At 56.6% G+C, this 236,499-nt stretch overlaps 65 protein-coding genes across 65 annotated transcripts; 33 read left to right on the top strand and 32 right to left on the bottom strand.

Moving 5' to 3' along the window:
- Window positions 1-9,077: 9,077 nt before the first annotated feature.
- COL26b_000732 (uncharacterized protein) lies at window positions 9,078-9,374 on the top strand (the record flags this gene model as incomplete). Its single annotated transcript, XM_053173697.1, has 2 exons — window positions 9,078-9,258; window positions 9,355-9,374. The coding sequence occupies 2 exons, from the start codon at window positions 9,078-9,080 to the stop codon at window positions 9,372-9,374; spliced, it is 201 nt and encodes a 66-aa protein (XP_053042254.1).
- A 1,424-nt stretch (window positions 9,375-10,798) lies between these two features.
- ABD1 (mRNA cap guanine-N7 methyltransferase) lies at window positions 10,799-12,226 on the bottom strand (the record flags this gene model as incomplete). The annotated part of the gene is made up of 1 exon (XM_053173698.1): window positions 10,799-12,226. The coding sequence occupies one exon, from the start codon at window positions 12,224-12,226 to the stop codon at window positions 10,799-10,801; it is 1,428 nt and encodes a 475-aa protein (XP_053042255.1).
- A 666-nt stretch (window positions 12,227-12,892) lies between these two features.
- COL26b_000734 (uncharacterized protein) lies at window positions 12,893-14,470 on the top strand (the record flags this gene model as incomplete). The annotated part of the gene is made up of 3 exons (XM_053173699.1): window positions 12,893-13,351; window positions 13,405-14,216; window positions 14,272-14,470. The coding sequence occupies 3 exons, from the start codon at window positions 12,893-12,895 to the stop codon at window positions 14,468-14,470; spliced, it is 1,470 nt and encodes a 489-aa protein (XP_053042256.1).
- Window positions 14,471-15,156: 686 nt separating this feature from the next.
- COL26b_000735 (uncharacterized protein) lies at window positions 15,157-16,683 on the bottom strand (the record flags this gene model as incomplete). The annotated part of the gene is made up of 2 exons (XM_053173700.1): window positions 15,157-16,208; window positions 16,278-16,683. The coding sequence occupies 2 exons, from the start codon at window positions 16,681-16,683 to the stop codon at window positions 15,157-15,159; spliced, it is 1,458 nt and encodes a 485-aa protein (XP_053042257.1).
- Window positions 16,684-20,418: 3,735 nt separating this feature from the next.
- On the bottom strand, window positions 20,419-23,079 carry COL26b_000736 (uncharacterized protein; the record flags this gene model as incomplete). Its single annotated transcript, XM_053173701.1, has 3 exons — window positions 20,419-22,258; window positions 22,308-22,406; window positions 22,457-23,079. 3 exons carry the CDS (start codon window positions 23,077-23,079, stop codon window positions 20,419-20,421), a joined length of 2,562 nt encoding a protein of 853 aa, XP_053042258.1.
- An 869-nt stretch (window positions 23,080-23,948) lies between these two features.
- COL26b_000737 (uncharacterized protein) lies at window positions 23,949-24,339 on the bottom strand (the record flags this gene model as incomplete). The annotated part of the gene is given in 2 exon segments (XM_053173702.1): window positions 23,949-23,961; window positions 23,981-24,339. The coding sequence occupies 2 exon segments, from the start codon at window positions 24,337-24,339 to the stop codon at window positions 23,949-23,951; spliced, it is 372 nt and encodes a 123-aa protein (XP_053042259.1).
- A 2,566-nt stretch (window positions 24,340-26,905) lies between these two features.
- Window positions 26,906-27,449, top strand: COL26b_000738 (uncharacterized protein; the record flags this gene model as incomplete). Its single annotated transcript, XM_053173703.1, has 2 exons — window positions 26,906-27,101; window positions 27,172-27,449. The coding sequence occupies 2 exons, from the start codon at window positions 26,906-26,908 to the stop codon at window positions 27,447-27,449; spliced, it is 474 nt and encodes a 157-aa protein (XP_053042260.1).
- A 195-nt stretch (window positions 27,450-27,644) lies between these two features.
- Window positions 27,645-29,629, bottom strand: COL26b_000739 (uncharacterized protein; the record flags this gene model as incomplete). Its single annotated transcript, XM_053173704.1, has 2 exons — window positions 27,645-28,578; window positions 28,629-29,629. The coding sequence occupies 2 exons, from the start codon at window positions 29,627-29,629 to the stop codon at window positions 27,645-27,647; spliced, it is 1,935 nt and encodes a 644-aa protein (XP_053042261.1).
- A 2,447-nt stretch (window positions 29,630-32,076) lies between these two features.
- Window positions 32,077-35,154, top strand: COL26b_000740 (uncharacterized protein; the record flags this gene model as incomplete). The annotated part of the gene is made up of 1 exon (XM_053173705.1): window positions 32,077-35,154. The coding sequence occupies one exon, from the start codon at window positions 32,077-32,079 to the stop codon at window positions 35,152-35,154; it is 3,078 nt and encodes a 1,025-aa protein (XP_053042262.1).
- A 333-nt stretch (window positions 35,155-35,487) lies between these two features.
- Window positions 35,488-36,584, bottom strand: COL26b_000741 (uncharacterized protein; the record flags this gene model as incomplete). Its single annotated transcript, XM_053173706.1, has 3 exons — window positions 35,488-35,888; window positions 35,959-36,450; window positions 36,557-36,584. 3 exons carry the CDS (start codon window positions 36,582-36,584, stop codon window positions 35,488-35,490), a joined length of 921 nt encoding a protein of 306 aa, XP_053042263.1.
- Window positions 36,585-37,116: 532 nt separating this feature from the next.
- COL26b_000742 (uncharacterized protein) lies at window positions 37,117-38,574 on the bottom strand (the record flags this gene model as incomplete). The annotated part of the gene is made up of 6 exons (XM_053173707.1): window positions 37,117-37,374; window positions 37,428-37,666; window positions 37,720-37,851; window positions 37,902-37,983; window positions 38,034-38,383; window positions 38,451-38,574. The coding sequence occupies 6 exons, from the start codon at window positions 38,572-38,574 to the stop codon at window positions 37,117-37,119; spliced, it is 1,185 nt and encodes a 394-aa protein (XP_053042264.1).
- A 913-nt stretch (window positions 38,575-39,487) lies between these two features.
- COL26b_000743 (uncharacterized protein) lies at window positions 39,488-42,301 on the top strand (the record flags this gene model as incomplete). The annotated part of the gene is made up of 2 exons (XM_053173708.1): window positions 39,488-39,702; window positions 39,760-42,301. The coding sequence occupies 2 exons, from the start codon at window positions 39,488-39,490 to the stop codon at window positions 42,299-42,301; spliced, it is 2,757 nt and encodes a 918-aa protein (XP_053042265.1).
- Window positions 42,302-42,703: 402 nt separating this feature from the next.
- Window positions 42,704-43,562, bottom strand: COL26b_000744 (uncharacterized protein; the record flags this gene model as incomplete). Its single annotated transcript, XM_053173709.1, has 2 exons — window positions 42,704-43,307; window positions 43,447-43,562. The coding sequence occupies 2 exons, from the start codon at window positions 43,560-43,562 to the stop codon at window positions 42,704-42,706; spliced, it is 720 nt and encodes a 239-aa protein (XP_053042266.1).
- Window positions 43,563-44,972: 1,410 nt separating this feature from the next.
- Window positions 44,973-46,559, bottom strand: COL26b_000745 (uncharacterized protein; the record flags this gene model as incomplete). The annotated part of the gene is made up of 2 exons (XM_053173710.1): window positions 44,973-46,349; window positions 46,467-46,559. The coding sequence occupies 2 exons, from the start codon at window positions 46,557-46,559 to the stop codon at window positions 44,973-44,975; spliced, it is 1,470 nt and encodes a 489-aa protein (XP_053042267.1).
- Window positions 46,560-49,145: 2,586 nt separating this feature from the next.
- On the bottom strand, window positions 49,146-51,230 carry COL26b_000746 (uncharacterized protein; the record flags this gene model as incomplete). Its single annotated transcript, XM_053173711.1, has 4 exons — window positions 49,146-50,018; window positions 50,072-50,834; window positions 50,905-51,048; window positions 51,166-51,230. The coding sequence occupies 4 exons, from the start codon at window positions 51,228-51,230 to the stop codon at window positions 49,146-49,148; spliced, it is 1,845 nt and encodes a 614-aa protein (XP_053042268.1).
- Window positions 51,231-58,662: 7,432 nt separating this feature from the next.
- Window positions 58,663-60,908, bottom strand: COL26b_000747 (uncharacterized protein; the record flags this gene model as incomplete). Its single annotated transcript, XM_053173712.1, has 6 exons — window positions 58,663-58,724; window positions 58,797-58,872; window positions 58,945-59,085; window positions 59,196-59,921; window positions 59,971-60,138; window positions 60,192-60,908. The coding sequence occupies 6 exons, from the start codon at window positions 60,906-60,908 to the stop codon at window positions 58,663-58,665; spliced, it is 1,890 nt and encodes a 629-aa protein (XP_053042269.1).
- Window positions 60,909-63,236: 2,328 nt separating this feature from the next.
- GEM1 (ERMES complex Ca(2+)-binding regulatory GTPase gem1) lies at window positions 63,237-65,202 on the top strand (the record flags this gene model as incomplete). Its single annotated transcript, XM_053173713.1, has 2 exons — window positions 63,237-63,246; window positions 63,329-65,202. 2 exons carry the CDS (start codon window positions 63,237-63,239, stop codon window positions 65,200-65,202), a joined length of 1,884 nt encoding a protein of 627 aa, XP_053042270.1.
- A 1,774-nt stretch (window positions 65,203-66,976) lies between these two features.
- COL26b_000749 (uncharacterized protein) lies at window positions 66,977-67,817 on the bottom strand (the record flags this gene model as incomplete). Its single annotated transcript, XM_053173714.1, has 2 exons — window positions 66,977-67,645; window positions 67,725-67,817. The coding sequence occupies 2 exons, from the start codon at window positions 67,815-67,817 to the stop codon at window positions 66,977-66,979; spliced, it is 762 nt and encodes a 253-aa protein (XP_053042271.1).
- Window positions 67,818-72,683: 4,866 nt separating this feature from the next.
- Window positions 72,684-75,514, top strand: COL26b_000750 (uncharacterized protein; the record flags this gene model as incomplete). Its single annotated transcript, XM_053173715.1, has 2 exons — window positions 72,684-75,239; window positions 75,290-75,514. 2 exons carry the CDS (start codon window positions 72,684-72,686, stop codon window positions 75,512-75,514), a joined length of 2,781 nt encoding a protein of 926 aa, XP_053042272.1.
- A 1,440-nt stretch (window positions 75,515-76,954) lies between these two features.
- On the top strand, window positions 76,955-79,119 carry COL26b_000751 (uncharacterized protein; the record flags this gene model as incomplete). The annotated part of the gene is made up of 3 exons (XM_053173716.1): window positions 76,955-77,114; window positions 77,188-77,299; window positions 77,358-79,119. The coding sequence occupies 3 exons, from the start codon at window positions 76,955-76,957 to the stop codon at window positions 79,117-79,119; spliced, it is 2,034 nt and encodes a 677-aa protein (XP_053042273.1).
- Window positions 79,120-79,895: 776 nt separating this feature from the next.
- On the bottom strand, window positions 79,896-80,903 carry COL26b_000752 (uncharacterized protein; the record flags this gene model as incomplete). Its single annotated transcript, XM_053173717.1, has 2 exons — window positions 79,896-80,565; window positions 80,626-80,903. 2 exons carry the CDS (start codon window positions 80,901-80,903, stop codon window positions 79,896-79,898), a joined length of 948 nt encoding a protein of 315 aa, XP_053042274.1.
- Window positions 80,904-83,461: 2,558 nt separating this feature from the next.
- On the top strand, window positions 83,462-84,452 carry COL26b_000753 (uncharacterized protein; the record flags this gene model as incomplete). The annotated part of the gene is made up of 2 exons (XM_053173718.1): window positions 83,462-83,751; window positions 84,020-84,452. The coding sequence occupies 2 exons, from the start codon at window positions 83,462-83,464 to the stop codon at window positions 84,450-84,452; spliced, it is 723 nt and encodes a 240-aa protein (XP_053042275.1).
- A 370-nt stretch (window positions 84,453-84,822) lies between these two features.
- On the top strand, window positions 84,823-85,957 carry COL26b_000754 (uncharacterized protein; the record flags this gene model as incomplete). The annotated part of the gene is made up of 2 exons (XM_053173719.1): window positions 84,823-84,900; window positions 85,109-85,957. The coding sequence occupies 2 exons, from the start codon at window positions 84,823-84,825 to the stop codon at window positions 85,955-85,957; spliced, it is 927 nt and encodes a 308-aa protein (XP_053042276.1).
- Window positions 85,958-86,660: 703 nt separating this feature from the next.
- On the top strand, window positions 86,661-88,441 carry COL26b_000755 (uncharacterized protein; the record flags this gene model as incomplete). The annotated part of the gene is made up of 6 exons (XM_053173720.1): window positions 86,661-86,849; window positions 86,915-87,337; window positions 87,388-87,549; window positions 87,615-87,948; window positions 88,001-88,123; window positions 88,185-88,441. 6 exons carry the CDS (start codon window positions 86,661-86,663, stop codon window positions 88,439-88,441), a joined length of 1,488 nt encoding a protein of 495 aa, XP_053042277.1.
- A 793-nt stretch (window positions 88,442-89,234) lies between these two features.
- COL26b_000756 (uncharacterized protein) lies at window positions 89,235-90,588 on the top strand (the record flags this gene model as incomplete). The annotated part of the gene is made up of 2 exons (XM_053173721.1): window positions 89,235-89,756; window positions 89,815-90,588. The coding sequence occupies 2 exons, from the start codon at window positions 89,235-89,237 to the stop codon at window positions 90,586-90,588; spliced, it is 1,296 nt and encodes a 431-aa protein (XP_053042278.1).
- A 2,508-nt stretch (window positions 90,589-93,096) lies between these two features.
- COL26b_000757 (uncharacterized protein) lies at window positions 93,097-98,981 on the top strand (the record flags this gene model as incomplete). The annotated part of the gene is made up of 5 exons (XM_053173722.1): window positions 93,097-93,437; window positions 93,494-93,594; window positions 93,655-98,535; window positions 98,587-98,736; window positions 98,785-98,981. 5 exons carry the CDS (start codon window positions 93,097-93,099, stop codon window positions 98,979-98,981), a joined length of 5,670 nt encoding a protein of 1,889 aa, XP_053042279.1.
- A 975-nt stretch (window positions 98,982-99,956) lies between these two features.
- Window positions 99,957-104,365, bottom strand: COL26b_000758 (uncharacterized protein; the record flags this gene model as incomplete). The annotated part of the gene is made up of 4 exons (XM_053173723.1): window positions 99,957-100,872; window positions 100,923-102,058; window positions 102,109-104,198; window positions 104,281-104,365. 4 exons carry the CDS (start codon window positions 104,363-104,365, stop codon window positions 99,957-99,959), a joined length of 4,227 nt encoding a protein of 1,408 aa, XP_053042280.1.
- Window positions 104,366-107,262: 2,897 nt separating this feature from the next.
- Window positions 107,263-107,802, top strand: COL26b_000759 (uncharacterized protein; the record flags this gene model as incomplete). The annotated part of the gene is made up of 1 exon (XM_053173724.1): window positions 107,263-107,802. One exon carries the CDS (start codon window positions 107,263-107,265, stop codon window positions 107,800-107,802), a length of 540 nt encoding a protein of 179 aa, XP_053042281.1.
- A 1,366-nt stretch (window positions 107,803-109,168) lies between these two features.
- Window positions 109,169-111,223, bottom strand: COL26b_000760 (uncharacterized protein; the record flags this gene model as incomplete). Its single annotated transcript, XM_053173725.1, has 2 exons — window positions 109,169-110,558; window positions 110,610-111,223. The coding sequence occupies 2 exons, from the start codon at window positions 111,221-111,223 to the stop codon at window positions 109,169-109,171; spliced, it is 2,004 nt and encodes a 667-aa protein (XP_053042282.1).
- Window positions 111,224-115,545: 4,322 nt separating this feature from the next.
- COL26b_000761 (uncharacterized protein) lies at window positions 115,546-116,650 on the top strand (the record flags this gene model as incomplete). The annotated part of the gene is made up of 5 exons (XM_053173726.1): window positions 115,546-115,826; window positions 115,882-115,924; window positions 115,977-116,056; window positions 116,122-116,494; window positions 116,546-116,650. 5 exons carry the CDS (start codon window positions 115,546-115,548, stop codon window positions 116,648-116,650), a joined length of 882 nt encoding a protein of 293 aa, XP_053042283.1.
- A 1,378-nt stretch (window positions 116,651-118,028) lies between these two features.
- On the top strand, window positions 118,029-119,636 carry COL26b_000762 (uncharacterized protein; the record flags this gene model as incomplete). Its single annotated transcript, XM_053173727.1, has 2 exons — window positions 118,029-118,170; window positions 118,840-119,636. 2 exons carry the CDS (start codon window positions 118,029-118,031, stop codon window positions 119,634-119,636), a joined length of 939 nt encoding a protein of 312 aa, XP_053042284.1.
- Window positions 119,637-120,665: 1,029 nt separating this feature from the next.
- COL26b_000763 (uncharacterized protein) lies at window positions 120,666-121,931 on the top strand (the record flags this gene model as incomplete). Its single annotated transcript, XM_053173728.1, has 2 exons — window positions 120,666-121,688; window positions 121,737-121,931. 2 exons carry the CDS (start codon window positions 120,666-120,668, stop codon window positions 121,929-121,931), a joined length of 1,218 nt encoding a protein of 405 aa, XP_053042285.1.
- Window positions 121,932-122,195: 264 nt separating this feature from the next.
- Window positions 122,196-123,909, bottom strand: COL26b_000764 (uncharacterized protein; the record flags this gene model as incomplete). Its single annotated transcript, XM_053173729.1, has 3 exons — window positions 122,196-122,631; window positions 122,685-123,257; window positions 123,305-123,909. The coding sequence occupies 3 exons, from the start codon at window positions 123,907-123,909 to the stop codon at window positions 122,196-122,198; spliced, it is 1,614 nt and encodes a 537-aa protein (XP_053042286.1).
- A 2,735-nt stretch (window positions 123,910-126,644) lies between these two features.
- On the top strand, window positions 126,645-128,081 carry GNPDA1_1 (Glucosamine-6-phosphate isomerase 1; the record flags this gene model as incomplete). The annotated part of the gene is made up of 3 exons (XM_053173730.1): window positions 126,645-126,824; window positions 126,980-127,525; window positions 127,581-128,081. The coding sequence occupies 3 exons, from the start codon at window positions 126,645-126,647 to the stop codon at window positions 128,079-128,081; spliced, it is 1,227 nt and encodes a 408-aa protein (XP_053042287.1).
- Window positions 128,082-128,827: 746 nt separating this feature from the next.
- On the bottom strand, window positions 128,828-130,543 carry COL26b_000766 (uncharacterized protein; the record flags this gene model as incomplete). The annotated part of the gene is made up of 5 exons (XM_053173731.1): window positions 128,828-128,948; window positions 128,996-129,124; window positions 129,180-129,319; window positions 129,405-130,344; window positions 130,434-130,543. The coding sequence occupies 5 exons, from the start codon at window positions 130,541-130,543 to the stop codon at window positions 128,828-128,830; spliced, it is 1,440 nt and encodes a 479-aa protein (XP_053042288.1).
- A 757-nt stretch (window positions 130,544-131,300) lies between these two features.
- COL26b_000767 (uncharacterized protein) lies at window positions 131,301-132,160 on the bottom strand (the record flags this gene model as incomplete). The annotated part of the gene is made up of 2 exons (XM_053173732.1): window positions 131,301-131,823; window positions 132,147-132,160. The coding sequence occupies 2 exons, from the start codon at window positions 132,158-132,160 to the stop codon at window positions 131,301-131,303; spliced, it is 537 nt and encodes a 178-aa protein (XP_053042289.1).
- Window positions 132,161-132,309: 149 nt separating this feature from the next.
- COL26b_000768 (uncharacterized protein) lies at window positions 132,310-133,727 on the bottom strand (the record flags this gene model as incomplete). Its single annotated transcript, XM_053173733.1, has 3 exons — window positions 132,310-132,577; window positions 132,628-133,298; window positions 133,392-133,727. 3 exons carry the CDS (start codon window positions 133,725-133,727, stop codon window positions 132,310-132,312), a joined length of 1,275 nt encoding a protein of 424 aa, XP_053042290.1.
- A 1,179-nt stretch (window positions 133,728-134,906) lies between these two features.
- Window positions 134,907-138,097, top strand: COL26b_000769 (uncharacterized protein; the record flags this gene model as incomplete). The annotated part of the gene is made up of 6 exons (XM_053173734.1): window positions 134,907-134,941; window positions 135,155-135,273; window positions 135,347-136,621; window positions 136,667-137,892; window positions 137,941-138,027; window positions 138,080-138,097. 6 exons carry the CDS (start codon window positions 134,907-134,909, stop codon window positions 138,095-138,097), a joined length of 2,760 nt encoding a protein of 919 aa, XP_053042291.1.
- A 1,551-nt stretch (window positions 138,098-139,648) lies between these two features.
- Window positions 139,649-141,994, bottom strand: COL26b_000770 (uncharacterized protein; the record flags this gene model as incomplete). The annotated part of the gene is made up of 2 exons (XM_053173735.1): window positions 139,649-141,766; window positions 141,821-141,994. The coding sequence occupies 2 exons, from the start codon at window positions 141,992-141,994 to the stop codon at window positions 139,649-139,651; spliced, it is 2,292 nt and encodes a 763-aa protein (XP_053042292.1).
- A 1,263-nt stretch (window positions 141,995-143,257) lies between these two features.
- Window positions 143,258-145,917, top strand: COL26b_000771 (uncharacterized protein; the record flags this gene model as incomplete). Its single annotated transcript, XM_053173736.1, has 8 exons — window positions 143,258-143,603; window positions 143,653-143,914; window positions 143,945-144,005; window positions 144,052-144,291; window positions 144,339-144,419; window positions 144,469-144,810; window positions 144,861-145,490; window positions 145,540-145,917. 8 exons carry the CDS (start codon window positions 143,258-143,260, stop codon window positions 145,915-145,917), a joined length of 2,340 nt encoding a protein of 779 aa, XP_053042293.1.
- Window positions 145,918-149,606: 3,689 nt separating this feature from the next.
- Window positions 149,607-151,152, bottom strand: COL26b_000772 (uncharacterized protein; the record flags this gene model as incomplete). Its single annotated transcript, XM_053173737.1, has 6 exons — window positions 149,607-149,641; window positions 149,690-149,817; window positions 149,867-150,747; window positions 150,797-150,912; window positions 150,977-151,003; window positions 151,062-151,152. The coding sequence occupies 6 exons, from the start codon at window positions 151,150-151,152 to the stop codon at window positions 149,607-149,609; spliced, it is 1,278 nt and encodes a 425-aa protein (XP_053042294.1).
- Window positions 151,153-154,563: 3,411 nt separating this feature from the next.
- Window positions 154,564-156,742, top strand: COL26b_000773 (uncharacterized protein; the record flags this gene model as incomplete). The annotated part of the gene is made up of 7 exons (XM_053173738.1): window positions 154,564-154,581; window positions 154,978-155,424; window positions 155,788-155,793; window positions 155,853-156,008; window positions 156,074-156,322; window positions 156,375-156,492; window positions 156,546-156,742. The coding sequence occupies 7 exons, from the start codon at window positions 154,564-154,566 to the stop codon at window positions 156,740-156,742; spliced, it is 1,191 nt and encodes a 396-aa protein (XP_053042295.1).
- Window positions 156,743-159,477: 2,735 nt separating this feature from the next.
- On the top strand, window positions 159,478-159,881 carry COL26b_000774 (uncharacterized protein; the record flags this gene model as incomplete). The annotated part of the gene is made up of 2 exons (XM_053173739.1): window positions 159,478-159,669; window positions 159,753-159,881. 2 exons carry the CDS (start codon window positions 159,478-159,480, stop codon window positions 159,879-159,881), a joined length of 321 nt encoding a protein of 106 aa, XP_053042296.1.
- Window positions 159,882-160,152: 271 nt separating this feature from the next.
- On the bottom strand, window positions 160,153-162,905 carry COL26b_000775 (uncharacterized protein; the record flags this gene model as incomplete). The annotated part of the gene is made up of 3 exons (XM_053173740.1): window positions 160,153-161,637; window positions 161,682-162,728; window positions 162,828-162,905. The coding sequence occupies 3 exons, from the start codon at window positions 162,903-162,905 to the stop codon at window positions 160,153-160,155; spliced, it is 2,610 nt and encodes an 869-aa protein (XP_053042297.1).
- Window positions 162,906-163,537: 632 nt separating this feature from the next.
- On the top strand, window positions 163,538-164,213 carry COL26b_000776 (uncharacterized protein; the record flags this gene model as incomplete). The annotated part of the gene is made up of 2 exons (XM_053173741.1): window positions 163,538-163,565; window positions 163,630-164,213. 2 exons carry the CDS (start codon window positions 163,538-163,540, stop codon window positions 164,211-164,213), a joined length of 612 nt encoding a protein of 203 aa, XP_053042298.1.
- A 154-nt stretch (window positions 164,214-164,367) lies between these two features.
- On the bottom strand, window positions 164,368-165,775 carry COL26b_000777 (uncharacterized protein; the record flags this gene model as incomplete). The annotated part of the gene is made up of 3 exons (XM_053173742.1): window positions 164,368-164,750; window positions 164,802-165,522; window positions 165,578-165,775. The coding sequence occupies 3 exons, from the start codon at window positions 165,773-165,775 to the stop codon at window positions 164,368-164,370; spliced, it is 1,302 nt and encodes a 433-aa protein (XP_053042299.1).
- A 3,105-nt stretch (window positions 165,776-168,880) lies between these two features.
- COL26b_000778 (uncharacterized protein) lies at window positions 168,881-170,684 on the top strand (the record flags this gene model as incomplete). The annotated part of the gene is made up of 3 exons (XM_053173743.1): window positions 168,881-169,348; window positions 169,401-170,434; window positions 170,486-170,684. 3 exons carry the CDS (start codon window positions 168,881-168,883, stop codon window positions 170,682-170,684), a joined length of 1,701 nt encoding a protein of 566 aa, XP_053042300.1.
- Window positions 170,685-173,634: 2,950 nt separating this feature from the next.
- COL26b_000779 (uncharacterized protein) lies at window positions 173,635-175,831 on the bottom strand (the record flags this gene model as incomplete). The annotated part of the gene is made up of 6 exons (XM_053173744.1): window positions 173,635-174,666; window positions 174,718-174,873; window positions 174,925-175,129; window positions 175,185-175,296; window positions 175,409-175,531; window positions 175,789-175,831. 6 exons carry the CDS (start codon window positions 175,829-175,831, stop codon window positions 173,635-173,637), a joined length of 1,671 nt encoding a protein of 556 aa, XP_053042301.1.
- Window positions 175,832-183,656: 7,825 nt separating this feature from the next.
- On the top strand, window positions 183,657-184,049 carry COL26b_000780 (uncharacterized protein; the record flags this gene model as incomplete). Its single annotated transcript, XM_053173745.1, has 1 exon — window positions 183,657-184,049. One exon carries the CDS (start codon window positions 183,657-183,659, stop codon window positions 184,047-184,049), a length of 393 nt encoding a protein of 130 aa, XP_053042302.1.
- A 233-nt stretch (window positions 184,050-184,282) lies between these two features.
- Window positions 184,283-184,955, bottom strand: COL26b_000781 (uncharacterized protein; the record flags this gene model as incomplete). Its single annotated transcript, XM_053173746.1, has 2 exons — window positions 184,283-184,875; window positions 184,937-184,955. The coding sequence occupies 2 exons, from the start codon at window positions 184,953-184,955 to the stop codon at window positions 184,283-184,285; spliced, it is 612 nt and encodes a 203-aa protein (XP_053042303.1).
- A 1,882-nt stretch (window positions 184,956-186,837) lies between these two features.
- Window positions 186,838-187,557, top strand: FMP52 (Protein fmp52, mitochondrial; the record flags this gene model as incomplete). The annotated part of the gene is made up of 1 exon (XM_053173747.1): window positions 186,838-187,557. The coding sequence occupies one exon, from the start codon at window positions 186,838-186,840 to the stop codon at window positions 187,555-187,557; it is 720 nt and encodes a 239-aa protein (XP_053042304.1).
- A 1,012-nt stretch (window positions 187,558-188,569) lies between these two features.
- On the top strand, window positions 188,570-189,231 carry FMN1 (riboflavin kinase; the record flags this gene model as incomplete). The annotated part of the gene is made up of 2 exons (XM_053173748.1): window positions 188,570-188,686; window positions 188,743-189,231. 2 exons carry the CDS (start codon window positions 188,570-188,572, stop codon window positions 189,229-189,231), a joined length of 606 nt encoding a protein of 201 aa, XP_053042305.1.
- Window positions 189,232-189,625: 394 nt separating this feature from the next.
- COL26b_000784 (uncharacterized protein) lies at window positions 189,626-191,533 on the bottom strand (the record flags this gene model as incomplete). Its single annotated transcript, XM_053173749.1, has 2 exons — window positions 189,626-189,676; window positions 189,725-191,533. 2 exons carry the CDS (start codon window positions 191,531-191,533, stop codon window positions 189,626-189,628), a joined length of 1,860 nt encoding a protein of 619 aa, XP_053042306.1.
- A 97-nt stretch (window positions 191,534-191,630) lies between these two features.
- On the bottom strand, window positions 191,631-191,939 carry COL26b_000785 (uncharacterized protein; the record flags this gene model as incomplete). The annotated part of the gene is made up of 2 exons (XM_053173750.1): window positions 191,631-191,668; window positions 191,693-191,939. 2 exons carry the CDS (start codon window positions 191,937-191,939, stop codon window positions 191,631-191,633), a joined length of 285 nt encoding a protein of 94 aa, XP_053042307.1.
- Window positions 191,940-195,380: 3,441 nt separating this feature from the next.
- COL26b_000786 (uncharacterized protein) lies at window positions 195,381-196,921 on the bottom strand (the record flags this gene model as incomplete). The annotated part of the gene is made up of 4 exons (XM_053173751.1): window positions 195,381-195,913; window positions 195,976-196,176; window positions 196,227-196,528; window positions 196,584-196,921. 4 exons carry the CDS (start codon window positions 196,919-196,921, stop codon window positions 195,381-195,383), a joined length of 1,374 nt encoding a protein of 457 aa, XP_053042308.1.
- Window positions 196,922-198,778: 1,857 nt separating this feature from the next.
- Window positions 198,779-200,967, bottom strand: COL26b_000787 (uncharacterized protein; the record flags this gene model as incomplete). The annotated part of the gene is made up of 2 exons (XM_053173752.1): window positions 198,779-200,295; window positions 200,397-200,967. The coding sequence occupies 2 exons, from the start codon at window positions 200,965-200,967 to the stop codon at window positions 198,779-198,781; spliced, it is 2,088 nt and encodes a 695-aa protein (XP_053042309.1).
- A 402-nt stretch (window positions 200,968-201,369) lies between these two features.
- On the top strand, window positions 201,370-202,618 carry COL26b_000788 (uncharacterized protein; the record flags this gene model as incomplete). The annotated part of the gene is made up of 2 exons (XM_053173753.1): window positions 201,370-202,531; window positions 202,581-202,618. 2 exons carry the CDS (start codon window positions 201,370-201,372, stop codon window positions 202,616-202,618), a joined length of 1,200 nt encoding a protein of 399 aa, XP_053042310.1.
- A 456-nt stretch (window positions 202,619-203,074) lies between these two features.
- CAP1 (F-actin-capping protein subunit alpha) lies at window positions 203,075-204,140 on the top strand (the record flags this gene model as incomplete). Its single annotated transcript, XM_053173754.1, has 5 exons — window positions 203,075-203,128; window positions 203,260-203,367; window positions 203,420-203,562; window positions 203,611-203,748; window positions 203,795-204,140. 5 exons carry the CDS (start codon window positions 203,075-203,077, stop codon window positions 204,138-204,140), a joined length of 789 nt encoding a protein of 262 aa, XP_053042311.1.
- Window positions 204,141-206,009: 1,869 nt separating this feature from the next.
- COL26b_000790 (uncharacterized protein) lies at window positions 206,010-206,577 on the top strand (the record flags this gene model as incomplete). The annotated part of the gene is made up of 3 exons (XM_053173755.1): window positions 206,010-206,125; window positions 206,212-206,338; window positions 206,413-206,577. The coding sequence occupies 3 exons, from the start codon at window positions 206,010-206,012 to the stop codon at window positions 206,575-206,577; spliced, it is 408 nt and encodes a 135-aa protein (XP_053042312.1).
- Window positions 206,578-207,940: 1,363 nt separating this feature from the next.
- On the top strand, window positions 207,941-208,834 carry COL26b_000791 (uncharacterized protein; the record flags this gene model as incomplete). Its single annotated transcript, XM_053173756.1, has 1 exon — window positions 207,941-208,834. The coding sequence occupies one exon, from the start codon at window positions 207,941-207,943 to the stop codon at window positions 208,832-208,834; it is 894 nt and encodes a 297-aa protein (XP_053042313.1).
- Window positions 208,835-209,074: 240 nt separating this feature from the next.
- Window positions 209,075-209,769, bottom strand: COL26b_000792 (uncharacterized protein; the record flags this gene model as incomplete). The annotated part of the gene is made up of 2 exons (XM_053173757.1): window positions 209,075-209,553; window positions 209,601-209,769. 2 exons carry the CDS (start codon window positions 209,767-209,769, stop codon window positions 209,075-209,077), a joined length of 648 nt encoding a protein of 215 aa, XP_053042314.1.
- Window positions 209,770-211,763: 1,994 nt separating this feature from the next.
- On the bottom strand, window positions 211,764-213,105 carry COL26b_000793 (uncharacterized protein; the record flags this gene model as incomplete). Its single annotated transcript, XM_053173758.1, has 2 exons — window positions 211,764-212,665; window positions 212,712-213,105. 2 exons carry the CDS (start codon window positions 213,103-213,105, stop codon window positions 211,764-211,766), a joined length of 1,296 nt encoding a protein of 431 aa, XP_053042315.1.
- A 12,910-nt stretch (window positions 213,106-226,015) lies between these two features.
- On the top strand, window positions 226,016-227,171 carry COL26b_000794 (uncharacterized protein; the record flags this gene model as incomplete). The annotated part of the gene is made up of 2 exons (XM_053173759.1): window positions 226,016-226,335; window positions 226,382-227,171. 2 exons carry the CDS (start codon window positions 226,016-226,018, stop codon window positions 227,169-227,171), a joined length of 1,110 nt encoding a protein of 369 aa, XP_053042316.1.
- A 466-nt stretch (window positions 227,172-227,637) lies between these two features.
- COL26b_000795 (uncharacterized protein) lies at window positions 227,638-229,338 on the bottom strand (the record flags this gene model as incomplete). Its single annotated transcript, XM_053173760.1, has 4 exons — window positions 227,638-227,805; window positions 227,872-228,989; window positions 229,012-229,277; window positions 229,328-229,338. The coding sequence occupies 4 exons, from the start codon at window positions 229,336-229,338 to the stop codon at window positions 227,638-227,640; spliced, it is 1,563 nt and encodes a 520-aa protein (XP_053042317.1).
- Window positions 229,339-235,336: 5,998 nt separating this feature from the next.
- On the top strand, window positions 235,337-236,250 carry COL26b_000796 (uncharacterized protein; the record flags this gene model as incomplete). The annotated part of the gene is made up of 2 exons (XM_053173761.1): window positions 235,337-235,656; window positions 235,710-236,250. 2 exons carry the CDS (start codon window positions 235,337-235,339, stop codon window positions 236,248-236,250), a joined length of 861 nt encoding a protein of 286 aa, XP_053042318.1.
- Between the last annotated feature and the right edge of the window lie 249 nt (window positions 236,251-236,499).

The raw sequence follows: 236,499 nt of genomic DNA on the forward strand, positions 1-236,499 counted from the left end.
ATGAAGGCATCCGAGATGTGTGTTAGGCACCAGATAAGTACTGAGTGCAGCCTTACCAAGGAGGAGGCATAGATTGGCCTACAGTAGAACCGCCTTTACAAGCGATCTCGAACAAGAGCTAACAAGCCCGCATCCATCGCTGGATAGCCTTTAAACACTAACTGTATGAAGAGAGCTGGTGAAGGTACGAGATCCTCTTGGTTGTCTTTTTACCCGCTCCGCTTCGCGGCTCTGGATCTGATTCCCAGTTAACCAGCCGCAGCCTTGGGCTATCGACAGGCTGAGCCTCTCACCACGACGACACATGGAGATATGATTCACAACAGACAGGGATTGGCTCAAACATCCAAAACCCAGCCGCGTACGTGCACTTTTAGTGCAAGGCGTTCGATATAATAAGCGCGGGCAATGTTTTCTGCGTTACGTGTGAGTGGTTGTTTGGAATTTACAGAAAGTACTTACAAATTGGAATTTGTGTGACCCCTGTCCGGTGGGCAAACCTGCTCAAAGTGCCGACTGCGCATTTTCTCAGTTCCATAAGTCTCAGGGATCTATCAGGCAGATATATGCAGCAGCCCGTGGCAAGGCAACCTCCATCATTTTATGCTGATTGAACGGATAGTTGTCAGCGGTGGATCCACTGCCGCAGCGGTCGCCTCATTTTATGCTTGTTTTTTTCTCCGGCCTCTTTGCTACCTGGTGAGTATGATAGGCGGTCTGTAGAGGAGTCTAGTAATGTTTCCTAATCTTTGCTACGTCAGGTAACCACGATGATAATATAAGGCATGTTGCAAAGCCTACCACACGCGTCGGTTCTATCTTTTGCCCGTGTGCCACCAAATCCCAAACCGAGACCCGTCCGACAAGTAAACTTCCAATCCCAAGTCGCGACAATATTTTGTTTAGTTTTTAAGAAACCACATCGCATAGCCATACACCAAAATTCGTCGTTCACGCCGCTTAAGACACCGGGAGACGAAGGAAACGCTTACATTTCACCTGGCAAACCACCAAACGTCGATTATATCTAAAACAATAGATTGCCGATAGCAGCAACGCCCCGAAAATCCATCTCAATAGGCTGATCAAATCAGAATACTATCACACAAACCTTCTACGGGTGCGCTCGCTGTCTTGAAAGGTCAATTTCAGCCAGCCTCTCTCTCTCAGCTTTGTGCCGATGGACAAAGAACTCAGCAAAGACTTCCATGATATCATAATCACGCCGAAATGTCCGCAAAAAGCGACATTCAATTTAAGATCATCATCGCAGTCTGCCCGTCCCGGGCCGAGCGGCTCTTCCATGTTGGCATCAACTGGTGACGATATCCCTTTACTCAACGAAGGTTCACGCCGTGCGGCACGCATTGCTTTCATTCCTGCCGGTGGAACGCCGTACAACTTCATGATAACAGACAAACATGGCAACTCATGTTCGCGACTCGCCCTTGAGGTTGGAGAGGACCGTTCTCTTATATCGGCCAGCCTTGTCCAGGATTTAGGAGCGGATTCTCTGCCAGTTCCGCCCTCTGTCGCAATGAAGTCGCAACCTACACTCACCGGCACTCCGCTTGAGAACTTTGCAGTTATTGAGGCTGATGGATCCAAAACAACGATCTCGCAGGGAAAGACACTGAGAATTGGTATACTCGAACACGGGCACCACCCCCCTGGGATAGACATCTACATCGGTGGAAAAGTCCAAAGACTATTCGGGAAAATAATGATGCTCCGGCGTGCTGGACCTCAAGAAGTCAACGGCCCCGGAAACTGCTCGACGGACCCCCTACATGCTGAGGCCGCTCACAAATCCACGAGAGAGGCCCTGGATACGTCGATTCTGACGTTGTCGTCTGCCAGTGTTAGACAGGATGGGCTGGATGAGGCCATAGTAAGCCGAGCATTTCATGGTGTTCCTGAAGGTGGTTTATCGATACCATCCCCTGGAATGCAATGCCTGAAATGTTTCGGCTCGATGCCCCTGCCGAATTCACTCCGTTCCAACAGCGCCGGAGGGGGGACTTCGTCCTCACGTTGCGATTTGCGTAACTCATCCCCGCCAACCTCGATAGCCCCTGACAGCAGGTCATTCTGCCCTTGTGAGTCGTCGGCTTCTGTCATCAATTCGGAGGCGTCTGGCCAAGTCAAAGGCAGCCTCCGGATTCACACTCAGCGGTCAGTCCCTCACTCAATCACCCGCCACGTGTCACTGACGTTCTGCACCGCTTGAAAGGCCGAATACTTCAAGTTAGGGAGCGACATGAAGATTCGGTCTGTTCAGAGTTGGTAAATAATTGTAGATTTGTACATATAATATTCGCTAGTTCTCAGCAAGAGTTATCATCGCATAATGTTCACGTCCGACGGCATGTTTAAATCACCTTGAACATGCGCTTCAATGCAGAGGACACAGTGACGCCATACACAACCAGAACAAGCACCCGGAAAGATGGCAAACAAGTTTTCTCGAAGCCACATTCAACGTCAACGCTTTCAAGCTGTGTCACATCCCGATCAGCTGCTTGTCTCTTTAGCTGTGTTGCATCTTCAGCTTCGGACTTTCACTTTGGGATCTCAATCTGCGGAAAAGCCTAAACTGTGCCATTCTTTCTCGCAACTCTAGGCCGCCTCCAGCCGCAATCGGAAACACCTCGTTGAGAAGCAAAGGAAAATAAATCGCCTCCAAATAAGGGACAAGGATAGAATAACGTAAAAACGAAGGTTTTAATCCAATTGACGAGGTGCCCACATGACTGAACCGGTAGATTCATCCAAATGATACCAATTCTGGCTTTCGACGCTCCATTTCCAGAATTGGTGCGCAGGATCCATCTCGAAGTCTTTCTGACTTTGGCCGGCGTCGTCTTCCGAAAGTGTCGGCCCAGTCAGCTGTTTACCCTGCCGCTCACCCGAGCCAGCCGGGACAGACTGCTTTCTCGAGGATGGATAGGTTCGTTTTCCTCGTTTCTTCGTAGCTGCCACTACAGAGTCTTGCGGTATCATGCCGCTGTACATCGTGAAACCTGTTCCTGACGTCCCCTCGGAAGAATGTCCCAGACGCGGAGAGTAGGACGATTTCGTCCAGACATCACTCCGAGGAGCATCTTCGTCTGTATTAGACGCATGGTTTCGACGGCTCCCATATGACTGATGTGTGGAGTTATAGTCCATTCGCTCGTAGCCTACGGCTGGTGATCACTCTGGAGATGTTGTGTGTAGGCTTGAGCATCTGCAGTTTTCAATCAAATCAATGAGTGAAAGATCACCAGCCAAATGACGGTTGTGAACTCACAGAGCCAACGTCTGTCTGTATTGACGTTCGTCAAGACTCGTGATGTGGTCGAATTTTGAACAATACGAAAGGTCATGGGGGTTGAAGTGAAGTTCCTCAGGACGGCAGGGAGACGCAAATATGATATCGAATAACCTGATGTATAGGGTTCTACACGTGCAAATCAATTCCAAACCAACTCTTGGACAAGCTACTAACATCATGCTACATCAAAATGCGTGCAAATCTTCCAGAACCTGAACATCTTCCGTACAGATTCTTGCAAACACAACCTATAGGATGGAAGCCGTACGCTTACATATTGCATGGCCCCCGAATTTTTTCATCTGCAGCTCTGTGGCATGTTTCCATGACGGCAGCTGCTCTCTTCACCAGCAAAATCTGCATGCGGGCGTCTCACAAGCTGCAATACCTGTTGGTTAATTGGTGCCAGCGATGCGTCTTTTTTTCCTCTCCAAGAAATTACAATTGAGAGTTGCTCATCCTGCATGATGCATTGCAAATATTGCTCAAGGGGGGCCACTAGTAAGCCTTTTGGTTCGCCTTATCTGTTGAGGTCGTTATAGCGTGGCATGCGTGGATGCGTTGTCATGATGGGGAGATGCAGGCGAGCGGGGTGAACAGACCAAAGTGCCGTCACCATGATCCTGAATCTGAAATGTGATCACGATGCTTTGTCTTGGAGTTTAAGTGCGGGGTTAGGCCGAAATTCCAATTTGGACTGCCATGTGCAGCAGATACGTTAAGGGTGGCAATCCCCATCCCTCTACAACTATGGGAAGGCCCTGTGCAGCTTTCGGTCAAATCTCAGGATGTACTGGTGCTGTTCAGTCTGAAAATCTGTGTACAGAGTCCACCACGCAGCCTCACTCAGAGACCATGCTAGGGGTTGAAACAGCCCAAGTAAACTTGGGTTGCCTTCTTTGGTTCGCGAACCAAAGAAGGCAACCAGGCGGGAGGCTTGACGGCTCTCCCCTTAAAGGCCCTTCTCTGATCCGAGAATCTGTTTTGGTATTGTTAGCTGTGCTATTTCCGAGTCCAAGAGAAATCGACCTGTTCGCGCACGTTTCTCTGTCCAGTCTTTTGTGTGTCTATCACGTCTCTCTTCGACGACTGTCATCAGCGGCTATACGAACCAATCCCGTACTCTCATTGATCGGGCGAGCTTCAAGACGGTTTAATTCGTTGCTCTCTAGAACGCGACATTCGCAACTTCACTTCAAACACCTCTAAGCCTCCATAATCCGACGGAACCCGCGTGGAGTTGAGTGAGCTCTGCCCAAAAGTCGTACCTTCAACAACCAGAGCAGTGAGACACCCTCCTTGGGTTGCAGAAAGAACCGAGGAAAGCCGGTTTTGTCTTCGAATTGTGTCCCAATAACCTGCGGTCTATTGCATTCAATTATGTCGACTACCGCACAAGGAACCCAAGGGGAACAAAACGAATCATCGATATTGAGTGCAGCCGAAGGGCCCTCTTCCAATACTGAAGCTCGCTCCTACCACATCGAGATCGAATCAGACAGTGGCAACCCACGTGCTCTCGTTGCCACTAATACGAAATGGAGGTTCTCGGTTGCAACTTTCATGCTTGCCACCACATTGGGTCTCAAGAAATTCCCAATGACACCTACGCAAAAACAACACCCATTTGAGACGCCATTCGGTATCAAGTATCTTAGAGATTTTGTTCCGATGCGGATTCGGGCCCCGTTCATTGGTATCAATCAGAGCATGCTCGTTCATGTGGGCGTTCTAGGCTCAGAAGAAACAGCCCGAGGCGAGCATCTTTTTCTCGGTACCAACTTTTGGAAAAAGGTCGCTCAAAAGAAATCGGAGATGGAGTCGGCGAGCATGGTTGCTAGGGAACTCTTAGAGCCTGACAAACGTGCCTCGACCATCTCGCCTGGGATTCCTGAAGAAATTGTGGAGCGCAGAGATTCCTCACCAACTCCCATAGCTCCGCTCATCACCGGAATCGCTCCCTGTGGGTGCCCGACATCCCTCTGCACTTTGACCGATAATATGGGGCCGGGTGTCGGCACGGATCCGGACCTTGATCCGGAACGTCTGGGTCCACACGGCACCGGCAGGCGCTCTCGGCCATCTCGATCCACGACCCGGCTAGAAGCAACGTCTCTGTTTACGCATAATCATACATCAACTCCGCCATCCTCCGCGATGGAATTGGACGAAGACTCTGCTCTTTCGCCCAACGTAACTTCATTAAGCAACGACTTGCCGGGCGAAAGCGCCCAGAATTGCAACGACGCGGCGTAAAATCCACCTGAACAGATGTTTGTATTCAAGGTAGGTTGTTTTCGTTACTGCATGAATTAGGCGTCAAGGTGTGATCGGGCATGTGCAATCTGCACTCATATGATTTGGTTTAATGCTGAGTATAATGAAGAGATCGTCTGTAACTACATTGAACATGGGCCTTTGTCGTACTCGTTTTGAGTGAGACTACAGACTGGCATCAGTGGAATCAACTTGACTTTTACAAATACGGGAGAGCCAAGAGAGCGATCGCATCTCTAATGTGTTAAAAAAGATTACAAATTCAGAAGCAAGTGCCCATTTCCCAGGTGCGTAATCACGCCCTGTGTGCGATTTCATGCTACGACTGAGGCTGTAGTGTGCATTTAGGGAATAATCACCAGTGTAATTGCAAACTATAGTACTACCTTACAACAAGTTTGATGCTATACTGACGGAAGTCCAGAATGAAACGCCAATGCCCACAGTGTCCATCCATTAGTATACACCCCATACCCTTTTGATGTTACCGGAACCTACAGAACTAAAACAATATGCGAGACCTTCCGCCGGTGGTATCCGGGATACCACCAACTTACTATTATACCAAATATGTATTCAAAAGCTTTAATCCAACTCCGTCGGACACCAGATTACGGAACCTGTGTCCTCATCGCGATGAAACCACTGTTCTCTCTCTATATCCCACTTCCAGAATTCGTGGGCCGGATCTTCTTGGAAGTCTTTTAATGACTGGTTTTGCTCCCAGGTATAATCTCCGAGAGGGCTTTCTTCGAAATCTTCTTCGGTCATGTCGACAGCCAAGGGGGAGTCTGGGGAATTCGGCTCATCCTCAACAGGTGAGAATGCATGTCGCCTTGGTTCAGTTGATTGACTCGATTTGAAGTTCTCAGGGTTCGCAATGAGTCCGTTGCCTAGTGTCTGTGGTCGTTGGGTTTCGAAAGAGATCTCGCCCCAAGGGCACCAACCCGTAAAGTCATCGCCTGGAGAAATCAGACGAGAGTCATAATTGAATCCCCGGGGGTTGCCATAGATCTCAGACGGTTGATATGATGTGTCGGTATCTGCCTGGGCGGCAGATCCAGTTAAGCTAGCGCTGTTGGCTTGCCCTCGATACCTGTCGCTATCTTCGGATCCAGATGCTCTCGACTTTGTCGCAGATGAACTCGACCAAAGGATCACAGAGCACGGGGGCGAGGGAGGTAAAGTCTCAGTTGTTAATGCGTATGTGGATGCTGCGTACGGTTTCTGAGAGCGCGGTCCATGCCACCGCAACTTCTGAGACTCGGATGGAGGATTTGGTGCGCTGATACTGCGACTAATTGAAGTACATTCTCCCATGACAGCGAGATATGGGCCTCATGAGGGAATGGGGACGTGTAATGTTCTCAATTGACGAATAAGGATGTGTAAACGGAACCAATGGGCCGGCCATTGGAGAGATTGGTATCAACTGGTTTCTTATAAGTAAGTGAGAGAGTGTGAGGTGATTGAGTTCGGCCAAAAGGGCTTTTCTACATCTCCGGTGTTGGTCTCGGAGTCGTTCCGGAGCCGCCGTCTGACAGCTTTAGACGAGCAAGTGTAACCACTAGGTTTGAAAGTGAGGCTAGAAGTTCTTTGAGGTCATCATGAGCATCGCCTCGTGTATTTTCGGTAATGTGAGATAGCTGAGCCCCGTTACTTGATGACAATCAGTACGGCACGGAGTCTTCCTACTGATGACATGGCTGGCGTGGCTTTCAAAATCTGCAGACTTTTGGAATTGTTTTGGAAATTGCACACATGCATGCAATTACAAACTGACCAAGCAGCTTTGCTTACCCCCAACGAACTATCGATGCATCCAATGAGACGACATATGAACTAGGACTGGACGAACACTCCTGTCAGGCCGAAGAAGAAGAAGCCCAATTCGTTCTCGGCTTGTGTGATTTCGAGCGTTGGGCACGAATTGACGAGTCGTGGCAATGAGAAGGACGGGTTTGGGTGTGTGGGGGGGATGCATGGTCCGAAGACATTGCTGCAGCACAGAATCGGTGAGGCATTGAGAGGGGGGAGAAGGGCCCCATTTACCTGCAGGCCCGAATATCCCCTTCCATACGATCTCGAACACGTATTCTTATGGGCATTCAGACGAGGCTCTTCGCAATGATTTACAATCTTGAGAGGAACACTACCTCTTTCATTCCACGCGTTAGCTCAAATGAAATATCGTGATACGTTGACTCTCCGTCCGACACCTTGAGCAGAAGCGTATATACTCGTTACAGTCTCTCGTTCTAATTTCTTGCGAACGTCATCATTCTTTCTGTCTATCTAGAGGCCAGAAAAAGGGAGCTCAGCAATCCTCTTAGCTGCAGGATGTCGAGCAGGCTGGACGAGGCGCCCAGGGGAAGCGGTCCCTCAAGAATGCCTCACTTGATGCGGACACACCCAGACAGAATATGTAGGAGCGATAAACAATTCCCGCTCTATTGTAGTTTTTGAAGTAGCATTTGAGCCTTCGCAGCTTGGTGGCAGTGCCAAAGCAGCCGCAGCGACATGTCTGTCGAAGGCCCCATTGCCATATGAGTCGCCCATAATGCTCGCCTTTGGAGAATCTCAGTTTTATGTGCTCTGATGTTACATATACACATTGAATTTCCTCCTACCAGCTGCACAGGACTTACGCCTCGCCTGATTCCGATCGTTGCCCTTCTCTCTCGCAACCTCCCTCCCTCGACATAGTTGGGTAGTCGTAAGTTGGGGGTGAATCATTACTCCAGTCCTGGCCATCGGCCATCGACTCTACCGTCCACTTTACCATTACTTCGGTGTACTTTGAACCTGGAGGATACAGATCTTGCCCTTTTCGCCCCCACACAGATGTAAGTGACACATTGGAAGACTACTGAAGGCGTGTGAGTTAACACACCCACACGATCTCAGCCACGAAGAATTCATCATGAGGGGCAACCTTTCTACCGAAGGTGGCTACGAAAGAGCCCGAGGAATTCGACCGCTGCCACATATGACCTTAGTTCGTCAAGCCACTTCCTTCCCAGAGCCGCACGCTAACCACCAAGCCCAGAACTTACGTCGACAACCATCTCAGACAGGGCCTACCGACAATGGTCTTGGTACCCTAGCAACTGTCACGCCGAGAACACAACCGAAAGCCTCTCAATCGACAGTCATCACCTATACTCGACCGAAGAATACAGTTAAAAATGTACCCAACCGAGTGAAAAAACCGAGGGCATACAGTGCCGGTACCCAGGTGTCTCCTGGCAGGTCTAGACGGAGAGCAGCTCGGTCGAATGCCCCAAATACCGCCACCGAGACATCGCAAAATCAACCTGTGAATAAGTCTTTGTGGATCCGGCCACACAATGATATGAGAGATGCCAAGCCAGTAGTGACGCATTACGATTCGAGTTGCAAGAGCTCTCTGATATCCAAAAATGCAGCTCTGAGACTGGGACTGCGGACTTTACCGTGTGTACCTGCTCTTCGTCTGGCAGTAATGACAGACTTTGGCATGGTCGAACCTGAAGAGTTCGTTGCTCTTGATGTTGAGGCGCCGTGGTTGAAAGACGGCGACTTGGGGGAATGCTATGTGACGGTCGTGTCTGGGAGCGTTCTTGAGTCCGAGGGGATCGAGTTCTTGGCCGGCAAGCGAGTCCTCGACAAGCTCAGGATCAAGGGTTCTCTTTCCGAAGAAACCCAAGCTCAGATCGACTCCGGCTTTGGCCGAGGACCACATCGACCGAAGACCATGCCGTCTATGGCAAATGGATCAGGTAAGCTTCAAGCGTTGTAATAGAAGACCAATACTAACTCGTGGAGAAGACTGGGCAGGAGCAGGCTTTGAGAATAGTCAGGCCTGCGGCGCCTCCGACTACCTTCATCCTGGCATGGCAACGCGACCTCATTTTGTGCCCAGCTACGTCACTGCTAGTGAAGAAGCATCCTACCATTCAACGAATGAAGCCGCGTTGGACTCAACTACCTGCACATCCTTCCTAGAGACACAAGCCCCCATATTTGAAGACGACAACTCTAGTTTAAATCAAGTCTTTTGCGAGGACGATTGCAACAGCTTCAAGAGTTTCGGAGCAGAAGATCAGGTTGGCAACTACAACCTGACACGGGAAGCACGCGGTCCCCGATCCGAGTCTGTCTTCAGTCAAGACGTCAGTCAAAACGCTACTAGGATGGTAGGGCCCCAGTTCACGGCGGCTACACCAATCTTGAGCCAAAACGGACTTGGATACTGTAACTCTTACACGCCTACACTCTCACCCCAAATTTGGGACGTTCAGATGGCCTCTCCAGGATATTCTTTCCTGTCTCAAATTCCACAATCGCTGTATGGCTGCGCGGTTGCTACAAGCTCGGCAAACAACGACAGATCAATTTCCGAGGACTCCCCTGAGATACAGCAAGGCATGACAAGGTGGACTAGCATCCCATCGTATGAATCATTGTCTATGGTCTCGGCGTCTCCGCAGATATTTGATACGAGCTTGCCCGAAATACGTGTTGAGGCTGCAAACCCGAGCCCACCAGATGACACGACAGGTGATGATCCGAATTCATTCCTCTGATTCTGTCATGGTTGAGAAAGACTGGATTTAAAGTCAATTACGTTGAGACTCGACTCGTTGTCAGAGTCCCTACACTCGGCACGGTGTTGGTGCCGGCACTCACGTTACCCCTGAGATTCCTGAATCTGAGGTGCTCCTGTCGCTTTCTTTTTACTTCTGTAGTTTCTGCACAAAGTCCTTCATACTTCATAGGCTTGCATCTCGCCAGTGTTTGGCGATATTTCTCTTGTATACTTGAGCGCATTAGGGGAGAACAGAACCCTCATCTGTGGTCATCTAACCCCAGATGGTTCGACTCATCGCTAAGCATCGAAAGGTGTCTGAGATCTTTTCTGTTATCATGTTTATGCCTTATGAATGACGGTTACTGTTATATGAAGATTCATGCCAAATAAGAGAAAGTTTCCAATCAATGTGAATGATTGTGTGAAGCCATCCAGCTCAAATGCCCTCCTCAATCTGCGGATACTGCGAAAACGGTACACCTGCAGTGATGTTATTCACATCGTGATTTGAATGCGTCAACGGTAAATTAGAGTAAGCTATTGTGATGATTTGAGTCTCCCGGCCGTCCAAAAGGCTTGAGGAGGTCTAGAAATTCCAAAGTTGCCCATGCTATTAATTGCTCAGAGACATACTAGACCTTGTAGAAACAGAACGCAGTGTAGAAGCTCGCAGCTTCCATCTCCTCCGGCGATACCAGCAACCTTCCAGCCCCGCGCTCCCGTACACCCATGCGCTCGCTGAGAGGGCCAAGCACCTCATCGTCCTTCTCCGACTCCCAAATCTCCATGAAAGTCTTGTGGTACTGCAACTCCAAGTTGTAATCTTCGGCGAGGGCTCTGAGAACTTCCCAAGGCACCACATACTCGGGGACTTCTTCGACGGCTTCGTCGAGGAAGAAATTGTACTTCCAGCCAAAAGCAGGCCGGAAGACACCATCCTCAGGGGTCTTGCCAGGGAAGCGTACCCGGTAGATGGAGTTACCCCATTCCGCAGACTGCTCTGCTTCTCCGTCCTCCAGTTCGCCCTCTTCCGGATCCGCAGGCGGCTCCTCGGCAGCCTGCTTCTTCTTCTCTTCCGCCTTTTGATTGAACTCTCGCACGCGCTCGCCCAGAACGTCAGAGTTGGGGATGCAGCCGATCAAGCGACCTCCTTTCTTCAGCGAGCCGGCTACATTGCGAAGCATCATGCGGGCCTTCTGTTCCGTCTCGAAAGCGTAGTGCATGCAGAACATCATGCTGACAACATCGAAGCCGCGACGGCTGAGAGGGTTGGTGTCGAAACCGACCTGTCGAACGATCTCAATGTCCTCCACAGACTCGCCGTAGCAATCCTTGACCTGGAAGCGTGCCTCGAACAGCCTGGAGGACCGCCTGTACCCACCCCTTCCGCCTCTACCACCGCCTCCGCGACTTGCCATCTGGCGATATCGTTCTCTTGCCTGGTCGATACTGATGTCTGCGGGATCAAGACCGACGTAGAGCTCAACGGGCTGCGGCGCTTGCTGCCACTTGCCCAGATCACCTCCCTTTCCACAGCCAATGTCGAGAACGAGGAGCTGGTTTTCTGTTGTTACGCCCTGCTCCCGAGATCCAGGGGTGTGATCTTCGTCTGGAGAGAACTTTTGGATGATGCAGCTCTTGATCCAGTTGTTGAATGCGCGAAGCCCCTTGATCTTGCTATCGGTACGTCTCCAGTCTCTACCGCGCTCAGGGACACTGTTGTAGTGCTGCGTTACGACGTCGTTGATGTTGCGCTGGCGCTCGCTTTCGGCTTGGGCATGAGCTTGGGCTTCCAAAGCCTTCTCGCGGTCGAGGGCTCTTTGACGGATGGCTTCTCTCTCTGCTTCAGAGATGCGAGCGCGGGCACCGGGTCTCTTCTGCTTGCGCGGCTGTTCGGAAGGCGAGACCGCTCGTCTCTTGGCCGGTTGGAGTTCCTTCGCATTGTAGGGCTGAGGAAGTTGATCATTCTCGTCTTCACGTCTCTTGCCTTTCTTGGCCGGGGATTGGGATCGCTTGCGCTTTCGCGCGTCGTAGGCTTCGTCGTCGTCGTAGCCTGCCATTGTATCGATTGAAGAGTAGGAGTTTTCTCAGAATAAAATTTCTAGGTCACCTCGAAGCCAAGGCTTCTGGAATGAGAATTGAAGGGTGAAAGTCTTGTTGCTGGTATTGACAGTCGAGGAAGAAGCTGAAAGATCATGGGCGCGCGGAACTGAATGGTGCCAGGGTGAGGCGCGGGCCCCACTAAATAGTTGGCTCAGCTCACGGCAGGTGTGGCGCTTGGAAGCGGCAAGTGCAGTTCATCCGCTCTTTCCATTATTGATTGGAAGTAATCCAAGGGAGATTCCCATTGTATTAAAAGAAAATTCATGATGACTTCCCTCGTCTGAAAGCTAGACATAAGTAGAAGGAGCTGTCTGTAACATTTGCGCTCGCTTCTATTGTGTTGCGGGTTGATGCTAGGTACCTAGGTAGGCAGGTCCAATACGTGTCGCACTGCAGCCTTGCTGGATTTGCTAAGCTCACTCCCGCCAGCGGGCCAATCACGTCAGAGTCTGACCGGCCGCTTGCGGTTTGTAGGGAAGCTCCAGCTCTAAACACCTCCAAACAACGACATCACTCTTGCTCACCCAGTACCCAATTCCACGACCTCAACTTGCTCTCCCCGACCTCGAACGCCCGATTTTCCTTCTCTTTCAAAGTCCGCCGTAGTGAGATAAACCGCAAAGATGGGCTCAGATCCCCAGTACGCAAAGTACCCCCTCCTCCCCCTCGCCCAGCATGTCTTCACCCTCACAAACGCCTACGCCTCCCGGCCATCTCAACAAAACGCTGCGAAAGCTCTCAACGATGCCATCACCGAGCACAAGATGGCACCGCTCTACCGGTACCTTGCCCATCCTCTCGAGGGCATCCTAAACCAGCTCGGTGAGGGCGGCAGCCAGACACCTGGCAAGCCACTGAGTCGGAAGTCGAGTTTGGCCGGCATGATCGCCACCAAGAGCGTCCCCACCGCCGTCAACCTGCCCTGGGACGAGGGTCGCTACCAGGAGCTGAAGGCCGATAACGACCGGGAGTTGGAGGAGTTCCAGAAGGAGGAGGACGAGGCTGTCGAGAAGGCCGGTGAGACGGAAATCCAGGCCGCGCGGGGGAAGAGGGCGGAGTTCTGGGCCAGAGTTGGTGACAAGGTGTGTAACGTTTGTCGATGAATCAATGACACGCCTCTGATAATTCTAAACAGGACCGGGCGATTGCCGCATACGAGGACGTTTTCGAGAAGACGGGTATCCTGGGCACCAAGATCGACCTGGTGCTCGCAATAGTCCGAATGGGTCTCTTCTACGGCGACAAGCTGCTTGTCAAGAAGCACATCGAGCGCGCAAAGACCCTTGTCGAGTCCGGCGGTGACTGGGACCGTCGCAACCGCCTCAAGGCTTACGAGGGTATCTACTCTCTGACCGTGCGATCCTACAACAGCGCCGCTCCGCTGCTGCTCGACAGCTTGTCCACTTTCACCAGCTACGAACTCTGCACCTACTCCTCCCTCGTCGTCTACTCCGTTCTCGCCGGATCCGTTTCTCTGAAGCGTGTCGACTTCAAGAGCAAGGTTGTCGATGCTCCCGAGATCAAGGCTATCCTCGGCGATGGAGAGGACAAGCTTCTTGCTTTGTCAGGTGCGCTCAGTGCCGGCCCCGGTGCCGACGATACCATGCAGGACGCCCCGGCGCCTTCTGCCGCCACCAAGACGGCTGTCAACCTGACCACCCTCGGAACGAGCACCGAACAGCCCGAGGCCGAGATGGCCATCGACTTTTCCCCCCTGGCCCAGCTGGTCACCAGCCTGTACAACGGCCAGTACAAGTACTTCTTCCAGGCCCTCGCCCAGGTTGAGGAGAACTTCCTCACGCAGGACCGCTACCTGCACGAGCACAAGAACTGGTTCATCCGCGAGATGCGCCTGCGCGCCTACCAGCAGCTCCTCCAGAGCTACCGCGTGGTTGGCTTGGAGACGATGGCTACCGACTTTGGTGTCACCGTCGACTTCCTTGACCGGTATGTTTTGTCGCACGCGGATCTTTGTTCGCCACAATGCTAACATCTCTCACAGTGACCTCGCCAAGTTCATCGCTGCCGGCCGCATCCCCTGCACAATCGACCGCGTCAGCGGCAAGGGCGTCATCGAGACCAACCGACCAGACGACAAGAACAAGCAGTACCAGGATGTTGTGCGCCAGGGCGATCAGCTCATCACCAAGCTTCAGAAGTACGGCCAGGCTGTGCGCCTACGGGGAAGCGAGCGTGCATAATTGCGCAGGGGACGTGGATGCTGAGAGGATATTGCCGATGAGAGCCGCAGGTCCTTTTTTTACCCAAATTTTACCATCAAGGTCGGTAAGGCGTAGAGGTAGAAATCGCGGCGGCGAATAGAACAAGGGGTGAGCAAATGTGTGCTACTACAATAACTCTGTATGATACCTACGGATAGACGGGCCAATATGAGCAATCTTGGCTTCGACACTTTCCTCATGCTTTGTGACATGTTTGCGTTCTCGAGGCCAGGTATGGAGCGGGACATATTCTATTCTCGCAAGCTATGCTGAAAGGCGTCATGAATCATTAAATCACCCCATAAATGTCCCCTAACATGCGAAACGATGCGCCAAAAAGGCAAGAAGGCCTCCCTGTCTTTCTCCAAATCATAGCGTGCAAATCATTCTCTTTTTTTTCTTTGGTATATGAACCCTCATCTTTCCACCCATCATCCAATGGACGGTCTGTCTACGACGTACTTCTAATAAGCACGCGCTCAATGTTCCCAAAAGAAATCATTGACCCAAGCCGCGCTCGCTGATATGCTTTTTTCTGCAACATCGTCTCATCCAATAAAGCGGCTGGCCCTTCCTCGCACCTCTCCCCTTATTTACCCCTTCGCCCGTAACTGGTCATGAAAAAAACACAGGGCGTTTCGTAAGATGCTCACGCACAAACGCGCTTAGTTGTACTGCGCAACAAACTCCTTGTGGAACTTGATGATGCGGCCGACCCAGTCGGTGCCGGGGGCGAGGAAGGTGGTGCGGAAGTGCAGGGTGCCCTCCTTCTGGCCGAAGCCGCTGCCGGGGACGACGCAGACGCCGGTGGCCTCGAGCATGCGCATGCAGTAGAACTCGTCGGCGGTGCGGCCCTCCTTCGCGGCGGCCTCGGCGGCCTTGGCGGGCAGCTTGATGGTGGGGAAGAGGTACATGGAGCCCTGGGGCTCGCCGCACTCGACGCCCTCCATCTGGTCAAAGGCCTTGTGCAGCGCGGTGGCGCGCTCCTTGAGGCCGTTGAAGATGCCGTCGTACTCCTTGCGGTACAGCTCGTAGCTGGGCTCGCCCTCCTTGGGGGGGTTGACCATGAGCTCGACGATGCACTGGCCGATGACGGGGGCGCAGAGGGTGATGGAGACGAACTTGTAGATGTTGGCCTCGACCTCGGGGTCGAAGTTGACGAGCTCGAAGTAGCCGCCGCGGTGGCCGCACTCGCCGACCATGCCCTTGGAGATGGAGTGGAGGGATGCGAGCTCGACGCCGTCGTACTTGCCGGGGGTCTCCTTCTGCAGCCTGCGCAGGACGGACTTGAAGGAGTGGAACTTGCCGACGAAGACGTTGGTCTGGTAGACCTCGTCGGCCATGACGACGAGGTTCTTCTCGGCGGCGAAGTCGTAGACGGCGCGGATGTCCTCCTCGGAGAGAGACGCGCCGGTGGGGTTGCCCGGGTTGATGATGACGATCGCGCGGACATCGGTGCCCTCGCTGGTGGCCTTCTCATAGGCGGCCTTGATGGTGGCCACGTCGGTACCCCAGCCGGACGCCTCGTCGAGGTAGTAAGGCACGCAGGTGGCGTTCAGGACGGAGAGGGTGGCAGTGTAGAGAGGGTACTGGGGAATGGGGACGAGGACACCGGTTGTCGGGCCGGAGCAGATGATGTGCAGGAGGGTGTTGACGCCGGAGGAGGCACCGCCGGAGAGGTAGAGGTGGGCGGGATCGGCGGGGAACCCGTCGCGGCCTGCAGGAGAAATCTTTGTCAGTTATCATGTCTACGGCACAGCAAGCACTGCACTGTCACAAAACTCACGCTCAATAAACTGAGCAATGCTCTCCTTGATCGCGGGGACACCGGCGCTGGCGCTGTAGGCGCCGACGGAGCCGACCTTGCTAAGGAGCCGTTTGGCGCGGGTGATGACGTCGGACTTGTATCCGAGCTGGTTCAGCAGGACATCCTCGTGCTCGAGCAGCAGAGGGTTCTCGAGGAGGGAGACGACCTGGCGGAAGAAGGTGATGGGCTTCTGGTCGAGCTGCTGGGGGTTGCCGATGTTGGCCGAGATGACGGCGTCAAAGGGCAGGTCCTTGTCGCCCTTGGCCAGCTTCGCGCGGTACTCCTCCGACTTCACGGCGAGCTCGCCACGGACGGCGTACTTTGCGGCGACAACATGCTGGTTGATGTTGTCGGCGTTCAACCGACGAGTGGGCGTGGAAGACATGGTTCGATGGTGGGGTGACGAACGAATGTTTCTGCTGCTCGAGAAAAGTTGCGCTCGGGATGGCGGGGTATTGGAGAGGAAGATCTTAGGGGACCGCGGGGTATCTATGTTAGAGTCATATAAAAGTTAGATAAAGGGCTTCTACCACGGTAACTGTGGAGATTTGATAGCGAGAGGAAAACACCTTTTGGCTACTACCCGGCAATAAGCGGAGCAGAGGTAAAGAGACGACGTGCGGATGTGAAGAACAAACAGACCAAATTTTGAAGGAGATCTTTAATAAGGTAGGTATGCAGCCACACTAATAGCTTTTTATTGTCCTCCTCCTGTTCTTCAGCGAGGGGGGGAGGCAAGCAATGACCCCCGACACCGAGCTTGGACGCGGGGGAGCTACCTACTACACCGGATGGACACCCGATGGACGGTTCTCTTCTGTGTTATTGATGGATTAAACGGGCAGAAGGAAGAGACAAGGCAAAATGGCCCAGAATCAGCGCACTTCCCTCCCGTCATCGTCCGATGCAAGACATTGCTCTTATTCAATGTCTTCAGGGTGAGCCGTAGGCAAGCTAGTCGGGCTTCCAATTGGGAACTGTCACACTGGGCCACGAGACACAGCCCTGCATCATGGAAAGGACCGGACGGCGGCGGGTTGAGTTGGACCTCTGACGGCCCCCTTGGTGGTCGTGACTCTTCCATTGCGTGTGTGGGAGTGTTTGCCCCTCCTTGGCCATTCCCGGCTGTGCCAGCACTTGCTGGCTAGTCGCGCGTTCCCGACGGCAGACGAAGACGTGGATCAGATCCGGCAGTGGTTTGGTACGGGTTGCTTCAAAGGCCTGTGTCGGCCTGTGTCCGAAACCGGTGATCGGTGTGACCAGGGGCCAGCCGGGCCTTCAGTCTTGACTGGAAGTCCTAGCGGCTTCCGTGAGGGCATTTCAAGACGGCAAGCAATCAGTGGCCGAGGGGGAGGAAGATGTGGGGTTCCACGTGGGGTCCATGGACTTGGATCGGGACTGATCGTTGATCAAGAATGCATTGTTTGCGCAGTGAAGGAAGGGTTTGCAGATGGCGTCCAAAAAGACAGAAAAAACGGGGTGCAACTTCAGCTCGGTGGAAGCCGCGCTGGAGAGACCCGAGCTGAAGCTCCCGTCCAGTCTCTCTCTTGGTAAGGTTTCCGCCGCCTGGCTTCTCCCGAAGCTGACCTAGGTACCTAGCGAGCTGCAAGCTCTTTGCACTGGCCAACCATGCAGCACCGGTAGCACCAACGGTGAACGGGCAGCCCAGGGTTGAGACTCGGAGGAAACAAATATAAAAAGATGAAGCAGATCGACAAACAGGAATGGACAGAGAGAAAGAAAAAATGTGGAGAGCTTCAACTTCAGCTTCAATCACATTGCAACGTACCGTGTGGTCTGTGACTGCTCATCAGTCTGACTTGGCTCGCCGCCGCAACGACCTGCTTCCCTGGCGCTCCCAGCGACCTTGCTGTGCCGCCAGCCACCCTGCGCGCCGCCACAGTCGAGCTCATCGCGACAATCGGTTTCGGTAGCGGCTTGTGAACTCTATACCGCTGGAATGCCGACACTGAAAATCGCGTTTGGTGTATAGCCGTTTGCAATCGGTCAAAGAACCCTTGAAGTCGAAATAAGGCGACTGGCAAAAGTCTAATGAATAAAGAATATTCGCGGGGAAACTGTGTTCGTTCGCTGCGGCTGAGACGGCCAAATATCTAATTCCCCCGCGCGTGGTCTACAAAGAAGAAAGCATGGAAAAGAAAAAGAGTCAAAAACGGAGATTGTGTATCCCAACGCAAGCAGGCAAGATAGGATGGACGTCCGTTGCCCTTTATTTGCCCGTAGTCGCTCACCCATTTCCCACCACACCTACTCTTACCTGCCCTTACTCCTCCCCTCCGCCCTCTCCTCCCCGGTACCTTACCTTCGTTGAGAGACACCACCAGCAGGGCCAGACATCTGCGAGATAAACCTACCTTCCTGGCACATTGGTTTTGCCAGGCTGGGTCGCCGACCTGCCCGCCGGCCCAGTCGGGGGTCCTCGCGATAAACCGCCCTTAGCTGCGGGCTTGACTCCGAATGGAAAGCTGGGGGTGTGTGGCCGCATGCAGGGAAGGTCGCGCAAACACTGCTAAAACGGCCTGAACACACACTTCTCTCTCACCGCACCAAGGCCACGCGAGCTATCGTACAGAATAAGCCCAAATGTGGACGTGGTAATTGGTTGTCAGATAGATGTAGGTTCAGCGGATGGATGCGTATCCTGCAGGAATATACGCGAAAAAATACCCCTCAAGGGCATCATCAACCCGGCTTGGACCAAACGTTGAACGTCAAGCTCACACATTGGAAGTCTTTACGGATGCCTCTATGAGGATGCCGCCGTCCGAACACACCGGTGCGGCGGGCGACGGCCCCTTCGATGCTAGGACCCTGCAAGCTCTGCCAAAAGTTCCAGGTCCCGGGTGAGCTATTGATGGAAAGGCTCCATCGACGTCTGCAGAGACCCTGAAGGTCCACCGCCCACCTGCCTCCGTTACTCGGATTCCAGACTCAAACGTGCTTCGGCGACTGGTGAATTCGGCCGTGATGTTTGGCGCCGTGTCCCGCCGTGTCTTTGCACCCCGTCAAGTCGTCATTCTGATGCCGCGTCTCGCCCCTCTTCGCTTGGCTCCTCTGCAAAGGGTCACTTGATTCGCATCGTGTCACAAAGTCAACCATCCACAGGAAGGCACCGATACTTATCGACAGAGATATAATTAGTTGAGACATGATGTAGACTTCACCCGCAATCGGGCCGGATGGCCCCAGTTGGCCCCAGCTGGGGCGAAAGCGACTCTCTTGTTAGCAGACCGAGGCCTCACCGAGGCTCAACCCCACTAAATCTCGGTGAACGGCCCTATTTGCACCGAAAGCTCTCACCACCGCAAAATTCCCGTCTCCACGGTCAATCCACGTCCATCTTGGTCGTCAGCAAGCTTCAAGCGCCCATCCCCCGCTACAACCCCCAAGATGGCGAAGAAGAGTGTGTCTTCCCGTGCAAGCCTTCAGAATTAAAGGTCAGAATCGCTAACATCTCGACAGCGAAGTCCCGCATCGCGATCGTCCGGCTCGTGTCCATGGCCGCGACCGGGTTCTTCTACACCTTCAGGCGACCCAGAACGGCTTCGCCCATGAGCATGCTGAAATACGATCCGATCGGTACGACTTACCCACGAGCTGTTATGCGCGCTTTCTCGCCTGGCGCCAGAGCAAGATACAACACTTTGAATGGAATGCCGAGCTAACACTTCCACAGTCCGTCGGAAGGTGCTGTTCTTGGAAGCAAAGAAAAAGGGCAAATGAGCTATCCGCTTGCCTGAGTCGATTCTACCTGTACCAACACTGATAACATCACAAATGGCGTTCACGGCGGTATGCAATTGGTTTTTGAGGATGTCATGACACGGCCACGCAATGCGCCATCGGATTGCACCCTTTACAGAGCATCGAGGAGGTTAGGAAGTGGCACGGGACACCGAAACACAAAGACTTATGATGGCATGGGCTTCGACTGCCACGATCTAAGTGCATATTCTACCAAAAGCCACCAAAAAAGTCTTCCACAAATCCCACCAAACTGACTTCGCTTTCTCGATCTGTGCTTGACCTCCAAAAACAATAGCGCCGCTGCAAGTTTCATATCAATGTGGTTCAAAATTCACCGCCGTCGCAGCGGTTTCTAAGTCTTGACAGGAAGTTTGGAATAAGTTCGGGTAATGTTGCGACGTCCAGTTGAAGACGGGCCGTTTTGGGACGACTGAGGAGTCTTGTCCGCAAGTGGTGGTCTTGACTGCGGTTGATGGTCATTCTTCGCCGATGTGCCCTTTTGGAAATGGCGCGACATGGAATAATTGTCCTGCGACTCGTTCGACAGGGCTTCAGTGCTGGCCCTGGTGCTTCGCTCCAAAGCTAAGCTTCCAGTAGGCTGTCCGGCGTTCTCCAAGCGATCAGTGAAAACGTCATCGCGATCCCTGGGGTCACTGACGTGCTTGATTTTCTTGATTTGTCGGTCCTGTGGCGGCTCGGTTCGAACTCGCTTGTTGCCTTTATGCTCTATCCGGAAATCAAGAAGCTGCGGTCTCGGCAGCTTGCGGCTACTAAAGGAACTGAACTGGGCGTATGAGATGGTATCTCGACTTCCGACTGGCCGGTTATACTCAGTGTGGCCAGAGTGAGTAGAGAGAGCACGTTCCCGGGCCGACTCAGCAGTATCTGTAGATGCTGCCGTTGGCGTATAGCTCGAGCCTGGTCGAAGAATGCTTCTAGGTTGAGACCCCTGGCTTGTTGAGTTGTGTCGCTGCGCTCTTTCTTGGGAAACCGAAGGCGCCGCTAATTCGGTGTCTGCTGCCTCAACGGGACTCTTCATCAATATCCTCTTTCGTTGGAGGTCCTCCTCCAAGGTTTTTCCACTCTTTTGCTGGCTGTCTTCCTCCAAAATACCATCCGACGAGCTTGAGCTGATTTCGAGAATGTCCTTCCAGTTAATTGGATCTGTGCATGGCACCTCGGGAAGCTCGGGTTCCTCGTTATTATTGCCGGCGTCTGCATTGCCTGAGGCCCCAGAGTGCTGCTGCTCACTCGAAGCATGACTGTGTTGCTTATCATCGCGCAGACTGTTGCTAGGTTCAGGGGCACCAAACTTTCCTCTGGAGAGATCCTTCCCGCCGGCTTGCATGTCTTCCATCAGTCTGTGGCACTCTCTGACCACCTTTAGCTGATCTTCCAATTGTTGGGGTGTAAGGTCGCCCGGGTTCGCAGTAGTTGATGTTGTTTGGGTCTCGCGGATCTTCATGGTAAGGTTGGTGATCCTCTGTTCGGCAACTTTGAGGTCCTTTTCAGCCTTTTCAAACTTTTCCTTTTCACGCTTGGAGGTCTCTGCGCTTTCCGCCTGGAGACGAGCCTGTTCGGCGAACAGCTCGTCATGCTTTTGCTTCAGCTCCTGGTGAGCTTGTTGTTCCTTTTTCACCGTCTCCTCCAACTTGCGTTGCTTTTCGTCCGATGCTGCATTGAATTCGCGCTCTACAGAAGCCGTCTTCTCCGCTGAGCTCTTGAGAAGGTCTTCGGTCTTTTTCAAATCGTCCTTGGCCTTTTCCAGCTGCTTCTCAAGGTCCGTCTTCTCAGACTCGTAGGTCGCGCGCTGGGATTGGAGTTCTGCTCTCAGTTGATTGACTCGAGTCTCGCTGGTGTTCAGACTCTGCTGGGCTGCCTGAAGTTCTGTTTCCGAGGCAGCTCCTTGCGCGACTGAGTCCAGAGCCTCTTCAAATCTCTGCAGCCTCTGGCCCATCTCGGAGACAGCCTTCGTCAGCTCGGTAACCTGTTTGTCCTTGGTATCGAGATTCTGTGCAAGCCTCGCGTTCTCGGCGCTCTTCTCGGTGATTTGCTGCTGCTGTTGTTCCTGTTGTCTCTTTTGTTCGGCCTCGGCAAGGCTCGACTGACTCTTCAAGCATTCCTCCAAGCTTTGCATTTTGCCCTGCATGATATCTTGCCCCTTCGTCATATGAACTATCTTTTCACCAATCCTGAAAAATCGTTAGTCAAGCGTCTCAAGGGACTAAATGTAACACTTACTTGGATGTCAGCTGTTCTTGGAAGGCATCTAGGACCTTTCTGGTCCCATCGTTGTCCTCTCGTGACGCGCGCTGCGCAAATCCCGCTATTTCATCAAGCCTGCAATCGTCAGTTACGGGGGAAAATGTCTTGCAATACCACGCGCTCACTTTTTCACGGTCTGAGGTGGCACCACGTCGGCCTTGTCGGACTTCTCAGCCAAGTTCTCAATACCGGTGAAGATCTTGGCCATAATTGCTTCAATTTTCTGAAAGCGGTCGTTGCTCTGCTTGATCTCGGTCAGCTGGTTGTCCAAGCCTTTGGCCTTCGCTTCTGCCCCGGACAAATGTTCTTTGAGCGTTGTAAAGTCGACCTGCAAGTCCTTCAAGGCCCTCTTCTCGTTCTCGTACGCGTCTCGCTTCGCTTCTAGCTGCGCCTTCAGCCCGTCGATGGTCACTTTCTGTTCCTCCTTCAGAGCCATCAGCTCGAGCTCTGTTTGTTTGCTGGCCTCTTCACGATGTTTTCGATTTCGGCCCGCCTCCTTTTCGATTTCGGCCTCAGCTCTGATTACATGCTCCTGTAATTCGGAATGTTTGATCCTAGAACTTTCAAGCTCAGCCCGCATTTTGCTGGTCTCAGCCCGAAGGTGATCTCGCTGCTCTAGCACACGATTCAGTCTGTTCTCCTGGTGTCTCATCTGAGCGGCCCGCTGCTGAGAGTCTGCGGCGAGTTCGTTGTAGCTTCTCTCATACTGCAATGATTTGTCGACAAGGCTTCTGTGAGCTTGTTGCATGCTGTATACTTGCTGCTCCAGATCTTGTTTCTGCTGCCAGAGTTCATCGATTGTTTTGCGAGACTCCACCTCTGTTGCTTCCAATCCATATATCATCTCACAGATTGATGAAAGGTTCATGTCTTTCGATCGCTGTCCACTCCGCGGGCGGAGGAGGTCACCATTCACTTCTCGATGGCTGCTCCGTGACCTGTCCTGAGTACGATTCCTCCTTACTTTGGAGACATTTGACTGCCGTGATGGTACTCGGGGGGCAGAGACGCAAAGATCTTCTTCTCTCAGGGGTCGGGATTGCTGTTCCGAATTGTGAATGTCCCCGCGTCTTAGCTCTCTATCACGTCGAGATGCATGCTCGCGTCTCTGAACATGTCCACTGCATGGCATGCGAGTGCTTCTGGGTGTTTCGTTGCGCCTTTCTGCATGGGCACGGTTTGGCGTGGGCCGAGGGCCTTCCAGATCTCCTACGGGGGTACTCATGCGCTGCCTCTGGGATTCGGCCGATTCGAAGTGCTGTTTGCTCGCTTGAGGCAGACCGTTTTGACGCTCAGGAGGTGTTACATTAGCCCCTTGATCAGTGGGCGAGCGGATGGTTGTGGTATTGACTGCTGCTGGAGGGCCCATCTGCGGAACAAGGACAGGCCGTCTGACTTCGCGGTCTTTCTCCGGCTTCCTGCGTGTGCTTGTGGCGGCCATTTCCACATGGGGTATTTCCTGGCCCTGTTGACGGCCTAGGCCACCAGGCAAGCTATTGTCCGCATTGTGAAAAGGACGGATTCCCAGACCTTGACTAGGTGGTGAATTTTGTTCAAGCACCGTGGGCCGCTGACGAGATCTTATCTTGACTTGGGCTGGTTGACCATCCAATGGAACTAAGTCCCCCTCCTTGGAAGAATTGACTGACATTTGGCTCTCGACACTTGTGTGGTCTTTACCCGCGTCCGTGGTCTTCCCAGAGTGGACCTCATGAACGGGGGAACCGTTTCTATTCTCGGCATTGACACCAGTGTTCATACCATCAGACTGTTCCGTGTCCTTGCGATGGCGGCTACCACCATGGCGCCGACCTGAAAGTTCTTGGTGTTGGTGCGAGATGGACTTCAGCTTCTGAGAACGTTCGTCTTGAAGACTGGCTAGGTCTTCCAGATCTTCGAAATCCTCAGCATGGATGGGCAGTCTTTGCTGTGGTCCCGAGAACTGATTGGGCTTGAACTTCGGCGGCCGTGCAAAGGGAAGTTCTTCGACATCATTGGTAGCCTCCATTTCTGATGCATCAAGTGTCATGCCTGAGTCATCGTGACGGTTCGTACCCGAGGGGCGGTGCTGCCCATGCTTGCCATGATGGCCGACGGTGTTCAGGTTTTGCTGCATGCCATCTTTCTTTCGCCGAGCTGAAGGAGGTCCGTCGGTGGATGGCGATACTCTGCTAGAACTGTCGCTCAGCAGAGAGTGGCTAGAGCTGGATCCTCTGGAAAGAGACTCTGTCATTGTCGAAGGAAAGGAGTCTTGGGGTGCCTCAGAGATGGGATCGGGGCTGGATTGACCACTCATGCCGCTGAGGTTGGCGGAAAGCCTCGAACCGCCGATAGAACCCGCTCAAGTCGATTATAGCTGTGGTCCAAGGAAACATGTGATATTTAGAGCAGGAACAAGGGGTTTGGGAAGCAAAACGAAACAAAAAGGATCGGAGACGTCGCCAAATGACAATGCTTCGGATGGATTGGGAGTAAGTGAGTGGGCGTCGCTCAAAGGCTTAAGGTGTAAAGGGACGGGACGGCGTGCTTGATCTGAGTGTGGGCAAGATGCTTTCCATCTACCGGAAGGCATGTCTCAATGAGTGAAGTGTTTGGTCACGACTGCCAGAAACTCTTTGGAAGGTACGATGGCAGATAGCCAAACGTGGAAAGAGAAGTCGCAGTGCACGATCAGAAGTTGACGTTCTTTCTCCCTGCATGTACTCGAGAGAAGGCATGGCAACCCGCTAGGAAGGAACTCATCGATCCGCGCCCACCACCTGCAGCTTCTCAGTGTCATCGCAACTTCCTGAACAGATTCTTGTGGCGATGCTCTTGCTTCATTATTTCCAAAATAATACCATGGTCGCTGCAAAAAGAAGGCGAGGTTATGATAGCATTCCCTCATTGAACAGAAGCGCACTCGCGCCTCCTTCAAGTTAGCTGTGAGATAGCCTTCCCCGACATATCCGAGCATTTTCCGGAGGGAGTATCTACCACGGCAGTCCACCAGTGTTCCTTCTTACAGTATTGAAAAGTTGACAATACTGAAAGCGGTCTTCGGTAAATGGCTGTAGAAGAAACTGTATCCATGAAAGGCTGTTACGAGGAATAAGTCGGCCCGTGACCATCAGCAGCGAATGTCCTCCGAACTGAATTAGACCAATGAGACATGGGTTTCCTCTCGTGAGGCATTGTGAGAAATCGCACGTCTGCTAGTCGGATGCTGCTTGAATATCGATGCTATGCTGCTTGAGGCTGCTTGCATCATTCCCAAGCTGTGGAATAACACATCGGTGCGTGGTGAATCCAGCATTATCGTTCCACAGCCATCAAGACTGACCTAAATCTGCAACACCGGGTAACTCAAAGTCCGAGGGCAGGACTGCAGGTAAGACAGACGAGAAGGCCTCTCGACCTCCGACCCGGCGATCCACCTCCGATATTCAGGGTTCCTTGAGTGGTCGACACGGCCCCAGCACCGAAACCCCAGCTTGAATGGTCGTCCGCTGAGGTGATCGGCCGAGGCCATGGTCCATTTTTAGAATCCCGACGTGGAAGCCAAGGAATGCCAAATACACCAAGAATTTGACGGGAAAAGAGACTGGCGGCAACTGATACTTTGAGGGCATCATCGCCAGACGCCGAATGAAGGCCGAATCTGACGGCCAAACGATGCGCCGTAGAGTGCATGCATTGCTGATTCCCTCCGCTCTGGTCATTCTGATATCCTCGCAGGCGTCGTCGTGATAGTGACAGAGCGTGCATAAGCCACCACAGACAACGCTGAGCGAGCAACCAACAGAGACTTCGCGATAGAAAACCACAATCACCAGCCAACGGCCCATCACACCGCATGCTCGTCAAGTCAACGAGATGCGCAACCCCTCCCCATCACACAGTTAAGCTTGTCGATATTGCAGCCACTGCCGTGACCGGCTGCATATGAGTGCCCATCGTCAACCGTGCAGGCGTGCTATGCAGGTGGTGAGAATAAGGAAGCCGGGGTTGATTCAGGTCCCCCCCTGGCCCCCTGAAATTCGTGCCGCCCGAATCCCAGGCCCCGCCCGCTGATTGGCCGCCGCACCCCGGCTCCGATGTGAAAGCGCCGTGTGCCGGCGCTTCGAGGCCGCTCAACACCAATGGGAGCATCGCGAGCCTATTTCGACCGTCTTGGGCCCAGACATCCCATTGGCAACAGCAGGGTGTCTCAACACGGTTCCTGCTTCCATACGTGCCCCACGTCACGCTCAACTGCCGTCGTGAAGCACATGCACTTCCACGGGGGGGGCATTCTCGTTCATCACATTCACTGCTTTGAGGGGAATACGCTGGTAGGCTGGTTGCAGGAGAGGGGGAAACCATTGGCGCTGGGCTCCATCAAAGGGTTTTCTCGGCGGTTGAACATGTAAATACTGAGTTGGGCCACATTCGTGGCGCCGGGTATCTCTTCGATTTTGTTCAGCTTTTCTCTCTACTCATACGATTCTGACGCCGTTTTTTTCCTTTTCCAGCCTGACTGTGCCTCTTCTTCCCGCCAACATTTTAAGTCTGTACACTGGTCCCTCTCTGAGAGCGGTACGCAGTTGAACACCATGGCGGCCACGACCTCCAATTACTTCCCTTTGGCGACCGAGACTTATTATCCTGATGCCGCCGGCGATGCGAGCGGCTCAAGCGGCGTTGATAACGATGCCGGCGCTGCTGGAGACAGCCCCGGCGCTGTCGGGCTTTCATCCCAAGCCATGATTGCCATCATCGTGGTTGTTTCCATCGTTGGTGCTCTCGGAAGTATGTGGACCCTTTCTTAAAAATACCAACGCCTGTATGAAATCATTTTGCTAACCAGCTTTTCGTACAGTCGGAATGGCTGTGTTGTTTTACATCGCCAAGAAGCGCGAGTGGAAGATTAGAGAGACCATGCGCAAGTCGGCCAGGAAAGTGGTTACCGCTCTCACGCCGCGGAGGACTGAGTTTCCCAAGTCAGTCAAGGAGTCGAACTCGCCACCACGCAGCCACCGCGGCCGCGCTAGACTTGACGATGTGCCCCCAACGCCGAGGCTCCGTCCAGAGGACCTCGAGAAGGGACTGGCGCAGGCCGAGAAGAAGCGGAAGCTGATGAGATGGGGTCGGAAGTAAACCCTACGCTAAAGGATAGGAATGATGTGTCGGGTCGAAGACCGCTAACTGGCTTGGTGCCGGTGTAATGGGTCGTTTGATGCGGGGTTTAGAAACTGGATAATTGACGAAATCTGGCAGCCGGGATCTGCTCGAGGGATAGAAAAGCCCTTTCTTGTGCCATTACTTAAACCCTGGGATACTCATAGCGGTTTCTTATAGCCTTCTGAATGTGTTCGTGCTTGCGCTTCTTCTCGCGTCAAACCTCTTCTTCTCCTTGGGTGCGCTCTCCTCTTGTTGCTGGGGCGGGCCACGGCCCTTCTTCTTCTTGTCCGGGACGAACGTGACTTGCTTCTCGCCGAAAGCCTCTCCACGGTTCATCTTGCCGATGCGTCCCGACTTCTGCACACGGGAACCCAACGCGGTGTCCCTTTCTCTTCCTCCATGCTTCTGGTTGGAGGAAGACACCTTCATCGTCATCTCTGCTGCCTGGGATTGAGCCTTCTTGCCCAATCCTACCTTGGGCGCCTCAGCAGGTCTGGCAGCAGAGCTGACACCCACTTCGTGAGTATCCGGAGCGGCGACGGTGGTGCTTGGGTTGAGAGCGCGGAACTCGTAACTGGTCTCGTCGACGGCGAACGCCTCGTCCTCGAAGAGCTTGGCGAAACGCTCGTCGCCCAGTACACCGGCCTTTGTGTCCACAACCTCTCTGTTCTCCTGCCTCTTGAGCAGCTTGTCGGCAAGCTTCTGGTTGACCTTGACCTTCTTGTTGCCTCTGATTCTGCTGGCACGCTCCTTCTCGACCTTCTCTTGGATGCGCTTCGTCCTCTCCTCCTCCCAGACATAGGGGTTGGCGATGAGCCTTGCCTGCTCGTAAAGCTTGGAGGCCACAAAGTATCCGTGCATGTATGGTCTGAGAAGATTGGTCTTGCCGATAAGGTGCTCCATGCTGAGTTGCTTGAGTTCGGGCAGCGTCAAGAACTTGTAGTTGTCATAAGTCTCGGTGCGGACCTCCTCGGCCATTTCCTCGACCATGTTGTCCAAGAAGGAGCACCATCTCGGAGCCGGACCCAGGCTGGGAACGAAGAAAGAGTGCTGTTGCTTGCCTTCGTTGGCAGTCAGAAGCATACCAGTGTCCTTGCACCAGGCACTATAGTATGGTTAGCAAAGTCATTCCACCGTCCGACGTCTTAGACTTACATGTCGTTGATGTCCACAATAGGCTCAACCGATGTCCAGGGCGTGCCGTCCGTCTCATCCCAAATCTTGATGATTCTCTTGTCGGCGGACAGAACCTTCTTCTCCTGAGACGCAGTTGTCATGTGAATCAACTTCTTGATCGGGAAGCCGTATCCTTGATCCTTGGTGAGAAGAGGTACTGGACGACGCAGATCAAACAGCTGAACCATGCCGTTGGCAGATCCAGTGGCAATAGAAAGGCCTGAGGCGTTGAAGTCAAGTGCAGTAATCGCTCCCTCTTGGCAACCAAGACGTGCAACTCTAGACTTCGACCTGGCGTCCCAGAATTCAACAGTGCCAAGCGATGTTCCAAATGCAGCCAGGCCGTGTGACTTCTCCGCCAAAGCAGCAGCGTTTACACTGCCAGCCTCGATGCCACCTTGCAAGCCAGCTCCTTCTTCGTCCCCACCAACATCAATCTGGAACGACTTCATGAATCTTCCAATCTCGAGATTCAACCGGAACACCTCTCCCAATCCGTCTGAATCAACTCCGACGGCCGGTACAAGGGCCTCCGCCGAATGCCTGTCGTACAGCAAATCTCTTCCATATCGAGGTATCCTGATCGTGTAGTGGCAGCCCATCGGGGTGTGGAACTCGAGTCGTCGGTCATCTTGGAGAAGCAGAGTCTTCGAGTAGTCGGAAGAGAGAATGGCCAGCTTCTCCGTGAGAGAGTTGGTATGACGCGCGAACGAGAGAGACAGTTGCGGCAGGTTGTGGACGTGGATTTGAGGCTTGTAGGTTCCGGCACTGACGGCCCAGTCACCATCCTCGCTGACCTGGATACATGTGCTCGCCTCCTCGAATTCGAAATCCTGCAGAAGCTCGACTCGGTTTGCGTATTCGGGGTCGTTCTTGAGTGATCTCTTTCTGCGCCTGGCCAACCAGTCGGGCAAAGGCCTTGCTGTCGAAGCACCAGAGATGGTGTAGACCGGAACGGTGCCGGGGTTTGTCAATTGCATCGTGACTGTGGGAGGCCGGAGACGGAAAACACTGATCGGTCGATCGGTTTCTGCGCGACGATGCGACGAAGGATGAAGGAAATCTGCGACCGAGGGGAGCCAGAAAAAAAAAGTTCTGATAAGATAAGAACGCGGTGGCCGGTGCGTCGGTGGGCGGGAGCCACACCTGGCCCACCAGCGCGGACTTCTCGGTGAGGCGGTGGAAAAGTAAGTCCTGTTTCCGACCGGCCCCCTGCCGAATCAGGCGACGCTGCATTAGCGTGTATCTCGACCGCTGGACAGGGACTTTTAGCGGGTGGGCAGCAGTGATTGGCTGAAACCGCGTCCGTCTTCCGATCCAACAGGACCCTGTTAGTGCACTATTACAGGCGTTCAGCCGAACGAACTGCTCCCTGAGGTTCCAGTCTGCTTGCTAGTGACCGTGCTGAACTGAATTCCGCCGCTATCCCGACCCGGCCAGACCTGATTGCTGAACACGCAATATCGTTGCGAAAGACCCGACAACCTCCCCCCCCCAACGACAGCCTCGACGATCGAGCATCGACGCTTCCCGGTGCTCCATCATCTCGATAACAACTGCCTGGAAACTTCTATCGCATACTTCCTGTCGGTACTGGACCAGTCTTGGACTCGGTTGATGCCGAGCAGCCGGTACTTTGGTCGCGCTTTCGACCCACGGAGATGGAGTCGATGACTTCGCGAAATCCAGCAGACAACCCTTCCGAAAGCTCCTTGAATCGCTTATTTCGCTCCAATCGATGCCAGAAAGACGTTGATATTTTATGACTGCATTTTCTTGGATTTCAACCGGCTCCTGCAGCCTCCGGGAGCTTTAGCGACTGAGGGAGTTGATGTTGCGACACGGATTGAATCCCGCATTTGCGAGACTTGACCGTCGACATGGACACAAGCGAATACGATACTAATACCTTATTAAATGTGCGTCGCATCACTTCCCACATAATTTAAAGTGGCTGACTTATCTCCTCCAGAATAACATCTCCTCGATCGTTTTCCGAGTTTACGAACCTTCTCAGGAGCACGCGCAAACCTTCCCCTCGGCTGCTGCCGATGTCGAGACCGAACTACGGAACCGCGGCCACATCGTTTACTATGATGCGACCAGGCGCGTGCTATGGTATTTCCATGTGCCGGGGAAAGGAGCGACGGCTACCGACGACAATAATGGGGCTTTGGGCAACACTATCGAAGTCGAAGGTGCGACGCTGTTGATGGTCGAGGATGGTTCATTCGAACCGGTCAGTCTGTTCAAAGGACGCGCACCGGGTCAGCAAGCTGCAAATACCCCCACAAGCTCTTCATCAAGTAACTCGGCCCTTGACCTGTCACTTCGGAATTCGCGGAATACAGGCTCTGGGCCGCCAAGCTCTTCCGATCCCGATTCAAAGCCCGCCTCAGCCGGAGGACCCGATGCGAAGGGTACAAGCTCTGTGCCTCTGAAGGACGCATACGAGCATTTTGTTACGGCTCTCTTGTCGACCGTTTCCGCAGCTTTCTGTAGCCGCATTTGCGCGATACCTGTCAACTACCGAACGGTCCTTTTTCCCGCGAAAGTCTCCCGCGAAAACCAGTCCGACCGAGCTCTCGATTCTGATTCAGCAGTCGTCGGAACCTTCCGCATTTATCTGACCACTACGGGTGCGTTGGTTATGAGCTTGTCATTGTCGTGTTGTGAAGGTCTACTGTCGGTGAACGAGCCATCAAGTCCGGGGCAGATTGTGTTGGGCTCTCAGATCTTGGCGGCCCCGTTCGGCGTTCTAGCGAATTATCAAGGATTCATGGGCGGTGGCTTATCATATCCAGAGCTTGGTCTTGGACAAACTCCAGATACTCAACTCTGGAGGGGCGCGGATGCTAAATCATCGCAATGGAGAGACACATGCATCAAGATCCTCCAGTCCCGTGGGCTGTCCCCAACGTTGCTTCAGTCTTGCCCCTGGATAGCACTTCAGATGATCCGCCGAAAATCAGGAGACGGCAAATCAACACCACTCCCGTCAACAATGGCTACGATATCATGGCCGGCTGCCCTCTGCTTCCGCAAAAAGTCAGTGATTCAGGCGCGAAATCATGGTCTAGGAGATACCGCATTGCTGGCCCACGAGGAGACTGCAGACTTTCTAAGCGAAGCTAGAACCTGGTTTCAGCTCGGAACTGACAGAGAAGAAAAAGTCACCAAGCGGAAAAAGGAGAGGGAGACTGCGGCAATAAAAGAGACTCCCGCGGCCGTCCCACCACAGCAACCCAATGGACATTCGCCTTTAGGTTTAAGGCGCGCGAGCAATGCAGCGGCCGTAGGTGCAATGTATCCGACCCCTCCTGACGGGGTTCAGAATCCTCTAGGAATCACGCCCTCCCTAGACGGCACCACCTCCAGCCCAGGGGCTCCGAATGCGACCGTAGCCATCGTCGATATCGATACCGCCATGGCAGATGTCACCATGCCTGAAACTGCGGTGCCGCATACCAGTCAACATAATGAATCGTACGGTGATGGCGGGTGGAACTCGAATGACAACAAGCCAAGAGCAGATTCATTCCTGGGGGGCGAGAGCGACAACCTCTTTGGAGACATGGGCCCGGATATGTTCGGCGATGCCGACATAACGGATGCTGATTTCAGCTTCTTTGATGAGCAACCCGGCGATGATCTAGATCTCTCGGGTCTCCCTGATATGGGCATGTCAGATGCACCTTCGATGCCTCCAGTGCTTCCGCCTCCGCTGCCTGAGCCTGCGAAAATGGCTGCTCCCCCGATTGAGTATACAAAGCCCGAGCCGAGTCCACCAATTTTCACCAAGCCCGAACTCAAGCATGCCAGGAGCACACTCATGGACGAGGGAAAGCAAAGACCTAGCACAGAAAAGGCTGCCGGTACCAAGAGAGAGTCGAGCCCTTTTGGCCCCGATACGGTTTACAAAAGGGTCCGGGCATCCTTGGGAGACATCGACTCTGCTCCAAGCAGAACACCTTCAAGGAAAGGCAGCGTCTTTGACAGCGTAGGCTTCGATCCAGTGCTTCCCTCTGTCAACAAAAAATACGAGCAAGGGGGCCGTTTTGACTGCAATCCTGTCACCCGCGGGTTGGCACAAGAGTCGATCACGCAGCCTGGTTCTCAAGGTCCGCCTACAACCGACTACCTACGGAGACACGGGAAACAGAGGAAGCAGCTGAAGCACTCAGAGCAGACGAGTGTGGTCATCCGTACGATTACCGGCGGTCTGGAAAACGCAACCTTGAACACGAGTCCTGCAAAAATGGATGACTTCGCATCCGATGCGGACGATGTGAGCTTGGTGTCTGACCAGGATGACGCAAGCTCAACGACAGATGAGCCAGCGTCTCCGTTCAAATCAAGCATTAGAAGACTGAATTTCGACGACGATGTGGTTTCTCACGTTACCTCGTTGAAGGACATTGAGTCTGTCGAAGACTCTGATCCCACCTTGGCCTTGGAACTCCCTAAACTAGCCAAGGTCGAGGCAACAGAGGTATCGATAACAAAGTACTTTGAGGATGCTGAGGTACTGCCGATTCATCTTTCACTAACAGATGAGGACATGGTGACAATCGCTCAGATTGTGACTGAGCAAGCGGTCACTGGTAACTTGAAAATCCGCGATTCGCAAGCCAACACTCTGAACACGGCCATTATATCAGAAACTCGTCGACAGCTGTCATCATTGAGTCGCACCGCTCTACAGACTCTGCGAGAAGTTGTCCCTGCTTGCCTCGGCGAGTTCAACACCTGCAACTTCAAAGGTGTCGTGGAGGTCCCTGACGTGCCGTTGCTGGGGCAGCCTAACAGACTGCACCCAAGGCCAGTTCCGCAGAGAGATTCGAATGCTGAGCCGCCCAAGCCCAACAACCTTTTCCAAATCCCTGCGCCACACATGGAACTCCGCCGCGCAGAAGCCAGACTGTCGGTGCTTCCGTCAAGCGTCCAGTTTTGGGAAAGCTTGGGTCTCGGCCCTGCCCAAGGGACGAAGAATGTCAGCGTTGTCTGCGTGTTTCCGAACTGGGACGGCATGACAGATGTTGCCGCAGCGTTCCTAGATCGGATGCGCAATGTCTATGAGCTGCTGAAACTGGGCTCGTTCGAGCGCCTGCCCACGAGCTCAAAGGTGACCGACGGGCTGATGCCATTCGAAGCGGACAAGATTGCTACTTCTCCGGGCACGGTCAGCCCTCACATTGGGTCAAGTCTGGATGATCGCATGGAGGCCTTGAATCAGGGGCTGTTGTCAGCAAACGTGACGGAAAAGAATTTTGTTGTGTACTTCGTGTACCCTCCGGATCACCCAGGGTCGATCGTGGAGGAATGCACGGCGTTCCAACGGCTTTTCGAGATGCACAAGAGGTCTTTGACTGACAGGAGACAAGCGCCTGTCAATGAACTTGTTTTGCAGCTGGTTCCTCTAGATTTTCTGACTTCTCCTGTGGGCATCGTTGAACCAACACCAAGCGACGCCATCAAGCTAGCGATAGAGACGTATGATCGATGCACATTGTTTGGCGGGCCGATGCCCTCGCCAGCTATCATGCTGGAGCAGTCACTACCACGAGGCATCGACTTCAAGATCTCCAATACCTCCTCGTCTTCGGTCATGCACGAAAACACCTGCATGCACATCGCTTATGCACAAAGCATTGACGAGAGGTGGATTACGGCAGCATGGACCGACAACAGGGGATGCCAGCAAATGACGGCGTCTTACAGTCTCGGGCGCAAAGGCAAGCCACTTTCAACGTCTCTTAACGATGTCTACCACGAGATATGGGATACGACACATGATTTGATCTCCAAGTGGAAGGTACACTGGCGGATCATTATCACAAAGTGCGGGCCCATGGACCAGCAAGAAATTGGTTTCTGGCAAGGTCTCGCGCAAACCGAGTCGATGGCCTCGATGAGCCTGACGTTGATCTCAGTCGACACAAACCCGTCTCTACAGTTGCTTCCTCCGGCAATAAAAGTACCAGCGACAGCATCGTCAGCATTCTACACCACCCCGGTGTCAACACCGCAGGCATCAATACTCTCTCCCGAGCAAAGTGGGACGCCCGCCACACCTATGAAGGAAAATAACCCCGTAAACGCCGCGACGCCGGGAGGCACCCCTGGTGACGGCAACGCGGAACCAGCCGAAGGTGACGCCATTCTTCTTGATGTTACGGATCAAACGTGGGGTGCCGTGCTTGCCCATCGACTCAGCAACTCATCAACTCTTGGAGAGCTCAGTCCTGCTATAATCAGTGGGTATCTAGTCAAACGCGGCGGAACAAAACTAGAAGATCCACCAGTGGTTTTGGAAGTCAACATTTTGCACGTGGATAGCAACCCGCGGCTGTGCGAGACTCTGATGCGGGAGATGCTCACTTATTTCAGGGGCCTTGGTACACTAGCTCGGGCCAGGGGCATTGTAGATAGGGGGACGGATATACGGCCTTGGCATATCGCGGCAGCGGAGAAAGGCGTCCGGGCATTATACCTCTTGATGTGATTGGGAACGGAGGTTTTGAGGTAGACTTCCTTTGGGTCCAAGAATGGCGTTAGACATGGCGTTGGACCTTTGATTGTACACGTAAAGAACAGAGTCAAAAGGCTCGGAATTCATCATCATCATCGCTACCATGTATTCATGTGCACCGCTCTTTAAATTGTTCTATTCCTGATCTATCTTTCACCCCGGCCAGTTGATGCCCCGGGGGAAGTCTATGCTCATAAAGTGTCCATATGATATAAGTCCACGCTCATTTTGGCCAACCCATATTAACACCATGTACTGAAATTCCATCATCAAACTACAAAACAAACCCAGCCAGCAAGGGCAACTTTAGTTCCAGAAGCCGGGGAACAGGAACTCGACGTTCTTCATGGCCTCGGGGTTGCGACCCTCGGGCTTGGTCATGAACTTGACGGCGCCCTGGGACGCGCCCTCCCAGTGCTTGGCCAGGACCATCTCGCTGTGCTCCTGCTTGGCCAGCTCGTCGAGGACGCCGCCGACGAGGCGCTTGGCGTTCTCGCCGTTGGCGGCCATGTACTTCATGACCATGGCGACGTCGACGTCCTCGAACGAGTGCCAGCAGTCGTAGTCGGTGGCCATGCAGATCATCTGGTAGGCCATCTCGGCCTCGCGCGCGAGCTTGGCCTCGGGGAGGGCGGACATGTTGATGACGCTGCCGCCCCAGGAGCGGTACATGTGAGACTCGGCGCGGGTTGAGAACTGGGGGCCCTCTATACGATGTGTGTCAGCAAGACTCAAACTTCGGCGGTTCGTACGGGGGGGAAAGGAAGCACTGCTTACCCATGCAAATGATGGTTCCCTTGTCGTGGAGCACGACGCCGTCGCCCTGCATGTGCGCGGCGCACTTCTTCACGACCTCAGCCAGGCGCTTGTCGAAGGGGTCCGCGAAGCCGACGTGGCCGACGACGCCGCCCTCGAAGAAGGTGAAAGGGCGGATGCCCTTGGTGCGGTCGATGACCTGGTCCGGGACGACGAAGTCCATGGGCTTGATCTCCTCCTGCAGGGAGCCGACGGCGGAGAAGGCGATGACGCAGCGGACGCCGATGGAGCGCAGGGCGGCGATGTTTGCGCGGGCGGGCACCTCGTGCGGCGCGAACTGGTGGTGCAGGCCGTGGCGGGCGAGGAAGGCGATGGGCACGCCGGCGTGCTCGAGGATCATGATCGGGGAGGCCGGCTGGCCCCACGGCGTCGTCGGGTTCAGGGCGGCGACGGGCGTGTAGCCCTCGAGCTTGCCGAGACCGGTGCCGCCGATTACGGCGATGTGGACGGGGCCTGGTGTGAGGCGATGTTAGCATCGTGTTCTCAGTCGCGCGCGCGCGCGCATTCGCGGGTGGGAGCTCGAGGGAGGGGAGAAAAGCATGTCGAGGAGCTTGCTTACGGTCGAAGGTGGTAGGAAGGTCGGCCATTGTGTCTATGATTTTGGTTTTCGCGGGGGAAGGGGTATCACGATTCTAAGATGACAGATTCAAAGACAAAACAGACGACAGCTTCGAGCTCAACCGGATATAGAATTGTGACGACCTGGGTGGATGGTAAGAATACCGAACCTTTTTTTTCAAGGACCCCGCCGAATTTTACCCCGCCATCCCACGCACTTCTTCAGTGCCCCGCCATTGCGACCTCCCGGGCGTCCCGCATTTTCATGGTCAGCAAAATGTCCCCGCCTGGATGGCCAATCTTCTCAGCACGTGTCGAAGATCATGCCTGGGGCGCATGCATTGCTAGAAACGAGATATCTTGAATCAAGAGGTCCGGGGTGTTAGCACTAAAACTGAGCTTCTGGACAGGTTGTGGACAGGAGTTGGGGGGGTTCTCATATGCTCTTTTCATCTGAGGTATCTAGCTCTCTAGACTTTTTGCTGGTCTTCATCCGAACTCCAACCCTAGTACATACAGACAAAATTCATTTCTATGCAAAGCAAACCGGGGCGTCGTCGTTTATTTGCTCTCCTCAGCTGGGCGCATAGGCAATTCTGTCTCCTTGGCCGCGCCATCCTCCTTCTTGGCTCCGCCGGGGTAGCGAGAGCCCTTGTCCTTGGGCTGCTTCTTCTTCTTCTTCTTGTCATCCTCAACCGGCGGGTAGGCCTTGACTGTGACTTCCTGCCACTCCTGGGAAGCCTGGAAGGAAGCTTGGATGGGTGCCAAGAGCGCGTTGAGAGCCTTTGTGACGGCCGGCTTCAGCAGCTGAGGCGTCAACTGCAGGGTGTTAGCGTACCGTCAAAATCCGCGTTGATACATCCTATACTTACCACATCGTTCTTGTAGTCCTCGTGCATAGCAGCAATGTCGGTGTAAACCAGGGGCTCGAGGCCGTCACGCTCACGCTCGACGGTGAACTCCTTCTTGCCCTTCAGGGCGGCTGCGGGGAGCAGCACGTACTCGACAAAAGACAAAACACCGTTGCCCTCGGCAACCTTGGGCACACACTCGGCCTTGCGGAGCTTCTTCTGGACGACTTCAGGGGCATCGAGAAGGTCGATCTTGCTGTCTAAGGGGCCGTGTCAGCATGTGCATACGCCGGCAATCACTCATCAGACTTACCAGGGTCGCTTGCGCTCATCTTGCCGCCGTTGAGACCCGGAACCATGGGGTTTAGCAAATGCGCGCGGACCTTGTAACCAATCTTGGGCAGCCATTCCGTTGCCGCCGCGAACAGCTTCCTCTGATCCATGCCTACAGAAGTCAGTCGAGGGTGGTGAGAGACAAGTCAAAGGGTCCAATACCTCCAAATTGCGCATCAACGCCCAGGTGCTGCTCGTCGCAGACCTGGAGGACAGGGTAGAGCAGACCGCTCATAGGGGCGTTCTACCGTCGTGTTAGCCCCACGCCCGGCACGATGGAACGGGTGATCTCACGTCCGACTGCTTCACAACCTCCGCACCAGCCTTCTTCGCATCTCTTTCGCTGATGAGCGAGCTCATCTTGTAGATATCCATAATGTACTCGGGGCTCTTCTGGTAGGAGCTGCCCAGAACGAAGTTGAGCTTCTCGGTGGAGACGCCAACGGCCTGAAGGATGTTCGTGATGGCGAACTTGTAGAACTTGGCGCGCTGCTCGACGAGCTCAATCGGGGCCTTGAGGTTGTCGAGGAAGCCGTGGATATCGGCGAGGAGGACCGTCATCTCGCAGCCGGCAGCGAGGAATTGCGCCAGCTTGATGGCCGGGACGAAGTAACCGCAGTGCGGTCTGCCGGTTGTCGCAGTACCTGCAGCGCATTCGGTCAGCCAATGCATGACAGCATAGCTGGAAGAACAGAGTTCAAGTATGCTTACCCCAGTAGATCTTGGGGTTGCGTCCCTCGGCCAGAATCTTCTCAATGATCTCGGGGTTCATGACCTCAGCCAGGTTCTCCTGGATGAGGGCGAACCTCTCCTGGGCCGTTGCGCCTTCCGCCATGTTGAAGTCGGTATGAAAGTCGTAAACGTCGTAAACGGTGATCGAAGGGAATTGCGGCGGAATTCGACGAGACGCAAGAAGCGAGATCGTGGCAGGATCGGTAGGTCGAGATCTGACGGTCGAGGACTTACGGATTTATCTTGTCGGGTGAGTCAAGCCGTGACTCGTCGCACAAGTGGCCCAAATTCCCGTTGAACGGAGGACACTGCAGCAAAATTACCCCGCCGAGGGGAGGTCGTCGGAGCCCACGACGGACACGGCCGATAGAGGGGTCTACAGGGGCAGAAGCCCCACGATTGGCCGATTTCAGGGGGCCCAGCGCTCCAAAATTTCACAGGGCTCTCAACCCAGAAGAGCAGTCGCATCCGCGCGTACAGGCTCGCATTCTTCGCACAAGACTCAGAAGGTTGGATATGCCACATGGATCAAGATGAAGTTCGTCTCTCATGAAGAAATTGGGATTTCTGATGCTTTGTTTCAATAACTCGGTTCAAGAATCCAGTTTAACTTGGGCAAATGTCTCCCCGTTGTTAGAACCTGCGGCTGGTTCAGCAGAGCCCTCAATCCGGCAGTTGGTCTGTGTGTATCTGCTTACCAATTTTGAGTGCAAAGATACTTGGGCGGAAATTTTCCTCGTTGGTGACCTGCCCCGTCTCTCATCCTCGAGCCGCCACCCCGTTCGACGTATCTTGATTTTACATGAGAACTGTGACTTGATGCAAAAGTTTCCTCCGCCGCCTTCATCTCACTTCCAGCGTAATTACTAATCGAAGGTTGTTGGAATTCACTCTGGCGGTGCCCTTGCCATGTTCACCAAGTCTCGCACGCTACCCCATCTTTTAGTCTGAAAAGTGATTGCCAAACTCACTTCCTTACTACCACGGAGCACACACCATCTCACGACACAGCAGCCATGACGGTAGACACAGCACCGTCGCTGCCGGCGGACCTGGAACTTGACGATGGCACGCCCGGCTCTGAGTCCATCGAGGAGCGCTGCTTCTCAGCCGCCCTCATCTGCCTCGAAGGCCACTACACCATACCGCCCATGGGCCCCCAGACCGCAGCCAGGGTCTCATCCATGATAGCAAAGACCCTTGAGAAGACACACACATTCAAGCATGTGAGGTAGCTTGCTTCAGTTCCACGTCCTGGGAACCCTGAGACATATCTGACAAGAACCAGGGAAACGTTGTCACGAAACGTCGAGATTTGGATATGGTTGACAAAGATTTTCGGCGCCGCCATCCCCAGCCTCACCACACGCTCAGTAGGCCCGCTGTCAAGTCTCAACGACCCCGAGAAGGGCGTCACCCCGCAGGAGAGCACGGCTCTCATCGTAAAGAACCACCACAGCCTCAAGGATGACCTCTCTATTCTCAACAAGCTCATGCACATCGCGAGGAACCTGCTGGTGACGTCGGAGCCCGAGGTCCCACAGGACATCTGCGCCGCCGTCCACTTCGACCAGATGGTGTACCAGACCATCATTCTCTGTGTTAACGTCACGAGCAAGGGCTACGACGGCGAGATTCTGGACGAGACATCACGCGCAAAGTTGAATGAGATTACGGACATGTACAAGAAGCTTCTGGTTACCTCTCTCCAACAAGCACACAACTGGACGGCCAAGAACGACCGGAACAAAATGTCATTTTGGTACGACGTTCTCTTTGACGAGGACGCCCAGCTGGACGACCCCCAGGACGGCCTCGGTGATGGCTCTGGATTCCGTGTTGACGTCGCAAAGACCGAAATCCAGCACTGGCTTGAGCGCAACTCCAGAATGTGCGACACGGCCCGCAAGCTCCTCACAGACTACTCCCAGAACAAGTCTCACAAGCCGCCCGGCGTCCTGGCTCCGATTGCCCCCCTGGCCTGGAACTGGTTTCCGGAAGGCCAGGTGAAGGTTCGCGCAGACAACTACAAGGAGGGCGAGCGCGTGACACCGACGTGGGACCCCGAAATCCAAGACAAGTTCGAGCAGGACCGCCTGTACTGCCGAGTCTCGAGGGAAATCGACACATGGTGGTTGCGCGCCCGAGACGCAAACTACGAGGGCTGGCAGGTCGCCATGCCTTCCGTCGACTTTGCGAAGCAGCGGACAGAGCACTGCAAGAGCAACCTCATCAACCGCTACACACCCATGCCCGTCATGCGCTCGGGCGAGGAGGCAGAGGTTGTCGAGGTCGAGGAGTCGGGAGACCTCCCGGAAGGCTCGCCAGAGGAATATGCCGAGGACTACCACCACGTGGAAAACCTGGACGACATGATGGACGACGACGACATCGACGACGACGAGTCCTACGGCGAAGGACCCTTGACCGGCCTCCTCACCGAGATCCCCAACATCCTCGACCCCAAGCAGATCGAGGCCCTCCACATGATTGTCAAATCCTGCATCCTCGACTCTGCCGGCACGGGCCTCACCCACGCCGGCGAGAACCTCCAAAAGACGCGCTGCCGCATGTTCCTCGCCCTCGACTGCGGCAAGTCTCTCCTCCGCGAGATGCTCGTCTTCATTGCCGTCTGGGAGAAGGACGAACAGTCCCTCATCTTCCAAATCACCTCCCAGCTCATCGAGGCCCTGCACCACTCCGCGCTCGTCCCCTACGCCTGGAACTCCCTCCGCATCCCCAAGGACATCATCTCCCCGGCGCAGACCGTCCTCCTCCGCCTCGTCAACCACATCTTCCGCTCCCGCATCAGCAACCCGCCCCAGGACAAGAAGGACCAGGACCGCGACGTCAAGCTCGTCATGTTCTTCTTCAGCTTCTTCCGCTCCCGCATCGTCCCCGAGTGTGTCGCCCTCATGCACCTCCAGGCCCAGATCCGCGAGGAGAACGTCGACCCGGCCGAGTTCCCCGTCGACACCTGGGACATGGAGCGCGCCAAGGACGGCCTCGCCCAGTACCTCGACTTCCTGACCACCGCCTCCGAGATCGCCGAGTCCCGCAAGAAGCTCATCGAGTGGGAGGCCGTCTACGACCTCATCACCCTCCTCAACGGCCTCGAGGCCGGTGTCCCCAAGAAGCCCCTCGTCGACGCCGTCCCTAGCCGCAACCGCCCTCCTCCCGCATCCACTCCCCCAGACCAGCAACAGCAAAACAGCGCCGGCTCCACCCCGATCGTCGAGCGCCCCTACTCCACAAACGAGAGCCTTCCCCCATCCCCGCCGCCGCCGTCCCTCTCCGACCCGGCGCACAAGTACCCCTGGTCCGGCATCAAGGGCCAGATCTTCACCATCCTCGCGACCCTCCTGCAGCCCCCGCCCGGCCAGTCCTCGCCGGGCAACCCGGAGGTGCAGAACCAGATGGTCAACCACAACGGCATCGTGCCCCTCCTCAACTGCTGCGCCTACGACGACCACAACCCCTTCGCCAAGGAGCGCGTCACCATCTGCCTCAAGTGGCTCCTCGACGGCTGCGAGGCCGCCAACAATTTCTTCCGCGAGCTCGTCAACCTCGCCCCCGCGCCCTCCCTGCGGCCCCCGCCCGGCGGCACCACCACCTCCACCATCCGCGTGGACGGCATCGCGGGCGAGGTCAAGGTGCAGGTCCGCTCCAACTCTGCGCCGGCGGCTGGGGACGGCGGCGGGTCCGAAGGCGGCGACGGCAAGAAGCACGTCCACGATCCCTACGGCTTGGTGGACAGCGCGGCGACGCTGAATCTCTCAAACAAGAGGCCGGAGACGAACGAGCCTTTCAACGACGACGACTTTATGTAAATAGGTTCCGGTTCTTCCAGGGCATATCGCGATGGGTGCATTGCTGGCGTTACCTAGGCTGGGGAAAATTGCAATTTTGATTCTGTTTATAAAGGGGTGTAGTAGGTGCCTTCTAAACGAGCGAACATCAACACGTGGCTAAAACAAACATATCCAACCCACATTTCCTTTTGGTTAAAAGAAAGAATAAAAGGAGTCAGGTGCCATTGTGTGTCCTGTGATCCAGCAAGCCTCCTGTTCCTTGTTTCCTCCGATGCCCATTGAAGCAAAGTGAACGCTGGTTGCAAAACACGGAAAGCTAACACGCAAACCCAAACAGACTGGGAAATGAACAATTTTACACATCAAGTCCCCCAGCCAGCAGGGCCAACTGACACGGACAATGCTAACCCCAACCAGGCTTCACCTGCGAAAGCCGCAGCGTGCGCCAGACTGGTACGGATACGGGTTGTACCGGTACTCAGGGGCGATCCTGGCGTTCTGCTGGACCGGCTGCTCTCCCGGTCGGAGGACGACAGAGTACGAGGACTGTGGATGGACGGGGTGAGGCGAGTGCATCTCCGCGCCGTGGCCCGTCTGCTGCGCGGTCTGCCTCAGGATGTCGTCAAAATCGAGATGCGACGGGCCGGGAGAGCCTCCCGCCGTCTGCTGGTGGCCCGGGCCCATGGGCGAAGCGGCGGGGATCTGTCCCCACGCCCTCTCGGGCTGGTGATGCTCCCAGGTAGGCATCTGCGAGCTGTGGTGGGCTTGTTGGTACATGGAGATTCCGGCAGAGACCTGGGGGCTGTAGTACGACGACTCGTGGTCGAGCTCCGGGCTCATGCTGGCGAGACTGTGTGACGGGCTGTTGGGGCCGCCGCCGTCGTCTGGCGAGCCGAGGCCGATGAGGGTCGGGCTTGCTTCTATCTGGATCCCGCTCTGCTGGGACAGGCGGCGGACGTTGCGTTTCTTGCAGTTGTATTTCCCCAGTTGCCACTTGTCGAACTGCTGGCGGTACGACCTAGTTCTGAGCAAAGGGTTAGTTGGTTCCTTTCTCTGGCCCCCAACTGACATCACCATCTTTTTGCACATGTATGAGGCCATCGGAGGAGTTGTGGCCAATTTGGTTGTGGGAACTAAGACTAACAGAAGGAAAGTTAACTTACGATGCCTTGAAGCTATGCTCCCTCTGCATGATATCCTTGACTTCCTCCAGAGTCCGGGATTCCGTGATGTAGAGCCTCGTGATGGTGTCACGGTATTCCTTCCAGGCTTTCGTCATGATTGCGCCGGCCGAGCAGGAACTCTACGAGTTGACGGTTGGTTCATTGAAAAGAAACCATGGATAGGGGCATAGACACCGAAAGAGGAATCGAGTGACACTAGCTACGGTGACATTTGATGGATTGTAAGATGTTTGGCTGGGAAACTCTCAGGGATTAGGAAACAGCTTGTTCAGCACTATGTATATAATATTCAAATCAGGCTGTAGCAGGTGTGCTTGTTGGCTTATCCATCACTGCCCATCACTGCGATCTTAGCCCGTTCAGAGGCTGTAAAGTTGGGGCTGACGACGGTAATTCCTCATCAACGTATCTGCCTTAAAGCCTCTCGCGTAATAACATATCTTTCGCTCATGCTGCAAAACAAAACAAATGCATGGGTAGGGATGGTTCTTCAATCGTCCAAAGAGCACAATTGCGCGGGAACCAGGACGGAACGGTGCGAGTAAATCTGCCTTTCTCATTCTCGGCAGCCTTGACTCTCGTTCAAGGGATCAGAAGGCTGCGCGGAAGGTGGTGTGGACGCAGCACACCATTCATGACCTACCCCCTCACCTAACCCCTCACCGAGAAATCTGCAAGGCATTGCAGGTCAACCAAGGTGTGGCAGTCGGTCGTTGGAGACTTTTCCTTGAGTGCTTCAATGTGCACCTGCGCGGGTGTTGAAATTCTGGTCCCCGACGTCATCACCGAATCGCGATTAGAACCGTGCTTCCTCCTGAGTTGACTCATAATAATGCCTCTTCTTCAAGCAGAATACGTCGCAGGTGCTCCTCCTGTTCTTCGTTAGCCAAATCGGGATTCCACTCCGGTAGGGTCGAGCAAAAAGACCGGGCGGCTTTGCACTTATACCCATGCCGTGAGGCTTCCCAACAGATTGTGGATGGCCACGTGAATTGCCTGCAGGTTTCAGCGCCGTGTCTCGGCGTCGCAAATCGCTAGGCAGACAGTCGATGATGTGAACGTCTGGACGTCAGGTATCTGTATCCGACTCGTCCATCGATCTTTTCACTCGCACTTAGATCCTGTATTCTGTACGGAGGAAGCAAGGGAAAAATGGGGGAAGGCTCAAATAATAATTCTGTTTCATTAAAAGCTATTCATTGCCATAAACAAGTGGTATCCTCCAAACGCATGCGCCAAGGTGGCAGCAAAGAAAGCATGCTGGCATAAGGCTGTGTGTAGCTTGAAGGGGGTGGCCAATCAGCCGAACACTACTGCACGACTGCGGCGAAGTATGCCTCGTCACGAGGCTCAATGTGTAAGGCAACCGGGGATGGAACCCTCTCAACATAACACCGCCTCGCTTTTAAAGTAGGGCGGAAGATGACGGGCGTCTGTCGAAATCTGGGGCTGACGGGGTGTGCATGGGGGAGCGACGAGAAGAAAGATGGTGGCCATCGAATCCCTTAAGCCTTCTTTTCCTCAACAGGAGGCGTCTTGGTCGCAGGGATGGCGGTGCCCGAGGAAGGACCGTCAACCGGACTCAAGATTTCTGGGCTGGCGGTAGGATCGGCCCCAGTGACCCCGGCCTCTTGGCCTGGGTGAGCGCCAGACTGAGTGTTGACTGTGGGAGATACTGCGGCGAACTTCTCATCAGAGGCCATTGCCGGCGAGGTGGGGACCGAGTCCGGAGCAGCAGGGCCAGTAGCTCCCGCAACATTCTTGATAATCTCAAACCACTTCTCGGCATCCGCAGGGGTGTGCGCCTTAAAGGCCAGTTCTGCACTGCCTGTGAGCTTGGCACTCATTGAGCCGCTCTTGTCCTTGCCCTTAACGTTGAACTTGTCCCCGTTGGGTTGACCAATCACAGCGTCCGGAAGGTAGATGGATAGATCCGGCTTGGGGTCCGCGCGGGTGTTGTCAGAGTCCTTGAACTCGTGCAAGAACTTGGCCGGGGTTACGACGTAGTAGCCAGTAGAGTAACCCCAAGACAACTTGTTACGCGACTTGCGCTCGAGAGAACCCTCGATCAGGGGCTTGACGCCAGAGTGGTCCATGTTGGGGAACGTGACAGACTCGACGGATCGCGGAGCATCGTTGGGGTTGACCAGACGCTCGCCGCTACGGGTGACGAAACCCTTCCACTCCAGATCGGGAGGAACTCGCTGGACCGCGCCAAGCATGTCAGAGTACAAGGCACGAGTCTTCTCGGCCTGGCCTCCAGTCAATTGCACAAAGGCCTCCATGCTCTGCTGAATAACCTCGATAACGTGAGCCTCGAAGGCCTCGAAGTTGTTCTGGACGGCAATCAGGTCGTTGCGGTTGTTGTTCTCCTCCAAAACTTGCTTGTGGAGTCTGTGCAAGACACCCCGGTGGACGACGTATGGGTCGTCTGAGCCGTGCATCTTGCCGCCAGCCGACTCAAAAGCAGCGGTTTGCTGGCCAAGGAGCTCGATATGCTTCTGGGTGGTGTTGCGAGCCTTCTCGACCTCCTTGGCACTCTTCTGGGCACCGTGAGCGAGCTCCTTGCCCTTGTGCTTGATTTCCTTGTGGAGACGCTCAAGAACCGGTAGAACAGATCCCTTGATGCTCTTTTCCGTCTCGAGGTTGGTGTTGATTATAGCCTGAGTGTTGGAGCGCATGTTCTCAAAGTAGCCCGCAATGCCGCCAAGACTCTGGTCAAAGTGGTGACCCTCCTTCAAGGGATGAGAGATGACCTTAAGCGCTCTCTCATACTCCTTCGACTGAGCCTTGTGGATCTTTTCAACGGCCTCCATGTAGTCCTCTAGGTATCCGACGGCGTGCTTCCAAGCCTGGAGTCGCTCGGCGAGAAGGCCAGCGGTCTGCGCGCAAAGTGTTAGCTCGTGCTAAAGAGGGATGACAACACCAAAATGTGAAATCGACAAGACGGCTGTAGATTTCGGCTGACTGCCAATGACAGGCCAAGCATTTCAACTTACGCTGGTAGGGTCGACTTCAGGGACCGCATCGTCGGTGGTCGAGGTGGTCTTCACGGTCGCCGACCTCGTCGGCAGCGCCTTGGTGTCCGCCATAGTTTCGATGTGCAATTGTGAACAGGAATGCGTGGGGTATTTGAACTGTCAGGTCGACAGATGGGTATCGCAGTGTAAACAGGGTCGCTCAAATGCTCCTGTCAAAAAGATTGGCAAGGGAAAAGTGCAGCAAGCAGGGCGGACGAGGTTATATCGCAAAAAGGGCGGCAGTAGTGCAGTGTAGCTGCCCAGACCGTCGCCCCTTGCCCCCCCCCCCCCCCCCCCCCCTTCACTTTCCCTTTCCCCGCCAGTGACAGCTGGTAATTAAACCGCCCAAGCTCCTGCACGAACACACTCGAATGACGTTCTCCACCGCCGCCGACAACTTTTTTGGCCCTAGCGCCAGTCCCTCAGCTTGCACGTCCCCCAAAAGTGGAGTTGTCTGGACCCCCTGTGACGATCACGACTCTCTCAGGGAACACAAATCCAAGCTTTCTCATTTTGCTGTGCTGGTGCTGGGTGCCGGTGCAGCTGAAAGTGACCCCCAACACGGACGGGCAACATCTGTCGCGCTTGCTTGGGCTGAGAAACTTCCAGCTGTCCAGGGCCTTTCTTTTGCGCTGGCATCATCAGGTGTTCCCCATTGCGACACGCTAGAGTGAAGCCAAGCGGTGATTCCGAGTAGTTATGACGTCAACACAAAGTGAACAGTCCCCTACTTCCCATCACACGAAATGCGCTAGTTGAGATTAGATGATCCTTCCCTATCAGTCCTGCCATCAGAGATGATAGCGCGGCCGCCTAGTGACACGTGTAACTAATAACAATGTTGTTCAATCCAAGCCGTGGTAATATCGCACTTGCTGGGGTACCCTTCGTTGGAGGAACAAGCTTTTCAATCTTCCAGAGGAGCGGCATTGAGATGACGGCCGACAGCATTCGGGAGCAGGGTTGCAGCCTGAACCTCCATCCGGAGGCATTGGACGGAAGTCGACGGGCGGCGACATGAACCGATTGGTCTTATGTCATGGTCCAGACCCTGATGACAGAATATCGTAGAGTTGGGAGGGACTGATTAAGAATCTTCGGATGATGGTGTTGGGTCGAAAAGCACAGCCCAAAGACTCTTCTGATGGGTAGCCAATCAGGGGATGGTGGTGATGGGACGCCATTCGGGAGCCCATGAGGCCTCCACACGAAGAAATGTCTTGTCTGGGGGACAAGGCCAAATCGATGTCTCTAAATCAGTGATTATTCTGTATCTCCTCGTGACAGTGTTGCCCAGATGAGGCGGGTAATGGAGGACGATGGTGGATATGGAGACAAAAAGCAAACCAAACAGACCAACCATTCTGACCATGTCTGCGCGGCTATGATTCCAATGCACCTCATTACTTCATTCATGGACGGCATATAATAGAGAAGACGACGATGACAACGGTAACGACCGACGACGTCGAAGATGGCGAGCACGCGTGAAAAGTAGTAGCTCTAGCACAAGAACAGTATTGGGTCCTATTTCCACTTTTATCAAACTCTTAAGCCTCGAGTATCTGTAAGAAATACAGTCCCATGCACACGGGGGAAACAGGCGTTATATCACTAAAAATCGCAGAATAGCTAAGGCTCGCATAACTTAAGGTAACACCTGTCGCAATCACCACCAAAGGGTGTCCATATAGTGAACCGATCAAACCACCCTGTCCCAAACCTAGATCCTGCACACGCCATATCAGTCACTCCTCCAAAACGTAGCAAACGTAACCAACAGTATCTGGCCTAACAAGCCTCGCTCAAATGACATCCTGCCCGGCTCATCGGCGCCATAACCAGAAAAACGAAAACACCATGCATCGCCCTTCTCTTGCCGCGCAAATCATGTAAGCGCTTGCTGAGCGGGCTCGAGAGTATTTAACCCACTAACACCAAGCGCGCGCGCGTGTGTGTGTGTTACCCCCGCGATCCAAACGGTCTGGAATCTCGCATGGTCGCTGCGGTCAAATCCGACATCGGCCGGTGGTCCCCGGCGAAGTGGACCCTCTCGCCGTGCCGCATCCTCGGTACTCTAGCGGGGCCCCTCCTATTCCGAGCTGGCGTGGCCCGAGGGTCTCGTCTCTCGGTGTTGCGACGACCCGGGTGCGCAAATGACTCATTCCTCCAATGGTGGAAGATCCACAGAACCGGTTTTGAATGATCTGTGTTCACATGTGAAGGAGGAGTCTCGCACGCTCACGCCACTTCAGAGACGTTTGATGCAGCACGCTGCCACATGCGTCACACAAGTTGGATACATTCACTTATAGACGTTTGAAAAATATGAGTCTCCTTTTGGTAATTCGCATTCGACGTGCCGCGATCTAAGCGGTGGGTATATCTTACAACCGTTTGAATGTCTTCCCTATACCGCCCCATTGGTCCCCATATGCCCATTATCGCAATCCGTGTACGTGTGTTAAGCAGCCGCAGAGTCCTGGTGCCTCAAGGCGCATATCTAAAACCTGTAAATATCAAAGTACCGCCTCACTGAAGTCCGGTCTCCTCCAACGCCAGTGCCATGCCGTAAAGTAGTGTCTGCCACCCTCTATAACGTATAATGAAATCAAAGAAGCAAGGTTGAAAATCTTGTATGTGTTGCGTTCTGAAGACTCAGTACACACGCTCACGCCCTTGGAGGAGGTGAAGCCTGCGGTCATCGCCACCCTGGACTGCGTGCAGCAGGGAAGTCATGCTCGCGGGACGATGCCACGAGCGGTGCGAGCCACCGGGGGGGGTAGTGGGCTCGCTGCCGGTGCCACCCTCATGCTCAGGAATCATGCTGAGCGGGTCCGCGACGGGTGCCTCACTCGCAGGGGGCGTGTTCGGGGCGCTCATGGCAGAGAAGTAGTCGGGGAGGGCATCGGTGGTGCCTCTGCGAGCAGGTGTCTTGATGGCGGTGGTGTAGCTAGGCACCTTGCTCAAAGTAGCCATGTCGGGGAAGTCGAGGTGCTCAGGGGAGTTGCGGCCTGATGGGCCTGATGAGTGAGAGTTGGAGTGCTCCTCGTTGCTGTTCTGACGAGTAAGTGCCGCAGAGTGCGATTGCGAACTCTGGCCAGTGGGGTTCGACGTCGGGAAAGCGACATCCTCGGTGATGGCGTTCAAAGAGTTGAAGGAGGTATTGCGTTGCGAGGGGTCGAGAGACACGTTGTGAAGACGTTGCGAGAGTGCTGCGGGGGCGACACCATGGCTATGGCTGTTGGACATGGCAAGACCTGCCAGGTTCTCGGAGGAACCAGCGCGAGACTGTGCGTAGAAGGGACTGCTGAAGCCAGACTGGAGAGCGGGTGTCTGGAAGCCGCTCATGTCGACGTCTTCGTACAACTGATCGAGAACGTGTTCTCCGTAACCAGGAGGAGCGATTCGGGTGACTGCGGCTTCGGCGGCGGCTGGTGTTGTGCCGGGGTTCTGGTCGACGAGGACTCCATGCTCATCGAGGGGCATATTGGGGGAGATGAAGATGGAAACGGGGAGAGTGGCTCGTAGCTGGCGTTTGTTAGCGTCTGTCTAAACCTTGGTTGTAGGTGACAGCAACATACCTCTGAAATGTGACCGTCGGGGTTCTTCAGGGCAACCACAAGCTTGAGCTTGTGTCGCACCTTAATTCCGTTGTGGTTGAGGTCCTGAACACACTGTCGCAGTCTCTTGGGGAGGTTCAACTTCTTCTCCACCATCCAGCCCTCCTGACCAGTATCTTCGATAGTGTCGTGCCAGTGCTCTTCCCTGTCAACCTCAAACTTCCAGTTGGAAACCTCTCTTTCTGTCCTGTGTTCCTTGAAAATGTTGCCAGTAGGTCCTTGCAGCGTGCACTCGCGGATCTCAAGCATCTTGACCGAGATTTCACCCATCTCCAGACCCTTCAACAACGGAGTGAAGCGCATCTGGAGAGGGACGGAGGCGCCGAAGACGACGGCCTTTTGGGGGATGACGATGGAGTAGTCGACCTTGTTCGGCCAGATGTTTTCGACGCTCATGGCATGGAGGAACTCTAGGGCGGCAGGTTCGAGGGTGCGGATAATGCGCAGAGCCTTGTAGGCGTGCAGATCGTAGGCAAGCTTGCCGCGAGCGACGGTAGCCTTGAGCTTGTAGGTGATGCTCGCTTCGGGGATTCCTTCGACGCTCTCGGCCGTGTTACCGGGCAGTGTGAATTCGAACGGCCACTCATAGTTGCCGGCCGGCAACATGGTGTTCTTGCCACCAGCTCCGCCGACGAACGGAGCCCAGCGGTGTTGGAGCAGGGTAGTGGTCTTGTCGACTTTTTGGCTCGAAACGCCAGAAGCGGCGCTCTTGGAGTAATCCCACCTATTGAGGGGGGGCAGGTCAGCTGGCCGATCTGCAAAAAAGTCGAACCGGAAATAAGGGGCACTCATACGATAATCGGAGGGTGCCGGTGAGTCGGAGGTGAACATCTTCGATCTTGAGCGGAGTGGGCAGACACAGTACTACGACGCCCTTGAGAATCTGGCCCGCAGACTCGTCTTCTCCTCCGCGAAACACAACGAAGTCATTGTCTAGTCTATGGAATGGCCAGCGTTAGTTAACGTTGCTCAGTTAGACAGTCGAGAGGGCTCTCGAAGCAGGGACGGGAAAAATGTCCTGGAATTGGAGAGACGTGGGGCAGAAAAGCGCGTACCTGATCTCAAAGAGGGAAGCGGCATGCTTGCCCGTGACGGTCGAGAATGGGTTGAATGACGGCATCTTCAGATGACATGAACCAAGCAGTATGCCTGGCAAGAGGGAAACGGCCTAAACATCGAGGAAGGGGAGGTCTGGAGGCGGGCTTGTATTTATTGACGGGGAGTCTTTCAGGGTACGAAGATACCATGGGTACATTCGTCAGATCAAAGGTGGGCTTGGTCGCAGGAAAAGCGCAAGCACAAGCACGATTAGCAACCGCAAGCTGGGATGGCAGCGAAAAAAATGCGCCGGAGCCTTCATCTCACAAACGGGCAGCCCACCATGGAGGGGTGGACAACCACAACCTGACGAGGTGGGCGGTGGGCTTGGGCGTGGGATGGCGAAAGGAGGGCGTGGACGTGGGTATCGATGGTGGGGCAGAGGCAGGTCGGGAAGAGATCCATTACCCTTGACGGGAGAGCGAGAGAAGGTCCACGTCCAGTGTTAGAGGGACCGTTCCTTGTTCAGGGACCCTAGAAGGCCGAACCTTGAACGGAGTTGGATAAGGAGGGAAGAATGGGACGAGGCCTGGGCCTGGCATCTGCGCTTGCCTGCGCCTGGTACGGCGAAAGTGAGGACGATGAGGGTCAGCGGCAGACACCGAACAAGGAGGACGGCCCAAAACGGAGCCGGGGGGCCATGGCGAGCAAAGAAACGACAGGAAGTGCAGGGCTGGGTCGACGCGGCGGCAGGTTCGTTGACGGATACGCATTACGGGATAAATCAGTACGTATCGTGCGATGCGTGGCAGACGGAGCGAGATAGGGAACGAAGAAAAGGTACGGGTGGTACGTGCGTCACTATTTTTTCTTTCTTTCTTCCCCCCCCTGGCAGTCAGAGATTGTGGCTTGCGGGAGAGAATCCCGAGTCGTTACCGACTGTTTTACAGCCCCCAACCACCAGCACAGTACACAGTCAGCAGCTAGCAATAGCCACAACGGATGGGATCCATTTCGAGCCTTGAAGGAGTCGAGAAGTGAGCGTGGTTGGCGTGCGTGTGCGTGAGAGAGGCGCGCCATCTGCCCTGCCCTGGACCGTCTATCATGGATGCTAGTGGGTTTGGCGGCGAATGTGCCCTGTATCCTGTGTATTCTGCACTCCGTATCGCTGAGGGACGAAAGGGAAGTGGGATGGATTTTCAGACCTCCTTTGCCTCAGTCCTCCGAAAGAGGGAGGGATAGGTAGAGGCGGGCAATGACGATGCCGCCAGCAGGGGTGTGTGGGATGAATCATGGTCAGTCTCTCGGTCAAACAACCTCCTTTTCCTAGGTGTTCGCAACGAGTGAGTTTGCATGCACACTGCTTGGCCTCTTGACTGGGTCTTGTGGTTGGCTGTGCGGCTACTGCTGGTGCCGAGTCTGAGTCTAAGTGTAAGCCTGAGTTTGTGTCTCTGCCGTGTCTGACTCTTGTCACAATCAATATCACTACCATCACCACCGCCATCACTAGAGGTCCGACGAGGCGCGGCATCTCTCCGTCCCTCCCTCCATCCGCGTCGGAGACGGTGCGAATGGTGCTGATGGTGCTTAGGGCTGGTGTGGGCTTAAGAAAGCCCGCAGCCACGGCGTGCTCTACCTGAGGGGTGGGCTGCCTTAGCTGTCCGGCTTGGCGGCTCCCTTTGACGATGCGCCATGTAATACAAAATACCTGCTTTCGTAATTGCGTCCGATAGGTCGGTCGTATCTACGATTATCGTGACAACGAATTATCGTCAGATTGGTAGATTTCTGCCTCATTTGGGTGATGGACGGCAACTCGTCAAATTCCCGTTGCTCATGTGGTCACGATGCATCAGCTAGCCTGTTGGCGAAACCAAGAAAATTACCTAAAATGCGACAACCCATGCGTAAGAGAGACAGACAGGGGAAAGAGAGTGACGATGAAGGAAAAAAGCAACTGGAATCGGAACACATGGTTCGAGCGCCTGCAACTGCTCTGCCCTGAGTCTGGCGTCTGGCCTGATTGGAGCTTTTCGGCAACTGCGCCCGGCTGCGATCCTGCGTGGGCGCCTCTTTTCACCGGCAACCTAATTAACGACTGGGCTGGACTGCAAAGCTGCAAAGCACACGGTGAGAAGTCCAAGTCGCCGATGCACCGCGCCAAGAAAGACATGGAATCTCCGAACAGGAGCGCCCGCTACGAACGAAGCCTAATTAACCCATTGTGCGCTCTCTTGCTCCCTCTAGCGAACTGCGATTGGTGGCCGCAGTTGCGAGATTCCGCGGTGACTTCATCATCGCTGCAACAGAACCTGGCTATTGCAAAGCAGAGCAAGAGTCAGTATCAACAGCCGAGCTTCAACCTAAAGGACACACACAAAAGAGACGGTCTTGCCGCCTCCCGCCGTTCATCTGACGGATCACGGATAAGGCGACGGATGGCCGAGGGCTGCCAATCACTGCCACCGCCCATCGCCACTGATTGGCCCCTGCATGAATCGTGCCATGGAAATGGAAGCCAGATGGAAGCTGTGGAGCTGCGCTGTGAGTGTGTGCTTCCAATGTCTTGGCACGGTGGCACCCATCTTTCCTTGCGCGCTTGCTTGGCTTGACCTCCCTCCCGTTCAGACTTCTGCCCTCCTCCACCAATTGCCTGGCGGCGCCAAGCTGATTGTCCGCCACAATGCTGTCGCCTCCCGCCTGCCCGCTGCAATATCAATGTTCCAGGTAATGACTGCCTGTCTGCTTGACACCAAGACGCCCGTTCTCGAAGCAAGAAGTTGGTTGGGTGGGTCTGCGTGGGATGTTTTTCTATTCTGCCTCGCCTGCCTGTCCTTGTTCTGTTCCCAATCCAGCAATCCGAGCTTCCTTCCGTACATTACGGATCCGATGTTCGCCCGGCGTCTATTCCTACATCCCGCAGGTAAGGGTACGAAGGTAGGCGCAGAGTCCCTTACAGAATCCAGGTACTGCCCTGCGGTGTGCGGTGGTAGTTGTCTCGCTGACCGTCAGACCGTCTCTCGCCGCCCGATCCCTGCCTCGCCCTTGTTGGTTCGGATATCTCATCGCGGGCAGGTAGCTAAGACAACGGCCTAATCTAGTCACAAAGCGCCAGCAGACCGCCTCGAAAACGCCATCGTCACCAAACGTGGCTTCGACACCCGCCTCGCCCGTCTTCATGAAACGGAAAGAGCCAAGGCTCGACGTCTGGAGGCTTGTTGTCTGTTCAGCTGCCAATCTGCCTTGCCTGGGTTCCGTTCTCGCCATGCCTATTGCCCATCACTCACTACAGCCAACGAAAGTGATGCTTGTTTGCGCTCTGTACGGGCATGATTGGCGGACCCCCACTACTCATATCGACGATGATGGACACGTCGAGGCCAAATGGTTCACATTGCCGCCTCCAAGGCGATGCAGCCGGCGGTCATGGGCAGAGTCAATCAGGAGACCGAGGAGGAGGGCGACGCGGGGTTGTCCCTAAGCCCGCATCTGAAGTGGCATTCAGACCATGATCAGCACTTGCTTCTCCATCGCCATGTGCGACATCAAGACCTGCAGTATAGCTAGGCAGATTGCTTCCCTTCACCGAACCATCCCCGCAACCTCAGCCTGCACCTGATGGCCAAAATCTCACGATATGTTCGGGCGGGAGTGCGGGCGGTATCCCGCGCAGTCCATCACACGGGGAACCCGGCAGCAGAAACACCGTCCCGCGCCTCTACGATTCTGCGCCTCATGACGGCCTTTTGGGGGTCTCGCAACTTGGCTGCCAGATGAACCAGAGAGTCTCACACATTGGGGGCATGACCCCTCCGTATTGGCATCTGCAGGCTGGCGGGAAGTCGATGCAGGCCAATTTATCCAGCACCTCTGGCAGGCCCGTTTTCACGGTTCAGTATGCCGCATGCAGCATTCTCAGCAGACAAAGGTCCTTCCAGACCTTCCAGCCCGTACGCCGAGCCGGTCTCCTGGTCTGGGCATCTCGTTCTGGAGCAGGGATCCAATCCACTGCGTCGAGTGCTCTGTCACCCCCTGGTCGGGACCCAGTCTGCTTGGGAGATCGTCACCAGGAGACACGGAAGGCAGTTTGGCAGCTGGCCCGAGCCCTGCGATGGGAATTTCTCCTGGATTGAGGGTTCGGTGAAATCCCCACCGATAAGCACCAGCCTGTGCTGCCTGCAAACCGGGATCCCGTCGTTTCTCGTTCCAGTTCTTAGCGAAGGGGCCTTTTGCTCCTGGATCGCGAGCCAAGGGCCCAAGGTGGCCTGTCTTGCCATCCCGTCAAGTCCCGGCCGTCAATTTGGACTCACGATGCCGCGCTAGCAGCGCCTTGCGTCCTCGACTGCCACTTCAGCGTGCATGACGAAGCATATGAAGCGGAAACAGGAATCAATTCATCACCATACGATATTGCGGCAAGTACCGTTCACACTGCGACTCGTCTCCAGTTTCGAGGGCTTTCAGAACCCTTCCAATAGGGGGAAACAAGACCGACAGAAGCGAAAATCGAACGGGCCGTTCACCGACTCGCTGTGGATTCTTCGCTGAAATTCAAGCGATGGCGCCTTCAACCCTGCTTTGGTTTTTTTTTTCTCCGAGTGTGTGAGACTTTTTTTCACGCGTCCACGCCCACGGTGGCTGGCAGCCAATAGGCAACGCACTAGGAGGAATGGCTCCAAGATAACGGCAAAATTACACTAAAACGCAAAACCACCGTGCAGCGGTCCGAATCCGCACCGAGTCCGGACGTACGCCGAGCGATATTCTTTCAAGATACGGACATGAGTCTCGGTCTATGGCGGTCATTCGCCGTGATCCTCCGGCCATCTTGGTTCTAGTCAGACCGTGCTTGGGATGGAATGCCTGGGCACACCCTCACCGAACTGCTAGTCGAGATTGTGTCACGGCGAACCTCAATCTCATACTCGACCGGCACCATGCTAACTCAATTGGCTGCAGCTACCCGTCGCTACAGTCAAGCTTTTTTGGTTCCCGTGAATCCTGTCTATGGTCTTGCCTGAAGTTGCGCAACGCTGTGCCGTGTTAGGCTGGCCACTCATACAACGCCCGCTCTTTTGCCTTGGCTTGCAATTCGGAGAGACTTTGAATGGTGTCAGCATATCTTTGCTGCATGATGCACTATCTCGAGGCTCAAGATATCCCAGTCCACGGATACAAACCGGCGCAGAGGGCGGGTAGCTAGCAGAAGCGAGCTCAAACCATTACCCACCACCAGCACGAATGGACGTTCACCTGCAAAGAGCGGTTGGCCCGCTCGGCCAAGTTTCATGGAAACGCGAGACGAGGCCCTTCACTTTTTGCAAGGAACCAAGGCCCAACACCCAAAGAACGTCCAGGGTCACGATGGCAGAATCGAGGTTCCAACAGCACGCGGTGTGGTTAGCGCAATTTTCAGGTTGCTCTGAGCAAACATGGCGTCCCAACGGCCCAGCTCGCCGACTGCCGCAGATGGCATCCGCAGCCACGGGTCTCCACTACACCACCACCCTGGGCGTGTGCAAAGATAGCATCATGCTTGCTCCTGATGTCAGATCAGTCGGGACCCACTGATATCAACATGACATCTCTTGCGCAGGTCGCAGTCTCTTTGGCCCTTACCTCAGCGTGCAGCGCATGTGTTTTCTCCGTCGTCTCGTCTGGGCTGCTCCGGCCTCGCCTCAGCGCACATCATGGCCTGAGCATCGTTCACTGCTCATGTTCGCCTGCGTGCGTAATCGACTGAGGTCCGTCGGAACCCAGCGAGCGGGTCGTCCGGAAATCTTGCACCGCACCGTTTTAATTTGACCGTCCGAAAAGTGCGGCAGGCCTATTGGAAGCTGGTGCAGAGCGTGCGTCTCCCTGTCGCCATACACGGCGATGAGCTCGCAAAGGTCCGAATACCCAAACAGGCCCATCGTTTCAACCATCTTGAGCCTCGATGGCCCATCTCGGGCACCAAGCTGACTCACGAAGCTTAGCCCCATCTGAAATCTCGCCAACTACCGCTTCCCATCCCCACCGCGCGCCGAAATCTCTCACCATCGGCCCTTTGCAGCGGTGAAAAACCAAGGGGGCGCGTCTCACTGATTACAAGCATCGAGACGTGAACCTTGATACCCGCCGGCCGCACTATGCAGGAGACCGCAATCCGACCTCTCATGAGCTCACCTTAAGCCACGGTGTGGGACCCAGTCTTCAGCCTTGCCTCCTGGCTCGGTTTTCCGACCTCTCATGTCTTTTAAACTCTGTTGTTGGACCTGCACACAAACCGCTCAAAGTGGATCGGCTTCCCGTTATCTACGCCTACGCCTACGCCTCCGATTACGCCTTGTCACCAAGAGAGGGGCTCACCACCAAAACCCAACCAGAGAGAAAAAAATTCAAAAATGTCCCTCGCATGCACGTGGATCTCCCGGTACGCCTGCATATGGATACACTTCAAGACGCCAGGGCAGCCTCTTGCGCGATGCTACTGCATAATACACGCATTGCGGCTGCACCACTGAAAAGTCTCCATCAACGACATCCAACAAGCCTATCAGTCTGCCCTTTCAGCCTCAAGCTTATGTCGCCGCCGTATCAGGGTTCAGTATCAACAGCATGTGAAAAAGGTATCCGCACAAGCTTTGCAAAGTTTCACAAGATTTGAGTGGTTTTCCAATGTACCCCCTTGGTTGTTACTGCGACACCCTTTTCCCTATTCCTCGTCGCATATCATAACGCGGTGGAGAATCGGGAATTACCTTTCCTTGCTTCAAGACCAACACGCACCCAATCGAATCCTCGAGGAAAGGGCATAGCCCATTCGATATTCGCATTCGACATGTTCCAGAATTCTGGACGTTGCCTATCTCTATCAGACCAGGGGGTAGGCGGCACCTTAAGAACGTTTAACCACGCGAACCGTTCGACTTTCCTTCCGACTTCTTTTCGTGCGTGGACCAGGACGTCTCGCCGGCCGGTCTTCCGCGTGCGATACCACCTGGCAACCGCATCTTAGTGCACCCGGGCCCTGTGGCGACACGAGTGCACGAAAGCAGCAGCGGCGGCGGCGGTTGGTGGGACCCCCACGCCCGCCTGGTGGCAGGCAGGCAGAGACTAATTAGCCAGAGCTCCCTCCCAGGGGTGACCCGAGAGACCAAGGGACCGCGGGTCCAGCCAGCCATGTCGAGCCCACCACGGAGCCGCATCTCGATTGTGCAGCAGATGCAGACTTTTGTCTCAAAGGGTCCTGCGGTGGGAAGCTCTGACATCTTGATCCTCATTCACATGCACAGCGAACGTCATGATCATCCCGTCCTCATGAGAGACGCGTACATCACGATTTCGAACCGCAAACACTACCGCCTGCCACTTGAATAGTTTCCTGCGTGCATAATTATTTTCGTGTCGGACCCTGAAGCGTGAAGCGTAATTGCTCGTTGGATTTTTCGAGCCACTGTTGGCGCAATTGCTATTCATACACCCGAGTTCTAGTATATCTGCGTCGAAACAAAATGTAAAACCAACGCCATCTAAGATGCTCCCTCCTTCGGCACCGGAGCATCTGTCGGCCTGTTCCACGTCCGGATGTGGCCTGTTTTTGCACCCATGTCAGCACGGCGGCTTTTTTATTTTCCTGATGCTGTCGGCGTGAGGTCAAACTTACCTGACTTGCAGCTGGTGATGATGGCTTCTTCTGTGAATTCAAGCCAGCATAGAGGGTGGGTATCAAGTGCTTTGGACTGCGAGCAGGTCAGCAAACAGAAAGCTTCAAAACAAGCAGCTGCAACGTTAACAGCAAAATGTAAACATACGGATACGGGGGGAAGCATGGCAATTCGCGCACGCGGCTCTACGGCATGCACAACGGTGTTCTCTTCGTCGTCGACGGCACCGCCCGATAGGGTTGAGTTGGACCGGATGCGGCTCGCTGATGTGTTCGCTGTTTCCTGCCTCTGCAAGGGATTGGCAAAGCGTGAGGACACGGAACCCCGGTGGTGAACGGAAGCCTATTCCCGTTCGTCAGCTTTCCCGCGTCTGCGTTTTTGGGTCAAGAATAACGTACCGCTTTGGGCCTGTGAAGCATGCCGACGTTGAAATCCCAGAGACACAATCTGCAATCTTCGCCGACACTGCCGAAACGGTAGTTCCTGTCGTCGCAGCGCCACGGGTCGAACGCTACGGACGTCACCCAAGACTGATGGCCTTGACAGCGCGCCACAATGGCTGATTCCTCGACAGACCAGATGGAGATTAGGTCGTCCTGGCCGCCCGTGAGCACGTACTTGCCGTCCGGAGACCAGCAGACGCTGATGAAGCCACCGTAGTAAGAATGATAGAGATCCAGCAGTCTGTTATCACATGTCAGCGGGCTCGTCCCCGGAGAACCCTGAGGGTAAGATTGGTGGACGTACTCCTCCTTCAAGTAGTCAATGATACGGAGAGAGCCATCCTCCGATACCACGGCCAGATGACGGTTGTCGGGGCTGAAGGCGAAGGCATTGATTCGCTGGTTAGATAGCTTCCATGATGCTACCGGGTTCGTCTTTTGATTCTTGGATTGAATCGACTTGTTGATTTGGATCTTGAGGTTGTGGTTGACGTTACTTGTTGCCTCGCTCTCCCCATTGGGCGTGCCGTTGGCCGCGAGCTCTTCCTCTGGCGAAAACTGGGCGTCCTCCTTGTCCTTGTCGTACACCACCAATGAACCGTCCATGTGCGCTGCCAGAAAGAGGCTCTCGGATCCAGGAATCCACCTGATTTCTGACACCGGCGTGCCATTGATGATACCCTGATAAAGTCAATTGCCTGACTGCAACCACCAGAGACCTGGGACTTACGTTCTTGTTCAAACGGGTATACCGTTGTGATACCGGCTCCCACCAGATGATTTCGCCAGTGGAGAATCCCATAATTACATCGATATGCGATATGCTCTTCGTGATCGTGTTGACGTCGTGGCAGAGGCAGTGAGCCTTGGTGAACAGAATCTTAGTCAAGTAGTCCGCCTGCCGCATGTCAGTGTAGGCTCCGCGCAGAAGCTAGTTGGCGCAAACCATACCTTTGACGCCGACGACAAATCTAGCCATTGGAAAGCACGGTTAATGTTGGCAAAAGCAAAGACTCCATCCGTCGGCCGCTCTTGAAGCTTCTTGGCAAGGCTCTCGTTTACAATTACTCTAGAAATGAACGACGAGTTGCTCTTAGTCATGTTGTTCTTGGGCTTCGGCACCTTCTTCTTCGCAGCGTCTTTCGTGTTGGCAGGCGCGAGCGCCGTGTTGCCGTCGCCAAATGCCGGCGCCGCGGCAATCATTGTCATGGAATTGGGCTGCGCATCGCTCAACGAGGTCCCGCCACCACCGTCGCTGCTGAGCCCAGCCTCAGTCGAGTACCGATCCTCGTTAGGATGTTCCTTAATATCGCCGGTGAGGGACAACGTCGTGGCCGACGAGCCCTTGTAGAAGAAGGGCGGCGCGGCACGCATGTCCAGGCTTATGAGGGAGAGCTTCGTGCCGGCGGTCGCAGGCTGTGGGTTCGTCGCAAGCGGGTTCGGGTTCACGACGGGAGCTTCGGAAGGATGGGGCGGGGGCGTCGCGAGGTGAAGGTCCTCCTTGAGAACATAAGTTCCCTCTCCGACCAGGAATTGGTACTCCGGGCCTTCGGGGTTGGAAAGGATGTTGTTCGTCTCGATCATGGGAGCGATGCCTGGGCCGAGAGTGCCATAGGCACCCGAATGCGATGGGTATCGCGGGGGAGGGGGCAGGACGCTGTTGTTCATGGTCGCACGAGGGCAGACAGTCAGCCGGGGTTCTTATGAGGTTGAAATGTGCTGTAAGAGTGCTTGGCAGTGTGCGTATAGTGCTGCGATGCTGTGCAATGGATGGCCGTCGAGGTTACACGAAGCGCGTATCCGATGGACGCAGAGTACGATGAGGTTACGTCGGGTACTTACAACATGATGGGCGATTAAGTTTCCTACGATCTATGGGAATGCAGTTACGAATTGGACGAGAAGGAAGGAAGCACGCGACAGTCGCAGCAGAATTGAGGTGATTACAGGTCGGGGTTCGGGAAGGTGGTTCGTCGTCGGCTCCGCCTCACGTCACTGGCGGCAGCTGCAGTGGAGGTTTTGGGAGGTTTTGCGTGCGGCACCGGGGCGGTGGAGGCTGATAACGAGGACGGACGCTTCGGGAAGGTCGCACAGAGGGTGCTGCGCAGTATGCGACAGGAAGTGAGGCTTCGCGGAAAGTTCGTTGATCGAATGGCAGCGAGGTCGGGGCTGAAGGATTGGCGAAGAGGAGGAGGAAGTGGTGGTCCGCTGCGCCAACGACCAGACGAACTCTAGAGGTTCTTGAACAGACCTGGCGACCTCATGCAAGGTAGGCGAGGGCGGGAGTCTTTAATACGGCGCAGGCGAGGTTGGGGGAGGGGGTTCAAGGCAAGGAACAAGAGCCTTCCTTGGGTTCGGTTCGGTTGGTTGGAGCAGGATTTGGAGTTGGAGCTAGAGCTGGAACTGGAGGTGTCGAAGTGGAAAAGGGCAGGGCAGGATGGAATAATCAACCCCAACCCAGCGACGTGCTGGTGGTGGTTCCCTTCTTTTCTGTTCTGGTTCGTGTCCCCGCCTTCCATGGCCCCGGGGGCGCTACCTACTGCAGGTAAGGTAGGCCCTGGGGATCACTGGTCAGCCATGTCGTTCTTGCGTGTGTGTCCTCCAGGATAAGCCATCCAAGTTGGCTGCACCTGCTTCATTGACCATGGGCCCCGTGAGGGCAGGTCAAGGTCAGCCTGGGGTCCGGAGAAGGATTGCTGCGACGTGAGTGGTGGGCGGCTGCTCCATTTTGGCGGGGGTGGCAGCACCTCTGGAGTGACGCTGCAGAGCCCAGGCGAGTCGTCCCTGACGCCCGGGTTTAATTGAAAAGTCCACGTTCCAATGGCCGGCCTGCTGTCAGTCCGAGTCGGTGACTGGCCGCGCAAAAGTGTGGGGTAGGCAGCAAAAAGCTGGAGAAGGAGCTGTGAGGCCATTGACAGTCGCTTCACATCCTGAGCGACACTGGACAGGCACAGGATGCATGAGGTGGGGAGGGGTTGGCCGTTTTATTGGCGCAGTCAGTAGAACGGACTATTGGGTCAGTCGTCATCAAAACACGCATCTTTGGAACTGGTCTGCTGCACCACCTCATATGTCTTGGGACGTGTTACCGAGATTTGCTACCAAGTTGTTGTTGAGTGAGCTTGGCCACTCAGGACTATGGTAATAGACATTACGAGGAACGGGGCATGCTGCACATATATGTTCAACTGAGACACATCGGACATGAGGTGGAGTTGAGCAGATGATTTGGATAGGTATCAGACATTGCTGAGGTTGTAAGCGGATCAACAATGCGTGGTGGTGGTGCACCAATGGTTATTTGAAGTTGAGTTCATAGTCCACAATGTATTGTGTGTGAGTGTGTACACAGGTAAGCTCCCCTAGCTCAACCACTGCAAAGTTGTCTCTATCGAGAACTCATTCACTTCTTCCGCCCGAGTAACAACTGCTCAGGACTCCTTTTCTTCCAAAATCTTCAGCAAAAGGCACCAATCATGATACCAACCAAGAAGCACGCATTCCACAGTCATGCACGATAAGACATTGCTGTCGGGTCGTGCTGCACTCAGCCCGCTGGATTGGACATCGGTCGCTTATCAAGGCACCGCACAGCGCTGATCCGCTGATCGGGTGCTCTCTCGGGCGGGTCTTGCATCCCCGAAGGCGCTGGTGCCGCTACCTTAACCGATCCCTTAAGGTACCAGCAGCACCTTTCCAGCTGTCCCCCACCAGAGTCATCCTTGCAATTAAGGTCGTCATTCGAACTCAACCCCCGTCAACCTGCAGATTCCCGTCCTACCCGCTTCAGAGCTTCCCAGATTACATTCCATTGCTTCAACCGAAGAAAGCCACCACCGCACTCCTCACGACCGATCGTACACACAAGCCTCGAGCTTCTAGCATCCATCGCCGTGTCCGCCCGAGTCTCTTCCAACAGCGTTCTGAGACCGCCCTGCCATGGCATCGCAATAAAGCTTTCTCTCTGCCTCTGATTAAGCTTCAACGATCACGAACATGGCTTCTGGTAGGTGGCCTGACGAACAGCTCTGGCCGACCTCGACAGTTTGTCTCCGAGCTTGAAACTGACTTGTCTTGCTTCCATCTAGTCCGAATCTGCGTTTGCGGTGACGAGGGCACCGGAAAGTCCAGCCTCATCGCCTCGCTGGTCAAGGACGTCTTCATCTCCAACAAGATCCAGGCCGTCCTCCCCTCCATCACCATCCCTCCCCAGCTCGGGACCCCCGAAAACGTTACCACCACCATCGTCGATACCTCCGCCCTGCCTCAGAACCGCACCACGTTGAGGAAAGAAATCCGCAAATGCAACGTCATCCTCCTCGTCTATGCCGATCACTACAGTTACGAACGTGTGGCTCTCTTCTGGATGCCCTACTTCCGATCCCTCGGCGTCAACGTCCCGGTCGTCCTCTGTGCGAATAAGTCCGACTTGACTGGCGATGGAAATACACCTCAGGTGGTCGAGGGCGAGATGCTACCCGTCATGGCCGAGTTTCGCGAGATCGACTCGTGCATCAGGTCGAGCGCGAGGGAGCACCGGAACGTCAACGAAGTTTTCTTCCTGTGTCAGAAGGCCGTCACCCACCCCATCGCCCCGCTATTCGACTACAAAGAGGGGAACCTCAAGCCCAACTGCGTTGATGCATTGAAGCGTATTTTCTACCTTTGTGACAAGGACCAGGATGGCTTCCTCAATGACCAGGAGATGCACGAGTTCCAGGCCAGGTGCTTCGATAAGCCGTTGACCGCCGAGGATCTCGATAACATCAAGCTTTCCATCACGAAGACACTGTCGCCTTGGTCGGCAGAGAAGGGCATAGACCAGAGAGGATTCTTGCAGCTGAACAAGATTTACGCCGAGAAGGGCCGCCACGAGACGATATGGATCATCTTGCGCAAGTTCCGCTATACCGACAGCTTGAGCCTAGAGGACAGCTTCTTGCGCCCCAAGTTTGATGTGCCAGAGTACTCTTCGGCAGAGCTGAGCCCTGCCGGCTACCGCTTCTTCGTCGACCTTTTCTTGCTGTTCGATAAGGACAACGACGGCGGTCTGAACGACAAGGAGCTGGAAGCCCTCTTCGCACCTACACCCGGACTTCCTGTTTCCTGGGTTGAGACGTCGTTCCCATCTTCAACTGTACGTAACGAGGCAGGGCACGTCACTCTGCAAGGGTGGCTCGCACAGTGGAGCATGACGACGTTCATGGAGCCCAAGACGACGCTTGAGTATCTTGCGTATCTGGGCTTTGAGCCTGCAAACCCACGCGAGACAACTACCGCTGCTCTCAAAGTCACCAAGTCACGCAAGCGCAGAAGGCGCCCGGGCAAGGTCGAGCGCAACGTGGTGCTTTGCTACGTCCTCGGTGCCTCTGGGGCTGGCAAGTCGTCGCTGTTGGATGCGTTTCTGAGCCGCCCTTTTGACAACCTGTATCGGCCCACGATTAAGCCACGACGGGCTGTTAACAGCGTCGAGCTTCCGGGCGGAAAGCAGTGCTACATGATTCTCGAAGAGCTTGGCGAGCTGGAGCCTGCCATCCTAGAAAACCAGGCCAAGCTTGACGCCTGCGACCTGATTTGCTACGCATACGACTCGTCGGACCCCGACTCATTCTCCCACATTGTCGAGCTGCGCAAACGCTACCCGCAGCTTGACGAACTCCCCAACATCTACACCGCCTTGAAGGCGGACAAGGACAAGACGATGCAGCGCAGCGAGATGCAGCCGGACATGTACACGTCGAACCTCATGATGAGCACTCCGCTTCACGTCACCGTCAAGTGGAACAACATCAGCGAGCTCTTCATCGCCTTGGCCGACGCGGCAACCAACCCGAGCACCGCTTTTCCGAGGAGCGAGGAGCCGCCTCCTGATAGGACCAGTCTGTATCTCGCGCTGGGCGCTACGGCGTGTGCTGGCATTGCCGCGTTCATGATTTGGCGGCGATCAACAACATCAGCTTAGAGGGCACGGTTGACCAGTGCCGTCCACACTTTCAAATTGCGTTTCAGGGAGTTGGCGCGTATTCTGGAGTCTTGGTCATTGCCCGTTGGAACACACAATTATGATACCCAACTCCGCCCTACATATAAACAACAGGATCTTAGTCTCTAATCAACCTAATTGTAACATTATCTCCGGCAAGTTTCTCTTGAGGATCCTATTCGTGTAAGATAGTTCTCTTGTGTCGGTAGTAGTATGTATTCCTTTTGTATTGGCAAACCAACCATTGCTCTTACATGCGACGACGTTGTTGACCTATTGGTTGCTTACTCTCGCAGTGACAATAGCCCAAACGCCACAAACTTTGTATGATTTCGGTCTGCCTCATCGTCGTTTCCTCCACAGTCTGTCTGCTCACACTAGACGTTCCGATACACAGAACTCGTGGCTGTCAAAAGAGATGACCAAAAACACATATCAAAAAAGAAAAGAAAAAGGGTAAAAAAAGGTTGCCCGGCGGTTGGACCGAGCCTGATTCGAACGACCGGGCCCGGCGGCATGTGCCTTTGCTGCCAACCCAGCAAGCAAGGCCTTTCGCCACTACGGCCAGGCCGAGTCGAACGCCCTAAAGGGTAGAGGAGCAGGGCTCCTGATTTTTGTTGAGGATTTGGGGCGCTGGAGGGGGTTATATAGTGCTGTCCCTCCCGTGCTCGAGGTCAGGGTGGACAGGGGATGCGCCTCGATGTCGGGCTGGGCGTGAAGGGGTTCACGGTGGTGGCTTGTTATTGAGGCGTGGAGGCGAGAGAGAGAGAGCACCGAGATGGCCAGACTCATGCTGAAGGATGGCGTGGTGTCTAGGGAGAAGAGGGCAGATTTGTCTTGTCACTTTTCTTTGATACTTCTTTGCCATGGGATAAGGGCAGTTGCTTGGAGCTAGGAAGAAACATTGAGAACCTGCCCCAAGTCATATTACGCCCTTTTGTGTAAGCATCTGCCTACCTCCTTCCGTTCAGGTAGTGGCTTCAGGTAAGACCGGAAAGTTGGGTGGCACACCAAATGGTCAGATCCTGGGGCTGTGTTTGTGCCCAGGAAAGACAAGATGAGGACGCACGCCAGAATGCTATCCATCTGCCTGCATGTAGTAGATCATCGTGGGTCTGGGACATGACACCGGGGGTCCGCCTGCCTGTATTGGGTCTGGGAGTTGCATACTGTTGAGATACCACGAGGGCCGCGTTTGACACAGCTGTCTCAATAGACTTCTTGCTCCGCATACAACAAGGCTTTGGTGAAGATGCGGATTCTTGCGGCCCTCATAGGAACTCTCGCTGATTACCGAAACAGACTGCATCGTCCATTCCCAGACAGAAACCAAACACGGGAGGCCCCGCCTGGAACGAAACTCCAAACAGAACATCATGAAATGGTATTGATGCTAGCTTCCAGCCGTGTACGGAAGGGCGTAAACATAAGAAAAACGAAAAGGAGAACCATAATAGATATCGTAAAGCCCGACACAGGGAATCCTACACATTCCAGCCGTATGTAACACTGCATGGCTTTGTTTCCCGACTGCATTCCCAACCTGGCCGGTGAATCCCATGACACAAACCCAAGACCCGCCTACCAGAAAAGAACCCGAAATGTCTCAGACTCACATCTTACACTTTTTGTACCCGAAACAACAACCACCCAACCCAACCAACCCTTGTCGTTCAGAAGAGGAAATGGAATCTCATAAATAAGCTGTCGGTCCGCCGTAACGTCGTTTGCATGTAATCACCTTTGCTCTTCGTCAGTTCATCAGTCGGCCCCCGTTGACGGGGATGACCGTGCCCGTAATCCACCTGGACTCATCGCTCGCCACGAAGGCGACAACGTCAGCAATGTCTTCGACGGCGCCCAGCCGCGCCTCCGCGGGCGTGAGCGTCGCCCGCTCCAGGTCCGCGCTGCGCTGGTCGTCGGGCAGCGAGTCGAACATCTCCGTCTTGACGGTCCCGGGGCTGATGCAGTTGACCGTAACGCCGTGTGCCTGCCCCATCTCGCGGGCGGCGACACGCGTGAAGGCCTCGACGGCCGCTTTGCTGCCGGCGTAGGCCATGCTGCCCGGGGTGTCGGCGCGGGCCGCCACGGAGGAGATGTTGATGATGCGCCCGCCCGGGGCGATGTGGGCCTTTGCGGCCTGCATCATGAAGAAGACGGCGCGGGTGTTGGTGTTGAAGATGCGGTCGTAGTCCTCGGGGCTGGTGTCGTCGAGGGTCGCGGTGAGCGTCGCCGCGGCATTATTGACGAGAATGTCAATCTTGGTGACGCCAAAGGCCATCATGGCGCGCTTGACGACCTTTTCCTGGTGCTTGGAGACGTCGGCCTGGATGGCCGTGGCGGAGGACCCGCAGGCCTCGATCTCGGATATGACCTCATGCGCCTTGGCTATTGAGGACGTATTGACAAAGGTGAATGCGACCTTTACTCGCGCAAATGATATAACTAACTTTAGCCGCTGTTCACACTGCGAGCGAGAAGAGTGGAATCGGTAGACGCACTCTGGCACCTTCCCGGGCAAGCTTCAGCGCGATGGCAGCTCCGATGCCTCGCGCGCCGCCAGTGACGAGGGCGACTTTCCCGGACAGGGACATGTTTGGGGGCGGAAGCTGGGGCAGCGGTTTCGTCCACAGGTTCGTCGATGAGGCACGCCTCGCGCTGTCGTGACTTTCCTTTTCGTCGTTATTGAGCTGCGACGATTGTATTGCCTGCTGGGGCGGTTGGGGTTGCGTTTGTTGGCTTAGCACCTTGCTCAGTTGGCTCTGTAATAATGGCGGGTCAGCGTTGAGCAGCTCTGAGGGCATTCGAAGGCGGAATGCCGGCGTGGTGCAGTAGAATACCGGCATAGTCTGACTTTGAAGCCAGTGCGTAACGGCTCGGAAAGCCATTTGACTGGGATCCGTAGTCATGGCATTCTTTTCAGTGCGTGCGACGTCCATGCAGATATGGGTTGTGCTGCGCAATTCTGGGTGTTTGAGAGGTGTGATGACGAAGTATGTATGGTGCTTTGCGTTGCGTTGCGGTGCGGTGCGGTGCTCTGCTGCTTGGAGCTGCCAGGAGCTGCCACACCACACCCAGACTGCTCCAGCCAACGTCAGCCTGGCCAAGGCCTCCCGTGCGCTCCAGAGATGGTGTGGCGGCGCGGGGAACTCTGAGGTGCTCTGAAGTGTCGATCGCGCTGGATGACCAATGCAAGGCCGAGGCCAGACCACCTTCTGTCCCCCCTTCAACTCTTAATCCGCCACATCCAGTGGCTGTCTGTATCGTTCAGCATATGCCGTCCAACGATACGCCGAATGGACCGATTGGCATGCAAGGAAGACCGCAGACCCTGGGCGTTGCATCTGTGAGGGTGAGCATTTGGGGTATCAAGCCACACACCACTTGGTCGAGCCGTCACTTGTCTTGCGTGTGAGCGATTCTTTGGTCTGGTGTTGTTATTTGGGAGCATCCGTCCTTTCGACGACAGTCAGATACTGACGCCAACCCAGCGCAGCCTGGCACATGGATTTGGGATTCTGCGAGAATTGGGGTGGTTGATCGCTGGATCGACGGCACTTGCGCGCGCTGGAACATGCACACACGACGAAGCATGATTGCAAACTTTTGAGTCATTGAGGGATTTCTGCGTGCAGGACGTGATGACGGAGGCGAAGAAGATAAGATGACGACAGGAGATGTTCTGAGGATATGAAATCCACTCGTCGTTGAACGACGCACAACACCCGGTCGTGGTCGTGATGGCAGTAGCCAGCGGCGGCCAACGGTCAACGGGCGGCGACCGGCGCCGGGTCTTTATCAGTGGCGGACAGCAGGCGGCAGATGGATGGGATGGCATGCCGCATGCAACGCTGCGATCGCAGATGGGCTGCTTCTGGTTGGCTGTTCCACAAGTTGGTCTTTTCAGAGCCGGCTAGGGCGCTTCGCCGTTGGATGCGATGGCGAACAGGGGCGGGCACCTCATACCGCAGTACATAGTATATGCGGATTAAAGACGGCAGGTTGTGCACTCAGAGACCACCTCAGTGGAAGAGGCCTCGGTGTTTAAAATGAGATTACCGATTCAGGTCGGCCTGGGCTGGCGCAGTGGATACAGGGCTGGTTAGGCCTTGAAATCAAAAGAGACCCCCGGGCCCAAGGTCGCAAAGGGGCTCAAGGGGCGAAAGTGGGAGTCTGGGAGATGACCCCGGGGGTACGGAGACGACGGCCGGCAGCGCCGGTGGTGAATAGGGGCCCGAGGCGGTGACTGGTGACATGGCCGTCGGGCCACCACCACGTCCACAGGCCAAGAGGTGGCCAGTCTTCAGCGCGCTGGCGTGAAGCCTCCAGCCCCTCGTCTCCAGTTCCGCCCCAGCGTGCAATGCTTCGAGAAGGACATGGAACACCGGGGTCGACCGTCAGACCCAGCATGCCTGTGGGTAACATTCCTCGAGCCTCAAGCCCCGGAGAAGTCGAGGAATTCAAGGAACCCTTCGATTCGGAAGACTGCGCTGGCGGCGAGTGACTCCTCCCACTCCGAACTCGACCAGTCACGCCAGTCAACCCGCGGGCAGCACCCGATGATGAGGAGAAGGCACGTCCTTAGCTGAGGAGAAAGGTGCTGTTCCCTGGCATAAAGCGACGAGTTATTCTGGGGGGTTGCCTCGGGCCAGGTTGGTGGTCTGGGTTGGACCCCGTATGTTTGGCACCAATGGGGGCCGCGTTAGTCTCGATTCTCGGTAGCAGCCCGCAGCGACACCCGATGCTGTTTCGATGTCATTTCGATGGGCGACCAAGAGCTAGGCCGAAAGGCGAGAAAGCGGTGCCATCAGAGATATCGGCTGAAGAGAGGCATCGATTCCATGCGTCGCCGCAGAGGCTAAGTCGGGACTTGATACACGGCAGAAGCTTCCGCAAATAGAGGACCAGTGACGTTGGTCCCGGTTGCACATCATGAGCTTCTTTTCTTTGGTCGGGTGTCCCTTGCGCGGGCCAGAAGTTGGTCGTGGTAGTGAGGGGCGCAAGAGATGCTTTGGGAAGAGAGCAGCTTCGGATTCAGCTCTGGTTAGAGAAGGACGCGTACAGAAAAAGTGTAGACTTCGTATCTCGTTTTCTTGTTCCACGGCCGAGCGCCGGATTGTGCAAGCAGAGTTCCTCTGGTCTCTTCTTTTGACGGCGTTGATGGAACGACTTGTGCGGTGCATCATCCATGCCAACACCACCACCACCGCCCACTCAAATATCCGAACCCTGGGGTCGCCATCTGGCTTTCAGAGTAGAGTCAGCCGGAGGCAGTTGATTTGCCTCGTCATCCGGTGTCAGTGTGGTCTTGGCTTGGGAGCGTAATGTGCGGTACGAAGTTCTTTTAAATGAGGCAGCGGTTGTCAGTCATGTTCCGTTGATGACTGTCGCGCGTCGTGTCTTGTCGTGTCGTGTTGCTGGCGGCCCCCGGTTCCTTCGTTCGCTTTTGCATGTTCTCCATGGGCATGGCATAACGGCAGCCAGTCAGTTCGCAAGCCGCAGCCAGGGGCTCTGTCCCCATGATGTGCGTAAGGGAACGGACGGTACGGATTTAGCTCAGGCCACAGACCCGAGGAGGGCAGTCCATCAATCAATGTGGTGTACCTGAGCCGGTACCTGACTGACTGCAATGTGCCAGCTGCATGAGTGAAAGGCAATTCGTCGTTCGTCTCCAGCGTGGGAGTGCTTGCTTGCTTCAAGCGTCTGCATCCCTTCCCGCCGTCGTTCCTTCCTCTTTCGTTCCTCGGTTCGCGCCATGGCCTCCATCGATTCATAAAAAAAAAGAAAAAAGAAAGCAGGCAGAAGAAGGACCAAGACTGATTGATCTGTTGGTCTTCTCTCCCTGTTCCATAGCGTGCTATCAATCTGTACTAAGGTATTCCTTAGTGCCGGCCCTGCTAGTCATTCCAAAAGACCAACTCAAAAACCAGGACGAGCACGCACTTGTAAAAAGTACCTTCACCAGATGGCAGAGGCAGCAGTGACGAGTGACGGACCAGTGGCAGGCAGACAGGGCACGTGACAGGGAGGCGCCCATTCGCGGCAGACCACTTTGACTGGCCGCTTTGCAAAGCAGCGAGCACCCAGTTTGATTGCGCTAATGCAGTCTGGGTGGCGCCCCACACGCAGGAGTACATGCCCGGCGCTGCCATTGGCTTGTACTCGGTACTTATCGCCCGCTGCCTCCACCTGGTTGGTCCCAGCAGACCGCCTACCCGCGGCAGCCCGCGACCGCTCATCGTCAGGGGTCGGTCTGGCCCTCTGGCGCGTGTGCCTATTTGCAGAAGGTATCCAGCTACCTGGCGGCCCAAGTACCTGATCTCCACGACGTGACCTCGACCTTGGTAGCGCCGCTTTCCCGGCCTGTCCATCGTTCTCGCTCGCTCTGTGTCTTCTGTCCGTTCTCCGAGTACATTCACCTGCAGTAGGGGGTGGAATTGACTTGCACCAGCGCCTGCACTGCCCGAACGGAAATCCCAATCCCATTCTCCCAAGACATTTCCTACCACCACCTGGACCCCAAAGTCAAGTCCCAAGGCCCCGAAAACCCAAAAAAGACTGGACGGCGGAACAACAAGCAGCGGTCGGCAAAGGGACTGGGCATCTACTACCATCTCGTCGTTCGTACCTACCTACCTACTTTGTATCCGTACCTAGACCTATGGAGGCCACCACCAAAAACTAGACAACCGCCAACCACCACTCATTACACCCTCCACCACCACCACCACCACCACTTACGGTTCCTGCTGCCACGGCCAGTGCTATTGCTACTACTACCTCCTACAACACAACCACAACAAGCACAGCAGCAGCAGCACGCCAACCGTCTACCCGCCGTGACGACGTGCCCCGTCCTGGCCTGTTCTGTCCTTGTCCTCGCCTATTCCGCGCTCCCAACAGTCTTTTACCGCTTGCTTTTTCTCTCGTTCGCAACGGTCGACTACTCCAGTCTTTCCATCCTTATCGCCAGTCACGTACACCCCGGGCACCTGCGCACCGCTCCAATAAACCCTCGCATGCGATCCCGACCACCGCGACCAACCTTGGAATAGATACATGTATCTGTATCCCAACCCGCAACAACAACTCGCCCCCTCGACCCTCGTTTCCTCCCCGAGTCTCGCCGCGCCTATGCTACCACCTACCCCAGACACATGAGAGCTTGCCGGCAAACTCTTTCAGAACGAGATACTTGCCAGACAAGTGGTGTTTTCAAGGGAATCGCTGGCTTTTCGGCCTCCCTGCGGGTCTTTCACTTTTCTAGATGATGGTGCGTCGCCCACTACCACGAACCCTCGCCCCGATACTCCCCAGCACTTTGGAGGCTCCGTGATTCTCGTCCAGACTTTTTGTCACTGCCTCTCCATCGTCACCACCTGACGGCAGTCTCGGCCGCTCCGGCTCGTGGCTCTGCGCTCCTCTTCCACATCACAGTCGTCGCTAACCCTTTGCCCCCTATGCAGACCTCATCTAGACCCCGCGCCGATGTTGGTGGCAGCTTTGCGAGTCGACGCGGTCATGCCAGCCAGCTGTCAATTTCAGACCCCAGTCACCATGTGACTGAGGCTATTGGGACCCTCTACGGAGACGACAACTACGATCAACGCATGAGCATGCTGGGTCAATACTCTGACCAGTACGAGCCCGAGCCAGAGCCCATCGAGGAAGATCCGCGCAGGCAAATGATACGCTCGGCTTCTGACAAGACGGGGTTGAACATGGCACCAAACGGCACTCCGACCCTGAAAAAGTCCCAGACATTGCCTACGCGCTCCCCTAGCCAGCGAAGCATGTCGTTCGAACAGAATGGTCCCAAGTCGCCCCCCCTCTCTCTGCGGGACGTCAAGAACGAGTCCTCTCAGTTTCCCCTTGGCAACATCGAGAACCCGAACGACATCGCGCAGGAATTGAGCAACTTGCAAGCCCTGAGACGTATGTCTATGGATGTGGGCAATAATGCTGACCCCGACATGCTGCCGTTCTCGGGCCTCTCCCTCATGCCCATGCCCCCTATTGCCCCAACTGGAGACGACGACGAGAACGATCCTTCGAGACTGCTGTGGGTGCCCGCAGCTGTGCATCCCGAGCTTGCGCCGTCAGAGTTCAAGAACTTTTTGGAAAACAGAGTCAATACTATTAAACGCCGGTCAGGGGAGTCCTTTATTTCCAGCGATGGCAGCATTGACCGGAGTGACTCCGGTGGTGGGTTGAGACGAAAGAAGAGCATGCTATCCAGACGCATTGATGCTTCAGACACCAGAGAAGGGGCCAGCTACATTGACGGCGCCGAGAGGCTTTCGCGAAAGAGCTCCCTCAGAGATTACTCGACTCCCGAACTGGACCTCAGCGAACTTGTAAAGGACCCTTCCAAGGTAGTACAAAAGCTCTCCAAGGAGACCCAGTCGGAAGGTGGCGCCGAAGACATGCCGATCCTGCCAGTTGCCCCGGGCATGGGACTCCGCCGTTCAACAAGGACGACGTACCGAAAGAACGGAAGCGTCCGATCCGGAGACCGATTGCCCTTCTCAAAACGTGTCGCCAATCGCCACGGGCACATGGATTCTTCTGACTCGGCGGACAGTGTCCCGCCTCTGCCGAGCGATGTGCCCGATGTGCCCAAGCTGCCCACTCACATTCGCCAACAGTCGGAGCCTGTGTCGGAGAACTTCTCCCGTCCAAACCGCTCTGTACGACGGCAGCACAAGCTCTCCCAGGACTCGCCCATAGCACAGGCCGGCTCCGATGGAACGTCATCTGAGATCGAGGAGCCCGTGTCTCCCACCAACACACGTTCCGAACAGCCTCAGCAGCACCCTACAAGGAAGTCGTCGGCTTCAGCAGACACGAGACAGCCAGTCCCCTCCATTGTCGAGTCGCCTGTCACTGAAGAAAACGCCCAGCGCCAGCAATTCCCTCAGCGGTCGTCCTCGTCGCAACATGCCAATGCTCCGGCTCTATCCCAACAGTCTATGGAGGAGCCTCCTGCTCGTTCAAACCTGCGTCCCGGCTCAGCTCACTCGGTGCAAAGCTCTCACTCGGCCCAGAGTGCGCACTCAGCCCCAAGCCCGACAACGCCCACGATGCCGCAATCGCCGCAGCAGCAACAGCCGCAGATGATGAAGCAAGCGAACGCTTCTAGCCAAAGCCTGAATGACATGTCCTCTCACCCGTCATCCCTCCCTGGCAGCGGTGCTAACCGTACTGACACGTTGACCTTCATTCCCACCTTACCTACAGAGGAGAAGAAGCCAGAAGAGAAGCGGACTGGAGGAAAGCTGCGCAAGGAGAGAGACGATGACTCTGCAAGTGTCTCCTCGTCAAAGTCGTCGGGCGGATGGTCCAAATGGCTCAAGGGCGGCAGTGATGATAAGGATAAGAAGAAGAAGGAGGAGGAGAAGAAGAAGAAGCACTCTGGGGAAAAGACACAGGACAATGCGCGACTGGACGTTTTGCAGAACTCGATCGATGGCGTCAAGGGCAGAGAGAGCATCATTGTGGATCGTGACAACGTCGACAACAAGCTCGCCGAGGAGCGCAAAAAGGAAAGCCGCAAGACAGAATCCAAGAAAGAGAAGGAAGGAGGCTTGTTCTCGGGTCTCTTCGGCGGTGGCAAGAAGAAGAGCGAAAAGGACAGCAGCAGCAAGAAGAACCAGCATCTGCGCGTGTCGGAAGAGGTGCCGTACAGGCCCTTGAAGCCCGATGTGGACTACCACTGGACCAGATTCCCGCTGCTTGAGGAGAGAGCGATTTATCGGATGGCTCACATTAAACTCGCAAACCCGCGTCGGTCGTTGATGAGTCAGGTCCTGCTCAGCAACTTCATGTACAACTACCTTGCCATTGTGCAAGCCATGCACCCCCAGATGCAAGTCCCGCAGTCGCCGCAGCAGAGGCGGCTCGAGGAGGAGCGCCGGCGCAAGGAGCAGGAGGAGCAATACTTGGCACAACAGCAGATGCAGCAGGCTCAGGAGGCTGAAGGTCAGGAGGGCCAGTACGACTTTGACTACCATCGCGTGAGTTGAACCAAAAGCTTGCTTGTGGGATTCACACTGACACAAAACAGGGTGACAGCCAATACGGCGACCATCCTCATGACGAGGTTGACTACGTCGACGACGCTCAGATCTACGAGTACGACCATGGCGTCGACATGCAACGCGGCGATGGCTATGACGGCCCTGATAGCTACGATCCCCAGCCTGGCAAGCAGTATTATCACGATCAGTACGGGCGGGATGCCGGTGACGACGGCAGACGCCGCGGTGATGGACGAGACGACATGTGGTAATCCTGGCGCCTGAGCAAGGCAAGTGAAGCTGCGAAGGGAGGACACGCTCCCGCCAGATGCAGGCCGGGTGTGCGATCTTGGTCTGTGGCTCTGTATAATCCAAATGTGTGTGCATATGGCGGAGTTTGCGGGGGTGCGAGTGCGTTATATATTCAAGAGAGGACTGCGTCGATTGCTTCGAGAAGTTTTTTGCGCAGCCTCCATTTTTCCGTCATGTTATATCCCATCACATCTACTATTCTGTCCGGCTTATCGTGGTGGGTGGAGGAGTTTGTTGAAGCACATGTACACAGATAGCATAGCGGCGGATCTTTTGGAGGCTACCTAGGTTCCATTGAGAGGCGCAGGGAAGAAGAATCAGTTCAAGGTTGCACAGCATACGGTGGATCTCTCGCTCTTCGGTCGTCGTTGTCGTTGGGATATCGCTGCTCCTACCCGAGACGTTCATGGATGATGTTGCTGTGAGGGATCTCGCCCGGATCCGTGAGATGTTTGTGACCACGCCTGTGAGGTGAAGAGGATGAAGAAATTCTGCCTATGCCATCATTGTCTGCCATGAGACAGGCTGTAGATGGAGTCATTGAACAGTGAGAGACTGCAGTCTCATCTTGTGCAAGAAGTGAGCTGAGTCCTAGGTAGGTAGCTCCTGACGTCGGGATGTGCATGTGTCTCTCCCTGAGAGGTCCAGCTTGGGGCGGGCTGGTGTAGGTTATTCGCGCGCAACCAGGAAGGCGGGCTCGCTGCCTGAGCCCCGCCGCTGTGCCTGGAGGTGGCCAGCGCTCTCCAGCGTAGGTGCGTCCCGCTGTCCGCTCCAGACGGGAAACAACCTGGAAGACGTCCAAGGCGGGCGGCGGGTGCTCTGCGGAAGGAGCAATTCTAGCCCCTGCCAGCTCTGTCCAGCCGCGCTAAACCCTTTGGGGCAAGGGCAGCCTCCTGTGGCAGGGCGCCAATTCGTCCGTTCGTTGCTTCCACCTACACCTGGCACTTTTCCCTACCTTGACCTCCAGAAAAATATCACCAGCCTTGTAAGGGGAGCTTGTTCTTTTCTCCGTCGCAAACATCACCGTCTGCTCCTTCCAACCTCATTTCCATCTCCGTTGATACCCAAAACCTCCCCTCCCTCGACCTCCCGACTCGAGCACCCGGTCCAGACGCTTACGAAACCCCCCGATCCCAACCGATCTGCCCCCTCCTCCAGCATCAGTCTCCAGTCCCGACTTCATCTCGCGATTACCTGGACAACCACCTAGCATGGCTGCTGTAAGTTCCCCTTCTCGTCCTAACTCATCGTCATCTGCCGGGGACGAAACAGCTCGTCAGACACCGCCCGCTGTCCTTGCGCTCCTCGTTTGCGTCATTGCTCTCACTGTCGCGCCGCCATGTCGTCGGAGCTGGGGGCGTCGATAGCTTCTCTCCGTCCCTCCGCAGACACGTGCTAATATGTCATCGCCCCTTCAGCCTCGTCCATACAACAACAACCCGGGCTACATGCCCAACGGAGCTTCTTCCATCAACCCCGGCGCCGCGCCGCTCCTTCCCAACCAGGGTCGCGTTCTCCAGACTGGCCCAATCCGTGTCCTGTGCATAGCTGACGTCCGAGGTTCGTTGCCATCCCACCAAACGGGGCCAAGCCGCTCCCTCTGTAGAGCTTCCATCCGACCTAATCTTCACAGGCAACCTCCGATCTCTGAACGACCTGGCGCAACAAGCACGAGCCGACCACATCATCCACACTGGCGACTTTGGCTTCTACGACGACACCTCCCTGGAGCGAATCGCTGAAAAGTAAGGACCCCTCCGCGAATCCACACCCGACCGCTGTCATTCTGACATTGGTACCAAGGACCCTTAAGCATGTTGCTCAGTACTCGCCTTTGATCCACGAGGATATCAAGAAGCAGATTCAACAGGGCGGTCCCGGTCCAGTCAAGAGCCGATTCGCGCCTCACGAGCTCCCCCTCTCCCAGCTGTCTCAGCTTCTGAGCGGCGAGGTTAAGCTCGATGTTCCCGTATACACCGTATGGGGTGCTTGCGAAGATGTGCGCGTTCTCGAGAAGTTCCGGTCCGGCGAGTACAAGGTTCACAACCTGCACATCATCGACGAGGCCCGATCGATGCTCCTGGAGATTGGCGGAGTGAAGCTCCGTCTGTTGGGTCTTGGCGGTGCTGTCGTCATGCACAAGCTCTTCGACAATGGTGAAGGTAGGACCACCATTGCCGGAGGCCAGGGCACCATGTGGACCACTCTCCTGCAGATGGGTGAGCTCGTCGACACTGCCCACCGTGTCTACGACCCCACCGAAACCCGCGTCTTCGTCACCCACGCCTCTCCCGCCCGTGAGGGTATCCTGAACCAGCTCTCCGTCACCCTCAAGGCTGACTTCTCCATCTCCGCCGGTCTTCACTTCCGCTATGGCAGCTCCTACAACGAATTCAGTGTCAACCCTACCCTCGACCACTACCGCGGCAAGCTTGCCGCCTCCAAGGCCTCCTTCAACGACGTCTGGGAGACTGTCAAGGGTGAGGTCGAGCCCGCCATCTCCCAGAACGAGGCTCAGCAGAACCTGCTCAAGAACGCCCTCCAGATCGTGGAGAAAATGCCTACCACGGCCGCTGGTGGCAACCCCTTCGGCGGACCCGTCGCAGGCCAAGCTCAGCTTGGTCAGGTCGACGAGAGCGCCTTCAAGAACATGTGGAACTTCAACCTGGCAGATGCCGCCTTCGGCTACCTGGTTCTTGAGATCCAAGACGGCCGTATCGGAACCGAGATGCGTGCGCAGGGCTTCAACTTCTCACATAGGGGTGCTAAGACGGCGGCGCCTGTCCCGGCTTCGGCCCCAGCTGGAGCTCCCGGAAACCTCCCAGCTCCCGCCCCGCCCTCGACCCAAAGCACAGCTCCCCCTCCTACCAGCAGACAACCCTCATCTCAAGCGCCTCCCAAGCCTGCTGTCGCCACACCTCTTCCCCCTGCTAAGCCTGCTACCCCTCAACCCGCGGCCGCTGCTGCACCGCCCGCAGTGCCCCCCAAGGATGAGCGTCCCGCGCCTGCGGCTGCCAACGGATCAGCCCACGGCCCTGACCCCGTCTCTTCGCCTGCACCCAAGACTCCCGCTCAAGACATCATCGGACTGTTCATTATGAATGTCAGCTCCGAAGAGCAGACGCGCGATCTCTTCGATGGTGAACACAAGGCGAAGATTCTCAAGATTGAGAAGTGGGGTAACTCGAACAAGGTGGTTCAGTTCAAGACTGTCGAGGACCGTGATGCCGCCCTTAACAGCCTGCCCGAGGACCTCAAGACCCGCGCCCAGGAAGACCGCTCTCGTCCCCTTGTCAAGGTGTTCCAGCATCGCGAGACCAAGTTCCAGCCCCGTGGCGGTGCCGGCAACTGGGGAAGCAGCAGAGGCGGCAGCAACTCTGCCAACACTGGCAGTGGCTACCGTAGTGCCGGTGGAGCCAGTGACTCTGAGAGCAACCGCCGTGGCCGTGGAGGTGGTCGAGGCGGCCGTGGAGGCGACCGGGGACGTGGCGGCCGTGGTCGAGGTGGACTCAAGGGTGATGGTGGAGCTTCACCTGCCCCCGGCCCCGCCACACCGGCGGAGTAGGACTCTTCTCTCAGAGTCATTGATAAGAGTGCTGCGGAGGGCGGCACTTGCTCCTCGGAATCGGGGAAGCGCCGCCGTCTGTCCAAGGCTAATGACGTCCTTGCAGCCTTAATGGTCAAGTTTGGCCCCTCGAAGACAGGGGAATGAAGGACACGATTATTCTTTTTCGGTTATGAAGGGAGAAAGGGGGGGCAAAGAAAATAAGTGCTACCAATTCTTGTACGCGTACCTTAATGAGATGAATAGGTGGGGAAGGTCTCTCGGTTTGGGATGTTGGTCCTCGGCTCAGCTTCCCATTTTCCATGTTAGGAGTTCTTCGTCGATGAGAAATAAAAGGCTTTACGGCTTCGGTGGAGTTGAGAGAAAAGCCAGATTTAGTGTTTACCCCTGTCGTCCGTTTTCATGATGATGATGGTGAGGTAGACTATGGTCCGGTGGGCTTCAGATAGAGGCAATTCATGCTGTCTAATGTATTCTGGTCCTTTGTTGCGACCAATGTCCTGTTGCCGTTGACCTGTGATGCGATATAGTCAGTCTGTGAGATCTGCACGCCATCACTGGTCACCGGATAGGTTCAAGGTACTGTTGTACAAGGCCAGCGGCCATCTCATTTACATTCATCTTGTGTGTAGGGAGTCTATCTGACAGCCGCACCGTCTAAGCAGCATCATTTCTTTCTTTTCTTATTAGTACAGATTCAGCATTGTACACGTCTGCCTCCCCGATTTCAGACCACGTTCGTTTCTTTATCCTCCTCACGTCATCATGCCTCCCGCTTACGCCTTGATGGGCTTCATGCCCTTGTGGATGGCTGCGACGCCACCGGTGAGGTTCTCGTAGCCGTCGCCGGCGACAACGAAGCCGGCGTCCTTGATCATGTCGCGGAACTCAGTCTGGCTGGGGAAGCGCTCGATGCTCTCGACGAGGTACTGGTAGCTGTCCCTGTCGCCGGCGACGAGGTGGCCGATGAGGGGGATGGCGCTGAAGGACCAGCGCTTGTAGACGGCGTTGAAGAGGGGGTAGTCGTCGGCCTTGGAGAACTCGAGGCAGGCGAAGACGCCGCCGGGCTTGAGGACGCGGTGGGCCTCGCGCAGGGCGGCGGGGATGTCTGTGAAGTTGCGGATGCCGAAGGCGACGGTGTAGAGGTCGACGGAGTTGTCGGGGACGGCACCGTCGGGGAGCTTCTCGGCGTTGGCCTCGAGCCACGAGAGGGCGGCCTGCTGGGAGGCCGGGAGGGACTTTGAGCGGTCGCGGCCGACGGCGAGCATGGAGGGGTTGATGTCGGAAATTGTGACGCGGACGTCGGGGTTGCGGTTGATGTTGTGCGCCGTGTGGAGCATGCGGAAGGCGATGTCGCCGGTGCCGCCTGCAATGTCGAGGATGTGTTGCGGGGTCGGGGGGTTGGTTGCTGAGAAGCCCGGCTGGAGGGAGTTGACGAAGTGGTCCCTTTGGGGGGCATGTGTGTTAGTCGTGGGAGAGAGGAAGAGGGAGGGGGAAGAGACGTACTTCCATACTCTATGCCAGCCAAAGGACATGAGGTCGTTCATGCGATCGTAGGAGTCGGCGACGCTGTGGAAGACGCCGGCGACGCGGTCGGCCTTTTCGGACTCGGGGACGGTCTCGAAACCAAAGTGTGTCGTCTTGTTCGTGCCATTGGCGGAGGAGTCGGTGTTGATGGATCGGGAGGCGTATGCGAAGGGTCGGGAGAGCGATTGGGGGGAGGAGAACTGGTTGGAGAGTGAGCGCACGCTCAATGGCGTGCGGAGGGCTCGTCTGGTCGCCATCGTGACTGAATGGCTGTGGTCGTGAGGGAGCGCTGGTGGTCCTGGGTATCCGGGAAGTCAGTCGATCAAGAGCTCTCTCGATAGAAAATTTGGTGGAGCATTCACAGTGGCTGGTGCGACGCTAGAATGGTGTTTCCTGGGCCTGGGACATGGGGTCAAGCCACATCTGCTGGGGTATGGGACGATCACCTCGATGCTTCATGTGAATTTCGGCAAAACAAAAATGGACTCACCTTAGACAGTGGCAGTCGCGGTGACTGTAGTAGTTTCTTCGTTTTCAGTGCCCTCGCGCTCCTTGTTGTGGGCTCGATGCTGGGCGAGCAACTTGGCGAATGTGTGGACTTGGTGACGGGCGTAGTAGGCGATGACGCAGAGGAGCAGCGTGATGAAAATAACCAGAATGGCAATTCTTCCCGCCGGGCTTACCATTTTTATGTGTTCCGAGGGTATTGAGTATTGATGTGGTGTTTAGTCGTAAAAGGTGCTTGGCTGTGTGAGGTTGACGATGAGCTCAAGTTTTGGTGGAGGAGGGGATGAGTGCAGTTGCTAGGTACGCGGAGTTGTGTTGGTCGCGCGTTGCGCTGAAGGGTCTGATGTTGTTGTTTTTTCTTTGCCATCCTTGGAAATGAATAACGTCCGAAAACGTCGTGTGTATTCCTCCTTGAGTTCTCACCTACACGCAACGGTCGTCGAGATGCCTCGCTGCTCTCACTTACACCCCGCCGTCAATCCGCGTACTTACTGATAACGGCAAGTGGGGTCTTTGATAAAGAGCTTCATTGCAGGGGCCAATGTCCCTCGCCGCTCTAGGCATCGAAACCTCGAAATGTCGAGACTGATCTCCTCAAGAACCTGAGACAACTTCTGCGTCCCTTTCGTAGCATAATGCCAGGATACTCAAGGTATTTTGAAGGCTTTATTCGGCAGAATATTGGTCTAGATGCTTCGTTTGCATTGCAGACGACTGTCGCAACTTACACAGCGGCAATAAAGCAGCGACGACACTCATTTAGCCCCTGTAACTCTCTGCACTGTCCTTTAAACGAGACCGCCTATTTTTCCTGTGCCTGCGCGGCTATATTTCCTATGTACTTCATCACTCTTATCCGAGACGATAGTAGTAGCGACGAAGAAAACGACGAAGATAACGACGAAGACGACGACGACGAAGACGACGATAACGACGACGACGATAATAGAAGCGATAACGACTATTAAAGCGACGACGAATATTGAAGTACGACGATAAAGTAGAATAGCCACAGGAAAAGTAGTCGATATAGCACAGGAAAAATAGGCGATCTCCTTTAAACGGGCTCTTCTCGGCCCCCTCCGGCGTCGGTGGGCAACATCTTCACTGGCCACACCTACCGAATGCCTTCGACGTCAGATGGATCCGAGCTGGGATGCACAATTCCCGCCCACTGTCTCTAAAGCCTGCAGTAGATGCCACGCGCGAAAAGTGAAGGTTTGAGAAACCCCTGCGCCTCGACTGAAGCTTGTGAACCAAGCGATTGACTGCTCAAAGTGTGACCTGAGAGTCCCCCAATGCTCGGCCTGCGAGAAACACAACGAGCAATGCAACATCACGGAGCGCGTTACTTATTCCTATGCTGCTGTGAAGAGTCTGCAAGATAAGATCAGGGATTTACAGGCTACAATCAATAGCCTCACCCAAGATGCGGAAACCCAGCCTGCCGAGGCCCCGGATGTCAGTCGTTTTGGCGACGTGCGCAAAGAGGCAGAGGAGATTGGCGTCTTGGCCATTGGGAGACCAAATAGCTACGCAGACAGGATATACAGTGAGTCGCTTCCGAGTTTTATTGACACTATTCGTATTGACTATAACCGCAGTGGGCAGTGCAACGGGTTCAACATTTGCCCGCATTTTCTTCAAACAAATCAATCTCGCACCACCCACGCCGAATACCCAGCTCTCATCCGCGTCTCTAGACCAGGACCTGTTCAGAAACAATGCCGCACTCCCGCCTCAGCCGATTGCGCGGTTCCTTTTTGCTGCGTACATCCGTCGAGTTCACCTCTGGTGGCCATTCATCTCGCTTCCCTTTCTGAGAAGCACCATCGGCCACTTATACGAGGACCCCGCGAGATGCAGTCTCTACCAAAGGTTCTTGGTCCTTATGGTTCTTGCCCTGGCATCTTCACACTCGGCTGGCAGCCCGGAATACCGCCGCATGCTGGACGTCAACAGCCCGGCTGACTATTTCCAAACCGGTCTGCGCTTCTTTCTTAACTTCCACGACCATTCGCGGGACCTCCAAGGTTTACATTCGATACTTCTGCTTAGTCTGTGGATGATGAATTCGAATGTGAGGAGTCATGGAGATGACCTCTGGCATCTCAGTCGATATGCCATGTCTGTTGCCATTGAGATGGGTCTTCATCGCCGGTCATCGTCTGCGGGCAGTTTCAGTGCCGAAGACACGGAAATCCGTAACCGTACGTGGTGGTGCATATACAGCCTGGAGAGGCAAGTCGCGGTCATCACCGGTCGAGTCTTGTCTGTTCGCGAACACGCAATCGACGCGCCAAAACCGATGCTCAGCAGCTTGGATAATCTTTCGAGCTCAGAAGCACAGGCGGCACCTGTTGCTCACCGACTCAACGTCCAACTCTTCAACCATCTAGTTCGACTACGCCGAATCGGCGGCCGTGTGCTGGAGTCAGTCTATATCGCCAGAGGACCCGATGGCCGGGCGTCCAAGACCACGTTTCAACAAATTTGTGATGAAATCGAGAAGATTCAACAAGAACTACAAAGCTGGAAGCGAGATATTGAAGGTCTGGACGTCAAGGGCACGCGGGAATACTCGGAGATGAAGGTCGAGTACGGCCTTCTTCTCTTGCTCATGTATCGGCCATCGCCCACCTTCATGATTCCATCACGGGAGATGGTCGAAATCTGCTCTCGAGCTGTATCTGGGACCGTACGCCAATGGTTGAAGCTAGAAACCCAGCATGGCATAGGTGCCGTTTGCCGATGTTTCCGTCATGTGCATGGAGTTCTGATGGTAGGACTGGCTGGGCTTTATTGTGATTGGTAAGTCTCCTCAATGTCACCGATATTGTGCCGTCATTGTTAACGATCTTTTCAGGCACACCAAGACTATGGCTCGAGATGCCGATGCACACGTGCTCCACGCCCATGGAAACGACGTGGCTGCATGCATCGATCTTATTGAACGCGGCATTGCTTGGATGAAAGAGGACTATCTCCTCAAGCACCGCGATCTTCTGCAAGCCGCGAGACTCAAAGTATACGGGCCCTTGGCCTGGGAACCGACGAGCCCTCAAACACGTTTTACGGACTTGAGGCCGCCGGCTGGTACTGCTGACACCCTCGGCATATTCGAACCGGACGACATGCAATCTCAGCTCTTTTTCCAAGGGGAGGGATTGGAAACCTATGTCAACCAGGTCACGGGGTATTTCGACAGCAGCCAGGTCAACTTGGACGACGGCCTGACGGCGTGGTATGGTTCGTTCCTGGACGAATTCCAACCAACCCAAACTGCCCAGCAGGAATGAGCTAGTGGAATTGCATAAGCGGCCCAAATGACTTTCGGGTGACAGATGAAATGACGGTTCATAATATCCACCGGGCTTATCGGGTTTATTGACGGCGACGCTCCCCAGAGTCAGGAGTCGCGGTGGAGGCCGAGCAGAGCGGGGCCAAACTCGGCCAAGTCCAGGCACTTTCTCGGTGTCGACCGAGCCCTTGTCGCCGTTATTTGCAGCTTTGAACTTGCGAATCCGGGCAACCTCTGAAGATAAATGTGAACCAAGTCTTGTTATCAGTTGCGAGCCTCTCTAACTCAACTCGGACCTAGACGCCAAGACAGATTTCACAGAGCTTATCGAACCACGTTGGCAGTCACCCCGGACCACCGAAGACACCATGTCTGAGTCTCAACCGAAGAGCCAAGCGGCCAATAGCCACACCTCTGTTCTCAATCCCAAAAACGCAGCCATTCTGGTAAGCCACTCTCGTTGACAGTAAAATTTGGGAATGCTAATGCTTTACAGGTCGGTATTCGCGATGGCGTTACCAATGACTTCCGCCTAGTTCCAAGAGACCAGGCGGTGGTATCAGTCTTTGACTCCAACTTTCTAATTGGCGATGGCATTTGGGTATTTGACCCTGAACTCTTCATAACATATCCAAACTGACGTTCCAAACTCAGGAAGGAATCCGCGCAGTCAGGGGTCGCATCCAATTCGCCAAGGAACACATCAACCGCCTGTTCCAATCCGCAAAAGCCATGTACATGGACCTGGGCCTGACAAAGGCCGACCTCCTATCTCTGCTGCACCGTACCATCGACGCAAACGACATGGGCGACGAGCCTCACGTCCACATCCGCCTCGTCGTCAGCCGCGGCCTCAAGTCCACTCCCTACCAGAACCCGCACGTCAACATCGGCCTGCCGCTCATCGTCATCATCCCCGAGATCAAGGCCGTCGACCCCGCGGCGAAGGAGCGTGGCCTGCGCCTCGGCACGACCTGGGTGCGTCGCGGCCCGCCCGACGTCAAGGACGAGCAGTGGAACCACATCTCCAAGGCCACGGACGTCCAGGCCTGTGTCAGTGCCAACGTGATGGGCGTCGACGAGGCGTTGATGCTGGACATGCAGGGCTTCGTCAAGACGTGCAACTCGGTCAACTTCTTCATTGTGCGAGGGGATGAGGTCTGGGCGCCGACGAAGGACAACCAGATGCAGGGCATCACCCGCCAAAAGACCATCGACGTCTGCCGCGCTGCGGGGATCACTGTCAGGGAGCTCGATTTTGCGCTCACCGAGGTTTATGGCGCTGATGAAGCGTTCTGCACGGGCACTTTCCCGTCACAGATCCATGTCACCGAGGTCGATGGACGGAAGATTGGGGATGGAAACAAGGGTCCTGTCACTGCGGCCATTCAGAAGTTGTACGCAGCGGAGGTGACGCGAGATGTCTCCAGGCCGAGGGAGGCTATCCTGGCCGACTTGGAGACACCTCGAGACCTCAGTGTCTTGAAGCGGTTGAAGTTGTGAATTTCTGTTAAGCGACGCTCAATGACCGATAATATGATACCAAGACTACATATATGGCATTTGAATACTGTTCCCGGCTTTTATCTAGCATTCATACCTGACGGACATCCCAGAGACTATGTGTGATATTGATTGAACTCAACGACTTACACAACTCCATCCAAAGGTTTTGTTACGGTTCATTTATTCTGTCTTCATCGTTGAAAGCATCAACCGAGCGGATGGCGGCCGACTTTGACTGAGATTCCTCAATAATCCGATCGGCATATTATTCCACATCATCCATGTCGCGGACAGTGGGCGCTGCTCCATGACTCGGATTCGGACTGGTCCGAGATATCTCTGTCAATCACCGAACGTCGTCTCGGTGGAGACCGATGCTGATTGCGTGATCCCGTAGTGCGATTTCGTCAATCAGTGTTGAACGCGTTCTCCATATCGAAAACGCCAACCTGGATTTCCATTACCCAAGATAATGGATGATGTGAGAAGGCGAGATGAAATATCTGCGCATACCCTTTTGAATATCTTGGCCTTCATGGCGATTCCTCTCGTTTCTTACTTTTGAGTCTTTTACCCGGCTTCATTCCTTATCTCGATTTGGTCAGTGGGTTCCGACGTTTTGTACGATAAGAGGTCTCTTCGACTTACACGGCATCTCTGCATTTCCCGCATCTAACACCGTTGGAGACGACTTTTCAAGATGGACCCGAAACCGGTGGCCGACAGCAAGTTGACGGAGCCTGCAGTGCTCAAGGATTCTCACGATGAAGTGCCCTTCGACCAATCCGAGTCGCTGAAGCCGGCAGTGAACAGGCGGTTGCTGATGAAGACGGATCTCGTGGTCCTGCCTTGTCTCGTCATCAGCATGACGTTGGCCTTCCTCGACAAGGTAAGACGATGCCAACCGCCAAACCGAACCTAGATGCCAGCAGCTGACACCCGGCATTGGCATAGAACGCGCTCGGTTTTGCCGCAATCTTTGGCCTCAGGACCGACGCCAACCTCAAGGGCCAGGAGTACTCGTGGCTGGGCAGCATCTTCTACTTTGGATACCTGGCCATGGAGCTGCCCAGCCTGTGGCTCATCACCAAGGTGCCCATCGGAAAGTACATCAGTGCTTGCCTCATTCTCTGGGGCGCCGCCATCTGCCTGATGGCGGCTTGCCACAACTTTGCCGGGCTGGCGACCATCCGCGTGCTTCTCGGAATCTTCGAGGCGGCCCTGCTGCCGTGCATGTTGGTGCTGAACTCGACTTGGTACCGCCGCGAGGAGCAGCCGCTCCGGACTGCGCTTTGGCACAACACCTTTGCTGGCGTCTTTGGCGGTATCTTGTCGTATGCTATCGGCAACATCAAGGGGTCGTTGTCTACATGGAAGGTGGGTGCTGTTCACGGACTGGAAATTGAATGCTGCTAATTTGATATAAGTACATCTTCATCATCTACGGAGCCGTCACCATCTTCACCGGCTTCATCATCTTCTTTGCCCTGCCGGATTCCCCTGCCAAAGCCTGGTTCTTCACTGAAGAGGAGAAGAAGGCAGTCATCATCCGTCTGGCGGAGAACCAGACGGGTGTCGACAACCACAAGGTAGGTGACAGGGGAATTTCCTTGTCTGAACGAGAGAGGAAGCATTGCTAACGAGAAGGCTCCAGAAATTCGACAGGAAACAAATCATCGAAGCCCTGAAGGACCCAAAGTGCTGGTGCGTCTGGGCCTGCGGCATCGGCTACGCCATCGCCAACGCGGGCATCACCAACTTCAACCCGCTCATCATCGCGGGGTACGGCTTCAGCCAGACCAAGACGGTGCTCATGGCGACGCCGCAAGCCGCCGTCGCCATGGTGGCCGGCGCCGTCCTGACCGCCATCTCGCACTTTGTGCAGAACCTGAGGTGCTTCTTCTGGATCATCTCTGCCCTCATCGGTCTCGCTGGCGCTGTGATGGTGCATACCCTTGATGTGACTTCTGCGCGCAACGCATCGCTAGGTATGGAAAGGGACTGCTATCGTATAGAAAAATGAGACTGATGAGAACCCAGCGGGCGTGTACATCATGGGGTTCTACAACGTTCCGTGGGTGTTTATGCTGAGTCTCAACTCGTCAAACACCGCGGGCGCGACAAAGAAGAGTTTCATGGGTGTCTCTGTCGCCGTATGCTATGGTAAGTCGCAATCAACTCGCTGGAGCGTTTAAGAATGAGACTGATAGATCTTGTGTCGTAGCTATCGGAAACATCATCGGACCGCAGCTCTTCCTCTCCAGCCAGGCCCCGAGATACCCCCTGGGCATCGGCGCGATGATGTTCGCGTTTGCCCTCATGGCCGCTTCGGGCGTGGCATACTACGTCTTGTGTGTTTTTGAGAACAAGCGCCGCGACGCACAGTATGGTATTCCGGAAGACAAGGTCCAGGCTGGCCTCGAGTCTGAGAGACAGGATAAGACGGACTGGGAGAATAAGGGATTCCGTTACACCTACTAGATACCCTTAATATATCGAGGCAAACGTTTGCTTTCTGGTCAACGCTATTAATCATCCATATTGTGGCTGAGAAGCAAATGTGAAGGATGCATCGCAATGTCAGTGCAAATACTCTCACGATCCATGCTCATCGGATATTCGGTCTGCGGCCTTCACCGAAGAACCGTTACGGTGTCGCATCCGTACCGACAGCGCAGCAAGACGCATAAACTCGCCGCAATTAAAAACGGTAAACAGCCTCATTTATGCGACGGGCTGTCAGTTTGATCCTCAAACAGTAGAAAAAGTTGAGCTCAAAAGCGCCCCCCAGACAGGTGTATCCAGCACGGGGGAAAACATAACTTTAATATCAGCGCCCAAATAACGATGCATCTCGCAATCACCTCCCCTGTCCAAGGTTCGTTCGGTTCCTTATCGGCTCCTGCCACACGCGGGGCGCGGGGGTGGTTGCGGCATGGGACGGGTGGACTGGGCCGGGGGATAACGCTGCGGATAAGGAGATAAACGAAGGGCAGCTCGGCTCGCTTTCCTTCGGCTCAGCCATGACGTCGCAGCGCCGGCCGACGATAGACGACTCCCGCCGTCGTGAACAAGCCGCTGCTGCTAGATGTCTCGGCTTCCCGCTCCCTCGATCCCTCTTTTGTTATCGTGGGATTGAGTGTCCAATTCTCTTGCTGCCAGTCTCTTGAGAGTGCCGTGTGTCTGTTCAATCGCAGAGATGAGGTCTTGCAAGATGCTTCGCCGTGCACCCCTGCGCGGGGTCCTTCCACGAGCCTCCCCGGCGACCGCGACGATGCCCTTCGCAGCAACCCCGAGCCGAGCTGCGAGCAGCCTCTCCCAGCGGCCCAATGCGAACCACGTCTCCTTCCCGGGCGCCGTCAAGAGCGCCTTCACGAGCACGCTCAAGTTTGAGACGCCCGGCGAGTACCCGGCCGTGCCAACCTACCGCGTCGTCGACCAGAACGGCGCCATCGTGGACGACTCGTTCACGCCGGACCTCGGCGAGGAGGAGGTCGTGAAGCTGTACAAGGACATGGTCTTCATCTCGGTCATGGACCTCATCATGTTCGACGCGCAGCGTCAGGGCCGGCTGAGCTTCTACATGGTCTCGGCGGGCGAGGAGGCGCTGAGCGTCGGCTCGGCCAGCGTGCTCACGCCCGAGGACGTTATCTTCTGCCAGTACCGCGAGCAGGGCGTCTTCAAGCAGCGCGGCTTCACGACGGCGGACTTTATGAACCAGCTGTTCGCCAACTCAAAGGACCCCGGAAGAGGGAGGAACATGCCGGTGCACTACGGTAGCAAGGAGCTAAATATTGTGGGTGCCTCTCCATTCCCCCTGACTGCCTCGCCGTGACTGACCATTCGATCAACAGCACACGATTTCGTCCCCGTTGGCGACGCAGCTGCCGCAGGCGTCGGGGGCGGCGTACGCATTGAAGATGCAAAGGATGCAGGACCAATCGATACCTCCGAGAGTAGTCGCGGCTTACTTTGGCGAGGGCGCCGCCAGTGAGGGCGACTTCCACGCCGCCCTCAACATCGCCGCCACGCGGTCGTGTCCCGTCATCTTCATCTGCAGGAACAACGGCTATGCCATCTCAACGCCGACACTGGAGCAGTACCGGGGAGACGGTATCGCCAGCAGAGGTCTGGGATACGGCATCGACACCATCCGGGTGGATGGCAACGACATTTGGGCCGTACGGGAGGCCACCAAGAAGGCGCGTGAGATGGCGCTAGAGAACGGGGGCAGGCCCGTCCTCATCGAGGCCATGACTTACCGCGTGAGCCATCACAGCACGTCGGACGACTCATTCGCCTACCGTGCCAGGGTCGAGGTGGAAGACTGGAAGCGGAGGGACAACCCGATCACGCGGTTGCGCAAGTGGATGGAGGCCAAGGGCATGTGGGATGAGAACAAGGAAAAGGAGTGCCGCGACTCCACGAGACGGGAGGTCTTGAAGGCATTCAAGGAGGCTGAGAACGAAAAGAAGCCGCCCATTCGGGGCATGTTTGAAGATGTTTACGAAGAGCTGACGCCGGACTTGAAGCAGCAGATGACGCAGCTGCGGGAACACCTCGACAAGTACCCTGACGAATATGATTTTAGTGAGTTTGAGGGCGGCAAGGACAGTCTGAAGGCGTAGACAGAGGTGTGCTACTCACGCGATATCTTGGTGTATGACAAGAATTACACAGACGGAGTTCTCGGCGCCGCAGACATGTAGGGCTTTCAATGAATAAGCGAATAGATGCCAAAAACATCCGTATCGGTGACCGAGCTTCAGTGAGCCTTTTTCTTGGTGGCCATGTTGCTTAGAAATGACCAAAATCGACAGCCCCATCCACATAAGGTCCCTTGATGGCGCAACAGGAGTCGCAGATTCCGTCTATCCACTCTGCTTGAATCAGCTCCGTCAGAATCTGGGGCCCTAAGCGCAGGATGTGGAGGTGCAAACGGAGACAGGGTTCCGTAATGACATGGCGCTATGCGGTGCGGTAGCGGAGCGATAGGCATGTTTGCACTGCTTTCCGGGCCTGCCAACCACTGCCAACCTCCTGTCACCGGGATCAAGCTGCCAATCTCAGCACTGTTGCTGCATCGTCAGGATATACGGTCGGACGCTGGGAGGGCGCTGGCAGCAGTGGCTTTGGGTTCCTGGGGGCAGCGTGGTGGCACGTCCCTGATTGACACCCTTGGACGGACCCAAACGGTGGGCGTGGCAATGGGAGACGGTATCATGACATAAGGGCGGCTGGCGTTGTTGGAGCCAAGGCGCTTTGCTGCAGGGATCCCCCTCCGACTGTTGAGTTGGTGGTCCCGAACGCCCAGTGGCTGCTACCTCTGAGCCGTTCTCGCAGGAGCAGCAAAGAATGGGTGGCACGAGGAGGAATATCAGAGCCGCTTGGTACGTGTTGGAGCCTGAGAAGGGCTTGTGTGTCTACCGGCCAGTGCCTTGTTAGCGGTGGTGCGCGTGATTGATAGAGAAAAAGGCGTCCATACCGTTAGGTATCCGGCGAGTGTGTGTGTGTGCCAAGGTGTGTGTGAGAGAGTGTCGGTGTCGGCCATCAGTCATTTCAGTGCGAGCTGTGTCCGCATGGTCCAGGTCCAGGTTCAGCCAGTTCCATCCGGGGCCAGTCACCTTTCCTCCATGCTTGCTTCCAGTCCTGCATAACTTCAAGCCATAACTGTAAACTCCCCATTTGCAGTATCGACTTTTTTTCGACGACGCCGACGACGCCGACGACAACGACGACCAAGACGATAGCGACGTCCCCTGATAGCGACCGCCGAATGCCCCTCGACTGTCGATGATTCCCCACGACCGAAAGATAGCTCGTTCGATCAGTTGATTTGGTCGGCCGACAGCTCTCCCTCTCTCCCCTCCCCTCACTCTACTCTCTCCAACGCCCTTGCTCCGCTGGCCGTCTCCGAACGACGGGGCGATCACGTTCGAACGCACACCCATCTCATAGCATCGATATACCGCCGTCCCAATCGCCAGCACTGCTCCAAGCTGCCCTGCCTCATGGCGTAATCCATGGCAGAACGAATCGCCGCTGCAAATCCGCGCTCCAGATCGGTAGTCGACCACGATCCCCCCGCGCGCCTCCCGCCAACGCCGACGATATCGTCCTCAGGATCGGGCTCTCCCGCCTTAGCCTCCACTTCGCCTTCCCAAAGGTAGGTCACTTCTTTTCCCCTGCTCCGGTTTGTTTGTTTCGATCCCCTTACACTGCTTTGTGCATCGCGAGAAGTCGAAGAGAGGAAGATATCGGAGAGTGAAGAAGGCAAGAGATCACAAAAGAGGAAAGAGGCATCGAGTAGCAGCCAGCAGAGGCAGAAGCAGAAGCAGCAGCCCTGCTCTGCTGTTCAAAAGCAGGAGGAGCGTTCAAAGTTGTGTCGCGGGGGCAGTCACCACCAGTCACCGGTCACCGGTCGCCGGTCATATCGGGGCTTCCCTCCTGTCTGCCTGTCTGCTTGTCTGCTTGTCTGCCTCTACACCACCTGCCCGCGCTGTTCACCTTCCCATCTGCTTTATTTTGATCCTCAAAACCAAATCAGCCGGTCTCTGCCTCAGGACTACCCTGGTGTACCTACCTGGGTTCCCGGCTGGCCTGCTTAGGAAGCTACCTGCCTCCAGCCTGGTACCCGACCTGTTGGATCTCCAACTTAAGCGGGCCTGGTCTGTCTACTTGTCTACCTACCTTGCCTTTCGGTACATTCAGGCACCACACTGCACCGCACCTTGTCTACCTACCCTCAAGGGCCAGGAAAAAAAAAAGGCCTTATTTCCCAACATTGAAACAACGCCTGCATCGCGCCGTCTACCATCCGCGACGCCGCTTTTCTGGTTCTCTGCCCGACACATCTCTCTTCGTCTCCTCCTTCGTTCCTCCCGCCTATCTTCTCTCCTCGGGTCATTTCTAGATCGATGCCACCGACCCCTCCTCGTCTCCCCTGGTCCATCAAATCCACCAGACCTTACACTGTACACCAGCATCCACCCTGCACCCACGCTTTTCCGACCCTGGCTGGAGACACAGATGGCTGGCGGCATTCTGGACTGCCAACTGACCCTTCTCTGATCTGACTTGATTCTCATTTTTTTCTTTCGTTACTGTCGGCCATGCCTCGCAAAAACCAGTCACTCATGTCTCCTAGAATAACTAGATCATCTGCTCGACAAGCGGCAAATATCGCAGCTTCATCGACACAATCCGCTACAGGCGCCGATCCCGCCGCGAACGCCCCTGCACCCGCGAGCTCCAGTCCTCAGAACCCTACCGCCTCTGCGTCACGGAAGCGAAAGGCTCCAGCTCAACCACCCAGCCCTACTCCGGGAACGCAGCAATCCTCGACCGCCTCGACCAGAAGATCGAAGCGTCAGAAAGTTGCTGAGCCTCCTCCACCACCTCAACTTTCTACACAAACACCTGCTCCTCCCCGTTCCAAGAGGAAAGACAAAGCAACCGCAGCCATGTCGAGCCCAGAGTAAGTCCCACGTGCTCAATTCATCTCGGAAACATCATCCTGACAGTGTCCAACAGCACCCCTTCGGGCCCAGCAAACACATCAGAGAACACCGTTCCGTCAGGGTCATCGAGCCGCAAATCGAGCAGAAGCAAGAGAACCGCCCCGAGTGCAACAGGTACATCAAGCTCAAACAACCGTTGGCTCGTGGACTGTAGTACTGACTCGAGCCATTCAGATCCGTCTGCCAACACATCAGGCTCTTCTCGTCGGACAAAACGAAACGCTACGAACAACGCTGATCAAGATACTGCGATGACGGGCACAGACGAGGCAGAGAAGGAAGGAATCCCCCCTCCACCACCACCACCTCCCGAACATAACGACGACGATGAAGATAGTGACGACAATGACGACGACGATGATGCTCGGAGGTACGACGACGACGATGATGACGAGGACGATGATCCGTTCGGTGGTTTTGGAGGACCCGGAGGTCCAGGAGGACTGTCCAGCACCTTGCGAGCACTCACAGGCATGATGTCGGGCTTATCCTCCCGACTGCGCGAGCTGTTGAGCAGCCTGCGTCAAAAGGATGACCCCTCGATGCAGCTGATCGCCCTACAAGAACTTTCCGAGATTCTCCTGGTTTCGAACGAGGACAACCTGTCCGGCCACTTTTCGCCAGATTCATTCGTCAAGGAGCTCGTCATACTGATGCAGCCTAATGAAATCACTGGGGAGGAAAACCCCGAGATTATGCTCCTGGCCTGCCGCTGCCTGGCCAACTTGATGGAGGCTCTGCCCGCAAGCGTCGCTAACGTTGTTTACGGAGGTGCGGTACCTGTCCTCTGTCAGAAGCTGCTGGAGATATCCTTCATTGATCTCGCCGAGCAAGCCCTGAGCACCTTGGAGAAGATTTCGGCCGAGTACCCCTCCAGCATTGTTCGCGAGGGCGGTCTGACGGCCTGCCTGTCGTATCTGGATTTCTTCGCGACAAGCACCCAGAGAACAGCTGTGACTACAGCCGCAAACTGCTGCCGAAACATACCCGAAGACTCGTTCCCCGTCATTAGGGACGTAATGCCGACTCTTCTCAACGTTCTCAGCAGCAGTGATCAGCGTGTGGTGGAGCAGGCGTCTATCTGTGTCTCTGGAATCGTCGAGAGCTTCAAATATCAGTCCACGAAGCTCGAGGAGCTGGTCAGCGTGGACCTTTTGAAGGCTGTTCTTCGGCTACTTGTACCAGGCACCACCAACCTCATTGGGCCTAACATCCACACTCAGTTCCTCCGAGTGCTCGCCTTTACAGCTCGTGCCAGCCCTCAGTTGTCAGCAGAGCTTTTCAAGCTCAACATTGTCGAGACCCTCTACCAAATTCTCACGGGCGTGTCTCCGCCCAGCGGGACCGAGGACGTTGCCTCAAAGCTCGACAGCGTTGTCATCATGCAGGCGTTGATCCACCGACCAAGAGAGCAAATCATCGAGACACTGAACGTCATCTGCGAACTCCTTCCCAGCCTTCCTCGCAACGCCGATCCCGCTTACGGTGACTTTGTTGAAATGAATACCACGGAGCCTATTACGCCATCCTCGACCGCTACTGGCAAAGCACGCAAGTCGCCCAACGACAAGCGCATTGAGTTGCTGGATGGCTGCAAAGCGGAGGTCCGCCGCTTCGCTCTCATCTTGTTCCCGACGTTGACAGACGCCTTCTCGAGCACGGTGAACTTGAACGTCCGTCAAAAGGTTCTCACTGCACAGCTGAAGATGCTTTCCAACCTCGACGAGGGCATTCTGGGAGAATCTCTGAAAACTGTTCCCTACGCCTCCTTCCTTGCGTCGATTCTGTCTCAGCAGGATCATCCAACCCTGGTCATGCTGGCGTTGCAAGCTACAGAGCTTCTCCTCAGCCGCCTGGACGATGTTTACCGATACCAGCTTTACCGCGAAGGCGTTATTTCTGAAATCACCAAGCTCGCTGCAGAGGAGCAAACGCCCCCTCCTGCAGAGGCAAGCGCGTCACAGGAGACCAACAACACGGACGGACAAGTATCAGCAGAATCTGGAGACCACTCATCAGATAATGATGAATCTGAAGACGACGAGGAGCACGAGGAGTCTGACGATGGTGAACATGAAGAGGACAATGAGAACGAAGCTCATCCAGACGACATCTCTGGGTCTCCGGTCAGCTCTCGGGGGTCTACCATGTCACTCGACGGACCACCTCAACACTTCTTGTCATCAGACGGACAGTCTATGCGAACCAGAATCCGCGATGTTGCTAAGAAGTTCCTGGAAAACCATGAGACCGAGAAGCATGGTAAGACCATGAAGAAGAGGGCCGCTAAGATCCTCTCCAACCTCTCTGATCTGGCCGAGGAGATTGAAGCATTCTACGTCCACAGGACAGCAAGCAACCTTGCACCTGAGAAGGGTACCGAGCTGTTCAAGAGACTAGCTTCGTCATTTGACGCGGATGTGCTGCAAAGCGTCACGAGCGCGGAACTGCTGGCATCTGGTCTTGTCCGAGTTCTTCTCGATGTTTTCAGCAACCCGGACGAGGAGCTGGCCCGAGCGGCACAGTCAGCCTTCTTGCAGGTTTTCATGGGATATTCGGTCAAGTCCAAGCCCAAGACAGCGACGGCCGACTCGCCTGCGACCCCTTTCAGTGTCATGGTCCACAAACTCCAGGATCTGCTCAGTAGGTCTGAGCACTTCGAAGTCATCACAGTCCATCAAAACACCTTTGACGGCAACCGAAGCAGTGCAGCGTCGATGCTGGCAAAGCAGATCCGGCTCAGACTTGTGGCAGACGACGAGTCAGAGATCCCCCGTTCTTACCGTAATATCATGGTGTCAATTCACGCCATTGCGACATTCAAGTCCCTGGATGACTATTTACGACCTAGGATCAGCTTGTCGGAAAGGCCGCGAGGCTCTAGAAGAGCCGACAACCTCTCTAGAGCCCTTGCTTCACTCGCAGGTTCGGCTGGGCTCCCGTTGAGTCACGCCGCAGCAAGACTTGCTGAGCGTGCATCGGCTGCGTCCACATCAAGCCCCGTCCCGCCGCCGCCCAGCGTTCCAACCCCTGGTGGCTCGCGATCCCTCCGCAAGACCAAGTCCAAGTCGACGCCGCAGTCAGATACCGCAGCCACGCCGGACACCTCGTCAAGCACTAGAGAGAAGGCCGTACTCCGCAGATCGACACGCCGTAGTGCCGTAGCTTCGTCAGACAGCCCGGCACCCTCCAGACCCCCTCCGGAAGAGGATGACGATTTGCAGAACGCTCTTGAATGCGCAGACGAGAAGCAATTGTCTGACGACGAAGAGATTGGCGGCAGCAGTGCCCTCGACGCCATTGTCGGAGATTTGGATGAGGATATGGGCGAGTCGCCCGGCCCTGAGCCAGGTGCTGTCAACATGGAGGTCGCAGCTGGCGGTAAGGTGACTGCACGCAAAGATGACGGCACACGAGTTCCAACGCCATCCCAAAGCTCTCTTCCGACCCGCACTGGCGGACTGCCAGCCCCAGCGACTCACGAGACGCCCACGCCCACGCCCTCAGCCTCTTCTCGGGCCTTGTCATACGCTGCAGCCATCCAATCTGTGCCTCAAGATTGGCACATCGAGTTCACCCTTGATGGTAAGGTGATCCCGAGCGAGACCACAATCTACCGCGCAGTTCACACATCGGCTCTGAATTCGGATGAGCACTTCAGCCGCAGTGTCTGGTCTGCCGTTCATCCCATCAAATTCAGACGCGCTCCTGGCCCGCCACCCGCAGAGACCTTGTCTTTCAGCCCCAACACCGAGGCCAACGCCGAAGAGAATGGAGATGGGAATGTGCCCGCGTCCCTGGCGAAGCACCCGTCTACTGCCTCTATCCTTCGTCTGCTCAACATTCTCCACGACTTGAACGCCAACATTGAAGACGTCATGGTTGAAAACAGCGAAAAGGATGCAGTTCGACTGAACATCGAGCCCCTGTCTCAATTCGTGAACACCAAACTCACTGCGAAGTTGAACAGGCAGCTGGAAGAGCCCCTCATCGTGGCAAGCAACTGCATCCCCAGCTGGGCAGAGGATCTGGCCAGACTGTACCCCTTCCTGTTTCCCTTCGAGACGAGACACCTGTTCTTGCAATCGACGTCGTTCGGGTATGCCCGGTCAATGACTCGCTGGCAGAACGCTTCCGCCAACGACGACGCCAGACGCGACCGTCGCGATCACGACCGGCCATTCCTGGGTCGGCTCCAGCGCCAGAAGGTGCGAATCTCGCGGTCAAAGATCCTGGAGTCTGCCCTGAAGGTGATGGAACTCTATGGTGCTTCACAGAGCATCCTTGAGGTCGAGTACTTTGAGGAAGTTGGCACCGGACTGGGTCCCACCCTTGAATTTTACTCCACCGTTTCCAAGGAGTTCGCCAAGAAGAAACTCAAGCTTTGGCGAGAGATGGACTCGAACGACTCAGAAGAGTACATCTCCGGGGCCAGTGGACTCTTCCCTCGACCGCTTAGCGATGAGGATTCGACTTCTCCCAACGGAGAGCGCATTCTTCAGCTATTCAAGACGCTCGGCAAGTTTGTTGCTCGGTCCATGATTGACTCTCGCATCATCGACCTGAACTTCAATCCTACCTTTTTCCGCATTGGGGATAGCTCTGCCGCCCCTGGAGTCAAGCCTTCCCTCGGTGCTGTCAAGGTTGTCGACCCTGGCCTGGCTAGGTCCTTGAAGACCATTAAGAAGTTCGCCTTGGCCAAGAAGGAGATTGACGAGGACCCCTCGCGCACTCCGGCGCAAAAGGTTGCCGACACCGAAGACATCACCATCGATGGCGTCAAGCTGGATGATCTCTGCTTGGATTTCACCCTTCCGGGATACCCCGAGATCGAGCTCATGCACAATGGCGCCCAAATCCGAGTCACCATCGATAACGTGGATTCGTACCTGGAGCGTGTCATTGACATGACCCTGGGCACCGGCGTTCGCCGTCAAGTCGATGCTTTCCGCACCGGCTTCTCTCAGGTGTTCCCTTACTCGGCGTTGAGCGCCTTCACCCCCGACGAGCTCGTCACGTTGTTTGGCAGAGTCGAAGAAGACTGGTCCCTTGAGAGTAAGATTACCTCCTCATTCTTATTTGAGCTAGCACTAACATCCTCTTTAGCACTTATGGATTCGATCAAGGCGGACCACGGATACAACATGGACAGCAAGAGCGTCAAGAACCTGCTCCAGACTATGAGCGAGCTGACGCCTGCGGAGCGCCGTGACTTCTTGCAATTTACAACCGGCAGCCCCAAGCTCCCCATTGGAGGTATGTTGCCCCGCATACTTGGCTCGAATAAGGCTAACTTCATTTCAGGCTTCAAGAGTTTGACGCCCATGTTCACGGTCGTCTGCAAGCCTAGCGAGGCTCCTTACACTTCTGACGACTACCTCCCTAGCGTTATGACGTGTGTGAACTACCTCAAGCTCCCCGACTACACCAGCATCAACGTCATGCGGAAGCAACTGTCTACGGCGATCAAGGAAGGCCAAGGAGCATTCCATCTTTCATAGACGGTGTATCCTTCTGCCACTCGATACGAAAAAGCGGAACATATGAAGAAAGAAGAAAAATGAAGAGAAAGGGTTGGCGATGTGGCCACCGCAGTGAGAGTGCCCCCAACACACACTATGCGCCAACTAGGGCAGCGGCTCTACAGATCAGAGAGACACACGGCGTCTCCTCTGTGTCTGATGACAGTATTCCTTTAACAATAAAGACTTTATGGATGGTAACGGCCTGGCAAGGTACGGGGAAGGCGGATTGAAGGGCGAGGGAATATGGATGAAATCCCGCCCAGCTTTGCATGACAGGGTTGTTTAGGCGTCAGAGCTTGATTTCAATTTGCCTCCACGCTCTGGCCTCGAGGCATTTCTTTCCTGCATTGTTTTGGCACTGTCTCTTGGGTCAACCACCAGTCCCAGATGAAGTGTCACGCAAAGTGCAAATAGGGTCCTTTTCCGTAGCTAGAATGTTGTTTGTTTTGTGGAATCATCGAGGATCATTTAGATTTGTGAAGGTTGTGTCGTATTGGACACGCCATATGCAGTGCAAAAGTCATGGGTGAACGAGCTCCCACGTTGACACCGATTCCATCACAAAGGCCTACACGGATTATGAAATGCATCAATAAAACAAGTTTCATTTCATGACAGGATCTTATCCCTATTTTGCGCAAGAAAAAGTTGCCCTAGCTACCGGAACCTAAATCCCGCCGCCCTCCTCGCCCTGTAGAAACACACACACAACACGAAAGACATCCCTCCCCCTTCCCTACGTTCTCCTCCATCCAGTAACCAACCCGGAAGCCAGGGATGTGCGAGCTACGCGGATGGGAGACAGTTTGTCGCCGCCATACTTGGAAAACACGCAAAATTGGTAGGGGTAATCCGTCAAAATACACTTAAAACAAACATCTCTGGTTGGGCGGCGGCTTGCTGCTGTGCTAACGTCTTTTGTGTGAAGGGATATTAAAACGGCTTCGTTGCCTAGCGGAAGCCGGCCTTGACCTCGACGCGCGGCCACTCGAAAATGACGTCTCCTCCGTAGACGTCCGAAGTGATGCGGCTGATGCGCAGCTCCACCTCGCCGTAGAAGCGCTCGCATTCGCGGAGCACCTTGTTCACCAGCTTCTGGCTGAGAGCAGGGTCGTCCGCGTCGCCAAAATGCTTGTCTACGCGCTTACGGAGCGTCTCGATGCCCTTGCGGACCTCTCGCCCGTCATATGTGGAAAGCACCTTGTTAAAGGTAGATTTGGAGTTGGAGGGCTGCGCAGCAATGCTTGAGCCGGCCTTGCCTGACGACAGCTGGCCCTCAATGTTCTCAATATACTCGAGGAGCTTGCCGAGCGGACGGCGCATAACCGCGTTCAGATACAGGCCCATGTGTTCGTTGAGCTCGTTAGAGGCGGCTTCGCGCCAGTCCTCGAGCACCTCCAGGCCATGCGTGTTGACTTCCTCGAGGAAGTGGTTCATGTTCTCGATGAGCAGGATATGGAAGTTGAGCGCCTCCTTGTCCTCAGGGTCGGCGCCCGCAGCTCCAACGCTGACTGCTGGGTTCTCGCGGGCAATGATCTTCAGCGAGTCGAACATTGACTTGAGAATGCGGTCGTATTCGCGATCGACCGTCTTGCGCACTGAGAGGTTCGGGTCGATGCCCGAGAGAATGTTCTCAACCGCGTTGGAGAAGTGGGGGAACACGCGGATGAAGGAGATGACGCCCTTGCGCTTGTTGATCTTGACCTTTGTATCTTCGATGGCCTTAATCTGCTCGTCCACGAACTTCTTGAACTGTCCCTCGAGCGCGCCGTGCAGCTTTTGCAACAGGGCGTTGAGGAAGTCCTGGTTGGACTGCTGAATGTCGACGAGGCTGCGTTCAAGGACAGCCAGCACACCAGCACCTTGTCTGCCAGGCTGTTAGCATACGTTCTTTTTGAGTCGAGTTGCGCAACTTACAAGGGATCGGCTTGGAGAACCCAGGTGACCAGGTTTCCGACTTCGCGCTCCAGGAAAGAGAATATTACTTCCATCGCCTTGGTGACTCTGCGAGCAAGATCACGGTCGGGTTCCATCAGGCGATGGCGCCGCAGGTCGCCTCCTCTGCGATCCCCGGGCCGGGTGGCGGTGACGAGGTCGGGGAAATCGGACTGCTCCATGGTGGTGGCGTGGAAAAAGTCGACGATGAAGTTCTGCTCCATCTCAACCAAAGGAAGAAGGTCGTCCATAACGGAGCCAAACACCTCATAAGGAAGGCTGCGGCTTTCTGCCGATTCCTTCAGGTTGGATCTGCTACTGCTGTCGATGGGCGAGCGCAAACTCTTGGCCAAAGTCTGACTGCGCTTGACTGTAAGCTTCCTGACGGTGGTCGCCCTGCCTTCCTGTTGCTTTTCGACTTCGTACGTAAACAGGAGCTGCTCAGTCTCATCGGCAGTCATCTTGCGCGCGTTGCGCTTCCATGCCTCTAGAACTTGACGGAATTCGTTCTTGTACACCGGGAAGCTCTTGTCCTGGTAGACCTGGATCATGCGGTCCCAGTTCTTCGGGTCGACGTCCTTGGCATATTTGATAAGAGGGCTGTACTTCCAAAGCGTATCTCGGCCTGCATCGTGGTGGCGCGAGTCCACCTTTCTTGACAGAGCTTCACTGAGCGCCCTGTTGGTCTCGTTGTAGGCGTCATCAAACTGTCGTGCCATGTACTCGACGAGTCGTCTGAGGAAGAGCGAGCTTTCTTGTCGGTACATCTCCTTCTTTTCTTGCACGATTCTCATCTTGCCGTAGTCAGTATTGTCGAGACCAACAGCTTGGTCGCTTTCGACAGAGGTGTCTTCGCTCTTTCTGGGCTCACCACCGCTAAGCAGTGAGGGATCGATCTTGAGCATGGCCTTATACAAAGTCACCAGCGACATCTCGATGTCTTCGAGACCGCCCAGATCTTCCAACGGTGCGGCTCTCAAAGCATTGAGATCGGCCGAGGTGATGGTGGTCGTTTCCAAGAGGGATTCAAGCTCCTTCTTCAACAGCTTCTGGTTGGAAGTCTGGACTTGCAGACCTTGCCCTTGAGCCTCGATATACGCAATGTCGTCCGAAAGAGTCTGTGATGTTAGCATTGCGAAGTGGCCTCAATAGAAGATTGACCGCTTACCGAAAGCTCGACACTGTAAAGCGTCAATAGATTCTCCATTTCCTCACACTCGGAAATCGCAGTGTCAATACCGCGCTTGATAGCTTCGACGCGGTCATCCTCTTCCTGGAAACGTGCGACCCAACCGCCCGCTTGGGCCTTGTTCAGTTCTCTCTCTAGATCCATCTTCATTTCATCAACATTACGAGTTCTCATCTTATCACCAGGCACCCAGCCAAAGTAGTCGAGCCATTTTGTAAACTCGGTGCTCCTATTGTCGAGGACCGACGGATCAACACCGAGAGATGCCAGGTATTTGGCATCATTGCCGATCACCAAGGACTTGCGGGCCTCTTCCTTTGATGCAGGTTCCTCGGGCTTTTTGACCTCCTTGACTGAAGGTTGCAAGCTAGTCGGGCGACTAGAATTGGGTACTGTAACCTTGACTTCCGGCACGCCCGACGTCCGCTTGGCGGGCTCTGCTGGAGCAGCGGGGGCGGCGTCCGGGGTGGCGTCCGGCGTTGCCTCCTTGGGTCCATCAGAAGAGACAGGTCGAGGCGGAGGCCGAAAGACGGTTGTAATTCCTTCCGCTGGCTCAGCGCTCTTGTTTGCTGCCAAGCGTAGTCTCTCGCCCGCGCCACCGGCTCTTGGCTTGAACGCAGCGGCGGCAGAAGCGGCTTTCCAAAGTACACCAGCAAGGTCGCCCTTTGATTTCTTCGCCTTGATCATCGGGCCAAGGCCGGGCCTCGTCTCTTCCTCAGGCTCAGGCGGAACAGGGGGTGTTGGCTGAGGCTCAGCTGGCGGAACCGGGGGCTCCTCGATCAACGGCTCCGGCTCGGGTAGCGGAGCGGGGGCTGCGGGAGGCGGTGTTGGTGCAATCGGGGAGACAGGTGCGGGAGGAACGGGAATTTCAGGCGGCGGCGATACCATCGGGGGAGGCTGTCTGGTCGGGGTCATTCCATTCCGCGTGGGAGTTCTGAGCGCCGGCGGCGCATCCGGCATTCCTGCGTCTCCGGGGGTCAGAGGAGTGACCGGCCTGTCTTTGTACGAACCGCCGTCGGAGCGTTGCGACAGGGAATTTTTCCTGGCTGTACTCCTGGGTGGAGGTGCCACCTGATCTCGTCGCATTCCTGGGCTCACTAAGGGCGCAGGCACCAGGTCCCGGTCGGAGAAGCCTTGTGGCCGCGCCGGATCCATGGGAGGTCTCTTGCGTTCGGGGGGAGGCTCGCGGCTCTGGTTGCCTCGGCTTTCTGGGCGCTGGGGCGGGGGTGTAGGAATCGGCTCGGGCGTATTGTCGTTGAATCTGGGAAAGGCACCGGGGACGGGCATGCCGTTCCTCGAGCGGGGCGGCACGCTTCCTGCATCGTCACTTCGTCCTCCTAGCGACTGAGCGAATGATTCTTGACTCTTGTTGCCGAAACGTCTCAGTGTCGGGGGCTCTGGCTGGCCTAGAGACGAGCTCATGCTGCCGACAGGTGAGTTGGTCCCGTTGAGGGGTGGACCATTGAGAGGTGGCGGCCGTCGCGGGCCTGGCGGTCCCGGCGAGGGAGTCCCGTAGTTTGAAGGCACATTTGTAGCACTGAGACTGCTCTGACTAGCAGCAGCATCTGGAGACATCGCCGGGGGTCTGAACGGAGGCTGGGCGCCGGGCGGGGGTCGTCGTTCGTTTCTCAAGATCTGTCCCATTTCGGCCTGGTCGAAGCCCGACAGCTCGGGGACCTTTCCCCCTGTGTACTTGCCATAGATCTTGACCAAGCTGGCGATGAAGAACTTCTTTTCCTTGTCTGACTGAGCATCCCAGAAATAGGGTTTGCCAATGGTGACGACGAAGCCCGTGTCCCCGGCATATTCACGAAGTGTTGGGTTGGCAGGGGGGCCGGTGAAGGATTCAATGGCGGACAGGTCGTCGAGGTTCCATGTCTTTCCAATGGAGAAGGAGCCATTGGCATTTTCTTTGGTTTTGTGAAGGCGCACACGGCCAGACTTTCTTACAGCGACGACAATGATTCGGGGCTTCTCAGACTGGGGTGTTCGTGCTTCGGGGGGCGGCGGTGATGTCGGATGGGAGGAGTACTCGACGATTCGGATGTGGGTGATGTATGTCTCGAGCACTGTCGGGCAGGCAAGCAGCGGGGTGAGCATCTGGACAAGGATTCGATTCGAGGGAGAGGGAATGGAATGGGCAGAACCTACGCGATCCGTCTACGTCCTTCTTGTTGAAGCAGCTGTCGATGATACGACGCTTCTCGTCCTCGAATCGCTGCGCCCTGTTGTCCATGGCTGCTCGCTGCTCCGTGTGGGCCGTCGGTCGCAGCGGGAGGGAGCACTCATGAGGGGGTTCGGCGGGCAGAGGGAGGCAGCATGCGCATGTTTATTTCGACGTTGGACGGCGATGCGGCGGTCGATGGGGCGCTTCGAAGGGAGGGTGATGGCGGTTTGGTTGGGGAGGGCGAGGCGAAGTCGAGGTCGAAATTGAAGTGGGATCTCAAGGTCGTGGTGATGCAAGGCAGAAGGCGAGTGCTGTGCCCGTACTGTGTGCTGTGCTGTGTGTTCTTGGGGGTAGCTTGCTGCCAGCCTACCCGTTAAGGTAACGTAGAGCCTACCTAGGTTGGGATCCGCTGCGAGTTTGGGGGGGAATGTCGCAAGTATCTTTTCTGCTGCAGTCTGGGGGCTCGAGGTAGCGTAGGACTAAGCAGTTCCCCTTCGTAGCGCCGCCACTTCATTACTCAAGGCTGGTGGTCGTTAATATGTGGCTGGTCTAGTCTTTGGCATGTTCATGGACGTTTTTAAATTGAATTTCTGCCATTCTCGAGATGTTTCTTCTGCTGCATACGACCAGTGCAACTCGTCAAGGTCGCGTACCGCCAAACACGTCGGTTCCGCATTGAACTCCACGATACTTTGGCGTACCTGCCCAATGCCTGTATATCTGCTACCTGACGGGAACTTGCAGCGGCCTCTGCTCCCCCTGGGCCACCCAGTCGGGTGCTCAGGGAGGAGGGGAGGATGGGATGCCACAGCGGAATGTGCCTAGGTTCCGCGTATGAGAGCGTCCGTACCGCCACCAATTGGCTTCTTAAGGTTCCCTCTCGCAATCGCATGGCTCGTTCGCCTGTAGTCTATCTTGAATCCCGTTCTTGGTGCGTCTTCCAGCACGCCTGTAGGAAGCGTCGTCTTATCGCCGCAAGTCTCGTGCGGATAATCCCACTTCACCGTGTCTCAGCCGAATCAAAAGCAACTTCGACGGCGACAAATCATCCTTATTTATGCTGGCTCTTGCAATCTATGCACTGGACCGTTATCAGACGCATCATCGGAGCAAGGTTGCCGTCAGAGAGCTCGGGCGCTCGTCGTCATGCCTCCTACTCGTCCTTGTTTCAAGCTGCCCTGTCCATGGATGAGAAAAGGCGCCCCCTCCACACTCCGGTCGCTTCAACTGCCGGAAGGCCACTGTCCCTAGGCTTCCCTCGCCCGCCCTGCTGCCGAGCCTCCGGACACTTCTGACGTTGAGCTTGACGCTTGTCGGGCCGCCTCTGCCTCCGACCATGAGACGTCATCTTCCGTGTGACAGGGATCCTGCCGCTGCCGGACGACCACGATGCTCGGACCAAATCTTCAGTTCGCGCTTTTTGTCTTGTCAGGCCGCATGACTTCGTCTTCCAATGGCCTGTGCCCTCACACATCGGACGGCTGATGGACCCTGATATGTGATGATTTGACAAAGAAACTGTCACCAAAACTTACCAACGCACAGTCATCTGTCTGTACATGGCATGCTGCAGCTCAACCTCGGCTTCATGTTTCTCACCTGTTTCTTCACTCATGAAGAACGGTAGCGGACGCCAGAAGGTGCCGATGAGTGTGGATTTCGAGGTGGCTACTTTCATCGACAGTGCCTTCATCCCCCGACGATGCCAGGAACAAGATCCGGTGTCACCTGTCTCAACTTCGAAAGGTGTCTATGGCTGCATGCTGTCAGCTGCACACTCCAGCTGAGCTTCGTTGAGATTCGTTGCTATCTTTTGGTTGGCGCAGGCTGTTCATAGCATACCCGCATTCTTTCGGTAAGTCGTAGCTGGCTGTTTGCTCGAAGTACAAGTTTGACACATACTCTTCTTCAATATTTCTGAGCTTACCTCCTACTTTTCTTTTACTGGAGCGATTATTCTTCCCGTGTACCCGCTGCCGTCGACGTTTCCGTCTCGGAATTTCGATGCTTTACTGTGGTCCTTAATCGAAGTAAAACTTCAACCCGACGAAGTACACAAGAGATCTAGCCACGAAGACAGGAGAAAATCAGGCGATGTCTTCCTTAATTGCCATAGTCACTATTGTCGATGATGCTCATCTCATACCTTGTCTAGCTGCATAATTGTTCCCCGTGATAGTTATTTTCTCGATATGATACTTCTCATTCTCATCTAAACTCACATGAGCGCCAAAGTAATGTGTCAGTTAACTGATAACGAAGAGAGAGACGACAGCAGAAAAGGAAAGAAACGACCAAAAGGGACAACTGAGATTGCGAAGCTTGTCCCGCGAACCATCTTACCAGATCCATGGCTCTGGCTGGGAGAGCAAACGGTGACGAGTGATCTCACTGGATGACCTGGCCAACTGCAAACAGAACGGCTGCTGCTATCCGCACAACACATAGCCCGCCGGACAAGTTTGCGACGTATCATGAGGAGACAATCAGCGGGCGTGCCGCGGCTCTTGTGATATATCACACATACAGCAAAACGGCTGGGTGACCGCGAAAAGGGGTTTCCTGCGTGCTCTCCGTTTGGTTTGCCCTCTCCACGAGTTTCTAACATCCCGTGGCAAACGAAGAGTAAAGATAAAGACGTCGGTTAGCCCAACGCAAGAACCAGACACGCTGTGGTATGAGCTACGAGGCACAATAGACGGCTCAACCCCAAGCGAATCGCAGCACACATCTTCAACTTCGTCACCATGCTAGACCCAGTCCTCGAGAACGACGGTGCCGGAAAGGAAGGAAGTCATGCCCAATATGCTCTGACCACAACACCTCGTCCACTGCGCTCAAGCTCAGCAAGTACCGGACAGTCCTCCTTATCCAGAAACCCGCACCACCTCCCACGAGATCTTCAATCTCCCCGAGCCGACCGTCTCACCGAGCTCCCATCTCCCAAACGCCTCACTCCGGAAACCATGCTCACCCACCTTTACACAATCCAAGACGAAGAACAGAAGCGCCTCAGCAAGCGCCGCGAAAGCAGCACCGCCGTCGACATCATCAGCACCCTTCATCTCCCTCCCCCGTCCCCAATCACCTCGGCACCATCATCACAATCTCCCACCGGCGGCGACCATCCCCCTCAACGCCATGGATATGACGGTAACGACGACGATGGCAAAGATGATGAGCATAACCTTACGACCCCTTACGCATCCTGCACCCCTCACCAGCTCTCCGTCGCAACATCTCGCCTCCACGACATAGCCCAGCAGTTCCAGGACGTGGTGGCCGGTCTCCAGGACGCCATCGCCCGCCGGCAGTCCACCACCACGACGCCTCCCCGCCCCGAGCTCCTGTCCCTCCAGGAGAGGCTGGCACGAGTCCACTCCGTCGCCATCACAGAACACGAGATCGTCGTCCGGGAGGTCAAGGCGCGGAGAGGAGGAGCAGCGGGAGGGGGAGGGGGAAGAAGGACCGAAGAAGCTTCCAAGAGATCAGGGGGCTATTATTAGGAAAGGCCCGCCCACCAAAGACTCTCTCTGTCTCTCTCTGTTGGCCCTACCACTTTCGGTCGAACATCCGCATTTGGAGAGCCACCGCGGCGGGTAGTCGTGAGATTACCAATAACCGGGGGGAGGACACAGAAAGCGAGAGTTTCCCATCTCGGCATGGTGACTGAGACAGTGGAAGGTCCCCGTTTGGTTTGCTCCACCGTCCCGGCTTTTGGGGAATGAAGAGTGTCCGTAGAAACAACCCGAGTTCGCCACCGGTAGTCGAGATGAGAGTCTCGTTTCCCGCGTGGCCGTTTCCCGAAGACCCGGGACCGTTTTCCAGGAGCTAAGAATACAACCTCTCCACCCGGAACCGGGGGAATTTTACCGGTAACGTTGTATTATTGGTTTCCAGGGAAAGTGCATCTTTCCAGGGCTTACATGAGAAGCGGGGGAGTTGGGATGAGAGAGGCGATGGGGGCGAAGAAGATCGTGAGAAGGACGAGGGGCGGACTACCGAGACGAGACATTGGGGCTTGAGATGAGTTATCCGTGAATATGACGCTATTTGAACGATAAGTACAAGACCCATTAATGCAGAGTAGCATCAGCCAGCTATTGAAGTCTATAACCAAGGTTGTCGGAACCCTGGCTATGTGTAAGGGACCAGATTCAACACATCTGTGGGGCATATTCATTTCCATAAACATGTGTGCTTCACAACTTACCAACGATTCACAATTTGATATTCAAATTTGCGGCATAACTCACTTTCATTGGCCCATTTCGGCGCATCTTTCTTAACGAGTTAAACGAAGTTGCTTTATGCTTCGGGCCTCTCTCAACTTGTGACGAACCCCCGGGCCGTGGCAATCCCACAGTGGAGAGTGAGGCCCCCACCCTTACCGTAGCGTGCCGGCACAATGGTAACACTAAGCAATTTGACAGGATCCGGAATGAGATACCGGAAATCATCTTCATCAGCCCGCAATCAAACCGGTGGGTAGGTCGGGCAGGCACCGCTGAGATCCAGCCCAAATAGATCGGTCCATGGGCTGCCTCTGGTGTGGCTGGTTGTCGGCAAGCACAAGAAGCAGCGGCGGCAGGTGGCTAGTGGCATCCAATGTGGTGATAGAATGATTCCTGTATTGCCCAACAGGCGATTTGTACTAGAACACCTAATAGCCAAAAAGTGACCCTGGGCTCCATCCGGGATGCCTCAGAGATGCTAATCCGTAAAGTAAGCTTATACAGCGGGCTGTCGCCCTGAATGCAAGCTGCGGCGCAGAAAGAAAAAGGAAATGCCGCAGCCTTTTTGTCCTCCGGTCCAACTTTTTGAGCGTTCTCAATCCATTTACATTGGGAAGATGCCGTATCCAGCATCTATTCAATCCATATACATCGGATCCCCCCGTACCTGGGACATTACCATTCCCATGTCGCCGCCGTGCATGGCCTGCATCGTGGCCTGCATATTGGGCATTGACCGACTCATGTTGATTGCGCCCCGATTCGCATTCGGATTTCCGTTCTGCTGCACGAACCGCGCGTCACTCGCACCTCTCTGCACCGGTCTCGTCCGAGGAACATCGAGAGTGGCTTGTCGTTGCACCGGCTGCATGGGTTTTGTGGTTGGCGTGTTCATGACTGCGAAACTGTCATCATCCTCCATCTCTGCGTCGGCATCGGCATCGGCATCAGCATCCTGATCGCTGTTCTCGTCGATCGAAGGCGGACCGCTGATCGATGCACCTTGGTCACTAAGACCGTTCGTGCTTGTTGTCGATTGCCGCTGTACAGCAATAGGCTGCTGCTGGACCTGTTGCTGCATCTGCTGTTGCACCTGTTGCTGAACCTGTTGTTGCTGCTGCTGCTGTTGCTGTTGCTGCTGCTGAGGAGGTTGCGGCTGCACCTGTTGCTGTGACTGCTGCTGGTTTTGCTGGAGTTGTTGCTGTTGCTGTTGGGGAGTCGGGGTCGGGGTGGGTGTGTTGCTGTTCGCCTGGTCCAAAGATCTCTGCGCATTCATACCGTTACTGGCGACACGAGATGATGCGATGACAGTCTTCCATCGTCCAATACTCTTTTCAACAACTTCGTTAATGTCCGAATGCCTGTCCTCCAGGCGCAAACCGACACTGCGGCCGATGCCGCTAACACCATTCTCCAACACGTGAGCCATGTGGTGACGGTCAAAGGGTATCATGGTAGGGGCGAAAAGCTTGAACTCCCGTGGTTGTTGTAGGCGATTTAGCTGGTCGATCTGAGACTTCAAGTGAGCGTTTTCCTGCTCCAACTTGTGTTGCGCATCTTTCATCTTGCTGATCTCCGTCTGCTTCCTGCCCACACTCCTCGCCATTTCCAAAAGCCATAGCTCGTTGCGCCTCTGGACGGGCAGAGAGTTCCAGACAGTGAATGCCGACTGCAAGTGTTCGGTGACCTGCTTCTCGAGGTTCTCGGCAGACTTTTCGGCCTTCTTAACAGCCTCACGAGCGTCCCGGTAGGGTCCATCTCGGGGAGGGTACGTCAGCTCCTCCACTGCTGCCGTGGTAGCAGTCGCGCACTTGATCTTCCAGTTGCTGAACTCTTCCTGGAAGAAAGCCCGCAGTGCATCATACTCTCTTTGGCCTGGCGACTGCACAGACCAGGAAGTAGATGTGGGATGCTGGGTTGAGGAAAAAAGGGTGGGCGGAGAGGCGAGACACTGCAGTGTTAATGCAGGAAAGTCCAGGGCAAGCGGATCAAAGTCAAAAGGCATGGAGTTGTTGTCGATGTGTTGCCTGTCACTTGTTAGCATACAAGCCTGTCTTCTCAGATCACCTGTAACGTACTTTGCAGCTCTCAGTGAGCTGTAGAGCTCTCTGAAAGCGAGCTCCGCCGCGCGCGCATTGTCCATGGCGTCGGCGAGCTTGTGCTTCTGATCGAAATTTGCCTTTTGCATGACCTGCTTGCTCACTTGTCTCTGTCTCTTTCCGGCATTCTGGCTGCCCTCCCCGTCCGTGGAGTTGGCGGTTTCGCCGTTGGGGGGAATGTTGTTGATCACGCCAGTGGCCTCCCATGAAGGGGTCCAGGGGTATTTGCTCAGCGTGGAGTCAACAGCATATTGACCGTCCTTTGGAAGGGCGGGAGACTTCTGCGGCTCGGAGTCTATGGTGGCATCGCGCTTGGCCGGCGCAGGTCTCGGTGTGCCAGCCGGGGTTGAGACGTTCCTACCGCCTGTGGAACCCCTGGGCTGTCTCCGTGTGATACCTCCTCTCACGCGCCTGATCGCTTCGACATCGTGGATTCCATCGGGGGGCTTGGGGTTCTTCTCCTTGATGTAGAGATCGAGATGTCGGCCGAGAGAGGAAGAGGTGAACGCCTGGCCACAATATTGACAGTTCTTGTCCTTGGGGGCGCCCAGTTTCTGTTGGTTCGAGTCGGCGTTGCTCGCGGTTTCGGCCATTGTCGCTCGACTTGCGTGTTCCTAAAAGAAGTGGTGGGTAAGGTGATGAGTGGATCGGAGTGAGGGTGAGCTCTGAGCGTGGCTACAGGCCGTTCGCGCGAAAGGGCTTTTGCAGCTGCTCCGGGGGAGCTATGCGGTCGATGGTCATACGGTAGGGTATGTATGTAGTTGTGGTTGTGTGTAGTTGTATGCGGAAAAGATTCCAAAAACAAGAGCAAGCAAGATTTAAAAAGTTGTATGGTGATAGTTACGGCAAGGAAAGGAAAAGGGCGTGGAAAGGACGGAGTGGATGCGACACAAGGAGAAGAACGAATGAGGGACAGAAAGATGATGTGCTGAAGAGCTAAACGAGTGTGGTAAGAGAAGGAGGTCGGTGGGAGATGTCGAGAAGCAGCAGATGCTTGCCAAAAGCCGGAGCGAACAGAACACAGCTAATCCTGGTGATGACCGGCAGGTAGTCGGGGGACACGGGGAGGAGGCGGTTCGGATCGGGGGGGCAGTCGGGGCGTGGCGAGGCGAGGCTCTTGCGAGAGAGAGGGATTCTTCCGTTCCGGGAAAGTCGTGTGACAAGAATTAAGGAAGACTCTCGCCTTTTGCAGTCTCTATTTCACCCGTGGACGCTCGCAGTCTCTCGAGACCTCTATCGAGTGGAAAGAGGTAGGGGGGGTGGAGGAGGGCAGTCGGGGAGGAGGTGGAAAGTAAAGTAAAGTACAGAGTAAGGGGAAGTGCAAAAATGTCACCCGGGATTTAATTATTGCAGTTTTTTTAATAAGGCAGGACGGCAGGGGTAGCACCACCGACCCGCGCCAGAAAAAAGTCGAGCTCCCCCCCATCCAGTTCCCCCAGATTGGCGCCAGTGGCAGCACAGACGGAGCCAAGGACGGCCCAGATCAAGCCCCCTTCAGGGCCGTACGGTGGTCCCACCACGCCCTGATGCCGCTGAGCATCCGTCAGTGTACCCGTATGCAGCAGGCACCTATCGATGAACATCTATCCATTGACATTGGCCCAGTGTTCGTGGGGCTTGATTCCAATCCAATGCAATTGCACCAGTAGGCATCTCATGCAATGGATGTACGCCACGGATATATGCAAGAGCAGGTGCAGGTGCAGCAGCCCGGCTCAGCGATGGAGACGACCTACCTCAGCACATCACATCTGCCACCACCTTCCGTGAAAAGGTACCTCCCGTCGCTACCTAGCACGGCAAGGAGCTACCTCCTACCTTACCTACCTGAGCACCTAAGGTAGGGTTCATCTCTCCAAGCAAATAGCAAGCACGGTACGTACCTCTTATTTCATCTCTCCCGCCCGTCATCTCGACCAACGGCGCCCCAAGGCCACCTCGACCAACAACTCTCTTTTCTCCTGTTTCTATTTCTATCCCCAAGGCGCGCACTCAGATCAACCGAGACGGATTCCTCTCCTGGATTGATCTCAGCATCATCATCGCGTCTCGGGCCCCAATGACGCCTCGCCTTTGGCCTACCGTGCCCACCAACTCTTCAGCAGCAAATGTCCAAGAACCAATCGACACGCACATGTCTCCAAAGCACGTTGACTGCCTGTCCGCGGCCACCCTCCCACCGAGAGTCCCTGAGGTATTTCACATACCAACCTGCACCCTTCATGGTTCAGACACACGGGCTTCCCGCGCAGCATCTCGCTCGCTTCCTCGCTCTTCCATTCCAGCCGCATGCCCTCTCACATGTGCACGTCGTTCGTTTAGTGCTGATCTGGCCCGCGGAAACGAGAGGGACAGCCCGGCACCGCCCTATGCATCACTTTTACTGGCCTAGCGGTCTTGGGGGTACACGGCGGAACTTTTGATTCCAGCACCCTGCCCGACGACTGTTGTCTCTTGCCTACTCCAGCAGGTGTCCAAGGACTCCCACGGGTTCCGTAGGAGATATCCCTACCAGAAAGACACATATCAACCCTGCCCTGCCCTGCCAAGCTGCCCTATTGACCCCGAATCGAGTTGGGCTGCTGAAGACTCTGACTCGGAGCGACCTGAAAAGGTCTACAAATCGGGACCGGCCGCATATTGCGCTGCAGATGGACGGATACTTGGTGCGCGACGGCACTGACAGCCGTCGCCGCTCGCAGAGGTGGATGATACCGTGCCTAGGTAGCTCAACAGCCGCACCCTGTCCAGTCCAACATCAAAGACGCGAATGGCACCCAACCGCAGCGCTCTTCTGAACATCTTCCAACTGGCCATCTTGGATGAAATAAATCCTGGCTAGACTGGCCGACCGGGGCGCGCGTTGGCATTTCCGGCTCGTTTCTTTAGGCTCCTGGGTCCCACCGGCTTGTGTCCGATCCATTTTTTCAGGGGCATTCCGGGAGATCATCCAGGGGAGCCGGTGAAGGACCAGCGGCGCCAACAGACCTGACAGCTTTCGTCTCAAGGACATTGCGCCCCTTTGGTTTCGCTCATTGAGATATCAGGGAGCACCAGTAGACGGGTTGCGGACAGCGCTGGTCGGTTTCGGCGAGAGACTTTGAGATTCCAAGTAGAAACCCCTCGTGTGTCCGACGACTTGTTTTTCCCTCCCCGACCTTTTGTTTCTCTGTGTTTTAGTCCGGGGATACCATCCGGCGCTCAGGGCCCCCGTTTTCCTGCATCGAATAATGGGGTTGGCATCTGCAGGACGCGACGCAGCAAAGCGAAAAATATCATTTCGCGACTACAGGGCCACTACTAGCGGCGCGCTTCGGTTTCCTGTGGCTTCCTGTGGCTTCCTGTCGCCCGCTTCATGGCTCCCGGTCCTGGCCCTGGCCTGGAGGCTGGTCGTTGCCGTCTAGTGCAACCTGCCGTAGCCGCAGCATCTTGGGTGCACCTTGTCTGGACCGTCCAAGAGGTCGTTTGCCAACCAACCTGCAGCACACCGATAATTTCCCGCAACAGCCTCTCCTTTCCTGTGGCAGCCAAGGACAAAAGCTGATACCCATAGGATGGCATGTGTGAACCTGACCCAAAGCAACAGTCGCAAGATGGGCCGTCCTCCGACTTTTAGGTGCCACAAGCTTCCCAGAGAGCATGCGTTGACGCGAGGGAGACGACAAAAACCGCAAAAGTTTGGTCTCCTGCAAAGAACCTTGCTGCGGGACAGGGTTGGCACTTGCCAGCCAGCTGCTAAATCGCGATCCATCTCCATGCGCTTTGCCTTTCCCTGAGTCGACCGCTGTTGGGAGTAAGTCTTGTAACTCTTGTTGGTTGTGGTTGTCTTCCAGCAAAGCGCTGCCCCTTTTGCGTTGCAGAGATTTGATGAAAACCTCATTACGCTTCTGCAACTGCTGCAGGCGCGCTCTGTCGTCTGTTGGTTGGAGCGGCACAGCTCAGTCTTGTCGGCGCTACGGAAACATCCTAACCGGATGATTAAGCTGTCTGCTTCTGTCAATGATTTTCGTTGCGTCCATTGATTTCCCTCAACCTCAAGGAGGACGTGTGCACCCCATGACCAGCGCATCTTCCTCGTAGTCGGCGGAATGTCCCTCACATGCAAGCGACTGCTACGATAACCTCTGATCAGAGTTCCAAACCGATTGGACAGCGGTACCAAAGGAGACATGATGTGCAATAATATCGCCGAGCTGACAAACATTGCGGCGAACAAACAATGCTCATGCTAGGTCTCGATGAAATCGTGGACCTCTGAAAGGCCAAGGTCGATGGAGCTGAGATATGATTCTCTAGGTGTGCGAATCGCACCTAGAGCTGCCTTATGGGTTGAGATTGATTCCAAGGCACCAAATTCACGATATCGGAGTGGCAGAGTAAAGCCCGGACGCACCTCTTCCATCACACCAGATCAACTTCCCATCCTGGTGAAGCTTCTCGGGACAGATCTTGGAGCTTGGTCCACCGGTTCGGAGGATCCACACAAGCTCTTTTCAAAAGGACCGGGTCCCGTGTGGAAGGAAAGCATCGGGATTGAAGTCAGGAAAGCATGCGCCGACCCGGCTTGTGGCTGGAGCGTATATCACATGACATGCAGCACGCCACATGTGGCAGTGGTACGACGCGGCACAAGCCTCACCTTCTCCCGAGCATGAGGCAAAGCTAGGACAGCTACTCAATCGCACCTTCCCATTGTTGCGCATGTCGATGCTTCCTGCCTGAGTGCGCAACTTCCGTTCACGTACTCTCTGAATATGCCAGAAATTTCTGCCTGATGAAAAACCGACGCAATGCCTCCTGGTAAGCTCCCATCCTCCCCACACCACCATTCGCGCATCATCACCAAGGCGCGTCTGCTTTGCGACAGCCACCCGCCCGACGCGACCATTGTCCCAATTACCCCCCATCGCTCAAGATGACGCGCAGAAAGTCCCGAGGCAGAAAGGATAAGGCACTGACCCGCGCCGCAGCCATCAGCGACGACGAGCAGTCCGACATTGGCGGCGACATCATCGTCCCCGTCAAGGAGACCCGCGGAAAGAGCCGATCGGTCGACATTGCGGATGACCTTAGTGACACTAAGAGCGACCTTGACATCCCCAAGGTTACCGGCGATCTGAATGGCAGTGCTGCCGCCGCCAACGGAGACGATGACGAAGACGAGGACGAGGACGATGATGACCTCGAGGCCGACGAGTGCGTGTCGCGCGACAGATAATACCGGGGAATGCTGGCGCTAATGATGCCATAGATATGTCGTTGAGAAGATTCTTGACCACCAGGTCGGCGACGATGTGCGTGCTCCTCCGTCCGCTTCATGGCGCCCCCAAGCTGACTTGTGTTTAGGGACTGGTCAACTTCAGAGTGAAGTGGGAGGGCTACGAGAAGAAGGCGGATCAGACCTGGGAGCCAGAGGACTCGCTGAAGTACGTTACGTGCCGAGCGCATGCTGCGGTCGATGCTTGTTGTTCTGGTACTAACATACTTACAGGGAGGGCGCAGCTGAGATTCTGGAAGAGTACCTTAGAGCGATTGGTGGCCGCGAGGCACTGTTCGAGCAGAAGACCAAAGCCAAGACTACCAAGAAGCGCGGCCGCCCTGCTGCTTCATCCACGCCACCAATGACCACCAAGAAGTCTAGACGCAACGGCCACCCGGCCGACTCGACCCCTCCCGCTTCCGCAGTCGCCGCCGCGAAGGCCAAGCCGTGGACTTTGCCCAGCGGCAGCTGGGAAGAGGATGTTGAGAGCATCGATGCATGCCAGGATGAGGTTTCGGGGGCGCTGGTCATCTACTTGAACTGGAAGAACGGCCAAAAGACGAAGCACCCCACCGAGGTGGTGTACAAGCGATGCCCGCAGAAGGTGAGTTCTCCTATTGTTTATTCAAGAGGGCAAACATTAATCGTGTCACAGATGCTCCGCTTCTATGAGAAACACATCCGAATCGTCAAGTCAGAACCCGAGGCGGACGCTGATAACCATTTCCCCGAGAAGACTGCGCCAGAGGCTGAGATGTGAATCAATAAAAGGACGACATGTTGGGTTGTTTTACGTGGGAACGGCGTTCGGGCTGATGGCATCCTTATCAGGAGGCTTTCATGGAATTCGGAATTGCCCTTTTCGATCAGTCTTGCGCATGGGTTCTTCAAAGGAATCCGCGTCAGACCCAACCTGTAAATAGGAACTGCGGTTTGCGGGAGACGGGTGCCCTGGGTCTTGAAGCGGGGCAGCGCGAGACGATGTGCGATAGGGGTGTAGTGCCAGGGAAAATTTGATGCTTCACCTTGACCCGGTTGGCCTTGTTGGCGTGATGTCTGAATGTGGTGTAGCCTCCATCGTCACGTCTACACGAGCTAGCTCAAGGTCTTTCCAGGCCAAACCAGGAACGAGGCGCACTAGTTCGTAGACAAGACAAGTCTTGACTTCCAGGACTCACCCAATGCGCCGCCGCCAATGGCCCCACGTCAGCCGCGAATCGGTCTCAAGTTCATGAAGGGGAAGAGAGGATACAGGGCTGGCTGTCCAAAGCGGATGTCGCCGTTAGACGCAGGAACCAGGACAGGAACCAGACCGCAAAGGTAGACCGCCACCAAAGGATTGCGGTGAGTGTACAAGTGCCCAGCCCGGGACGACGGGGGAAAATCTGCAGGATGCGGCACCCGCGAGGTTGGGTGCGTTGAAATCCCTGCCCGGGCGGCCCACTAAAAGCAGCTTTAGACCCCTGTTTCGCGGGCGGTTGGGGTCGTGGTGTGTGTGGTGCTGGCGTTGCGTGGTCGCGGGTTTTCCAGCCTCTCCCATTTTATTGACTTCTCTGGGAAACCTGGTGGCGGGGCAACGCTGCCTTTTAACGCTGCGCTGCCCGACTGCATTCCACACGGGTTTTCCTGGATTTGCTTTCTCTCTTCCTTTTGGTATGCTGCACGATCTTGCAAAACCCAGGACTTGAACATAAGTTTTTTTGCCCGGCCCATTGAGATAGACAACTGTCGTTGTTCTTCGGTCAACCCGCACCCCACGCCGTCCACCATCGGGGCCCATACTACGGAAGCCGCAAAAGTATCTTGTACACCGCGGGGAGCTAGCTAGACAGCTGCAGGCCATCAACCATTGGGTACGACCTCCTTCAGGAATTTTTTTCCCCTCGAGACAATTGACTAATTTTAAACTGCAGAGTTTTGGCCCAAAAACGACTTTTCTCAACGGCCAACGTTCTGAACTCAGAACGTCTCCCGAGACACACAGACACATCACGCATTCCACGGCCCACGGCGACTCCGCTTCATCGGACCCGTCTTTCCGTCTGTTCTCCACCACCCCGATCAAACTCTCCTCCTCCGCAGGTGTCTCCGTCAGCTTCGGGCTCGACGGAAGACCCTGAACCCCGGCCGCCGCAGCCATGGTCAAGCAAAACGACGTCATCGCGATCATCGTCATCGTGCTCTTCATCGTCCTCGCCGGTGTCGCGTTCGGCATCTACAGATTAGTCCACGTCGCCCGCCAGAGCATGAGCGTGACGTCTGGGTCGAGTAGCAGCAGCAGTGACGAGATTGTCGACGACTGATCTCGGCGGGGTTGTCGACTGCGTTGTGTTGCTGCTGCTACTTCACTGCAATATAGACGCATGCCCCAACGCAAGATTGGGCGAGTCCATTTGGGTCTCTTCCATGCTGGGCGCATGCGTCATGCCTGATGAGGCAGTGAAGAAAACAAGAAAAATGATTTGGGATGAAAGATAATGAGGGTGAAAGAAAGGATATGCGACATGAAGTTTTACCGGCATTGGGCGTTTGATTTTCAGCATTTTCCAAACATTTGTTTTTGTTATTTATTACATGGGACGGCAAGATATCTACGAGTGTATGATATGCGAAGAAGCTAGGATTGGGACCTGACGGGCTCGTTGCGGAGGATGAACGAATCTACGGAGACACGAGAGCCCCATGTACATAGAATGAATCACGCCCTCGAAGGCGGATGAAGAGTTATTAGAATACTCTGAAATATTTTAACAGTTAAACTGTTCAGGAACATATTGACACGTGCAGGTGAATCAGTGGCAGGCAGTAGCTGTTCAGTCCACAGGCATGTGTCACTCCATCAGCAATTCCTTGCGGTTTGCTGTATAAGATACCTTCTGGTGATGGTTGTCTCTCCAGTCGAGTTCACATTACTGCACCCAGAAAGCTCTAGAATGTCGCCAACCAAAGACTCAAGCCCGACCATGGTCGAGGCGGTCAACCACAACACCGCCAAGGCTCTCAACATTGTCCACGAACTTTGCAAAGAAGTCGACCACCTCGAGCGCACCTCACGCACCAGGGAGAAGCTGGAGCCTCTAAAGTACCACTCCGGCCTCCAGGCCGTGCTCCTGCTCCTGCATTACGAGCTCCACGAGAAGCTCCGCGCCCGCACCGACGCCCTCCACAGGCTGGCCAAGGCCCAGAAGGCGCTCGACGTGATGATCTGCGACATTGACGCAAACACCTTCGCAGCGCTCATGCTCGGAGACTTTCCCCGGGCGGACCTGCACGAGGAGGGGCAGCGCGAGGCCGCGCTCTGGGCGAAGCAGAGCCGCGACATTGACGCCCGGATGGTACGAATGGAGAGGGAAAATGAGGACCTCCGACGCAAGATCAGTCGCGTTGCGGCTGTCATTGGAGACCCTCGTGTCATTGACGAGGCGTTGGTGATTGACGGCGTCAAGTGCTGTCTTCTCGGTCGAGCGCCAGGGGCCACCAAGGAAGAGAACCAGAAGGGGTACGACGGGCCCAAGGCGATGTCTCTGGAAGAGGTGAAGAGAGCTTTGGACGAGGCGAATGGGCTGTTTCTGGAGCGCCAGGATGCCTACGAGAAGTCGCGGGACAGCGGCGAGAAAGAAGATGAGGTGACTGGAAATGCTGAACAGATCCCCGCCCATGAACTTGATGGCCGCGCTGTTGAGGCGGAGAGCGCGTGTTTCCATGACATTGAGGGCTGCCGTGAATGCGATAGGCCTGGACTCTGAGTTGATTTCCACGTCGTTAAGGAGTTAAAGCTGGTTAGTTAGTCAAAATACTGAGTATAAGTCAATCATCGCCCGCTTGATCGACCCTGTTTTGAAGCACATGTCAAGCTTCTCATCAGATTCAAACACAGTGACAAGCTCCTATGCATCAGTATGACTTCGATAAAAGCAGACTGACTTTTAAGAAAATGACAGGTCGAGACTAGAAAGTTGACAATTTATCAAAAGAAAAAACAATGGGCGGCCACCGGAGGTATGTAGAGCCACCTAAAGAACTCGAACCACCGAGCTTTGCCGAAACCAGGCACACAATCCATCACTAGGCTATCTTGCGACGGTGGTCGCACCCATTGTTGCGGAATCTGGAAGGTGAGTTGGCTATAAGGGAAACAACGCGCCAGCGAGAGTAGGTGCGGCAGACTCGTTTGCTTCTGGGGCAGGAGCGGCTGCCCTTGCTCAAATACTTTCACACGCAATCGAGCTCGATTACTGTGATATCTGAATTTGAGGTCATCTTCAGGTAAGAAATGTCGGAAATAAAGATGAAGCCAAAGATAGTATCAACATCGCGACCAATATCGCCCACTTACACTAGAGCTTCGCATCGTCGTCAGTCTCTACAGTCCAGATTTCAACACCGAGGCTTACATAGTTTGCAAATATGATTCTGATAACTCGACCGCTGATTTCATACTGTACTGAAATGAAATTGTGATGCCATTTACATCGCTAACAGACTGTCAGAACTGTATTCTTCACGTCGAGGTGTAGTTGAAGTGCGAGGAACGATACGTACCTAACATACCCCGGGCCATGCAAGGGCCATCCCCGCTGTTTAAAGTGCATCAATTCCGACCCCACCAACGCGCCACGGCACGTCGCGTCTCCTTCATCCGCCAAAAATTCCAGACAGCATCTAAATTGTCTCGACGTCAGTTTTGCAGGCACTCTTCCCCGGCCATCTGCGACACCATCTACACCTCACATACCCCGCTCAATCGCTACCGTCCGGACCCAGGTGTTATCACTATGCCGGTCCTCGAACGCCGCAGGCCGGCCCAGCGCCGCCCCGAACGACAGGTCGTGGACGACGACGACGTCGACCTCCCGCCCTACGAGCCCCTCGCGTGCCCCCTCACAGACCAAGCCAAGCGCGCCATCTCGGAGCTCTCCAACAGCCGCGACGTCCACCGCTACGCCTCCCACATCAAGCAGTCCATCTCGAACCTCAGCCAGAGCGTCGCCGAGGTCAACGACGCCACCCGCGACCGCCACGAGCAGCTCCGGCGCATCGCCGCGAAGCGCGCCGAGTCGGACAGCAGCCAGGAAAAGTCGCAGCGCGAGGAGCAAGTGGAGGCGCACGCCGCCGCTCTGGACGCCGAGGTCCCCAGCCTCACGAGGGACGTCGAGGCCGCCCTGCGCGACCTGCTCGACAGGCAGGCGCAGGTCGAGGACGACAAGAAGGCGCTGGCGGAGACGGCGGACTACTTCCAGACTCTCCCTGCCGCGCCGGCGAGGGCCCGGCGGAGACGGCAGCAGAATGGCGACGAGGACGGGGAGGGAGACACCCAGATGGAGGAGGATGAGGCGCCGCCGCCGGAGCAATCCGTCATCGACACCCTGCGTCAGCACCGGGCCGACAAGGCGCGGGAGTACCAGAACCTCAACGTCTACCAGCGCTACGCCCTCAACAACGACTACGCCGGCTTCAAGAAGCTGCTGCACGACGCCGTCCACGGCGACTCGGGCCCCACGCTGCCCAATGCCAAGCGGTGGTTCGACGAGGAGGGGAATCCCGTGATGCCTCGTATGGCCGGTGCTGCTCAAAATATTAAGGACGAAGGGGGCGCAGCGGACGACGACGACGAGGACGAGGACCTGGTTATTGCCGGCGAGATTCGAGATTACAGGTGTCCGTTATCGATGCAGGAGTTGAAGGAGCCCTTTAGCAACCGCGTCTGCAACCACACGTACGAGAAGCAGTGGATCACGGAGATGTTGAACAAGGCACCAAACAGGCGCGCACAGTGTGTCGTGGCCGGCTGCTCCAAGGTACGTCTGGCGCTGGCGAGGCTGAGAATACACCACTGACATGAACAGGAATTCGGTGTGGATGACTTTTACGACGACAATGTGATCCTGCGCAAGATGAAGCGCGCCCAGGAGTTGCAGCGGCTCGAAGAGGAGGAGGGCAGCAGCAGTCCAGACGAGGACGCCGACGAAGATGCCCCGCGCCAGGTCAAACGAGAAAGGAGAAAGCGCAAGGTCGAGGCAATTGACGATGACGACGAGTAAGCGCGGGGCGCAAAAGCTTTGACGGTGTGTTTTACAGTATTTCACGATCGAATCACTGATAGGGGCGTTTCGGAATGGGCACGGCACGATACCCATGGTCAATGACACGAGCTTTCGACGACGCATGGTCGATGTGCGACTGAAAAAAACATGATTCCCGCTTTATGATATTATGCGACTCCAGATCTACTAAGGCTGCCCTCGTCTCATGTGAAGGGTGCCCATGATTACGTCTTCACCATCCCCTTCCGCGGTCATGTCTTTTTAAGCCCCCGTTGCCGCACCGTCACACGTCGCCAAAGCGACACCCGCGCCCAGCAAGGAACTCTCCTTTGCCGGGACGAGATCGATACTCCTGTCCTCCCTGTTGACAAGTCCGTTCACGTACTCCTGCAGCATCGCCAGGTACCCCGGATAAAGCTCAATCACGCTGCCGTTGTACGCCACCGTGGTCTTCTCCAGACCACACTCCTTCTCTAACCGTTCTGAGCCGGCATACTCCACGTCTTCCTCATCCAGCGCCTCCAGGCGCAGTGCCCAGACCGCGTGCAAGCATGCAGCGATGATTGCCGCCGACCTCCTCGACACGAAAGACGCCAGGTCGCGGAGGGCCGCCACGTCAGATGACGTCGGCGTGTGTGATGACGGATGACGCGAAGTAAAGACTTCGATAGATGATGTGAATAGTGGCGACGTATCTCTGTGGCGCACGTTAGCAGACGTTACACGACACGAAACGGGGGCAAGCGTTACCCTTCAACGGCTGATATCGTCTCCGATTTCAAGGAATACGGCTCATCGAGCGACTTGGGCACCACGCCGCCAAAAACACCAGTCGTGTTAATGGCCTCAATCAATGCAAACCTCACCATCTCACCCAAGTACATTCCGCTCACCATCTGCTCTAGAGGCTGGAAGTCTGGCCTCGGATGTCCCTGCTTTAATGATCTATCCCAGCGCGTGACGCTCAAAATATCCTGCCCAAACATGCCGAGCTCGGTGTTGACGATTACATCACGGGCCTCGTCCCACCACTCCTGCGGCCGCTCGCCGAATTTTGGTTTTCCGATTACGGAGACGGGAAGATGTGCGGCAATGTTGACTCCGGTGCCGAGGATGAGGCCGAAGCGGGTGGCGGAGTGGATGTAGGCTTGCGAGAGGAGGGTGGCGCCGCCGTCGTTGACAATCGCCTTGAGGGCGGCGTTCATGCCCTTGGCTTTACACGCGGTCTCGATGACTTCGCCGAGATCCTGGCCCATGAGTCCGTCGGCGGCGAGGAACCCTTTACCCATCCCGTGAATACGGCCGCCTTTCAGCGACGTTTGTCTGCACCTGATCAGCTTGATATCATACGTCCGATGCGTCGTGCTTACTCAATGGGGAAACTCCAAGACACGGCCATGGGCATGGGCCGTGACGGGTCCTCTCCGTCTTTACAAATGGTTTCCAGTATCCTTTCCGCCATCCAGTCGAAGAACGCCATGCCCTCCAGGTTCCTGATGTCGGCATCGATCACGAAGGAACTGAGGCGGACGATCTCGCTCTCGCGACCCTTGGCATCGCGGCCCCGCAATTCTACCAGTGCAACACGCAGGGTCGATCCCCCCACATCCAGCGCCAGATACTGACCGACTTCGTGCCCGGCGGGAAGTTGGTGGTTGTACGACGGCAACATACATGCCATGCTGGTCCGCAACTTGTCCCGAAACTGCGCCTTCAGGGCGTTGGACAGCTCCAGGAGGCCATCGCCGGCGAGAGGGCCCAGCAGCAGGTCCTCGGCCTCCTTCAGGAACTCGTCGATCCTCCGCGGGTAGAGAGACGCGGCGGACTTTGAACACTCGACCGTTGACGGCGTCCTGGACTGCTTCCCGGAAACGGTCTGAGGGGTGATCCAGAATGCGAGGATGGCTTGTATCAGGGACTTGCCCCGCAGCAGCTGCTTGACGACGGCGGCCAGGAATGATTTCGGGAACGTCATGGCAGGAGAGATTCGGTGCATGACAAGGACCCAAGATTCGAACGAAGGAGATTTTGTGTCGGACGGTGCCGTATCATTTAGCTGACGAGACAATGGCAGGTAAATAAACGGAGCAAGGCACGAGCCATGTCCCCGGAGAGGTGACGGGAGCGAGAGTGAGACGGAGGAATGGAGGAAGAGGGAGGGTCGCAGAGATGTCGCAAACGAGGTTTAAACAGCACTCCACGGCGGCCACCAGACGGTGTCGAGAGCGGATCGACAGGAACAGGCCGGGGAACAAGGGTGACTGGAGCTCGCACCGAGCAGGATGAAACCTGCCGGGAGCTGGCCTTCGTCCGTCGAGCTGGCCGGTTGGATGTCGTATTGGAGCGCGTTGACGGTGGACTGGACAAGCACAAGAGAGCGGCGATGGCGAAAGCGACCAACGGCCAATGTGGTTACAGGAGGTGAGAGATGGCCGCTAGGGTACGGAGAGAAGGGCCTCGGGGGCACCAGACCATGCGGAGGTCCACGGTGAGAGTGAGACTCTGAGCGGGAACCACCAGCCAAGGAGGGCCTCTCGCGTTTCCTCTCCAACGTCGCACAGGCAATGGGGCGACTGACGGCAGTCCTAGGGCATGTTCGTATGGCCTAGTTCGGCCCAGACGCGATAATCCAGTCCACCTGCTTTGGGGGCCGTATGCCGTTCGTCGACGGGGTTGGATGCGGCGGAGGAAGGTGGATGCGAGAGCGTTGTATGGGATGGTGTTTAGGGGGGATGCATGGAAGACTGGGTCGCCGGGAGAAGCACAGTAGATTTCGGTGCAACAATCAACTGCTACGAGCCGGCAGTGAAAAGAACCAGAGGCTGCTCTATACCGCAGGACGTTGGGAGCAAGACGGAGGAGGGATGGAACAGCAACAATGAGAGAGGAAGACGAGTGTACGCTGTGCTGAAACGCGGCCACAAAGTGCGCTGCCCGGCCACTGATTGTTACTGCCGTAAGCTATGGACACACACGTAAAGTACGACGAGCCATTGGCATCTCAGCCCAGGCCAGACCAGACCAGCTTAACCCGTCCGCTGGGTTGGCAGGATGTCGCTGTCGCCGCGCGTGGTTGAGAGGTGCAATGCGGAAAGGATGCGTCGCCCCTCCAGCTGTAACGTTGCCTCTGATAGCGAATTCCATTGGAGGGGCACTGTATCCGTCAGGTGGTGGCTGACCAAATCAGACGAAAGCGGATTCATGGAGGGGCTTCCTTCAGCGACCACTCAGGTGTAAGACCTGCTGCTTAGCGCGTGCGGACGGGGACCCTCGGTGGAAATTGTTAAGACCCGCCGCCAGAGGAACATGCAACGACCAACACCACCAGCAAGAAACATTGAACAGGGGTCCTGCTGCGACAGATGACGGAGACTCTGCATCTTCAACAAAGCTGTCGATGCGATCAGCGGCGATGCAGCATTGCCATGTCCCCAGTCCAACATGAGGGGGAACTTCATCAATCTGCTTCTTGTCTCACAACACCGTCAATGCCGAATCATCCATCAACACGTTTCTTGGCGGCCCTCGAACTACATCTCACCCGCGTTGAACGTGTTGAGCTAGAAATCGTCGACAGAGAGCGGGACACAACCGCTAACACGAGCCGTCCACCATGACACCTTTTGTATTTCTCCGAGCCAGGCCCAAGTCCCACGCGGCGGGCGGCAAACGGCGAACGGCTTTTATGCCCGTCACGTTGGATCGCCATCAGTAGCCTCGGTTGCTAGTCCCCCACGTCTAACGTATCAGTTGCATGCAAAGCGCAAAATGGTCAGCCGCCGCCAGATCGTACATACATTGCCATCGTTGTAAAACCAGGGTCTGGCCTCACGGACGTGGACGTGCTGGCCCCCGCCGCGCGCCGACGACGGCCTCGCCACCCGTGCGTACCTTACTATGCAGTAGGTAGCGTCGCGAACTTTCTTGACATCGAACAGCCTCCACACACGTCTGGGATATCGACCCGACCACCTGGCTCGTCCAACACCCACCACCGCCACACTGACATGCCGACCCCTGCCCGCGGCCGTCGGGGTATGGCGAGTCTAAACTGATGGATGACGATGATGGCCGACTCTAGAATGGGGGAGTGCCACAAGTGTGTTGCTCACTGCCTGCCAAATCCAAGAGCTCCAGTTATCACAATGGATGGCCACTCTCAACCGTCCGCGGATTCCGGTTCAGAGCCTTGACATCCAACCACTGGAACCAGGTGAATCGGCCGATACCTGCGACTGGCAACGTTGATAATGGCCCCTCCCCGCGAGCCCGTCACAGTGGGACGGACGCCCGGGTGGTGGGACTTTCAAACACCACCGATAGCAAGTTGCAGTGACGTTCCATCCCTCCACCACAGCGCAAATCTTCAGCAGACTTTCTGGGGGCAGATTGCCCTTGCCGCAAAAAGTCTGTGATGTCAGCTGTGCTGCGACGGGGAACCCCTCAAGGGGGAGGACGGTTTGAGGGAAAGGGTATGGGGAAACCGCCCGAACCTTTGGCCACCGTCGAAGCTGAGTTTAGTCCCTCATAAGGAGGGTCTCTTCAGCTTGCCTCCCTCGCATCGCTCTGTTACCCGTCCTCTTTCTCGAGAATAGACATCGACCTCGCCTAGAACCTACCCTCTTCTATCATCCCCTGCGCTTATACTCACACCCATCCTCGTATCGTTGCAACCTACGCTATCCTCCTTCAGTAGATACCCCGTTTAAGATGAGGCTGATTATCCGCGACGACGCCGACGCTGCCAGCGCCTATGTGGCCAACTACATCGTCGATAGGATCAAGCACTTCAGTCCCACCCCCGCACACCCATTCGTACTTGGCTTGCCCACAGGAAGCAGCCCCTTGGGCGTATATAAGATTCTTGTTCAGAGGTACAAGGCCGGAGAGGTATGCTCCAAGTCTAGCTCTTGCTTGGTAGGCAAGCAAGGAGGCTGACGGTGTTGTTGATAGATCTCGTTTGAAAATGTCATCACCTTTAACATGGTATGTCTCTCCGTGACGTCCCCGATGCTCTCACCATCAACAACCTGACACCATTCAAGGACGAGTACGTCGGGATCCCAAGGGACCACCCCGAGAGCTACCACTCCTTCATGTGGAAGCACCTCTTCTCCCACGTAAACATCCACCCCAACAACGTCAACATCCTCAACGGCAACGCGCCCAACCTCGAGGCCGAGTGCGTCGCCTACGAGGCCAAGATCAAGGCCGCCGGCGGCATCGACCTCTTCCTCGCCGGCATCGGCGAGGACGGCCACATCGCCTTCAACGAGCCCGGCTCCAGCCTCGCGTCCCGCACCAGGGTCAAGACGCTCGCCTACGACACCATCCTCGCCAACTCCCGCTTCTTCGACAACGACGTCAGCAAGGTGCCCCGCCTCGCCCTGACCGTCGGCGTCCAGACCGTCCTCGAGGCCCGCGAGGTCGTCGCCATCATCATCGGCGCGCGCAAGGCCCTCGCCCTCCAGAAGTGCATCGAGAACGGCGTCAACCACATGTGGACCCTCTCCAGCCTGCAGCTGCACCCCCACCCGATGCTCGTCGTCGACGAGGACGCAACGCTGGAGTTGCAGGTCAAGACTGTCAAGGTAAGACAGACCTCGCACGCGTCTCAGGAACTGTCCGCTGACACAATAACCTCAGTACTTCAAGAGCATCGAAAAGGTCGCAAAGGCCGAGGGCTTCGAGCAGATCCTCCCGTCCAAGATCCGCACCGGCCCAGGCCCCATCCCCGTGACGGTCGTCGACGAGGTCTCGACCCCGACAATCCACCACCCTCAACCCACCACCTCCCGTCTTCTCAGGGCGTCTCCCGCCACGGAGTACCCCGTTCGCTCGGTGTCCCCGGACATCGAGCTCGTCTTCGAGAGCATGGAGTCCCGCACAAAGAGCCCCTCAGAGCAACAGCTCCGGGCCGTGACGCCCGACCTCGTCACCGACAGGATGGCCAACCGCATCCCGGAGCCGGCCCTGGCAAGACGGCTGACGCCGAACCCCGAGCAGCAGCAGTTGTCTATTTCAAGATCAAACACCCCCGACCTGGTACCCGACCGCATGGCCTCCCGCATCCCCGAGCCGGCGCTTGCGCGGCGGTTGACTCCTAACCCGGAGCAGCAGCTGCGGGTGAACGCCGTTGGCGCCTAAACGCCGATGAGACACCGATTGAGAGAGAAGAAGGAAGAATGCGTGCCCGGTTGCATGGCAGTAAGCGCTTCATTGATTGTAAGCCGAGCCGTAACTCGCTGCCGCCCAGTCACTCGCTAGACGCAAAGAGCATTGGTTGCTCGTGTGATTATTTGATGGGCCAAACAGAATGTAGCATAGTAGAAGAGGCCCAAATTAAAGGGAATCATGAGACATGGATCGCAAGAACGGATAAAACTCGGAGAGGGTGCATAGACATTGTTAAAGAGAGAAGAGCAGGGCTCGACGTGTACGATACCTTGAAAAGATGAGATGAATGAGAATAGATTGTGGGGTTGAGTTGGAGTTTGTGCTGCTACGTTTGGTTCTCCAACATCGTGTCATGTGATTGGTTGGAACGAGACCATCACACAATAGCAGCGGTTAGTTGAATCACCCAGCCCAACGCAGGCTGTTGGTGAGTATATTCTTTCTGATCATTGAATGGCACTAGATCCGGGTATAACCACGTGTTCCACCGCTGACTCGCCTTCCTATTTTCCGTGCTGTCCGTATGTCTTGCCCCTCCTTCCTGTACGACCCGGCCTCCCGATAGCCGAGCAGGTAACCCCGATTAGCTTATAATACATTCAAATCCGTGAGGTGGCTTCGTTAAATCATTTCAAATAGATCCCTATGAGGCGAATACATGCCGAGGGGTATGAATACCAAGATGGCTGGCAGATACATCCAGTCTAAAATCATCATTACGATTCGGCTGTGAACATGCGTTTGCTCTTGCTGCGTAATTGTTGCGCCTTGATCTCGGGCGGCACAATTGTGTGGTGAACGACGTGAGGTCGGTAGATGGCTTCCACAGGCGGCATCCTGTTGTTTCTTAGTTCCCGTGTGCGACGGATTTACGATAGACTCACCAGTCGTCCACGCTGAGTGGAAAGTATTCGTAGAGCAGATCGTCCTCTTCTTTGGGACTCTGACTTGTGTTGTGCACGGCAGCCGCAATGGACTTTGTAAACTGCGGGCTCGAAATATCCGAGTTCGACCTGTTTGGGCTCCTCTCGTCTTCCGACAACGACAAGTTAATGGGGCCCGAGATACCAGGGCGTGAGCTTGACATTGAAGGCCTTGCCGCTTGTCGCGCGGGCTCTGAAGACCACGCTGGGATCGGTGGCCGAGACATCCCCGGCGACGGCGACAGCGCCAGTTTCTTTGCGGGAGGCTGACTGTTGCTCGTTTCTCTGTACAGTTGAGGCGTGCTCCATTCTGGAGGTTGCTGTGAGCCGTTAGCATCTTGAATCCGTAAGTCGAAGCAGCTCTGCGTACCTGAAGGTTGTTGGGTGGTTGGTATTTTGGAACCGGGGTTGCCATGCCATTGTCCTTGTGAGGCGGAGCAGAGGCAGACGCATCGCTGTTGCTCCTCCTTTCAAGCTTCTTCTCGCCCGTCAGAGGGATGTCTTTGCGACTGTCAAAGTTTCTCGGGCTACGGCCTCGCACAATCACTGGGCCAGAGCTGATTTCAGCAATCTTGATGTACTCCCCCGACTGCTGCTTCCCCAGGAGGCTGATCTGCACCAGGTAATGCTGCTGAAGACCTTTCCTCCTGCCGTTGTTTGCCGTCGCATGCTTGAACTGCAGCCTCTTCCATGACAGCGGCAGCGACACTCTATTCGCGTCAACTTCCTGGCCGTTGGCTAGATCCAGAACAATGTTAGGTGGGCCACCAGACGACTTTGGCTCCTCGGCGCCGATGGGATGCGCGCTCTTCCAGGGTATCGATATGATTTCCGTCATCTTCCCCTCTATGGACTCGATCGCCGTGATGGAGGCGGCAAGCTCGAAAACGGGTATCTGCCGGCCCTGCTCGTCTACGGCATGCGTAATGTGACGCGGAAGCGTGACTTGTCCAGAGCACTGCCACAGGTTGCGACGGTAGCAGGTAAGCTCGAGCGGGCGGCCGTTGTTCTCGGCGCCAAAGACGTCCTCCGCGACGAAGAACATGCCGTACAGCTCGGCTGTCATTCCAGGTTCCATGTGTTGTCCATTCCCGTCAACGACCGTCGCCTTGAACGAGGGCGCCGAGAAGCCGAGTAGCTTGTTGTCGAGCTCCTGGGTAGGGGAGTCCTGGTTGAACTCGGGGGCAGGCTGCGCCTCGAAGGGTCGGTTCGAATATGCGAAGGGGTCTTCGAAGCCCGTGGCGGAGAAGTCTTCGAATCCGTAGGTGGGAGTGAAGGGTATGGGGGGAAAGGCGCCGTTGACCGTATCCCTGCGACAGCAAACTGTTAGTCGTCTGACTTCTTCCCATCCCAACTGCGACAGGCGCCTCCAGAAAGTTTCCCGCCCCGGAAAGCTTACAGCAGAGAATCGTCAAACATGGAGGAATCCAGGCCATCCACGACAGCGCTGTTGAGGCTCATGCCATCTCCGGGCGTCGCGCCGGACGACAATGAATGGAACGCGGCCATTGCATGGTAGGACTGCGCCAGCCGCCGGCAGACGAATTGCGCTCGTCGTCACGATGGACGATCAGAGGTGGCTGGGCGGCCCAGAGGGCGAGTAAACGACGAAGCCTGGCAGCGAGTTGTCGAAAAAATGAAGGACAGACACAAACGGGAAACAAAAAAGACCCTGTTGCAAAAAGCAAGCAAGCTGGCGAGTGGGCGTCGAGGTATGTAGCGAATGTCTTGTCCGAGCGACTCTGGATGGAAATGCAGAAGCGGAGGGATCTCTTGTGTCTGGAGCCAACCCACGGGCAGCCGAGTGGACGTGGAGGTTAGGTGGTGGGTGACCTGGACTGGAGAGACGCCGCACCAACCCCTATCAGGCCGCTGGTCTGCTGCCATTGGCTGGCCTGCAAGTCGACGGCTGCAGGCGTTATCGCACTGTGGAGGCAAGTGAGGGGCGCTTAATGGGGTTTGCTCTGGGGGGCCTTTCAACCGCGACTGGGAGCACCCCCAGTGAACCTGTATGGAATGAGGCACCTGGGCGGGGGAGATGAGCTCCACTGAGTACAATGAAGCTCCCTGTAATTGTCCCTGTCTGAGCTTGTCGGCTTCCAGGTTGGAGCAAACATCGCCTCACGCATCGAGATGTCTTCCCACGCATCTGGGCTTACAACATGAGCTCACCACAGGTACTAAATGTCCTCACTGGAACCGGATATAAACCAATGATGGCTTGCAATAACGATATAAACTCATATCTGGCAATGCCATAGTTCACTCAATCCTTGGCCTTCTGCTCTTCAAAGAGCTTCTGACACTTGGCTGAGATTCCGGGTTGTACCACGCTGTCGGCGTACTCCCAAACATCCTTTATTTGTGACCCGTCCTCGGTGAACTGCATAAACCATGCAAAATACAGCTTTGTAGACTCCCCGTCGATGAACTCGCTGTCGAGGATTGTTGTAGCGGCAGCTGTCTTCTTTCGCACATCGATGACAACATTGCTGATCTCCGTCCTCTTCGTGCTGTAGACCGGGAGGGTGGTGGCCAACCTGGCTTCGTACATCTCATTCCCAATAGCAAGATCAGTCGGCACGCCCATGGCCTGGAGGAATGAGGGGGGCATGAAGTGGCGTTTGCAATCCGGTGTCAAGGTTGTATTGATCCGTGACGCGTCGTTTTCCTTCGAGGCGTCCTCGTAACCGTTGAGAAACTCGCGTAGAGTCTTTTCGATGGCCTCGTAAAGGGCAGTAAGGGGCGCGTCGGAGGTAGCCATGACGGACAGGGACTGGTTTCCACGACTAAGACGGTCTGCAAGAACTTTGAAAAGTAGCCTTTGCTATCGAGTGGATTAAATGCGCAATGTTCTTTATATACCCAAGGTGCCGGCCAACAGGAAGGACTTTGGTCATGAACACGTAGCAGTCACTATGTACGCAGTGCAGCGAGTGGAATAGCAGTCTCCGTCTCACATAAGCCGGTCCTTACTTTGCGCTGCGAATGAGAGATACCTAGGTACTGTTCCGCAATAGTCAATTCGTAAAGTGATTAGGGACTTATGTGATCATAGGAACGACGTAATGGTCTGATGATGCCAAAGTCGCCAGGTTGAGAGGACACTTACATCATGGCCATCATCTTTGAATCTCGTTTATATCATAAACCTAATGCTGCCTGCTTATGCTCCTGCATATTTGGATAGCAGCTCTATGAATTTACAGTTTATAGGGCTTGACCCTTTCCTTTAATCTTGTCTTATCAACACCCACTATCGTAACTCGGACAGTCTATGCAATAGGCGACTGGGTCTCCTCCCGGCTCGATACCATCGTTCCCGCCTTCCAAACCTCGTCCACTACGAGCTGAGTGGCGCCATCTCTTACTTCTTCAGAAAAGATGACCAGATCCGCATCAGCTCCGTCTTCCAAAGAGCCCTTGATGCCTTTGAGGCCGAGCATCTCTGCGGGGGTCGCGGTCACAGCCTTCAAAGCCTTCGGAACGCCGGTGCCGGACCAGCGCAGGAAGTTGTTGACACACTCCATCAGAGTGACGGCACTGACGATCGTTAGTGGTGCACAGTTTCGTAGTCAAATGCAACAACTCACCTTCCAGCAATTTTGTCGGTGCCCTCCAGCAACAGCGTGGATCCGACCTTGACAATGTTGTTGACGTCTTGTCCATTCGTCCACTTATACGAGCCGTCCGCCAGACCCATCATGTGCATGGCGTCAGTAACCAGAATGAAGCCATCCGGATGAGCGTTGAATGCAATCTTAATGGTGGTCGGGTGCAGATGGATACCGTCGGAGATGATGCCAAAGTATGGCCTCGCCAGACTCTCTGCAATACCCAGGACACCAAAGACACCGGGGTTGCGGTGGTGAAGAGGTCGCATGGCGTTGAAAAGATGAGTAATCATCGTGGCTCCGGCTGCCACCGCGGCCGAAGCCTCTTCGTACGTCGCTTCCGAGTGGCCGATGGAGTAGATGATACCTCGTTCCCGCAGCTCAGGAATGATTTGTGTCATCCGCCCACGTTCTGGCGCGGCGGTGATCATCTTGATTGGAATGGAGCCACCGTTGGCGCTAGGCTCGATGTTCTCGGCGCCGTAGCATTCGACTAGATCATCGAATGTCTCTGCCTGCTGCAGGACATCGACGTTGTGGATGCCGTTCTTGGTAGGGTTCAGGAACGGGCCTTCGACGTGGGCTCCGAGAGACTCGGCACCGTCATTGGCCACTTGTGAGCCGCCAGAGGGCCCCAAGTACGGGAGAGCCTGTCATCGGTCAGTATTCTAGAAATCTACAACACAGAAAAAGGAACTTGCATTTTGGTAAAGCTCGGGTCGTTGGCTGGTGAGCGTTGGGACGTAGGAAGTGACGCCAGTGGCCACCAGTTTCCTGTTGAGCTCCCTGACCTTTTTGCCGTACTGAGACATGTCTTCGAGGAGCGTGGAAAAGTTGAAGCCAAAGGCACCGTTGAGCTGGCAGTCGATCATGCCGGGAGACACGATGCGACCGCCGAGGTTGACGGTCTCATCTGGCAGAAGGAGGTCATCGAAGAAGGCCGCCTGGCTGTGGATGATTTTGCCCGTGACGGAGCTGACCCAGATGTCCTCCTGCACCAGGGCGTCGCCTTTCACGAGGCGGCAGTTTGTGAATTTCGTAATGCCATTCTTGGGCGTCTTGGGAATGGCGATGGGCATGGTGTCAGACTGGATGGTGTGCGCTGATTTGTTGTTGAGCAGTGGGAGAGCTGGCTGCAGGCTTAATCTTCAATATCGACGCCATGAACAAGACCCGACATAAAAGGCAGCGCTGGGCAAGATCCGGCTATTATTCACGGGCACTGCAGGGCGCTTCTGCAACCGGAGCGGCGAAAGGCAACGGTGCCGGCATGGCCCGGCTTGCATGGAAGTCTCGTGGGTTCCAGGGCGTTGGCAACCTCGTCATGGCCCCTCACAGTCACAGAGAGTTGGCCACCACACATGGTGGTATGAGATAGGACGAGTGTATCGACGGGCAATCGCATCAACGTGCCGTCGGTGGGGGATGGAGCGTTGGAGACACTGGACTGGGCACGATAGTCGCCCGTTGCACCGCGAGGTGCCTCTGGAACCCCTCCGAGTCAGAGACTACTTGACCAACGGCCGGTTCACATGGGCAAAGGACTCGTTTCTGTTGCTTTGTTTCACTCGCAAGCACCCAAGCACCGGCGCACACCACTGCTTTGCCTCCCAAGATTCCAGAATCGGAGTAGGGCCCCACACTGACGGAGGGGGACTGAGGCGTGGGACCCAGGACGAGACGGGCAGAGGCAGACTGTCACCGTCGCAGACACAGACACACAGACTTTCGGAGCAGACGGGGAAAAGAAGGTTTGACGTGGTGAGGCTCCATGTAACGTTCCGTTGTCGAGGCCGAAGATCGAGACGCTAACACACAGAAATGGATCTCGAATCACTCAGTACGTACCCGCCCCACATCATCCGCCGCGACCACTGGCCCGTGCACGAATCGGCCAATCGATATCCCCGCCCTCCGGCAGCCAATCAGCATCGGGCCGTGTGTCTGGCAGCGCAAGCCCGGACCACCCCTCCCGCGCGGCGCACATGGCGTCCCACACGCAGGTGCACCACCACTCCTCCACGTCCGCGCTCTCTCGGACGACGCGCGATGGCTCCGGCTCCAGCTCCAGCTCCAGTTACAGCTCCAGACACCACCAGCACCCGCACTCGCGACCATCCATCAGCAGGGACTCAACGTCAACGTCGGAGAAGGGTCGCCGTTACCTCTCCCCATTGAAGGCACCTCGCAGTCTCGAGAGGTACTATGCACGTCAAAACGTGACGAGTCGCAGACCGCTCTCCACGGCCCAGCTCAACATGGAGCTCGACCCACTATGGCAGGATCTCGATTGGTACGTCTCGTCTTCCTCGACCCGCCTGCTCTTGTGTGCTTCTTCTCTCCAACCTGAAGGTTCCGCCTGAAACCTCCGTCCTCCGCCCTGCCATCCGGTCCCGTCTCCCCATGTCATCTACCCTGTCGCCTGGTCTCCGTTGGACCTTCTAGAAGCCTGTCACCTTGACCCTATCCCGATTCGCTCGCTGACATGTCCTCTCACACCGTTCAGGGCCATTGGCCAGATGCTCATCATGGGCTGGGATGGCACCGAGGTCACGCCCCAGATCCGCTCCTTGATTGAGGACCACCATCTCGGGACCATCATTCTGACGGCCAAGAACCTCAAGAGTTAGCACACCTTCATGTCCCCCAGCTTCTACTTACTGGAGGCTGTACGTAGATCCATGCTGATTCCTTTCAGCGGCCCAAGAGACAGCCAAGCTGGTCCAGGAGCTTCAGACCATTGCTCACAAAGCCGGCCACCCGAAGCCTCTACTAATCGCCTTGGACCAGGAGAACGGGGGCGTAAACAGCCTGTTTGATGAGGACTATGTGTGCCAGTTCCCGAGCGCCATGGGCGTGGCTGCCACGGGGCGCGTCGACCTAGCCTATGAAGTGTCAAAGGCTACTGCGACTGAAGTTGGAGCATGTGGCATCAACCTTATGCTCGGCCCTGTTCTAGACGTCTTGTCGAACGCCAGGTACCAGCCAATCGGTGTCCGCGCCACGGGAGACGACCCTCAAGAAGTCTCTCAGTATGGCATTGCTGCCATCAACGGTATCCGGGATGCCGGACTAGCTTCGTGCGGAAAACACTTTCCTTCGTACGGCAATCTGGACTTCCTGGGTTCGAGCCTGGAGGTTCCCATCATCACTCAGACCCTCGAAGAATTGAGCCTGAGTGCTCTGGTACCATTCCGCAATGCAATCGCGACCGGTAAGCTCGATGCCATGTTCGTCGGGGGATGTGGCATCTCAAACCCGTCCATGAACGTATCGCATGCTTGCCTATCAAACCAGGTTGTGGATGATCTCCTACGGGAAGAGCTGGGGTTCGATGGAGTCGCCATCTCTGAGTGCCTCGAAATGGAGTCCCTCGCACACGACCTCGGCGTCCAGAACGGAGTTGTCATGGCTGTCGAGGCTGGCTGTGACCTTGTGCTACTGTGCCGAGCCTATGATGTCCAGCTGGAAGCCATCAAGGGGTTGAAACTCGGAGTGGAAAACGGCATCTTTGCCAAAGACCGGATCTTCACTTCTCTACAGCGGGTGCTGCGGTTGAAGGACACCTGCACATCGTGGCAAACCGCTCTCAACCCCCCTGGCATCTCGCTTCTGTCCAAGCTGCACCCGAGTCACATGGCGCTCTCGAGGAAGGCGTACGACGACTCCATAACGGTCATCCGAGATAAGGAGAAGCTCTTGCCTCTGTCGCAGTCCATGCATCAAGAGGAAGAGCTGTTGCTCCTCACACCACTTGTAAAGCCATTGCCGGCGTCGAGCTTGACAAAGAGCATCCTCCAGGCAAAAGACGCTCAGATGCTTGCGCCCACGGCTCACGATAAGTGGTTACACAGGGAAAAGGGCGCCATTATGAGTGGAGAAGGCGTCTTTCGAGAGTTTGGGCGTTCTCTGGCGAGAGCTCGACATGGCAAGCTCCTCCATACCAGCTATACTGCGAACGGAGTCCGGCCAGGTAAGTCGACTTACCCGAGACTGCCTGCCTAGCTAACGAGAGTAGTTCACGAGAACCTCATCCATAGAGCCTCTTGTATCATCATCGTGACTGCCGATGCCAACAGAAATCTGTATCAAGCCGGCTTCACTAAGCACGTCGAGATGATGTGTTCCATGCTGCGCACGCGCGGCCAGAAGAAGTCGGTCATTGTCGTGGCCGTCAGCTCACCATACGACTTCGCCATGGACAAGTCTATCGGCACTTACATTTGCACGTTCGACTTTACAGAAAACGCCATGCATGCACTGGTCCGCGCTCTGTGCGGCGTGTTCGTGCCCAAGGGGACGCTTCCGGGGACACTGCGGAAGAGCAAGAAGGTCCTCAAATCCCGGCAGCACTGGATCGTTGAAGAATTCGACCGCGAGCGAGACACTCAGGGACTTGAAGAGCTCATCAAAGCAGTCGCTCGCGCAAACACCATCGACTTGGGCCACCTGGAGAACATGCCAGCTGGATGCTTCGAACTGTTCAACAAGGACGTCGAGGAGGCGCATTTCGTGGTCAGAAACAGCAGCACGCATGCCCTGTATGGCTTTGCAGCGACCTATTTCCTCGAAGGTATCGGCATTCTCGGTGCCATCTTCGTGGACCCGACGAAGCGGAACGTCTCGGTCGGACGCTCCCTTCATCGACGAGCTCTGCGGTACCTGACCGGCAAGCGGGGTGTCAAGAAGCTGCAGCTGGGCACGACGTTCCCCGGCATCTTCCTGGGCATACCGATTGACGAGGGCGGAGTGAAGAACTGGTTCGCCAACAACGGCTGGGATGTGCAATTCCCGAAGCGGCTGACCAATTTGATCATCAACGATCTGAGCAACTGGATCATCCCCGAGGGCCTACTCCAGAGTGTCCAGCGGGCCAACCTGAGCTTTGATCTCATCCACGGTCTTGACAATGCCGACTTGGTGCTGGACCTCGTCAACACCCACGCAAACCCCGAGGTCTTGGAGCTGTACAGGTGTGCGTTGCAGGAGACCAAGGCGTGCGGTATCGTGAGGGCCAAGGGTCCTGGAGATGCGATCCTGGGTACCATCATCATCTGCAGACCAGGCAGTCCGCTGTCGAACTTCATCCCGGCCCTTGTGCCGATTGGTGATGAGGAAATAGGAGGTATCCTGGCACCCGTCGTTAAGTCGGGGTTGCAGGACACTCTCGTGCTCCAGGGGCTGGCTCTGATGGGTGTGCGGCAGAACAAAGCACACAAGTCTGCCAAAACGGTGCTCAGCTGGGTGTGTAAACCCTCGAATGACTGGTTCACATATGCTAACGACATACAGGTGCAAGATGACTCTTACGAACACGTCATGGCAATGGGATTTGAGATCATGCAAGCATACGAGGAGGTCACGAATGCGCCAGATAATGTGGGTTTGCCCTATACGAGATTCCATGGGACTGGCTAACATATACACGCAGTGGACTGATTTGAACTAGCCTCTTGCGCGAAATGTCATGGGAGGCTCAGGATGATGCGGTATACCCTTTGGTGACGTTGCCTCATCGGATTTTGGACAAGTTGCTCATATCAGGATACCTACGTTATATATGAAGATCTAGCTGGGAGATATCTCCAACATAGAGGCGTTTACGGGGTCCAATAATGTTTCTCAGACCTTGGTTATCGGATTTGTTTCTTCTATAATCACTCCGTATCTGTCTCAGTATCCTGAGTAGTATCTATGTGCTTACCTTTTTGGCCGTTGCGATTCGGGTGACTTAGTCTCCTTTTCCTTGCTGCCTTGCTGTACATTGTACCTCGGATACTCCCCTCATTCCATACAGAAGCGAACGGACAAACACGACCCTTGAAGTCGTACTGCAGAGTTGCACTCCGATATCCGGGCATCAGACCCGTTCGAAGGCTTCCAGAGGCTCGATTGACATGGCTCGGGTGAAGCTGCAAGGAAGCGGTGCCCGCATGGTGATCCAGCGTACTGGACGACATGTGTCATCCACTGGTTCTGCCAGGTTCTCACATCCTCGGGTCAGGACCAGCTAGTTGCGTTGTCGGATGGTCCGATACCTCACAGGTGGAACTCGCTTTCGGAAGTTTTCAAAATGCCGATCTGGGTGCCCGAACGTGGTAGATCCGAGTTCAGATAATACCTCATCATGCCACACTTCCTTTTTGCCCCTTAATTTAAAGATAGAGCGAGTGATTCGAACCGAATAAGCTTCAGCCCCAAATCAACTTCTTCTTTGATTACTGAGAGATATTTTGATATGCTTTGAGGTTACTTGCCTGAGAAGACCAGCTGGGGACATTTCGTCCGAACACGCCTGAGCTTCCTACCCCACACCTAAAGCGTACCTGGGGAACCCTTGCCATCTCCCGCGACTTGGAGAAGGCCGCCCGAGACCGAATTTTGGGGTGTTCATCGTCATCTACGCAAGCCAACTTCCAGCCGCGCCAAACAGCAAAACTTATCCAGGGTGCCGTGGCACGAATTACACAAAAGCCAGGACTAGCAATGCAAGCACCGCAAATGCGTAGCGGCGGTCTTGGAGAGCTCTGAGTGGCCTTGGCTGGGATCTGGGGTCGGGGGGCCTGGATGCGGGGCGGGGAGGAGAACGGCAAAGGGCTAAAAGGTGGGGATCGATCGTCGTGGTTCGCGGGGAAACTCTGGCCGACTAGGGTTCTTTCTTAGCGACGAGAGGGGCTTGGGGAACAGATTCGGAGAAGCGAGGTTCGTTTACATCAGACCACGGCAACAACGAGCGTAGATGAGAGGGGACATTGACCGGAGATGAGGTGATGTCAAGCCACTTGGCGCGGGGACGGTTGATGGATGGACACAGCCGGTATCCGACAAACCCCGGTTGGCTCACCGCTGCAACGGGCCGGCAGACCTGTGACGGCGAGCTAGTACGGCATCTCATGACACATCTGAAAGGAATCCCGAAGTTGAACCTGTTCTATGCCATCTAACCCTAGATATCTCATGCAGATAGCATCGTAATTTCATAAATGATTACCATTCCGCTTTACAGCTCGGTAATGGTGATCTTCCCGTTGAGAAGCGTCATGTCCTTCAACTTGCCGTCCGCTCCCACTTCCAAAACACCAAGCTCCTTGCCCTCGCTGTCGACCACGGCCGCCTTGGCACCCTCCTTGACCTGATACAACCTGACCTCGACGTCCCGGCGGTAGTCGTACACAGCACCGACGGCGTTGGAGCTACCCAGCACGAGAACAGTGTTCTCGCGGACGTAGAGCGGGAGCGTGCCGAAGCCGTGTGTCTCCTTGAACCAACCGGGTCCGTCGCGGGACTCGCCGGAGAAGTAGGAGGTCCACTTGCCCTTGGGCAGGTAGAACTCCACCTCGCCCGACTCCTCAAAGATGGGCGCCGCCAGGATGCTGGGGCCGAGCATGAACTGTCTGTCGAGGTACCACGAGGTTGGGTCGTCGGGGAACTCGATGCACATGGCGCGCAGGGACAGGGGGATGCCCTGCTCGACGGCCGCCTGCGCCTGCGAGAAGATGTAGGGCATGAGGCGCGACTTGAGGGCGGTCCACTTGGCCAGCGTCTGCGAGCAGCCCTCTTCGCTCTGGTCGTCGTCGTCAATGACCCACGGCACGCGGTACGAGCTGCTGCCGTGCAACCGGCTGTGGCTGCAGAGCAGACCCATGGCCACCCATCGCTTGTAGATCCAGGGGGGCGGGTAGCCCTCGAAGCCGCCAATGTCGCAGCTCCAGAAGGAGAACCCGCTGAGGCCCAGGCCCAGACCGCCGCGGATGGACTCGGCCATCGCTTCCGGGGTCGACTCGCAGTCACCGCCCCATTGCAGGGGGAAACGCTGGGTGCCGGCGCACGCTGCCCTGGCGAAGAGGACGGCCTCGTTTTCACCGTAGCGCTGCTGCAGCGCCTCGTACACGACCTTGTTGTAGATGAAGGCGTAGTAATTGTGCATCTTGACGGGGTCGATGGTCTTGTCGTACCATTCGACGTCCAGCGTGGGGATGCGCTCTCCAAAGTCTGTCTTGATGGCGTCGACGCCTTGGTCAAAGAGTTTGTTAAGGTTCTCCTCGTACCACTTGCAGGCCTCGGGGTTCGTGAAGTCTACCAGGCCCATGCCGGCCTGCCACAGGTCCCATTGCCAGACGTCGCCGTTCTTGCGTTTCACGAGGTAGCCCTTTTCTGCTGCCTCCTTGAAAGCCGCGCCGTGCTGGGCGATGTAGGGGTTGATCCAGACGCAGACTTTCTTGCAGAGGCCGGATTCCTTGAGACGTGTAATCTGCCCCTTGGGATCGGGGAACCGCTCGGAATCAAACACAAAGTCTGTCCACGTAAAGGCCTTCATCCAGAAGCAGTCGTAGTGGAAGACGTCCACGGGCGAGCCGCGGGCCTTCATACCCTCGAGGAAGGTGTTGACCGTCTGCTCATCGTAGTTGGTGGTGAAGCTCGTTGTAAGCCACAGGCCAAAACTCCAGCTCGGGACCTTGCCGGCTTTGCCCGTCAGAGTCGTATACCGCTTGAGGATGTCCTTGGGCGTGGGTCCGTAAATGATATACCACTTGAGCCTCTGGCCCTCGACCACGGTCTGCAGGCGGTTGCAGCGCTCGCTTCCGATCTCAAGGTCCACCTTGCCGGGCGTATCGATGAAGACGCCGTAACCCTTGGAGCTAAGCCAGAACGAGACGTTCTTGTAAGCCTGCTCGCTGGAAGTGCCGCCATCGGCATTCCAAAGAGAAATAGACTGGCCAACCTTGTTGTAGGCGCCGAATCGCTCACCGAGGCCGTGGATTGTCTCACCGACGCCGAGAGTGGTCTGGGTAAACATGTAGTGCTTGAAGTTGCGCATGTCCCCGGTCTGCATTGGTGTGCTTGGCGCAGGGTTGTATGCCAGGCCTACGCTTCGGCTCCCAAGGGACGTCAGCCGCTTGGAGCCGTCGGTACTGTGGAACTGGATGTCAAAATCGGGGTGGATGGTGGCGGACAGCGAACCCGAGGATAAAGTCGTGCCCTTGTCGCCCTTTTGGATCTGTGCCTCAACTTCGGGTCTTCCATCAGGGAAAAGCTCGAAATGAGGGCCCTTGTTGAGGGCGCCGGCCCAGTGAGTTGCTTCGACTGAGATGACGCCGTCAAACTCGGCTTTGACATCCTGTCTGGGTATGAGTGACATGGCTTCCAGGAATGGGCCGTTGCTTCGACTTACAATAGTGACGGTGCTCGCATTCAACGTATGACCTCGGGACTTGATTTTCCTCGTCGGACACAGCAGACTGAGGCCCTTTCCGCCTTCAATCTCGGTGGTGTAGTAGACCTCCTCCGCATACTCCGTCGTGGTGCCCTCGGCGGGCAGCCACATTCCATCGCGGAGGCGGACCATGGCGAAGTGTTTTTCAAAAAGGAGGTATCTCGACGGGCAAACTGGCAGCTACCAAAAGGTTTAGAAGATCAAGAGGCAGCTCGGCCAGGCTGATGAGGACCGAGTGAATCTCGTCTCTTGTACGACGGCCTTGGGGCGAGGGCAGAAGAATCAGGCGGAGTAGGCTCGAGTTGCACGGCGGCGTCCCGCTGTCGGGACTATCGCCAGCGAATCCAGTGCTCTCAATCCCGCCGGTATCCGCAATGCAGCGAGCCTCGGCCGCGAGGCCACTGATTCAGTTTAGCCATTATGAGGGACCGATTGGCTGCGGCGTGCGGCCCGACAGCGCAGGATTGCGTGAGTGGGTTGGAGTTTGTTGGTGAGTGTGAGAGCGGGAGAGCAAAGAGGCATCAGCAGGCCACTCTGCCGCGACTGCGGAGATCTGGGCCATTGGATCTCTTCACTGTGGGGTCCCTGCCGTCCCGGCGCCGTTTAGCGTTCCTTCTTTCAGCGAGGTCTTCAGGCGGCCCAGCGTGCCCCAGCGAGCTTTTGCTCCCCCCGCAGTGGTCGGGTTTGGGCGGTTCTCGGGCTCCGGATGAGTAGGGGCCGCAAGCACCGGGATTGGTGGAAACCAGCCGGCAAGGGTCCACCCGCCAAGCACCGGCTATTCGCCCACCCCAAGCAAAAACCCCTAGTCGTGCGCCTGCAGATCTAGGGCCACCCGCAGCTTCTCCAACTTCAACCCCAACTCAGCTTCCCCTCATGCTACACGCCGTACATCGCCAGCTTCACGGGCAAAAATGGAAGAAAAAATGGCCTGCTTCGGCTCCTAGTCTGCTGTCCTTCAGCTCCTGGTCCTCGTGAGGTCACCGTCTTTTCGTCTCCAACACCGCCACTGTCCCCAAGAAGCCGTGTGCAGGAACGGTCAGGGGTCGTGTACTTCCACCCAATGGACAACAGAGAAGACCGCTGCTCCGAGCAAATTAGCATTACATCGCTCCAGATATTGCTTTTCGGGGTGGACTAGGGATTTGTGATCGATGCGGAGAAGGCACTCTCCCCATCGGCTGTTTGCCCCAAAGCAATTACGTCTATTTGCTCAGGTTCCTTGGCCGTGGCATCATGTCGCTCGCCTTTGCCGACTCGCCGGAGTGCAGACCAGCAATTGCGAGCGTATTAATACCCTCCAACGGCGCGCGTCATCCTGAGTCGCGTCCACTGATCTCTGGAGCCCTAGCCGAACGTCACCCTGAGTTCCATTGACCGGACACCGGAGCAGGAATCATGAAGCTCTCTCTGGCCCTCGCCTCGCTGGTTGCGCTCGCCAGCGCCCAGAACAGCACATCCAACAGCAGCACGCCCATCTACAAGGACCCCAAAGCTTCCATTGACGACAGAGTCTCGGATCTCCTCAAGCGCATGACCATTGAGGAGAAGACGTCCCAATTGCTGCAGGCAGATATTCGTGACTACCTCAACCTGACCGATGGCCGCCTCAACCAGACCGGCCTGGCTTGGGCTGCTGAGCACAGGGCCAACTCCATCTGGACCGGTCTCTACGCGACCCCAGAGACCATCTCCCAGGGAGCAAAGATTGGCCAAGACTATCTTGTCCACAACACGACTCTGGGTGAGTTTGTTGCGAGTCAATTGGGTCGATTGGTGCTAAGAATGCGCAGGTATTCCGGCCTTCATCCAGAGCGAGGGTATTCATGGCTTCCTGGCCCTCAATGCCACCATCTTCAACTCGCCAATTGCTATGGGCTGCTCGTGGAACCCTCTTTTGGTCGAGGAGATGGCCAAGGTCATTGCCGTTGAGTCCAAGGCTCTCGGAGTCAACCAGATCTTCGCCCCTGTCGTCGACTTGGCCCGCGAGCTGAGATTCGGCCGAGTCGAGGAGACCTACGGCGAGGATCCCTTCCTGTATGAGCGCAAGAATCCGTGAAGCTGACTCGAACTGACAAAAAGCAGCGTTGGCGAGTACGGGTATCACTACACCAAAGGGCTCCAACAAGAGGGCGTCTGTGCCATGGTAATTTTGCGAGCCAATGAAGTCGATTTGTGCTAATACTGCACAGGTAAAGCATTTTGCTGCTTTTGCCTCTCCTGAGCAGGGTGTCAACACGGCTCCGGTCCACGGCGGTCCCAGAGAGCTCCGCACTACCTACCTCCCATCCTTCAAGCGCGCCATCCTCGAGGCCGACGCCTGGAGTATTATGTCCTCCTACAACTCTTACGACGGAGTGCCTACCATTGCCGACCACCACCTCCTGACCGAGATCCTCCGCGAAGAGTGGGGCTACGAGTACTATGTCATTGTAAGTTGGCCGTAGTTTTCGGTATTGGCTTTGACTGACGAGTAAAGTCTGACGCTGGTGGCACTGCTCGTCTGGGCAACGCCTTTGCTGTCTGCGAAGAGACCGACGACGCGTGCATTACCATGAACGTATGTTTCCCTGCAAAGCTGCTTCGCTGCAAGTCTCTAACTATAACAGGCTCTCCCTGCCGGCAACGATGTTGAGATGGGCGGTGGCCGCTACAGCTTCCAGTACATCCCCGAGCTTGTCGCCAACGGTACTCTGCCCGAGAACGTTGTCGACACTGCCGTCTCCCGTGTTCTCCGTGCGAAGTTCAAAGCTGGCATCTTTGAGACCCCATACACTGGTGTGCCTGATGATGAGATCTTGAACTACCTTGGTATCGACGCCCATAAGAAGGTTGCCCGCGACCTCGACGCCGAAAGTATTGTTCTGCTTGAGAACCACAACAACACTCTGCCCCTGAAGAAGGACGCACATGTTGCTGTTATTGGACCTATGGCCCACGGATACGTCAACGTAAGACCAACAAGAAAAAGCTACATGAGCAAGAGCTGACCAACAAATAGTATGGAGACTATGTCATCCACACGGCCATGGAGTACGGCGTTACTCCCCTCGATGGCATCAAGGCCGCCAGCGAGGGCCAGGTCACCTATGCCAAGGGTGCCGAGCGCTGGTCCAACGACGAGTCTGGCTTCGAGGAGGCCGTCGCTGCCGCCAATGCCGCCGACGTTGCCGTCGTCGTTGTTGGAACTTGGTCTCGTGACCAGGACGAGTTGTGGGCTGGTCTGAACGCCACCACCGGCGAGCACATTGATGTTCACGACTTCAAGCTCGTCGGCGCCATGGGCCGTCTCGTCAAGGCCGTCATCGACACCGGAAAGCCTACCGTTGTCGTCTTCAGCTCCGGCAAGCCCATCACCGAGCCCTGGATCTCCGACGAGGCCGGTGCTCTGGTCCAGATGTTCTACCAGGGCCAGGAGGGCGGACATGCCCTGGCCGACATCCTCTACGGCAACGTCAACCCCTCTGGAAAGCTCTCGGTCGCTTTCCCGTACGACGTTGGCACCACTCCCGTCTACTACGACTACCTCAACTCTGCCCGCTCCTGGCCCAACCCGGGTAAGGAGTACCCCAACGGCACCTTGGTCTTTGGCAGCAACTACGTCCTGTCAACCCCCCTTCCCCTGTACGAGGTAAGAAGTAGTGGCCCGTTGTCTTGTGTGCCTTTCCTAACAACTGCAGTTCGGCTATGGTCTGTCATACAGCACCTTTGACTACTCCAACGTCACCGTCTCATCCTCGACCCCCTCAGCGACCGATACTGTCACAGTCTCCGTCGACGTGACCAACAATTCTACGCGCGACGGCCAGGAGGTCGTCCAGGTCTACATCAAGGACGTCGTCAGCACCGTCGTTGTCCCCAACAAGGAGCTGCGTGGATTCTCCAAGGTCCTGATCAAGGCCGGCGAGACCAAGACCGTCAACATCGACCTGCCCGTTGCCAACTGGGGACTGTGGAACATCAAGATGCAGTATGTCGTTGAGCCCGGCGACTTCAAGATCCTCGTCGGCTCCTCGAGCGACGACATCCGCGCGAACACTACCGTCACCGTCCAGTAGGTGTGGTGTCCGAACCTCTAACCTTGGGACAAAAAGGTTCCGTGGGGCGAACTCTGGCCAACTTGAAGCCTCCTTCTGTGTACATATTGTGTAATGTTTGAATGAATGGAAAAAAACAACGATGGAATGACACGCATTGAAGCAAAGTCTGCTAAACAAAACGCCCTGCCTATCTCTTCAGGTGATAGAAAACGACCCGTGTGAAGATGCCCGTGAGTAATCGCCCTCGGCTCGTCTTTCGGTGTCTGCCGGCACTTCTAGACTCCATCCAAAAATGCGTCGTTTCTCTTTCGTCAGCCCCATCTACACCACCACCACCACCGATTTCGCAGCATTCCGTTTCGGCCTGCCCTCCTGAATCGCCGTAGTGTTTCTAAAGTCAAAAAGCAGACAAGCTCAATGTGTTGCCGCCAACTAATGCCCAATGCCCCAAATCCCGCCAATTCATGCCCCCAAAATTGTTTCCACTGTCGTTTCTCAATCCCTTTCATCTCAACTCTTTGCCATATGACGAAATTCGCCACGACCTCCCCCCTTTTGTATTAACCCTTATTAATCATCCCGATTTGGAAATCATGTCGTGATTCATATCACTCCTTCTGACAGCAAAAGACCAAAAAGTGAGGCATACCGTAGGGCAAGTATGCCCGAATGAAACCCCCCCTCCTGACCGTTATCCCATACTCCCAATTAACGACATCGCAGGTTTTCTGGTTCGGGCTCGCAACCTCCCGGTTCGACTTTCTTGTTTTTTCGTTTGAGTGTCTGACCTGATGATCATCGACCGTCAGCAGAATGCAAGTAATTTACAAAACGTCGGATGAAAATCGTTCCATGAGACAAAGCAGCAGCAACAATAAGAAAGCAATGATATACAGTTGCATCAGTCCACGCAAGTCCTACGCAAGCCCTTTCGGAACACGCCGGAGCGAACAATAAGGAAAGGGAACGCATAGAGAATGCAACCCTTTGTATGTCCTTCGGTGTCAACCACTCAGCGATGTTGTTTGGTAACGAGAAATGCAAGCTTGCGGTACGTGTGTAGTTCTGTGTTCATCAGACGCCAAGGCTCGAATTTGTAAGGGCTGTCGGTTTCTGATACTCGACGACCCAGACCAAAACCAAAAACCCAAAGAAACCCCACCGAAGATCCCGAACAACAGACGCAACGCACGGTCGGGTCAGCGCTCATCCAGAGTCCACCATGAAATGCCAAGCTGGCAAGAGCGGAGAGACTCTGGCTATTCGGCCTCGTGAGCAGACAGGCAACAATCTCAACTCTCTCTGGAGGAGAGCAGAGGAACAGAGTTGATCATCAGTGCTTGACAACCTTGGCGCTAGATGTGTCGTCTGCCCCTCCCAGCCCAGGAATCGCTTCATCTTGTCCTCGACCGACTCAGTCACTTTATTGTTCTCGCAAGAAGCCTAAACCCAGAAAGAAAGAAAAAAGACTGTGCCTGCTTGGCTGGTCCGGTCCCCTCATTGACGCCTGCCAAGAAAAGCCAATCTCTCTTTTCCCCTCAACCCAACTTCTCTTTAGGCTTTGGGGTGATGTCTTAGGCTTTTTCTTTTGGGGATCTTCCCCAGATCCTCGGTGCTTCCCGTCAAAGAGGCTCAAGATTTCGAGTCGAAGAAAAGTAGCTTCACTTTCGAGGTGCTGCGTTGGCCGCGATACCCGTCTGTGCCTCCTGCAGATACGCACCTAAGCATGCGAGGTCTGCTGCGTACGCGCCGCAGCCTACATGTACTACATGGCACACCACACGAGAAAAGGGAAACAAAACCTCAGCAACAAAGACTTCTAGAACCACCACCACCACACGCACCACCACACACCATCATCGCCGTCGATCCCTCCCATCCAACGTCCATGCTTTTTGGTCGCTGTTGTTCTCCGGTGCCTGAACCCTCCCCCATGACATCCATCCCACTCTCTGCCCCGACCCCGGTCCCTGCCCCCTGTCTCTCTTTTCGTCTGGAGTCGCGGAGACGCATCCCCGGTCCCCAAAACGTCTGGGGTGTTATTAATAGCGCCGCCAGACTCTCACTCGCACCACCAGCCTACCATCGCACGCATCTCGCAGAGACACACAGAGACGTCACGGCAGCAAGCTGCAATGCAATGTAGCGTTGCCCCTTGCAGTAGTCGCGCGCGGGAAGAAGGGCAAACGAAGGAGGCAGAGACAGAGACACAGGCGGGCCCCCCTCTCCCGCTTCTTTCCCTCCGGCCCGTGTAATAACCTTATACAAGACATGGTTAAATTCCCGTGACAACCTTGAGTCCCCTACTAGCATGGTGCTGCAGTAGAAGCTACGGTTGCACTGCCCCCTTGGAGCAGAAACGCCATCCGCTGCGCTACGGTCAATGACGGGAATGCCTGCTGCTGCAAGCTGAAGAGTGTGTAAAACAAAAGAAGAAGAAAAGGAGGAGGGAGTGCGCAAAGCGAGCCCATCGCTTTATTCCCGGGTTGCATTTCCCCTTCGGACTGGCGGCCTGCTACTGCTACCACCACCATCACCACTACCACCCATTCCACTCACTCGTCGATGGCGGGCTACCCCCTGCGGCTCCCAGGCACGCCAACCCTTTCTCAACGTCGCTTCCTCCTTCTTGTGTTTCCTCTCATTTCTTGGGTTTCTTATATACCTTACCGCCCAGTGTCGACGACTGCTCGTTTCCGCGAACCTGGCTGCAACATCGCATACAATACACTCTTGGCATCTTGTCTTCGCTTCCCCTTTTCGTTTATTATATCCCCCGGGCTTCACTGCCACTCTACTCCAGACGCCGTTCAAGTCTGGGGAAGAAAGTCTAAACGGGTGTCGTCAGGAGGAAATCGGTTATTTAATCCCTCCTCCTCGCCGTTGAGGGGCCTTGATTGATAAGATGCTGTCGCCCTTCATCACATCGGCATCGGTGTTCTCGGGCTTTCGGGCTTGAGACATCAGGCTGCCTTCATAGACGCTTAGAAATCCACCCAATGTAAGGGTGGGTAAAGCGACGCGCGGAGAGAGTAGCTCCCGTGCAAAAAGTTGGAGATCATATATGGGTGGTATAAGAGTTGTGGTATTGATGCAATCTACTTTTTATGCCATGCCGCCCCCTTTTTTTTCGGGGAAAAGAATGCAACTATCGTACATGAGTATGCCTGGTTCCATGCTTCTAGCGTGCTGTTCGTGAAAAACATTGTGTGCGCTCAAGTCATTAGCTACACTGTTAACTGCTCATTGAACCATTATCCCAACTATTTCCGAAATAAACAGCGCCTGTGTTGCCGTACGCTCTTTCTCGTGTGGTTGTTAGCTAGGAACACGCCACATCACTACTATTATACAAGGATCTTTGCCCAACTGCAGACTCGTGCGTTGGGGGGATGGGTGACGGAGATAGCAAGAATAACGAATGTGGATAGATTTTGTGAGAAACCGCTGTCGGTAGAGCCCCAAGCAGTCCTTTCCCTTGTGATTTGCATGACAAAATCCGGCGCAGCATTGAAGATAACGAGCGTTCATTCTCTGCTATCAAGTCCTGTCGAGTCGTAGAGGTGGCGATTGCGCCGTTCGATCGCCCGTCGGGTATCGTGGGGAGTCATGGCTGGCGACTCGACTGAACTGGGGTTTAGTTCCCTCGCGAGAGGCGTGTCCGAGGGAATGAAGGATCGGGGATCCCCACGGTTGTCGGTAATGGCTTAGGCGAAGATACCGACGATTGACATGCCAGCGGCTGCTAGAGAGTTAGCGGGGTTTGTGTGATGGAATGAGATGAACTGACCTCCGGCGAGAACGTAGCAGAACGCGGTGATCTTGTCCTTCTTGGTGAGGATGCGGTTGGCCTCTTCAGAGAGGAAATCCTCAGCCAAGAGGTCCACCAGGGCAGCGTAAAGCAAAAGTCCGGAAGAACTGGTTTACATTAGCAAGCAGAGTGGCACAGGACAAAAGCTGCACTCACATGGCGTTGAAGACACCAACAATGATGAGACCAAAGGCACTGTCGGGGTCGTATGTGTTGCGGGTGGCGAGACCGATGGCCTGTCCGATGGGAGCGGTGGTACCGAAAGCAACGACCAGGACCCACGGACGGATGCTGCCCTTGGGGTAGGGAACAGCAGCAATACGAGAACCGAGACCAAGACCTTCGAACATTTGGTGGAAAAGAATGGCGACGAGAAGGATGATGAAGCCGTCAATGGTAATGGAAATGGTCATGCCGACAAACACCGAATGAAACAGAATACCACCCTCAAGCATGGTAATGTTGAGAGACATCTTGCGATACACAGCGGGGTCAACGGCCTGCCCCTCCTCGTCATAGAACGGATCTTCCTGCTTGACCTCCTGCACAGCGACCTGCGAAACCTGCTTCTCCTGGGTTGATCGGATCATGTTCATCATCTCCATGCGCTGGCGCACATATTGCTCGTAAAAGACAACGAACCAAGGAGGCATATCGGAATCGGCCAAGTTGGATGGCGGGGGCGCGCCGTAGGTGCTCTCCTGGTACGACGGGAACTTCTCGTCGTAGGCGCGCTGGGCAACCTTCTTCTCAAAGTCGATGCTGTCGGCCTCGGCATCGAAGCTGTTGCGTCCATAGCGCGGCGGTCTAGAAGGCATTCCCACGGCGTGATCATGCGCGTCATGAGAATGCGACATGACATCGCCTGTCGGGCCGCCGTGCGAGTGACCCCCAACCTTGGAGTTGATCCACATCTCGATGGTGAAGAGGATGAACATGGAACCCATCATGATGGCGCCGGGCAGGGGAGGGTAGTCATCGGTGAACAGGTCCGGCAGACACGGGTTCATGAGATTGCCAAAGGCGGTGGGAAGCAGCTGTGTTGCTATTAGTCTCCGATGACTGTCATAGTGGCGATGCACTTACATGGACAAATGCCGTTGCGATCAGCACGCCCGTACCGAAATGCTTGCATGCGAAAAAGACCTTGGGAGGGACCTTCAACCACTTGACCTTCTTGGCCATCACGGGGAATCCAGCTCCTGCATCCACTCAGTTAGTTTCCGGCCCCACGAGATCCTCGTCGCGTGTTTTTTGATTGCGTACCAAAGATTGAAAATCCCAAAACCAAGACTGCGCCAAGTTAGCCAAGTTGTTCGGTTAGGTGATGTTCGCCAGGTTTGCGACTTACAAAGACCGGCGACGTGCAGACCGACATCGTACTCGCTGGTTCCGCCCTTCTTGCCGCCGCATTGCGGCTTGGGCTCCTTCATACCGTCCATCTTGATTAAAAATGGTAGTTTTTTGTTTTAAAAGGGACTACTACTTGATTGGTAGCCCCAAAAGAAAAGCGAATTGAAGTTGAGAATGGAAGGGACAGCCAATTGTCCTGGGCTGCCTAATAACGACGACTCATTTGAGAAAGGAATGTTACTGAAAACAAGGGGACACGAGAAACCGTCCCGCGGCTTCAGTATGAGTAGAACAGACGAAAAAAAGTGCTGATCTAGTCCCCGCTGTCGTAATTGTCGGAGAGGGCAAGGAAGGAAAAAAAAAGACAGGACCAGAAGAGAAAGGAAAAAAGGGAAGGAAGAAACGGGCGCAATAAGAATCGAACGAGACCTGACGCTCTGTGGCGAGCAGAAAAAAAGGCTTGGGCAAAGTCTGGGCTCGACTTGCTTTAATATGCTTCATGTATGACAGCCCGCGCAATACTTCCCGCGTGGAAACGGGTAGGGCAAGAATAAACGTCGACATGGGACAACAGCCCTTGCGCCAGTACCGCCCGGCCGAATCAGAAATAGAAGACTGCGGCCAGGATGAGGCAGCTGAGGAAAGGGACCTTTGCCTGTGGGTTCGCGATGGGGTACGTGGCTGTAGCGTCCGCCTCGCGGGAAGCGGGAGGCGGGAGGACCTGAGTGGGCACAAGGTTGTCCGTGGGACGCGGCCGTGAGCATGGGGCGGAGGTGAGGGAGAGGGTCACGACGAGGACGAGGAGGATAGGCTAAGTCAACCACGGTTCAAAGGTGCAGTTTGCTGCGGTGCCCGAGACCCAGCTTGTCTCTGGGCATCGATGATCCCAGGCGTCAACCGGATCCGATGTTGGCGGATTGTTCGATCATGTTTCTCGTTATAGCATGATTTGCCGGCAGAACGAGACTGGGAGTCTGAGAGCCCGGCTCGACCTGACGGACTGGAAACGAATTGGTGGGCGGATAGACGCGGATTGGAGGGTAGGTTGTGTCTATCGGCCGCAATTCGTCTCGACTTCTTCTGCCACCGTTGCCGGCCAGCGCTTGGCGTTGGGCCATACTGCATAGCAGGTTGCTGTCTGGTTTGGTGTAGTCTTAGTTGGCGTGAATGATGAACATCCATCCAAAACGAGACGAAGGTCGATCTTCCATCGGGAAGTTGCCAGCCCAGGACAGAAGACGACGCAAGAGGCCACAGAAGGCAGGGGTGTGGGACGTGGGGTGCGCGTCAAATGGGGCTCGCCGGCATATGAAAAATTTGGGTTGTGTGAAACGGGAGGTTCCCGGGGTCTGCGTCCAGGGTCGCCAGTCGGAGAATTCTTAAGTCGATTTGACTCTGGAGAGGCGTCTGTCCCTGGCGTTGGCGGCGCGGGGGCGGCTGGAGGATGGAGGAGGCGGAGGAAGGGGATGGCTCGGCGGGACAGGCACAACCGTTGGAGCCAAGAGCCGAGCCAAGAGGCCGCTGACACGCTTGGCTGCCATTCTTCTTCGTCGAAGAAATTAAGCTTGGCGGGAGTCTCCTCTCTGCGAGATGGCTAGCTGCCTTAGCCCCCGAGATCGTGTGTGCATCCGCACTCGCATCTGCCGCTGTTGCTGCTGCTGTGGCTGTTGCTGCTGCTGCTTCCGCAAGTGTCTGTTCGTCGAGGTGGCCCAGCAGCACAAGACAGCAGCCGCCGCAGCACCCTTGACACTGACCTTCTGGCGTGCTTCTTTTTCGAGTTCACATCAGCCCTGCCGTGGGTCTCTGCTGGGTCTCTCTGCGTCTCCTGTGTCTCGTCTCACGTGCTGAGTTGCCTAATCGGCGGCTGGGTGAGGGGCAGGTTTTGGCGGTTTACCTAACAGGCGACGATCGGGGTCGGGGCTTAGTCGGAGGCTGATGCATCATAGCTGATGGCTGAAGCTCTCGAGGCAGGCGACTGACTCTGAATGGGCTCACAGATGGGATGGGATGACATGCTGAAGGGCAAACGTCGTCAATGGTCGCGCACAGCGGGTTTCTGGGCAAGGGCAGCTCAAACCTGGAGAGCCAAGGAAAAGAGGGAAAAGAGGAGCTTCTCTCGGCGTCTGAGATCAAGCGAGGCTGGGCGCAGCGACGACGAGACGACGTATCTGTCGATGTCTGGGACGCTGGAGACGTGAGTGTGTGTGTGTGTGTGTCCGTTTGTTCTTGCAGTTTTTGTGAGAAAAGGTGTGTGTATGGCGCAAGGTGTCTGTGGTGTGTATAGCAAAGGATGGAAAAGCAACTATTGCATCCGAGAGCGTGATGCAGAAGAGAAGGCGGAGACGAAAAGAAGTGGAGCCATTGCGTCGGTTGTCGTTCATTCTTGCTTTCCGAGGAAACAAACATGCAAGACGTCCCGAGCGCTCAGCTCCTTTAGGCAGAGTAGGCCCTTGACTTTTGCTCTCGTCAAACTCAACCCGAGTCTCGTGTGCAGCTCACAGACAGGCAGGCCAACAGGAGGCTCTGGATTACGCTACGGCTACTACGTAACTTTTGTCATCAGAACCCTGCCCGCACCACCTACGAAGTAAGGCACCTTGGGAGCCTGTAACAGCCCCAAACTCTTGGCAGAGGGACTATCGCTTCCTGTATCGGTGTACCCACGCGGCACCTGGGGCTGCCGTTCGGTGTGAAACAGCCCCGCCCGGCACCTCGCAGCCAATGGCGCCCAATCACGGCCCCCGCTGCCCGCTGTGCTCGGATCGCAGTCCTGATCGTCCTCGACTCTCTCTCTGTCATCCATGCGCCATCACAACAAGCACCTTCGTCGTCGTGACATGCTGTTGCAGGGACACGTCGGCCTTTTGTCTCCAGGCTAGCCCAAATGTGGTCCTTTACTTCACTCGACTCCGCCTGCCGCCTACGATCGCCCCTCGCTTACACTTTACTCGACCCGGCTCGACTGTCCAAGACCAGGAACACCGAAATAGATGCCCCCTGACCGACAAACCTCGTGCCCCATCACCGCCCTTCAACTGGCTGGATGCTCGACTTTTGCAAAGAAACAACCGGCAGACCGCGCTGAGAGACCACTCAAATCAAGAAATCTTGCCGTCATCCTGCCAGGGGCTGTTGTTTCCCCCTCTTTCTCGACACGTTCTAGCCCGCCCGCACATTGCATTGAAGAGCTTACTGTTAATCGTCCACGTAAGAAGGGGCCGTCCATCTCTTGCAGCGGGCGGCGGGTTACCTCCCCCGGCGGATGCGGAATGCGGAGGCGGCTCATCAGAAGCAAGCATGGCATTACATGAAAACCACATACCTTTCAAATAGCATAACATGGCATAGCACGGCGGCCGGATCTGTCTAATATATTACTCCCACTCGCAAATCGCGGCCTACCCGTTATTCCTCATCTTCCCTTCTACTGCATAGTACCAAGAACAGAACCCAGCTCAATAGCTTCCCGAAAATGCAAACTCCACGCGAGTCCCGGGACAATGTCCAACCATCGTCCAGTACGTGGGTTTCGCCTTACCTTTCTTTCCTGCCCACCCCCTTCACCCCCCTTTCCACTCACTCCCCTTGGCCTTGCCTTGCCTTGTCTGTTGCCTCGCACTGCTTGACTTGGCCTCGCCTTCGCCTCCCTTCTCTCCTACCCAATCCCTGGGCGCTGTGGTTGGTTCATCACATCCTCGCTGAGATGTGCGACGCCTGCTGCTGCTACTCGCATCGGATTGCCCTGCCCACTGACCACCGCTGGCCACTGCTTCATCCCACTACACCATCGACCACTCGGCCGCTGACCATTTGCTTCAGTCACTTCATCTCGAGGCAACTCTGTCGGTGATCTGAAAAGTGATCCGAAAGGTGAAGCCAACAGTGAACCAGGCCAACACCTTAAAGACAACCAGGACATCATCACACCCGTCCCAGCCTCTGGCACGGACGACAAAGCTGTCACAGAAGGGCTCTTCACTTCAACTACGAATGGCACAGCCGTTGACAAGCAGGACGCTCGCGTGTCATCCAACACTGACGGGGCCGACGCCTCTACAGTCGACACCTTCTACCGGCCCGACCCCTACGACTTTGGCCGACACCGCCGTGACAATGTCTCCAAGAAACAGATGAAGATTGAGCATCCCAAGGGTAACAAGAGGAAGCTCTCAAAGTTCTACACCCGCCAGAACGAGCTCATCGACCAGTTCCTGGGCGCCGAAGATGAAGAGAGGCAGCAGGTCGACGAGGATGCGCGGATGGGCCCCAAGATCAAGTTCGCCGTCAACGCATCCTTCACCGTCAACTTCTGCCTTTTTGTCATTCAGCTCTATGCCGCCGTCTCAACCGGGTCTCTATCGGTAAACAGGCACCCAAGACCCTGTGCTCACGGACTCTATGTTGACTCGTGAAATCCAGCTGTTTGCCACTGCAGCCGATGCTTTCGTTAGTAGACCCTTTTCCCCTCGATGAGGTGTTGGTGTAGAGGTTGACCAAGAGATGCCCAGATGGACCTCGTCTCATCCTTTGTAATGCTCATCACTTCGAGATTGGCAGCCAGGCCAAGCGTTTACAAGTACCCGGTGGTGAGTTACAACACGTGCGACACCTTGGCAATAGGATATCCGGGGTTGACAGAAGGGGTGAAAAACTAGGGACGAACCAGGATTGAGACGATTGGCATCATTCTCTTTTGCGCTCTCATGACCACGGTCGCCATACAGCTGCTGGTAAGTTGCCAAGTGACGGTTTGGCTTGGTCGGGTTTGGAGATGCTGATCTGGGGATAGGTCGAGTCAGGCCGTGCTCTTGGCGAGGGCAAACGGGCCTCTGAGGAGCTGCACATCATCCCCATCGTCATCGTTGGCGTTGCCATCTTCGCCAAGGGCTCCTTGATGTTGTATTGCTTCGCCTACCGAAAGTACCCCTCGGTGCATGTCTTCTTCGTACGTGGTCGTCCCATGAGTCCAGTCCGTTCAGATGACAGTTGGGCTAATAATAGCGTGTGTAGATCGACCATCGCAACGACATCGTCGTCAATAGCTTTGGTCTGATAATGTCCGTGGTGGGCGATCGCTTCGTGTGGTATCTCGACCCGATCGGTGCCATGTGCATTGCCCTGCTCATTCTGTTCTCCTGGGTCGCAAACGCCTTTGAGCAGGTCTGGCTCCTGGTCGGAAAGTCCGCGCCAAGAGACTTCCTCGCCAAGCTGACTTACATGTCAATGACCCACGACACTCGGATTCTCAAAGTCGACACCGTAAGTTGGCGGTTGCCAAGTAACGATGATGCCGTCTCTGACAATGAAGCAGTGCCGGGCGTACCATGCCGGTCAGAAATATTACGTGGAGATCGACATCGTCATGGACGAGGCGACCCCGTTGAAGATTTCTCACGACGTGGCGCAAGAGCTGCAGAGGAAGGTCGAGGGTGAGTCTGCCGCTGTCGTTGGACTGTGGCTACAGAGCTGACAAACAATACAGGACTCGGCGATGTCGAGAGAGCCTTCGTCCACGTTGACTACGAGGACCAGCACAACATCCAGACCGAGCATAAAGCATTGTACGAAAAGGTCGAGAAGAAGCCCAAGAGGACGCTGAAAGAGATCCTGCTGCGGACGAAGAAGGACACTAGCAAGGTAGTCGAGACGGAGATCTCGAGCGGGCGAAACTCGTCCTGAGAAGAGAGACTGGAGGGAAGGGAAAAGGCCCGGAGGAAGGAAACTACGAGTAATAAAAGCGAAGAGGCTGGGCGTTTGGGCCGCAATAATCTGGTTTAATCTGTTTTATCTCTCTCTCTCCACGATGTTGCTCTGGCAAGGTTGTGGACTCGACCCGTCTCGACCCCGGCCGCCTGCTGCACACCAACAGCGGGAACAGACGGGAACAAGCGGAACAGACAGTCCCGCCTGCGACAATCATGGAGCCACAATGGGCGATGAGGTCTGCTCTGCGCAGAGCGGCATCGGAAGGACGTGAAACAAACATGGGGGTACGGACGGCAGATGGTGCATCCAGTAGAAAAGGCATCCATAGAGGAAAACATCAAGAGAAACGTAATGATTTTGAGCTTTGCAGAAAAGGACCCACAAGGGTATCGTCGTTTGTGTGTACCAGACCCTTCTGAGGTGCGCATGCATGCATTGGCGACGATGGCGGGCTGGCATCGACAGATACGACACAGGGCGGTGTAAGCTGGCTTGCATCTGGTCTCCCAACGTCTGCGTCGTGAGAGATGCTACACTGCGCGAGCTAAAATCCCCAGCCAAGCTCAAGCGACAGACTTGGCGGTGGAAGGCAGTATGAGACGGCACAGCCAAGCAGTTTTGTCGTGTTGTAGTCCTTTTTCCCTTTCCCCGGCCGTCGAAAGGCTTGGCTACGCTCCTTTGCTCGTCGACCCCGGGCTTGGCTTGGCGGGGCGACGATGGGAAGACGCAAAAGCGAGGGGGGCAACATGAGAGCACGGATGATGGCTGAGGAGCAGGGCCCCCATGGTGTATGGTGGGACGAAAGGAACGTGCGGTTGATGGCTTCGACGTCGATCCAGGGGTTCTCCCACTTCCCACACCCGGCTGCGGTCACTCGCCGTGGGTCGGGCTGTCTCAGCTCTCGACTGTCGTCGAGTAAGCATAACGGGGCGCCGGAGTGCGCTGCAAGGTCCAACCGAGCGAGAGACGTTGAGAAGTGAGGCTGCCATCATGTTTTCGAGAAGCATTGCCGCGTATAACGATCAGAAAAAGAAAACAGATGAAATGGCATGGAAATGGCCTTTGCAGATGCAACGGTCTGGCTCTTACCAGTCTCGTCTCACCTGATATCTCATCTAGACGTCGACTGACATTGTTCGCCGTTGGTTCTTGTCCTGGATCAACTGGATGAGACGACTGCGGGGGCCGAGGAATCCGTCGGACTTTTTTTCTTTCCTTCTTGTCCAGGGGTTCACATCAGCCCGAGTATCAAGCTGTGATCATCGACGATGGGTCTCGGTCTGACGCGGCCGGCCATGCTGGCCGCATATCCTCACAGCCTCAGCTCGCATGATCTTTCGCTTATGTTTCGGCAGTGTTGCCTTTTACGTTATGATTGTCGAAAACACCATTGCTGTGCCGTTATAGCCGACGATGTCTATTTCAAGCAACTGAAAAGGAATTGTACAGCCAACTCAAGGGAGTTTTGCTATCCGGGCGCGTAGTGGGGGCATAGGCGACAATGGAGACAACGACGACGATAATGACGACGAGGACGACGGGGATGACGACGGGGACGACAAAAACGACAATGTGAGCGATAGTAGAGATATTATAGAAAGAAGTAGTAAAGTGTAGAGAATTAGATCAAATTAATGGTTCTATGCCCGGCTAACTAGAAGTATCCGCCCCGATATCAAAACTCACCCAAAGTCTGCGTGGCTGCCTGACGGGTCATACTTATACACGTTGCCGATGAGGCCGACATGACTATCTTTCGCAGTGTTTACGACAAGACCAAGCACCGAGACTCTTGAACGTTGCTGGCTACTCTTAATCTCTAAAACTAGGATAGAACATAGTTGGAAAACTGCTCTTGAGCTTCACGAATGAATCTGGGTTGTTTCCATTGAAGGTTGAGGACCAACGTGCGGGTGGCTGAATCGAATAGTGAGAGACCTGAAGCGGCCTTATTTCAAGTAAATGTGCTCCAATTCTTCTTCACTCGATTTGAATAGCCACTCACGGAAGCACTGGAGCGTTTGAGTAAGGATCTCATTCTCGATAGCTCGTGGTTGACTGAGGACAACTGCCCACCCTCCGTCACCGCCTAACACAAGTTACACACCACTCAACACATAATATCGATGCACTTCGGATCTCACTTGAGTGATCAAGCCTCACTGTTGCCTTGGGTCTCTTGGCGGGCTTTGATGAGCTACCCATGGCGAAGTCTCTAGTGCAAAAACGAACGCACCGCCGGTCCAGAAAATGAAACATTATTGAGAGAAAGAGAGACCGAATGTAGGAATAACCATGCCCTGGCATTACGTGGCGATTTCTGCACTTCTTTGACAGTCGATCGTAGCTTCCGTTGAATTAGCCTAAAACGGCAATACCGGCCGTATCGGAGCCGATATGACCCACAAACCCCGGAAGGAAGGTCCGTCTTTCTCGGGTCTGTGCACCCTCCCTCCGGCCAGAAAAAATCGGAGAAAGGACCAACTCTTATCCGGCGCAACGCCAAAAATTGGGAAACACCATCCCGCCACAGCTTCAATCGACGACGACGACGCCGACCGACGCGACCGGCACGAATCCCAGCGAACGAAAGACGGAGCGCAGTCAATTGAGCCGAGCTGCCTCTTCAACAGCCCCCGGAAAAAAACAAGAGAGAAATCCTCTCACCAGCCAACCACCACCCCCAGTCCGAGCCGCGCCCGCCCACCATGAGACCCTCCCCGATCCTCCAGGTGCTCAAGTTCAGGCACCTGCGCCTGACGACCAAGGACGTCAACAAGGGCTTCTACAAGGGAAACCGCACCGGCGCCATGGGTGAGCACACCAAGTACGGAGGATACAAGATCGACTACAAAAAAGTGCGGACGTACGTCGTCCCCGAGGGCCTTAAAAAATTCAAGGTTAGTTTCCCCAGGATTTCTACCATCACACACACACGGGGTGTCAAGCTCGGCAGTTGCTAACGTCTTCGAATGCCGCGCAGCTCACGCCTTTTGTTTCCGAGCTAGTGAAGCCCGCAGGACGAACGTACAAGAAGACCAACAACCCCGCCGGACCCCGTGACCCAGCACTGTTCCTCAGCACGTGGAAGGAGAAGAACGGCTTCGACTAATTTGCATGGACCGCCAAATGATGGCACGAGTCGAGCGACGGGGAGAAATGGGACCAATGCCGCCAGACGAAGCTGTGCCAGCGGACAGCGAAAGACGGCTGAGTTGCCCAAAAGATGTATATACCCTTGAAGCATTGTAACAATATGTAAAACGATTGCACGCCCAGCTTCGCTTATCCAAACGCTGGGAACATGCTGCACGTGAGGTATGCAAGATTCATCCAAAACTTATTTATACACATTAGGGTATTGCTGGTCTGGTCCGCGTGGATCACGCCGTCTGCTCGACTCCGCCGTTTGCAGTCTCTTTGCCTTTGCCCTTGCTGAGGGGAAGGTCCTCCGCCGCCGTTACGAACTTGTCCATGGGGGGCCGCTCGCTCTCGCCCGCCGGGGTTGGTTCAGGAGAGACCTCGGTGGCCTGGCTGTCCTGGACTTCTGAACTGACGTGATCTTGGTCCATGGGCGGCATGGGGCTGATGGGGCGGCTGTCGGCGCCGGACATCAGTGTCATCATGCTGGCCGTCTCTGCGTCCTTCTTGCCGAGGCTGAATGGCAGGGCGATGCCGTCGAGGAACGGTCGCTTGCCAGCCACCCCGGTTCCAGGCACAAATTCCGGACTGAGGTGGTCATTGACCTTCTCCTGCTCCTTTCTCTTCTCGATGAGAGCAGCGACGGGCGTCTCTTCCACGTCGGTAGCCTGAGAATCCAGGACCTGAGAGCTGGTGTTCTGTGACGTCTGATGCTCATCGACAACGACGCGCCGCTTACTACCGCTTCGCTGGATAGGTGCCGGGTCTTGCTGCTCCACGTCCTGGAACGACCTGGCCCCCTCGCCGCCTTCTTCCCTCGTCATGGACGTCTTCGCCCCCGAGTCCGCCTTCTTCTCTCTCTCCATCGTCATCTCGTCGTGCTTGGATCCCCAAAGCGACCACAGAGCCAGACCCAAGCTCTTGGTTCTCTTGCGGTCCAGCAGCTCATCCGTGGCTCGGCGTCGCCCAGCCAGAGCGGTTGGTGGCGGCTTCTCACCGTCGCCAAAGTCCACGAACCCGGCCGCCATATCCTTGATGATGTTCTTGTGCACCTTGGCCTTGGCGCCGGAGAACTTCTTATCAAACACAGCCTTCGTCTGGAGCCATCTCTTGACTGGCGTGGGCCTGACGACGCCAACCTCTTCCTGCTTGATGGTGCAGCCAGGCAGCTCTGACTCGGGAACGAGGTCGTGGACCACGCCATGCCGGGTGATTCTTTGCCGAATCATGTGCTTCTTGAATGGCGGCAGCGGCATACCCGCCTTGCCGACTTGCTGCGGGACGGACTCGGAGCTTTCTCCTTCTTGCGGCTTATCAGACTCGGACGCTGAGCTTGAAATCACGCTAATGTCATCGTCGTCCAGAATCTCAATCTCTGTCTTCTGGGCTCTCGCCAGAGCCCAGGCGCCAAACTGCGCCACGGCCCGATACATGTACTTAGCCGGGCGAGTGAAGCTGAGTGTTGGGGCAACGTGGCAAAGGTCGTCCCACACCTGGAGCTGTACGTCGGTGGGCTTGTATTGCTCAATTTGTCGCATAGCTGCCTCGTCGAGGTTGGGGGGCGTGTACTTGGAGGGGTTCGCGCACTTATGGGCGAGATAGATCTGCTCATCGCGGAGCACCTCACCTCCTCCTACCATGATCAACAACGGAGGAAGACCGCCGAGCGTGGGTTGCATAATGGGGCTGACCATTGGGTGAGACAGAAGAGCATTCGTCGTGTACATCTAGAACAGTCAGTAGTGTTCCTCATGAACCCGAAACCACCAACCTGAATTTGATCCTTGACCGTGGTCAACTTGCCGTCAATGGTTACAGAGAGCTGCAGGGCGGTCCTGCGGGGGTCTGCGTCCTCTGTTGGGTCCTCGTTGGTCTGCGAAGCACCGTTGACCGCAGTTCCCTCCGCAACGGGGTCCAAGGAAATCGGAGCGGCCTGCTTCTTTTCCAGCGTGTTGAGCTTTGTGGCGTTCTTCTCCTTGCCAGCCCTCGCCTTGATCGCCTGCTCCCTCATCATCGCCATGTCGTCCTCGTTCGGGGGCGGCCACGCTCTCGATGGCTTGTGGTGGAAGCCGGACGGCGGAATGTAGTCGAAGGGGTTGTCGCCAGAGACACTGGGAAACGAGTGGGAGAGGTCAACCCACGGGCTGATGAGGATCGCGCCGGCCGGGAGCGGGATTCCCTGGTCTCTCAAGATCACCATCATTGACAGAACCATGCCGCCGCCTGCCGAGTCGCCGGCCAGAACAATCGTGCTGGGGTCTTGGACCGTGAGCAGGTAGAGGTAAGCGGCGAGACAGTCCTGCAGCCCGCAGGGGAACGGGAATTGCGGCGCCAGGCGGTATTCCGGTGCAAACACTCTCGCCTTGAGCTTGCGAGCATGACGCTGCATCTGGTAGCGGTGCTCGTCGACACTACCAAAGAAATAGGCACCGCCATGAACGTACAGCATCGCGCGCGTCGTCTTGCCATCGTTCTTCTTCCGCTCGTGGTAGTCGGACCGCATTTCGATCCACTCGGCCTTGAGAGGGCTGTTGGGCTGCCTCCATCTCCACCACTTGCGGCCACCAACAGGGTGAACGCCTCCGGGTCCCAATTGAGCCTCAATCAGTTCCGCGGACCTCTCGATGTGGTCCTCCGGCACCTGGGCATCCTCTACTTTGACCCATTGCGGATGCGGCACCCATTGGGCCGTGAACGCTTGCAACTCTTCGACGGTGTGCTGCGACGCGAACTCCAGAAAGGATCGGACGAGGTGCAGGCCTTCGTCGTAGGACAGGTGGGCGGTGGGCTTCTGTTTCAACGGGTTGCGGTTGAGATACTAGCGGGACGGACGATCAGCTTACGGCGGCCCGTAGATTCCAGGTTGCATTGATGCGGAATCTGGGGAAGATGGATCGGGGGGTAGGAATGCTCTCACATGTGAAAAGAGGGTGGAGACGACGGTCGGCGTCACCGCCAACGACACCGACGTGGTGTTGAGCTTCAGGGGGTTCATGGTGACTACGTCTTGATGAGGCTCGCGACGAGGACAGCTGCTGTGCCGTCGGCAACGGCGGGCATGGAGCTTTTTGAAGCTTCCGGGGTGATTGGCAGGCCCGGGGGACAGACCATCACGTCGTGGAGGAGCACAGAAGAAAGCTGGCCCTGAAACCGCCCTCAAAGCTCACTGCCGGAATAGGGGACCGATGACATCACGCGGAGACCAAGTGGATGGTTAATGTCCGCGGTCCTGGTCAATTAGTCTAACAGTAGTTGGGCACGAACGGGCTGGGTTGGCGACTCAGGCAGTGAGACGAAAGTGACCGTGGGAGCTTAGCGAACATTCATCAATAATTTTCGAACGCTCACAGTGAAATTTGATCATGTTATCCTCAGCTTCTCGCCAGACAAGCATGCTGCTGGCAGCGGGACTCATCACGTATTCGGCAGCCCAATCTCGCAGCTCAGCACAGGACCCTGCCCAGACCTGAATGCGGACCCGGCGGCGCCCCACACACAGCCTTCGTCACAGTGTCGGGAGTCGCACGCACTATCTGCCCAAAAAATTGTGATTTTTGAGAATTGTCACCGAAATGGTCTGCCCCTCCAAGTACCCCGCGAACACCACAACCAGTCAACACGGCAACCATGGCATCTTCCAACCCTCCCACGGCCGGTCAGTCGAAACACGTCGATTCCCTCATGTTTTTTGATCATCAAATGCTGACACATTGTTACAGAGGCCTGCCAGTCCACCTTTGAGCAGGCTGTGGCGCTGTCTCTGCACATGTGGCCGGCCCTCTCCCTCGCCGTCCAGAACCACTGGGGCGGCCCGGACTCGGCCGACAAGAGAGACTGGTTCGCCGGCGCTGTGGCCGAGCTGTTCCCGACCTACACCAAGATCGCCAACGGACAGGCCGTCCCCGCAAGCAACGCCATCGAGGAACCCGACACCGAGTACATCGAGACCTTCCTCCTCCAGGTCATGGTTGACGAGTTCGAGGTCAACGTCGACGACGAGACGGGCTTCGACGTCGCCGAGCGCATCATCAAGATCCGTGCCGACTGCGCCAAGGGCAAGTTCGAGGCCGTCGACGAGCTGCGCAAGAACTGGGAGAGCCGCAAGGGCGCCAAGGTTGACGGGCTCTACAAGAAGATTGAGGGCGGCGACCAGGAGACCGACTGGGAGGACGACAGTGAGGATGACGAGGATGGAGACGTCGACATGGACGAGGCGCCACAGCTTGTCGCTGCCCCCAAGGAGAAGCCGCAGCCCGAGGTTGATGAGGACGGATTCACAATGGTCACGAAGAAGAAGCGATAAACAAGCGAAGGAAATCCGACTTGGTCTCATGGAGATGGTGCACTAAAGGCCGCGGCTGTGATGTACAAGAGTCCGCAAATTAAGAGCTGCCATACGAGCCAGAAAAGAGTTCAAACCCGGGAACGCCAGCCAGCAAAAGCAATTCTTACGTCTACTACTCCCAGTCGGCGTCACTGTCGCTGTCGTCGCTGTCATCGCTGCTTTCTTCGGCCTTGCGCGCCTCCTTGGGGCTGTTGGGGGCGCGGCTGGGGACGCCCGAGGCGGCGCCGACGACGTCGTAGCTGGCCTCGCTATCGGCCTGGGACTTTTCGTCATTGGACTTGCGGGCTTCGGTGGGTTTGAGGGTGGATTGGGAGGTGGGGGCAGGGGGCGGCTGGATGGTGGTGGAGGACTCGGTCGACGGCGGCCGGACGGGCTTCTTCTGCTCGGCCTTGGGTGCGGCAGCGGGAGCGGGAGCGGGAGCGGCGTCGGACTCGTCGGAATCGGACTCTTCGGAGTCGGACTCGTCCCAGCCAACTTCGTCTTCGGCGGACGCGGCTGTGACAGTCGTCAGCATCACGGCATTCATACCTAGTCAGTCGGGCTCACCCTTGAGGAGGTCTCGGCGGCGGGCCTCGGCGGCCTCCATGCCGTGTCTGAGGAAGTAGTATCTCTTCCAGAACTCGGCGTACGGGACCTGATCGGGCACCAGCTTCTCCATTGTTGTCCGCAGCTCAGGGTATTTCTTCAGATCGTCACTAATGTCCCCAGTCTTGGACTCCACATCAAAAGTCTTGCCCCAGGTCGAAAACTCCTCCGTTGCGGGATCCGTTGTGAAACTCTCGGTGCTCGTGTGAATGACGTGAAGCTGTGCATCCTGCCTCGATGTGTGAATGACTCTCTTTCCCTGGGCGTCCTTGCTCTCGAACAGGACGGCGCCGCTCTGGTTGGTCGCGTCGGAGGGCGGCGCGATGCTGACCGCCTCTTTCAAAAAGTTGCTGATGTTGGTGCCGAAGCGCAGGAGGGCCTCGTCGGCAGCGTCTTCCGCCTTTTGGAGCTCCTTGAGCCTCCTCGCCGCCTCGGCGCGGAACTTTGTCATGTAAGTTTCCGAGTTGCTCATGGCATCGTCGGCGGCGGCGGCGGCCTGGTCGCGTGTCATCGTCGGCGTGGTCTGGTTATCGGCTTCCTTGCCCTTATCCCCGGAAGGCTCGCCCTGCACCGTGTTGACGGTGAGCGACCGGGTACGGTTGACGATGGAGGTGAAGCCCTTGGCGGCATCTTCCCCCAGCTCTGCGACCTCTTTGGACGCCTCCTTGTAGACGGATTGCCCCTGCCGCTGGGTTTAGCCGTTGCCTCTGGTGTGCACGCCTCGGCCGTCTTCTTACCTGCTTGACAGCGTTCCCCAAGAAGCCGCCGATCCTCATGCCCCAAGCACTCGTCGAGAGAGCCTTGTAGGCCTCCTGGAGGTCCTCGTTCAGCGACGCCTGCGGCTGGTCATTTTTGGTGTCCGTGGAGTCGCCCTTCTTCTTATCGGCGTCCTTCGGGAGGGCGCTCTCCTGGATGTGATCGTAGGCCAGATCCATGGCAAGGCTGCAAAGTCCAAGCTGGAGTCGACGCGGGTGTTGAATCGGGTGTTCGATGGTCCGTTGCGAGGCTAGGTAGCTGGTGCGGGCAATGTCGGATCGTGGAGGTTCTGCTCGATGTCGGCGGACGAATGGTCACTGACGTGAGGCTGGTGCTGTTCCTTCCCCCTGATGGGCGGGGTCCATGGCCGGCTGCATGATGGTCAGTGCGGGGAGTCGTGGTACGTCCCGCACGTGCGCTTGCGTCTATTGCACGATAAGCAGCTGAGCATTCCACCACTGGTCGACTCGAAAGCAGCTTGGGAAGTGCTCAGTGAGATTGAAATGTTCGAAGCTACGTCACCGTTGGAATGAGATATGGACGCCCGCGCCGAGAGGGTGGTTCTGTCTGCACGAAGGGACCTGCAACAGAACTTTGCCGGACTTGGTTCACTTACACGACGATTTCTCTGACACCAGCGCCTTCACAACGGCGGCAGCTTACGGCTTACCCTGCGCGACACCTTACCCCAGACCCGAGGCGGCAGCGGGAGTGTGGTGCCTTTCCGAGTGGCAACGGAGTTATTGCAACAGTGCCGTGGCTCACGTGCGCTACGATGCAATTCAGAAGCCGCGACAGTAGTCGAAGACGGTAACAGCAGTCATTGGCTTCAGACCGTTGCATTCTACACCTTCAACTTGGCTGAGACAACTCAACTGATCCTGTCCTTTACAAAGGTGCACCCAGCAAAGGCTGTTCGTTCCTTCGCGCCGCCGCACGGGGCCAAACCCCTCGCCATGTTCCGAGGCTTATGGTGTAAGCTTTTCGGATGGGGCAGTTCGGGTCTAGACGCCTTCTCGGGCGTGGCGATTTATGCAACCAAGAGAGTAAGCAGGCCGATCATGTTGTGGTCCCTGACCAACAACAGTCACTAGGAATCGCGCTACAACGGCACGAGAGGCACGAAGGGCGCAGAGTACAAATGCAGTCATGCCGGGGCGGGTTCGTGCCGCGAACTGCGTCTGTTTCCTGTCCCTTTGATCCTGGCAATTGTGATGGCAGCAAACACCGAAAAGTGCCATTTGTCATCCGGATGCTCAAAGCTTCCAACGACTTTCCCTGACAACCAGAGCAGATCTTGCGACTCAAGGCCGTGGCAGGAACCCGATCAACCAGATCTGGCCCCTTTTTTAACCAACACCCGTTTCTCGTTTTTCTGGAGAACAGTTGATCAGGGCCAAGACGGTCCCACGGCCATAAACGATTAGAGTTTCGGCCAGTCACGCCAGTCTCCTACGCTTCTGGGAGTGGGAAGCGTGAGCCAGAGCATGGATTGCTTGTTGTCCCATGGCGTGGGAAGAATGGCGGTTTTGGCGGTGTCTGGGGCGCGACGTAGTACCATCTCGGAGAGGTATCGGCGTGGTTACACTGCACGAGAGATACCTCTGGTGGATAGCCAGATAGCACGGCTTTTGAATATTGGGTCAGCGGATTTACGCAGTAAGGCTGGCATGACCCTGACTCATAGCCAGCCGGCCGGACGCGCCGTTTGAAGAATTGGCAGGCTGGGCTAGTGCTGCACAGCCCGTACAGTGAACAGACGGACGAGTGACGGCACGGTGAGCACCACTGACCGCAGTCTCGTCCTTGGGTCTTGGCCGACGACCCGCCACTCGCATTGTTACGCAACGAAGAGCGTACCCACGTCATGCGACAGACTGGTGATGGCGGGCCGAAGCTGGTGTAGTGTGGCCGTCATATTGAGATGTCAGGCCGGTGCGGGGGAGTCCTTGGACGCGAGATTGCGAAGTCGCGATGGTCCGATATTCGTGTGGATGAGACGGAAACGATGGACGAGAGGGAAGACGCGAGACGCAGCGGTTGTAAAACGCGGGCAGTCTCTTGATGATATTCGTCCGGCGGAGTGCTGTCATGTAAGTGAGTGACATGGAGCCTCCACTCACCCACCACCGCTTGATGCTGCGGGCGGTGCTTAGAAGACGGCTATCCCCAAAACAGCAGCACGGAAAGCAGGAGGCAGCAAAGAGGATGCGTGGCCAAACCGATGAACATGCCGTTTTTAGAGAGATGAACATGCCGTTTTTAGAGGGATGAAGGGCGGGTTTTACAGGGGACGCGAGCTGGTGCCTTGGACTTGGCGGGTTGAGGTGACTTTTGTCCTCGAGTGGGCAGGTGGCAGTTCACACACACTGGTCAGTCAGTGGTGACACCTGGGCTTCACAGTGTTGGGGCCGGGAGACCGGATTCCCATCATGGGCAGACTGGGGCAAAGAGGGGCCAGGTCCAGGGAATTGGCGAAAACGACGGTGCAGTGTGCTGCTGTTCGGCGATAACGGGGCTTGCGCGCGCCCTCTGCCAATGGAAGCGTCAGAATACGCCTCGGGGCCCCGACGCCCATCCTCTTGAGTCTTCCCTCCCCCCCTCCTCCCCTTGCCAATCGAGGACTGGCGTAGGGCCCCGTTGGAGTCGAACATGACGGCTGACAAATTGAAAGGGCGCTGAATCTTCCCCCTCACCGAGTGCCGCCGTTCTATTCAGTTCCACTTCACTTTCTCACTGGACACGGCGACCAAACCAACACCACCAACCGCTCGTCCTCGCATCACGCACACCTTTCCCCAAGCACGTCTTTCCCCGAATCCCGTGGAATCTCTGCATCTGCATCCCATTCTTGTTGTTGAGAAATCTGGTGGCCTGGCGACCGCCGTGTGACTCAGGCAGCAACTTTAAGGCGGAACACGCACCAACTCTGCACTGGACCCCAGCTTTTTTGCGTCACTCCCCAGCACCACCGCAAGCACCACCACCAACAGCACCGCTGCTGCGACCAACAATCTCCATACGCCTTTGCCTCCTACACATCTCGACGGCGAGTTTGGCGTCTTGTATTGCCGAGTGCACCACGCAGGCGTCGCGACACTGTTGAACAACACCCAGTCTCCCCGCGATACCATCCGTTGATCCGGCGGCCTGGACCCGAATCCCATCTTGACCCCGGCACGAGCCGCAATCGGCCTCCCGAGTTTACCTTTCTTCGTAGCCCTCCTGCACCGAATTGACTTCTCTTTACCTTCACCACTTCGCCCCCTCACGTACTCTTCGCAATGGCCTCCGCAACGAACGGTGGTTTCCCAACCAACTTCATCCTGACCCCGCAGCAGCAGAGCCTGCTCTTCGCCGCCCTCAACTCGAACAAGCAGCAGCTGGCGAACCAGTCCCCGGGCACCAAGGACACCTCCATGTCGCCCTCCTCCTTCCAGACGTCACCCGCCCAGGCTCCCGCCAACGGCTTCCAGGAGAGCCCCTATCTCGACAACTATGACTACGACTTTGGCGACTCCAGTTTCGACTTTGACTCCCTCAATGACCAGGGCAAGATGATTGGAGATATCCCGGGCACCGCCAAGTCCATCAAGTCAGATTCTACCGACAACGACTCCTCTGACAAGAGAGCCCACCCCGACGACGAGGACGACGAGTCCTCGCCAGGAAACGGCGCCAAGAGACGTGAGAGCACCGAGAAGGTGCCCAAGAAGCCCGGACGCAAGCCCCTTACCTCCGAGCCGAGCTCAGTATGTTCTGCCACCTCCTAGACCGTAGACAATCTCTCTAACACTCGTAAAGAAACGTAAGGCCCAGAACCGTGCCGCCCAGCGCGCATTCCGTGAGCGCAAGGAGAAGCATCTGAAGGACCTCGAGACCAAGGTGGAGGAGTTGGAGAAGGCGTCAAAGGATGCGAACAGCGAGAATAGCATCCTCAAGTCTCAGATTGAAAAGATGACGGCCGAGCTCAACGAGTACAAGACCAAGCTCGCAGCCATGAGCACTCGCTCCGTCTCACACGGCAAGTCTCCAATGGGCTTTGGTGCGTCCGCAATCGGGAACCTCAGCGACGTCAACTTCCAATTCGAGTTCCCCAAGTTTGGCGTCCTTCCTGGTGCTGCCATGCCCAAGCCCGTCCAACGAACAGGAGCGTCGGCATCGCCTCACACCAACGGCAGCAGCAACCCCGTCAGCCCCCTAAACACCAAAGACAACAACAGCCCGCATATCATCCACGGACTGGACTTCAGCAGCACCAAGGACGACCTGGCCAACTTTACTTCGCTCTTCAGCAGCCCGTCCATGAACGGCACCAACGGCACCGCCACGTCGCGCGCCAGCGTCGACTCCGGCTCCTATGGCATGCACAACGGCACATCGACCAGCTCGCCATCAGCGTCATCCCAGTCGAATGCCGGTCCCAGTTCGTCCTGCGGCACTTCCCCTGAGCCGTTCACACAGTCCCCCATGGGCTTCAAGCCCGTTGATACGATGACCACCATCGGCGAAGAGCACACCGGCCAGCAGTCTTTGTTTGCGGGCATCGACACCAACAGCATCGACTGGCTTGCTCAGCAAAACGGCGGACAGTTTGATCCTCAGCTCTTTGGCGACTACCGCGAACCGCAAGAAAACATTCTCGGAGGCGGCACCTTTGACGACAGCTTCTTCAACGACGCCCTTGACGCCGACTTTATCACGCCGTACAACATGGCGCCCAGCCCCGCCGTGCCCAAGAAGAACCTCATTGACCAAATCGATGCCGCCAAGAATGCCGACGATGACGTGGTCAAGGACGCCGTCAAGGCCGAGAACTACAACTGCAATAAGATCTGGTATGTTGTCCCCCGACAAGCAAGTAGCACAGTGACTTACACCCACCCCAGGGAGAAGCTGCAAAACTGCCCAGACGTGGCGAGCGGCGAGTTCGACCTCGACGGACTCTGCTCCGAGCTCCAGAAGAAGGCCAAGTGCTCAGGTCAGGGCCCCGTCGTGTCCGAGACGGACTTCCAGGCTGTTGTCAACAAGTGGATGGGCAAGGACGTGGCGGCCTGCTTCGCGGCCCAGAACAAGACAAAGGCCTGAAGGACCAGACGTCTCCATGTACATTTGCACACGTGCCCACGGCAACAGGTCAGGCGGTCAGGTTTGGAAGCATATCAGGATTAGGTCGGTTTTTCTGGGGACGACAGGCGTTTTAACACGGACCAAAAACAAGGGCGGACGTAAGCTTCCGACCCGGGGCAAGGCGAATGGTTATTCATCAAACACCGGAATTCTAGATGCGGAGCAGGAGATCCGGCCGAGCGGCTCATAGGCCCTGGCCTGTTTCCGACTGGAAAACTCCCATTGAGCGACCGAGAATGATTTTGGGAAGGCTACGATGATGAGATTTGCGGCAACCACGACGGTTGTACGTCAGGGGTCGGCATATAGGGGTTGGTTTTTCTTTGCAGATGTAATATGCTACTAGTATAGGCTAGTTTGGTGTTCCAAGGATGAATGAGCGAATGAGAATCTCCACGTTGGACTTACTCGGGTGTCTCGTCAGGATTGGTTCTCGGAAGAACTGTTTGTATGTGCTTGAGACGAGTACTGCAGACGAGTGCTTGAAGTGAAGAAGATCAAGTCCCACGTCGTTCCAACGGAGCTTCCGGCCAGTACGGAGCTTTAAACGGAGCAGCTCCTCCGCGGCGGATGCCATCAATCTGCCATGCCAGGGGCCCGATAAGCACCCTCGGCCCGTCTCCTACAAACGATAGACCCGGCGCGCGCGAGCTAGCGGTCAGCCTCCTGAACTTCCTGCGCCCGCCGTAAATCTAAGGTCGATAGCTACCTATCAATAGCGTGGCGGGAACAAGCCGGCCCTCCTTTCCCCCACAGATACTGGCGTGATGTACATATTACGATTCGTAGTAGTCCAGAACTGCCCCAGCCCGAGGTCTGCGGCCGCCCCACACCCGCCCGCATCCGCATCCCGCATCCGAATTCTCCTTGGCAGCAGAACTCCATCATGCGCTCCCTGATGCTGCTGGAAACATGCGGGGAGGGGAGGGCAGCACGACATGACACGACACGACACGACACGAACCACGGACGGACGGCGTTCGGCGTTGCGACTGTCTCTCGCGTTCGGTCTCTGGCGGGCGGTCGGAGACGGGGAAGCGGATTTTGGGGATGGGGCTCTTCGGCCGAGGGCGAACAGGGTCGGATCCTGCGCCGTTGGACGTTGCACTCTGTCACTTCCCCCCCCCCCCCCCCCCCCCTCGCACCGGGTCCCTTTTTTCGTGCGTGATTCCCTCCCCTCAGGCTGGCTTCCCCCTTCCTGATCATGTACAGGACACGCCACATTAGGGTTGTACGGGCAGAAAGGCGGGGGGAGGCCGGTATTCTGTTGTGTGCACATGCCGCCAGGGGGGGGGACGGACCACGGAGCAGAGAGAGGTCCCCCCAACCACCACCACCAGCAGCGGCATGTCGACTGTGAGCACCTTTTTTTTTGACGTGGGGAATGCTGCCTGCCCAGCCGCCACCCCATGGCATGGCAGGCAACTAGGAGAATGGATAGAGCGGCACGTGGGAGAAGGGGGCAAAATCGTACGAAGAACGAAAGGAAAAGATGGCACACGGCAGAAAGGATGGGGAGAGGGGGTGATGCTGATTGCGCTCACGGTAAGGATCATGTTGCGATGAGCGGTGTGTTACGCGGCACAAGCTTCCCCCTCTCGTCTACCGCTCACCAAGAAGCAAAGGAGTAGTCCATGGTCTTTTCTGTTTTCTGCTCCGGTATCTATGACTGCGTTTGTGATATGCTGCCTATTCTTCCAACCCCCGGTCTAAACCCAAACCCGGAACAAGCCTCCTAGGTCCCCCTTCCCCTCACCAGGAGGCGAAAAAGAAGGCTTCTGCCCGTAAGAAGAAGAATCACGAGACTTATCAGACCCCTTGTCGAGTCACTGCTGGCTGTTCTGCCTGCCTGCTCAGTCGGCTCGTTTCCAGGGCTGCCCCCCAGCTGCTGCCGCCAAGGCGGTATCGACTCGGCAATTGAACAGAAGAAAGCAATCGCCCCTCTGCCCGCACACCCCAGGTCCGTATCCTCGGGTTGCGATGCGGTGCGGTGCGGCCAACGTTGCGTCCTTGTCGGATGGCAAGATGGAAAGTGGGTGGTGGTGGGAAGGGGGCGACAAGAGGGATCTGCAGGTGTGCAGCAGCAGCCCTCCCACCCCCGAGTTTCCCCCAAGACCACTTACCGGTTGCAGCGTCCCAGCCGACCAATGGCGACCCCCGGAACCGGGGACCGACTTGCTTGAATCGTCCAACGTCATCCAATCCCCGTCCGGGGCGAGGAAAGTATCGCAGCCAAACGGACCAGACGCACGTTGCTCGAGGCAAGGAGTTATTTTGCATTGGTTGGGGTGATGCGGTAACCTTGTGGCAGCAGTAGCCTCGAACGACTGTGACAGCACGTGGGGAGAGCTGGTAGAGTATTGGCCTGTGTTATTACAAAGGGTATATTCTTGCTTGATGAGTTGTCCTATGTCACTTTGCTAATCCACGCTCCATACCGTCTTTGATGCTTCATGAATTTGGTTGCCCCTTGGTGTACCTTATCCTCCTGGAACCTTGCGATGAAGTGAATCGAGACAACAGCCTTGGCTCCGGCCAAGGGCGGCAGCGCAGAGACCATTCTGGTCGTTTGCACACGGCACAGGCCGTCTCGCCTCCTGCCTGCTGGTGCCCGCCGACGAGGCCCGCCAAATGTGACATGCAGCCCGTGCCGTTGTAGTGCAGCCTCTCCTCTCGGGACGTCGCAGCGTCTTCACACTGCGACTTTTGTGTCGCATCCCTGGGCGAACGGGCACTAGGTTTGCCAACCATCGCCAGGACGCCACGGCCTGGCCGTGTCCTTCGTCCTCGACTCTGCGGGATCGTGGATACGGACCTGATGGTCCCCTTCGAGCTTTGCTGAGTTTCTCGGGTATCGATCCATCCTCGTTGCGTCTGTCCGTCTCTTCAACCTGTCCCCTATCGTCTTCTAGCCAATAACCTGCCTGGCGCCCTCCTTGCCCAAAACTCCCCTTTCCTTGGGCTTCGGGCTGTGTCCTCTTCCCTTCTTGCCCCTAAAGAAACTGAATACTCCGCTTGAGCTCTCCGACTTGCCATCGCCCGTGGCGTTGGCGTCTGTGGGAAGCGTGGCGTCCTGCCGGGCGAGTTCTGACCAACTACCGCCTCCGTCCAACGTGACTGACATGCCGCCGGTTGGGCTGGTGACGCGCTTTCCGATCGCCGGCGGTGCGGCTCTCTGGTTGTGGTACTCGTTGGGCTGGTAGTGCGGTATCGGGGGCGGCTTCACGGCTGGCCGGCGGGGCACGCCGCTGTGACTGCTGCCGGGTCGTCTCTCCAAGCTCGTGCTCTTTCGTAAGGGTGCCGGGGGCATGGTGTTCCTCCCTCCGTTGGTGGCCATCGCGGCGGGGGTGGCCTCGTCGGTGGTCAATGCCTGGGGCCCGCTGTTGGGGTGTAATTGATTCATGTCGCCGTTGGGGAATCCTCCTTCTTGCTCGGTGATTCTATGTACGTTAGCCACGTCAGGATATATGGGTTCATCGCAGCCATACTTCTTGTACGCGGCGAGTGTGTAGTCAAACGGCCGGAACTCGTTCTCAATCATGCGGTAGAGCTCGTCCTCCCTGATTTCCTTCTCCGAAGCGTCCTCCTTCAACCGTTCGCGGGGCTTTTGGCGTCTGGCTCTCGCCTCGAGGGGGGCCTCCTCCAACAGGAGCTCCTCCAGGTCGTATGTGGCGTCAAAGTTGGTCTTGTCAGCCGCCGGCACAAACACAGGCTCGATCTGCTTCCGCTCCAACGCTTCGAAATCAATCATCATGAAAAACTCATGCTTAGTGAAGCTCTCCCAGGTGGCACCCATCCGTGTGTCGCGGTTCGGGCTTAATGCGTCTCGGATGGCGTATAAACAGGGAAGGCTGACGGCGGGCTGTGTGACGGGGTATTTGGGATTCGCGAGCTGGATCTGCTGGCTGAGGGTGCTTTCTGAATTGCCGTCGAATGGCCTCTGCAGGACGTTTAATCACAATATCCGAAGTCTCGATAAGAGTAGACCCACCTTGTTGTAGATGCACTCGTAGAAGAGAACACCCAACGACCACCAGTCTGCACGGACATCGTAGCCCTTGCCAGCATAAACTTCGGGAGCGAGATATGCGAGGGTGCCGGATTTGCTAGACAAAACCTTGCCGGGCACGATATCCGAGGCAACATTCTTGTCCAGTCAGTATTTCGCTTCCGCCGGCAATTGTCAGTCAAAACTCACAAAGTCGGTCAAATGCACGTGGCCGTCTGCGTCGAGGAGGACGTTGTCGGGCTTGACGTCGCGGTGGATAATGTTTTGCTGGTGAATGTATCGGAGCGCACATCCTAGTTCGGCAATCCAGAAGCGAACTGCGTCTTCGGTGAAGGTCTTTCTCGAAATATGAAATCGGAGGTCGCCGCCGCTCATCAAGTCAACAACCAGATACCTGGAGAGTGGTCAGCGAGAGGCATCGTCGGGCAGCAATGGCGGGGCGGTCCCACATGTATTCGATGTCTTGGAAACTGTATCGCAGGTTGCAAATGAAGGGGTGGTTCACGTGCTCGAGCATCCGGCGCTCTCGTATGATGTTCCGCACGCTCTCTGATCGTACGACTGTTTGATAAAGGCAGTATCAGCATCTAGGTGATCCTATGGTGTCGTGCACGGCGTCCCATCGGGGCAGGAGGATGCCGTGCAACGAGGCGGTGTGTGTGCGTGTATGTACCTTCATCTTTCCGGATATACTTCAAAGCAAAGGACAGGTTCGTGTCTTTTCGCTCGACGATGCGGACCTTACCGAAGGCGCCTCGACCGACGACTCGTAGCAGGCGGAAATGGTTGAGGTTGACTGCAGAGTGGAAAGATGCCGGTTAGCTTGGCGATGATCGGGCTGGTGGTGGGGAGAGGCGGCGGCGGCACGCAGAGCGGTGCAGTGCAGCGCTGCGCAGCGTGGTGGTGAGGCGAGTGCTGCGGCAAATGGTGGTTGCCGCCGTGCATTCAGCGACGGGACAGGACAGGACAGGACAGGACAGGAGCGTCGGGACGGGTCGAACAGCAAGCAGAGCTGTGTGTAGATAGGGTAGGTAGGCTGGGAGCGAGACATACCTTCGCCATCCAAGTCGATGGGCTTGCCCTGGCTATTGCCCATTGCGACGTGCAGTCGTCTTCAATGGCTCTCACGTCTGCACTGGTTGGATCTAGGGAAGACAGTGTCGACTGTCGCGCACCATGATCCAGACGTGTGTCGTTTTTTTGGGATGAAGGTGCCGCAGAATTGAAATCGGGGGCAAAACGAGAGCGAAAGGCAATGAGCGGAGCGAGAAAGAGAGACAGAGCCCAAACCAGCGAGAGAGCAGCAGATGGAGGCAGATAGATAGGAGTGGAGTCCGTCACAGTCAGCTGGCACGGGGTGACAGGGGGATGGCACCGTAGGAGGGCCAGTTGCTTCGAGTGATGGTCTCAAAATCGGGGACTCGGTGGAGGATTGGAGGGGATGGGGGTTCAAGGTCAAGGAGCGAAGGGGAGACTGAGCTACGACCAGCAGACCTGAATTGATTGGGAGTAGGTATGTAGACAGACGGGAAAGACGAGGAGAGAGAGACTGTGTGAGAGCGAGCGGGAGAGAGAGGACGTGGAGCAGAGCAGAGGGGAGGGGGGGCCGTCGTTCAGTGGTCAGTCAGTAAGTACGGACCAAGCAAGTGCTGGCCAGTGAGAGCAGCGAAAGAGAGTGGCCAGTACCGTAAAAAAGGTACAATGCGAGTAGTGAACAGGGCCGCCGGACAGGGCAGGCAAGCAAACAGGGCGGGCGGCGGAGGAGAGGACGGGACAGGACAGAACAGACTCAGAAGAGAGCGGAGGCGGGAGAGGACGAGGGTAACGGAAAGAAGAAGGGATGTGCTACTTTTTGTCTTTTCCCTGTTTCGGGGACCAGGGCTGGCTGGAAATAACATAACACAAAAAGACGAGACAGAAGAAAAAGGAGAACATGTGTGTATTTAGGGTGATAGGTAATTGTTCGCCTCTTGCTGGTCTGTCTGATGGTCTGCCGTCCGTTTGTCTGTTCCCCCCCAGCCCAGGGGAGACAAGACAAGGCCAGGCCGGACCGGACCATCTACAAATCGAGCAAGCAAGCAAACAACGTCGTCGTTGTTGAATGGGGGTACAGGCACTAGGTACCCTTCCTTAGCCACAAGTCTCGCTCGTCTCCAGGGCACTGCTCGCAAGTCCAGAGTCCAGAGTCTGTGACTGCGTACATACATGCATACACGGCAATAGCAGCTACGTACACTACTTTACATCCCAGGTACGATACGGGCGAGACAAGCGGCTATCTTGCGGCGTACGGTTCCGTCCCTCTGTTAGCGCACCTGGGCTTAGGGTCGAGAAGCAACTGCTCAATGGGTTTGGTGTATTTGAGTTGGCGTCGGCGGCAGCGTCGCTGTGCCTGTCGGTGCTGTCCAGCGAGGAACTATCCGTACCGCAGCAGGTAGACTGTCGGTCTGCGTGGCCATGCGAGATATCTCAGCCGTGCACTGTCTGCCGGGTCACCTTTACGACGCCGAGGCTGGCCTGCTCTGGGCCTCTGGCAGGCACTCCAAGTACATGTCAATTTGGTTTGCAAATTATCGGGACGGACGCAGGATCGGTCGGTAATGTAGGTCAAGTAAGGTTAGGCCGGCCTAGCGCGGTGCTTGTTGCTGTCGCCGCCGCCGTGTGTGGTGCACGCAGTACTCTACCTAGTGCTGTACTCTGTACGGCGGGTTGTATCGCAGGCTGACGCATGTACCAAGCGGTATGGTGCCGTGGGCTCAGGTACTGTGTCCCGTCTCCCACGTTTTCTGGTGGTGGTCGTCGTCGTCGTGGGAGGTGGGCGGCGGATTGCTTGCGTGTGGCAGGGGCTCGCAATTGGAAGTGGGAGCCATTGTGGGAACCGACAGGCTTGTGCAACGAGGCAGGGATCGGTGGCTCGCCAATGGCGAGGGGGTTGCTGGATGATGGATGATGCTAGTAATTAACGAAGCAACTTCACCATCCCTGACCTGCAGACCGACCGACGATACCCTGTCGAGAGTCTCTTTGCTTTTTTTCCTTTCTTTTTTTCCTTCTCTTGTTCATATCCCTGCCTGTCTGCGTCTGCATGCGGAAAAAGGTTAGCTTGCTTGCACCTGGGGCCATTCGGAAATGCATGTCCAACTCCCATGGTCTTGATATGCAGAGGCAGCAGAAATCGGGTCTGGGCAGCAGAAGCAGCGGGAGCATCAGAAAGCATCAAACTCTCGTCGTCAACCGCCCGCTGTTCAAAGACCGAATAGCATACAGATGCCGGGACGATTGAGCATGGCCGCAGCACGCGGAGACAAAGATGCATCAGGTTTCAGGTGATCTGGTCGAGAAGTCTGCCAAAGAGGGCAAGGCGTCGTCTTGATGTCAGGCACCTTGCATCTATCTATGGCTCAGCTCAGGGCAGGCAAACAAGATGGTTTAGTCAGTATAGGTAGGTGCGCCTGGGGTTGACGGCGAGACCAGCCGTAAGCAATCCGCAGCAAGTTCAGGAATGGGTGTCAAGGGTCTCGGCGAGCCAGGTCCAAGGAATCGCTCCTTCGTACGGAAGCCGGCATGGCAGATGAATGGCTGCAGGACAATGCCGTGGTGGTGTCTGTAGCGTCGTTGCCGTCTCCTCGTGGCTCTGGCGCGCAGACCGTAGCAGCGTAGCTCGATGAACAGCTTTCCAGAAGCGAACAAGGGGGAAATACATCTCGTGGCATTCTAGATTTCCGCAGGAGCTTGTCAAAATGCCATCTGCCACCCATCAAGCCACACGAGGTTGTAGTATGTGGTCCAAACTCCCTCCTGCAAAGCGAACGTGTATCTCCACGGCACACGACCATTCTCAACTCCCCGGGATGTTGTTTCTGTCGTCGTCGATCGTCCGTCGTCGCCCCGCGTCTCCTCCCGTCGGCCTCGTTTCTGTTGCTCGGCCCACGTCGAGTCGTGTCGACGATGACTATTGCAGTCTTGGTATCTTGCGCATGATTCAAGGGTCTCAGAGCTGCAGGCCATCTCAGCCCGGGTCGTAAAATAAGGAACGTGGAGGGAGAAAAAACACCAACCGCCAAGTGAGATGTGGATGTTGGAGAGTCCGAGCAAAGGAAGCAGCCGGGCGACTACCGCACAGGTACCCGCAGCGCTGCAGAGTCCCTGATTTTGCGGCGCGGCGGCGTCCCCGGCGCAGGAACAGCACGCCCAAGGAAGAGGGTAAATCAGGGAGCGAGCTCACCAGCAGCATCCTCACGGCCGCTAGATGCGCGCGAGTAGCGGCTGCCGGACCGCTGTGACGGAAAAGTAGCCGTATGTACCTCCAATTTACCCTCATTTCTTGAAGGCTGAGGGACGTGCGCTGAAGTAAGATTGTCTGGCTGTTCCTGGCCACCTGGCTCTGGCTGGCTCTGGGCAGAAAAGGCAGTTGCAGGGCAGTTGCGGTTGCCGCCATCACAGTTCGAGTTGCAAACTATGGCAAAACCGCCTCAGTTCCGCTGCTTGACGTCCGGGAACTTTCCTCTAGAGATAAGGTACCTAACGCAAGGTACGTGACATTTTACGAACTGGCCAATGGCGTCAACCTCGACTCCGGCTCTACCAGCGTCTTTCCCCGTTGCGCAGTCTTCAGAGTCCCGACTCTGCGACTCTCAGACTTTGAACCTGGCCGGTGCTCGACTGCACCAAACTCTGTCTTCTCGTCTATGGCAACACCAGCACAGCAGCAGCAGCATACCGTCTAATCACTTTGGTCTCTCGACTGCCGAACGCCCGCGCTTTGGAAACAAACGGACTAGAAGCGAACTGTCCTAGAAGGACAAGTCCGTACCACTAGCTGCCCATCGGAAGAAGCTAAATTGTCTCGCCAATCCGGGGCCTTCCGGCGACTGAGAAATGCCTCGAAACATGCCATAACCTGTCCAATCGAGGAGCCAAAACATTCTGGCCACGAGGTCAACCGCTTCTGACCCCCTTCTGCGCCTGCGACGGATCTCTGCCTAGTGGCCGGACGAACCCACGGCGGACACTCGGCTTGACCAAAATCCATCCAGCCAGCAAGGATATCGATGCCACCGTCAGCAGCAAAGTCAATTGTCGTCATGGCCTCCATTGCACCTTGTAAGGCGTGACGACCACGTTAACGGACAAGTCTTTGTTGAGCAGCTCCAAGCCACCAGGAACAGGCCACGCTGGGAAACCAACATCACAGCGTCGGCTTCGTGCTATGCTGAGGCACACTGTGGAAACGCAAACACACGGCTGGGAATCATGAAGCGTGGAATCATGGAAGCCTAGCGTCGATCTAGCGGATTTCTGCATATCGACTACTGACTGACGGACACAGTCGAACGTCCACGCCAACTCGCCCTGCAAACGGGCGGCGCACATTGGTGTGGCCGCAATCGGGAATAGATTGAGCATCCGCAGGACGGCGCATTAAGCATCCTTGCCAACCACGTGCGGCGAACATGATGATGAACCTCACGTTGCTTCTGCAGTTTTGCCGCACACATTGTCATTCTGACTTACCGTGCCGTCGAAGAAGGGATCCGTCAGTCCTGTCTTGCGGTTGCGGATGTCGCACAAGGGCCTCCCGTCTGAATCACATGGTCATTTCAGCGAAAACGCTCCGTGCTGGCGGCCATGCTCCGACGTCTTTCCGCTCTGGGGGGACAGGTCCGCACGACTCCGACTCATGGGTCGAGCTAAACATGCAAGAAATGTCGTCGTCGGCGCATCTGGCGGTTTCGCCCCACGAACTGCCCAGGTTGCACTTCTCAGGCCCAGCCAAGTCGGTCGTACGCCCGCTGCAGGTTTGGGATGGCCCCGGGGGAACGGTGCCCACCTCGACGAAAAGCGACATTCGGTTCCCGAGGCTCTGCCATCTGCGACGCGCTACACCCGCGTCTCGAGGATTGATCAGACTGCTTCCAAAGTTCTGGCGCGCTGATGGATTGCGCCGCCGCCCCCGCCATCCAAGGCCGCGGTCATCCCGCCTGCCAGCTGAAGCGCAGGGCTGGACCAATCCAAGACACGGAGCCCGATGTGGAACGGCAGCATGTGCGGCCTTCTGGAAAGATTCTGCCCCTTAGATTCATGCCGCCGTCCCAGATTAGCGACTCGTCTCTTTCCCGTCCGCCCTCCACCGGCCACGCGGGACTGACAAGACCCTGCACGAACATCAACCAACTCGAGACAATGCTGCAGTGGGAACCGCTGTCGGGGCAAGAAACAAAAAAGGCAGTCTTCCGTTTGACGCCACGCTTCGTCACGCATGTCAAACCAGGCACAGGTTGAAACGTTTACGATAAGTAAAGAGAAGCCACATATCCCGCCGGCCACGCCTAAAATAGACGAATCGTTGATGAATTGGAATCCCCATGGATAACGTAATTTCCATGTGCAACATCCATCATCCATGATGCAGCAAACAAACGGCCAACAGCACCGACAAACCACGACTGCAGCATCCCACTGCCGAACCCCGGTCCCCCCTTCCTCCCACAGAGAGATCATCCCAATTCTGCAGGTTCGTTTCAGATGCTCCGGATGGAGAAGTTCAGGAGCACACCTGTTCGCACTCGACGCCGGTCATCTCCGTCAAACGCAACACATGATCCCTTACTGGCCCCTTATTAACATTTGACAGCTGGCGATACTTTTGTGCACACGGAGCACACACATCTGTAATGCTAACACTTGCATCACACGCGACACGCCTGACTTTTTTTCTCGTCTAATCACGAGAGCTGTGGGCTTCGCGTCCAGGCATCTTCTGGATTACGCTGCTGATCCTGCAGATCGCATTCAAACCCAAAACACGACTGCCGCGACAGTCGGTCCTTGTCGCCTCCTTTGGCAGGCCCCATTTCAGGGGTGCGCACGCATATTGGCTCCCCCGCGCGTTTCTTGGGTCGTATTTGACTGACGTCTCGACGCGTCCACCAGGAGCCTCATTTCAACCTCCCCCCGTTTGGTAATATATTTAAGCTTGCTCACCTTCCGCATCGGATTCGTGGCGTTCTTGCTGACTGTCGCAGAGTCGCTGGCACATGAAGCCGAATGAAGACCTACGGCGCCGTACAACGTCCACCGCGGGCTTCCACGTGGTGACGGAGCAGCGAGGCCTGCGGTGCCCTGGGCTGGTTGCGCAGGTGGAACCGTCGGCTGCTACGGAAGCAGTAGCGAGTGGCTTTGAGGAGTGCCACAGTGGGATCGGCCGTGACGGCCGGCCGGCCATAATCCCTTTCTCGTGCAGAGGCGTCGTGGTGTGATGTTGATCCCCCGGCTCGCATTCCAGCGGCGACGGCTTCTTCCATTGCTTTTTGGGCAACATTCCTCCGTTGGGTCAATGCATCGGTGTCGTGGTTCAGCCGACCGACGTCGTCCACATGCATCCTCGTTAATGACAGGGCACTGCGGACGTTCCTACAGGTCAACCGTGTGAGCGAGGCCACCAGCAGCAGGCTCGCGAAGCTACATCCTGCGGGAATCCCTTCATCGTTAACAACATTACCAAAGGGCGGTTTCAATCAGATGGCCGCACTGGCCAGCGGTGGTCACTCGCGGCCTGTGCCGCAGCGTTGCGTCGTGAGGACAGGTCCAGACCGCAACGCTCATTTCACGTCTCATGCCGGTTCGCCAGCAAGTGCTGCGCAAGGGTCGAGAATGACGACCTTTACCATCCTTTTGCAAACTCGGGACGCCCTCACCGGCGCTGTGCCGCCTCCCGTTCCTCGGGCCAGAACGCACGCGAGCATTTCGGGATCTGTACACACGACAGATGCCACCGCGAGGCCTGTCTTGCCCGTGCCTGGCCAAGGATGTCAAATATCGTTACCGGGAGGCGCAAACGACGGTGGCTTGACGTGCTGCACCATGGAACAAAGCTTCAAAGGAGACGGGCAGGTCGAAGATTCCCATCAAGGGCCTTCTCTAGGAAATGCCGCCTACTTGCGGGACTAAGAGCATGCAATATGATTGGCGCAGGCTGGCCCCGGATCTGGAGAGGTGGCCCTTCCGCGCCACCCGAGATGTCACGAACCGCGGATAGCTAGCCGAGTTGCTGCTTCGGCCGAGACAACTGGACCCATTGAGGTGACCGATGGGCAACGCGAGGAAACATCTAAATGTCAAGTGGCATTCCCGGGGGCTGAAGGAAGCCTTCGTAGGGGCTGTGCAGTTTCAAAACATCAAAGATGCCGAGATTTGAAGCTTCAGATCAGAGACAATCGCATCTTGGAGTGGCATGGCATGCATGCCGGCTCGTCGTCTTTGAGGGATGGTCTGTCTTGCCTTGTTGTATAGAAATGTGACAAGGCATGCTTCCAATGTATGGAAGTGTGTCCATCATTCTTCAGACGTGCTGTACGGCCGACGGGGGCAAGACTGTCATATAACCCGGTGGGCGAAGTTGCCCCATGCGGCGGCGAGGCTCGACGGCCGAATGCAGCGCGGAGGTGTCACCGCCGTCCAATTAGCCCTGGGGATCATTTCGGAGGTGTCTACGACTCGGAAAGCGTTTCCCGCAGCAGCATGATTCCGGAGAGCATTGTGCGAAGGGTGAGACTCATCGGGGGAGCTCTCGGGAGCTGGCCCAAGTAGAGCTCCGGGAGGTAAACTGCATCACGGGCCAGTGCACCGAAAGAATTGGCCGCAATGCAGCGCGCAACATGCGTCAGGTTTGAACCGGCTCAGAGTGATGTGAAAATAAGCATGGCGACGAGCTGGGGGTGCGCCGCAACTGCCCGTCTCGTCTGTTGGACGTATTGATGACGTCACCGAGCCGAAGAATGATGGCACGTCGATGCAGCAGCTCCCACACGGTCGAAGCTCGTCACTCCTACACACAACAAACAAATCAGAGTTCACATCGAAGTTCAATTGACCTCTCTTAACTTCAATTCCACGAGAAAATCCTCACACGGTCCGTCAGTATGGCATTCCAAGCTCTCCGATCCGTCAACCTCCGCGCAGCAGCGGGCTCCCTGAGAGCTCCCTCGACAACACGCGCCCTCACCGGCACGGCGACCGCACGCCTGCCGTACAAGGACACCCAAGACCGCAACTCCATCAACACGGGCACCACGGAGGCGACCAAGTCGGGGCGCGACCAGGACGCCGCCAAGGACTCTGAGGCGTTTGACCCGTCCAAGACGCGGCCCGAGACGGAGCGCAAGGAGGGCAGCGACGAGCTCCACGCCTCCGGTGCGAATCAGAAGCTGTCGAAGCCGCAAGGCGAGAACCCGAGTGGAAAGGGCGCGGGCAAGGAGGTTAGGAAAGGAGGAAAGAGCGGCGGTGGCAGCGCCCCGAAGGCGGGTACCGCTTGAAGGATGAATACTTGGTTGGCATCATCAGAGAAGCATTGGCGTGTGTAAACAACATCATCAACAGCATCAGGACAGAGACGGCGTTTGTCTCGACATAATCATGATTTGAGCATATCTGAAGGCCGTGTGATGCCTTGTCCGCCGCCGTGAACGTTCCAACAGACTCCGAGGATATCAATGCAACCCCAACTCCAAACACCTTCGTCACCGCCCATTCTATTGCTTCCTCGTTCTTATGCGTACAGCCCGTCGGGATCGTCATTCTCCTCGTCATCCTCCACGACGATCTGCTCCTTCTTCTTGGTCAGGTCCTTCCGGCACATGGGACAGCTGCCCTTGCTGCGCAGCCAGGGGCTCACGCACTCGAGGTCGAAGCGGTGGCTGCTGTGGCACGGCAGCTCCACGATGAGGGGGTACTGGTCGTCGAGGTATTTTTCGGCGCAGATGGGGCAGGCCTCGTCCTTGCCGAGGGACTTTTTGGGGACGCGGTCGAGCGAGTCGAGGTACTCCTGGCTGACGCCGGGGATCTCGGAGGGCGGACTGTTGATGTCGGACTCGAGGGCCTCGACGAGGGAGGAGAGGAAGCGGGCGTTGTCGTCGTTGGGGGCCGTCGAGAAGAGGGTCTGGAACTGTTGCTGGAGGAGGTGGTACAGGGCGGCGGCGTCGACGGGCGTGGGCGTCGCGTGAGGGTTCGTGTGGCGGTGCTCCTGGGGCGACGAGGGGGCGGCGTCGGTCGTGAGGTTGGCGAGGAAGGAGGTGAAGGAGGACATGTCGATGCGGCGGGTCCCGGACTGGGTGGAGGGCCCGGGCTTGATGTTGTGCTCGACTGCGTGTAAGTCAGTATCATACGTAAAGGGTAGAGTTTGGTGCTGCCGGGGAGCATCTACCTTCGTACTGGGTGGCCATTGTGGGCGACTGTGTCCGCTGGTCGTTGCTGTGAATTGGAGAAAAGACAAGACTGGTGAAGATCGAAAAGGTGCCGTGCGGTCGGATCAGAGCAGCTTTTGGAGCAAGGGTGAGGCTGCAACGGCGATGATGTGGCTAGGCAGTCAGGCAGTCGTGTGGTGTCGCAAGTTCGGTCGGCGAAGGAATCGCTTGGTGAGGGGAAGGTCAAGGATGGCGGGGTGAAAGAGCTTCTGTGCTTCTGCTTCTAGCGCATGCTACAGGGATCAGCACCCCGCGTCGACGGCAGAAAAGTGTGGCTGCACCGCCGCCCTCGCCTCACCTTCCAACCTCCAACCTCACCGCAGCTTGTGCTTGAGGTGTTGACCTCACCTTGGACCCGTCGGCCGCCGCTGCCGAAAGTCTGTTGCAGGACTGGAGGTGGCTTCATCATGTGAAGACGTTTCTCGCAGATCTCTGTGAGCAGCTCGCAGTCTTTGGCCAGGCAATTGACGATTTTCACGGGAGGGCCGAGTCGACATTCCGCTCAGGATTCCGCTATGGAGCTCCAGGCCGGCGGAGTATCCGCACGTCACCTCATCTTTATCGCCGATGAGTGCTCCAAAGAGACCGGGGAGATGGATCTCGTTGCTACTTTGCACCGAAACACCCCACGGCCTTGGCGATGGCATCAGGGTACCTTGTCTTTGGGACTTGCGACAGAGGGAGAGCTGTTTTTTTCTTCTCTTGCAGCAATAAAAGATGAGGTCAGGCGCCGCGTCCAGTCGGGACAAATCCCAGAAGCCATGGATCCCGCGGCGATAAGGTAGCAGGCACGCCGAGCTCTCCGTCTAAGCGGAGTTTGCATGATCAGCTACTGCTGCGGACTTGCCAGGTTTCCCCCGACTTTTTTTTTTCTTCATCCCATCAGCGTGTATGTGTTGGTTCTCGTTGCTTCTGGTTTTCCGTGGGCGGTGCCGGATTTCCCTGGCTGTCTCGTCTCTGTGGTCTCGAGCTCCAAAATCCAGGGCGGAGAGAAGTCAAAATGAAGCGAGCGGTGCTAGTCATGAGCCGTAGCAGCGTACGTGCTCATTCATGCAAAGGCGGCTGCGCTGCAGAGACGGAACTCGCGAACCTAAGGTGGATCAACATCGCAGGTCACAGAGCGAACAGCTCCAGCTGATGTGTAATCCATGGATGGTCAGGGAAGCAAAAGCATGGCATGCATCGCCGTTGGAGTGTGGGGCATCCAGAGGTGTGAGACCGTGATAGAAACCCGCTCCGACCTCCCTGTCTGAGCTTAAAAAACTAGACCGTACCGACTCTGCTGCCCGTCGTCCTTTCACCCCTCCATCCCTGCCGCTACTCCTCCTCCGTCCCAGCTGCTAGTTGGAAAGCACCCGAGAGCTACTCTGCTCTGAAGTTACAGCCTTTCGTCATCTTCGAGCCCAGCCCTGCCCTCACACCCCAAAACACTCGAGCGAGAGCAACAGCCTCTACCAATCATCCATACAACCTGCTCCTTTTCTCAATTCCGCCTATCCCCTCATCTGGCCTCGTCGCACCCCCTCACGGCCTTGTCTCATCAAGCACACACAGACGTCAGGCCGTAAAGCAGGAAAAGGAAGAAGACGCAAGTCCCATAAAGCCCGGCCTCGACAGCATCAACCTCTCCCACAGACGTCCTGCCCTCTCTTCCTCTCTTCTCATTTCTGTCCATTCACACACGGACAATAAGGAAGCGCCGACAGCTGCAGCATCACAGACCAAATCGTCCTACCAAGCTACCAAACCGCCGGGTCTTCAACGGTCGTCGTATCATTCCCGCATATCGCTCACCGCAACCTTGCCCACCGCTCATCAAAGCAGCACCTCTTAAACTTCACTTTTTACAGAAACGCACACCATGGCGCACTCGGCCGCAGTCATCGGCTCAACCGGCCTCGTCGGATCCCACATCCTGTCGAACCTCATCAACTCGGAGGCCTTTGCCGTCGTCAACACAATCTCCCGCCGCCCCCCCAAGGCCGGCGGCCTCACTCTCAAGCCCATCATCGAGGCCGACACCTCCGCGTGGCCCCCGAAGCTCGCCGCCCTGCAGCCGCTGCCGACCGTCGTCTTCTCCGCGCTGGGCACCACCCGGGCCGCCGCCGGCGGTATCGCCGAGCAGTGGAAGATTGACCACGACCTCAACGTCGAGCTCGTCAAGGCCGCCAAGGCAGCCGGCGTCAAGGCCTTCATCTTCGTCTCCTCCGCCGGCACCCGCGGCGCCATCTCCGGCCAGGCACCGTACTCCAAGATGAAGAACGGCGTCGAGGATGCCATCAAGGAGGCCGAGTTCGACCACGGCATCATCCTCAAGCCCGGCATGATCCTCGGCCAGCGCGAGCAGGGCCGCGCCGGCGAGGGCATCTTCCAGAGCGTCATCAAGGGGCTGGGCATGGTCAGCCGGGCCGCCCAGGACAGCCTGGGCCAGGACGCCGAGGTCATTGCGCGCGCCGCCGTGCACGCTTCCGTCCTCGTCGAGCAGGGCAAGGCGCCCAGCGGCCTGTGGGTGATTGAGGCCCACGACATCGTCCGCCTCGGCCGGACAGAGTGGAAGCACGGCGCCTGGCCCCGATCGTAGAGTTGGAGTCAAACGATGTCTCTGGGGTGGTGGAACGTTACGGGAGCGATGAGTCGCTGCCATCGGCCGGCCGTCCGTCGGGAGAATGTCCTACCTGTGTCTTGTCGTCCCGCGGCTCATTTCCGCCGTGACACAACGCCGGCGAGATTTCTCGGGATCAATGGCGTTTCCATCGTTTCCCGTGGCGTGCATTGGCACCTTGCAGCGTGTTTCGTTCGGTGCCACGACGTCCAGGAGGTGAAGTCGTTGGTGTAAGTGCGTGGGCTTGTCCGGCTCGCAGTTGGCCCCGCCAGCCCCGGGTTTTCTACACTTTGCCTGTTCTTGTCAATATTCCTCGTTTCCTTCCCTTGTTGATATCCCCGTGTAAACGCTCCTGTATGAAATACCACCACTGTCTTTAGAGGTCAAGCCCAGGCAACGTTTTGTCCATTGGTCGTTTGTTTGAAGGGTTGTTAGTGTTGCAGCAAAATTATACCACGAAAAATACCAGTCTGCTGTTCCCGGAACCGAGCCGGTTGGACCTCCCGTCCCTGTGAAGCGTCATGCGGTGAATCATTGGACGATAATATGCATGCAATATGCAAGAAAAACAGAGGGTCAGACGGCTTGCCGCTCATCTCACAAACCGTGGATCTTCCGGCGCTCGTGCCCCACATCCCACTGCAGACCCGATCCGCCAGTGGCCGATCTTTAAACTGATAAACGGAGCCTTATCGAACCTGCCCGAACAGTGACCCCTCCATCACATCACAGCTGCGCTGCCCCACCACATCTCATCGGCGGCGACTCACTCGCAATCTCTCTCTCACGACCACCCTCGAGGTTTTTGCTTACCGTCACACTGCTTTTCGGGTTCGATCATCTGAACTTGCGCGCGCGCATCTTCTCGTCTGGGTCTTAAACACAGCGTCTCGCCCCCCGCATTTCAAGATTCACAGAGAGACACACAGGTGTCATATACTCAGTCTCACTCGTGATTAATCAGCACACACACACACAACACACACTCACCATGGCGGAAGAAACATCACGTCCCCTCATCGTCGGCCCCGACTCTGGCCCCGAGGCCCCCTTCCCGCTCAAGATGGAGGGCAAGGTCATCTCGGGCTTCGGTCGCGGATCCAAGGAAGTGAGTCCCACCCCTCCTCCTCCATCCCGCAGCAGCGCAGATCTAACCGACAAAAGCTGGGCATCCCAACCGCCAACCTGCCCGTCGACTCCTCGCAGACGCCCTGGATCGACGACACAAAGTCGGGCGTCTACTTCGGCTGGGCCTCCCTCGCCCTGCCCGCCTCGCACCCGGACCGCGTCGCCGCCGGCCACGGCCCCGCCCAGCCCACGCTCGAGTTCCAGCTGTACCCCATGGTCATGTCCATCGGCTACAACCCCTTCTACAAGAACACCGTCCGCTCCGCCGAGGTCCACGTGCTCCACAAGTTCGCCGCCGACTTTTACGACTCCCACATGCGCCTGCTCATCCTCGGCTTCGTCCGCGAGGAGAAGGACTACAAGTCGCTCGACGCCCTCATCAAGGACATCAACCTCGACTGCGACGTCGCGCGCGGCTCGCTCGACAGACCCGCCTGGGCGCCCCCCGCCGAGCTGCGCCCCGGAGCCGACAAGGCCGGCACGCTGGACGCGAGCTGGCTGGTGGAGCCCCTGCCCAAGAACTAGACTATGTTTTTCATGATCACGATGTCACTCGGAAGAAACCACGATATTCAGCGTTTAGAAATTCTAGAATTGAAAATATAAAACCTGGGGAATCTGTTCTTGTCGAAAAGGGGGCTTTGCTTGGGGAGGTGTGACAGTCCCTCCTTGCCCCTGGGGGTGGCTGAAGTGAAGCTGCGCGGGAGAAAAGGAGGAAAAAAAGAAACAAAATCGGCAGAAGCCCATGAATATGAACCGTTTACCCATCAAGCCCCAGATGCGCCGTCCGGCTCTCCTCTCTGCGATGGTAGACAGAGGAGAGCCGTGTGTTCGATTGGTTATGAAACTCGCAACCCGTTTCCAAACGCCTCCCATGCCTTCATATATGCCCTGGTCGCCCCTTTTTACACACACCGTCTCACACAGCCAGTTGATGCGGTTCCTTGTTCTGGTAATAGCACGGCAGGAACTGGAAAGAGTCAGCAGCCGACACACAAAACACACTCGGGGTACTCACATTAACCACGATCAACATGGGGATATCAAACACGTCTCGCTTAATCATCCAGCAGTACCGGCAGTCCACCTTGCCATCCTTTTCAATCTTGGAGATGCCGTGCTCGCCGTCGATGCGGGTGACGCGGTTGCTGAGGATGCTCTTGCGCGGGTCCTGCTGCGGCGTCATGTCGGACGAGGCGGCGGCCTCCGTCTGCTCCTTTGTGCGGTACTTGAGCACGCGGCACGTGCGGTTGACGCTGCCGCGGCTGTCGCCGAAGGCGAGGTGGGAGAAGTCGTCGTAGAACTCGACGACGCTGTCGTCGTCGAGGATCTCGGCGATGAAGACGGGCTGCTTGCGCGGCGCGCCGCCCTCGCCGTTCTTGATCTGGTCGACGAGCGCGGCGGACGGCACCTTGGGCGTCGAGAAGCCGGCGCGGCCCGTGTTGCGGCCGCTGTTGGTCGCCGAGGACGGCGTGCCGCCCGTGTTGACGTTGAGGTTCGGGTCGTTGCCGAGCAGGACGTCCTTGGTCCAGCCCGTGAGGGCGATGAACTCCTTGTTGACGGCGGCGATCTCGCCCGTGCGGCGGAGGACGATGGTCGGCGCGGAGCAGTGGTGCATGAACTCCTCGTACTCGAACAGGGTGCGCTGGAAGCACTTCTCCATGAAGATGAGGTCCTGCCGGCTGAGCGTCTTGGTGCACGCGATGAAGGACGGGCGGATGCTGGCGAGCGCCTTGGCGATGCGCAGCGTCCTGTTGGCGGAGAAGCGTTTCGGGAGGTATTCGATGAGGGCGTGGAAGCCGGCCAGGTAGGGGTACGGCTCCTTGACGGTGTCGTAGATGGACGAGGGGTCGCGTTGCCGCTTGCCCAGCAGGGAGTGAGGGCCCGACTTCTGGGGCTGGCCGGGCTTATTGTTGTTGTTGTTGCCGGCCTTGGGGCGCGAGGGGGCGGATATGGTCTGGGAGTTTCCAACAGCGCCAAAGTTCCCACTTGGAGATCCTTCAAACGTAAAGTTAGTAGGTTGCGGGCTGGCGGTGTTGTCTGTGCTTGGGCTATGTAGGCTTGTTGGGCCGGCAGCGATGGCGTAGGCATGTGGGAGCCCATGTTGCAAGTTGCCTTGTTGGTACATGCCGTTGGAAGACTGGTCTACACCCATGAAATCGTTGATCATACCGCTATCGTAGACTTGGCCAAACTGATTGTTGCCATTGCCAAAGACGTTTGTGGATCCAAAGTTGACCGCTTCACCACTTGGTCCGGATAATGAGCCGTCCCGCGGAGGGGTCTCCGCCGCGCCGGACGACATGTGCCCGAGCATGCCAAACTCCATGGCGCCGTACTGGCTGCCAAAGTTGAGCCCTTCCAGGTCAAAGTTGAAGATGGCCGGGTTGCTCGGGTCGAATAACGTATTGAACGGGTCGTTGGTGACCTGCGGCGAGATCATGCCGCCAATGGACCGGCCGTTGTTGCCGCCCGGTTGCGGGAACGACGGCGATATCGGCGACGGTTGAGCCTGGAACGGGAGGCCTTCGGGGATGGCGACGGGCGTCTGCTGGCCCGAGTATACGGGGAACGAGGTGGTGGAGCTCTGGCCAAAGTACGTGCTGCCGGCAGTCGAGGCCGTGTCCGAGGTCCCGCTGTGATGCCGCTGGCCGTTGGGGCGGGCCGGGGCCGCGTTGGGGTTGTAGTTGGGCCCGAGGACCGGCCGGAGAGCCTCCGGCGGCGCATCGTGGAGATACTTTGCCTTTTTGCGAACACCGTCCTGGCAGGCGTCTGCGAGCCCGCGCTTGATGCATCGCTGACAAGGTCGTTCATCTCCTATAGCCATCACATCAGCACAAGGTTTGGTCGCAGAAGACGCCGTATACGAGACTAAAGATGACATGGACCTCCAATTACCACGGAGGAGGGACAATCACACGAATTCACTTGACTACCACAAGACTGTCGCGAGAGCCGGACCCTGAGGAATCGAGCAGGAGCTTACCGCAGGTCAGATGGGCTCGTTGGCAGGCGAAACACGCCCGGCGAGCCTTCTTCCTCCTCGGCCGTGAAGGGTCCTTGGGATCGTACTTCTTCTTTACCTCGCCGTTGTTGTCGTTGCCGCTATCGTGGGACTCGGCCATCTTCTCGTCGTCGTCGTCTTTTACGGGCGTCTCGTCGTCGTACTCGTGGTCATTATCTGACATGGCATCCGAGACCTCAGTCCCGGGCTCCTCGAGGCCGTCCGGCATGTTGTCTTGGTTTTATATGCAAGCCTCTCTCTCTCCTCAGGCAGAACAGAACAGCGACAGCGGCGAGCCAAGCTTGCCGCGGTGACGGGCACGGCGCTGCAAGGCCCTGGTCCAGGACTGTTCCCTGGATGCTATGTTTGCGAAACCACACGGCTCACTCCCAGACGTGCCGTAATGTGCTTGGTGTCGCAGTGGCAGGCGTCGTAGAATAGGGAAGGGAATATGAAAATCCTCCTGCGGTCAGAAGTGAAGTGGCACACGCCGGGATCCGTCTCGTGCAGCACACGCGCACACACACACACACACACACACACAAGGTCAAAGTGCAGCACCGCCGTGGCTTGCTGTCTTCCCAATTCACCTACACCTATATGCGCAGGGGCGAGCCTTCGAGTCCGCAAATGGGAGTCGAGCCGGGTACAGTCTCCCGCGGGCCGTGGGGTGGAAGATGACAGGGACCGAAATAGGCGCTGTGCGCTCCCGCGATGTAGACGGGAGGCTGTTCGTTCCCTCTTTTCACCAGATGCGCAGCGGCAGCAGCAGCAGCAGCAGCAGGCAGGCAGGCAAACAAGCTGCAGGACAGGCCAGGGAAGACGAGGCGAGGGAAGGGGGCAGGGCGTTGGTCCCTCTCGGTGAGCTCGTATTCTCAGCAGTCAGGAGTCTCCAATGGTGTGGTGGTGGAGAGAAAAGAGGCGTCTCTTGTGCGACGTGCTCGTCACGGCAGGACTAGGACTCGATAGTTGGCGCAGTCGTTTGGAGACCGGTGTTCGCGTCGCGGACCACATGAGGTCACGGGGACGGGGACGGGGACAGGGTCGAGGGGCGGCGGATGGGAGACTGGCGGCGCAGGACCGGGGTGATGTGACGGGAGTTTTGAGAGGTCGAGGCGTCGAAGGGTGTCTGCAGGTAGCCGTGGCCCTCGTGCTTGCAAGAGACAAGCATCGACACACGGGCACGCGGACGGTGAGAGTGTTGTTGTCTCTGTGGGACGGAGACCTCGTAGGGCTTGCGGTCACGGTCGCCGGCGGAATTGCAGCGGTTTCGGGGGGAACTGTCGTCGGGGTCGAGGTCGGGATCGGGGGCCGTGATGTTTATCCTCGGTCGGGTGGAAGAGGAGCACGCGAGAGTGGTCGTTTTGGAGCTGACCGAGAAGAGCAGACGGGAGAGAGAGAGAAGGGTCGGCAAAGAGGTACCGTCGCAGCAGTAGCAGACCCCCGGCAGCAGTGGCTAAACAGTTTTACACCGGCCCAGCGAGGTATGGAATCCCAGCCTCGCTGCCGTTGGTCAAAGATTTGCTGCTGAGCTGCGTGCGGGGTTCTCTTGGAGAAAATGCCAGCCCGGCGATTGGCCGATCCGCCCATCATGTGGATATCGCCAGCCGGTGCCCCACCCTGTATCGGCTACTTGGAGAAGACGGGGCAATGCGCAGCGAGCACGCCGCACACGCCGTTCCTGGTACTTTTCACCTACAGTTTTCGCCAGAGTCTTCACCCACGGCCCGCCCACCGAGGAGCGCGCGCGTCATCCAGGTCCTCGGCATGTCATTTGCAGCGTCCCTGACTGTAGAATCGTCTGTACTCGGTACCGTGTACGTACCTCACCTCCTCCGCGCTGCCTGCCGCCGACCTGTGCACCGCGATGCAGATGGCAGGCCACTTGGACCTGGCCGCAGTCCGAGCCTTGGAACAGGCTTCAGTGTTCCTCGCGACGTGGACCGGGTTGGCCAGACCACGTTCGTGTTTCTCGATCTAATCTAGCATTTCTTATGTCAACGTCCTCAAATCTCTTCATCTCCGACAGTCAACGCTTAATAACAGTTACGACTCGCCGTCCCTTGGCTCCTTGGATACCCTCGTTTCTGTGTCAATATGCCCCAATCTGGTAGCACAGCATTACGTTAACGACGTCGATGCAAGCCACTCTATTGGACATCTGGCATTGCTGCTATCCAACCGCTGCATGTGAGATCCAATACGATCCACGGCCAGGTCCACGTCCCCCAGGTCAAGTCAGAGGTCGGTCAGCCTGCCGGGGAACCAAGCCGAGGGCCGAACCTTCCAACCTCTACTCAGCCCCTCAGCGAAACATGCCATGCTGCCTTTACGATGTGTGACTCCAAACACGGTCTCATGTCGACCGCTATTGCATTAACATTGGCTTAGCCGACGTGCCGAGCGTCGGTCTGCCTTCTATCTGCAGTCCAGCAACCACTAAAGGATGGGGGGGGTATCTTATTGCATGTGCGCACAAATCCAACCGCTCCTCTCGCCCGCCCACCATTGGCGGCCACTCGAACAACCTGCTCCTGTCGCGTCACCCACGAGTCTTCAGTCCGGATGCCTCGAGTCTGCCTCCGTCAATGACAGCCCAGGACCTCAGGGCACCTGCAGACGGCTGCTGCCGTCACGAATGACGATCGCCACGATCAACAGCCGCATCTGCTGCGCGCACTAGCCGTCCAGTTGTGCCAAGTGTCGTCGCAGCAAGCCTGCCTGGACCAGGAACAGCTGCAAAGTGCTGCATCCGACAGCAGGAACCACGCACCACTACCGCTGCTCCTCCGCACCGGTGGGTAGGGAAGTCTGTGCGGTGTGGCCGGCCGTGTCTGATCCTGAGGCGGCGGCCGTCATTTCCCTTCATCGCGTCGGCCCGCTTGCCAACGTCCGTCCGTCCACGGAGAATTTCTGGCGCTAAGTGTTCTTTGCGAACCGGCTGCGCTTTCTAATCTGCTTGCCGTACTTGAAAAAGATGTACGGGAACGGCAGCATCGCTACCGTCAGGAACCCGAGCAATGACGTCGCCCATTGGTATCCGAGCTCCGTGTACATCTGCGTTCCAAACAACGGGAATGCGGCTGTCAGGCAATCGTCTAGGTCAGCACTGACCGAGACACACGGGGCACAACCCGGCTGAGTGGGAGAGAGCGTTGTTGGTGCCACGGGAGGGTAAACTCACCAGCAAACATGCATCGCACAAACGCATTCGCAGCAAGGGCTGACGCTGCGTAGAGAGGATAGGCGTCCACCTGCAAAGCCCAACATTAGCATACTCATCTCTCATGTCGTGCAACGCCCGGGGCCTGGAGAATGATTCCAGACCCCTGGCACCGCCGCCCAACCGGTGGGACAAGCAGAGACCACTTACAAGAAACGTAAAAATGCCAGTAAAGACGAGGAGCACCCTTCAGACGGTCAGCTGCAGCTCACATGCACACACACAGTTGGGAAAAGGAAAAAGCAAGACGACCCCACGGTCCGTGGAGGGGCCTGACAAAGCGTGACTACGCCAGCAAATGAACCTGCAGACGGCAGCCGGCCTGACGCAAGGACGGGCATGTCAGGTCACGGCATGAGCTTATATGCTGCGGAACCACGGGCCTTTTTCCATCTTGGGGCCATAGTTGCGATATGTCGTGTAAGGGGAAAAATGGAAAGACTCGACTCACCCCGCGCCAAAGATTGCGCTTCCGATGATTGGCACAATCCAGTGTATCCAGGGGAAGGTCGTCCACGCGAAGATGAACAGCCCAATGGTTACGAGGAATGCGCCGCAAATCACAGGAGGAAGGCGAAATTCGGGCTCGCTGGCCCCCTCAACGCCCGTCTCCTTTTCCAGGTCCGCCATGAGCCGGCTGCGGATGCGGTGCCACAAGGGGTCGGTCGCGGCCGCCAAGAGCATGCCCACCAGGAGGCCCAGGAAGGTGAGACCGACCTGCCAGAGGTTGAAGCCGTGGTTGGTCGTGAAGACGAGCGGGAAGGCGCCGAAGAAGAGGTACAGGATGCCGAGGAGGATGGCGCAGAAGACGCACAGGTTGAGCATCATGGGCTCGTAGATGAGCAGCTGGAAGGGCCGCAGCAGCGACAGGCCGATCGTCTTGGGGATGGACTTGGTCATCTTCTCGACGGGGGCCTTCCAGCGCTCGTCACCTGTCTCTTTTCGGATCTTGCGCGCCTTCGTCCGCAAGACGATCGGATCTGTACGGTGTCAGCACTCCCGCACCACCAGCTCAGGGGCGCACCCTCCACGAGGCACTCACGATATGTCTCGGGCACCAATACGACGATGGCCAACAGCAGAACAAACGTGATGATGATGAGCACGTAGTAGGTCCAGCGCCAGTGAAGGTACGTGTTGATGAAGCCACCAATCAGCGGTCCAATACACGGGCCAATGAAGGGGGCGAGCGAGTACATGAGCATCGGCGCCTGAAGCTCGTGACGCGCAAAGAGATCGCCAACTGTGACTAGTCAGCACACCCCGAGACGTGATGATGGCGACTGCACTCACCACTGCCCCCGGACACCGACAGGAACGCTGAGCCAGTAAGACCGTCGAGGAATCGGGCGATGATCATGGTTGTGATGTTCTTGCTGACGGCGGACGGGATGATCCAGATGAGATACATCACCCAGGAAACCAGGTAGATGGGCCGGCGCCCGTAGAACTCGGAGAGAGGGCTCAGAAGCATTGGGCCGAGCGAGATGCCCAGTACAAACACGGACAAACCAACTGTAGACACGAGTTTCGATATCCCGAACTCGGCGTTCATTTGCGCGTACGTCGATGTGTAAATGGAACTAGCAGCAGTGCTGTGCCTTGTCAACACCCGCCTTCTACCTTTCAAATTCTCAGTCCGCCACTTACACGCATGTACTGGCGAGAGACACAATCGAGACAATCACCCATTTCCTGAGTTTGCTCATGCTGCGCGGACACATGGGGTCGCTGTCGCCGCCGTCAAAAGATACTTCAAAGGGGTCCTTTTCGGGTTCCTGCGAAGGGCTGTCGTCGCTGCTGTCCAGGTCGTCGACGCCGTAGCCGTTGTTGCTCCTATTTCGGCTCAGGGAGCGTAGCGAGCGCGCACCGGCGCTGGCCCCCGTTCGGATGCGCTGAAAGGTCGCATCGTCCTCGGCGGCGATCGTTTCGTCGTCGTTGTCGGCGCTCGATGACCGGCCGCTCTCGGCCTTTTCGACATCCGCCATGGCTGTTTGACAGTCGTCCTGATCAAAGGTCGTTTACGATTCCAACAGAATGGCAATGACGAGCTTGATAGCAAACAAGCTGGGACTGCGGATGTCGGGTATTATGTACGGAAAGGGTCGACTTATTATGGGACCACTTCCGAGTTCCAGCATGTGGATCGTGACCGGGGACACTCTTTTTTTGCTGGATCTGCTACCACGATGAAATATGTCGCAGGCAGCCCGGCGTAGTTTTTATTTGGAAGTGGTAGAAACAGGATCCTCTCCCATTGCAACGATCCAGACCCCGTGAAAACAAGTCGACGAGAGGGGGCAAACAAGCGTGATCTTGGGCCATTAGTCAAAGACGGATGAACGTCCCTAGGGCGCAACCTCTTTGGCATTTTTTTTGCCATTATTCAGCCCAGCTAGGGCGCGCGCTGTTGGGACCCAGAACGCGGCTCGCCTTTACGCCTTTTGGAGGAGCTTGACCCGTGAACCCCCGGATTGGGAGGTGGATCTCGTCATTGTCATTGAGGCGAGGCGACCTCCACCCTGGGAAAGGTGGACGCATTGGTGGACGGATGACGCCGCCATGGGGCCCTGCGATCTGGGAAAGACGCGAGACGAGGAGACTTGCCATGTGCAGCATCCGAACCAACGGACGAAGGGGTCCATCCAGTTCGAGGGGAGGGGAGGGGGGCTCAGCCAGTAGGGATGCCGCATGTTCATTCTTCCACGCGAGCACACCGTCGAAGGCGAGCTCCCAACGCCGCATGTTTGTTAGTCAAGATGGAGCGGCGCCAGAATGTGATTGATAACAGCGATAGGCGGCGGATGACATCCATGCTCTGCTAGCGGTTAATAGGAAAGCAAGCGGGGCTTTTTCGTTTTTTTCTCTGTTTCCCACGGAAATAGCCCGCCTCAACCTGACATGACGTTGACAAGCGTCTTTCCAGAAGTCGCAGAACGGGGGACCCTCGGCATCAGAGAAGAGTGGGTGAGACACCAGCCAGGAGGCGCCCGTCAGAGCGGGCTTCTTCAACAGAGTCGCAGGGCTAAAAATGGGAGACGCCGAGCGATCGGTTTGGATTTGCGGCAATGCTGGAGAAACCTGACAGAAACACTGGCCCTGGACGCCCTGAGCTGCAACCCAACCTGAGCTGATCCGATGTGCCCTGCCTGGCCAACAGTTCTCGCGCCATTCGATAAGCTTCAACCGGCTTTTCCCATCTTCCATGTTCCCTACATTAGTTCGTGATCCAACCGGGCCCACGAAGCCGGTAAGTGGGGTTGCATTCCCACTGATTGCTGGATTGCTGCCCCCCCTCCGAAAAGGAAGAGACATTTCGCGTCGTCGGAGACGGCGAAGCGCGAGCGCCGTCAACCCGCCTTCCGATCCCGACCGTCTGTTTTTCGTCCAGTCTGTGCTTCTTGACACCTGCCCCGAGCTCTCTTCGGCGCCGGTTGCCGTAGCGTGGGATGGTTGAGATCCTTCGGGCCACGTGCGATGACGGTCTGTCTGTCAGCAACGTCCGTGGACTTTTGATTGCGGGCGGTTGACGTCCCTGGAGATGGACGCATTTCTAATCAAGAATGATCAGCTCTGATGTACTGCGTGGCTTGGTTTCCGATGTAAGAGCCACAGTCTACGAATTCATATCGCAATCGAGGGACACAAATTTGACGGCTGAACCTCAGGGTTCTGTCGTTAAAGCTATCTAATACTGGCATCATGTGCGTCTCCAGCGTTATTATCATACATGACTACGTCTCCCTCATACATGTTCATCGTCATCGCTCACTCTATATGCCTCGTTCAGTCAAATGCAGGTTGCTCGCCCCAAACGCCAATTGCATGCAAAAAAACACGACCCATCAGTAATATTCCGGCAAGCTGCTCCACGACGGCACCGTTCCGGAGCAGTCAAAGTCCCGGTCGTAGGCCTTGGCAGGCAGGATTCCGGCCGCGAGGCCCTTTTTGTAGCTCCACAGCGGCGAGCTCTCCGTGTCCCATGTCCAGTACCACCAGCCCCACCCCTTCTCGAACGAGTGCATCTGCGCCTCGGCGAACATTTGCAGAAACTGCTTGTAGTCGCTGCTGAACCCGCTGGGGTCGCCGTTGGCCTTGTCGCAGCTGCACTGGCTGTCCTCTGTCGGGCACCGCGGCGTCAGGATCGACGTCGAAGAGTTGCCCGTGTCGTACGTGCCCGTCCACCGGTTGCCCCAGTTGACGTTGGTCACGTACTTGGCGCAGTCCGTGTCGGCCTGCGACCACTCGGCGAAGAGCGTCGGCCCGTAGCCCGTCGACGTGTCCATCGACTGCTCCGCCTGCTGCGTCCAGCCGTCGCAGGCGTACTGGACCTTCTTCTGGTGCGTGTACACGATCTGGTCCGTGTTGAAAATCACGTACTGGTGCACGTCGAGCGCCAGGTCGCTGTAGCCCGTCATCTTGCCCTGCCAGTTGCCGAGGCCCATGAAGCCGTCGCCAAACACCACGATGGCCTTGATCCCGTTGCCCTTGACGAGCTTGTAGGCCTGCTCCGTCCACGCGACGACATCCGTCGCGCTCAACTCCGTCATCTTTGGCTCGTTGACAAGGCCATAGAAGGAAACGATGTTCTTGTACCGGTCCTGCGCAAAGAACTTCGACAGCCTGTCGTGCAAGTCCAAGCTGCGCTGGGCGTTGGTGGCGCCGTCGGTGCCGTTGAGCCAGCCGATGACTCCCTGACGACCAGAGTGGTTCCACCCGTTCTGACTGCCAGGCAGGCCGTGGACGTCGAGGTTGACGCGGAGGCCGTACTTGCGCGCCCATTCGATGCCGCGGAGGAGGTAGCGCCATGACGTGCGGAAGAGGTACGGATCGCCATCGTAGACCTCGATCGCCCAGTAGTTGAAGGGAATGCGTACGTGATCGAGTCCTGCATCCGCAATCTCCTTGAACGTGTCTTCCGTCACGAAGGACTTGTAGTGGTCCTCGAGTACCTCGGCCGTCTTTTTGGCGCCCAGGTGCGTGCAGAGGGTGTACTCGTCGATGATGCCGAGACGGGAGTCGTAGTTGAAGAGCGAGGGCGTGATGAAGGGTTCCAGGTTCAGCCAGCCACCGACGTTGACTCCGCGCGCCGGTCTCGATCCGTACGAGCCCCAGTCCTCGTTGAGCTTCGGGACCTTGCTGTTGGCCTGCGTCGAGTCGTCCCAGTCGGTGTACAGGCCCATGACTGGCAGATCGCCAACCATCTCGTCGGTAAAAGTGACGTTGAAATCGGTGGTATCGGCCCAGGACCACGGGTCGAGATAGGTACCGCGCCATTTCATCGGAATGCTGTTCTTGTCCTGGCCGTCGAGGTTTACCGAGCTCGAGTCGCTGTTGTTGGAGTTCTTCTTGCTGACCACCACTGCCACGACGATGATGATGATCAATAAGACCAAGCAGACTCCGAGGCATATCCCTGGCGGCGGTTAGCTGGCGGTCGCGGACCTCTGCCGGATCACTTACAAAGCTTCTTCCTCTTCTTGATCGGCCCGGGTGGGTCGTCCACGAGACGTTCCTTCTCGAGGCTGTTGCTGTCGGTGCTGCTCCATCCGCCGCCTCTCAGACCACGCGACCCCCGGCCCTCCTCGAGAATGGCGCCGCTGACCACCCGCTTCTTCTTGTGCCTGTCTTTCCGCGGTTTCTCATACGGCAAATCTCGGTACTCTTCCTTCTGCACTCGTCGCGGCCTCTCTCTCGGCGGATCCTTTTCCCTAGGAGCGTCTGCATTCTCTGCGGCGGCACGGCGTGCCCTTCGTTCCCTCCTTTCCCTCCGCAGCCTTTCCCTCTCCGCATCTCTTTCCGGGTCTCTTGGCCTCGCATCGGATCCCCGTCTCTTTGGTCTCCTCGTGTTCTCCTGGTTCAATTGTGCCAGCGCATCCGCCGAAAGCGTCTGCGAGCCCCTGCTCTCTCCAGAATCGGTCGCCGGCCGCCTCGATCTCTGATCCTGTGACCGCCGTTTCTTGTGTTGATGTTTCCTGCCCGATGAGTCCCGCGGTCGGTGCGACGACGGTCTCGAGGATTCACCGGGCGCCATTGTTGGAGATGGGATGCCGTCGGAAAAAGTGCTAGTCGTCGTTGCACTGGAATGCTACTGACCGGCGGCCATTCCAGATGGATATACGTGTTGACGCCAAGGATACCAAGATCGTAATCATGTCCACTGCCCTGTTTTGGCGCTGGGCTGGGGGCTCGGCTGTTGGCAGGGCAACAATCGCTCGGGCCTCTTATCAGGGCGTAAAGTGGCCGCCAGGGTCGGTCGCCCGCCAAGGGCCGCTGCGACCCCGCGAACGCCGCTGCAAGCCGAACTTACATCACCCGGGCGCGGGTTAGTAGGACAGCCTCCCTCGTCGAGCCGGCGGTCTCAGTTCCTTCGTCTTTAGACATTCATGGGAATTGGGTCTCGCAGTGATTCTGCCGGCTACAAACATCATACACAATGAGGTCCATTTCATTACGTCCACTCCGCCGAGCGCTGGCGCCGTCCGTGTCGACCCAGCTCCCCCTTGCCGTCTCTCGGCTTTACTCGACGCACCCGCCCAATGCGAAGCTCAACGTCCCCGTCGACTACGCGACGACCTCTCTCCTCGCGCACTCGTCTCAGGCGGCCCTCAGCACGGCCGAGCTCCCAGCCGAGGTGCGCAATGGCACGACGAAGAAGATGAACCTGTTCCAGGCCATCAATGACGCCCTGTCGATTGCGCTGGCCGAAGACGACTCCGTCATGGTGTTTGGAGAGGACGTTGCCTTTGGCGGCGTGTTCCGGTGCACAATGAAGCTCGCCGAGACGTACGGCGCGGACCGCATCTTCAATACGCCCCTGACGGAGCAGGGCATCATGGGCTTCGCCATCGGTGTGGCAGCGGAGGGCATGCGGCCAGTAGCAGAGATCCAGTTTGCCGACTACGTATACCCGGCATTCGACCAGCTCGTCAATGAAGCGGCTAAGTTCCGATACAGAGACGGTGCTTGCGGTCGCAGCGTGGGCGGTCTCACGGTCCGGATGCCTTGCGGCGGCGTCGGCCACGGCGCCCTCTACCACTCCCAGTCCCCTGAGAGCTTGTTCACGCACATCCCTGGACTGCGAGTGATCATGCCGAGGTCACCCCTCCAGGCCAAGGGTCTCTTGTTGTCAGCCATTCGTAGCAACGATCCGTGCATCTTCATGGAGCCCAAGATACTCTACCGGGCCGCTGTCGAGCAAGTGCCCGCAGGGGCGTACACTCTGCCGCTGTCCAAGGCGGAGGTTCTCAAGGATGGCAAGGACGTGACGATTGTGTCCTACGGCCAACCACTGTACACGTGCATGTCGGCTATCCAAAAGGCCGAAGAGGAGCTGGGCATCTCCGTGGAGCTCATCGACCTCAGGACGCTGTACCCGTGGGACAAGGAGTGCGTCTTTGAGAGCGTCCGCAAGACGGGCCACTGTATCGTGGTGCACGAGGCGATGGTCAATGCCGGCGTCGGCGCGGAGGTAGCTGCAGCCATCCAAGAGGACCCGGATACGTTCCTGCGACTGGAGGCGCCAGTTGCGAGGGTTGCGGGATGGAGCATTCATACGCCGTTGTTGTATGAGAAGTTCAACATTCCGGATGTTGCGAGTAAGTAGTCTTTGATGCGAGTCTTTGAACAGTTTGCTGACCTACCTAGGGGTTTATGACAATATTAAGCGGGTGTTGGACTACTGAGGCGGGAGGATGGACGTCAACTTTTAATACATACCCATGATGATCAATCTGAAGACGCGTATGGGCTTAGACCTAGACTTTGGAAGGCAAAAGGAGAAGCTCAAGGCCGATATACCGTTGCCATGTCGTGTTCGCTACTAGGAGACCAAAGTTGTAAAATCAATCGCCCATTGAATTGCAAGCAGTGATTGCAAAGAAAGAATCGTATCTGGTGTCCTGGCGAATTGATGGAAAGGTACAACTCGGTTGTGCTTCATCGCAGCTGAAGTGGAGGTTGCGCGCTAACAATTAACGCCCCTTTCCTGGCCAATCCGTCGCTGCCCCCGTCATCGTCCCCGTCGTCGGTGTCCCGCCAATTGCCCCGCATCAGGTACCTTATGTTTCAACGTCCACCGCCGCATCATCACCGCGCACGCGATATTGCAAGCATACACCACTCTGGCAAATCACCCCAGAATGTCCCAAGTCGAGACCGTGTCCTCCTTTGTGGAGGGAGCCCCCCCTGGCGAGGTACGTCGAGCTGTTTCCACCGTGCACACCCCGAGCTGACCTGATTGAAGCTCGCAGATGTCATCGCAGGTAACGACACGCCGCCACCGGTTCGCAGCCCGACCGACAGCTAACCCGACAAAGACATCAAGTCCCTCACCGTGTCCGACCCCGAACTCGTTTCGAGCCTCGAGCCGGCGTTCGAGAAGTACAATGAAGAGCAGTTCATCACAGTGAAGCTGCCCGGCGGCAGCCAGCAGGTCGGTCAAGCGGCGCTCGAGGGAGCGATCGGAAGCTAAGGGAATACATCAGGTCATTGTCAGCTCTCACAACTCGCTGGGCAACGGTCAATACTTTGACGTCGAGAGCTCCACGAGCTTCACCTTCGACCACAGCACACAGAAGGCCAGCAACGCGCAGAGCTACGTTCTGGAGGGCGCCAACGCCGACTTGATGTAGGTGACGCTGCGTGGATGGGAGGGATGGTGCTAAACGGAATGCAGCAAGTCGACGCTGAAGAGTCTCGGCCCCTACGTCAAGGAACACTTCCCCAACGCCGCGTACGGAGTCTACCCGACCGAGAACGACTCCAAGGTCGCCGTCATTATCGTTTCCAACAAGTACTCTCCCAACAACTTTTGGTATGCACCATCTCCACAACTCCTTGTGCCTTGCTGACGTGCCCAGGAACGGCCGCTGGCGCTCCCTCTACATCTACGACCCCTCCTCCGAGAGCCTCGAGGGCTCCGTCAAGGTCGACGTGCACTACTACGAAGACGGCAACGTCCGCCTGCTCACCAGCCGCCCCACACAGACGTCCGTCTCGGGCACCGGCGCCGGCATCGTCAAGGAGATTTCGAACTCGGAGAAGAAGTACCAGGAGGAGCTCAACAGGGGGTTCACGAATCTGAGCGAGGGAGCGTTCAAGGGCCTGAGACGGCAGCTGCCCGTGACCAGACAGAAGATTGAGTGGGACAAGATCACCTCGTACCGTCTCGGACAGGACATTGGCGGAGGCAGCGGAAGGCGATGAGCTGGGGACGGGGCCGTGTTGAGTAGACGTTAGATCGATATCCTCCGTGCATTTAGCAGGCGTCCAACTGGAGCGAGACTCCCTTCGTCTGTCACGGTAATGGTTCGGTGATGTATTCCCAGAGACCCGGGACCGCCTCGATACAAGAGTGGCTAAAACAGCCGTGTGCATATCTGATGGAATGCAGCAAAAGCGAGTGTGCCGGCGATTTTTACCCATTCAGGAAATAAACCGCGAGCCACGGCCGAAATGCCTTGGGAACCGATATCAGAAGCCAGCTTGATTACCCCGCGCGTTCCCCGCCTTTTGCATCTGTATGGAATTGACATCACGATCCCGGAGGACGCACGGAGTGCCTCGGCATCATCCCGAACTCCCAGATGTCAGCGAGCGGGATTGACATGCGGGCAGAAAAGCCGTACGGGTTGCAAGTCAGAGACAGCAGCGCCGGTCTTATGTAGTGCGGACTGAAGGGGACGGCCGCTCTGCAGGCAGCATGGGTGATTTATCTGAATCAGGTCTGCCGTCCCAGGTCTTGGAATATTCCGTGTGCTCCGTGGGATTTCGGACTGTCAACCGTCGGCCAAGAGTCCGTGAGCGCCATTTACGCGCCCACAGGGACCCCGCGGAACCGGTGAGATAAGGAACATTCCGACGGGCACAAGTCTTGAGGAACCCAACCCAGTGGCTAGAGGACGGGCGGGCTGTGGGTATGGCTGGATGATTGGCAATCCCCCCGCGGGACGCATTACACTGGACCGGCCAGCTGCGTTGCACTCGGTCGGGTTGCTTGTCGAGCCCAGTGATGTAGCAATGCAAGGATACGAACACGAAATACTGGGGAACGGACCGGACCCTGTGGCTGAAATTCCGGCAGACGACGAGCGGTTTCCGCTGTAGATATTCGCAGAGGGTTTGCGACGACGTGGAAGCGGAACTGAGAGGCGACGGCTACTCGTCGAATGAGCCACGCTGCAGCGGACACCGACAGGATTCCGGCAAGAGACCCGCGTTTCGAAACGAGCTAACTGGAGGCAGCAGCTTAGGCGGTCAGGACAGGCACGGCATGCCCTCACGTCGCAGTGCTTGCTCTCTTCTGAGCAACGTTCGCCCTGACTCGGAGACAGCCTGGTCGAGTCTCAATGGGCGGGGAAGAGACGTGGCACTGCCTAGGACCAAGGTAAGGAACGGGTGTCGCAGGGTAAGGCGAGGCAGGCTTGGTAGACCTAAGTTTGCGAATACAGCCGTGGGTGACATACGCCGTATTCACATTCATTTGCCAGCCCTTCCCGAGTGCGATGCCGACAGGAACGGCGGCATCACATTCGCTCCGCCGGGATGCCAGCCCCGCTCCCACTCTCTGGGCACTGGACCTCTCCAGTCAGTCTCCAGCTGGGCGGGCTCTCAACCTCCCGTTGCTGGCCCCTAAAAACGGTACCTCAAAGGCTCAATCCCTCTAAACCCTGGACGCCCAATCCACCAGGCCGGCGAATCACAGCAGGTGTGCACTAATTTCGGTGTCCCTCATTGGCCCGAAAGTCCCCCCTGAGCGGACCCCCGATATCCTTTTTCCCCCCAAGCTGCAATTGTGTCCACTGTCAAAGCAGAAGCTTCCATCAGCTAACCCCCCCCAATTTTACGCGATAATAGTGAAGCGGGCTCAACAACATCCGAGCTGGCCTGATTGTGCAACTGCCACCTCTAAATCTCGCCAAAAAGTCTCTTTGTCCTGCTTCTTCACCTGCTTCGCACATCCACCCACCAAGTTTCACCGAAACAAAAGAACAGTTCGCAACCCCGTTTGCTGCTCAACAAAAGCCACGCTTATCACCAACAGAACGAGAACCCTCTTTTGCGAAATCTGTCACAATGGGCGGCGTCGAACTCACCTACCAGGATGTTGCCGAGCACAACACCAAGAAGGACATTTACATTGTAGTCCACGACAAGATCTACGACTGCACCAAGTTTGTCGACGAGCACCCGTGAGTACTACTCGACCTCGGCTGCCCCTGAATGGCCGGCTCCCCCATTGTCGGTCTGTTCGTCCCAACTGACGTTTTGCCTCTAGCGGTGGTGAGGAGGTTCTGCTCGATGTCGGCGGTCAGGATGCCTCCGAGGCTTTCGAGGATGTCGGCCACAGCGACGAGGCCCGCGAGACCCTCGACCAGCTCTACATTGGCGACCTGAAGCGCCAGGTAAGCCGTACACTCTCCGCGCATGCGCGCACATGCTCGGGATATTCACAGCTAACGCTCTTCTTCCTCTTCAGCCCGGCGACCCTTCCCCCAAGAAGCAAACCGCTCCCGCCACCTCCGCCGGCCACACCGAGAGCCCCGGCTTCGGCATCGGCCTGTACGCCGTCCTCCTCATCGGCGGTGTCCTCGCCTACGTCGCCTACAACTACCAGCAGCAGCAACAGCAGCAGTCCGCATAAGTTCCTCAGCGGACTTTTGTTGTGTTTTTTGACTGCCAAGCGAGTACTTTAGGGGGGATGAAGATGGAAGCCGTCACCGCGCACGGTTCCAGAGGGGAAACGCGCGCGCGCCGCCCCGTAATGAGGCACGCAGGCGGATGTGACGGGATTGATGACGGGTGTCTCTCGTCTTTACGATCATCTGACAAGAGGTTTGACGTCGGTCGGCAGGAGCTTTTTTGACGTCGTGAGGTGGATCTGGCTGGTTGTGCTTCGACTGAGCCGAATCTGCCAGTTGAAGATATTGCTTTTAATAGAATATACGTTCGGTCACGATTCTTATGGACATTTGTTTACGGGGTGTTGGAGAGGGGCAAGAAGCGCTGGATATAGTTGACAACAAGGATGAGTGTGTCTTGCTGTCTGCGATTCTCTGGACATTTCGGACTCGGGATCCTTGTGACTGGCTGCTCAGCGCTGACCGCTTTGATGGTGTGCATGTCACCAACCATTGCGGCCAATGCCAGGACGCCTTATTCCAGACATACCTCTATAGCCCGGACTTGTCTGCCGTCAATTCAATTACAAAAATCACAAAAACCACATCTACCAAGGTCAACTCCCACTCTTGACGGCCACTTTCGGCTCCCACTCTTGTGTCAATCCGCCATAGGGGCATGGCCCGTGCATGCCATATCCACAGCCACTCTGTCGCCAGCTTCTGAGAGACAGCAGCCGGAACCCATCGGAAAATTGCATGAGACACCCACAAGGTACATGATGGGTCTTTCATTGATGGAAGCGAGAGTCCGTAGGCGTCCATCGGAAATTCATTCGATCGGAGATAAGGTGCCTGCCGTGGCTTAGCTCATCAGCCACGTCTGTGCGCCACAGCGTCGAACGTCCAAGAAGATTGAATCAGCAGCTTCCCATCTCGGGTCAGCAAAGAATCTTCCCTCCGTCACCCTGCTTGCGTCGTCATTGTCAACCGGCTGATCGCAGCAAACGTCTGGATATAATTGTGGATGTCGAAGCAGCGGGAACGACGGGAGAAAAAACGACCAAGGCACGACAGCGCGACCCGAGGAGAGCGACCGCGAGGACGAGGCAGCGAGCCGCCGACGACAGCGCGACGCCGCCCAGCTCACGCAGCTGACCATTGAAGCGAAGAGTTGTCGGGGAAACTGGGAATCTACGAGATACGAGCGACGGCGAAGAGACTGCCGAAAGACTTGATCTTGTTTCTGCTTCTCGATCGGCAGAGTCGCGTGGCTGCCTGGTCACTAAACGTGCAGCAACCACCCACGACTGTATGCTGAAAAGCATCTACAACCCGTCATCGGCTCCCTCCAATATATACTAGAGACCGTCCACACCCGCCAAGATGTCGTCCCTCCTCGAGAAGCAAAAGGCAGCCTTCAACAGCTCGCTCGCCTCGGCCGCCAGCAAGCTGACGGCCAAGAAGCCGTCGTTGGCGCCGCCTTCGCCCTCTCCCTCTGTCGGCAGCACCGCATCCAAGAACGATGCCTCGTCCGGCAAGCGCAAGCGCGACCCCAACGCTGTCGTCTACTCGCAGCCTCAGAACACTAGTTTTGGTCAGGAGGTCTTCACGCAGATGCAGTATGCCCTCGAGTGGCTCAAGGGCAAGGACGAGCCGAAGACGGCCACGGAGATATTTGACCACCTGGGCCAGACGCGTAGCACCGACAAGCACAAGCAGTCGCTGGTCGAGGCCATGCGTCGCCATCCGCGCATCCAGTGGGTCCCCGACTCGAAGCTCTCGGAGCAGACGTGGAGGACCGGCACGTACGTCCACCGGCCCATCATCCCTGGTGTCAAGGACAAGATTTCGCTCCTGCGCCACCTGCAGAGCAAGAAGGACGCCGAGGGGACCAATGTCAAGGACCTGAAAGACGGCTGGCCCGACTGCGACCAGGCGTTGATGGAGCTGGAGCGCGAGCACAAGATCCTCATCGTCAAGACGAAGAAGGAGCAGCACCCGCGCGCCATCTGGCTCGACGACGCGACGCTGCATCACCACGTCGACGACGAGTTCAAGCGCATGTGGAACGCCGTCGAGGTGCCGAGCACCGACGACATCGTCAAGAAGCTCGTCTCCGTCGGGCAGAAGCCCGCCAGCGCCGACCCGAGCCTCATCAAGAAGGTCGATCCCAAGAACAACAAGCAAAAGAAGCGCGCCGTCCGCCGTACCGGCAAGACGACCAACACGCACATGGAGCATCTGCTCAAGGACTACAGCCACCTTACGAAGCGGTAGACGGACACACTCGGCTGCATTTCTGGCGTTTTGATGGGCGGCGGCTCTTTGGGCGATTTCGGATAGGTTTCCTCGGTCTTATAGAATGGGTTTCAGACTGGCTTTGTCACGGCCGATCAGGGACAGGTCCTGTGGTGAGGGGCAGAAAAGGCGATGAATAAACTTATTACCAGACCCGATGCTCAACTGTGGTATCATCCGCGCCGCTATGCTGCTGACTCGACTAGGCAAACGTCTCACTCACTCCTCGGCAACTCTCTCAAACACTCTCAGAAAGACGTCCGGCTCCTGTTTCCCGCCGACTCTCCACCGGCCCTGGATGGTGAAGGTGGGCACGCCGTTGACGCCCGCTTTCCTCGCCCGGATGACCTCGCCGTCGACAATCTCGCCAGCCCGCTCGCTGTCGAGCACCCTCGCAGCCTCGTGCTCGTCCAGCCCCGCCTCCGCCGCCGCCGCTAGCAGGAACTCCCTGTCCGAAATGTCGGCACCCTCCTCAAAGTGGCCCCGGAACAGGGCGTCCAGCAGCCGGTCCTGCACGTCGAAGCCTTTCATCAACGCGAGGGCGATGAGCTTGTGGCACTGCCGAGAGTTGCCCGTGGTACCGCTAATGTCCAGCTTGATGCCCGCGCGGCTGCAGTCGGACGAGATGCGTTCGAAAGCCGTCTCAAAATCGCCCGCCGCGGAGAACGTCCTCGTGTAGACGGTGCGCTTATCGTATCCTGTCTGCGTCAGTGTGAGTCTGGGTGAGAATGGACGGCCAACCGACCAGAGTTCTTCATCGCCGGGCTGAGATAGAAGGGCTTCCATGCCACCTGGAACTCGGCGGACGGGTCCGTCTCGCGGTACAGCTCGATCGCGCGGTCGAGGTTCTTTTTGCCGACGTAGCACCACGGACAGAGCATGTCCGTGACGGCCTCGATACGAATGACTGTCATTTTGTTTTGTGCGTCGTGAGATTCTGCAGAGTATTGGGAGTGGTGGGCGAAAACTTGATATTCCTCTTAGCCCCGAAGCAGAAAAGCCTCGGTCCGCGATGGCGTCAAACCGCGTGGGATCAGCTACACGCTCTGCGGGGACTACTAACTTCAATGCGGGGATGGACGGGCAAAAAGCGAAAGAATGAATCAGGGCTGGCCATGCATCTTAAGTCTCGAGAGAGTGTCTTCTTTTTTTTTTCTCACTTCGGCCGCCCACGCCTCAGGTGAGGTCAAGACACCCAAGGCACGACATTGAATAGTAATCAGGCTTGCTTCCCGCCGGCTGAGCTGCCAGTGGGATAAATATCCCACAAACACCCAGACACTGTTTCTCTCTCTTACGCACCCCCCTCCCCCTCCCCTTCTCGGCTTACACCAAGACAAGCAAACACGGGCGAGGGTTCCACCAGAGATTGTATACTAATCGAGTCATCTCTGGGGGCTACCGAGAACGAGACGTTCGGATTAGCGATTCAGAACGACAAGCAAGAACTGGAAAACGGCTACACTCGGACTAGCAATCTACTTTTTGGGGGATGCCACGCGCAACGCCCGCCCTGCCCGTCTCACTAAAGCCAAAAAGGGAGCCATCCGTCTCCGGTTTCCTCTCGCATTATCCGAGCTCCTGACCTCAGAAGAACGATTCAAGATTTCGAGTTGAGTAATCACTTATTTCCCAAATGCAGCAAATGCAGCAACCAACACCTGCGAGACAGCCGACCAACCAGATGCCACCCGTGGAAGGCGGTCCTCTGCCCCTGCAGAAACGCTTTTTTTTTTCTGATTTTCTCATCAATCCGAGACCAGAGCAAACGACGTATGCCTCGGGTCTGAATCGCCCCGCCCGCCTCACTTCTGCTGCTGAGGCTGGAACGCCCCGATTAGAAAACAAGAACCGCGTTTGGTCATCAGCTTTCGTTGATGAGGAAATGGATTCGGCCGAAAAGCTGTCATCCAGCCGCTGTCAGCGCATGCAGAAGCGAGGCCACTTGTTAAAGTAGGCTCGCGTGGCCGTCCCCTTGGCATCGAACAAAGCCCGTCGGCCCAGCTGCCATTCCATCAAAAGTTTGCCAAGTGCAGCGGGTCGCCGTCCCCCGGACCATCCAACGCAACGCTACCTTAGACTCGCCCCGTCGTCGGCACACTGACCATCGTGAGATCGAACCTCAAGCTGGTCACGTCTGCTCCCCACTTGGATTGTCACTGAGATCGCAGGAGTTTTGCCAGCCAGGCAGTGTCCACCACACATGCGTGTAATCCGTGTCCCTTCTAATCGCCTATTTTGTTGTCGTTTATCATCGTCTATCGTCGTCGTCGTCGTCGTCGTCCATCGCCGTCGTCCATAGTTGTCGTCCATCATCGTCGGTTTCTGTCGTCGTCGTCTCCTGTCGTCTTCTTTTCTCGTCCTCGTTGTTGTCGGTTTCTCTGCTACTTTCGTCCCCGTCGAGGTATTAGGTGTACCATGATTGAAGCTGTTGAGAACACTGCCCCCCACCTGGATTGTCACTGAATTCACAGACTTGTGATGAGAAGAATAAGCTACTCGCGTTCATTGTCTAGTACAGGTTTGCATACAAAGATCCGCAACAAAACAAGAGTCCAGTCCTTTATCGGGGTGTCCCGCCCAGGAGCGCTCGTTTCCTGATCTTGGAAACTCCTCCCAACCGTTGCCTCCCGCCAATGCCTATGCAGGCCCAGAGTCATCATGAAGTTGTGCTTTCCGCCCGTCTATCAAGCTACAAAAGAAAAGGCGTGTTTTTTAAACGAACCAGATGGCTGACCGACCCTGTGGTATCTCCCTGACCCGTTCCCGGTGCAGCCCGCAGTATTAAAGTTGTATGTATTTACCCACCCACCACCTTGCCATGCACAAACTTTTCGTTACTCGAGGAAAAAGAAAAAAGACACAACTGTCCAAGGAAGACGCAGACAGATCACTCGCCCTGAGACTCCTAGTGGGCGCCCGCCCACAGTTCGCTCTGACGACCCTTGATATCGTAGGCGGCGGGGGGCTCCGTGCTCTGGGGGCGGCGGACCTGGCCAGCGTTGCCGTAGAACATCTGGCCGCCGAGGGAGGGGGCAGACGGGTACGCGTCGGGGTCGGGGTAGGTGTATCCGTTGCCGCCGTTGCTGCTGTGCGAGGGCGACGGGACGTGAGACGGGGACTGCCAGCCGACGCTGCTCATGTGAGGGCTGCCGCCTGCGCTGCCGGGACCCGAGTGCTGCTCGACACTGGGCTCCAGCGTGGGAGGAGGTCCGTAGCCCGTAGGGTGGGAGGTCGGGCGGATGCCGTTATTGTAGCCGGCCGATGTTGTCGACGCAGGGCTGCCGACGTGCATGTCGCGCTGGAGGTGCACGGGGAGGGAGCTGTTGCCCATGTACTGGAACTCGGCGTTGGCACGGTGCATGTTGTCCGCGCTGGGAGACATTGACAGGGTCCGCTGGCCGGGGGAGGGTGTCGTCAGAGGGGAGCCACGGTTGGACATGGCATCGCCGTCGGAGCGGGTGGGCTTCGCAGCAGCTCCGCGGGCGGCAAGCGCAGCGGCGGTGGCCGCAGCCGCCTCCTCAACGGTGCCGGTGTGGTGGTTTTGATGCCTGGTCAGGGTGGTGCGGCGGGTAAAGGTCTTTTGGCAGTCGGCGTACGGGCACTTGTATGGACGCTTGCCGGAGTGGATTCGGCGGTGACGGGCGAGGGAACTGCTGTCGCTGAAAGGCTTGCCGCACCGCTCACACATGTGAGGCTTTTCGCCCGTGTGGACACGCTGGTGGACGGTGAGGGCAGATCGCTGGATAAACTGCTTGCCGCAGTTGGGGAAGTCGCAGACGTGAGGGCGGATGCCGCTGTGAATGCGTTCTGTTCGAGTTAGTGCTGAACCTCGAAGCCTTAGATTAGTACATACCGTGACGGGCCAGGTCGCTGCGGCGGGCGAAGCCCTTGCCGCAGGTGCTGCACGGGTAGGCCTTTGCAGGCTGCTGAGGTGCCTGCTGCTCGGGCGCCTTATAGCCCATGTGCTGGGACATCTCTTGCGGGATGCCAGGCAGGATCGGTGCCATGTGAGAGACAGGAACTTGCATGGACATCGGGGCGCCGACCATGGCGCTGGGAGAGGGGTATGAGCCGGCGCTGGGCGACGGGTATGATCGTGGAACACCTTCCATGGTGTGACGAGAGTGCTGGGAGTATTCAGATCCGTGAGGGGAGCCGGCGCGGTCCATTGGGGGTTCGGCCATGTTTCTCGCGGTGAGTTGAGGGAGATGAGGCATCTGGCGATCCGGGGTGTTTCCGGTGTGCATGGGGGCGTGTTGTTGCATAGCTCTTTGATTCATCAAGTTGCCAATGTCCATTACTTCGCCCGAAACAGGCGACCTCATATTACGATGGAAATCGCCAGTCGGTGTCAGTATCCCTGCTGCGTGGATGGCCAGCTTGCAGGATGGTTTTCAGACGATTCACCGCGTCAGATGAAGGTGACTTTAGGTTCAAAAGGACTGCGTGTTCTTGAAAAAAGTTAGTATACAGAGCGACACCGAGAGACAAGAGGCTAAAAGGACGAAGGCGCCTAGGGAGCAGCGCCATCTTGAGGGGGGAAGCACATCGCCACGAGTAGGGAGCGTTTTGAGTGCGACTCCACACACAGGGTTGGGCAAGGCAAAATGATCGCGGGGGTAGCCCGGCATGCTCGCTGGCATGACTAGAAGTGCCAGGAGCACCTGGTGGCGGATCCGGGCTGAATCAGACTGACGGGTTGTGGTCGCAGGCTTACCTTGTACGGGTGCTGCGAAAAATCCGGGAGAGACCGATCAAAGATCACAGACCAGTATGTTGCTCGTCCTTGCCGCCCAAAGTATCCGCCCGGGTCAAGCTTCGCTCGAGTCGAGATCGGTGTTGCTTGGTGTTCAGTGGGTAGCCGAAGCGGTGACGATTATATATAGTGACTCGGGTTGTGTCGGTAAGAATATCGACGTGGCGCAAGGAGTGGTGATGATCATAGAACGGAGGCACAGCCCACCACAGATTAATCGTCGGAGATGGCACGCGTGCAGAGAGCACTCGTAGAGTCGATCGAGGGATGGTTATGTCCTTCTCGGATGTGTGCGAGTCGAGTCGCGGTGAAGGCGGAAAAGCAGAGGGAGTGAATAGGTGTGAAGGCGGCCGTATCAGATCGACCAACTAGACGCGCCTCCTGTCAGTAGATGCAGATGGAAGGCCTGATATACAGGCTAGAAGAGTGTCAAAGCCAGGATTGATGGCCGGGAGAGAGAGTGTGGAAGGAAAAGCTGGTGCCTCCGACGCCGAGGGCTGTCCAGTGTCGAGGAGTGTTTGTCAAAGTTCGCGTACAGACGGTCTCGGATGAGATGAGGTAACAGGGGCCAAGAAACCTTATGATCGGGGGTGCAGATGGTCCGGCAGGGTTAGGGGAAAAGTGGACGTGTGAGAGCGCGAGGTGAGAGGGAAAAAAAAAAAAATTAGCTGCGGCGACGTGACCAAGGCGCTGGACAGCCCCAGAAGTGGCCCCAGGCAAGGCGGCAGCCACAGGCCAACACGGTTGGAGGTACGTACCGCCACGCGCAGCAAGGAGGAAGGAGCAGGCAGTGGCAGTGGCAGCGGCAGCCAGCGGCAACAACCCAAATGGCGTGGGAACAAGCCAGGAACGCTGCCGGGTGAACAGGCCAACGACGTGAACGCTGCAAACAGGAACGGGAAACGGGCAAACGACGACCTCGATGGACCTCGATGCGGCAGCGGCAGAAATGAAGGGGGGCAGGAAAGTAAACAGAAAAAAGCGGTGCAGCTTACCTGATGACCACGACCTGGGTATCTCAATGCGGGTTTGCAGTTCCTTTTCGGTGTCGGAATGCGTCGTCAATGGCAAGGAAAGGAAAGAAAAGGTAGGAAAAAGAAAGCACGGTTGACTGAGTTTTGTCGCTACTGCAGAGGGAGCGTTGAGATATGTAAGGTGTGGGAAAAAAGGGCCCCCTTCCTGCTTGGTGTATGCGCGTGTGTGGGATGCGGTGCGTTGCGGCGGTGCGAGCAAAAGCCTGAGCCTGAGCAGAGAGCAAGGGAAAGGAAGGAAGAAGCTGTGACGCAGCAGGCGGAGCGCAGGGACTGACGGACGGGGTTCGGCAGGTATTATAAAAATGTCAACCACGGAGACGATCCTTTTAGTGAGACCGGGGGGGCAGAAAGGAAGGAGGGAAGGGGGGGTAACGGATCGATGAGAAGAGCCAGGTAGGGGCCGGACAGGTTGTTGTGGACATGGGCAAGACGATGGACGGTGGTGGACGGACGGGATGGGGACAAAAGAAATGGGTTTACTTTATGAATCGAATGAGAGGTGAGAGCAGAATATGAATAAGGATAAGTAAGGGTAGGTAGGCAAAAGTGAGGTACGGATGACGGACGGCGTGTCGAGGTACATTCGTACATACTTTGCAGAGCGAGGTACTTGTTTGATGGCCCGGCGTGTCCTGTCTGACTTGACACTCGCTGGCAGAGGAGAGGAAAAAAAAGATTCATTACACACGCACTCATCTCGTTCATACATGGCCTCTTCCACCACACACACCCACGAGTGTGCTGCGTACCTTTCCATCCTCATTCAATCTTTTGCACACAGTACCAGGCGAGCACACACACGCATACACACACACACACACACAAGTAACAGCGAGAAAGGCAGCTCCTGAGATGCGAGGTGCTCGACTCGCACGCGCACCCTCCCCCCAAGTCAGGTCAAGTGAGATGTCCCAAGTGCGGAAGCTTGGTGAATTGAAACGAACGGTTTAGCTGGGACGCTGGCCAGAGTGGACACCGGGGCCATTCACGCTGAAGCAGGAACGAACGGGGGTGACGGGGGGTTGGCAGGGCCAGGAGGTCACCCTAGGTCACCCTAGGTGGCCCTGAGGTGAGTGGGTACGAGGGTACTTCGGTACGTGGGGACCTCACCCTGCTTAGGTCACATCTTTCCACGTCCTTTCCTCAGCAAGGGTGCGTGCCCCCTGCCCTGCTCGCCCACCCCTGCCTTCCTCGCCTTCCACGTCCTTTCCTCTTCCTGCCTTCCCTGCCCTTCTGTCGCCCAAACCGTACACTGAGTTTCCACCTGCCGCGAGTTCCCACCACACGTACCTGCCTGCCACTGCCAGTGCCTGCGCCTGCGCCTGTCGTACCCAGTGCGCACAGTGCTGGCCGCCCTCGACTGTGACTTGCCCGGGCAGCGGGTGACCTCAGCTCACTCGTGCACACGGAGTGCTCCCTGAGAGGCCTGAGGTAACCTGACGGGAGGTGCTGGATCTGCCCTGTTGGACCAAGGAGACCTCCATGTCGGTGACGATCGTCCTTGTGCTGTTGTTCCATTGCCGGTTGGGCCACCGCTAGTCGTGGGAGGCCATTCAGGGGTTGGGACCGCCCTGCGAGCTGCACCTGGAGCTGACGCTTGCGGGCGGACTGCCCATTCTCTCTACAGTCGTCTTCTGCAATTGCCATTGGCAGCGCCGTCGACGGAAAGGAAGCAAATGCCCCAGTCAGCGACGACGGGAATCACAGGAACAGACATTATGCACCAAACGGCCTGAGCACGGCACGACAGCGGCCAGCAATGGCTACGGCGGACCTTGGGCACGAATAGCGGCACCAACGACATGGACGCCTCCCTATGCCAATGCCAATGTCAAAGCCCGGTCGACTGTCCAACTAACTGGTCTACGCAGTACCATGACTACGGACACCCAGCAGACCCAGCAGCAACGCGACAGCAACGACCACCTCCCATCCGTTGACCACCCTCCATCACGGCGCTTCATGTCCATGTCAAATGAGCCGTTGAGAAAACAGACAAACAATACAGACCGATCTGCACGCCCTGCATCATCAATCAGAATAGGGGACCACCTGTCATCACCGCTACGTGCGTACCTGACGATTACCTACAGCTGCCGCCGACACCGCCGCCTGCCGCCGCCGCAGTTACCGCCCGTCGTGCTCATCATCATCTTCATCGTCCCTCTGCTCCCCGTTGCTCTTCAGGGGCCCTCGCCAGGAACCTAGACACCTCCCAGCGCTGTCTGTCCGCTCCCCTGGCTGGGCTGGCTCGCCTAGCAGAGCAACCCCCCCGGCGACTATTTGGCTTTTCTCTCGTTTTGCCTCGTCATCATCAAACAATCGGGTTATTTCTGCCATCATCTCCACCAAAAGAGTGGACCTCTCGTCTCCCAGTCAAATGCTAGAACGAGACACACCAAATTACCTTTCGCATCCCCACAGACAAAACCTACGATAGGGCGGAGCAGGGGTGGTTGCTCGCATCTGTTTCCCATGCCGCCAGGGACTGCCCGCTGCCCGAACTGCTCAGAATTTGAACTGACTTGACAATGGGAGTCTGGCCTTCGTGGAGGCTCGTGAGGGTGCACTGCGCAACCAAGAAAACATAATGAGCGGGAAACCCCAGCACTCAGAGCACACGACGGCCACTGATGAATCTCTCGCCAACACCCGTTGATCAATGACCAGCCTCTGGCCGTGAAGGTGGCCATCCATCCAGCGCCCGCCGTGCCATGCCATCCCTGGGCCTGGCGATGGCCAAAATGTGGCCGCCGGCACTCGGGTACCTACCCAACCACCACCACCGCCAGTGCTCGTCAGATAAGGTAGACTTGGCGGTGCTCTGACCCTGTGCCAGACGAATGTTCCAAAGCTTCCATGTAGCCACTCCCCTCCTCGATTGGGCAAGCACCGTTGTCGCCGGCCGGGCATCATTGAGCGTGCGCTGTCATGGAGGGCAGACAGAGTGTGGCCAGAGCCACTCCATCTCGCATTATCCCGAGTCCCAGATCACCCAACGCGCAGTATCCGGATCTCTTCGCAGCATCTCACGCACATCTCTCGCCTCCGCGTCGTACGGCCGTGCCTGACGTCTACCTGCAATGGCCTGGCACCTTACATGAACGGCAACCAGCCCCCGACAATGGGCAGGCGCAGTTCATTACCGCTCATTTCCCACGCGGCACCCTCACAAAGACCATCTTGGAGACTAGCCGCCGCAGAAGCTGTCGCCACCCTAGTGTTTGCGCCAGCTGCTTGGCAGCCGAACCTCGAAGGGAAAGGGAAGAAATGCATCATTATGCCCATGACCGTAATGTTACGGCACGAGGTGCAGAGTGCCATCTAATGAACGCTCGGACGCCGTGAAATTGGCTGCGGCCTTCAGAGCACGTATCAAAGTCACGAAACAAAGTTGCGCTGGAGCTGTTTGAATGGTCCCTTGCTCCCCCTTCCCAGCCCATGCCTATTCCGTGCTGTCACTGACGTCTGAAGCCGAGCCTCTCTTTGCTATAGCATGGCCAATCTCGATCCAAGGGCCTTGCGAGAGTGCAACGATGCAAGGTGCAGGGGCACCCGGCTGCTCCGCCGTATGAAAGGGGCAATATCATGGAATCACTCCATTCCTTCTGGAAGAGAGGTCTGTTTGCCAGAGGAAACCTTCTGGCGCGCCGTGACGGTGAACAGGCCTGGCAATCACACACGCCAGCCTTGGGGATAAGCCATTTGACCTGAACAAATCGTCATCCTCTGTGTTGGCCGTTTGGCACACTAGGATCTATTAATGGCCCTTGGGACAAGACAGACGCAGCCGTTGAACCGTTGTCCCAACGGCCCTTTGCAACTGGACTGCGCTTCGGACAGTAGGAGGGCACTGTGTGTCCGTGGCGTGGTACATGCAGCAGGAGCACAGAAGCCTCCGTCGACGGCTTCGAGTATTCTGCACGTTAGCGGGGTTCCTAATTCAAATGCTGAATGACGCGCCGGGCTTGCAGCCTCCTCGCCGGGGAAACGTCTTCAAAAAGCCATCCTGCAGGCCGCCCTGCTCGTACTGCGGTACTCGAGCAAACGTCCATGGAGAACAACATGCCATTGGAGTCGGAATCGGCCCCCAGAGGGATACACACGACAGGGACGCACAACAGCCGACCCCTCTCCGCCGAGGATCAGCATCACCAAGTGGACGGCCTTGACGTCTCTACCTCTGCTGGGCCGGCTCTTGTGCAGGGCAGCTGAGCATCTGAGCCAGGGAGCAGCGGCCAAAAAGGGGTGCCGCCGCCAACATCTGTGACAAGATGCTGCAAGGATGGAAGCAATAGCCTGGCACAAAAGCTGGATGCGTGGGGAGAGGCGATGGTCCATGCATGAAGGCAGGAAACTGGGAGATTGGCACTAGTCCCGCCGGGGAAGGTTTCCAGAAGCCTTCTAGAAGGGATTGACGGCGTAGAAGCCTGGATGGAATTACGGCTGCGTCAAAGGGATGGGCTGCGCCGCCGTCTCGCCGCTTCATCTGCGACGAGGGTGGAACCCCGAGGTCAAACCGCCCCTGCAGGCCCTTTTTTTTTTTCCCCTCTCCACTCCTTCTGGAATGCTTCGAGAAGGTTGGTCGAGCTCAGGGGTCCCCGGGTAATTGGCCGGCCGAGCAAGATTACACGGACTTCTTGCTGCACACGGCAGGGCCTGGCAAGCAGGGCACCTGGCATCGTATCAGCCTTGGACGCGCTTGCTGGCGTCGCGCGGACGGACTGGAGGCCCGTCTCGCTCACACGGTCACGGCACCGTACAGCGCTCAGCTCGCGCCTGGCCATGGTTATGGTTGTCGGGCTCGGGCAGCTCAGACAAAACGTCCGTACGGTCGACATTGTCGTGTGTGTGTGTGTTTGTCGCCCTGGCCTCCCGTTCGAGTGCGCGCGCATGGCTGCCTTGACTTGAGAACGGGACCGCCGTTGGGAAAGAGAAGGGTTGAAGTTTGAAATGACTGGATGATGGGGGCATGCAATGGGCTTCCGGCATGACCAGCGCGATGCATCACGGGACAAGCAGGGCAAGGGATGACTCCCAACCGTCAACCGTCATCGTAATATCCCGCGGCTCTGCTCCCGAAGCTCAGACTGGCTCGGGCAGGGTCCCATTGCAAATGGGCGGCCCTTTGCCAGAGCTTACCACTCCCACAGAAGCTAGCGGTATCCGCATCGTCAAGACATGGACCTTACGTTCTCGCAGCAGCTCAGACACAGGCGCGCCGCACAGCACGGCATCTACCATGGGCTAAGGCACTCATGCGGCATCGTTTATTACACCCGCAATGCAAGGTACGTGGAGTGGTCAAGGTGATGGGGGTCTGTAGACTAGCGAGCATCGACGGAGATTGCCGCAGGCGACATTGAACAAAGATTGTCTGTGCGGGTCGTACTACTGCAGTTACAGAGATCCTAATCAGTCGAAGCTCACGAGCAATCTGGTGACACTGACCGCCAACCTCGAAGAGGAAGAGCGAGAGACGTGGGGAATGGGAGAAGCGAGAAAAGAGAGCCCCCTAACCCCAGCACGGACGAGTCGAGAACAGGCTTCGACGGTCAGGCGCAGATGATGCAGAGAAGCGGTCAGCAGAGCCAAAAGGCGGTTGGAGGCTCTGCTCGATGCTGTGTGTATTGCAAAGTATGGAGCATGTGGTAAGGCGGACGAGGTTAACGACTCTGCGGCCAGCATCGTCCCAAACAGCAAACCCGAGCTAAATTGAGCGTGTACGAGTCGTACAACCATCCTCGGGGCAAGCTGTTTCAGGCGGCTGGCTTACATACTGCAACCAACTCAACAGCTGAAGAGACAGGTATGTACGTACGTACTGCACGTCGAGAAGGGGACGGGAATGGGGAAGGGGATGCGGCTGCCGGATCTTCGCAACAAAGTGAAGATCCCAGGTTCAGTCGCATGAGCTGCTTGCTGCCGTCTGCGAATAGCCTGGATATCTGCATCATCGGCCGATAAACAGCGCCGCGGCGCAACACGGCGCTAGCGGGAGGGAATATCTGTTCCTGGCAGGTCATAGTCGAATGTCAACTCGGCGCGGCGGCTACAGAATGATTGACGGGCGCCGACGTCGTTTCCTATGCATCGACCCTTGGGCCTCTGGGGGGGAGGCTTCCATGATTGTTCCATGCAAGCTTCTATTCATCCTTCCATTGTCGCTTACTGCCTTCCATTGTGCGACCAGGTTCAGCGCTCCGACCCCTGACGTTGGTGTTCCGTGTGCCTTGGCCCCCAGACTTGCTTCATGGGCCGTGCCCCTCGATGCCGCACCTTTCACAGTGCGCCTCTCACTGAAGACTTGGGAGGTACCTTGCAGACGGTCGTCCACGGGCACGATTGGCATCATGCTCCATCACGTCTGTGCCTGCTGGGTGCCATCGTCACGACGCTACAACACGACAGCATCACCGTCAGAGTATTCGACAAGTACCGCAGGAGAACCGGCGTCCCTGCGGCCTCCTACCTGACCCTGCCTCAGGCTCACAGGCCACCCCTAAATATCGACCATCATGCATCCTTGTTTGTCGTCAACCAGGAAGACCAGGTCACATCAACAGCCTCGGTGAGGGCCGCGAAACCGAAAATCTTGTCTATTTTTGTCGGCTACTGTCCTTTTCTTCTCCTTCTCTCGCGGCAGGCGATACACCGCTCTCTTCAGGCGTCCGCGCTGTGGCAGACGCCACAAGATGCCAGATGCCAGATGCCCTCGAGCCCCAGGATGGCCGTTCGTCGAGGCCTTCAGCTAGCGTTCCAAGTTTATCAAGACAACGACGATGCCGTCGACATCTGCGTCAGCCCTGCTGCCACCGTGCAGCCTCAGCCTCCCGTCGACTCCGTGCCGAAGCAACGACATCTCCTAGCCAGTGTCTCTCTTCCGCCGCACTAACGACCGCTGAGCCGGACACGCACGCGCACACACACACTCGACGAACGCCCGGCCTGATCGCACCTCGAAACCAATCACCGTACCATTGTCAATGCTGTAGCGCCCTCCGCCTCCCGTCCAATGCACCCCAGGGACAAAGACGGCACACCCAAGCCTCACCTGGATCCAAGATAATGTCAGAGACCGCCATCAAGACCCTCCAGCGTGGCGGGTGCACATATCAGCCAACTGGGTGCTTCCCGCGACCCGGACTAGTCAGGATCAAGGGCGAGACGAGAGAAAAAATCAAAAGTCGGAATGGAGTCGTCAATAGCGCGCCCCAGTCTCCCGATCGTGGCCACAGCCCATGGTTTGTTTAATAATGCCCGCGACGGCCGTTCCGTTCGTCATTGAGCAGCTCAGAACTTTTGTCCTGCACACCTCTTGTCGAGTTCCTTACATTGTCCTTTCTCGATCTGGACATGAAACGCCCGTGCCGAAACCTCGTCTCTGTCAGTCGCGGCCAAACGACGTCTCCAGCTTGACTAGCACGGGATAGAGCAGCGCTAGCCTCGCCTTGCCTTGCTTTGCTTGCCCTACTACTCGCCTCGCTGGCAACTGGACGGCGACGGCTAGACACGACAACGACCACTCGTTCAGGAGTGTCCCGTCAGGCCAGACGCCGGCAGTTGGAGGGATGGGCATGTTAAATCTCGTTAGACCCACCCACACGAGGAAACCACGTCTGCTAGCTAAACTTAGCTGAGTGGGATGAACTGACTCCGAGATGACCGTCGGCCGGCGGTGCGACGCTATCCCGTCTTTACGGATACACTACCTGTGAATCCTACCCCGAGAGCTGTCAAATTGCTCTTGCCAAGCTTGGGGCGCTGCTCAACGAGCATTCTGGTGGCTGTCGCGTCGCAAGGGACGCAGATTCCACGATGGTGGCCCCGTTGGCTGTTTCGTCCTTTTGGTTGCATGGCACGCACGCGCACACCTTTCCCACGATGCATAGACTCTCTGCTTGTTCAGGCTGACCTTGTCTCGCGCCTTCAGACGGCAAGGGCCAGCAACCCATCAGACAGCCAGCGCTCAAAAAACATCGAACCGGATTCACGGGGGAGACTCCTGATGGGTCTCCCTGCGGCGAGAACCGGCATTTCCGCTGTTCCACATGATCCCGGCAGCTTGCCAGGCCGCCGGGAAGCGAACGGGTCGAAGCAATGCAGCCGTGAAAACAACAGCCACGGGCTGCATCTATACGAAGCCGCCGCGGTACAAGACAAAACAACCGTCTTCGGGCTGCATCACGCGCGCTCCGCAAACGCGATCGCGACGTGCCAATTGGCGGGCACGGGAAGACGATCGACGAGGCCCCAGGGAGCACGTCCGACAAGTGCCCTCCCGCTCGGGAGCCTCAAAAGTCATGTGCCTACACGGACTCTCGCTACTGACTTTCTGGCGCGGCTTCTGGAAGGCATCGACAACACCATCATGGCCCTTTTGGCTAGACACCCGACCGAACTGTAGGCCATCGACCTCTCCACCTTGGGCACCATTGGGCTTCCCACCGGTGATCATCTCAACGTTCGTCTCTTCATGCTGGCGAGGATGTGCAAAAGGAGGCGAATCTCTCGCTCAAGCAACGCTGCCTCTTTGCCTCCTGAAACCGCCATTGAAAATTCAATCCGGCCGAGTACCAAGAAACTGACTCAAGAAACCTCAAACTTCCACAGGCTGAGCGTCCGGCTCCACACCCTCATCGGGGCCGACGGCCGCCACTCCCTGCCGCCGCTGTCCCAAGGTGCAGATTTCCAAGACAATCAGAGTGCAGGTCGCGGGACTGGCATCATCGGAGGATCGAGCTGAACAGGACCGGCAGGCAAATGACCAAGACGGCGCTGCGTGTGCCCCATCGCCAGTCATAATTCGAGGACGCCAGAAGCTCAGAGATTGCAGGCTCTGACGTGGTCGAGTCCTGTACCCCTCGATGTCTGCGGACTGAGATGGATGGGCCATAAGCTTTTCTCGGACCCGTGAGCCTGTGAGGGACTGGTCGGAACTGACCCTTTTGAAGCGTTACATAGAGTCTTCGGCAGGCAGATCCATGACGGGCCATGACGAGGGCTCAGCGAGCGCAGCAGCCTGATCTGGACTGACTCCGCGGTTCGACCGCGCAGCAGGGAGCGTAAACCTTGCGGAAGCAATGCCAACCCCGGCTGCAGGTCTGGGTCACGCCCGTCCCATTGGATTCCTCGACATCCGACAAGACGGTTCACCCGTAATTACCGAGCATTATGGTGACGGTCAGACGATCTAATCCGGGGAAGCGAATAATACCCGAAACCTGCAAAGATGCTCACGACGACGCACTCGCAGCTCTCGGTTATCTTTTACCGCAGCGCAAGTGGGTAGGGTCTCAGCCAGTCTTGATACCATTTCGTTCGTACGTGTTGGGGCCCCGTGCGTTGGGAATGATCGCCCGCGAGTCCCATGCTGGCTGTGCTTCATTCATGCCTGGAGTCAGGTTCCAGACGTTGGCTTGACATTGCCGAGCGGCCGTGGGTGCCTCGCTGTCAATTCTCCGGTCCCGCTGCGACGGACCAGCAACCTTCGGGGAGCATCCCTACCTAGCCCGGAGGCGATCACGGTCGTCTACCGCGCCCAGTTGGACGGGCTCAGCTGCGCTGCGCTGCGCATCCGACTTCCCAACACTGCTGCTGCCAACCGGTCGCGGCCTGCAGGTCTCGCAGCCGGACGTGGGGGGGCAGGCGTTGCTTTTCCTGTGCAAAATCACCAATGAGCGACAATCAGTGACCGCGGTTTTGATTAAGTGCAGCCGGCCCTGGAATTCGGGCTGGCGTCCGTCAGCTCTTGGCCGCGAAGGGAGCCTGTTGATTACACATCGGGGCAAGACACTCGGGGATGTCGGAAGTCGACCGGTGAGGAGAGCGCAAAGGTGCATCGGGGACTGATTCACAACGTGCCAGGGTCGCATTCCGATGCGGTTGATCCACGACAGCAAAGACCGTCAGGAGGCCCCGTGCTGAGCAGCCATCTTTTGCCTACGCGGTCCGCTCCGTGATTCCGCCCGGGGCCGGCGCCGTGGCCAGGACACGGACCAGTGTCGCCGCCCAGCAGCCATCGCAGCATCCGAGCTTCGTGAGCGGAGGACGGCGAGCTTTTTGGAGTTCCTGTTGCACGATGCACTGGCGGACCCGAGCATGCGTCACGGTGTGGGTGTCAAGCTGCAGATGCAGCTGCAAGGCGGCCTGGCGCCTTTTCGCCCTACCGATGACGGTCTTACATGACGGAGGGGACCGACGAGGTGGATGAGGCGCTGAGACATGCTGTCCAAAAAGTGCTATACAGGAGCCGCCAGAATGGACGACATGACACCGGCGACTGCCAATCACTCTTCGTGAGGAAACGGCTCCCGCGCCATGTGTTGTTGTTGTCTCAATACCGGTGAAGGATTGAGGATGGTCACCCTGCGACGACGGGCGAGAGATTGGCTCGCCGAGTAAATGCTTGGTGCCCTGGACAGGGATGCGATTCGACGAGGCTCACCGAGCGCGGGGTCGCGTCCGCCCCCCTGGTGAAGAAGAACTTGGGGGATTGCGACAGTCGTACCCGAGAGGCCTATCGTGCATTGTTGTCTCTGAAAGAGAGGCAGGTTGCAAGGCTGACATCGCTTGACTCGGGAAACGGACTAATGGTTCTTAAAAAACCACGGCTGGGTATAATTCATGGCCCGTGACATCATGGCCGATCGCGATTCCACACATGCGTGTCTAGGAGTTCCGGCGGAGGACAGGGCCGCCTCCGAAAGATGCATCGTGTTCCCGTCTGTTCCCCCTATTCCCGCCGCGCGGGACGGCCCTAAAGAGGGAGTCTCCGCGGCCACCAGCGACCTGAACCAACGTAAGTGAGCCGGAACCGCAGCGAGACAAGGAACGGGTCGACGTTTGTCTTCTCATTCGCACACGCCGCGTTTCCTCTCCTCAGCGGGGTATTTGGGAGGATCCTGCATCAGCAGGGCGTCATGGGAGTTGGCATTCCACGCACACGCCGCCATTAGGGGTCCCCAACCAGGCGCACCATATACATGCGCATGCATCATGTCGGGGCTGATGTCCAGATATGTCTGGCCGGTGAAGGTCTCTCCAGCATTCGTTTGGCAGTGTCGCCAAGGCCCTCCAGTGTGGGGGGCTTCTGCTGGTTGAGCGAGGGCTGTCAACATCAGAGGCTGGGGAGTGAATCAAGCACAAGAGATTGGATCAAATGGATGCGAGGCAGGATCAGCCTAAGGGGTGAGGTGAGGTGAAGTGAATGCCCGCTCCACGAGTATATATAGACGGACGTCGACAACAAGAGCCTGCAGCTACCCGCAAACAACCACCTCATCCATCACACTTCCACCTTCACTGTTACCATTTTGGCAATAGCCTCATCCGTCACCAGACCACCACCACTCTCAACCAGTCACAATGGGACCCCACGTCAAGACGGCCCAGATTCCTGAGCACGGCACCGTGCTGGACATTGGCGGCGGCAGCATGTCCTCCAACGTCCTGGACGACCTGCGCGCCGTCTTCCGCATGGCGGCCCGCAAGGGCGACGCCAAGCAGTACCCTACCATGCCCGACGAGCTCCTGTACACCGACGAGGGCCTCGCGATCTGGGCCAAGATCATCTTCACAAAGGAGAACTACCAGACCCGCGACGAGATCCAGCTCTTCAAGGAGAACAGCGCCGAGATTGCCGTCGGCATCCCCGAGGGCGCCGTCATGGTTGACCTGGGTGCTGGGTGAGTAGCCCCCTTCGTGAAGACGGACCACCGCTGACCTTTCTAGCGACATGCGCAAAGTCAACTACCTCCTCGACCAGCTCAAGGCCATGGGCCGCCCGGCCACGTATCTCGCCCTCGACATCTCGGAGCGGTCGCTGCGGTCCAACCTCGACCTCCTCTCGCCCGCCCACGCCGGCGGCAGCGTCAGGATGGCAGGCCTCTGGGGCGACTTCGCGGCCGGCCTGGACTACAGCGACGCCCTGCCCGCCGACGCCCCGCGCGTCTTCCTGTCGCTGGGCTCCGTCCTCTTCAACGACCCCTGGGCCAAGGCCGTCGCCTCCCTCCGCGAGTGGTCCACCATCATGCGCCCCGACGACCTCATCCTCGCCGGCATGGACGGCCACGACGTTACCTCCCCCAAGGTCTGGGACGCCTACCACGCCCACCCGGACCTCTTTGAGACGTTCTTCCACAAGGGCCTCGAGCGGGCCAACGCGCTCCTCGGCGAGGCCGTCTTCAAGGCGCAGGACTGGGATATTTGCGGCGAGATCGAGGAGGACGAGGGGCGCCACCGCTTCTTCCTCAAGGCGAACCGCGACGTCGCCGTCTCGGCGGCCGCCACGGGGGGCGACGCGGGGCTGGTCCTGCAGCAGGGCACCGAGATCGACTGGTTCGACGCGCACAAGCGCCCGCAGTGGATGGTCAGGGAGATGTGCGCGGCGGCCGGGCTGGAGATTGTCAAGTCGTGGGCGATTGAGGGCTCCGAGATGCGCCAGTACCTCATCCGCCTGGACACGGGCGCCGAGCAGTCGTCTGACAGTGATGATAGTGCCATCAGTGTCAGCGGTGTTTAGTGCTGCGAGGCAGGGCAACAAGGCAACAGGCAACACGGACGGGGCAGGTTGACGGTTTCTGGGTCTATTCCCTTCTGTCTCAATGTGGCTTAGACGGTGACCAGCAAAGGGGACACGCTGGTACGCACCTTTGGTATACCCAACGGAAATCTCCCGCTGAAAGCAGACAGCGGCGGCAATAGCAATACAACGTAATATATGTTAATGAACCCATGGTCCATCCAATACGAGACAGAATGGTGAACGCCTCTCATGGTCCAACCCAGTAAGCGACAGAATGGCATCTCTCATGGTCCACCTGTATGAGTAATGGTATGCCTCTGATGTTCCACCCAGTTTGAGTAAGGATGGCATCTCTCATGATCTGCTTAGTATACCTCTTTCATGATACACCCAGGAGAACGAACGCCTCGAATCTAAATGCACATGTAGTGACTGCGCCTCGGCTGCAAATCTATATTCATGACTAGACCAAGCACAGCGTCCCCGAAGTCTTGCTTACGTGATCTACGACGTCTTCCCACCAGCCGTGGCGATCCACGATGCGGTCCGGGATGGGCAGCGGCGCGTCGTGGACGTTGGACGCCATCCACTCGCGGGTCTTTTTCAAAGCTTCATACGCGGGCGGGACGCTCTACGAAAGGGGGGTCAGCCTGGCCGGGCATTGGGTCACGGAATGGATGGATGGCACGGCACTTACCGAGCGGCACTTTGTCTCGGTCACCGATTCGAACCAGTCGAGGGCACACTTGCTGTGCTCCTCTTCTACTGCTACGACGCCCAGCAGGAACACGGGGAAGAAGGGCGCTTGCGCGGTGAACATGTAGCCCGACGTGGGCATGACACGGATGGTCGCCGCCAGGTTGGCGGCTTGGCATAGCACGTCCGGGTGGTTGCGGGGCAGCCTCAGGAGGCGGCACTGCAGGTAGATGATGGCGGCGAAGCGCCACGCCTCCGCGGTCGAGGCCGTCATGCCCTCCTTGGAGTTGATGGCGCCGTGGGCGTCGAGGTGGCCGGAGCGCAGCAGGCCGGCGATGGTGTCGATGTCCACCTTGACCTTGGTCACGCCCGTGGCCCGCTCAAACTCGTACCACTGGGAGAGGCCCAGGAGGTCGTGGAGCATGCGCAGAGCCATGGGACCGGCGAAGAAGGAGCTGTCGACGGGGTCCAGGTGGGTGAGGGCGGCCGTGTGGGTGATCTGGGCGAACTGGTAGAGGAGCGACGGGGACATGCCGCACCCGCCGTGGATCCTGCTCGTGTTCAGCTCGGATCCCTGGAGCAGCCAGACGAACTGCTTGTCTTTGGTGTTCTCGAGCATGAGCGGCATCATCGGGAGCGCGAAGATGGCGGCCCTGCTGGCGAGGATGGCGTTGCCCACGCGGGCGTCCGACGGCTGGATGTTGACGGGATCCCGGTAGCGGTGGCCCGGGTCCGACGTGTCCAGCAGCTGGCAGGAGAGGCGGGCGCCGTCCAGCCAGCGGGGGACCCGCTTCTGGAGGCGCCAGTGCTCGCTGCAGACGACATCGTTCATGTTCAACAGGGCGATGGCGGCGAGGACGGCCTCCATGTCACCGTCGCTCAGGCTGTCGTTGCGAGCGGCACCGAGCTGCAGGCTCAGCAGTATCACCGCCCTCTTGTAGTGATACTCGGCCATGTCTTTGTACTTTTGCAGCGGCCGGTAGTCAAAGACGTAGGTGCCGGCGAGCGCGAGCAGCGCATGCTTGACGCAGTTGTCCTTGTAAGCCATCTGCGCAATGTCCACCAGCCAAGTGTTGGTCCTCCGGAGCACTGTCCGGCCAGAGCACCAGGCGACAATGTCTGTGGAATTAGCGGTGCTCACAAATGCGCATGGTGCTGAACTCACAAAAGCCAAAGAATCTCTGGTCGGTGGGATGAAGCTCTTCGAACCATTGATCTGGGTACTGGTGGGCCCTCAACCACACGGTCAGTTTGTTGTGCGGGCTCTTCTGGCGGTTGTCGTCGCCCTCGTGGCCCGCGGCAAGCCGGGGCGCGCCGAGCTTGATGTAGCCATTGACGATGCCCTTTTCAAGTCTCACATAGTTGAGCCCTTCCAGCTGCCTCGTCTCTACGTGATCCTCAAACGGACTAGAAAAGTTCAGCTCAAGGGGGCATTCCCTCGGAAGCTGGGGCGTGACGATGAGCTCATAATGTGATGATGGCGGTTTCGGGCCGTGCAGAGGCCCATCAGCGAGTCCTGTCTCTTGTCAGTCCATTGTTCAAACTGTTTGTTTCCCCTTTTCCCTCTTGCTTCCCTGCTGTGCCTCTCGCGGGACAGGGGTCAAACGGTAGCTTACGGGACAAGGACTGCGCCGACGGGTGGCTCCTTTCAAATCGTGAATTATTACACAAACGACGTCTCCGAGCGGGCGGGTTCGATGGTTCGTGCTGGGCGACTTCTGCGGGGGGCGATTGAAGGTTGCTGTGAGTATGACTCGTCTGGTAGCTCGTCTCCGCACTAGCCAGCAGCGTCGCAGAGTTGGGAGGCGACGTGGACGGGTCAGACGACGGGGGAGAGGCCAAGCTAGAACACGGCGGATCGACCTCGCGGGCTCTCTTGCGAGGCCTGTTCGTGATGGCAAAACTGCTGGCCATGTCCTAATAGACGGGCCAAAAGCTAGACTAGGTCGGATGAAGCACCAGCTCCAGCACCGGGACGGGTCCCGGAATCGGGAGACTGGATGTCCAGGAGGACGAGTGTCTCCAGAAAAGAGGAGGACAACGCCCGGGTCGGGGGTGCTGGGATCGCGGCGTGTTTGAATCGTGAGTGGAGAGCTCGCACTCCGCGTGTGGGGAGGCCAGGGAGGACTGATGGGGGAACGCAGGAGGAGGAGACACTTGAGGCGGAGCCCGCAACGACAGAGCGCTTAGCGTCGTGCAGGTGCGGCCCAGTGAGGAAAGATGGGATGGGGCCGAAGAGAGAACAGCAGGCGTGCCGTGTTCCCCCCGGCGCTGGTCTCGCTAACACGAGCCAGGGCGTTCGGTAGGGCCAGCAAACAAATGCCAGGACCAGGCCAGGACGACAACGGTCGGCTCCGGCAACGGCACCCGCGGCTGATTGTCGAGGTATCCGTACGCGGCTCTGTGCTCTCATTCAACGCGTTGCAAAGTATCCTCTCCAGTGTGCTGGCGACGAGCGTCGGCCGCTGGCGGGTCAGACGGTCACTCCAATTAGCGTTGCAAAGGGTGCGGACGGCGTAGGGATGACAGCTCCCCCAGCGTGACAGTGACAGCGGTTGTGGATAAGCGCAGAGGACCTAAAGGCAAGGCAACGGGGCACTGAGGGCACCGAACAGGCCGGGACCGAAACGCCGGGGCCCCTAATTTAGCGGTGGTCCACTCTGGCCGAGCCCGCCCTCCCTGTAGAGGCAATAAGAGCAAGAGCAGGTACGACGGCACGAGGCGTGGACTGGACGTCAGGCAAAGGGCCTTGGACGTTGGGTACGAATAGAATGGTATCCGTCCGTAAGGCCAGACGTAGGCTCAGGGCAAGGCACGGACGGAGGACTCGCTACTGTCCGCCGTTGAGGCTGGTCTCTGATTAAGATTTCACCTCGCAGATGAGGATGGAGACGAGTATGGAGCTGACGGCCGCGGGAAGCGCGACACCCTGGATATCTCTCTCTGTGGTCTCGTCTCGTCTTGGCAGGTGTTGCCAGGGCGTGCGCGAGTCGGGGAAACCTCCGTGCAGCGTGTGATGTAAGGAATGCTGTCTATGTGAGGATGCGAGGAGTCGTCGAGCATGTATGTCTCGTGTGCGAGATGCAGATTGAGGGGATTTGATGCTGACAAGCCTTGGGCAGGAGACAAGCAAGAGACAGGAGGCAAGACAAGGGCAGACGCAACCTGTCAAATGACCTGATGTCGCTCGGTGATGTCTTGCTTGATCTGGCTGGCGGCCGCAGAATAGAGTTCAAGCCAATGGGACCTTCCCGCTCATCGGACGGCACTGGTTCTGTCTGAGTTGTGATGGGACGGCGGTGGTGGTCTTGCCCGCACGGGACAGCGAGGTAGCGCCCAGTAGCGCGCGGAGAGAGAGAGACCTAGGCACGGATGCCGGAATGTAGTGTACCAAGTTGTAGTGGTGTAGTAGACGCACACCCAGCGAGGCGAGAAGAGCAGAGAGACACTGGACTGGAAGACGACGGACGTGAGGCAATAGGATAGGGCGCCCTGTCTCGTCCTGCCGTGCGTTGGGTGCCTTAGCGCGGCTGCAACTGTGACGCGATCTTTTAGCTACATGACCGGTGAGGAGAAATGAAGACTAAGGAAGAGGGATCCCCTCCCCTCCGTAGGGCATGATGATGAGCAAAGGAATGAAGGAAGGGCGGGGTGGTCCAGTGGGATGGCCAGGCCACCCACAGACTGGTGTCCTTACCTCGCTTGTTGAGAAAAGAGAGAGTGAGACTGATGGATATGCAAGGAGGCAGCTCCAGTCACGCACTGTCTTGGATGTTGCTGACACGGCACGATCGAGGGCGAGGGTGCGGTGCAGACGTAACGAGGTGGAGGCGAACGCAGGTCTAGTTGCAGCGCCGATGCTCCTCTGCCGGCGGGTGCCTCGATACCTGACACTGTGGCCGACCAAAGATTGAGGCCCGAGAGACCGATGGAGAGATGCGGAGGGAAGCAAGCGAGAGGTGTGTGAAGTTGCTGTTCCTGGGAGAAAACGGACGTCGAGTAACCCGAGGTCAGGGCAGTGGATGAATACGGCCTTGGTAGAAGTGATGAACAACAGTGGAAGAAAGGGCCGTGGGTACTGATCCGCAGCGCAGCGGCTACGGTACCGCTACCGCTACCGCTCTACCGCCGGTGGGGGGAGGCAACACGCGGCGACGGGACCCCAGGCAAGGTAGGGTAGGTTCCTCCTCCTCCACCCGACCCTGGAGCGAGACGGGAGAAGGAAAGAGAAAGGAGGGACCCGACGGAGGAGACTGCGACTTCGGGTGAAAGTGGTCCTGTCCTATCGCACGTAGGTATTCGTACTCTGCGGTCGTTCACTGGCCCAGTGGCGAGATGCGACACGTTGCGTGCGTGCGTGCTTCGCGGACGAGGACGGGGACGGGGACGGCTTGATGCTGGCTTGATGCTGGCTGCGGATGTCACGCCAGGCCGAACTCAAAGTCGACGGGACGGGGTGTGAGCTTAATTCGACATCTCCTGCCCTGTCGGTTATTTGTGGCCCAAGTTGTCGCTGGACGTGCAATGCCGGACAAAGCAGCGACGAGACAAGCGACAGAGACAGAAACCGAAACACCAAAGGTTAGTTATCAGGGCAGCTGGCCAGAGCTCGGAGAGCAGAGGGCAGACGTGAAGAAGGAGGAGGAACGTAGGGTACCTTGGGCAGCGGGGAGGGGGCGAGTGAGGAGAGGGCAGCAAGCCGAGCGGGCAGAAAAAAAAAGGAGGGAACAGCAGGAGAAAGAGGAATGTTGGACGAGATACAAGTGAAAAGTCGTGCATATCTAAGCTGCCCTGCCTGAGGAGGAGTTGTGTGTAATCGATCACTCACGCACTCGCTGCAGTCTCAAAAACCCTCAGCATGTCTCCCTGTCCCTTGAACAGCTCTACAGCTTGCCATTCCCGATTCAGAGCCGCCCGCAGCTTTCTCAGACACTGGTAATCGAACCAGCTCGTCTGCTGCGCTGCTGCTGCTGCTGCACCTGGCCCAAAGAGCTCGAGTTGGCGGCGAGGGCTCGAGGGCGAGGCTCAGATGCCTGCCGCCTGCACCCTGCCTACCTATCCTCCAACCCCGGTCTATGTCCGAATAGAACAGAACCTGGTCCTGGCTCACCATGAGGTGCGGTGCTGACCCCGGCCGGCCTGACCCTTGAATGTCACCCAGCTGCCCTGTTGCCTTCTCGTTGGCCCGCTGGCCCATGCTCTTCCTCCTCCCTCCTTCCTCCTCTCCTCCACGCATTGCCTTCTTTTCTACATCTAACGAGTCAACATTTCTTTTTCCTCGCGGGCTGGCGCAGGGATATTTATCAACCACCAACATCCGGGGCCGGCGGAAGCGGGAGAAGAGCGGCAGCAGCGAGAGGAGTGAGGAGCAAACAGCCCAACCCAGCCTGCCATTTTGGATGCCTCCACTGATACCAGGATACCGGTGTGCCGGGGTGGCCATGCGTCTCGCCCAAAGTTCCAGCTTTCTGCCACCAACACACCTCATCAATCCATCCAGAAGCAATTCGGTGAGCCAGCCGTTGGTGAGCCTTGGCCTTGTCTCGCATCGAGCTTCCAAGACGGTGTCGACGCGCATCATCACCACCGTACCCCTCAGCTTTCTTCATCCCCAATCTCGCATATCTCAAAGAAGAAAGCCTCAACTGGCCGTTCATGTGAAGGAGGAGGTGGACAGGATGGGTCATGGACGGGCACCCTTGTCTCGCATGTCATCGACGTCCAGTCCAACACCACCAACACCAACACCAGCACCAACACCAGCACCAACAGCGATAGCAACCATCTGCTACGCAATACACGACGGATAGGGACCATTGGAACCAAGTCTACCAACAACGCCTGCCGATAGCACCAACGAACCTGGTACCAACACACCAACACACCTCCAACAACAACCCCCGCCCGCCACAATGTCTTACCCTGTCTAGCCTGCCGCCTCCTTCTCCTCCTCGTCCAGACCCATGCATTCGCTCCATGCTTCATTCCACAACGCCCACGCCCGGATACCGCCCAGATAGCGCCATCCCGCCGTCACCGACACCGCCTATTTCCCGATCCTAGGGTTCCCGGCGGGCGGCCAGTGTCAGTGTCAGTGTCGACAAGTTCGAACAAGCAGCAAACAACGTCCGTCGTCGATTCCTCGACTCGCAGCACTGCAAATACGTGATGCCTTATCCGTACTGCGGATCCGACAAAGTACCACACATGTTGACCACAATGCCATGCTACCAACAGCTGTGGGACCAACGGACCGCGGCCAAATGTGACGAGCTCCAACTTCGCAGTGTTCCAAGGCTACCTCTGCCCCACGACAAGGCCGCCGTGCCTGCCCGCTCCCCCCATCTTCCATCGTATGGCCCATGTTCTGGACCACATCTGCCCTGTCGCCAGCCGCATGCTTGCTTCTTCTTGTCACACCCCCGTTCCCTCTTTTGTCAATCGCTGCTTACACCTGCCAGGTAGCATCAAGTCAGGTACCTGACCTATGTTGGGACACCAGCGCGCGCGCCCGCTCTCTCTGTCCGCCGTCGCCATCACCATCCATCTGCCTGCTACCTGACTTGACTGCTGCCCTGCCTGCTTACCGGACAGCAGCCATCTGGTCATTGGCCCCGAGCCTGATCTGTCCCAGACACGCAGCAGCAGCAGAGCATTAACCCGCTCTTCACTGGTCGTCATGCCTGTCCCCCTCATCTTGGCCTGGCCAAACGGGTCGTTACGGGCATTACGGGCGTAGTGGGAGGCAAGGGACTTTCGCCCACGACTCACCTCAGAGACTCCTCGCACACCAGACACTCCTCCCCAAGTCGTTCCCTCGCAGCTCCAACTCCGCCCTCATGCTGCCCCCTCGCGTCCGGCTCGACCACGCGCCGTTCAATCTCTCGCTGCCGTTGCCGCTGTCTTCGCCCCCATCCATTCCACCCGGTGGGCAAGGCGTCGAGCTTTTGGGTGTTCGCCGCTCTCCCCTCCCCCCGCGCGCGCGCTCTGGTCACGGTTGACCTCTCGCCATCATTACCTGATTATCTCTTTCCTCTTTTCCCGTAACGCTTGACTTGGCCCGCTCTCCACCCGGCTCCCCATCAACCGCCGTCCATCTCCCCCTGCCCGCAATCCTACAACTCTTTTGCTGAATTGTGACCTGGACCTTGGACTCAGTCCTTTTTCCAAACCGGCGTTCTCCTCCGCTCTCGTCAATTTGCTGTTCCTCTCGCTGTTGGTGCGCCCAAACCTGAATCGCATCCCGTCGTTTGCTTTCCCATCTCGACCCGACCCACTTGGCGTTCCTCGACTGTTTCTTGATCCGTCGTTCCAACGGTCTTGACACCCACGCAGGCCACAGTCTGAGCTTGCTTCCTCGCACTTGACCGTTGTGGGAGGAGCTTTGATAACCTCGGCGGTCGCCACCTTGACCTGTTCGCCGGGAACTCGCATGCTGTCTTGTTTCCCCAGGACTCTCATACACCATGGCGGCCCTCGACATCCGCTCGCTGCTCCAGACAGACCAGCCACTGGACCCCGAGACTGAAGCATTTCGACAATACAAGAGAGCCTGCCAGCTGCACCCGGGGGATATCCCACACAGGAACGAAGATGAGACCGTCCTGGCATACTACGGCAAAGCCTCGGTGCACGCCTTTGCCCGCGTGGCAGAGTTTATCGCGCTGCTCACGGACGAGCAGAACCTGCAGTCGACGGGCTACAACCTGGTGGATCAGGCGCTGTGCGAAAGAAAGCAGGGAATGGGCATCCTCGAGGTAGCAACGAAGCAGCGCAAAACACTCAGGTGGGTTGGAGGATCCGTTTGGATGGGTTTCCCAACACTGACACTTTTGGCAGGCAAATCAGCGAAACCGTGCTCAAGGCCCAGCGGGAGATACGAGACATTCTGGTGCAAGCCGAGGAACACGCTCACCCCGAACCCACGCGGCAGCCCGTGGCCCCAGATTCCTGCTCCAGGTCGTCCGTCTCCATCTCCACAGGCGTCTCGGGGTTCTCGACGGGGCCGTTTTCCGCGGCCGCATCACAGTCGTCCGTCGGGACGTCTCTCGCCCGCGGGGACACGACACGCAGCGAACACGCCCGAAGCGACAGGCGGTCGCTCACCCCCGGCTCACCAGGGTACGATGATGACTACGACGGCGACGACTACGAGATGTCGGGCATGCACGACGGGCTCTCGATGGACGACGAGGTTGCGCGCGCAGACAAGATCGACATGGAGCAGCTGAAGCACAGGGGCAAGGGCCACTACATCTGCCCGGAATGGCGTTCGTGCCAGAAAGGGGGCAAGAAGGAGGACGGAGGCCCGCGGTATTTCACACGCAACTGCATGTTCAGGTATGGCGGAGTCCGTCACAACTCGAGGTATCATCGCTGACTGGCCCGCAGACAACACCTGCAAAAGCACTCCAAACCTCACAGGTGCAATCTGCCAGGGTGTCCGAACAAAGAGGGGTTCGCGAGGAAGGACCAGCTCGTCAGGCATCAGCTAAACGTCAAGCACGAAGACCCCAACGAGAGCCAGCCCCCGGTGACAACGACGACCTATTATCCCACGTCACGGAGGTAGCATTGCAGTAGTAGCAGCAGCGGAGGTTTACGGGGGATGGTCTGGGGATGGTGACAT

This window comes from Colletotrichum chrysophilum (assembly GCF_026319265.1).
Source record: "Colletotrichum chrysophilum strain AFK26 chromosome Unknown scaffold_3, whole genome shotgun sequence".
In the NCBI taxonomy this organism is placed as follows: Eukaryota; Fungi; Ascomycota; class Sordariomycetes; order Glomerellales; family Glomerellaceae; genus Colletotrichum; species Colletotrichum chrysophilum.